We start from the raw sequence: 288,358 nt of genomic DNA on the forward strand, positions 1-288,358 counted from the left end.
CTACTGAAGAAATAAGACAAATAAATGGATAAAGAAAGATCATTTAAAGTTAACACCACTTTAGGAAAGGATCAATAAGAATTTTATTTAAAGCTGAGGATTTTCTCTGGTATTCCAGGGTCATATTTGGGTATAATAAATGACTCTAGTTTTATATGAGAAATATTATCAGAAATTTTTTATGTTGCAGCATTGTATAAATAGGAGAAATAGTACTGCTGTAGTAGGTGTAGACATTAATAAGCGTTCTGGCAGACTCCACCATTAAATATCACTTAATCCAGTGAGGGGAGAACATCACAGAATTGTTTGTTCCTCAGTAGGAATAAACTGATTATGAGTTGATTCAATTTAATTACAATGGTACTGTAAGTGAAAGATGATGTTTAAATCTGTGGCGCACGTACAAATTATGGTGGAACAAAACAAAAACTTGCAAAGTAGCTATTGGTATATATGGTCATACTGTCTGTAAAGTCAAATAACTTGCTTTCATTGAGGGGTTAGGCATGTGCAAAGAAATGTACAGGTGGTTGCTGTGGAGTGACTGACATGCTGGATTTCAATGCATAATTTATATTTATTCACATACTCATTCCATGAGGTTCTCATTTTCAAAAGGCAAGCATTGATTAATCAAGGGAAGCCATTAGTGGAATCAACTAGTTAAACTCTATAAGACTCTAAAAACTTATAAAACTGTGATGAGTCAGCTTCTCAAGTAAAGACATAGAGGGGGCAACTTGTGTAATTGGGGTCCAAGCTGATGAATGACCATCTGTGAAGTTTCAAACAAATAAGCTGATAGTTAAAAGGACTAGAAAAACTGTCTGATTAGAGCAAAACACTCTCTCTCTCAGAGGTCATATATAAGGGTAATGTGAGAACTGCCAAGACTCAGGGTGAATTAGATCTTGCCAAGATACTAAAACAACAACTAAAAGACTTCTCTGCTTTATATTAAAAGAAGTAGAAGCTGTTCAAATCCAGTGCCAGAGTCCTATTACTGCTACCCTGAGGAATGTCAAAACTGGCAAGGGTTATATAGGACACAAGCAAGCCAGCTTCCTCATAAAACAAGAGGTGAGGGAGGAGGATCAGCTTCATTTTAAAGTTGTAAAATCGTGGATGGGGGGTAGGGTTCAAGGCTCTTATCATTGTTCTTGCTCCAGTGAACAGACTTAGTGTCTCAGATCTACCTTTCAAACAAAAAAATCCAGCCATACCATTATAGGAGTGCCAGCACATCCACAGAAGTAATAGTCTGCATGCCTGCTACTGACCCTTGCTTGTATGAACTCCTACTCCATTTCAGAAAGACTTGGCTAATCCAATACAACAAAGAAAGTGAGTAAATGGCATAATTTACAAGAACCCCTAGTGGCTGCTGCCACAGAAGCAGAGGAGCAAAGCAGCAGCAGATCTTGACCTCTTTAAAGGTCAGTAAGTAAACAGTGATACGCTACTGTCATGATTCAGGCCACAAGGCACATTTTGTATTGACTTAAAGCACGCAAATGTCTGATTCAGTGACTGTTTAGTGAAGCCTGGCCAGTTGTGCAGCTGGCAGGCATGAAATTGAATAGACTGGTTATGCTGTGGATAACAGCAAAGCCTACCCCCCCTCCCCCCCCCCCCCCCAAAAAAAAAGCAAAACTTCAAACCAAATAGAAATTTCTGGGAATTGCAGGCACTTCTTACCCTATTTTGTTACCCTCACAAAAGCAGTCACCACTATCAGATCTGGGTAATCTTATTTAACATTTTGACTGGTGTCTTCAGAACAAAATAAGGAGTGTATTAATGACAAAGGCTACTAACAAAGCAGCACTGACAGGAAGAACTAGAGGAAGACAGGAATCATACAGCTGAGGAAATGGGTACAGTTACAAAGCATTAGCAGATTGGTGAGGAGAAGTCTTGCCATCAGAACCTCCAGCTAAGCACAGCAGCTGGAAGCATCTCAGTGCACTGATTAGTCATGGAGTGACTACTGTGGAGATAGAGCTGTGAACAAGAAAGCTTAGGTATTTCCAACAGGTGAAGTATTTAGCAGTGCCAGGGAAAATCTAATTATTAAAGTCAGATGGTTTTTAATAGTCCAGGCCTGATGAAACTTACTTTAGAATACTTAGAGAATGGTTGAAGCGGTTTAAATGCTGTTAGAAGTTGTCCATAAGAACCCACACAGGGTAAGAAATGCATCAGAGAGCGGGAAAGGCATGTCCTCTTTAAAAAAGTGAATGTGGGTGGGTAGAAGAGGAATGGAGTTTGAATTCAAGCTGTAGAAAAAAAAACCCAAATAACCAAACTATATAAGCCTCCAGAGTTCTTTAAGTAGCAGATCTGTGTTGTTTTTCAAGAACAAATCATAGCAATCTAGCTACCTTCTGGGTCAGACTAACAGGCTTACTGGACAACGGAGTCAAGTATTTTCTGGCTATCTTCTAGTCCAGATAAGAAATGTGGCTTTGACAGTCTTTTAAAAAAGTCTGTCAACAAACTATGTTTTCATGAATAAAAATAGCTAGAAATTCCAACTTAAACTGATAATCTTCTTCAGTCAGGCATCAGGGCTCTTCAGGTCTAGGAAGACAAACCCTTTTCACTCTAGTTTCTGAGAGGTTCCTCTGGAAAAACACATTCTTCTATTTTTCCCTATGGGCTGGCATTCTATTTAAGTTTATCAACTGTGAATCATGCCTCCCAGAAGATTCCCAGCCTCTGTGTACTGTTTGCTCATAAAGCATAGCAGATGCTTGTTTAGACCCTTAGAGGTGTGCTGTTATGTATGGTTCTGCTGCAAGATTAGAGTTAGAAATACTCTTCAAATATCACATTTATATGTGCTCCTGGGAAAAATTCTCCATCTATTTGTGTGATTCAGGCAGATGGTGTATGTGTAGGATTGAAGCTCAGGATGCCGGTAGATCAGTCTGGGGCTCATCTTCTGCATGGTTTCCAGCCACTTTAAAGGAGCATGGTTAGTAACTTGAGAGAAAAGAACATTGCAAAGTTAGTATTAAATGCCCTTGACTTCTCCTTTTGCTGCAAGGTACTTCCTATTTCTTTGTACTTTTGCTCTTGTGGAAAGAGTTTTTGGCTGCTATATAAAATAGAGCGTTCACACTTCTGTAAAAGTTCTTCTTCAATGTACTGTTCAAAGCATTTCTAAATTTTTTTTCCAAATACAATTTTTAGAGAATATCACAACTTTTTTTTCTTTAAATCTTGGCAAATACGCTTTTGTAGGCAGCTTAATTTGCACCCTATAGGGTGGGTGTGGGGGGAGGAGGAAGAGTACTGTGAAACTCAAAACGAGGTATAAATCACTGATAATAGGAGCTAAACCATGAAGAAATCAATCTAGTGCTTGGTAGTACCTTCTCTGTATGTTAATCTTTTAGTACCTTTTAATTCCCTAATTGTTGTACTTGGGCATACCCTTTTTGGCATTAATCTGGCTTGACAGCGAGACCTGCTGCTTTAAGGAGTTCTGGACTGTTTGTACCCTAGTCAGTAGAGCTGTCAACAACTGAGCTGTCTGTCAACACAGACAGAAATGAGATCAAACCCCACTGTTTCCTCTCCTCCTTTCCCCGCTGTATTAACTTAATTAAAATAATCACAACAGCTAGAATAAAGCTTTAAGTGTGCCCCATCTTGTTCAAATAGCATTTGTATTAAATTCTTAGAAAAGGAGGTTACAAAGTAAAGCTCTCCCAAAATTAGCAAGTTCCAACGTTAAAACCTTAGCATAAGCCAATGTTGAAAATTTGCATACAAAGACATTACTGCCAAACCTACTCAGTGAAAGAATGCATAATTTGAGATGTCCAGGATGTAATTTTTTCAGAGTACCTTGTATTATCTACGTCCAAAATGGAAATTCCTTTGACTTCAGGTGAAGTTATGTTTTTTCAGCAATCCTGCAAACAACTGTGGGTGTTATTCAGGCAATATAAAACACAATTCAGAAAGGTCTAGTCTAAATAAACTGTCTAGCATCTTGTGAGAACCCTGTCTGAGAGGCAAACAGATTGCAAAATTGCCAGAAGAACTTATTAACAAATGGGATTATTGTTTTTTTCGGGTAATCCCCTACCTCATAGGGGATCTCCTATATCTAAAGCTGCAACAAAACTTCTTCATTGCCAGGAAAGCTCCAGTCTAGGCACAGTGGTGAGATCCTGTGGAAAAAGTAAATGAAATCTTAAAAAATTGTATCAGAATGCCTTTCTTGAGTCACATAACTACACCTCCCATTTAAAAAAAAAGGGGGGGGGAGGGGAGAAGGCTTGCATAGTTTGCTGCCAGTGCTCATCAGACTTTTTGCTTTAATGCAATAAGCCTATGCAGTGTAGAGCCTGTGTCTATGAACTCGCTTAGGCGTTCAAGGATTCCTGGAGTTACAGTACAGATTATATCTTTTCATTGTATCTGCTTCTACCTCTCTGTCCTAATCAGATCTTGAAACAGAAAGTTTTTATTCCTTCCCCAAAACTCCTTTGACAATTTGTCTCACTGCATCGGTGTTCACAATTCCATTCTTTAGACCTTAATGTGATCTTCCTATATCGGCTAAGAACCATATGGCAACAGTAGGCAATAGCTTCCTCACATCACATTTAGCTAAACCAGACGGTTTGGGCCTGCTCCTTGGTCTGCTTTAAACATTGATTCCAGGTGCTGGTTAACCAATGTGTTTCTCTTTCTGATTCATTTCCTGCATATTTTATACCACATGAAATTTCATGCCACATTACTATTTCTGCTGGAACTGAAATTTGTTTTTTTTGTGTTGCAGATGGAACTCCGTAAAATCTGAGTTCCCCACAGCACTGCATAGGGATTCCAGCCATTTCAAAGGAAAGGTCATGAGAATTTGCTTTATTCTCTAGATTCTTCAAAATGACAATTTTTGCAATAGCAAAAAACTCTCAGGTAACTTGGACAGACAGCAGTAGAATACTTTTGAATAATACTGTCTGGCAGAAATCTAATGAGCAACATAATCAGCTCAAACAGTTTTGAAGTTTGGCAACTGAGAAAACTAGCTCTTATGATGAGGAGGGTTGGATAACCTTAGTGATAAACGGTGGCAACAGTCCCATCTGTAACTATTCAGCATTACTTCTGGTATTCAGTCCTACTTGTTAACGGAAACGCTTTCTAAATTAAGGCCTTTGATGATGACAGGCAAATGACAGTTGATAAATGAAGCCAGCCTCTTGTATGTGGCCCTAAATTTTCAGTTTCTTACTTTCATCAATCTTATGACCTCAGAAAAATACTACAGCTAGAAGATTAAAAAAAAAAATAGGTAAGAAAATTAATGAAAATAAAGAGACAGGTAAAGCTGCATACTGCAATTCCCATGCAGTTCTTACTCGGGCAAGCTGCATAAGGTGAAGATTATAAAATGATGGTAGAATTGGTCATGTCCTTTTAAAGCCCCAGAAAACATTTATACTGAGTCATGAGTCACTTCAGGAAATCAGTGTAATGGCCCTGAATGCAGTTCCCCCCCACCTTCCTAGGGCTTGGCTGTCTGTACTCAGGACCAACTTAGAGATAGTGAAGCTGGGAGCCTTGAAAGAAAGAATAAGCAGATGCCTTGGAGAAGCCCCCAAAGCAATTTGGCTAAGAAGACTCAGCTGGAGCTCACTCCCACTTTGCTTGGGAGCTGCTTTTAAACTGGAACTCTTGTTCTTCATCCCCGTGTGAGCTATATTGCTGCAGTGTTATGATGTGCCTGGCCATGTACCTTATTGATCTGAACCCTGACCCACTGACTTGGCTTCCCAGCTTGACCTCAGATGTGCCTTGTCACCATGATCTTGCCTGGTGCTGGAGGCTGGCTGTTCCCTCCCCTTCTCCCACCCCAGCCTGCTCTGTTCTCTCGTCTCCCTCACAGGCCCTGGCTGGGGAGGCCCTGCCTGCACGTGCTGCTCCATGCCAGTTGGAAATCAAGGACATATATACCTGTTGGTGAATGAGTAAGTGTGTGTTTGAAAGAGGGGGGGATGTCTGTCATTTTCCAGAAAAGCCTTTAATACTGTGGACACCCACAATGTCAGTGATCGTAGAACTCTACTACAGTTTTTTACTTACCTTTCTTCACAATTCTGAAATGACATTATGATATCTCCTGCTAGGCAAGTTGTGCTTTCCAAACATACTTGAAAATACAGTTTCTGTTTCAGTTCCTTTAGGTATTTCTATTGCATCTGTTTCAATAATAACAGGTTAACTCACTGCTGCAAAACTGTGTGTGTGATAACATTGCTGAACATCTCCCAGAGTTGTGGAAGCTGCACAGCTTCAGTTTTATCAGCTCATGAATCAACTTCAGCCTCGTGATGGGTTCATATCCTGGTATGTTCCATGTTCTTGTTAAAGTCATTTCTGGAGTATTCCTATGTCTGGAAGATTCCACAAACCCTGCCCTAGTATGCCCATTTTTCAATGTTGTCTTCCACTCCACATTCTTTTGTACTGTGATTTTAATACTTCATAATACATAGATAATAATTCATAATACTTTAAGAAAGACCCAAGTGTGTGTATAAAAGAGTGTGTTAGCTTTCTTCCCCTTGAAAAATAGATCCAGATTGTATTCGTGGCTACAGCTTGTGGACATCCTCAAGGACATCTCCCACAGGAGGAGGAATGCCTGGAAAGTATAATTACAGAGAGAAATAAATTGTTAGCTCTGCTGTGTTCCAGGGACTGAGCTCGTGGTTAAATAAAAAGGGGAAGTAATATCTAATCATACACAGAATCAACTTTTTTTTTTGTTTGCTTATTTTTAAATGAAACAATGGTTTCCCATGGAATTTTAAAGCTGTTTTTACAAAAGAAAATTAATGCTTTCGTCCTTGAAGAAGTGGACTCCTGCCCAACATTCCCCTCTCCAATTCCTCCAAAATACAGGTGTGGGTGTAGAGTGGCAGATCATCTCTTCTTTGCTGAGAGGTATCAGTTCTTCAGGAGTGCTTTTGGGCAAAAAATGCACTTAACACTTTCAGAAGGTCCTTTCCAGTCCTATTTCCTGTAATATCCTTGCTCTTCAGAGGTAAATATCAATAAAACTTAGAATCCAAAGGACTTGAATTCCTTGTGAAAATGAGACTTGAAACTGTCAGGAAATTTTACTCCCTATTAAAGTCAATGAAGGATAACTTATTTTAAAACTATCTATGATTGAAAACAAAATATTGAAAAAGGGTAAGGAGGAAGAAAAGGGAGTTTTGATTTGTTTTTTAATAGAACTAAGTTGTCAGCTTTCCTTAAGCTAAGAAAACAACTTTCTTTAAAAACAAAATTAGACCCATTTCACATTTAAGACTAAAAATTAAATATATTTCAATTTTTTAAAAAAACTCCATCTTTAGTTAGTAGCGAGATGGTTATTTATCTCTAAGGCTCTGGAATGGCTTTGTAACCTTGAAATACTCTACAAACTCAAAAAGTCTCTTTGAGATATTAGTTATTTCTGTGATAAATAGCTCTACAGTACATAGGAAAATAGACAAAAAAATATTTTCATGGCTGACTATTCCCTAGAACTTGGAAAGTCTAGAATCATGTTGATTATGTGCTGAAGTATACAGACTTTAACTAGTCTGACTCAACACATTCAGATTGAGTTGCAGTGACTTGTAGGGAAGCAGCTGACTAGAAATACTTGCTTGAATATAAATACTGTTCTGTGACTTAAAGGTTCAAGCAAGTTTTGACAACTTTGGACGGATTCACATCACACAGATGAGCTAGAAGGGAAAAGAAAGACATGGGGTCCTAGCTCTTCCTTTCCATGTTCAAATTTTTGATGGCCTAGATGCAATGTGCATTTTGTGTATCATACATGCTAATAAACTCCTTTCAGGAAATTTAAGAATGTAAGCTTCCCCTAAAACTGACATTTTTCTCTACATTATGAAATATTCTCAACATTCGTTCTATGTATGAGAGTACTCTATTCTTGAGACTTTCAGTATTAGAAAATATTCTTAAGTCGGTTATTAGTATTTTGTATTACACAGACAAAGAATCCTCATCTTAAAAATTCTTTTTGTAAAGAAAACAAATACTCACTTCCTGAACGCATGCTCCTAGGAAATTAAATACTTGTCTCTGTCTCTCTCTATCTCTCTCTCCTCTCTCTTTCTTTTAAAATACACTGCCTCCACAAAAAGGGTATTGTAAAAAGAAAGGAAGAAGGCTTATGTTGTTGATAGCTGTCAAAGTCATATGAATTGCATCAGAAAGGCTAAGAATAATCCCTCCTTATAAGGTGAGGCCTACAGAGCCCCGATGATTGTCTCAGTCAACAGATTTATGCACTGATGGAGATCATGTTCTTACCTGGTTAATTTGAAGTGTTTTTCTCAAAACATTAAGTAAACATATGAGTAACTCACAGAACATAAACCCAAATCTCATAAGCAGTTTTTCAAAACTCCACTTATGAATATCACATAATTCAGGAATTTCAGATACATGGAAAACTAGGAGTCTGGCAGTGGAAAACTGAGTAGGAGGTGAAGCCTGGTTCTAGCCTGGTTAGATTCACTGCACAGACCTTTAAAACTGACCATCTTACAGATGGATATTTCCTTATCTATAAGTAATACTGCTTCTGAAGCTGTTGAAAATGAAGGCACCTTTCCCCTCTTCAAATGGAGGCAAAATGCTGTCCAGCAACATATGTTTTTGGTATCACCTAAAACCACAACCAGTGTTCTATCTTCTGATCTAAAAAAATGGCAAATATACCTAAAAGTGCATATAGAGCAAGGAATTGCTTAGGCTGACATAGCTTCAAAAGGCTGATAGCCAGAAGAGACTGTGGTTTCATGACTTTCTTTGTAATAATGTAATTAAGCTTCCAGAACATAATTCTTCAGATACAATAGTTAAGATGGAACTAAATCACAGCTTCCAGTGTATATGCAACATTCAGAACCCACTATGATATTCCCTTGCAATGTTCTCCCAGTAATTGTTCCAGTGGTTAATTAGCCGCACTTGCAAAGACATTCTTTTTTTTTTTTTTTTTTTCCCCCTCTGAATTTCTCTGGGTTCATTTGTAGTCAATTAAACTGAAGAGCCCTCTAAGTACTCTTACAGCTGCTCAACTCATCTCCATCCTTTAAGATAAACAGATGGAGCTTCCTGAATCTTTTGCTATAACGCATTTTATGTATTTTACTGCTCTGAATAATGCTTTTTGTGATACTCTTATCCCTCTTCCTTGTAACTGTAGCTTACCCAGAATCAGGGCTTTGGCGTCAGCTTAGTACTATGGAAGCTTCTCCTATTGGATTCAGGAGCACTACAATTGCATGTTTCCAATCTCTCAGCCCCAGGTGCCTGCCCCACAGAACTGGGGGGTCACCTCTTGTCCTTGGCACTCGCCATTGCATCCCTTTCTGATATTACCGTTTCAGCTAGAATCCAGGCAGGTTTGTGTCAACTGCTCTTGTGCACCACGTGTAGAAATTGCTAGAGAATTATTCAGACATTGAGGTGGATACTAGCCCAGTGGCACAGGAGTAGAGACTGAATTGTCTCCTCTTCATCTGTAAGGCCTTTCTAGGGAATCTCAGACTTTTTACTTAAACTAGAGAACTGTTTTCCCAGCTAAATCCTTCTGCCCTGCAGAAAGTGATCCAGATTATGGCATGTAAGTGGCATTTTAGGATGGGAATTCCCTTGTCTTTTCTCTCGTCATATTGTAGCTGCCGCTATCACTTCACTCCTGCTACTCTTTATTTCTTCTAAGCTGGTTTTGTCAGGGGGAAGAAGAGTAGTATTTGTCTAACTCCAAGCCAGAACCTTCCAACTTATTTCCGTCTTTGCACATGTATAGTGTGATAAAAGAAAAATAGCTACTTGGTGATACTCCCTATATACATTGCATGTTGTTATCTATTTGTTACTCAGCTTTTAATACCATTAGTATGTGCCTTGATGATTTTTATCAACTGAATTTATAATTTTATAAAAAATGATATCAACCTAATTTGACAAGATCTATTTTCCATGTACCCATGTTGATTAGCAGTAATTATATTATCCTCCTTTAGCTGCTTATTACTTGAATCCCATATCAGGCTTTACATAATTACAACAATCTCTTAATACTGGCAGCATGAGACCTTTAGCTGATGACACTTAGATTATCTTCCCCAAGATAATGCAGGTTTTTTTTTTCCTTTAAATGTTCTAGGTAGATGCTTAAATGCCTGTTTTTCCTGTTCTATAAAATGTTATGATAGTGTGAACAGATACTGAATAATGCTTTTCTTCATATTTTGTTTTGTGAAAGAATTGACCAGAAGATTCAAAATGACTTTAGTCTGAGTTGATACTTCCCAGGAAATCCATAAACTGGGGCTTTTCATATTCAAAAATGCAAAGCTTTCTACAAGATTTCAATACATTAAACATTTTTTTTCCTCATAAAGGAACATGTTCCAGGCCTTATTTTTATTCCTGAAGATTCTCACATTGCTGTATTGATGGTACAGTCTGAAGGAGTCAATGACTAGATTTTATGCAGTCTTTGTGCAAGCATGTATTGCATAGGGAAGAAAAGACCACTGCTTAGTGCAAGGACTATGGATCTAACTTACCCTTCATAAATGCCTTTCAGATACACCTCCCAGAAAATGCAACTGTCCTTAAAGTGTGTGTGTGTGTGTGTTACATCTCTCTATATCTTATTTATCTCTAAGAATTTAAGGTTTATTATACTTTCACTATGGGACTTTGTACATAGTTTACTATTCTCATGCATTCAGTTTCTTGAACACAAATAGCAGTAGTATATGATCTATTTGTCTAAAAAGTGTAAAGTCTCTGGTACATTTTGCTTACTAAATACAATTCAGTGAACATACTTGCATCAGCTGTGAGTAAGATTGAAAACAAGAATCCCCTATATTTCGTACCTGGAGTATATGTGTCTGTATCTTTTTGTAAGCAGACTTCCATTTCTGGCTTTCAAATGGTCAAAGATATGCTTGTGTAAATAACACACTGAAGAAGAAATTTGTAAATCAAAGGACATATTCAGTGGAACAGTCCTCCATGTAATTACTGTGATTAATTTGGCCCAATAACTGGGTGGTTTTGTTTCCAGTTAGTAAATTAGTTTACAATAGCCTAGGTCTTCAGATGACTGAAGAAGTCATATTGTGTTCAAGTGAATTTATACTTCGGCTTTTGAGTTTGTTTCTCAATGATTTCATTTTAATAATATAATATGATCAATTTTGCTTTATTTATCACTTTCCTTCATTAATTTTAATTAGTCAAGTCATGATGTTAACAGTGAGAAGTCTTTAAACACAGTGGAATAACAGCATATATAGGATAAATGAAAGGCTTTGCAAAGTTCAGAGGCTCTAATTAGAAGATTGAATCTAATACAGTTCTTTCCCCAAGTGATATTGGTTTCTATACATGATTTATAAGATCTGAAAGGCCAAAATAAATGTAAGACATTTAATATTCAGACTGTAGGTTGATGTCCTCTGACTTTTTGAAAAGAGTAGCTGAATTAAGTTGACTGAATATTAGCTTATCAGGAACTTAGCTGCTGTTTCTAGAATACTTATTTCTTTTTCTGAGCAACAACATTTTAGGAAGAAAAGATTGATGAATATTTAATATCATTTTCTAAGTAGTTTCTTTCCTTTGGAAGATTCTCTTGAATCTTTTTGCAGAGATAGGACTTAAGTATGTGGTTAATGGAATGAAAGACATCCTTAATTCAGGCACTTGGTTATCACTGGCCAAACTGGTACTATTTTAGCAATGATTTTCTCAAGAAGATGAGGAGTTCTTTTTGTACTGCTCTCTGAGGAATAAATTACTGGATTTTTATCTGGAAGAAATAACTAAGGTTTTATACTGCATTTGTGTTTATTAAGAGATCTTAAACTTTTTTAGGTTGGAAGTAGTATTCTGCATTCGGTGACATTTTTGAGAAATACATGTGAACAGGAGCTTGGGGTGAAGGTGAGAAATACATGAGTGCTCTAAGGTAATGATGCTTAATGAATAAGATTTTGAACTCAGAATGACATATTTATGTTTTAATGGTAACATTCTTGACCTCTGGTGGTTTGGTGTCACAGGAAACTATGTCGATAACTAAGTTTCTCAAATGGAATTGCAGAACCCATACCTGGTTGTAGAGGCAGAAGACTTATGATTATATACGAAGCAAAATGTAGAGCATACTGAGAATGAGAAAGAGCTGTGGGTTAGATCCTTAGCTGATAAAGTTAGTGGAGCACAGTGATATATATCATTTAAAGACATGGTCCTAAATAAAAGCCCCCATATCTGATAACTGTGTGACTTTATAGTCTCTTAAATGTTATTTGGAAAGATTTTGTCATGTAATTGCTTTCAAAAGATCAAGTTTTTTTAAGCTTTCTAAATTCTGAATCAACAGTGGCACACCCGTCTGGGAAAATGAAAGTCTATGTCTGCTAGGATGTTTTGTATAGGAAAAGAGTTATATAGTGGTTGAACATGTTCATTTTCTTCTTAAAACTTCTAAAAGAAAAATGACATATGTTAATGAAAGAAGAAAATGTTTATCAAACTCTTGCAGTGGCTTTTAAAATCTAATACTTCAGTTCAAGCTGAACTGTATGTCACTGAATAAACCACAAAGAATCTTAAATCATCTTTCATGCATACCTGGAACATCACTTTAATAGGATGGCAGAATTTGGTGTACAGAGAGGATTCATTCCCATACCAAATATTTGAACCCTGTACAAAGATGCACAGCAACTGCTGCTGAGTCATAGTGCTTCATGCATCTTATTACATTCAACTAGAGTATAAAATGGGTTGAATTTTCCCTTAGAGGCAAAGGTAATTAGGGTGGAAACGAAAATAGACCTACAGGGAAAATCAGAGCAGACCATGTTTGGGAAAAAATCTTAAGCATATATTAGTTGGTGACAGGCATCGCTACAAACTTCATCTGAGTTTTCTACATTTAAACTGCTGCTTTTAAGTTAACCTGGTCAAATGACAGCATATGGCTATGGAAAAGTATTTGTATGTTAACACTGATGTTAAACTTATTGATTTGTAGCGATAGGGCTTCCAAGGTGTATCACTTGTTCTTAATACATAGCAAAAAGCTGAGCTGCTGCTCTGTGAATATTTTCCAGTAACTGTGAGGCAGAAATAAGTATTTTGGCATAAAGGGTAATCTGGGACAGTGCTGGGAGTTTAGGAGCATTCAAACTGGAAATAGTCTGTTTGTACTGTAGAAGAGTGGATAATGAGTTCTCTGGACTCAGGTTTTAGTTTTTACCTCTTAAATAGCATGAGAAATAACTTACTAGCAACACCATAGGAAGGGATGTACATAGATGGGACTGAGATTTGGAGAAGCCCTTTCGTTGCAGTTTTCAGTAAAAATGCTGCATTTTCAAAAAGAAAATCACAGGAAGGAGGAATTTGTTTTTAGAGGCACTACACTTGTAATCTCGTAACAGCAGTGTTGGACGCAGGCCTGCTAACAAGGTTGCCCTCCATGCAACAATATATCTTGAAATGGAGCTTTGAAGTAGTTTTTAAGACTTCCTTGAATAAGAGAAGTTGAAGATAAAGTATGTTAAATAAGGCTGAAGTCACTGTTTTGATCAGAAGGAGGCAGAATTATACTTGCTCATGGAATTTTCTATAAAGCAAATTCTTTTTCTGCGTGAACAATGAAACTTACTACCTTAACTGCTTTGCTCATTTCTCTCAAAAAAGGAGACTTTTTGGACTCATTCAGAATAAAAGACCAAAGGAATTGCTTGCCCAAGATGAGATATGAAATTCAAAAGACTTCCTTTCAATATTCAAAAATTAAAATGGCAAATGCACATACTTTTTAAAAATTCTTATGCCTAATCAGTTGTTCCCCATCCTTAAAGTTTTGCATATTATTTCTGTTTCCCAAATACAATAGTTGTGTGTTGAATGCCATCATACCTTTTCCAGGGTTACTTTTTGATTTGATGTTGTGCTTATAGCCTTTGCTGGCTTGGTGTCATATACTATTTTTAGAGTGTGTTCTTTATTACATGGTTTACTACATTATGGAAAGTGTTTAATAGAATTTGATCCTTGGTTGTTTTCTCACTCACTGTCACATTCCATTTGCTCTCTCAACTTCATTTGTATATATGCTCCTTTAGTTTCCTCCTAAATCCTTAGGGATTTTTCCCATGTCTATCATTCTCTCTTAGACAGCTCCTTTCCTCCTGGGGACTTTACTCCTCTTCCTCAGATCTCTCATAAAGACTCACTGACTTGCTAGCTTTCTGTTAACACTCTACAGTGGGTACTCCTTGCTTAGCTTTCTTTGGTTGTAGCATTTTGTATACAGTAACATTTCATGACAAGCAGCCAAGCCGGAAGACATAGCTAAGGTTTTGCAGTCAGGCTTTACTCAACTATTTTAAAGAATATGCAGTATTATGCAATGCTGATGTGCAAAAGAATATACTGTTGTTTTTCTAGTGTTTGTTTTTTGAACACAAATGTGGGCAATTGAGTAGGCAAATATTTGGTATGGGAATGAATCTTCTCTGTATGCCAATGTGGACAAAGTGTTCATCAAAAGACAGAACTGTGCAGTGCAGATGTTACAGCCCCCACACTAATACCAGACCTGATAGCATGGCAGATACTAGACATCACTTTATTCCATGAGCAGTATCCCACTCTCATGCTGGAAATAATGAACTGAATGATTAGTATCTGCCTAGCCAAGGAAGGGGATTTAGAAATTACAGTGTAGTTCATCTTTGTTTTTAGAGTGCATGAGTCTCCAGGGGCCCTAAGTTCTTCTGGAACACAGAAATGTCAGACATGCAGCATAGCTTCAGCGTCCTTCTGGTCCAGTCTGACAGAGACTGTAGTCTGTTGCTCTAGAAAAAAATGCAAGAATTTCTGTACCATGCTGTGAGAGGACATATTTTTCTAATCTTAAGGGGTTAGTGGTATGGTTTGTGCCCTGAAGCACAAAAGCTATCCATCTTCAAGGTTATTTTATTTTATCCTAATGTAACTCTGGATGTTCTTCTTTTCATGTGAGTATCTTAGTCCTGGAGTGCTTCACTGTTGTCTCTGCAGTGTCTTACTGTGACAATGCTAATAGTGTAGCTTCTGTTTCTTTTTCCCCCTCTCCCGTTAACAGTGAATATCTTTCTATCTTAAAATGTTCCCTTCTTATTATTGGTAGTGCCATGAGTTAATAAAAGAAAAACACTAGTTTACTTTTTACAGAGGCTAAATTACTCTGGCTTCTAAGCAATTTCAATTAAGTGTAAGCAAATATGATTCCATCCTTGCATAGGCCTGTTGAGTTTGTCCAGGTTTCCAGTCGTCATAGACTTGAGATCATGCTTCGCAGCATTGCCACTGTCCCATGGGTATAAAATTTGGATGGACAGTCACCAGAAATGAGCACTATTCTGTGCACTGGAAAATTAAATTCCAAAATCTCTAAATCTAGAATTTCTCAGGTGATTAGAGTTTAATTTAAGGCAAGTCACAACTGCTGCATTGTCTTACAGCTGTCATTCTGGCCATCTAGTAAGCCTTAAAGGGTTTAGTTATATTTGAGATCCATGAACTGCTGGTGCTTAAACTGCATTCTACAGATGTAGCTAATAAAGAGAAAGCCCATTGCGGAGAAATGAAGTTGGCTGCAATCCCATTATAATCTTGAATATAGTAAAAGAAGGAAATCTGCAACAGATTTTGAAGCCACAGTAGCAGCAATTCTGAGCACAAAAATTAAGTCAGAATTGTACTTTAACTGACTACAGAAATAATTGCAAGTGTAAAAATTGCCTGAATAAGCCTTCTGCTGTGGTTTACAAACACATTTGAAACAGTTCACTTGAACACTTTTGTCAGACAGGCTACATGCTGAGACATAAATTAAATTTTGCAGACAAAAGGGGAGAATTGCATGCTTTAAATGATTTTTTGTTGTTGATTAAAAGTTTAGAATTCCTGCTGAAGATAAATTTACATTGTTTCAAATCATACAAGATTTTATGGTAACTTATTGTTACCATTCATTTTGCAATAGGAACCCTTCCTGTTGTCTAGAGGTGGACTCAGAGGCTGATGGAGATCCAAGGTTTTGTACTGTATTTGTACTGTGAAAACAACCCTCCTTGTGGCAATAGGGAATTGTTGGCTTACAATAGCATGACTCCTTCCTGTCTTCCCTCCTTCTCAGGTTTTTCTACATGAATTTCTGTGACTGTGGGTGATAGAAAGTTGTCTTAAGAATCTCCCCTTACTGTCTCTGCTCCCCTGTCTGCTTAGCACAGTGTTGGACTGCTACCGTGAGGAATCATGTCAAGGTGAAAGAGTGGGAGTTTCTTCCACTTCCGATATTTGAGGCTATACCATGCTGTTACCGAACTCGTTAAAACTGAAGTAGCACAAATCAATTATGAGATCATAATTGCCACTCTCCATGTTAATTCATCCAGAAGTGTGCTGCTTCCCTCTAAGTAATTCCACCTTTTACTTTTTTTTTTAACCTTTGATTTTCCATGTAATATAATTTTTGAAAAGAGCTCTTGTTCCACTGTCTATTTTTAGGCAACAGAACTTTGGCTTGCCAAGCGAATCTTCATACCCCAAATAGTTTTGTTTACAGTCATCATGGATTAACATCATGGAGTTAGGTGCTAAGTTAAAAAAGGGAATTTTAAAAGCCAGCAATAGAAGAACAAGCTAGAGGAGGATCCAATCTACAAAGCTGGGCCTCAGATTTTAAGAGTGCAGTTCTGAGGTTAGTTCAAGCATAGAATTTTGAATTAATTTCTTACAGATAAAATGGGAATTAGTAGAACTTGGCTCTTTATCCCTTTTGGGGGATTGGTTATGGAAATTTAACTCAAACCGAGCCATATAGAAACAACTAGAGGGTTTTGTAAGCCTGTGAAGAAAATTGCTTCCATACACAACCAGAGTGATATATACCAAAATACAAATAGGCTATTAAAATGTTTCTGTATTTCAGGAATAGCTGACTGAAATAGACCAGTTCTTGTGTTAAAAATCTGGGTTATCTAATCTGAACTAGATCATGTTTTGGCTGTTCCCTTTGGATGTGCCAGTAATATCCCTTTTGCTTTCTACTCCTTATGTTTCTACACAAAACCACTACAGTTAGTCCTTAAACAGAGTTCCTGTATTAGTCCTGCTCCAGATCGCTGGAGGTAAAGAAAGGTTTGCTGGTAAATACGAATGTTCCAAGAGGTGTGATGTGAACACAGTGACCCATCAGGAAAAGCTGAGATTGGCGTGATTTTAATTCTGGTTCTTTCCATCCTTCTTGTTAATCAATACTTCAAATAAATTTCAAATTTTAGTGATTAAAAGCAATTGAAAGTAGCAAATTATTGGATGGAATCGTGAGCTGCTATGCTCTGGAAGACAAAACAAAAATAGATACATCAAATGTGGCCCAGTCTGTTCAGAATACAGGGAAATGTCTGTTTAGGTACCTTGAATTTAAACTATGGAAAAAAAACCCATTTACATACATACAAATATTATCTCCATAGAACACAGCTTGTCATTGAAACACATCTTTTTTACCAGGACAGTTTACTAAAAATCTACCTTTTTTTTTCCAAGTACCTGTTTAGTTTTCCTGTGTAGAAAAATAGTTAACATGGAAATATAAAATGTAGTGTAGAGACTCATAATGTTACAAATATTTGTTTGAACTGTAGATGTTAATCTATAAGGTAAAGAAAGCAAAAAAGCTATTTTATATCAACAGATTTTTATGTCTTTTACAAGAAGCAAGGAGTTAAAACATTACCCCTCCTAAATCTATTAAACATAAAACAGCTTGAATGGCTTTGACATACTCATTAAAATTAATATGAACATTTCAATAGGACAGACTGACTGTCATAAATCATTCAAGTAAAGAAATTATGCCATTCAACAAAGCATGCATTTTTTATTAAAATACAAGAAAAAATTTAACTAGTGGCTAATTTCCATTTCACCCTGAATTACTAGTTTTACCTTCTTGGGCTTTCAAAAGGAAATCACTTAAAATAAGCGTGCCCTGTACTACTGTGCTGTGGAGCACTTAACTTTATTACATAGTGTAGCCATGGTTACCGGTCATTGAAAAAGAAAAGAGACAAAGCCTTGACAGCAGTTTGTTGTCAGCCATGAAACCATAAATCAAATTAATTTTGTAGCTCTTCAGACATAAACTGGTGCTATTAATAGCTTATGAATTTCAGCACAGGGCGGGGAGGGGGATCTATGCAAAGTGTAACATGAGAAGGAATGGCATGAGCCCACCTGCAGGATGACATGGGTTGAGCAGCTGGTAGAAAGTACAGTTTGATAATTCTTGTCCAGAATTGGTCTGTCTCTGTCTATATAATCTAGGAACACAAAAATAGACAGGAAGTTCCTCTGTTAGGGAGTTCAGTTCTCTGTTACTGAAGGCTGTGTGGTAAAGTCTTCCATGAACTTCAAAAATTCTGTTTTTAAATGCTTTAGGTATTCATCCTGCTGGAAGGCTCTGTTGTTTAGGAAAGCACTTAATTTCCAGTCTATATTTATGTGTATGTTCTGGAACCAGCACTGTTCTTTACACCCATGTAGCTCCTTTTCTCACGATGTTTGTGGAAAATTATCCACAATTTTCCTTTTTTCTGCCTAGACAAGCTTTTCTAGTTTCTTTTCGAGATCCCTTCTTCTTTTCTGGGGCTTGTATAAGTATTCCTTCTCTGCAGAAGGGATCAGCAAGGAGATTCAGCACTTTGAATTCATGCTTTTTGAACATGAGCAGAACTATGCGTAATACTCCAAAAGAGGTCTCCTCAGCCTCTTCTGCATGGGCACTGACAGCTTGCTGCCCCTGTTGGAAGTATTTCCTCAGTACATCCTGGGATTGGATTTACATTTGGCATGGCAATGATGAATGAAATGTGAAGCTCTTTACTAAAACTCATAGTTCTTATACGGTGTGTACACCAGTGAATCAGAAAGACTTCCAAGCAAAGCCTAAGGGGAAAATGAGTTGAACAGAAGTGATTCAATAAATGCACTGTAGCATTTCTAACTTTGGATGCTGAGTTTCACCCTGTGTCCCTACTTGTTTTGTTCTAAACAGCTCTGGTCAGTGCGTATGCTGCCCCCCACTCCATAGCATGGCTCTCAGTACTAGTAGTTTCTGGAAGATTTCCATGCATGTTAAAAAAAGATAGCATTCAGAATGCTTTTACTTTTTTACATGCAGAGTGACATAAATCATAAACTTCTGGGTGTTTTTGTGTGTCTAAAGAGAGACGTGAGCTGAAGTATTCCTGACCATTTGGATTTAGTTTTACAAGTACCATAAAATCTGTTAGTGTATTAACTTACTTTAATGCTTGACATTCTCAGAAAAACTTCCTTTTTTTTTTTATCTGAGGAAAGACGTTTTCTCAAAACTCCCAAAGAAAAAGTCACAAAACATAAATTGGCCATTGCATTAGTTATTATTCAGCTAGTCCAATAAGTCTGACAGTTTGTTTAAATGTTTGGAAGTATATGAAACAGTAAGCTTTCCTGATATTGTAATGAGTTTCTAAAGTGCAGAATCAATTCGTCTTCCCTTCTGGAAATAATATACTCCAAAATACTTCTAGACATTTGATCTCATACTTCTTCAACCTTTTTTTGTTCCTCTCCCTTATTCTTCATGCATGGACATGGCTCTTACCAAAGTATTACTATTAAAACTTAGAAGGAAAGCATTACTTGTTCTATTTGAACAATATTTGCATCTTAAATAGTTTGTGTCCCATCATCTCAAACAGCTCTAAAAAGGGTAACTATCATTATGAGGAGACAAGTGAATAATGAGCAATATTTCTGGAATTTTTTTTCCATTATCTTACTGAAGTGACTTTCTTTTTTATATTGATTTGAGTTTTGAAAATACCAGGAACAGTATCTTTGTAGAAGCTCTTCTGTGACATCTGCTGGTTAAAATGGCACTTACATTGTAATTCTGGTATGTAATAACTACTCTAATTAGAATCCTTCCAGCTCTATTAAACTGTTTCAAAATTCTGATATTTAATTATTCTGCAGTAGCCATAATCTGATTAAAGGCCAAAATTAAAAGGAGTGATAATGTTTATGGAAGTCGTACTATCAAAATTATACTCAAACAGAGGGTTATGATGATAAAGTTTCTGTCTTACATGTGAATTTCAATGTACTTTAGCAAGTTGGATAGCCACCATTTTTTTTCATTAGGAAAGCTACAGAACAAAAGGTCTTCATAGGAACAAAGATATGGTAAGTGCTCGATTGAAATAAAATAAATCAGCTCTAGGAGTAAGTAAGCCCCTGTATATCCCTTCAGGAAATCTTCCAGCAAGGAGGTATGCCCATTGTAATATAATGAATTTATATATAATGGGGAGTTCAGAAACAAATGGAAGTTGCTTGAAAGGTTAAAAGAACAGGGTTACAATAGTAATGATTAAGGGCAGTCTTTCACTTAGACCATAGATAAGCACAAAGTCTTATACTTGCCTACTGTATTATAGAATTGTTTTTCTTATATTTATTATACTTTTATTGTTCAGGGAGAAAGGAACAAGCATGGGCTCTGCTTTTCAATTCTTGATAGCTATATTATGATTTGCTACAATATTATGGTAAATAACATAAACATTCATAACAATTTTTTGTTAACCTCTAATAGTATATGAGAAAATTGTTTTCATATCAGGCTATATTAATAATAGGAGCTACATATCAGGCTATATTAATAATAGGAGCTATTCAAATTGCCAAATTATGAATGATTTTTTATTAACCTAAGATGTTAATAAAATAGTAGGAGTACTAAAGCAATGCTTTCCTGTTCAGACTCAGAACCTTGTACTGATACAGGCAGTTCCAGAAAGTGAGTTGAATGATTTAGTGGATTGGATTTTTTGTTTTACTGTACAGATGTTTTTCCGATGACTGAAAATGTTGAGTGCTTCTCAGGAGGAAAATGATACACAGTGTGAGGAATCAACTTTAAAGTTGTGCTTTCCATCCTAGAACTGAAAAGAAGAAACTAAAAGAATCTTGACTAGAAACCTAGAAAAAAAGAAATGATATTTGCAAGATCCTTGGATGGGATTTAAGTGCCGTCTTAATTTTTTAAATTAAACCCATCAATTGTCTTCAACAGCTTACTGATACTGCTTATTGAGTACTGTTTCACTCAAAGAGAAGTTGCATTTTAAATGTTGAATATGCAAAATTTCCTTTATACCTTTATGCTTCATCAGTCTCAGATGCAGTTGTCAACCCATCCTATAATGTAGTAAAAGGAACACATTTCTTCCTTCCTTTTCTGCTTAACTGCTCAGTATTTAAATAATTAGCTTCTGTCTTCAGTCAGTCAAATTATACTTGTGTAGCTGGTTTCTTTATGAGCAACTGGCTTCCTAACTAAGCTCCTTTCCTGTTCAGATGTCTTCACTGAGTAGCAGAAAACTGCAGCATCACCTTTTACTTAGGGGTACAAAACTGCATCCATTCCAAGCAATAAAGCTCACATTTTGCTGTCAATCCTGCATAATTCTGTTGCAGCCAATAAAAACACATAGCACAGAGTCGATTTGGCCCTTACAGACTGCATTCTTTTACTACATTTTGGTTTCGGTTCAGTAAGTCTGAACCTCACTGAAGGAATCTTTCCTTTAGGAGATAATATGAATGAAAAGTAAATGACAGATGTGATGCTAGATAAGAAATTGGATTTCCATTGGCAGTAGTTCAGTCATGTCAGCCTGTGACTGGCATTTGCTGTTTGCAAAGAATCAGACATTCTTCCTTCTGTAAGGTTGGAGATCGGTATCTATTGCCATCCTAGTGCTCCTCCTTTCTCTGTGAGGTGTATTCGGCTTCTGCTAGTTCAATTTTCATTTACTTCGCTCATAAAGGGCTACATTTTGGGGTTTAATTGCTGCCGATGTCATTATTCTGTTGCATAGAAGACTATGTTTTGGTCTGAAACCTGTTTTGTTTGGAGGTTTTTACAGGCTAAGAACTTTAGAGGGGGAAGAATCTCCTACTTCTCTGATGCAAAAATTGCAATAAAAACTGTATCTGACTAAAAAACCTGTTGCGACCTAACATGAGAGCAAAACCCTCATATTCCCTCCTCCTTCTCCTGCCAGGAGTCCCTGAGGGGAGGGAGACCCAGGCAAGGAGGGTGCTTCTGTGGACAGTTGGGGAGAACAAAGGAAAAAAAGTGGACAGGCATAAACATGCTTGTTTTGCATATCTTGTTTTTACTTTATATATATAATATTTGAGGCATTTTGGTTAAAAGGGAGTTACATCTTAAGGTAAAGACCTGTTTGTAACGGTACTTTGAAGTCTAGGTCAACATGCCTGATTGCCTTATTCGGAGGTGTTATCTTCCAGAATATGTATGCAAAGGACAGACCAGGAGAGGATAGGAGAGAAGCAGGACACTGCATGAGGACCTCCTGGGAGGCATGTGATATTTTTGTGAGTTGAGAGAGAGTGTGTGCTCAGTTCTCAGTGCTACATGTGCTCTTCCAGGAGCTGAAAAAACAAAAAAATGTGAACAAATGTTAGGTTAGCTAGAGCTAGAAGAGAGAAGAGAGAAAAAGCACACCACCCAACTAGCTCAGCTTTACTGGGCCTTGCTATGCAGCAGGACTAGTTACTAGTTTCCAACTGTGAGTGAGAGTTACTGGAAGAAGAGGAAAACAACTAGCAGGCCTAACAGTTACCTCCTTTGAGGAAAATAATGTTTTCTCACCCTTTAATAAAATATATGCTTTGCTTAGTCCCAATTTGTGTTTGCAGCTAAGAAAAATGAGTTTTTAACACCAGCAAATTTAGTATAATTTTCCCAGGTTTGTGCCTGGGGACTCAGCGTGCTGCTGTGGTCGTGAGCACTTTACACCTGAATCCTCCCTGGCCTTGCTGCTGCCCACTAGTTCCTGGCAGAAGGTCACCCCTATTTATTCCTCTCCATGGTCAGTTGTGTCAGCATGTTAATGAAGATGGGGAAGGAATAGCTGGTAGGAAGGGAACATAGCTACTGTTTGGACACTGTATGTAGGTTTGATACAACTAAAATATTGACTGTTACACTGAGCTGTGGAAAAACAATCATCTGTTCTGTGCCATATCCATTAGTGTAAAAAGGAATCTGGAGTACCTGTGAAGAGGAAACTGAATTCAGTTGGCCCTGTTACATAGCTTCTCCTGAAATGCCCACAGTTCTCACTGCTTTGCACTAATATTTATGATACTATAAGGCAGAAGCAGTGGTGTATCTGGGTCTTTGCAGATGAGTTTTAGTTTTCAATGATGTTTATTCATGTATTTTCCAGCAAGTGAAACATGGGTGCTACGTTTTTGTTAGACACAGAGGCCATCTTGTGGCAGACTGCTGGTAGTTACATTAGAATTCTTTTTAATTTAGATGGCAAAATGAAGTCCAGTTTGCTGCAATACTTCCAGTATTATATGTATTACCATCATACCTTGAAGCATAATCATACTATATGTACATTCTGACCGTATCTGCTGGGCCTGTAGCAGAATATTCATTCCTAAAGAGAAGGTACAGATGACAAAAGAGTTGATGACAGTATGTGTTAGTGCAGTGAGAAAATTATAATAATGTGTTCTGCTGTAAATACACTGGTTCCTCTCATAATAAGAAGCCAAATTATATATATATATTTTTTTAAGAAAAAATTAAAAAATGAAGGTGGTTATGTCACAATAAAGGGGTGAAGTTCCTCATGTACTCTGTCATACAGTTAAAAATGATAATTCTACAGGATGAGACATTACTGAGTAGATTAATTAAACATTATATGAATAATATTCCTTTTAATCTTTTCTACTGCAGTGTAATTTTCTCATATATAGTAGTGTTTTTAAAATGTTGCAGCTATCTGATCCCTGAAAATAAAACCTGCAGATTAAAAATAAAGATCACAATTAAGATTTGTCAGCAAGATATTCAGAGATTCTAAATAGTCTAAATATTATTAAAGTTTAGATCATAAAAAGCTAAAATATGATTAAAATGGTGGTGAGGGTTGAAAGAGGAAGAGAATTGCTGCTTTGAATCCAGGAGAATAATTATAACTAAAATAATAAGGATGCACAGGTGGCCTGAACTTGAAGAAGGAGCTGCATCTACATGCACATTGCTTGAGCATTAGGAAAATGTGTCACAGATGTGACCAGCTGTGTAATCGCAAATTGATATTTGCACGTGTAAATACCAAACAGTCAACTTTCTCCACAAACTGTGATTCACTGGGACTTGCCAGCCACTTTCAATCCTTAAGAGTTTAGCTTTTAGAGAAATTTGTGGTGTGTTGTATCATGTGGATTGCAATATAGTGGTGACTAAGCAAAGGCTGTCAATTAGAATATTATTTCAGTAAAAACATAGTTATAAAAGTCCAACCCTGTTATTGTTCTGAATTTTAAAAATTAGATTAATCTTACTTAGTATTTTGAAGGCAAATGAGATAGTAGATTAAAATACATGCTAATGAGTGATACAAATATACCTGTCTTATTCTCTATCCCTTCAATTCAAGAACTCAATATAATCAATAAAATTACAAAGCAAGAATTTTTAAAATTTACAAGAAAAAATACTCCATTTTCCAAATTTGATTTTAATCTGGAAAAAAACATTACCATGATAGATAATAGTGAAGCAACAAATTTGGTAATTTCTGGAAATGAATTAAATATTCATTGTGGTAACACTAAAATCTGCCATGACATTCACAAGGATAAAAACATTCACTGAGAGTATAGAAGGCAGGATTAATTATCAGCAACCTGAAAGTGAGATAAATTTTTCTCTGTCTGCATTATAATGGTCCATTACATTCTTCTCTGAAGAATTTGGTAGTGATTTTTATTGGAGATACAATAATCAATATATCATGGAGTGATTCCTATGATTTTGATGAAGTATAGTGAATAATTCTTAGTTTCCAAAATACATACAAATATAGCAGCTCTCTGCCAAGTGAGTATGATGTATGCAAATAATTAGAGTCCTTAGAAGACTATTCAAACCAGCCTGTGATTCTTCATGACTACATTTTCAAGATCTTACTTTGCCACAGAAGAAATGTTAACTTCTAGCAAGCAAGGGCATTATTGTTACATTTTGCTGAAGTAAAAAGGTTGCAAAGTAACAAATAAAAGAGCAGACAGATCACTGACTGGTATCATTGTCACTTGTTAATCTACTGAAAGCTTTTAAAAATATGAGAATGATTATGAAAAGAAACAGTTCATCAGAAGTTATCATGGAAATATTCACACATCTCTACAAGAAACAAAGAGGAACTGGGCTATTAGTTGTCAGTGATCCTGTCCAGTGAGTGCTTTATTTTCCCACTTAAAACGAAGTGCTTCTGAAAGATCACTTCTGCCACTCTTCCGCAAATAGCGAGACAGGAGCTGCTGTTTGTTAGCTGATCTCGGAAGGGTCTTCTTCCAGCAGCAAAGAAGCTCATAGATCTGGTGTGTTAAATTATTAGGGCACTTCAGCCTGACAAACTGAAGTACGCTCCGCCGAACAGGTAAGCATAAAGCAAGCAGTGGAGTACTATCTTGTGCAAGCTCTTCTGCAAGCCAGTACAGCAAGTTGTCCCATAGGGCCTCTGCTGGGCAAAAATTTGTAAAATAAAATCATTATTTTTCTGCTATGTAAATCTTCCATTTGAAAAGCTTTCTAAATTTGGAGACTGAGTGGGTGAACTCTGAAACTAAATGTGGTTTGTTTTTGACTATAGTGGAAGTAGATAAGAAACATCATCACTTCTTATTTTTAATGTAATTTTTGGTAACTGCACTGAGACATGAAGTAGCTTTAGTCAATAGCAGCTTCAGCAATGAGCTGTAATTTTTGGAACTGCATGAAGAAAGCTAGCAATAAAATAAAAGGCTCATGCATTTCCTATAATAGATACATCAATAGCTTTCCAGTACAAACTGAATCTTATTATACAGAATATAATATGCTGTTCAAGCACCCCACCACAATGTTATCTTACAAGAGCTTTTGTTCCCTGGTAACTAGATCACTTTCTGGCTTTGAGTATCTTTTAATATATTAACTACTTTTTCTGAATATGGCATTTTAAAATGTCAGTTACAACTAAAATAACTCCTGGCATTAAAAAAAAAAAAAAACTAAATAGCTGTCTAATAAAACTGTTATTTATATTAATGTTAATACATTATATAAGTGTTCTTACCCGATGAATCAGACGAAATTCTTTTTGTGCTTTGGAGACGTTTGATCAACTTTTCATGCTACCAAAGAAAATGTGTTGAGGGAAGAGAAATGACAAAATGAGGCAGGGATGAGGAGCAGAAGGAGGTGGATCGCAGTAAATCAACATTTAAGACTGATTCTACCTACATAGAGGACTTGTGTCATTATTGGAAACTGGGCCACATCCTCAGCTGGTATAAATCAGTATACAGCTATCAAAATAATGAAACTAAGTCTGTTTGAACCAACTGAATGTTTATTGCATCTTATTACAAAGATTATGATTTATGAAATTTTATGAATATTTGTACAGTAGCATTATGTCATGACTGCTGTATAGAAATCAGGGGTATAGAAAATCTATATGGAACTTTTGTACACAAAATAGATTCTAATTTCAAATACTGCATTGAATTTGCCTGCCTGACCCTGTGTACTTACTGCAATTGTGTGCATACAGTGTTGTTTCAAGGATGATAACAACAGCTAATGCATACCTACAAACTGTTAGGTCTATAAATCATACTGCGTTTGTAGCTGCAATTACTCATTTTACATGTTTCAACTTCTAATTTTAGATCACTAAAAATCATAATTCAAAAGAAAATTTCATTAGAAAATGCAGAGCTTTTCCTCTCTCTTCCTCTGGAAAGAAGGAAGAAAAATCTTTGCTCTTTTTCTCTATGACTGAGAAAGAGGAATTAAGTCTTGTGGGCCCTACCCTTGTTTCCAGCTTCATGCAGAACAAGAAAGTACTTAGTTAAGCACTGGGCACAAGAAAAGATTAATTTGTATCAAGTGAAGTTCAGCTCTTTTTTGGTTCAGAACTCTAATTGTCTTCTTTCAGTGCCCATGTTAGATGTACTTGGGTCTCACAGTTTCAGTCGTGCTACCTGGCTGTTTAGGCACAAGTTCCCCTATGAGACGTGCTCCATATTTATTCATTGAGCTTTCTTTCTCTATTTCCGAATTAATAGCATGAAACAACTTTTCCTTTTGGGTATACTGAGCCAGAGACCAGTCTGAGCTTATGTTAAATACTTTTATAAGTTTAAAAGTTGGAGTGTTTAACATGCCTAGAGTTACACATCCAAAAGGTCAATACAATCCTAACCGAGTTCACTACTCACCTTTTCCTTAGGTCTGTACTCAGTCATCTTACCTGGTAGGGGATTTTGGTGTAGCACTGACCACATTATGCACTGCTTGGCAGTGTGAAACCATTCTGTGTTATACAAATCTCGGGATCTGATTCTGCGTTGTCTTGCACGCTTCTACAGCAATTCTGTCACTGGACTTGCACGAGTTTGAGGATAGCGTAATGTGAAAATAATCTCAAAATAAAGGGAATAAAAGGCTCTTCCAAAAGGGGGCATTGCTTTTCTTCCAAGATTCTAGTGCACTTTCTTTTGCTTTGTTTAATTATGCATTTATATTTAAACTTATTTTCATTCATTAATGAGAATTTAGCACCTCAAAGCTCTGTGTGAGATTTTCAAAGTTACTGTAGATGAATTCAATTACCCATGGATTGACTTTAATCTGGCCTACTTTATGCTACTTAGTGTTAAAATAGTTCTAAAAATGATAAGAATTGAAAATGAGTATTGTCTAGAAATAATGTAATAATATATAATGTATTAGATCTAAAACATGAAATCTGCCTTGAAAGATTAAATATCTGTGGTGAAGAGCGAAATTCACCTACAGTTCGGCTGCACTGGTGTGTGGCTTCACTTTTCTGGTTGATGGTGTAAGTAAAATACTGGAACGGTCAAAGTAGTTTTCTAGTCCAGAAGGCCCTTCAATTAGGTAAGTAACTGCCTTTCTGAAGCAGAGGATCACATGCTATTTTGCTGTTAGACAGTCATTAGGCATAAAACTTCAGCAGATTAGTAATTTGATAATGCTTGTATGTATTACAATAATATCTTTTTGCAGAGTACTCTGATTTCCATCAGTAATACTGAAGTGCTTTCTTAAATAAACCTCTCAAGCATGAGCAGATTCTACCAGAATATCAAACAGGACAGACAGAAAAAGGAGAAATAAGCTTTTTAAACTCTCTAGCCCAGTTTTACATTCATACAGCTATTTTGAAATTGATAGAAGTATTCCTGATATGCACATACATGCTTGACTTCAGAACCTGATCCACTGGATTTTCCCTGTGTTCAAAATAACAAGTTTGACCAATCAGTGTTTTTAAATGCTGAGGAAATTACAGCTTCGTAAACAGGAATTGTTAGTGAAGATCAGCTTACCTCTATGCAACTGCAGCCTGTTTAAACTAAAAAGTGATGTGAAAGGTTGCATACAAAGTAAGCAACCACTGTTCGGACCACTGTCAGAAACATTTTTGTAAGACAGTGGATAAACTGGGCACATATGTATAAATATGGTTCATAACCTATAGAGTTACTGTCTTAACTTCGCAATTCAAGAGAAATTTGGGTGCGAATTTTACAGAAAAGAGTAAATATGTAGTCAGAATGGTTTATGAGTCAGCTATCTTAAAAAATTCCATTGTCTTTGTCACAACCAAAACTGGACACTGTAGATGGTACTAGTTTTCTTACCTATGAAAACAAAAACATCCCTCCCGAAAAACACTTCCATTTTGTTGAGAAAATTTCTATTGCCACTGGCAGCACTGAGAAGTTTTTTTGATCTTGTGTATTAAAACACATCCATTAACATATTTAAACTGAATTTAAAATATTTATGAAAACAGAAACATAGTAGAAATGTAAACAGTCTTTGTTGATTCTGCATTTGCTGCTATTAAGGGATTTTATTCCCAAACCTCCAAAGGCAATTACATACTGGGAGCAAGTGAGAAGTCACTCAGTAATGCCACAACTTAAAGGTTCAGTTAATTCATGTTAAGGGAGAAGAGCCTTGCTGTGACAACTGGCATCCTATAAGCATCAAGGTAATAGTATCAAAGTAAGAGCAGTACTACAAACAACGCACCATTATTAATAGGACAGATATGAACAGTGAGCATTATGTTTTAATGTGCTTGCGAGATCTGTGGCAGCTTACTTGTTGTACTGTAATAGTATGCATATGATAGGAACTAGCAAAATGGAAGCATTGTGGCTGGATTGCGTTTGTCATCATCACGGCTATGTCTGTTATGAATGCCCTAGTAGCATCTAAAATAAGCAGGAGTTACACACAGAAATAAAGCAATACAAATGTCTTACTGTTAGAAAAATGTTAGTCTGTGCACGCAAATGTGGTGAGATAATTCTGTGTGCATCAGCAGTATAAAATAGCATCAGCGTATGACTAATGACAGACAGCATTGGTCTCAGCTTACATTATGTGAATATTAACAGTGGACTTTTGCTTCACTGAAGTGGCAAATAGTAGTTGCATTTGACAAATGGTTGGTGTAGTTGTTTGCATAATTAGTACATTAAATTTCTCCATACATTTTCTCATCCAGTTTTTAACTATTTCCATTGATTTCTTCTATTCATTAGGAAGCCCAGCAAAATATGAAGATCTATATATCTAATTAAAATAAGTTGATCAGACCATGGATAGTAAACATAGGACACAGTGCTTATGCCAGTTTTACTGTCAGTGACTTTTTCACTGTTAATAGTTTTAGAACAAATAATAGGATATGATAGGTAATTAGAATTTCCTTGTCATTGCCCTAGCATTCAATTGCATCTGGATCGTTACTTTTAATACATGGTTCTGTCTCTGTTCCAGTCAATTCCTTTTCCAACTCAAGTACAGTTTTAGCTTCCACAATAACTTGTGGAAGTGAGTTTATCTTTTGATTAATTTTTGTATGTAAAAAGTACATTCTTCTATATTATTGTTTACAGTTGCCACCTGTTAAAATCATAATATTGTATATTCTTGTATCATGTGAAAGGGGATAAAAATCATTCCTTATTCACTCTCTCCATATCAGTCATAAGTGTATACAATGTTTATGCTTCTAGCAAAACTGTGTGAAGAGTCATCATCAATTTATTGTCTCTACGTGGACTCATTCCTTGCTTCTGAGCACCTTCCTTCTTTTTTCTTCTACCAAATCCTCTTGAGTTCTGTGATGAGAACTGCAGAGTGCAGCTGACGTGGATGCTTCATAGACATATGGCATAATCATGCTTTCTTTTTTGTTCTCTAATAATTTTTGAACGTTTTGTTGACCTTTTTGATTACTGCTGAATGCTCACTGGAAGTTTTCAAAGAACATAATGACCAAAGATTTCTCTTTTGAGTGGTAATAGATAAATCAGAGTCTAACAGTGTATAGTTAGGTATGGCTCTACATCCCAACAAAACACATATGACGTCTAAATTAACTGTTTTATTTTCTAGTCACTCAGTACCGTTATATTCTTACGTGATTCTTGGCAGACAACTTTAGTCCTCTGAATAATTTTGTAGTATCAGCAAAATTTTCACTCAATTATTCAGAAGGCTCAGATGAATATGTTACCATGGATCTGTGTGGGACTTCACTAATAACCTAGTCTTCCATTGAGGAAAAACAGCCACTTTTTCCTAATCTTTTTTCTCCTGTCTTTCAATCTGCAAATAAGCCAAAAAAGAATATTTCTACTTATATTATTTCCTCTTACTAAAATTTCTGTTAATTTGATCAATATGGAATTCAAGGTTTGCTTGGCTGGAGGAAGAAATTAAGAGCAAAACAGTTAACAATATTATAACTTTGTGTTAATGAATGTTAGATACCACTAGATGGTTGGATACCACTGTGTGTGAAATTCTCATTTGCCTGGCATATGTATATGTCAGTAGTAAGGTATGTTGCATATAATTTATTGATTATTCATTAAAGTCTAATCATCAGCTTCATTTTTTTATAAATCTTCAAAAAGACAATAACTGAACTAGCTGAATTATTTAAAGAATATTTATCTGTTTAAAAAACTGACTCAAGGCATGATCTATTTTAAATTATTATACCGGATAGATGGAAGATAGATCAAAAAGTAGAGTTTTTTGCCGACTGTTGTTAAGTATACCATTTTGTGTCCTAAAATGTTTTGCAGCGTAAGGAAAGATATTATTTTGATGCTATTCTTTATTCTGTAGTGAGGTATTTCATTCTGTGTAAAACAGAAAATACAAATCACATAATGAATAACCTGTGAATGTTTTCAAGCATTTTGACCCTGTTTTTGGTTTCATATTTGCTTTTAATGGAGATTCTGACTCCTTTGAAATACATCTGTTATTATATCTTATTACATTAACAATCACACAATACAATACATAATTATATGTATAATGTATTATGTATTGTATTATTATGTATTATATATGTATAATGTATTATATGTATATATATAATATATATACAGTATAATAAATATAATACAATATAATACAAACAATATTGTTACCCGCAACCAAAGAAAAAGCATTTTCAAGGTACTTTAACATTGATTGACTGAGGTGATGTAATACCTCTGTTTGCTATATTATTCTGTTCAAGGAGTATATTTTCGTAGTAAAAAGGCTGATCTTTTTGAAGGGAATATTGTATTTTGAACACTAGGAAAAGTATATACTCAAGCTCTATGCAAGAACTATAATCCTTGTATTTCATCCATGGGTACAAATAATGAAGCAGGATAATTTTGGTCATTTTCACTCTAACTCACAGAATAAATATATATTTTCCCATTCTGGAGTTTTTAAAGCCAAAGTATTACACAACAAATAATGTTAGAAGATGGGTGTCATACTAGCACTTTTGGTTAGCTGAAAGCCCTGTGTCAGGATTCTCCCATCCCTTTTGTCCATCTGCAGATCTACAGTACTCCTACTTTATGTAATTCCAGATAGAGCATTAAGTGAACACAGATACCAAAGGCTGAGGAGACAAGACAGGCTTTTCTTTACTTCACTGCATGTGCTAGTTAACTCTGCTGCTCAGAAGGAGGAACGATCCCTTTCCAGATAGCAAAGTGGCTGCTGCTCAGAGTCCCCAGAACTCCAGGCAGGGGTGAAACATCTGGGTCCTGGGCTGGATCTCTTCCCCTCAGGTCTCCTCAACATCTCTGGGGCACCCAAGAATAAAGGGAAGAGAGGGAAAAGAGACATACTGGCAGTGTCCCTACAGATGCAAAAGGAGTTGGGTGACAGAGCTATTGACATTCCTCCCTTCTTCCTGCTTGGTTTTCTGCTTCCCAGGGTTTGTCATGGAAACCACAACCCCTCGTGATGGTTGCTGCTCTAAGTGTCTCCAAGCAGACTGCCTTTGTTTGTCAGACTTGGGTCCTCTGTGCTTAACTGGTTCAGCGGCAAGCGGAGCCACTACTCACAAATAGATTTAGAGAAAATACCCCCAAAGGTTATCACTGCTCCTGTGGTTTGATTTCTTTTCTATTCATAGTTAAAACTTACCATCAGTGATCATGTTACACTGTTCTTCTGCTTCTATTCTGTAAATAGGCTGCCTGGTTATGACTGTGTACCCCCATATATTATATATTCTTATGTACAGTCTGACCAGACTTCAAGTTCTCAGCCACACTGGGAAAGAGCAAAGCTGGCCTTAAATTTAGTAGGAGAAAAGGAAGTAGTCGGAAATTTAAAAGTCCCAAAAGAATATTTAAGGACTAATATGTTTAGCAGTAGACTACAAATGTTAAAACAAATCTAAAACACTTGATAATTAGTTATGTGGTTTAATACAATTGCAGTTCAGTGCTGTAAATATTATTCTTACTACACAGTGAGTTGAAAAAAAGTGGAAAAACGGGATGGAAGAGAGGCAGGTGGAAGGAAGGAAACTAGCTGATGGCCAGGCTGGGTGCCATAGATATATATATATTTTTAATCATCCCACTGAATGTTAGTGTTAGAGTTGGTGTTTCCCTCTTTGTGAATGCCACCCATGGAACACTAGCCCTGTAGAAAAGCAAAGGTGGTGAAAACATGTGATTCCCCAAATAAAACTTAGGGTTTTTTTGAAATTTGTCACTAAAGATCTCCTGTAAAATCTGCTGCACATAATTATTTTAATTTTTACTTGGGAAAATGGAGATGGGAGAGAAATCAAGAGGTCTGTTTATGAAAAACAAGATAGGTTTGCAGGTGATATTTTAAATAAAAGTCAATTTAAAAAAGAAAGGAATGTTACTGCATGTCACGAGATTTAGACCAAGTGTTGCTGCACATATGTTGAGACTAAAATTTATGCAGATTTGATATCAGTAGTCTAGTGGCAGCATTTTGTGTCATAGAACATTAATATATAGGCCCTTGGAAAAATTATAATGAAATTTCATTCAAGGAATATTAAAGGTTAATTTATGTAGGAATAGCTTTCACCAGAGATGGAGTCAATTGCCCACATGGCTGAATTGCAGAGGCTTCTCAGCCATAAGAGGAAATGAAAAGTCATTGTTTAAATGGTGATACAGCTGTCAATATAGGAGACAGATAGGTTACACAGACCATTTAATGCTCCTACAGTTTGCAGTTCTGTACTCCCAACACAAGGATGCAAGAAGCATCTACTGAAACTTAAGTACTGATTTCTTGAGGCCATCCCATTTTAGGGGAGCAAATGGGTGAAGCCCTTCTGCTTGCTAAGTGCATCTGTTTTGTCCACGCTGATGCTTGGATGTGGGTCCCCTCCACCCACCAAGAGAAATTTTAAGGGTGTTTGTACATTGCTGATAGATCAATACTGCTCCATCACACACCCCGTGTGTATCTGGCATACAAAAAAACATACCAAGGTCCTTTTGCTTAATGGGTACATGGTAAAGGAAAAAGTGTAAGATTTCTAACATTATCCAGAGAGAAACCTACCTTTGGTAATGTTAGTGCTAATTTGCACAGTGGAGACTGGCGTTGATAGTCATCATATGTCAGGGGCTGTTCCCACTCCTTGGCTATCATCTCTCTGGTAATTTTATAAAACACTGCTGTTCCTTTGTAATGAGGTGAGCTGTAATTACCAAATTCATCCACTTCTTTGATTTGGAGCTCCAGCCTGGGCTTTCTTTGTGAATGAAAAATAAGCCTGTAGGCTTTTCCAAAATCTTTTCCATTCTCTGCAGTTCATACAAAAAGAAACATTTCTTACCCTGTGTTTGTGTATGTGGCCTCTAAAATAATTAGTTAAGGTGAGTCAAATAGAACTAATCACATAATAGACTGTTGTTCTTTGTGGTTGTTAGTACTTTATATTTAATATTTAGGGCTCATGCGTTCTTGCCAGGCTACTTCAGTAGCTAAAATGCCATCATAGTTAGCTGTCTTAACCCCTAAGTTAGGGGTTAAGCATAGGGAATAAGTAGTGAAGGCTGTGCTGCAGTTTGAAAAGTAACTAACATGGAAGATGATAAAATTAATAAAATATATACCACAGGTGGAAACAGAAATAAATCTGTGTTGAAAATGAAATTAGAAGTACATGCTTTCTGGTTATTCAGGACAAATACCTGTCTCTAAAAAGAAGCGTATGCTTTTTGTTACGTGTTAGTGAAATAGCACTCACTCGCATAAAGAAATTTCTCATCATTGATAACGGGGACAGAGAGATATGTGTATTTTCAGGATTTGTAATTCTAAGTGATACAGCTGTAACACTATACCCTTTGCCTGGATAAGCACCATTCCTTGAAAGCCGGGGACTTCTTTTTGCAGACTAATGCTTTCTTTAGTCTAGGTGGAGTTCCCAATGGAAGAGTTTATATAAGATGTACAAAATCTTCAGGGGGCCAAATATGTATTGGTAGGTGATTTCCAGAGCTGACATAATTTTGGGTGGACATTTTCTTGAGACTTATTACCTCTTCTCCAGCTAAGCAAAAACTGAATGGTGACAGTTAGTGAATGGAATTTTCATGACTGCTAAAAGAAAGTATAACAATTCTAAAGGAAAGTATAACAATTCTCTTTTATCACATCAATTTATAGTACAACTCACAAAAGCACTATTTTGCCCTGGATTTCAGTGTTAAACCTTACTTGCTCTAACTGAATTTACACAGATAAAATAGCAGAAAGTTTCTTTTCCTTTGAAATCTATTTAATCCCTGTCAAATGCTCTTTAAATTAAAAAGGTATTGATGGAATCCTGACCTTTTGAAATGAAAGATAAACACTAATTGGTTTCAAGGGATCAGGTTTCACAGTATCACAGCATTGCTCAGGGTGGAAGGGACCTCTGAAGAACGTCTAGTCCAACCCTTGTGCTCAAAGCTTGGTCAGCTAGAGCAGTTTGTTCAGGATTTTTTTAATCTAATACATTTTATTTTGCAGTTAAAGTAGAGCAGTTTCCTGTGTGGTTCCAAGTACCTGTCATTTACAGGAAATAAAACACTGAAATAACTGAATGTTCTGTAAGTAATCATAATCTATTGATGTTCACATAAATTATTTCTGAGCAGCTCGGGTAATTGATAATGTTCATTTAGAAGCATGAAATAATTACCTTACCTGAAGCAAATATATTGCCACTAAATCTAAAATGAATCTGCTGTCCTTCTCTTAATGGAAACTGCTTTGTTGGTTCTGGGGGACCAAAGTAGCCCTCCTCATGGAGATTTTGAAGTTCCCAGGTCAATTCTTTTGATACAGATAGCACAACTACTATTTTATATGGGTTTTCTCTTTTCCGATGCAGTACCACATTAGCCATTGTGCTACAGATGGCTTCTTCCAAAGCCTGACCAAAGAGGAGAAGATACATGTTTTCCAAGTGGAAGGAAAGGCGAATGACAACAAAGCTGTATTAAAAAAGACAAGAAAATAAATATCTATATGTTAAATCATTTTATCAACTGTTAACAATTTATCATGCAAAATAACAGAGGGTTCAGCCTTGAACAAACATTTTGCTACCTCCATTTCATTTTTGTTCCATCACCTTGTTTCCATCACATGAAAGGTGGTAATTTGCCTGCTTCTGTAGTGTAGAATATGTTGACTCTTTCTATATGAATTCAAATATATATGAATTTTAAATGAAAGTAAGAGAATATTTATTAAAGGAAATCTCAAAACAAAATTACAGTCATGTAATTGGAAAGCTAAATCACACTGTCAAATTAAGATTAATATCTGTATTTCTAGCCTCAGTTGTTGGGTACAATTCATTTTCTATGATCTAGAGATGAAATATTATTTACCCAGATTATATTTTGTGTAATTATGAGTAACAAATCTAAATGATTTGATATTTCAAGTTGGAAGAAAGAGATGCTAGTAAGTTAATAATGCTCAGTGAATGATTTCTTAACTCTACTAATTCCCATTGATCAGTACACTTGAAATTAAATATTTTAGCAATGTAATTTTATTAAATTATTCATACATTACCTTTCTAAATGCTCATTTAGTTCAAATGATACAAGTCCATTCTGTGCATTCTGGATAATAACATCATCAAACACAATCCACTCCTCTTCTTTTTTTCTGTGACCTAATAATTTCAAAGTTTCACTGAGATTCTCTCCATTCTTTCTCATAGAAGCAGTCACAGCCCTGAAAAGCCAAGGATTTATACAGAAAATTAAAAGTGATCCTGCAGCAAGAGTACGACTTGTATTTGTAAATCTGCTTTCCCTTCTGTTTTCCACTGATAACCATGTGTTTTCTCCACCTTGCTGAAAAATCCACATCTGGAATTACGCTTGAGTATGTAAGTGATAAAATTGTTTGCAGGTATTTTTGAATTCTTTCATAAGAAAAAAAAAAGTTCCTATCCAGATGAATGTATTTAAATCTATTGTTTAATATTTTGAAGACTAATTGTTATGGTTTGTTTCTAAGACTTTCATCAAGCTTCATAGATTTTGTAGAAGAAGATATCTGAAATGGGGGAAAAAACTTTTCTTCCTGAAGCATATATTACAACCAAAGGAGACTAGAAAATAAGACATGGCTGCTATCCATTACCTCTTTCAACAGAGGAAATAAAAACAGCTTCTCTTGAAATCAGATGATTACTTTGATACCATATTCAGAATCAAGAAACCATGACATGACATGCTCTGGCTAGCTTACCCTAATGAATGAAACTTGAAGGTTTTTTTTCTTTCAGAAGCATACGGATGTGCTCCTATATACACTTCCCCCCTCTTCTTGTTTAAACTATAGATTTGAATAACACATTCTTCTGAAATCTGTGGCTTATGTATACTCCAGAAAACACTCAAGACAGGAATGCCTAAGCATTTTTCAAGCACACTCTCTCAGTATTTGCAAATACAGGAAAATGTTGGCATCTTTTCTCTATGGGATTTGTATCAAAACAAGCAATCAAGCCACAGTCTTTTCATGGATGTGCTTTGACTGAGAACCTGAAATGCATTTTAGACTGGTATTAGGTGCTGATGGGTGCCATGAGAGTACTGCCACACAGTGAAATGCTTCTAGTACAGCAAATGAGATTTGAATCTCCTATATACAGACATGGCAACCTTTCCAAATCTGAAGTTTGTGATAAAGATGGATATCTAGTTTAAGAGAACAGAGTGAGTGTGAGCTCTTTAAAACATGATCTAAAAAATTTTTCAGAAATGGAGAGCATGAACATCATCTCCCTGCTCCATCTGTACCTTACTTATATTGGAGATAATTATAATCTTGGCATGTAGATGAATTTTGAAAAAGATAATGTTTGTTATAATAGGAATAAGCTAACTCTTTAATGATTTTAAGTTAAAGTACTTAAAAGCTGACTCTTGTCCCAAACTGGTCCCTACCAGAAATAAATCCCATGCCTTTCTAAACCTGCAGTTCCCTTGGTAGCAGAATTGGAAGGACAGCAATGAAGTGGTAGCTTTAGACTGATTTTTTTTCCTGCACGAGATGGGAACAATATAGTCTATTTTGCTGACTGTCAAAATAGATGAGGTTAGCCTTTTTTCCACTGAAAAATTTTACCCATGTCCTGGGTGTGTTTGATCAGTTTTATTAAACTGGCAGATAACAACTGAATTTTAGAGTTTTTTAGGTGTCTCCATTTTTTGAGTGCTTAGCTTAAGATATGCCGAAAGGTCTAATTTTTAGAAATTCTGTAGCATGTGCTTTGAAAACACCTGGCCCTTTATCAAATGCCTCAGGTTGTGTACCACAAAACTGATATACCCTAAATCATTGTGTTTCAGAAATTTTCACTCTCGTAGCCAAGGCAATGTGGAGAAGTAGAGATCAGAAAATTCAAAGACCAAGGTGGTCAGACCACCCACTGGAAAAATACTGGCCAAGGAAGCTGTGAGGTATAGCTATTATCTGTGTTCTGTGTTTGTATAATATATTACAGATTATAACTTTAAAAACTGCGAAGAAGTACTGTGTAAGAAACTGTAGGAGCTTGTTCGTTGTGTTAGGAAATTACCTTTCATCAGTGAAAGATCGTACCTATGCATAACTGCAGTTCTGCATTAACAATCTTAATTTTGCCATGGTAGCTTGTATTGTTTTGGATTACTCATGGAATAAAATACTATTCCATTTAAATAAGGATGGCAAAGATCAGTTTTAAGTGTGTGAAAACAGCTGGACATTCCTTTCCTATAAAAAAAAAAAGGAACATATTTTTTATCCTGAATCCTGTTAGAAATATAGTGGTCAGCATCTTCAGTGATTATAAATCAACATGCTATATAGACTTTCCTGGTGAAGCTAGCATGAGAATTGTGGGGATCTGCTCCAGTGTTTCTAAGGCTTCTAACTATAGCTGATCACATTAATGAGACAGTACATTTTTAATACAAAATTGCTTAATCAGCAACTGTTAAAATTAATTCATTTTGATGTTTTGATCATGAGGAATTTGTAGACTGTTCTTACCGAGGATGATATGTCGTAGTAACCCTCTTAACTGTAGCACTAATGGCTCTTACATGTTCTGTCTCATCTCCTTGTCTTTTTTTTTCTGGGTTTGGAGGACAGGGCAGAGTAACAGTGACTGACTTGTTAAATGGTTGGGCTGAAGGATGCTGGACATAAACCAGTGCACTAGTGGACACCACTGAATGGTATATATCATATTTTGCTTTCAGTGTGGAAACCAGTGCTGGTTCAATCGGCTGAACCTAAGTATAGAACACAATTATACAATTAGTCTACAAATGAATAAAGCTTCTTTTAAATGCCTTTTTTTTACAAATTGATTTAACTTTTGAAATTGGATTAGACTATCACAGAAACTTTAGGTTTCTCTCTTTAACCCAGGAACATCCCTAGCAACATACCAGCACAAAGAAGTGCTTCAAAATATTTTGATTGTTTTGTTCCTGCTTCATCCTCCCTCAGTCTGATGATTTTTTAAAGATTTTTCCAATCTATATTTTTTGACCATTATTTTTAGCTCCTCTGAAATGCATATCAGTACCTCAGAATCAACATTTTTATGGGGGAAGGGAGAAAGACAGTATAACTGGAGCATATTTTGAGATTATTCACAGCCTAAGACTAATGGAGGACAGAATCCTTCATTGAGCTGTTGGCTAAGAATAAAGAAGGTCAGGTGAGAAAATTTGTTCCAGTAACTTAAATACTGGGCCAAGCTATTGACTTTAGAGCTGATGCTGATGTCATTGTTGAATACAGTTTTATTTTCTGAAGTACATCAAAGAAGGGTAGGCAGTTCTTCCCTGTAGCTGGAGGTATGTTGACTGCTGAGGATATTGTGGTTTTAACAAAGCTGACAGGAAACCATTTGTTGTGAATACAGGATGTGGAGTTGCACGGTCTTCATAGTCATCGAAGAGTGAAAAAGGTTGGCCTTTAAGGTGTTGACACATTGTTGTCATCTTTTCTTTAGAAATAATCAGATAACACAGAGTTATGGAACAAATATTGTGTATTCCAAGCTTACCTTTAGATGCATGACTGCTGGAGAACTGAATGTTTCAGGAGGGTAATAGAAAGAGATTCTAGCATCCATGCTCAGTTTGTGGGAGAGCCCAGCCTTCGGAATGGTAAATATTTCTTTCTTTAAGCATGACAACACGGAAAAAATACCCAGCTGATAAATTTTCACTTCTGCAAAGGTTTCCTGTGTAAAGAGAATGTGTTCTCTAGTACATTGGAGGGAAAGGAAGCTGTATTCAGTAGTGGATTAGCATTTTGAGAGTGGAAAATTAATTATAGTGCAGGTTGTGAAATGAAAATACTCTAAAAGTTAAATATTATTGCCACTTGGATGCCCAGTTATCTGGTATTACTCTAGTCACCATGTAGTGTTACTAATATTCCAGTATACAATGAAGTGAGTTGATGATGGGTGATGAATCTGGCCCAATATGATTACTTCTGCAGTTAAAAACAAACAAACAAACCAAAATAAAACACCACAAAGTTACTGTGTTTCTCTGAGATGGAGTTCAGACTCGTACACACAGAATTATGTTACTTCTCTGTAATCTAAATGCAAAATAATTCACCTTAAGTTTTTCCTGTATTTACCAAAGAATGTAACATATTACACATATTTACAAAAATCACGAACTACTACTCAATCATCAGTGTTGTGGGGTCAAGTGTTTCCCTGATCACTGTTAATGAAAAACAGACCTTGTTAAATACTAGGTTTCAAATAGAGTTAATTCTTGAGGAAGTAGGAGGAGGAAGTTCATCTTAACCCCATATAATGTGTAAAATGGCCTACTAATGATCACTTTATTGTATAATTCCACACAGGCTTAACTGGTGAACTGTAATGATGTTTTCATAATGTTCAGTTAAGAGATGACTAACCTTATGGTTTCCTTGGTATCCCTCCAAAGAAATGGGAGTCAAGTAAGTTGCCTGGAAGTTCACATCAGTCACCTTCACCATAATGTCCCGATAATTTCCTCTGAAGCGTGAAGCAAATGGGATTGCAATGTTGATAGGGAAAGGGATTGTTTTTTCACAGTCAGAACATTCAATACTGATGACATTGCTGACCAGCTCCTCAGAATCATCCACCACCAAGGAACTAGTGTCATTGACTATCTTACACATCAGATTGTCTAGAGCAATTGCAGGAGCTTTAATATAACAAGCTATTTCATGTTCATTCTTATCACTCCCTTCCACTAGAAATCTGGAGAAAAAGAACATAAAATATTATTCTTTGCATTGTGGGGTGGTGGCAGTGGTTTGTCTTGTATTTTTAATTAATCACTTTGCTACATTGACACAATTTCTTTATAGCATAAGCAGGTCAGTGATAGTAACTTATATTTATGAATAAATGGGTAAGTCATGAAAACTCCTCTGTTGAGCTTCTTTCACAACAGTTGGCAAATTATTGAAAATTGCCTAATTGGGCACCTTTTCTACCGATTTCCAACAGTTTTGGAATTATTGTCTTTACTGGCTGTGCCTCAGCCTCTTTGTGGCATAAAAATTCTATGCAATCAAATAGAAAGTTACAGTTTACTTGGGACCAAATGGAAGACCTTGGGTGTGCATGCTTAAATTGTGAACTGCTATTTTGTGCTTGAGCAGCAGCTGCATACATGCATATAGAGTTTGTGAGCCCATGGACATTTATGTGTATGCTAATAGGCAATTTCTGTTTACATATGTTCCTATAGAGAAGATTATGTGCTTACGCTTTGTTCATCCAGTGTCTAGAGTTTTGCACATCTTCTGAATCATTCATAGAAGGATTCACAGTAGTTAGATCACATATTTGTGCCAAAGACGTTAAGGTAATTGGGTTATTCCTACAAATCTCATAATTTGTTCCCATTTTACTGTCTTCCATTTTCTCTGCCACTCTATGTTCTTTGTTTTCCACCCTTTTTGAAGGTTCTTTGACTACTGCCATTTTTTCCTGTTCAGAAAGATTCATGACAGTGCTATAAGTATCTTTTAACATCCCAGAAAGAATGCCTTCTCCATTGCCCCTAAGAACATCTTGAAAAAACAGTTCTGGAGACTTTTTAGTAAAAGAGCCACTTCCATGAGCTTTATCTTTTCCATTACAATCTTTTTTCTCTGTCATAGGTTTCGTCAGCAGTCTGTGTTTGTCGTCTTCCTTTTTCACTGGAGGTTCTCTACTAATATCCTGTTCTTGAGCAGATACATTTTCAGTTAATGATGCAGCTGTTTCTTTTTCCACAGCTTTAGTTTCACTTGGCTGGATTTGATTAACATTCTGCCTTCTCAGGGAAGGAGTTATTTGGGATGGCTGACTGAGACTAGAAGATACTTGCACAGACTCTGTTCCTTCTACTTCAGAAAAACACATATCCATTTCTCTAGAAGCATTTCGAGCTGTCTGGGTCTGAGATTTATCATCGTGTTTGCAGTGAGCAGCATAAAGTTTATTTTCTGTCTCTTGAAGGTATGAGACTGTATTTATCAAATAATCCTTCACTTTCAGCAGACAATCTGTAATTCCATTGCACTCTGAGGAAAAAAAGTATGTAACCAATTGAATTTTGCTATGAAACCTAACAAAAATGTGAAAACTTTTGTACACATGCAAAGAGAATTCCACCTAACTCCTTAGTGCCATGCAATACATCTGAGGCATAATGTATTTGTAGGCTTCCATTTAATATTTGTGCATTTATTTTTATTCAGTCTGAGGAAATTTCTGAGCAACCCTCTCCTGACAAGTACAACTTGGCTACTGTGGCAGCCCTAATCATTCTAAGGATTCTAAGCCCATTCTAATGATCAGACACTAGATAAATTCTCAATGACAATCAATCCAAAATAGGGAATTGGTAAATAATAGTCTAGTCAACTTGGGAACAGCTTGAAATCTAAACCTTAATTACCTATACTTCCTAAAACTTAATTCTGCAAGTTTCTAATGTGTGATTCTCTGGCAAAGCTGTTATACATGGGCTTAATATTAAACATGCTTAGCAGCTTTGAATTTTTCCTATGGAGAACAAAAGGTAATGAAAAAACATCAGTCCATATACAAAACTGAAGTTCAGCAGTTTGCAGCATCCAGTTACAGTTTTGCTTATAACAAAACATTGGATGAAGAAGCATGCACAAAAAGCACAGATTCATTGCCATTCATATACTATTTTATCTTTAATATAAGTATTTGTTTTATGATCCCTTATTTGTCTTATCTTGAACCTTCTCTTAGAAATCTTTCCAGAAATATTCTCTCCAAGGATTTCATATGTATTACTTTCAGCTCTCTCCTCACTATATGCTGTCAGTCTCTTATAACTGGAACTGTGTCTTCATTAGTTAGATATATTACAAATCTCTGGGAGAATTTCTTGCTTATTTCTGGTTGCTGCATGAAATCCTGGCAGACTTTGCTTTGCAGGTTAAATCCTGTGAAAGTCAATACAAATAAAATCGTACAGAGGAAACACAATATGATGTGTTGTCCACTTATAACAGAAAGAGATAGAGAAGGAAAGGACAATAAACAGGGTTGATTCAAGTCTTAAGGGAAACCACTGACTTACATTCACTTTATTCAGTAAGGTCATATGAGGGAAATCAGTATCTCAATGATTTCAACTTGGAAAATAATTGTGTAAGAATGTCATTGGTATGATGTTACATGGTTTAGATAGACCTTTCACTTTCATCTCTATTTGCAGCTGCTTAATTTAACCTCCAAAGAGTACATTTCGGGATAAAGTTTTTTTATTGTTGAATTCGGTCAAGAAATTATTCCTTTGCAATCTTTTTTTAGTTCCCAAACCACTTGTTATTGTATTTTGACTGTATTTGAAAAGCAAACAAATTTTTAATATGTTTTTCCACTGGTTGGGCAAGGGAAAAAAAAAGTTTTCAGGGCAGTTTTACAACATAGAAGAAGAACTTTTGAGTGGTTTAACAAGGCTGAGAAATAAAACAGAAAGACTGGAAATGGCATAGCCTGCACAGCTTGGCTTGCATAAGAAGTTGCAAGAGAATATTTTCCAGTCTCACTAATGCAAAGCTTCCTTGGTCTCATTAGAATTACACTGAATGCTCATCAGTGCAAAATGCCAGAATTACCCTGTTTCGTACCTGAACTTTGAGTTCTCTAATAATAAGAAAAAATTTCTTGCAACTCTTGAAAGATTCCTAAATTCAAATTTGTAGATAACATTCTAGAGTCATTCTGAATAATGGAATTTGCATACACTGTGAACTTTTCCAGTACTGAAGTGCTTAAAGCCAAACAAAGACTCTGCCTTTTAACTTTTGGCTACTTAAGTGTTGCATGAAGACACATTTTCCATTCTGTCACAATGTTAACCACGAAATAAATGTCCCTTTGTGCTTAGAAACAAAACAACACAGAAAAGCCCTTTTTTAACACTTTGCTTTCCATGCTTTTCTGATGTGTGATAACACAGTTTTGGGAATACAATGGCAGTCCCTATGCAAGTGTCTTCAAACTGTTTTGCTAACTGGCTAGTTTATGAAAGAGAAAGAGACTGAGGAAAAGCAGCTTTTTGGAAAGAGAATGATAGTGAATTCTGAAAAACTGAAAAGAGATTGTACAGAGCATGAAGCCAACAGACCAAAGTGAGGTTTATCTTGGAGTCTGCAGGCAGGTCCTTTCTCACAAATATTGTGGATAACTTACAAACCAGTAGAACAAAGGCTTCTAAGTGTGGGCCCAACTAAAGATTTTTGTCTGGAATCTTTCTTGGTCTAGGCATCATGCTGTTAGACATGCAATGCAAATAATGCAAAAATGCTATTTTTATTTCCTAGTTTGATGAATGTTTGTTAAGATAATGTTTCTGAGGAAAGAAATTTGTTTCATTCTTTGCAAAATGAACCTGTATTTTTTTCAGGAATAAAATCTGGATATGGTCCTCACAGTAAATAACACAGTGAAACACTTTAAAATGTAAATGCAAGCAATTAAATTTCATGTGTTTACCTGTACACTAAGATGGCTGAATTCTACAGTAATTGTATTTTGGACATGTATATATATTTGGATTGTTGAGTAGGGTTGAAGTAGACAGGGTCTGTTGGCAGCTTGAAGTGAAGCTAGTGGCAGCTGGCTTCTTCCCACTTTTGCTGTTAGTTTTTAAACTGTCTGAACTACTTTAGTTTTTTAACTACCTAAACTATTTTAGATGCCTGTAGGCTACATTATGCATAACAAAACTTTGAAAGCAGTTTAATTCATTATGTGAGAAGAATACTCTCTCTCTCTCCATATATATATATATATATATATATATATATATATAAAAGATAGACTCAAAAACACAGTGATACAACTGTTCAAATATATTCCAGTGCATTACCAAATACTGAAATACTACCAAAAGAAAGTAAGGTTCCATAGCATCATCAGAAGGCAGAACTTAGCATCCAATATTTCCACCATATTTTGTTTACAGTTAAGTCCCTCCGTACTTGCCTTGACTTGAAGTCACTTCCTTGTGTTTGTCTTGGAGAGCGCTCAGTAAGTGGCAAATGTCTTGAAGACTTTCTGCAATGTTTTCCAGTTGCTGGCTGAGAGATCTGCTCAGCTCTTTTGTTGCAGAGATCAGTCTAAGCGCATACTCCAGGATGCCTTCATTATCCAGATCATTTTTCAGAAGCACGTCTCTCACTAGCAAGTTCATATTCCAGATTTTTTCCAGGAGCTGGCCTGATTCGCCTGCAGCAGGACATTCAGCCACTTCCATCTTATTTTTAAAATATACTACTAGAATTTTTCTTCTGCTCAAAACACTTCCACAAGATGTTTTCCTTGGTTCAGGCTATACTGTTTATTATCTGTGGCTTAAACAGGGTGTACAAAAGTATTGTATTCTACACACACTGAAAAATCAAACTCTAGCTGAGAAACTCTGAGTTGATGTTGACTATTAAAAAGTTACTAGGTGACAAAAAGGAGTGGCTGTCCTGTAACTAAAGAAGAGGATTGCCAAGAGATGCCAATGTACACCATGCGTATTTAAGAACATAAATGGGGAGGTTATATAACTTAGTTATGTAACAGTGACTTAACTTTCAGGAGTTCCGAGCAATTCATTACTTCAGAATTGGCTGTAAATGACCAGTATCTATGAAATCAAGCCTAATCATGAATTCATAATTCTATACTAACTAACAAAGAGGAAGCATGTCAATTGTTGTTTTTCATTACGAGATAACATTAATGTTGTAGGGTCCCTTGACATGATTTTCTAACAACCTTATTTCCTTTGTTTTGAAACCTCAAACAGGCAGGACAGGCGCGAGCTGCCCCACACACCACATGCTGTATTTGAATTCATGTAGATTTCAGTGGTACAAGAATCTACACATCTGAAGATTTATTTTGTGACTAACAAAAATAATTTTTATTAGCAATAAATGTACCTGCAATGTTTTCTTAGGCACGTTTGTATAATAAGGAAATAAACGTAAAAAGCAGTAACTGACGAATTTCAAACAACTCTTAATGACTGAAATTTCATATAACACTTGGAATTTGAGAAGCAAACTTATGAGAAAAGCAAGAGTTCACTTAATTTATGCTGCAGCATCAAGAATTGACTGTATGTTGTTCATAGAAATGAACAACACCAGAATAGCAATGAAAAGCAGTGGAGGACCAGCACTGAAGTTCTCTTCCAGATACTGGTTAGCGTTTAGCTGTACTGGGAAAGGACAAGCCCAAAATCCTCATTAGCAGAGTTCGGTACTGGGCTAAATCTGAAGTATAACACATACCAAATATTTTTTATAGTTTAAGAAATGTGCTATACAAAAGTCTGTACAGCAGCTTTCCTACTAAACATTCCTTTTTATCACCCATTATAAATATAATTAATGCATCTCTAAATAGCAGTTAAAATGGGGCCACTGAAATCTCAGGTAAGCATTGTGAGGACTAACAAGGTAATGTCAGCAGAGTGGTTTGAAAATGTAAAGCACTATATAAATGTTAAAAATAACAATGAAAGATATAAAGTGTTTTTAATCAAATGTATGAGCTGACACCAGCTGTAATTGTTATATTCAAAGGAAGATTCTTTTTGACTCATCCTAGTTTGCTTGATCACACTGAAAATGTACTGCACAGCTAAAAAACTTGTGAATCTTTAACTTATTTACCATTTCTGATTATCCAGTATCATTATGTCTTTCCAAATTACTCCTAGTAAAAAAAGAACTCTGAAAGTAACATACGTTTTTGTGTACAGGAAGTGAAAAAACCCATCTTCCCACCCAAGATTCTGGGGATGTGTAAGGAAAATAAAAGAAAAGAGGCAATAAATGCATTATTATGTATTTATTATGGAGTCACACCAACTGAAAAGTTGGTCTATGTAATAGTATATGTATACCAACTTTTCAGTTGGTGTGAATTGAGAAGTTGGTGTGACTCCATAGTTTTTCACTAACTATAATATAGCTAGATTCATCAGCTCTGGACCTTGTCCAATTTAATTATTTGCTAAGACCACTCCTGTCCAGACTATCTAAATCAATTAGTGATTTGCAAATTTGAGTTATGAAAAAAGACATTAGTTTGGATAAAGGTAAGAGAATATCTGATTTTTAAAAAGTGACCTTTATGTGTAAAATAGGTATAATACATGGACCTGTTATCAGAAAGGCTATTCATTGAATGCAGCAGAGCTTACTAGAAGTTACTAACACAATACACTTCTATAAGCACAGTTTTAAAATATATGACAGGTATTGATTCTTACTGATGTTCTTTGCCATAAGCAAACCTTTTTGATGACCCAAAGAATCATATATCTAACTCAGTGCATCAATATATGCTATCTGTGTAAATTGTCTATACATATTGGAAAAAAAGAGATTTGTTATTTTAGAAAATACATTTATCTAAATGCATTCAATAGGGCAAGAAGAAATATTCTGATTTTTTTATATGTGGTTGCAGAAACAGTATCAAGCTTTCAAGATGAAAATGTGTATTGTTTTTTTCTGTAAGCTTGAGTGAATTACGCAAAAATCAGTTTTGTGAAAACGTGTAGTACCAAATAGTCTAAGTGTCTGTAATTATACTGTTGTCTGTATAGGAATTTATTGTGGGGGCAGTTAGGTAAGCTGCATTTTTACTGAAACAGTTAACTGCTCAAGGAAATTAAAGAACTGCTATTGGGAGATATTTGAATTTTAAACACATGATTATTACGCATTAGATCTTGTGAAAGAAAATGAAGTGGTAATCACTCAAAGTTGACTCAGTTTTTTTACTATTCAGCAGTAGTAAAGACATTATATCATTAGATTGTCTGATGACATATTTGAATGCCTTTGAATTCAGCTATTCATATATTACAAATATGTTTTCAGTTAAACAAAAACAGGCTCCCTCCACAATGCTAATTTTAGTAGCCGTATTTTTGACTGTGAAAACTTAATCTTTGTGATATTTTACTGTTACTAGCTCTCCTTGAAGAGATAAAAAGAGTGAAAATTTGGTATTTATTGAAGATTTTTCATGATATTTAGTGGATAAACTTATGCTTTAAAGCGTGTGCTTTTGTAGCATGCTGGCAGGTATTAGACAAGGTAACTATAAAGTCCTTGGGAACAATCAGACATTTACTACTTGACACAAGCTTTTGCCCAAAGAGATCCAATCTGGTTGTAGCTGTCAGGGGCCTGCGTGCTCCCATAGGCCTTAATGGTCCTGATGAGCCTCATGGTGGGTGCGTGCAGAAGATTAGCTAGACCACACTGGAAACGTTCTGAGCCATCTGCTGATGGTGAAATTAAATGTTGCTGGAATGAGTAAAACATAACCAGAAAACATGAAGGGTAAAGAAAGTTGCGAACATTAGGCATTTGGAAATATGAGGGAAATGTGAGCATATATTCCCTGAAAATAGAAGAGTACCTTTATTAATATGTATTATACAGTATTCTGGAGAAAATAAGAGAGTATCACATATGTGATCACATACACAAAAGAGATGATTTCAGTGCAAATCTAGTACCAATGGTATTTACATGCAATTTAATAGTGTATAGTTAATGCTATAGTTTCACAGTCACTTTAAGCCAATCATGTTAAACCATTAGTTTTGCAGAGTTAAAGTCAGCATGGACTAATCTGAGCTGATTTATCATGTGGCACACAATCTAGGAAGAGGATGGGGAGACAGAAGGAATAAACAGACTTGATAATAAGCAGTATTACTCCTCTCTGCAGCAGAGTCATCTTTTACGGTGAAACTATTGTTTGATCTTGCAACTTTTACTGCAAAATCCTGAACAGAAAAAAGTACACAAAGAAAACCTGTTCTGGGATATTGTATCAGAAGAACCTCATAGAATCAGCCACTGTGGATCCCCAGACTCACTGAAAATCCCTACAAATAACGTATCTGTTAACTGAGAAAGAGTCAGGCTCTTAAGGGTAGGGTGAAGACACAGCTATCATGTTTACCATTAATGTAGACAACAACTAATTAGTATTACAATAACAGACTCACAAGAAAAAAGATATGTGGGCGTCCTGCAACCCAATTGTCAAAATAGGACCCTATGCCTGAGTAGGTAATTTTATATAAACTGAAGAAAATTAAAATAATTAAGAGGCAATAATGTGTGAGATATAAAAATGCAGGAACAAATGTGATAGATATAGAATTGTTTTTTAAATTATATATTTTCAGTTCTTGGGTTTTTTCAAATTTTTTTGTACAAAAACTAGTAACAAAAGGGCTGTGCACTTACCCTCATAGCTTAGTCCTCCATTACATCTTGCCATTTTGAAGAGTGATCCTGCCCTTCAGCAGAACTACATTAGTATAAAAGTGATAAAACAAACCAGAAAGTGGACACCATGTTTAATTTTGCTTTTAAACAATTCATATACCTGGATTACTTTCAGTTTTAACTATATTCTCTGACTATTCATGAATCCTTAAAAAGGAGAGTTTTCATGTCCATTGTAAATAGTGGCCTTGGAGGTAGGAGGAACAAAATACCAAATCTATAAAAATAAGGATCAAAGTATACAGTTAAATGCATTTATTATCATGTGGCAAATATACGTGTTCTTTTCAGAATACCTTAACACCGTGGCATAGCTAATAACACAGGAAGTGGACTTTGCTCTGCTAAGAAGAGAGATTAGACTATATGATGCAGACACAATAAGTTCTATCTTTATACTCTCTGTATAATGCAAAGTTCAGTTCGTGACAATAAAATCATTTTGCTGAGTTTATTGATCAATTCATATTTGAAAATATGCATAAGGGATTTTCTTCCTATCTCTGGTATTATAAGACCCAAGTGAGAAAACTTAATAATAGCACAAGACCAACAAAGAAAGTGCTATATATTACTGGGCCACAGAAATTGTGTTATTTGCTCATGCGGGTGGTCCATTTAACCTCTTATTATAGTGACCACTGCTAGATGTTTTGAGGAGGGCCATAATCCCGTTGGAATGAGTAATGAAATAATAGGGTTAGAAAGGGCATTTCTTAGCTCAGTCACAGAACTTGACATAAAGCCATCTTACCTATGTATCAGCGTGCATGAGCTGGAGGTTAGGTAAGCATACAGCAGGAAAGAAGGCTTGAGCCTGTGCTAAACCTCTCTGTGGGTCCCACCTGTCTAGCTATATTCACTTAGATGCAGCATGGTGTGTTTGGCCTGAATTTGCCATTATATTTACGTTAGCTCCTGTGAAGGTTTCAGCGTTGGGAAAACAAGCCATCCTCAGCCATGCTGAGGTACGGCTAACACACAGAACAGGGTGCCAACCATGTTTTTTTCGTTTTTGAGCCTGATTTATGCCAAACTGCATAGCTTTTTGTCCCCCCCCCCCCAAAAAAAAAAAAGTTTATACTCTTTATCTGCTCTCTTTTAATTTAATTGTTGATAATTATTGATCAATAGGTTTGACTAGTATTCTGTGGGAACAAATAGTAGACTATGTACTGACCAAAGACAAGAGGTTGCAGACTAAGACTCAGGGCCTTATGTGTTCTCACTGTCTTTGATGGGGTTCTGGTTAGCAAAAGAAGCTTCTAGCCTATCTGATCTGTCCTTTACTACTTGAATATAGGCCTAAGAAATCTAACAAAAATATAGAGGGAAATAAAAATAGCAATATATACCTTCCAAATCCATATATGATACTGTCATATTTACATTCTTTCACAGGGAATAATCTTGACCTAACTGAAACCTACTCTGTCTGAAGTACAACATGAAGTGTTACATGCATTGCACATACCTTCCTTTTGTGAAAGAAATACAAACCACTTTTACCGATGCTTCTATTACATTGGACAATTTCTTTCAGGCACAAGAGAAGTGAGTTTTGATGGCAGATGTGAAGAAAAAGTGGCCTTTCCCTAGTTGTATACTGAAATACACTAATCAGTTCTCATTATATCTTTTTCATGCTCATGTAGACCTTTGGTGCACTGCAGAATGGCAATGAATGGCTTTAATGCATTAATTTAAAATGGAATTTTCTTTATTTCTAAACTTGTTTCCTTTTAATTTTGTTCTGTATTCAAGAACTGTGAAGACCTCCAGGATACTGAGTATTCATAAGCAAGGTATAAGTTTTGTCCTGCAGTAGCTGAAGAGAGTATACAATTCAAATTCCATACCGGTGTGCATTAAGTGAAAGATTTAGCCAAGGTTTTGGTCTTACATACATTTTATCTTTGAGTGTACAGAACTGAATTATCTTGAAACAAGCCTGTGTGTGACACATTGGCTTTCCAGTTGTCACATAAGGAAAGGACAGGATTACCACAGCGTCTCCGAAAGGTCAGAGTCCTGATTAACTGTTTACCTGGAGAAGATCATAATTTCTGTAGCCTCTCTGCTGGTTTGTCTGGTTTTATAAGATTAAGTAATAACCTAATTATAACCTTTGGGAAAAACTAATTCTTGAAAGAAAAATGTTTTTTGATGTGATCAGCAGTAGTATTTTGAAGTTATTAAACATGCTTGATGTTGTTTTAATGTTACAGTGTTTAATTTTTTAAGAAAAACTAGCCTTTTCTATCCAATACTGAAATGACACTTTATTGCGATTTTAATTAAATTTTGGAATAGGAGAGGCTGTAGAAAAACAACATGAAAGTGTTCTGTTTTCACTTGATGGTATTTCTTTTCCTAATGACAGAGTCCTAGGCCCAGTTACACTGCTGTCATCAATAATGAAGTTTAATAAGGAAGTTTTATTGCTCCTAAGAGATACCCTTAGAAGAAAACAATCCTTGAAGGCAGACTGTCTGGATGTAGAAAGGTGTGCTGTCACCAGTTTTAGCAAAGTTCATTACGTAAGCTGAGTATTTGCTCCTAATAAGATCTGCAGATGACTGAGATTTCTTAAATTGCAAAATAATTCAAAATTGTAGGCAGAATATTGATGCCATCCTTTGTTTTCCTAAAACAACTGAGGTTTGCTCTCACTCTGTTTTATGTAACACTCTTCTCAGTGAAATGATCAAAGCAACAGGAGCAAAAAAGACATCACTGACCAGTGTCTGCTGCAAGATCAACCTCTCCAGCATGTTGTGAATAGTGCTTCCCAGGTGGCTTGGCTACTTTAAACTCTTCTTTTAGCATTTTACATTTGAGACTGTTTCTCAATATGGTATTTCAAAAAAACCCCTGAAAGCTAAGGAACAGTATGTCAAAAGGGATGAAGGTAGTTAAAACTTCAAAGACTTGATACTTTTCAACCTTGTGACTTAACCTAGTACCTTCACAAGAAGTTATTCATGGACAGATGGGGTACCTTCATTATGAGTTTTCTATTCAAGTGTTATTCATATATCCAGTAAGCCTCCAATCTTTAATAGAATCAAAATCCTGGAAGTGATTCAACTATCATGAAGTAATTTTGGAGGGAGGTAGGAGGAAGCAGGGAGGGAAAGAGAAAACAGAAGACACATAATGTGTCACTAGACACAAAGAAAAATGTGCAATTATATTAAAGTTTATACATTTCTAGCTGTGGCTGTTCTTTGGAAAGTTTTTCTCTAAAATTGATACTGTGAAATCTATTGTGTTTCATTACTTTCCATGCCAAATTTGCTCAAGCAACAAGTAAATTGAAAGTGGGAAGGAGGTGTTTTAGACAATGACCTTTAAAACTAATGGTGTCTTTTAATGTGTCATATGTGGTTTCTGTAAAATATGAGCAAGCCAATGCTGTATAGATAAAACCTTAATGATGTGGGATTCATTACAATTCAATGAACTGCGTAAAAGTTGAACATGGGAAAAAGTTAGCAATTTGATGTGCTGGAACGTTCCTTGGAAGAGGATTCACTTTCAGAAAGTTTAAGAATGCTCCATCAGATTTCTCAAAGGTGACAGGGAGTTATGCCAAGGTAACAAGGTCCCCTAAATGAGAGCAATAGCAAAGAAATAAAAGGGATCCTACTGCGTGCTTTGAAACTGCATTTGTTTTCAATAGCAACTAGAAAAACCTTTAAATGTAAGTGAGAGAAGTGCAGCGATGAGGTCCCACACTGAAAGCAGGCAGTCTGAAAACAAAGTATTGAAGCTGGCTCTTTAGCTTTTCTGGTGAAAGATGTCTTGGAGAAACCTTAAGTGACAGCTAGAACAAGAGATTGATGCTATGTATTTTTTTAATTTGCATTTTTCTTGGTTATATGCCTTTCTTTTGAAACAAGAGCTTAACCTCTTGCCTCGCTAGAATAAATTTGCTGTTTTCATTTTTAGGCTTGTGAACTCAGGTGAATCTTATACATAGGAGATACTTTTACTTCCCCATAAGCAAAGAATTCAGTACTGCAGACAAAATTTTCAGATTGTCTGCAGACTGAAATACATATATAGACATTGTGAAAGTGGGGGATCTCCAGCTTATAGGGCTGTATCAATTGGCTTAAGTGCTGGTTCAGAGTCAGGACACGGAGTATGCTTTGGCCAAAGGCCGTTGACAGACTATCCTTAACTTCCAGAGATCCCACATTATCACAGGAATATATTTTGAATTGCCATCTTTGCAGAGATGTCAGGTCAAGTTCAATATTTCTGACTCATCTATCGCCACTGTATTAGAGGTGATGTTAGAGTAAATGTTGCTGTTGGTGTATATCTATGCTTTTAAACCCAGAAAAAGTATTCCAGTACATCTGAATAACTTCTGACTTTAGAGGATTTTGAAGGTACAGCTGAGTGTGGTATACAATATATATGAACCAGAAAATTCACTCTCCCTTAACTGTCTTGGACCACCCATATTGCTAAGGGAAAGAAAAAAAAAATCTGTATACTGTAAAAGTAATTAGTAAACAGCATATCACCATGTTACACCAGCTTTATGTCATTGGTTTCAGGAGAATTGTACCAATATCAAAACAGCTTAAAGGGACTACATAGTGAGTCTGTTGGTTGTTTTAATAAAAGAGAGACTGCAACAGGGTCAACTATGTAGCCGTTAAAAGAAATAAAATGGCAAATTCCACAATGGTCATGTTATCATAACTGTGAAGGAGAATATTAACTAGTTTATAAAGTGATAGACTAAAAATACAAATCCATCATATTATACAGGGAACTATTTTACAATGCTTCTTGGAAATCAGATTGACCATTATATGGCTACATAAAAAAAATGTGGTACATGTTGAACTGGCTTATAGTCTCTGTAAAAATGTATGTAGGTGTCCAGAGAGATATAAAAAATAACAGTTACAAAGCACAGAATAACTGGCTGAAATGAATCCCAAAGTCACATAAACAGATGATAGCAAATGCAAAAACTGAACTTAGATTTCTTGAACCCTGTGCTCATTCTTAACTATAGAACTATCTTTTTTCTGAGGCTTTTCAGCCCTCCTTGTTTCATCCTGACTGGGTGAAATCTGTTACCTCATTTTTAAGCTAGAACTCTGCTTCGAAAATTGTCATGCATGATTTAATTTCTAAGGTTAGTTTTCTTGATGTTTTGTTAACAATAGTATAGTGATAGAAGCTCAAATCATAAAAGATATAGACAGTCATCTGCTGATTGTCTGAGATATAGCTAACATACTTAATTTGTTAGAATGCTTCATGAACTCCAAAAACTAAACACATTTAACCTTTTCAACACCCTGAGGAGATTGGTGGATGGATTTTATTACCTCTGTTTTAAAAATGAGCAAATAAAACTGAAAACATTTCGGAAGACCCAGTTTAGAACTTAGTCTTTGCTACCTAACTCTGACTGTATTCCATGATAGTATGTCCTATTTTTACATCAAAGAGATAAATAATCACATAAAACATCACAAATAAACTTGGTTCTTGTGTAGATTTTGAGATAGCTTACAAACTTTGTTCACTATATCAGAGCTACTTGTAGGCCATTCATAAAGAAGGAGCAGCAGTTGTTTCCCCTAAATTATCTTTGGGGTTTGCTGTTTGTGCAGTTCATTTCTTGGAAGTTCTTCAATACATTAAATAGGCAGCAAATAATTATATAACTGATCCATAGTTTTAAAAATACACACATTTGGAAATGATAATTTTTGGTGTTGGAAAGTGACTGACTAGTTTGGATTAGTTGCATTACTAGCCTAATGAACCATGAATAATGTGGTAAACATCTGTTTTGATGTGTAACAGACTGCACAGATGGAGTGTGGAAGTCTGAGGTAGATTCACAGCTAGTTATTCTAAGGAACAGCTCTTGTACAGTTTAGATGATACTATTCCATCTTCGATTAAACATAGACTTACTTGGTTATTCTTATGGACTGATAATATTAAAAGTAATCATGCCAATGACAATTATTGAAAAACAGGGTTATTTTAAAAGTTGTATGTAGTCATAGATTTGAGCTGGAGGGCAAAACTTAGCATATTCACAATTAATGGCCTTCTTGTATAGCCATATGTATTTTAGGATACAAAAGACCCTACTATCTTTCAGAGACATAGCAAAAGTCTTCCAACTTCTGCTTAGAATTAATTTCTAAACTTAAATTTTATCTCCATCCACTTAAAAAACATTACCAACCAAATAATTTTTTATGATATTAACATAAAATCTCAAAGGAAGAGGAAATTATCAGATAATAAAATCTCTCCGGTTTTCAATCCTGTCAGTGGATTTTCAAAACTGAAAGCAATTCAAGAATATTGACAAGCCTTAGAATAGTATTGTCACTTATGTCACATCTGAGTTGCATCAGAATTAGTAGAATCCAATTTCCTCTTTGATTTTTGTAAGATTCTTCTAAATTTTGCTTTACCATAGTGATAGAAAGCTGCCATTCTGTGCTCTGATAGAGAACTGTATGCTGTAGATAAATCAGAGTTGAGTTTTCCTACAATCTGAAAAATTATGCTATTTTGTTTCTAACAAAGAGTAAAACAGCATATAGGTTTGCCTAATACTGATAATGTGGTTTAGACACACACACAAAGGAAGAAAAACCCTAAAACCTCAAAAAGCACAACATGGCTTAAAATGAGTTTGTATATACTGTAATTTTTCTGGAGAGTTAATTAATGCAAACATAAACATGAAAACACAACTGAGTAGGTGTGTGAAGCTTATTTTCCCCCTCCCTCCACAAAAAAAATATCTCAGATCTTGTGGTCTCGTCCTGTGGTCAAGAAAAGTAAGTAAATGTAATTCTGGTCAAGACACAGTGTAGCAGATTGTGAAGTGTCTATGTTATGCTCTGAGGGAAAATGCTTTTACTACACTAGTTTAAATATGCTGAAGGCAGTCTCCTTTAGTGAGTTCCATGTGAAAGTCTGGCATCTGTTTTAAAGGCAAAAACTGAGAAAACTGTAATCTCTACTATGGGCTCAGTTAAATGGGCAAATCACAAGGATTTGCTGGAAGAGAAAGGAAGGTGGACTTTATAGAAGGACCTGGGAATTTCTTGATAGAGAAGAGCTCTGTTCCAGGGTGCTAATCAATCATGGTATCTAAGGACTTGTAGGAAATTCAGTCCAGCATAAACTGCTAATTAATTGGGTATTTGCATACTTTAAAATGTCATTTGCAAGCTTTAAAAAGGGGTCAGGTCCTTTCTTGGTTACCAGACCTGAATCTTTCAAATATTTTAAGTTATCATATTTAAAATTCTTTTTCTAAGACAGCATTCATTGCCACTCCTACTGAGTGGCAACTTGTGAAAGGAGGCTAGGCTGAGATGGAGATCTCAGGCGAAATAGGTGATTGGAGAAGTGTGTGAACCATTAGATTACAGTGCAGAAAGGCAATGTCCAAAAAGGGTGTCAGTACACAGGCCTGAATGCAAACTGTGCTTTAGGACTCTAGAACTAGAAACAGAAAATGGCCTTACGGTTTGAACCTACACTAACTTGGTTTGGAAACACACGGGTCCATTTACAAAACATTGGGAATGGTGTTAGGGTATGTCACTATGTATAATTTGCCAGACTAAGCAAAAGCATTAATGAAAAGTCAAGCAAGAACGTAATGATTTTCTTAGGTCATCTAGAAAAGGCAAACTCAAAAGCTTGCACTGGAGTAGGACTTCCTTGCCCCCAAATTTGCTTACATAATGCAAGTTTGGGAGGTAGATTTAACTTTTTTCAATTTGGTAGGCTGGTATTTAGGTATCTAAAAATAGGACTTGCAGCAGGGTTTTCAGAAGTGCTTGGACACTAATGGAATTGGCTCTGTGCTGAACTTCTAATTGCTTAGACTGTGGGAGTCAGAGACTGAAAAAATTGTTTACATTCAAAATTGTGATCCTGAAACCCTATTAAAAACCAAGTTTTTAACAGCCTCACTATTTAGTAAGGCTGTATTTAATATGCAGTAAGTAGTCTTTGAAGCAGGGATAAGAATCTCGTTCTGCTCCCAGATGAGCGCTTTAATTACTGGCCTCTTTTTGTCAGTAAATCTTTGCTTTTCTGCTTCAACAGAATGGTAGAGCTCTGCCTCTAGCTTCAGCTACAACAGTATAAACCTTCCCATTTGTCCCTGGATTTAGTTAGGTTCCTCAAGAGGAAGATACATACATATATATACACTGACTGAGTAAATGAAAGTACTTCTTGGTCTCATTTTGTGTAACAAAATGCTAGTTTCAGCTGAGTGGGGTAGTTCCTAGAAGTGGGGAAGTCACTTTACTGAAAGTTTAGTAATTTCTTTTTTTTTTTTTAAGCAAGTGATCAGTCAAAACACGTGCTACTAGTGTAATGCAATGCTGTGACATGGCATCTGCGTTGGCAGTGGCTTCGCTGGCCCCCAGGTGACTCGCAGAAGCCCTTTCGCTCCGGGCCGGGCTGCAGGGCTCCGCCGGGCTGCGCGGCGCCGTGCGCACGGCCCGCGGCCGCCAGCGCCCGCCGCCGGGGCGGCTCGGGCCCGAGGCGCTCCCGGAGCTCCCAGCCCCGACGCGGGGGTCCCGGCGGGCCGCAGCGCGGCGGTGGCGAGCGCCGTTGCGGGGCGGCGGGCACACGGTGGCCGCCCGCCCCCGCGGAAGGAGCCGCCGCCGCCGCCGGCCGCCTCCCCGGCGAGGTAGCGCGCCGGGAGGAGGGGGGCAAAGGCTCCCGGAGCCGGACGCCGGCCTCCCCCTGCCTGCTCGGAAACGTGCCGCCCGAGCGCCCGCCCCGGCGGCCCACGCGCCGAGCGGAGCGGAGCGGAGCAGCCGGCGCTCCCCGCCCGCGCCCAGGTGCGGCCGCCTCCTGCGGCGGGAGCTGCGCGCCGCGGGCGCGGCCTGCCGGGGAGCGCTGGGCTGGGCCGCGCTGGGTGCGGAGGCAGGCAGGAAGCAAAGAGAGACGGCGAGAGGAGAGGCAGAAAGAGGAAAGAAGCAAAGCTGGGGAGTCGAAAGTCCGGCTTTCCCCTGCCCTCCGCTCTCCGCCGGTGCCCGTCGCCGAAGAGGTGAGGCAGGCTCCGCGGGTGCGGGCTGGCGCGGCGGCGGGCAGGGAGCCCTGGCGCGGCCCGGCCTGCTCCCGGCGCGGCGGCGGGCGGGAGGCGCGGGAGCCGCGCGGGGCAGCGCTGCCGCCGCCCGCAGCTCTGCTGCCAGCCGCGCCGGGCTGGCCGCGAGCGCCGCCGCCCGCGCAGCCCCGCTGCTGGGGGGGTCCGTGCTTTAAAGTTACCAGCGCGTTCAGGGGCGAGACGGAGTGGTTTGGCAGACGGGCACGTCTCCGAGATGGGTGTCAGATGTACGAATTGGACTCTCGCAAGGAGTAACTTGTAGGTAGGCAGGAAATACGGTGTGTGTGTTTTTTTCTCTGTTTTCTTTTTCCGCTTAATTATTTTAATGATCTGTTTCTAAATGTCATACAAAGGAATTGTCTTTATTATTGTGCGTTTCTTTGTCCTAAGAATTGTTTTTGCAAAGTTAGATGTGACACTGCGTCTGTATTTGTGGAAATTTTGCCAGAAAGTGAATGAAGTTCACTTTGAGAAAGCTGAAGAGCCACTGTGATGTCTGCAGTGACAAACATCACGAAGTGCATGATATGGCACCCGAGTGTTGCCACAGCAACTTGCTAAACGTACTCAGCCAATTCCAACTTCAGTTTGCTTATTCATGCCATGCAGTTTCACAGTCCCGCGACAGTTCTGCAAGTCGTCCCACTGGAATTTCTTGCAGTGTGAGGTTTGTCTCCGAGGTAATGAAGTTGGCTAAACTTTTCTCTAGAAGACAAGTGTTCTGAACTGAACAACAAAGAAACATTTTGTCAGAGGATGTGCTTATTTCATAATTACCCATTATATTGAACTACTTTTTGTAACTTTATTTCACTTGGAAGGGAAATGGTACTATCCAAACAGTTGCAATCAGCTGTATTGTTCTGAGTTGATCTGAATTTTATTTCCTTAAGTAACCTCTTTAAAAAGGTCATTTAAGAGCTTTTTGAGCAGGTGGTCAGGATACTGCTTGCACTATGTAGATTTTTTTGAAAGATCTGTGATGATCTACAACACTTTTTAGGCCTATTAGTCTTGTGAGTTTATATGCAGTCAAGTACAATGAGAAGATGAATTTCAGAGCTGTCAGGTTTCGTTTCATTCCATGGTCAGTCCTATCTTAGTTGTTTTGTTTGTTTCTGTTTGTTTGGATCTTAATCTAACATGTGGCTTAGAAAAAGTTGGGAGGAAGCTCGAGTTTGTATTTGTTGAACTGATCACTTAAAGTGTGATTGTATTGCCACACACTTCTAAAGATTTGACACTTTCTTTGAGTGAGCTAATATCAGTTGTGATCTTAAAAGGAAAAAAAAAATCCTTACCTGATTCTTTTTATATGCAATTATATCCTACTGTTTGTGTATTTAATTATTAAAAGTTGGTTTGCTCACATGCTTTAACACAGCTTCATCTATCTAGATATGTCTTTCAACCAGTATCATCTTCAAGATTTTTCAACTTGAAAATCATGGAATCAAGGCCATATCAATTGGTACGGCTTTTGAAGTGCTGGATGCATCCTCCGTGTGAGGAAATGTCCTGAAAATTATGCTCGTTTTCTGTGCCAGTGTTGTCATATCTTCTTTGGAGGCATATAGAGGACAGAGCTGTCACTTTCTGCAAAACAAAAAGAATTGATATGCTACTCTGAGTTTTTGTGTCTAGTTGTCTAAGCCTCTTTCATAAGAGGAGAAGAGGGAAGGATGTGAAAATCACATTATGAGAAGAATCGTCTGCAACATCATCTTCTATGGAAGAAATTTGGGTGATCCCAACTAAGACTTGGGATCTGAAATCCATCCCATGCCAAATCATATTTTCTTGGAAGGGAAGCCCAAAATGATTCCCTTGTTTTGTTTTTTCCGCATTGTGTTTTGGACATTGTACCCTTATTTCTGTAAAATGGGATGGTCAAGTATCTTCAGAGAAGCTTGATCTTCTGTAACCACTATAGCATTTTCCCATTTCAAATACCATTTTGAATGTTTGAGTTTTGTCTGGTTACTCTATACTGGAGGTTATGATAATGCAGCAAGAATCAGTTTTATTTAAGAAAGAACAAATCCCCCTTTGTTTTTTCTCCTTTGGTACTTATTTCTGTTAAATAATACGGGTAAATCTGTAAAAGTTTTTCTTCCAATTGAAGTTGGAGATGCAGAACATATGCAACTACATGAACTGATCTTGAAGACTATTGTTTACTTATAACTTGTCTTATTGATACAAATATGTATGTGAATTGATGTAAGCACGTAAATGTGTGTATATGTATCACATATGTATACACTATGTATATATCTATATATAATGCTGTTCAAATATTTGTTAGTATTTGTTATGACTTACTTTGTAGTTAAAGCTATGGAGGAGATAATTCAATCCCACTTTTGACTGGTATTAATTACATGTAACTAGACTGATATTTTGGATAAGGTGGTTCTCAAGTTCTATCTTTCTGTATCCTTTTTGAGCTTAAACCTTTAGTAAGAATAAAAAGTTGCAATGTAAGAAGTACTGGTATTTATCTTCTAGCCTCTGATACAAAGATATGCCAATAGTGTGTAGATTTATTTAGGTGTATGTTGCTTGAATCTTCATCCGAGTAGTCAAACCAAAGCAGGTGTCAGCGTAACCCTTTCCTCAGACCCACAAAATGTGTGTGATTGTAAACTTACTGATATTTTACCAGCTGTATATGTAAGTCAGTTCTATAGCACTTCAGAAGTCTTGATGGGTGCATTGACAGCTTCTGCTGTGAATTACTAGTGAAACAAAAGATGGCTTTGGCTTCAGCTTCTAGCAGTGCTGGCATTTTGCAGTCAAAATGTCTTCTCACTGAACAGCCTCTTCCTTTCTCAGACTGCTGTATATTTCCTTATGAAGTACACTGCAAAAAGTAATGACATTTTGCAAGTTTGTAAACAAAGTTTCTTCTCTGCTAGGTAATTCTCTGCATTCTGTTGTGGTTTGTATAAAGATGGGTTAGGATCCAAACAACTGATACTCTGTGGCTATTTGAGTTCCTGAAGTAATCAGACTGAATGTGTTCCGGAATAAGGTCTGGGCAAAGCTACTACATGTAGAAAAAACAATACTTAAGATACTGAAAAGTAAATAATAGCGCCTTCGTCAGTGCCTTTTGATTACTGCTGAAGGTGGAAGGATTGGTGAGTGTTGTAGAATGATACTGTCCTAAAACAAGCAACTACTCTCCTGCCCCCTGGGGGAGGCAGGGGGTGGACAAAAAACCTCAAACCCAAAACTACCAGGAAAGAAGGAACTGGTTGAAATAACCAATTTCAACTCCAGTCTTGAAACACTTGGACTGATACACTAATATTTCAAGGGGGTTATGTACTTTGAGGATGTATGCTTTATTTTTTCTTGATGGGCACATGAAATACTCTGGTGCAAGCAGTGCCTGCCTGATACTTTATGCTCACTTTAGCAATTTCTGTAATAATTAGTTTTTTTCATCCTGTATATATATGCAACTTCTTCTTTTAAAAGAATATGTATTTATATATATATGTGTGTGTGTGTGTGTGTGTGTGTGTGTGTGTATGTTTGTATGTATATATATGTTTGTATTTTTCAGGGTTCAAGAATGGGTGATGGGCAATACTATTTAATATTACCTTTTGAAAGAAGACTCGTGAAAAGCTTGATAAAATGCTGATGCCTGAAATTTTGAAAGAAATGAGTGTTCAGATAAGTAGTCAGGCTGAGAAAGGACAAAGTTAAATCTAAAAGCTGATTGTTAATCAGCTTAGCTCAATTCAAGTCTGTTTGTATCAAAATGCCTCGGGAATCTTTTAGTGAGGGTTAACTCCATGACAAACCTCAACTCTGTTGAGAGGTTGATATCTGATTGGCTTATCTCCTTAAAAAATTTTAGTTGTTTGCTTTTCTTGTTCAAGATAGTAAGTCATTTCTTCTCAGATTTGTGGGCAGAGATCAAAGCTGAAAAGAAATATTGCCCCAAAAATGAAGTTAAAGAAAATAGCAAGAATCCGAAGACTCTTTATAAAAGACTATTTATAATGGAACATTTGTAGTAAATGCGCTGTGTTGATTTTTATGTCTTCCAGGAAGATGTAGGTTTGTTCAACTTTTTTTTCCCTCATTATGCCACAGATATTTGTGGTGTAAGTGTAAAGAGGTTTGGTTCTTCCCCCCACCCCCTCACCCTGTTCTTCATTAGTTCTTTTTAAGCATGTGTGAGTAATAAAGATAGTTATAAAACTTTCCAAGAAAAAAACTTCTAGTGACTGAACTAGTTATTTCACAATCATAATAAAGCACAATCCCTAACAGCGGTAATAACAACTGTGTTTCATTCAGTACATGATTTTAAATTTATAATTATTTGTGTGTGTCTTTGGGAATAGAGAGAGGCATAAAGATTTATTTCTGACTCCTTGTTTGGATACTGATTTAAAGTTGATCAAAGGGTATTAGGGAAATCTTACAGGAGGAGGTGTTTTCTTATCTTAGAGTAACTGATACAATACAAAAAATAGGCAAACTTTCTATCTTCAGATCTTAAGTATTGTCCTTTTTGTCAGGAAATATTCTGAAGAATATAAGTATCACTACCTACTGCCATGGATGTATTCTGGGCATATGATTCCTTTTCTTTCAAATTGCCACATTTAGCCTTATGCTTACATTTAGTTCTACCAAAGCTGTTCTTTCCTTTCCAGGCTGCTTAAGGCTAGTACCTGCATGCCAGGACAGCTGCTATAGTCAGTAGGTTTTCCTAAGGCCAAATTATCCTTTATACAGGAAGGAGGAGGAGAAAAAAAACTATTGTCTGCTGCTGATCTTAAACCTTCTCTAAAGACGCAGTTTCAGGCTGTCTCGAACTCCTTCAAAACGGTAGCTTCTGTACCTGCTTTGGATTGTGTAAGTCATGAGTTTGGATATTGCCGTGGCACAGTAGAAGGAAGAGCTGAAATAGGTGGAATTTGGAGAGTGCAAGAGCTGAGTTAGAAAAAATTGAGCGAAAACCCTCTTGGACACTTGAGACACCAAGGATCCCTAGTGCGGAGGCCAAAACTTGCTTATGTGACTATGACTCTCATTCTGTTTGTGTGCAAGGGAGCTGCTCCCTTGGCAAAGCCGAAAAGCGAGTTACCTGTTTCCCAGTCTCCCTCGTGACAGTTCTTTGAAAGGCCTGATCTGTGAGACTTATTTTGGTCACCTCCACAGCTTGCTGACAGTGGTTAGTTAAGCAATTAAGGCCACTTTTTTCAAAACACGTTCAGAAGGGTCTCTACCTTTGCATAATATTTTACTGGTTACAGCACTTGTTCATTGGGATCCTCAGTTGAAGAGGGCTTGAACCCACAGCTCCTGCTTCACAAAGAATGCTCTAGCCAGTGGTTTTTCCTTTTTCCTGTTGAAAATGTGTTTCTGTGCTAAAAAGAGTGTAAGGCTCATAAGATGAGTGAATGAAAGCCTTAGGCTGAAGTTCCTTGGTTAAAGTGCTAGCAGGGCAAGGGGAAAGCTTTGGGTTCCCGCTCTGTACTTAGATCCCTTTTTCTCCCTTGTATATAGCCAAGTACCAGGTAACAAGTGTGCGTGTGTTTGTGTCTAAGTAGTTCACTGCTCATGAACTTCTAGGATTATATGTTTCAAAACCATGTAACTTGTGCTAAGACTTTGATTTCGCTTTTCTCTTCATAGATGTCAGGACAAAAGGATGGAGAGGTTATGCTGTTGATCTGCTTTAAGTTTTCATATATAAGCAATTTAAAAATTTTACTGTACAAATGACTGTGGGCCTTTCAGAATTTTATCCAAGATCAATCTGAATTCAGGCCTCTAAATTCGGTGCGGTTCTACCTTTTAATGCCCTTTTTCTTCCCTCTAGGTTTGCAGTCTTAAAAAAAAAATCATTATGCACTGAAGAGGCCTACTTGTGAAGAAACTGATATTCTCTGTTGGCTGACTTGACAACAAATTTTGAGAGAGTTTTGTTGCTAGGGAATATGCACACATTCTGACTATATTTCTACGTGACTGTGTGGGGCAATATTCGGAATGAAGCTGTCATCATGTCTTCTGTGGGCAATGGCACTGATATTGAAGAATTCTTGGTCAACATTAATTTGGGACAGTATCTTTCTAACTTTAAAGAATATGGCTATAACATTGTGACAGATTGTGTGGGAATAAATAACAGTGTGCTTCAGCAAATGGGAGTGTTGCCTACAGGGCACCGCAGAAGGATTCTTAAGCAGTTAGACACCACTTTTTCAAAAATGCAAGAAAAATCTCTTTTCTCTGAAAATCTAAAACTCAAAGACTTGAAAGGATTAGAGGAGAAGCAATGTTCATCCTCGGATCAAGAGTCCTCAATAAGCAATTTAAATGTAGATGGGACTGCAGAAACTTGCTTGATACCTGCAACATTGTCAGTACAACCCGCTAATAAAACTTACTTTGGTAAAGAAAAGTTTGAACTTGCAGAGCAAAACTTATTGGAGGCAAAAGATGATAGCTTTACAGATTTGGAATTTTCCAGTTTATACCAGAATTCAGACAGCATACTAAAAGCTATCAATCTAAGTAGAAGTATTGAGAGGAATGCTCAGCCGGATACATCACTGGAAGAAGCTGCTGCATACCAAGCTGATGAGTACTTGGATGGCCATTCAGCATTTTCCCATCCTCCTCCTTCGTTTGCTTATTCATGTGAGACAAAATCCAGTGAAAACAAACAGCTGATGTTTGCAGATGAGGACAATTTATCTGACAGTGAGCCAAATTCTCCATTCTTTCAATTTAAAGGAGAAATGATAGACAATGACTTATATGATTCTTATGCACAAAGCTGCATGAAAGTGGTTCCAAGAACAAGCCGGTCTTTTATTTTAAGGCATCGACCTGTTCCAAAAATCCCAGATTCAAGTAAAGTTGAAACTTTATCAAGGTAACTTTTATTTCTTTTTAATGAAGAATCACTACTATTAAATAAATTATGGGTCATGGTTTTTTATGTCTTTTTTCGTAGATTTTTTTTTTTCTTGTGCAGCAGGCAGACTGTGTCTGGAATGAATGCTGCCAGATTAACCAAAAAGGATTAAGCTTCAATGCAAGTTAAAAGTGCAAATGGGAGTATAAAGAGAAATTTATTTTAGAATAGTCTCCTTAGAACCCCCCTCCATCATCTCAGCATCTATTTCTGAACTTATTTTCAAAGAAAGGAATCTTTCTTGCTTTAGAAATAACCTGTGTTAAACACATAACTGTATCAAGCATTTCTGAAACTGAATCAGTATGGTCTTAGATGGGGATGACTGAAAATATATGAGTATCATAAAAAAAAAAAAAGACTCAAAATAACAGAAGAGGCCATTCCATCTTTTCAAAACCAAGTCATTACTAATAATATTAACTAGACCCTAGCCCCAGTGTATCTGATGATATTCTGATCCACGAGAGAAAACAAAATCGTGATTTCAAAAGAGCTAAAAATTCACCCTGAAGTGTAAAATCTATTTTTGATTGTTAGACATCAGTTGTAATTGTGAAACATAAGTATTCAGGTTATATTATAGTATCTTTTAAGGTTGTATCTTTTAAGAGATGTTGTTCTTGGAAAATGTAAGTTTAATATTATTTTATTTATGCAACTTATAACGAAGATTTAGGAAATCATACACAACTACATTTATTAATGTAGTTTTATTTGAAAAGTGAAGCAAAGTTTAGAAAACTCTTCTTGCCTCTTTTGTGCCTTGTATGATGTAGCAGGCCTGCAAAGGGAGCAGGATTATCTGATGCGATTACAGGCACAGGCATGACATGATGATTACATGAGAATATTAAGTCTTAGCCGTAAAGCACATGACTCTGCAGTGAAATGTTATTTACATTGTTTTAAATTAGAATAGGGTACTTCATGGAGGAGGGAATTATACTGTGGGTCTAAAGTGAGGAGTTTTGTCAAGATGACTTAGACTTGTTTTTAAACTGGGTGTTATTTAACTATTCAGCGAAAGAATGCAACAAGTTGGTAATGTGAGGTGGTGGCTTCTGCTGCTATTCTAATAGCAATGAAAACTTGGCTTTTTACAATGCCTATATTATAAAAATATTTTTGAGGCATTCCAGCAGGGCAAAGGAAGTTTGTGTGCGGGGGGGGGGGAGAGACCTAAAACTTAATTGGAATTTTATAGGCTGAAGAAAAGACACTTCAGTTAAAGGATGTGCCATTTGCCAAATTGCAAAGGCCTTATGCATTGGATAGAAGGTTTTCAGAGTTCATGGGAGTCTTTATAAGGATAATTTTATGCAGCATTGTTGAGAAATAGTATTGGATGCAGTCCAATCAGGTTTGTTATTTATGATAAATAGCATAGGAGAGTTTGAATTTGTTCCAGAACATTCATGTGGCGTGGGTGTGGATTTTTTCCCCTTCAAGATGGTTGAGTTTGTAAATTGAGTCCACAAATTAGTGAGTAACGGTTACTCTCTTGAATAAAAATTAGTTGTTGTAGCTTGTCTTTCAAAAGGATGATGAAAAGCAGAAGAAAAGGTCTGTTATAAAACTCAGCTCCAGGCCAGTCCTAATATACATAATATTGGTTGATGTTAAAAATAAGAGGCAATGAATGTGCTGTTGATCACAATATTATGGGCTGTATAAAGAAAGTCTGCTCATAGATTTATTTGTGATATTTTTGATTCTGTTGACTGTAATGTTTTACTTGTCATGCTGGGTAACTCTCTTAAAAGAGAGAAGAAAAATTCTTGGAAATACATAAGCAAGTTTTTGTCAGTGTAGCACTGTCCAAATCATTAGGCTGCACTTTTTTTGCCTTTTTTTTTTTTTTTTTAAATCCACTGGCTGTGCCCGGAAGGGACATGTCTGAGAATGTTTTGTATTTATCTTGTGCTTTTTCATCTGCATATCTCAACAGTTAGAAACATCATTAACAAGTTTATACTTGCCCTAAATGCAGGGTTTTCCTAAGCATTTTAATGTTCTTGTTCTTGTAAGTATCTGCTAGATTGTGGAAATAAGTTTCATATTAAATGTTATAATATAATTGTTTCATTGAACAGATGGAGAGGCAAAGATTCTTCGCAATGATTAAGAGATTTTTGTGTGCTTTAATTTAAAAACGTTTCATCTGTGTCTTTTTAAAATGCCAAAAAATTGTACTTACTGAAACCTAAAAATAGGGATCTTCCAGTGGGGAGTAGCTTTACGTTAACGTTTTGTGGAGTGGTTATTCCTCCTTCATACAATAAAACTGTTCTTGCTGAGCTGAAATGGGAATCTAGTGCTAAAAGATAACAATAACTGGCTACTAAAAGAATACTCTTATCTCTTTTGAGCAACAGCCACTCAGTAGAGGGCATATGCTGTATTTGTAGCGTTTCTGCCATTGAAGTAAATCCTCCAAACCCCAGTGTTTGATTGATTGATGTGGGACTAGGTCACTCACTCCATTACCACCATTTTGATTTGCTAACTCTGGCCTCTTTTCTTCATCTTTATGCTACAGTTATAACAGCATAGAAGTCCTGAAGGACAAGCAGCAGTCGGTCTGAGGGAGATCAAGGCTCAGTCAGAACTTCAAAGCAGAACATAACTTCACAGAAACATTTTTGATTAACTTTGCCTGGTATTTTTTTTGAGGCAGAGGATTAAAACAAAACTTTAAAATGGCACCTTGCAACATCCCTAACCTTAGGAAAGTTCATGTCTTTCCTATAGAATTGCATAGAAAAATATTCTCATCTGACTGTTATTGACGGACTCTGGCTTCATCCTTATTACCTTGTGTGAAGACTTTTCCATAGGGGAAGAGAAATCCAGCTGAAATCTACTGGGAAATTCAGCATTTGCTTTTAGTCATGCATGGATATTAGTAATTAAATTTTTATGCAAGGAAATGATTTTCACATGATCTCCTAAGTGCTTTCTGGCCCAAAAAGTTCATAGTGGGGATCTCCTTGTGCCTCCTAGTAGTGCTGTGACCATGTCACGTTCTATTACTAATAGTGTGCTTGCCTCCCTTGCAATTATATCTGCTTCACTGCATCTCACTTGTGCTCCTGGCTCTTGTCTGCAACAAAACATGCTGTTGGCCTGAAAGACACCATGGCTTTTTAGAGGTTGGAAATATTTTGGTTTTCTTGATTCTTCAAAGTATATTTGGCTTCACTGTAGTAGTGAGGGATGCAGAATGATTAAAAAAACACTTCAGAGATGATCAGTATGGAGATAGTTTTCAAGGCTTTGGATGCTGTCTTGGAGCATATCATTTGGCAACCACTCTTAGGTGAAATTGCTACAGTTGCACCAGGCAGAGCAGCAATCCCTTTAAAAAAAACTTTCAGAAGATTTATAAGATGGTAGGCATGATTGTTGTACAGAATACTACATAGAGGATTTCAAATCAACAGACTCCATATACTTTTAGATTTCTCATATCCCCCAGCTTTAAGTTATTTGTTTCATTTGGTGGTGGAATTGCTTTGGGTGTTCATTAAAAGAAGGAAAGAAGAAATAAACCAAAAGTAAGTTCTGAAAAATGCTGTGTTAAAAAGAGGTGTGTGGTGGGGGGATGGTGGAAGGGGGAAGAAGCTGTTTGGCTTGAGCAGGAGCTGTCCCTTCTCTGCAACTGGTAAATCCTAAGGATGAAACTTCTCGCTGATATTCTTTAGACTCTGTTCCTTTACACCTAAGTGGTCAAGAGTACTAGTGGGGTGCCGAGCTAGTGCAGCCAAGTCTTTCTACTCTATATTTTGTTGAGCAAAGCAGTTTTCAGAGAGAGAGAAGTTGCTCTATCTCTTTTTCCTATGGCCAAGCATTTGCATTAGTTTACCTTTGCAAGCAGTCTCTGAACCCCAAAGCTTTAATACAGCATGCTGGAGCAATTCTGAGATGTTTGCATTACAGCATGGTGAGTTGGGGTGATCTTGAGCTGGGTAGAAAAGAAAACACCTTTTCAGTGAGTTTGAAAACAAAAGCTTCATTCACCTAAGACAATCTGCAAATGAATGCCAATAAAGGCTTGGAACAACTTTTGCTCTGAACTCTCTCCCTTACTTTATTTGGGAGATGGTGGGAATATATTGACTAGAGGAACTCAGCCCAGGCAAGTGCTAAGCTCTCACCCTTCCAGCCTCTCAGCCTTTAGCAAGACCAGTTGTGGCTCATCACACCCTTTCATCCTGTTTGCGCACCAGGGCAGGGTGGTGGGGAAGAGTATGCAGCCTGAGCTACTTCCTGTACCTCTTAATGTATGAAAATAGTGACTCTTATTCTCCACAATGGCAACAGAGTGATAATTTAATTGAAATCATTATTATACCTCTGTAAAATTGACACTTGTCAGACTTCTTGTTCTTACCTTCCTGTAAAAAGCAAAATAGAAAAGATCATTAATCTGAAGAGGCATTAAGTTTTGGAAATGGTTAAAGAAAGTCATGGATTTGTGTAGATTTTTCAATAAGATTTTTTTTTTAAATCCTATTTGCCCTTAAATAAGTATTTTTCCATCTTTTAACCCAGGAATGCAATTTATGCAGTAGTTGAGCATTGACAAAAGATTATTATTTTATCTTGCACTGTATGCTGTTTGTTATGCATACTCTATGTCAAACAGATATTCAAAATAAGCTTGTTCTGTTGATTTTATTTATAGAGATAATTTTTACTTGGCATGAATTAGAACTTTGTTTTCCAAAACTCCCTAACAGGTTTTAGTTTTGATTGCTGAAAAAAAGACTATGGTTGGCTTATTAACAGGATTCCTTATCATGTGTTATGGAATACATACATATATGTACCTAATAAAAAAAACAAAATACACAATTCCTGAAAAATATGTGAATAAAAAAGAATGCTGATCTTTGTAAGCTTATTTGTTATTTTTCCTTTCCTGGTGAATTTATCAATATTATTGACTCATTACTAAAACCATTGCTCACTTTTAAATCCGTCCACCCTGAAACTAAGACAGTGACTCACTGTTTTATATAAGAAAGAAAGTCATCAGTTAAAAAGCTCTAAGTCAGAGCTGCTTATCTGTATCTCTCTAACTTATATTAATGTTATTAATAACCTTAAAAAACATAACAAACCTATCCTGTCTGTGTAGGAACTATGTTAAAGTATTTTTTCATCTAGACATACCAGGTTATTTAAAATTGGATTAGTGCAAATGCGTGAAGTTCACGAATGTAGTTTGAAAAGATGTAGCTACATCAGTTTCAGTAAAAATGTAGGAAGAAATACAGACTTCTAAAATATTTGTTTTGGGTTTTTTTTGTAATTATAACTTGGGAGAGTAAACAAGTATGTATTGTACTGGAGCCAGGCTGTGATCCACCTCAGCTGGGCAAACTGATTTTTTGTTTCTGAAAATCAGGACTTCACAAAGTACCATTGGGAAACTTAATTCTTATAATCTGGATAACATTTGGCATGTCAAGTAACTTTATAAGGTGCAGCGTCTGTCTTGAATATAAGCTAATAATTCATTTGGGGCAGGTTTAGGCATGCATTTGTATGATTAGAAAATGCCAATGATGAAAAATGGGTGTTCATAAATATATGCCTTCCATCGCAGAGAAACATCAGTGGATAACAGGAAATAATTCAACTTGCAGGAAATAATTCAACTTGAACTTCTTCACAGGACAGTATTTTTGAAGTCTTGAGTATAGATAATAGGACAAAATTTGTCAATATATCTACTGGGGAAACAGAAATTAGTAATATTGGTATTTTTGGTAAAAATACTGATGTCTGTGGCTTTGAAGGATGGAGGACCTGTGAATTTTCAGGAAAAAAAACCTTGCAGATTTTTGTATAGCATTTGCCAATCAGTGAATACTTTTTTAAGGATAGACAAGGATCTGTATTGCTGTTATTTCAAGCAGCAGAAATGAAGCACAGAGGAGTTCTTTAATGTTAACAAGGCAAATCAGAGCTTGGATGAAAACAGCTCTGACACAGATTATTGCCGTAGTAAAGATGGGTTAGAACCGTTCTACCTTAGGCATATTTATTTCTTCCTGTTTGCTAAAGCTTCTGCTTCAGCCTGAGAACTCAATAATAATAATAAAAATGTGATTTTTAGCAGTATGAAGAGTGCAATTGCTGAAATACTTAAAGGACAGCACAACAGCAATTATACAATCATTTTTCTAATGTGTATGGGGATACACTCTCATCCATCTGCAAAATGTGAAATGGTAGTCCTAGGCAATTGCAAAGCAATTTCATATACATCTCAAATTGAAAACTTTCTGGAAGAGAAAATCATCTCTGGGATTCAATACTTTCCAGGATTTTTTTCCAGTGGCTCAGAGCATCTGTTTTGTATCACTTGTTGCCTCCAAATGCTAGTATCCTCTCAGAGTTTGTAATAACTATAATGTTATTAGTTGCTGCTTTCCCTTCTAAAGTGTAATTCTGTGCTTGCTGGATTTCCATGCCCAGGTTCCTTTTGAATTTAATGTTAGAAGTTGACTTGCCTTGTAAACTGTTCTTTAAATATAGTCATTATGAATCAGCATGTGGGAGAAGTGAGAGTAAAGGTGGGAGAAGAATGGGGAGGCGGGAGGGAAGAAAATCCAGAAATCTAAATGTATCATAAGGCCAATTCAAAACCAAAGGAAAAAATCCCAAGATTTGTGTTCAAATCAGTGAATTATTTGTTGTACTAAAGGGAGGAAAACAAGTTGTTGGGTAACTTTTAAATTTAATCAGATGACTTTCCAAGACTTAAAATTGACTATTTGTATATCTGCATACAGTTTTAATAGTTAACCCACCTAAGATGTTTTTGTTCAGTTTCTGGGAAATTTCACTTAATGTCTTCATTTTGTGTTTTGTTTTATTCGAGTTCCCTTCAGAAAAGAAGAAATGTGGATCTCTTAAATATAGCTTGTACTGGAAGACAGATTTCACAGACAAGTGAGTCAAGCATGCTGACGTTTACATATTGAATACTGAGCAAAAAGAAACCTCAGACCAAAAGTTGTCTAAAATAAGTATTGACCTGCTTATTTTTTTTAGCAAAACCGGGGATCTGGAAAGGCTGAAAACAGTAATGTATGTAATGGCAGAGCATTTAACCGCTTCTGCATTTTTACTGAGACAGGCTTTTTTGAACTAATAGAATGAAAATTAGACAATCCAGTGTTTACACACCATGTACTTTAACATACCTTTTTAGAGTAGAATATGCTAAGTTTATAAGATTAGATGCAGATGTTTTTAAGCAGAATTACCGTTGTATTAAAATATGTAAAGAGAGTATTCCATATTAAATGCTATTTAATTTGTTAGTAAGGCTCAAAGTTCAATGAACTAATAGGAATTTAATAGTTTACCAGAAGAGGTTAGAAGTCTTGTTCAATCAGTTGTAAACAACAGTTCTTTTATACTCTAGAAGTAGGTCTTGTTTAAACTTATGCATGTTAACTTCCAGCAAATACTTTGTGCCAAAATTAAAATTGTGCAGAAATGTGGTTTAAAAAAAAAAGTCAGAATAAAGGACTCTATTGCTCTAACAAGTATTCAATAAAAGTTTTTTTAACTTGTTGCAAGGTAGAAAAGAAGAAAATTTATATATGCAAGTTATATCCAAATTACTTTTAAGAAGACAGAGTAAATTGGGAGAAAACAGTAAGGGAAAATACAAGAGAAAAAAGTGTCTGGATTTCAGTTAGAAGTGAGAAATTGTTTCTAGTTCTTCCTAATTGCTGTCTGTATCTAGACATATTCTGTGTCTTCCTGTGGAAAGACCTTGAACGAGACCTGAGATTGTTTTAGGCATAGTCTGCTGCTTGCATCACATTGTTTCTAGGAAAGTTCAGTTTTATTTGTTTGTAGAATGAAAATTCTTATAAAAGTTTTTGACAAAACCTCCTTCCATTATTGGAGTTTATTGGAGTTTGAGGGGGATAAGTGATTTTTGCCGTTTTCATGAAAAAGGAATTTTCCGCATGCTAACTTGCATTAAAAGATTCAATTAGCTGACCAAATTGATCAGACCAACTTTGTAGGTTGGGCAGTGGTCAATTTCGGACAAGAAGAATTTATTTTTTCTGAGAAGAATAAAGAAATCACAACCAGAAAAGTCTCCGTTCCATGTGGATGTTATAATGCAATACCTTGTTAAAGTGTTTATGTGACTCTGTATGTATTTATTTATTTTATTATTGTATATATTATGTATGAAAATATCATGTATATTATTATATATGCATATATTATATATATATAAATGCATATTATATATATATATAATTATTTTTGTTTGTTTTAAGAAACTTTCACAGAAGAAAAGCCACCCATCATCTCTCCGTATGGAGAAACCTTTTTTTGCAACAACCCTAAAGATGCTAAAGTAAGTTGAGAAGCCTGGATGTAGATGATCTATCTTCACTTTAATCTTCATGTTATATATTGCCCTCAACTCTTTTCTCCTCTCCGTTTTTCAGTTCTCAGTACCTTTTCTATCTTGTCAAGTACATGCACAAGAGTTGTAGCATACATATTTGTGGGCTAGTGACTTTTCTTAATTTTAAGATGCACTTTGTACAGTTCAGTAGTAATAGGAAGCTGTGGGATTTTATGCTTTTCTTTTTTTAAAAAGAACGTAGACAGGTGACTGACTTTATCCCACCTGCAGCTAGATGCTGCACTATGAAATGTGAAGCAATCAGTTAGAGGCAAGTTTGTAAGTGAGGTTAAATGGTGGTTAACCATTACCACTGACTGATAAAGACCGAAGTGGCTTTTTTCTCTTGTGATAACTGCGGATCAAGAGTGGGCATCTCTGCAAAGGTTTGTGGGCATCCTATGACAGCAGCTTATGTGTTACCTTAGATGATCTCGCAGTCGCTTTTGGATATAGACTCTTTAAACTGCTCTTCATGAAAGTTCTCAGGACTTTGGATATTTGCCATGCATCTCCAAATTTCTTGTATGCCCATTAAGTCACTTTTGATGCAGGATTCTTGGAGGGGAGCGTAAGATTTTTGCTGGGGTCAGTAGTAGAAGGTATGAATGCCATAGATGTCATGTGGACAGGCTTTTGAATCATGCTGAGTGCTGGGAGGTGCAGTAGCTAGTGAGGCATCTGTAAAATGTGGTGAATCCTTGCTCCTGCTTCTGACTCAGCAGGATGCAGACCAGGAATTGTTGCTTCTGTGGTTTAGAAGCATGAAGACCATCTGAATTTTTGGTTTGTTCTTTCTTTTCTTTAAATATGATTTTTTTTTTAATGAGCTATGCATAAACTCATATCTTGTTTCTCCTTGTAGCTCTTGTTAAGTAGAGTAATATTTTCACAGAAGTGACTTTTGAGTTTTCTTTTTCTTTCCTTGTGTATAATGTCTTGCTGGTGCCAGTTATTAAGGTGTCTTAAAAATAAAAAATTGAACTTTGTAATTAATTTGATAGCATAAGCAGGTGAAAAAGTTTTCTAGCCTTCTTGTTACTTCTTAGCATTATTCTGTATTTTATTGAAACGTTTGGTAATAACAAGGCACACCCAGAAAGGTTGTCAGCAGTTTTTCTTATCTTATAAAGGCACTAAATACAAAAATACCATACCATTAAACTAGATTAACTGCTTGCAATAAATTGTTATTTCTGCTGGTAGTGGGATCTCAATTACTGTAATATTTTACAACATGTCTTCTCTGATCTGAAGATTTAGATTTTAATTATCACTTTCATGTAAGTAAACAAATTTTTCAAGTTGCATTTATAACATGCCTTTTGGAAACTTCACAGTTAACTTCAGTTTCATTAGATCATTGTTGTAGATGAAGATCATAAAGAAAAGCAATAAAACAAGGGTCCTAAGATGTATTTTACTTTCAGATTTTTTTTCAGTAGGTATCAAGTATCCTAGGAACAAATAAGCAAGTTTAGATAACATTGTAATATTGTATCTGAGATTTTAGTACTTGTGACTGCTTCTTCATTTTTTTAAAATAATCTGACTTGAGAATATAGTTTATATATACATATATATAATAAAATGTAGCAAATTGTTTAGCTGACTGGATGAAGTTTGTTCTACGTGATTAGAAGCTGGCCACTCACATTCTTCCTGTTTTGTTGGTGTAAAGAAGAAAAGGCTGTATTTTATAAGGGAGTGTCTGTTGAAACAAGTAATGAGTCACTAAAAGCTGGAGGTAAGTCAGCATGAGGGAACAGGGAATTAAGGCTATGAAGAAAACATGTCTTTGTCTTTGGTCAGGAGGGAAGACAGCTGGAAGCAGAAACCTCTAAAGAGCAAACTGAAGAAGAAACAGATTTTTATATTGATTAAACAGTAGCACAAATGATAAATAATAAAAAAACATATTATTTCAGAGCTGATTTCTTGTCATGGCCAGCTGAAGAACCAAATATATTAGAATTCAGTTTTTCTGTGAAGGAATTCTGATGAGTTCAGGCCTGTAGAGTGAAACATTGGCTTTATTTCTTGCCCTAGACTGTTGGACTAAATTAGATGTGCATATTGAGGTCAGTAATCTATGTGAGCTCCTAAGCATTGTGATACTGTGGAATTCTGGCCAGACTGCAAATCTTGAAACTTTAAAATAAGAACTCATAATACTTTAAAAGAAGGAATTTTTACCTTTATGGCCCTGTTATAAAATCATATTGCCAAATCATATTTCAAGAATCAAGCTGAGGAGGAGTTGTGACATTAGCTTTAATAAAAGGCTAAGGCAGTATCTCTTTAAGTAGAGATGCCCGTCCTGAACAGCATCAAGTCCGTGTGTACTGTGCCCTGAGTCCCCATACTCTGCAGCGCAAGAAGAGTGTTGTGCCTCTTTGCAGTCAGGTTGCTTAACTTGCCGTTGTGATTGGAAAGACTAGCTGATAGGAAAAGCTAAAAACAAAAACGTATCAGAATTACTTCCCCATTCAACGCAGAGGTGTTTTATTCAGGCCTGCTAACAGGTAGTTCCATCTACCTAGGTTTTAGATACCTGATTTCTTTCTTGAGGGTATGTGCTTCCTATATATAAGGACAACATATATCTAGAGAGAGTGTGTGTGTGATATATATATCTTTTAAGAAATTCTTCTCTTTTTAAAGGTGTTTGCAGGAGAAAATGCTGCTGCTACCTATCTTTTATATAATACTTTAGAGACTTCCAGGAGGTGGGAGATGGGAGTTCTGTCTTGTCTTCAGTCTGAGCATATCACAGAGTAATCCTATGGAATGAGTTTGGGATTTAATTTGAGTGGAATCTGTGTCTTTGTGGGGAAACCCCCCCCCCAAAAAAAAAAAAAAAAACACAGAATTTTCCCTCCCCACAACCTGTCTTTGTGGACTTCTGAATTTTGAAAGGTACTAGCAATGAAAACACTTTTCTTGATTACTGCTTGGAAGTTTGCAGGCTTCCTGAATCCACTTGGCCAGGTGTTGAAGATTGCTGAAGGAGCACAGGCAGGACACAGCACGGTATCGGAGTGCTTTACCTGTTCTGTGGAGGCGAGAGGCAGGAGGAGAGGAGCACAGCTTCAGCGGTGTGGTAGGAAGGTTCATCCATCTGACCAGCCTGCAGTTGTATCCTGATCAGCAGATGAAGATGAAAGATCCTAAACATTTTTATCTAATTTAAAGATATACTTTATGGATTAGCTTTTTGGCAATTGCATAGAAGTGGGGCGCTGCCACTTTACCTCCTTTTGTGAGATTCCAGTCAATGCAAGCATTTGATAAGCAGTAGATGTGTCACTTTTGAGTTTGCTGTTTAGTTTGTTTGAAAGTTTTGGTTTTTGTGTTTTTTGTCTAATCCTTGGAGCTACAATATAAGATTTTTTTATTTATTATTATCATTTTTTAAGGGATCTGACTGGCAGAGGAAGCCAAAATGTTCCCCTAGGGTTACCCTCTCAGCAGCCTGTGATTTCTGCAATTTTTGCTGTAGTTACACATATTCAGCTTTTGGCTATGTTCTTTTTTAAGTCTGTCTTTTCATGTTGCCAAGATACATCCCTCAAGTGTAAGATGTGGTACCGCTTCTCAGAAAACAAATGGCAACAGTTGTGAAAGTTTTTTTGTCACCCTTCAGCTTCATGACATGTACTTCAAAGCTTAAATGAGTAAATTAAAATGCTTCCATCATAAAATATGAAGCTGTTCATTTTAGTTTGGTTTTCTAATGAAAGAAAAATGAGTATTGAGTGAGAAGCTTAGTAATGCAATATGATTGACAGATCAAGTTTAGGAAATGTAAAATGTAATGTTCTTGAACAGTGTTAACCTTGACATTTTGTACACTGAGCGGTTTGTGATAAAGATTTCTAAACAAACATTGATAACAAAAAGAGACCCTGTGCCTTTTAGGAAGAAGAGGTTGGCAAGAAAATGCTAGATATATTTGATATGGCTAAGTTCAGTATTACTGTAGAATTTGAATTTATCATTACTTTATCCTTAGTGTACTCTGAAGGCTGTACATTTAATCCAGAAAACAAGTATTGACATTAAAGACAGACTAACAGTGGTACATCAGTAGTGGTATACTTCACATATACTCAGCACGTCTGTTGACCTTAGAAAATTTCAGTTTAAAAATAATATTCATTATTCATTGTTCTTTCAAAAAACCCTAATACTTCCATGCACTAGATTTCTTTCTCTAATTTGTCTGCAGCAGGTATTTTGGACTTCACTCAAATAATTTTGTTGTTGTTTATCTGAATATTATTATTTAAAATGGAAATATTAAAAATAGCATTTCTTAAGATATTGATTTAAAATATCTTTCAAAAATGCATATCAATTTAAAATGCAGCAAAGAATAGCTTTGCTAGTTGGGGCATTTGTGTGTGATTTATGTCTGCAGTAATTTTAACGTCATTTAGTCTTTCAGTACAAATGTTTGTTGGAATATATTTCTACTTTCTAGGAACTTCATGGAAGTGAATTTTTGGATTATGAAAGCAAATTGGATCTAGAAATGAATGAAGAACACTCTTTTCACAAGGATCTATGGTATTAAATAAGAGTTAAAAAGAAATTTTAAATTTTAGGGGGGAAAATGATCTTTATTGATATCACATGGTAGATCTCTACCTCTGAAAGGCACAGCTATTACTGTATTTTCTTCTATTTGAACCCTCACCCCATGCAGTAGGAGGTGAGGTTTGGTTCTGTGGCTGCCCTAAGACCATCTAACCCAGGTTTCAAAATTTTGGGAGGAACTGGGAGGTGTTCTTACAGCTCTTTTTGCCAGTCAGAACAAAGAAAACACAGGTTTTATTTTTGGATGTCTCCTAGATAACTGTGTCTGAATACTTTCTTATTCTGCCTCCTCCTAACCATACTATGAACAAAATCATTCTCTGCTCCTGTCATGTGGCCATGGCCAGTGGTTTGAGCAGATGGGAGCTATAAGCTCATGGGGTCCTTAAATTTTCAGTCTGTACCTGGCTCCTGTTGAAGGGGAGAGAGGGAAACTGCAAGCCCCCCAAACCTGTAAAACAAATAAAACTAATTTTCCAAGGAAGGAAAATTAATTTTGAATTTCTGCAATATTCAGGCCTCTAAAGGAACCAGCAAGTGTTGACTTACTACCAGTCCTACTGATTGGAGAAGGTGGGATTCAGTTATGGTCATAATTAAAATATATATCATGTTTAGCATTGGTCTGTGGTTACTGCAAAAGTAAAACATAATAAATGTGTCCTAAGAATAAGTCTCCTAATTATCAGTTTTATTTATTTGTGCATTGTAGCAATACGTTAAGAGTAAAATGCGTTTTTTCTTTGTAGTTCCCTTAGTAACCAGGAAGAGAAGACAAAGGACTGTGTGAAAAATGAAGCTCTGTCTCAGGAGAACAGATCACTGGTACCAGAAGAACTTGAAAGTGAATCTGTATATTCTATTGTGGAACAACGTTCTTTGCCTTTAAAGAAAAAGAAAAAGAAAGTCAAACCCCATTCATCATCACTTAGTAAAATCCACAGTGGAGATTCAAATTGCTTGGTCAGTGAAGAAATGCATTTTGGAACATTTGATGGAGATTCAACTTCAATTGCAAATGAGTTAATAACACCATATGCTTGTTTTTATGGACCATCAGCAAAGAAGGTTAAAGCAGGATGGCTGGATAAATTATCCCCTCAAGGGTACGGTATTTGTAATGATTACTGTATAATTGTGAAGGTGTAGGTTTGCCTGAGAGATATTAGGTCTCTATATGGTCACTGCTTGCTTTTAGAGGGAGAGTTAAGTTTGGTGGGAAATGGAAAGGAACTGTTTCTGTTGCAAGAGCATAGGTTTATTCTTCTGCATTCTTCTCAAATTTTAATGATATATTACCCATTCTGAAGTTTATTTAGAAGTGTACTGAGGAAAGATATTTTTCTTAAAACTGTTGATCACTCATACACTGTAGAGTAAATATACAGAATTAATTCATAGTAATATTTCCAATCTGTATTTTTTTGCTGCTTCTCTGTGGAGCAGGAAGTAAGAGAAAACAAACTCTGATTCTGAAATACTACTTTACAAGTTTGGCCACAAATATATAAATTAATTGTTTCCTTAACAGGAGACCCTATGGGGTTCCAGAACTGTTCAGTCTCATATGAATCTATAAGTTGAACCTTGAGTGAAAAAGAGCATCTAGAGTGAACAGTCCTCTGTTTTAGTTTATTGAGGGGCCTCTGCAGGAAGAATCTGAGTCCAGGTCTTGTTTTTAAGATTTCAGGTAATAAAGAAGCCATCACATTTGTAGGTAAAAGATTCTAATGGCTCTCACTGTGTAAAAAGATTTTTTAAATTGCTTTAATTTAACCTACTTTAAATTCCAGCTCTTCTTATGATGTTTTATGCTGAAGAGTGCTCTATTATCATATCTTCCATTCATAAATACTTGTAAACTCCAATGAAGTTGTTCTAACCTCCTCCTTAATACACTGAGTAGACTATTCTTCACTTTAAATGTTTCCAGTTCTCTAGCTGTTCTTATGATCTTCTTTGGAGTTTCTCATTCCACCTTTTGTATTTTTAAGAACTGTACAATTTTACTTTTTAAGTCTATTTCTGATACTTCAGTAGAACCTATACATATAGAAATTAAAGCTGTTGTCCTTGTCAGTGCTGTAATACAGATTTTTTTTTTACTGTAGTTTCTTTTCTTCCTTTCCTCTTAGTAGTTCTGCATTCTTTGTTCTTAGGGTTATGTGTTTAGCTATATTTAAGAGTGATATTAAAATGTTTGGCCTTTTGTTATTTGTGGCTATAATAATCAGCATTACTTTTCATCTGTGCTTATTTTTACAGTAATTGCTTCAAAGTCTTTTGAGGTTAGTGGCAAAGTTATTCAATAATATTGGTTGAGAATACATTCTGGTTTGACCCCACTGGTAGAAGTTCTATTGCATGGCAATTCCCACTTTTGTCGTTAGTTTAATAGTTCTGACTTATCAAGTTTTAATTCCTTTAATTTTGGCTTTGTTTATACTACACATTGTGATGCATTGTTCAAGCAGAATATCAAGGAGGACTAAATTTGATTTGATAAACCTGTTTTGCCATTGTGGAGTTTTAATCTGCTCAAACAACATCAGATTTTTTTCATCCATTTCTAATTTTAAAAGATTGTCACTATTTACCATGAATAAAGAATCAAAGATTAATTTCACATAGAGTCAAAAGACTTTTTCCAGTGATATATATACACTACTTTTTTGGAATTTACGCTGAATGTATTCACTTTAGTTTTACTTTAGCTTTAACTTTGTTTTACTTCACTTACAGGACTCTTTCATTGTATTTTTTTTACACGCCTTTGACAGTTAGTTGATAGAATGATATAAAATATGGTTCTGGATCCAGCTGGCTTGTCTGGTGCTGTTAGAAGTAATAGAGTTAAGAACAGAGGGTGAAAGCTTTAGATACAGTACTGGGTGAGAATATACTATTTCCAAAAGATAGGGAGTTTACCACAAAATTAACACTTAGCTGGAGTGTGTAGAACAGTTACAGTGTAATTAGCTTTGAACCAGTGAGATTCCCTGGTTAAATTTCAAGGGCTTATTCTTAAATGTGCTTTAATAAATGGAAATTTTTGTTTGTTCTCTCTCCTACAATACCATTTCTCAAATATCTTAAAACTGATTCTTCCTTAAATGAAGAAACAAAGAAAACAGAACAATGAATTTTTCATCCATTAAAACCATGCCATGTTTTATTTCAATCCAAACCAACTGAAAATTTTTCTTGTTTTTTTTCCTGAGTGTTTTTTTTTTTTTTTAAGCCACCTTATTTACACCTGGTACTTTATATCTTCTCAGGGGAAGGAAGATATGTCTTTTGAAACTGTTTCCTTAAATTGCTGCAAATTGTGCATTTAAAGTACAACTTCTCTCACTGTACATTTTAAAGCCATTCAGTTTATTCACATCATATATGAGACTAAGTTCACTTTTCTCTGTGTCATTTTGAAGTTTATTGACATTTTAATGGAAACTAGATTTTACATTAGCCTTTCCAGTTTAAGAAAAAATATGATTCATTATTGTCATAGAATACAAGTTAATTAACCCAGAGCTGCTATTTAATTAAAGTTTTGATAAACTATCTCAGTCTACTAATCCTAAAGCAGAGCACTCAATTAACAGGAAAGGAAATAATGTTGGGAAAAGAGATGTTATAGTAGGGTCTTGTTTTTGCTTAATTAACTGTTTAATGGATTTTAGAATTGAAACTTTTGTATAGATGGTAACTAATAGGCTGTCAACATGTTTAATGAGCACAATGAACTACTTAAGGTTCATGTAAAATAATTTTTTAAGAAGGTCCTTATAGAGTGAGTTAACAGCAAACTGAGATAATCGAATGCACTTCAAATTAATGATCTCCAGCAGATAAAACTTCGTTTTCAGTCTGTGTTATGTTTTACTCGTTGAATGATTTGGTGTGACCACTATTTATTGGTAGGCCTGGGATGAAGGGGAGGGAAGAGAGTGTACAGAAGAGGCTGATGACAGAAGATATCATACCCTGTAAACAGAGATGTCCTTCTCATGATACATGTCAATGAAATAGTCATTTTAGACTCAATTTTCCTTTTTGGAGATTTTTACAGAGCATGCATCACTTAAAGGTATGCTCTGTATTGAGAATTTTCCTCTGCCTCCAAGAAAAAAATTTTCCTCTGCCTACGCTCGTCCTTTATACCTGTTAGTTTCCATGTATTTCTTGTGCTTTCTGGGAGAGAGCAAGACGACTTTGAAAGTAGATATAATCAGGAATAACTAGAGTTTCAGAAACACTTTTACTTCCACTGCAAGTTTATCAGAACAGATAAATGATTTGTTATTGGAAGACTAGGAACCTTCACTGAAATGAAACCATTGCAGTGTCATATTGAGGTCAAACTAAGTCTTCTAGGTGAGTGAACTAAGCTGATTAGGGGGTCTATGTCCTGCTGACTACATTGCTTTATAAATGTCTGTGATCTCAAGTGATGCAGATGATTTGTCTTCTAGACTCCCTCCCTAGGCCTTGGGGACAGTAAGCCCTACCAGAATGTTAATTTAGCTAAGCTTTGTCTTCAGGGGTGGAGCAGGAGATGTGCGGAAATAAGTCATGCAATTTCTGATCATTCACAAATGTGTTTCTTTGTGTTTTAAAAATTGTTAATTTTTTATTCTAGTGAGCAGCAAAATTAAGTTACTGAGAGTCTCTTTCCTCATCACTTCAAATGTGATATAGAGCACATGGATGGAGGGGGGAAAAAAAGCTTGAATTCATAAAAATGTGAAAGACACTGATTTATAAAAGTCATCCATTAATATTGCACTTATTGTTTTTACATGTTTCATATTTTTATTATATTTGAAATCATTTCTCCTGCTTTTGAAAAGATGTAATAGGGCTAAAATTTGTTTTGTTTTTCTAAGTTTTTAGGCTGAAACACAATAAGTTAAAATATGCTTTGGCCTTTCTATGATTTGCACTTGGGGTGTTCTTAAAAACTAGTGCAATTTGTCATCATTTTAATTGTTTTAATTTTTGATCCACAGCAAACGAATGTTTCAGAAACGCTGGGTTAAGTTTGATGGAGACAGCATTTCCTATTACAATAATGAAAAGGTAAGTAACATGTTGATTGGGACAAAATGCATCTGTGTGACATATACAGTACCATGAAGAAATTCAGAAATAATTATAAATGAGTATTCATATTAGATATATTTCCAATTGCAAAATATTAGGATGAGACATTATTAAGTATTTCAAGGTGTCCTTGAGATCTTAATTTATTGTTAATCCTCTTTTTCTTCCTGATTCTGATCCTGACCTTTTCAGTTAGATGTCATCAAAACTTCTTATCTTATTCAAGTGGAGAGACTGCTGAATTCCATGAAACAGAACAGAATCATGCAAACCACATTTAAGAGATCAAGTGTTATTTTGCAGGTGGCAGCAAATCGTCCTAACTTGTTGTGGGAATTCAGCATGCTGGAATTTTTTGAAAGAAAATTTAAGCTTGGCATAGAACACTTTAATTAAGTGTTACTTAGTGTTACCTTACTCTTTAATTAAAATGTGTTTTTCTTCCTGCATATCTTCTAGGAAAAAAAAAAAAGTAACATTAGACTAGCTTGCATTTTTATGGGTCTGTTTAAAATCAGCATAGTGCTGTGATGTCAGTGACTGTTCTTTGCTTCTGTAGCTACAGATTGATTCTTGATAAAAGTTTTGTCATGATCTAGTTTAATTTGCAGGCTCAAAAGGCATACCTCCCTGCATAGTGCATGCTTTCTTTCCAATTTTAGAATGCTAGTTTGATTAAAGTAGTTCACTTTTGATATGTGATACCAAAATGCATTTGTAAATCGTGCCTTTAAACAAAAACTGTATATCCTCTATGAAAACAAGATTCACAAAAGACTTATTTGGCCTTTCGATACTGCTTTTCACAATGAAAAATACATTATTCTTTAGGGACCTGTCTTTAAACCTTGCTTGCGTGGGTTTGTTTTTTTTTCCTCTGAAATATTTCCCATTTATTCTTTTGGATTTTTGCTTCCTGTCTATTCAATACACTTGAGTTCACTATGAAACTTTATTTCTGTTGCTATGTGATTAATTCACTTCATTTCTACTCTTAGAAGAAATAAAGATCTTGTTAAGCTTAAAAGTGATAGATAGATAGACAGATATAATGTGCTTGTTGGGTGGAGATGAGGTTATATGCATGTGTATTATTTGAAACACTGGAAGGTTTCCTGAAACACAGGAAACCTTCCTGTTGAAAATGCATATTAAATTAGGAACAAAATACAATTTCCAGTAAAAGTTCTTGAGTATTATGCTGGGTGGTTGTAAACAGAGAGAGTTCTGTAGATACTTTATAATATGCGCACTTTTAAACCTGTTTTAGTAGATTTTAAGGGGAAAAAATAGAAGAAAAAGTTGATTATGTCCTGATGGGCCAGGGAAATTAGACACAAATTCAAAACATAATTTTCAGTGATCCTCACTATGCCTACTGATTAGGAACATGAGACAACTTGTTCATGCTTTCTTATTTAACTTCACTTACAGTAAAAGACACGACTGTGTAGGTGAAGAGAACAATAGAATAACGTTGGGATTGGAGTGACAATGAGTTGTTAACTTCTTTGTGTGTTCATCCCAGAGCTTTAGAGGGGCAGAGAAGCAGGGTTAGTCATTAAGAAAGACTTGGAGGATTCAGCATTGGTATTTGTTTAACATTGCCTGTAGCGTAATTGAGGAAAGAAGTGCTATTACATCAAACCTTATATCTGTACTGTACCATCCCTACCTGGGGGGACTGGCTATCGGACGCTTGGAAAAGGCTTGATTTGAAGCCTCTTTGTCTCTGTTTCCTTGGAAGCTGAGTACAAAACCTCTCTCCTGGGATTTAAAGAGACATTGGTTGTTCTGTGTGTGCAATTTGACCACGCCTGAGTGTCTGACTTCTTAACTTGATGAGTCACTTGCTAAAATCTTTATATATCTGAGAACTACAAGGCCTGAAGCAAACTGACAGCTGAGGATTTGGTGAAACTCTTGGAGTAGTTTGTAGATAGGATGAAAACATACTTGTCTACCCGTAGTTCTCGGTGCAAAGTGGGACTGTGTTGGACCGAGCAGTGGTGTCATTGTTGGGCATGGAGTTTTTGGTCCAGTGATCTCGCTGGATCAGTCCTCTCACTCCTCCATAGCCAGCATTGCCAGGTAGGTGGATACCAGCACATTGCGTTTGCTTGTGTGTTGTTACCTTGACACTGTAAGTAACTAACTGCAGGCTCTTCAAGACTTGCATGCAGCTCAGGAGGCAGCATTGCCTCTTCTGATAAAAGGTAGGCATAGCCATACAGTTCACTGCACAGGCAACGTGTCTCTCCTCTGACTGGTCTTAAATGTCTAGCTCTATTTGAATAGGTAGGCTGGGTTTTTTTAGCTTCTAAATTTTAATGAGCAGATCCCTCTATTCTAGTATGTGTTTGTCCAGGAACACTGCTACACAAACAAGGTAGTTCTGAGGGAAGTGTTATACTGTTAACTTCACAAATCTCAATTAAAAATAGTTCTCAAAAGAAAACCAGTCCTTAAAGAGCTGTTTTCCTGATTATTGAAAGGAGTATTCAGAGAGAGAGGTAGACTGAATGGTTTTTAAAAAGTGTTTATTTTACCCAGAAACACTACCAATATTGAATCGCTCTATTTGTCACTTGAATTAGGAACTTGAGAGGAATGAAATTCTCAAGAAGGGGAATTGTGCTACATGGCTAATTACGAGTGAATCTTGTGGAGGATGGGGAGGGTAGTATTCATGAAAACATGTACTTAGCCCATCATAACACTTTTCTCAATGATCTAAACCTGAGCTGTCTAAACCTTTCTCTAACCTTGATCTAGTTGGTGTCTCCTTTTAATCAATACAGATTTTTTCTTTCCTTTATACCTGCATGTATGAAGAAAAATGTTCATTTCCTACAAGCGGCATCTGACCTAGGAGCTGTTTTTGTCTGAATCACTGATGCTGCTCATTTTTTATGTTCACAATCCTGAGCAAGATGATATGGTCAGAGCAACATCCTGTGTGGTTTTGTCTTTAACAGAATGTGGTTAACTGGAGCTAGAGCAAGCTCAAGAAAGGAAGATACAGTTTCTTTTCAGCTGCCAAATATGCATAGCTTTTGTTTGGGAGTTCTTCCTGTGTTTGGCAGAACTCTGGTGCTCTAACGCACACTTTATAGTATGGCAAAACTCCTGCTTTTATTGATGTTTTCATTTAAAAACACTTTAGGAGCCCTGAGAAATATATTAGTGATTTAGAGAAAAGTAGTTCCTATATTTTGATGTGTTATGTGGCATTTGAGCTTAACAAGGAGTGAAATTCACTGGGGAAACAGAAGAATCACTGTCATTCTTGAAACAGTTTAATCTGTTGCAGAAGGAAAGCCAAAACAGTGCAAAATTCTGTTTTCTTGGATCTTTTAGGCCAGCTCTGAAACATACCTGGAAAGGAAGGGCTCCATTGGACTGTATTGGAAAATAAACATTTCCCTCAAAGCAGTTGATCTTAACAAGCCTGATTTATTTATTTATTTATTTATTGGTAGGTAATTGTTCTGCCAGAGAATTGTTAAACAGCTCAAAAACTAGTGTAGACATCTCTAACAGAAGAAATATCTGGTTTGGGTGGTTTTTTTTTCTTTTTCTTTTCTCTTTTTTGTTTTTCAATAATTCACCTAATTTCTTGTCTGGAGTAATTTGTTTGGAGAAATTCTGTCTTGATCCACAAGAGAGCTTGTAATAGTAGGCATTATTTCTTGCATATGAAAGAGAAGCTGCTATGGAAATGTGATTGAGAAATTATCATGGTTTAAACTGTATTCGAAAATATATATGCCTTGGAGAATAAAGGTTTAAAAAGGTTGGATGTTTAAATAGCAAAACCAAAACTATGCTTAGCTTAAAAAGAAAGCCACTTTTTTTAAAAGCAGGAAAATTAGATAGCTATTACTTATAGCAGTCTGAGATATTCTCTTACAGTACCAAATACTGCCAGTAGATGCCTGCAAACACCATAATATAGTTATATCTGAACACCTTTAGAAATAACATCTATAGTAGGAGTTTCCTTTGCTACTGTGAAGGATCAGTAGTTAACACAATATCTAACTTTTTTTAACAAATACAAAACTGCTGTGTTAAAATCTCTGAACAAGTACAGCCATAATGAAAACAGGTATATAATACTAAAACCATTCTGAGAGAGTAGTTTGTGGTGCAATTATAGCGATGTGTTCATTTCAGCTTTTTTTGATATTTTTGATGAATTGCAGTTGTCCAAACAGCATTCATCGACACATATTTGTACCTAAAAGTGGAACATCATAAAAGTGTGAGTTTGTGAAAGAAATATATTGAACTCAGTAAACAGAAAATATATTCTGTTCATCCTCCATGTTTAACCTTCACAGTGGTACCTTGAGTCCTTACATAAGTCTTACTATAATAATTTATACTTTAGGAAGGAAGTTATTGCAATACAAACTCTTTATGGGGAGCTGACTCTTGGGCTATTACTGCATGTGGATCATAAATCTTAGCAGTAAGATATAAATCTTAGCAGTCTTGTGGTAATTCTATTTTCCTAAGTTTTAATTTTCAGTTCATTTGTCCTGATTGTATAGTTCAAAAATAGAAAATTTGGAGAAAATTTGCTCAGGCACCAAATGATGTTTGTGAGAGATTGTTCTCCTCCCGTCTCATATAGCAGAAAAGAATATACCAAGGCAAGCTAGAAGTTTCTCCTTAGTATTGACAGTGTAATGGATTTTTGCAGAGAACTGGTGACCCCTTTCAGTTGCAATTAAAGATAAAATCAGCAGATTTACTTACCCTCTTTCTTGCTGACTAGCCACTGAGGGAGAGGGGAAGGGACAGAAACTCTCTGGAATTTGGTACCTGGAGAAGGTACTTTTTTTTTTCCCCCTTGTCTGATTCTATTCCACAAGAATAATTTTTTTTAAATTAAGGTTTTGTGAGATACTCCATGTAATTAAGTTTAATGTGCAGTTGTAAATTTAAGTGAGTGTGATATTTTGAAATATTAGTGTCTCAAGACAATTCATGAAATGGAGTCTCATATATGTATATATGTGCATTATATCTCAGTATGGGATTTTACTCTATTTTAGAAGGCAGCAGGTGTGCATAGAGGCATAACAGTGAAGTCAGTGAGGCGTAGGTAGTGAAATAGTTTACTAATTGGTGCAGCTTCTATTAATGTTACGAACTTTTAAGAGCACCTCCTGAGTATGTGAACCTCCTAAACATCATGGCAAATAACATGATGTTTAGATCAGATGAGAGAGATATTTAATGTTCCATGAGAGTTATTAACTATTTCTATTGTGTTTCTATTATAGGAAGTGTTCTCTAAGGGAATAATCCTTCTTTCTGCTATAGCAACAGTAAGAGTTCATGGGGAGAATAAATTTGAAGTTGTCACATCCCACAGGACTTTTGTCTTCCGGGTGGATAAAGAAGGTAAGTAGAACACATGATTCTAGTTATGACTGCTAGAAAGTCATGCTAGTAACTGCTGGTAAATTATGTTTGTGAAATATAGTGTGTGAAGTCACACTACCAGAAGTATTTTTGGAATCCAACTGTTTTGGGCTCATAAAGTGAGACCTGAGATAATTGTAAGCTTTGGATTAAAAATTCTTTTTAGACACTCACATAATTAAATTATGATCTAGGTACAGTGGAGATTGCTACCAAAATTTTAGGACTCCAGAGAAGCAAAATATATATTTTTTTTGAGGAAAAAGTGGAATTATTTTACATCATGCAGAACTAAAGGCCTCTCCCAGATTCTGTGGAGTAGTTGGATTAATGAAGTTCAATTATTAACCCTACCTCTCAGGATTTACCACTGAAATCACCTTCAAGCAGATCAAGGTTGTTTCTCATTTCGCTTCCATGCCTGGAACCTCTATATTGTGATTATGATAAAAAAAGAATGCTTCTGTGGACACTAGATTGAATAAAGTTTGATATATTACAGTCTCAAAGTTAATACTGAAATTTTCCACGAAAGGCCGTTTATAAAATCTATGCTTATGCAAAAGTACCCTCTCTGTGCAGTGTGATAGGTGTAGGCTAAACAAGTGTTTTATGCAGATTTTGCAACTTACCTTTCATAATGTCATTCCTATGCAAAATTTTCTTGAAATATTCTAGTGGGTTTAAAAGTTGTTAGACGGATAGACAGATATGCATATGTCAGTTCACAAAATGTAATTGTGTTAGCCTGTTTCCTTAGGAACCCAGTCCAAAGTGTATTGGCAAGAGCATCAGAAAACCTCTATTACACTGGTATTTGAAGGATCTAATTTATGATCTCCAGCATAACTGTATCCTTTAAACTTTGATAGGCTTAGTTTGTAGAAAATCTGCTTTGAAGAACTGAATTTGTTGGGGAATGGCTTTTAAAAAGTACCAAAATAAGAATGCTATTTTCCAGCTCTTACCTCCTCCTCTATCCTTCCCAAAGGTTTTTTTTTTTTTCCGGGCATTCCTTAGCACTCACTAGTAGCACTTATAGTCCGTGTGCTCTCAGGCATCTGCTCCGAGTCACTGCTTGATATAAAACTGACAAAGAGCAACAATGAAGTTGATGGCTTGGATGTGGTACTGTGATCAAAGAAAATCTGGATTTTTCAGGGTGTCTTTATTTACTGTCTTATACAGTATTTTCAATGATCTGTTGACAGAGAATACAAATGTAAATGGGAAGTTAGTGTATGTTCTAATTTAATACTTTATCAACCAACAGTTATAATATGTGGAATCAATATTAGTGCATGTATGATTTAACTTATTTATGGAAATAATAAAATAAAATGGAATACCTAAGGAGTACTTAAAAGATACTCAATATGTATTTACAGCAGTACATGCCAGCACCATTATAGCTTAGGGGTTCTCTACATTTCCATTATCAACTCCCATTTTTATGGGTTATAGCTTGGTTGTAAACATTTGTTGTAGGCTGTAATGGGAATGCAGGATCAGTGAACAAATCCTTCTTATCAGGTTTGGCTCAGATCATTTCAGGCATTTTTATGCTGTTAGCTCAGCTAAAAAGTAGGTCTATTTTATTATTTTTTGACTTTGTTTTCTTTTAAAATAGTTTTTTTTTTTTTAACACATTGGAATGCAACAGCCTTAGTGAAATACATAAATTTTGCAGGGCCATAATTTGCTTTATGGACTGTTGCCTTTGAATACTATAAAAATATTAACAACTTATACTTGCTTATAAAATATTTAGTACCGTGTTATTTGGTATGTAACTCTCTTTGGACAGAGTGGCCTGTCTATAAAGATGTTCACTTAAGTTTAGAAATGTGTTGGGCAAGCAATTTGGTCCTTGCTATATCCAGAGCTGGATGATGTATTCACAGTAAATTATGCAAATAACCCTGCTTGCTTTCTGGTATGTGCACAAACTGTTACTTGATTCTAGTCCTTCTGTGAATTTGTGGTTGAAAATTGCGCCAGGGCTATTCCAAGGGTATTTAACTTCTATTCAAAGATTTTTGAAATGGAGACTTTTATAAGTATTTCACACTGTGGACCTTATTTATTAGCTTTTCTTTCTTTCTGCTGGAGTATTTAAAATACAGAATACTATCACTTTGTTCACTGACCTGTGTCGCTTTGTACCCGTATAGGTCCTCAGTCAATAGACTGTTGGTGCTCATTTTGTTCACATTCAGTGTTCTGATTTTTTTGATGATATATCAAAAAACACTATTTTTTTGATTGATTTAAATATCCAGAGGTAAAAAACACTATATGTAATGCCTTGGGAAGCTGAAGAGCATCTGGGAGCAAAAAATTATTCTGTTAAGTGGTAATAATGATTTAGATGCATAATCTATCTAGATGTGGTCAGATTTTATTTGATTGGAGTGAAACTCTATCAAAAATACTTCAGGTTAATGTGATGCTCTCTTATTCTTAAAAATTCCAGTAATCTTTTAAAACTATTTTCAAACAATTTTAAAAGCTTGTTTTAAAACAAAATTTATACTCCCAAGAGGAATACTCAGATCATCTTCCCTGTGCTAGATTGTCAGGCTGCTGTCTTCCTCTTCTTCAAATCATTCTCTCATGCTTAAGTTTGTTTATTTGTTCCTCCTTATTACACAGGTGACATTAAGAAGTAAATGCATTATTGTTTTGGTGGTACTCTTTGCAATGTTGGGAACTGATTTTGTGAACTTTATATGTAATGTGAACAGAATTTTCTTTCTTTTTTTTTTTGGGGGGGGGGGGAGCCAACATACATACGTAGTCAAAATTTCACATTCATTATTTGGCCTAGTATATTTCACTACCCGAATCCTTCAGAGCAAAGAACTGGAATTTTCACAAAGTTGCTATCACATAGGACAAGTCTAATTTATTCAAACTATTCAGCATTAAAATATATTGTTCTTAATCTGGTGAATGTGTGAACATAGTGGACTGAGTGGAACTTTATTACTTCACCTACTTGTGTTCATAGATTTGTGAGACGTTAAATTAATAATGCATGCAAAAGATATTCAAACATGCATTTTCTCAGTTACTCAGTTCCCTTGACAATATCAAGCTTAACCACTATACCTTAATGGAATAGATTGTAAACTGCCAAATGTCTTTGCATAAGACATGGCCAAACATAAAATAGTATTGAGGAATGGCTTCCTCTTCAGTGACAGATAATATTTGGGCTCCCCAATTTTTTCTTGCGTTAACTTCTATAGTTCTTTTCCATTGATCTTCCAGAATGTGGACATTCCACCTTTATGGCCTCAGTCTTTAAGCTTTCTGAAATTAAGCATCTAAGCACTAGTAGTCACAATTTTTAAAATAGTTTGTATAACTTTCAGTTTACATGTTGATTGTTGGGAGTTAATGGAATGGATATTTTTTCTAACCTCTCCACTGACTTTTTTTTTTTTTTTTCTTTTCCTTTTCCCACCTCCTGTTCAAGGTGGATGTTCACTCTGATCTGGTATAGTTCTTCCACACAGCAGCATAATATAATAGAAAGAACAGGAAAACCAATATGGTAGTGAAGAATGGAGCTGCCGCTTAACATATAAACTGTCTTTGTCTAATTTTTTGTTGTTAGAAGAAAGGAATGACTGGGTTAATACGATGCTCAATGCCTTGAAATCGCAGTCTGATAATAACTCTCAGCCTCGAACTTCTGTTGCCCCTGAGAAATGTGGATATCTTGAACTGAAAGGATACAAAGCCAAAATCTTTATTCTGCTTCAGGGGAATACAGTGTGGATCTGCAAAAATGAGCAGGTAGATTTTTCATATTCTTTTTGTGAATGAATGCTTATAAAGATGATTTAACTAGTGAGTTACAAATTGATGGCTCTTAGTGAATAGATACATTTCAATATGAATGCATATCTCTTTTTATGTAGTACTTTTATTGCTGCTATTCTCAGAAGGCTTCAAAAAGCAGGAGAAGTATCATTATGTCTATTGTACAATGGAAAAAAAAACGAATATATGGTGAGGTGAAGTGAAAAGCCCTGAGTGCCACAACAGATTAGTGGCAGGGCTGTGATTAATTCACTCTTTAAGTGTGTGTCATAAGCACTTTGCTAATTCAGAAGGCTTATTTTGTGCACTGGTTTCACTGTCCTCCTGTAATACAGTGCTCTAGAAAGTGCATTATTCAGAAGTACATTGTGAAATTTAAGTGATACTTTAGTTAAATGTTCAAAACTGCTGTTCTTTCTGTTTTTAAGAATCTAGATTGACCAGTTTCTGTTGTGCACTGTAATACTTTAAACAAATCCAGTATTTAAAAAAAAATATGAAGTAGATCTATCAGTTCAGCTCTCAAAATCTAGAGTTTTTTGTATTGTTTTGGGCATGAATATAGTATGATGTAATAATGTAGTTAACTGTGAAACTCCTCACCATAGGATGCTGTGTATATGGAGGATAGGTGTGGATAATTGAGTTCAGTGAACAACTGGGCAAATCAGTGGGGAAAAAAAATCAATTGCAGGACATTGAGTGAAAGGTATTATTTCTGTGTAAGGAAATCCTTGACCCACAGGTTGCTGGAGCCTGAGAGGATATTTTGACAAGCTGTTGCTATATGCTTGCCTTATTCTCATGCTCTTGTTTAGGGAAAGACAACAGTACGAATACTGGATTTGATAGGTCTTTCATCTAACCCATTTTCATGTGCACTTCTAGGGGGGGAAAGAGTTTTTCTGAAGTCACACAAAGATTTGCTTTCTAGAAGGACCAGAGGGCAGGCAAAAACAACCTGTGTATGTTCTTTGCGCTTGCCCATTTTTGCTAAACCAGGGTTATAATGCTAGGCAAATTTGTGTACAGGCAATCTCATGTTTCAAATGTGAATGGTCTGACAGTAAGATTTGTCATTTTTGTCTCAATTTCTCTCCCATCGCCCTCTTGTTTGTGAAACTATTCAGATGGATTTGGGGGCCAGCTTAATGTTCAGCGTTATATCTTATTGTTCTTTCCCAGGGCATGGCAGAAAGTTTGAGACTGAGAAAGAGTTTTTCTTTCTACTTGCTGTCCTCCAAGGAAGTTTAACTCATTAGGTGCATTGTTTGAGGTCAGTCAACAACCAACTGATCCAAAAATGTAGTGCAGTTTATGGATTTATATTATTCTGTAGCTATCATAAAACTCCATGTAAGTGCTTTAGACATGTAATATCTTATCAAATGTGTATTGGCTGCATCTTATTGAACTTAAGCCTACAGTGTGTTTGGCTGATTGAGCGCCCTGGAGAGGAACTGGTCTTCGTAGCTGAGCACAATACAGCTATACCGACATCCCTGATCTTGATTATGGTAATGAACAGGTGGTTTGTCATTTAAATTATGTTTATTTTAGTAAATTCTAGCACCAAAGGTCTTTACTTAAAGAAAGAAAAAAAGGAATTAAAAAGAAAGTAGTAGATTGCAGTTTGCCACTATTCTCTCAGCTTAGTCTGGTAGAAGGGATGAAGACTGCTTTACTTGTCTCTGCCTATGGGATGACACAATACTCTGATGCTAAATGTTACTGTGCTGCCATGGGGCTTTCAGATATTTCATTGATGAGAATCCATGAAATATGTTAATTTATTTTCATATATGAGAATCTGCTGTTTGTGGATATTTATTGTAAGGAGCCGCTTCTCACTTGAGAATCAATACTATATTTATACTTTTGAATATTTTTGAGGGCTCCCTTATGGAAGTTCTGAGCTTCTTGATTAAGGGACAAATATGTTCTTAAATGAGGACTACAGACTTAGCACAGTAATTTCTGTTCCACAGAACCGTAGATCATTTGAGACTGACCACGTCCCTCTTGAGTCTTGGTACAAGTCATCCAATTCCTGCTTTCTTCCTTCTTTCTTATTCTGCTCGTGTATGACCGTAGAGAGCATCTTTCTTGCCTCAAATAGTCCGCTGGTCTTTCTCTGCTGATGGGGGAAATTCCCAGTTCTGCCCTCTTTCCTGAGTCAGTTTTTCTGACTGTGTTGCCTTTGAGGACTATGTGTGTTGATAGAAAACTGTTTGAGTCATTCATTATGGAAGGGTCCTTGATAGCTCTGATATCTTTTTCAGGGCAGATTATGACTGATCTAAAGTAATCTAAGACTATTTTGTTGTTTTCCCCTCCCTAACCCCAATCCATTTCCTTCTAGTTGCATATGCTTATTGACTGTGTGTGTGTGTGTGTGTGTGTGTATTGGATCTATTGCTTGTGTGGCTGTATGGTAGGTTGTATCAGCTCTGCCCTTTCAGAGTCATTGATTTTAGATTAGTTTTAGCTGATCATGAAAGCACACCCTTATACAGCCTTTCTGTTTATTCCTTTCTACTGCATGGACACTCTGCAGAGATCACTGCAGTGCAGCAGCAGGCAAAACAAAATAGAGCCCTGAAACAGGCTGAAGTTCAGAGGTGCTGCCTGCTTCTCAGTTTCTTCTGCCTGTGCGAAAATTGCAAACAGTGGTGTAAAACCAGCTCCTTCCCCAGGCTGATTTACTTAAAACTGTAAAAATATAAAATGGTCATAAGAGGTTTCTTGTTAGATTCTTCTTTTGAATAAATGTCTCTCTCTTTACATGACTTTTGCCTATTTGGAAATTGGGAAGAATAACTTCTGTATTTAAGCCTGCATGCTTTTTTATGCTTCTCTTAGTACCTTTCATGTTTTATTTTCATGTTCAAAACCAAATCTCCATGATTTTTATTGCAGTATTTAAGAAAAAACTCAGTAATGTGGTGTTAAGGCAGTAGAGGGCTCTGGTGTTCTAAAAATCTTTCTCTATTTAAAGTTTGTACTCTACCCAGTAATTACCAGCCAGATATGTCCAGGGATGTCCTTGAATCCTGTTCATATTGGAATTCATGTCCACACTAAAACTACTCCCAGAGAGAATTAGAGGGGTTTATTATAACTGCAGTGCTAAAAGACACCTATTTAGACTCCTTACAATGTTGAAATGAGATTGGATCAAGCTGATTTATTGATTTCTATTAAACTTGATAGAGAAGAGTCACTGGTACTTTAAAAGATTTTTTCTTCATTGTTAAAAGTGGAGAAGAACCTAAGCCAAATACCAAATCCTAGCATAACCACCATGAACTTTGTGAAGTTCAGATTGAGATCAGAACATCATGTCTCAGGCCCATTTCTAGTTAAAAAGTGATTGGTTTAGCTCAAGCTTCTGGCAGTGATATAGTGGTAGTATGAAACCATCAATTTCTTTGACTCTCAATGTAGTGTGAATTTCTTAAACTTCCTCACTGGAGCAAAAGTGAAAAATAGATCGTAGAGAATCAATTTGTTCCAACCTGTAACTCACTGAAATTCCCATTTCTATTTCAAAATCATTCGTGCTTAAATAAAAACATGTCATCTGGTGCTCCATGACAGCTTAAACCTTGGCTTGAAATGTCAGTCTGCTGTGATGGTGCCAGTGATAACCTCTCCTCTGAGATCATCGAAAGGTCCGTGATGGACGCTTGTCCAGTCCACCAGAATATACTCTCTTCGTTAGGGCATATTCAGGATTCCCTGCTATTTGAAATTAGGGAGGACGTAGGTCTCGCAGTGCTTGCACAAGTGTTTGAGAATTCAGGACCCTCTTTGTCACTGGAACCTCGGGTGGTTCCAAACTAGATGTATTTACCTGGGAGATTTGAGGAAACCTTGCCAAATATAAAGACTGGGAAATAGCATGTGTGGCTGTGTGCCAAGATTGTTTGTTTTTTTTTTCCCTCCATGGTTGACACTAAGTTAAAGCTTGAATGGTGATAAGAGAGTGCTCTCTCTGTTACATACACAAAATATTATCCATTTTTTATCAAAAACCTCATGTTTCATTTTGGCTCAATGCTCTTACTGATTTCAGGGTTTTTTTTTGTTTTGATTAAGATTGAAATGATTTGCTCTGTGGCAGATGGAAACGTTTATGCATGTTGACTGAACCAGTAAGATTGTGCCTAATAATTTTAATTTCTACTCTAATGCCAGTGGTGCATTTAAAGCAAAACTGGATGACATAAAATGTATTACAGGAAATGATATTAAACAGACAAAAGATGGCAAAAGGTAGAGAATGGATGGGATAAGTGGAAGAACAAATCAAAGATGATACTTGAGTTTGACAGGCTGAAAGAGAGAGAGAAAAGTGAACGTCAGTGGAGTGAAATGAAGGGAATATGTGCTGGTGAAATTTTTTTTTTTTAAGGTATCTCTATTATGCAGGTTTAAAGAGGAATGTTTGAAATCAAGTGCCAGAGATGATGAAGCTGGGATTCAGAGGCAAACTTAGAAGTCTGTGGCTCTTTGGTACTGTGGCTATGAGAATGTATGAAGATCATCTGCAAAGGAATCATTCATTAGGAAACGCTCTCTTTTTGGAGAGGGTGTAATCCTGAATAATAATCATGAACAGGATAGATGAGAACAAGAAGCTCTCAAAAGAATAAGGAAAGGATCTGTTAAGTCCAGTAGAAAGAGTGTCAAACAAGGGAGGGTGAACAGTTACATGAAGTCCTGAAGATAAGTAGTAATGATTGCTTGCCTTGCTGAAGAAGCATGAGAAAGACTTGTATTTCGACTCTTTGCTGTGTCATCACGATGACATTTGTGAATATGGAATGAGCGAGATGATGACAACAGCAATGTGAAAGAAGAGAGGAGCTGAATGTAAGTTGTGTGGAGAGCAAAATAGTTGCTTAAAGATTTTTAGAGCTAGTAAGAAGCCTTGAGCAGTAGTTCAAGTGCCAGCTAAGATTAGTGGATGCTAATTCAAGCTAGGAAGGTATTGTGATGTTAATATATTACAAAAGCAAGTGACAGAGCTTTGGAAAGGGAGGCAGGAGATTAAAGACAACAAAAGAAAACAGGAGAAGGAATCAGGAAGACCTTTTAGGTAGTTGCTAGGAGATATTGGGGAGAGAGAGAAGTTGGGGCAGTGGAAGATGTAATTATTGCAACTGAAAAAATCAGAAGAAACAATCCTTCTCTCCCCTGCTTCCCTCTTCCCTCAAACCCCTGGGAACGTGTCATTTCAGAGATGTCACAGCAATAAGTTATTTGTAACAATAACTGGGAAGGTCTATAAAGAAGAGCAGTAGTTGGTGATAGACATGACTGCTGGTGAGAACTATGAACAAACATGTTAACAAGCCTATGAATGAATCTGGTCCAAGATGCCCTAAATAGGTGGAGGAGGCAGGATATCAAATGAACATTTGTGCTCATTTGATTCATTCAGGTTTTACTCTTTACTTTAAAATGATGCAAGTCTGTAGCAAATTAAAAAAAAATCCAAGAAAATATGTTGGAAAGGGAGAGGATTAATATGAACAGGCATTTTAAGATCAAATACACTGTTACATTGGCGACCTGAAGTAGAAGCAAATGATCCAACCTCTTTTAAATAAAGTCATTTTCATCAAGCTGTAGGGGATGATAGATTAAGGTCATAGTCCTCATTTTCCAGCGGTTCCTTGACATCAAATTCATTCCAGTCTTCCACACTCAGAACCATGGCAAAGATTGATTGCTGTTCATGACATCAGAAACAACTAAAAGGAAGATAAGTTGAATTCTGTAAGAAAGCTTAAAAACTTCCTTTTCTGCTTGCAATATAGCACAAAATGAACCATTACAGCAAATTACGTGGAGGGAGAGGGTTTGCTGTTGTTCCAACCAAAACTCCTTCAGATTTAAACCAATTGCAACCCTAGTCCAAAAAAAAAAAAAAAAAATCAAATTTGAAATTATATGCTATTGCAGTAAGAACCAGACAAGAAAAATGTGACAGTGACTATCTGTTTAGGGAAAAATCTACATTTTACATTCGAAAATAACTTTGTAGGATATTGTTCGAATGTGTTGAAGATACTAAAGAACATGTAGAAGAGCATAAACAGGAATTCTGTTAAACAAAAATTAAAGTTATAGAGCTTATTAAAAAGTTATGTTCTTCGGTGTGCAGTTGAATTAAACTGTGGGTTTTATATGTGTTTTTTTCTTGTTTGTTTTTTTTTACACTATTAAGATCTTATTGAGGTGTAAATATCATAGATAATGATAAAAGCAATCATAGAGTGTGGTAGAAAGCCTAACACTTTTCCACAGTGATCAAAAACTTCCTGATTAGTTTGATTTGGCGTGGAGGGTAGGGAAGGAGGAAGGGAAATGACTAAGATATCAACTTCTCAGTAATGTTCAGTCAAGCTTTCTGGTAGACTATTACCTATGCAGCCAGCTACCTCAATCACGTAAAACTTAGCAGTGAAGAAAAGTAGGATTTGTTTGGATACTGTGAAGAACAAGGATTTTACCGAGTGGCACCACGCATGCATAAGCAATTGAAGAAGATTTTGGTACAACTTGACATAAGATAAGGTTGTGTTAATGCAGTCTTGGGGAAATGTGTTTTCCTGCAAGAGAACTGGAACTATCTGAGGGCATTATCCATCATCATACTTGGTGTTACTTGCATTTAAGAGCTACTAGTTTGGCTTCAAATACCATGTTAAAATAATCTATTGAATAAAAGCCCTAAATACAGGGAGCAAAGCACCACTATGTGCACTTTCATTTATAATGGTAGAACACATCTGTATTCTTTTTTTAAACACATGAACAAATTATTTCTTCATCCAGTGAATCTGAAGGATTGTATAATCCATAAATATATGTACTTATAGAGTGCTTTCATTTTTTTTTTGCACTGTGCAACAAGTGGGTTAAGATGACAATAAAATTAATAAAAAGGCACTTTATGTTTTAAAAATAGTTAGAAGAACTCTGTTTTTCAATAGCTCAAGATAGCATAAAATTCAATACAACTAGAGTGCTATTTGTACCTAGCTGATTTCTGTTTAATTTAACTATATCAGTCAATGCTCACAGGAGACTTGCTTAAGCACTTATCAGTACCTTTAGATTACTTTTTCTTTTTTAAAATTAAAGGCACTGTAAAACACATTTTTTCTATACATCTGTTACTTTTATGCATGGACCATATCTTGGCACAGAAGTAACTTTTAACCATACCAGTGGCAAAACTGATTTTTACTTTTTGTTTTTCTTCTCAGCCTGCATCCTTTATTTCAAACAATTTCATGTAGCTGATTAATTTAATTGTTTTATATAAGGTTACAAGGCCATTATTTAACAGCGAAGGGTAGGATATTTTTGAGGGATTGTATACAACATGCTATTGCTTAAGTGTTCATTCCACAAATGTAGTTTTTAAAGATGAGCACAGTCATATGTTATGATAGTGTATGTGAATTTGATTTCCAAAGTAGGCAAGAATGCAGTGATGTGCTATTGCAAATTTGTATTTGTTTAGAATATATTTTGTGTTATCAGCTTGCCATTTGTGAAGTCTGTTAAAACTCAATTAACCGAATGCAGTTTATGAATTTTCTCTAACCTTAAATCAGTTTGTGTGGGAGAACTCAGACAAGTGGTGTTGCAAGGAGTTTTTTGTATGTTGCCTGTAAGATAAAGACTGAAGTTGCATGGATAACCTGTTGTGAAAGGTAAACCTTCAGCTTTCAGAGAGGTGAAACAATTTTTTTTTTCCTGTGTCCAGTTTGAAGTGGATAGCAATATGCTTGACCTTAGGATTTGTTTTGTGAGTATGATCAGATGAGCGCTGGCAGTCCCATTGTGATGATTAAAATGTTCTCCTTGGTTGCAATACTAAATAAAAAGTATTATTGTACATTAACGAGAAACGTAAGAGTATGCCTATAGTTCATTAATGTGCCTTGTACTGACAACGTGTCGTCTAGAACCCCAAGCGGTTAAAAGCAGGTGATTGATTATAATGTTTTTATTTTGTAGTGACTGAGTAAGCGGGCAAAGCCCAATGTTCATGAAGAACATTGTTTTGACATTGATGGATTTCTCTTTGCTTCTTGATAATTTTCAAGATTGGATGCTGCTTTTGCTCTGATCTCTGTTAGAGTAAGGACCATTGGAATTTGTTCCAGATGTCCAGAATTTGTATTTCCCCCACCCCCCTTTTTTTCTTCATACCCTTTTCACCCTCCACCTACTTTGTCACAAACCGTTAATCAAGCCGTGGACAACTGACCCAGAATTGTCATCTTCTGCACAGTGTATACTGAAAATGTGAACAGCATCATCACTGACAATAGAGGGGAGGCAGGTTGGAGTTACTTTTGGATTGGTAAAATAATTGAACAAAAACAAATGATGCCATTGTTTAGCGGTCTGTATAGATTAGGCCATTTGAGTTTTCATCAGGTGGATAGTTTAAAATAACCATTTTAAAGAAAATCCTTAAAATACTGAGAACTTTAATGCCTTTGTAGCTTTAGAGACATTCTTATCTTTTGGATGTTAAGTAAATTGTTTCTTGTTTGTCCTGGTTTCTTTGTATTATTTGGAGTAGTAAGACATTGTTTCAGAGGGTAGCAAAGAGCATTATTTACTAGCAAGTTTTCTCACCTGTCTTATATCTACAAACTTTATTCTAAATAAATGCATCATCCTTACAGCAAGAGGAAGGGAGTTTAAGATTTACAACATCCTAAGAATATGGGGAATGCCCCAGTGTGCTTTCTCAGCAATGATTTCTGACCTTGGTTAATAAACTGCTAGGCCAACAAATTTGAACTTTATTAACTCAAACTGAATTATTGCTTCATGAAACACTTCAGTGCTATTGTTATTAAATTAAATTCTCCTTCTTAAAAAATTTGCTTGCAATATAATATTTTGTTAGAGATGGCACGTTTTAAAACTCACTCATCAAAAATCGATATCTTATAGATGTTTCTAGAAAACTTCACTCAGAAGTTATTGCTATCTCAGCATATGGGTGAGACCACCCAGAGATGCACCAAAGTTATTGATTGATGTCCAAGTCCTTAAAAGAAGCATTTGAAAAATAGTGGGATTTTTTTTTTTCATTTTCATTTTCATTTTTTTTCATTACATGCAGTTCATAACAAAAGTCAAGGTTTGTTTGATTCACTGAAGGTCAAAGGTGGCCAAACAATTGTATGAACAGGCAGCTGCAGGAACTTGTGACCAGGACTTGACAGTGGTTGAGAAGGGAGATTATCTTTAGCTTAGCAATAGAGAAAATGCACAGAAATGATTCAGGAAATAAGAGCTGGGAGTCTTGTTTGTTTTCTAAGTGAAGTCTAATGACATAAGTATGTTTTGAATATTTCAAACAATGTCTATTTGTAATTTTTTTCTCTTTTGAAGTTTTTAGAGCTACCTTTATTTCATCCCTCTGCAGGAATTCTAATAAAAGTTGCTTTTAAAAAACTGTTAACCCGAAGAACGCAATGACTGGCAAATTCATTTTGCTCACGAAGATAAGCACTTTAATTATTGACATTGCCAGTCCTTTTAGGGAGTCTAGCATCATCTGCTGTTTAATAGAATATTTCAGCTCCTGCTCAGTCCTTTCTGTTACCATGAGTTAGGATAGTTTAGAAACGTACTGCTGTCTGATAGCTATGACTCCATATCGGTTACTGCAAAGCAGCTGCCTGTCTGTTTTCAGAGTGCACGTTGTCTCGTGCTGCCACATGTTTTCAAGTTGTACCGGTTTCTGTACACCTGCGTCTGGGCAGGGAAGAGTCTGTCCGCACTATGCCGCGTTTTCGCCGTGTGTACTTGTCTACAGTCGGTGTGCACAGTGCAGCACTGTGTTGGAGATGCCTGAGCGAGGCTTGAAAAAGGCCTTGAAGCTATAGGGCTGCGTTAGTATAATTAATATGGCTATGTATACTGTTGCACTTGAGAGTGTCTGCAGGATACCATGCGATGATGTGAGGTGTGATGCTTTTTCCAGCTGAGGGCCATAATTCCTTGCCACGGGGTCATAAAGAAGTTCAAAGGCAGATAAAATGACAGCAGTCAGCAACAGCGGCTCAGTTCCTGCAACACCGGAGTAATTGCAGCTCGTTATTACAATTGACTTTCCCTTCTCTCCCCTGAAGGAACCGAGCAGCTGCCAATTTGCTGGGCTGCAAGAAAAGAGATGAGCCAAGAGATGGGGGTCAGAACAAAAGTTGAGGAGCACTGATCAAGGCAAAATTCATTAGACCTGAGTAGCTCTAAGAGAAGAAAAGGCGACAGTGCTGGCAGGTCATCACTGGTGCCCAGGTGGGAGATGGAGCCTGACTTCCAGGTTGGTTTGTTTGACCTTGCACTTGCCTCATAGAGAAAGCGAGTGAGGGGGGTTCCACCAACTGCTGCCTTACTGTGCCAAACCCACGCTGGTAGCAGAGATGCCTGCCCTTTCTACTTGGCTTACAGACATGGGGCTTGTTTCACACTGAATAAAAACATCAGTTGTTTCTCTGAGTGTTTCCTGTGTGCTCTGTAATCCTTCCTCTGTGTTTTGAACTGGCAGTTTCTCACTTTCCTTTTATAACTAAAAAAAGGATGATATATTACCTGTTTAGTCTTTTCTCACTATTAGCATTAAATGACAGCATGCAGTAGGCAAAAGTTAGAAGTCTGATTTGAGGATCTTAGGTAATAGCACTACTTACAGTTGATGTGTGCAATTAGCAGTTTAATTTTTGTGAAACTTGCATGGCTTTATTGGTGTTCTCACGAGTAAATGGTTATGTGGGTATAAAAGAGTTACATAAGGCTCTATTTTAGATGTTTTCATTTTGCTATTCTGGTCAGTGTTCTTCATCCTTCCATCATAGCTGAGCTCTGGAATATCAGAAACATCTCTGTGAATATATGCAGGGGGAGCTGTTCTGGAATTTTACAGGGAGAAGGAAAAATAAAGGTTAATAGAGTGCACTGTAGGTACAAAACCAGAAGGTGTTATCTCATCACAGTTCTGCATGAGTCTGTGGTGCTGGCTCTTGGGCTCTTCTAATTGTGCAGGTCTTTCATCAGCAGACCTAAATTTCATTCTTCTACACTGCATGTACATGTGTTTTAAAATTAATCTTAAGAGGCCTGTGCAGATTTTGTTCTAGCTTCTTGTCCTTGTAAATGGAAAAAGTTGAAGACGCATTTTCAGTATATGCAGGGCAGTTTACGGAAAGCTGTTGCTAGTAGGATCTAAATGCAAGTGCCTGGTGTGACTCTCTGGCTTTGCTAATGACAACTGGAGCTTTGTCATTAATGTCAGCACTGCCAGTGTTTCATTTTTGCCAAGTATTTTGTTTCATGCCTGAATTCTTGTTCAGCCTACTTTCTTAAAGGCATGGTTGTGCTGGGAAAACGCAGGTGGAAAATGCTGGGTCGTTGCAGATAGCAACTGCCCAATCTTGCTAATATAAAAGGATTTTTTGAAGTTTTTCTATTCTTAAAAAACACTATAGCTCATTGTAGCTCCCCACCTGTATGCACAGTTGGTACAAAATGCTGCTGCTGCATTTCAAAATATCCTCAAATGGGGCAATTTTATAATTCTAATTCCAGTTCTGTTTCATGATTTGTAAGACTGTCTTTTACAGGGATCTTATCAAGCCTTTGCAATCTTGATGAAGCTTTTGTGTGATGAGGTGAACCTGCATATCTTTGGGTATGAACCAGAAAAGCTTTTTCATAACTGTGCTTTGCTATGATACAAAGTAGTTTCAGTTTGCTGGTCTCTAGGTCACAATGTCGCTGTTAGATCAGCCTCTAAATCAGTGCTGAAGACTTCACGTCTTTTGCCTTTCCTTCAGCAAGCTGGCACTGTAGGTGCTGTTTCTTTACTGATCTCTATGATTTGTAAGGTATCTCAAGTTATCTGAGTATAGTAATGCATATTTCAAATAACTATAAATTCATAAAATAATAAAAATAAAAACTGTTCTAACAAATTTTGAGGAAGTAAATTTGTAAATTTGCAAAATGTGGGAGTTAAGCTTCCATTCACCACATTACTCAGTGTATTAATGCTTTTAGAAGAATAGTGTAAGTAGTGATCAGAAACCCCCATACAATGTGCCCTGAAGCAGTTAACATCACTCTTGGCAAGTTTTGCTTTTTTAGGGTCTTTTAAAATTCAGATGAGCAGGATTTATTTCTTCCTTGTGAAAGAAGACGGGAGTGAGAGACTGGAGAAGTGAAAGGAGAGTAGGAGGCTGGTGGAATCATTATGCGACGAGGGAGCCACAGGGCTGTAGCTTTTTTGGGATGCTGCAGGACTTTCCTGGCTCATTCGTGGTATGACAATGGAAAGCTCTAAAATTGACAGGAAGTAACTGCAGAAATGGTAAATGGAACTAGTCTGTTACAGATCGTGTAGCTTTTAGTGTTCTTTCTACTAACTAGATCTCTGCAATACAGAGTTTGCAGCCTTTTGGAAGGGAGTATGTTTTCTGATTATTTTTCTTTTTTTATTTTTTCATTTTTAGTTTGTAATGGTATGGAGTAAGTGTAAGAAATAGCATGTCTTGTCTTAAGGCTGAACTTGTTCTGTCTTTGTGTGTACAAACAGTTTGTATTTTTCTCTTGGATATTAACCTTTGGTTCTCACTAGCAGAAAATAATCTTATTGCAAGCTTGAATTTGCTCATTTTTACATAAGATGCTTTCCAGTTCATAACTTTTTAGGTCTGTAAGACTGATAGTCATAAAGATTTAGACCATTACGCTAATTAAAACACAGATGTTCAGTTCATTAAGGCTATATTAATTCTAGGGCCAAACCTGAATGTAAATTCAATTCACATGTTTTAGGACTGGGCTCTCGTTCTATTTTGGACTATTATAAAAATGTTTGAGTAGCTTCCTGTAGCTGTAAGGGGCTACTGTTTATGGAGTTGTGAATCCCTTTGGATAAAATACGTAGCTGTGGTGGTTGTCCTTCTCAGATTTAATAATCACTGTAAAATAAAGATTTTAAAAAATAAAGACATTTTCACTAAAAGCAAATGGCAATAGCTTTTACGAACCCATGATAAAATTGCTTATTTTGGATTGATTTACTGAGAATTGAGTAACTCCATGAGCATTTCATACTCTAGCTTTTTCAGTATTTAGGTAGCAAACTTGCTTGTAAATTGTTTTAATTTGTGAAACTTTTTTTACACATTTATATTAATACTGTTTTCTTCATGTGGAATCACATTATCTTCATGACAAAAGGCATTGGCAAATATAAGAATTAATCAACACCAAACAGGAGCTTTATGTGTGTCTGTTAGTGGTTTTGCATTATGTAAAATCAAAATACTTTCTATGTGTTCATTTGTCAGTTAATTTCATCTTTCTGTTGTATGTCTCTCTAGGGCAATTTAGCACGTGTGAATCTAAAGGTATTAGAAGAAAGTATTTTCTTTTAAAAATATATATTGATGGTTGAACTAAATAAAAGCAGAATCTCATCCCAGAAAGAAAGTGCTGAAATGACTGAGTAGGTCAGGAGAGATTCCTGCTCAGCAAGAGCCACTGTGCCGCGTTACTGTTGTCCTGGCATCAGCCCTTGCTTGCACTGGGCATAGCAGAATGTATGGCAAAACTATAGGTGCTGGTGTCCCTTCACTGCTTTAGAATAAATATTCCGGAAGTGGGAATAATTCACAAGTCATTGTTTGCTCTCCTTAGTTTTCTGATTCTAGTCAATGGTAAGAAGCTTCTGCTTTAAACTGGCTTCTAGAGGAATGTGTCTCTCTCCATATAGTCCAAAACACATTATTCAAAGTACACATGCGTGCCTGTATGTGCACATGCAAAATACAATTCTACTAAATGCGTATTTATTTATAAGTACAAAATTTTTTTAGATAGGTATGTATTTTGATTCAGATGTTTCAAAAATATATGAACTTCAGATTATAAGTAAATCTGAAATTTGGTGAGGTTTAATGTCTCCATTCTGCTAGGGAGAGGTATTCTAAAACAAATAAGAATTTATACCATCCAGTCAAAAGTTTTTGTGTGGGTCTGTATTTTCTTTAGGTTATTTTTTGACTTAATCTCAAGATCATGATGACACTTGTTAAAGTGCAATTTTTCAGTTCTGTGAGCAGCAGGTGTGTGTAATTTTCCTAACTGGAATATGTACCGTTAGCTCAATCCAGAGATTGCCATATTTTGTTAATGTACTCTTAATAAGGCTTTTTTTGTATATTCCTGTAGTCTGCAGGAATCTCAAAATGCCATTCAGTTTAACAGGATCAGAAATCTGGACTGCAATTTTTATTAAGATCAGCGTGGAAATCATTAGTGATCCAGTTACATGATGATGAAGTGGGGTATATTTGGAATTTAGGGAATTTGGAAAGCCATGGAAACTGTTGGGGTTTTTTTTCTTTATGATGTGAAAATGCTCTTTATAGGTAATCCTATTTGAATAGCTTTAAAAAGTGTTGAAAGAACTTTTTTATATTAATCCTCCTTTGTAAATACTTTGAATTTTGCTGATTACTTCGAGATTAGATTCATGAGAGACAAGTAGAAAAGCTTTGGAAAACTTTCTCCATAAGGAAATGTTACCTCTTCTGCTAATAATTATACATTTATTGAAGGTAAAATTAATCATTGTTTTTACTTGTAAACTGTGACATCAGAGAAGTACATTTCCTTTTTAATAAAGTAGGAGGTAGTAAGATAAAAATAATTGCTTTTACATATAAAAGAGGACTAAGGGTCTCGAAAGCTTTCTCTTTGCAATCAAAGAGTAAAAGCATTGTTGCTTACTCAATGATATTTTTACTTGTCAATGCCATATTTGTTCCTCTCCATAGGTAAATTTGGGGGAAAGCAGGAACACCTTGGTTGGAGATTTTCCTGTTTTGCTGGTTGGGGTGGAGAAGGAGTTATCTTACTAGGCTTCTCTTCTGTCCAGTGACAGCTGTATAAAGAGGTCTGTAAAGAAGGTCATCAATTTTGCATGATGGCAATTGTATATATTGCCTAAATGTTCACAATCTGTCCTTCCTCTAGGAGTTTAAGCACTTTGTTAGCAGTTTGTCTAGACTATGAATACATAATAAGATCTTTGGTGAGTATGTAGACCTTCTGAATGTGAATTTAGAAAGCCATAATTGTACATGGTACTTTTAAAATGTACAGATCCTACTTGTCTCCAGAGAACAGGCTTCATAAATTTGCCAAGAGAGCTTCCAGTTCTGAACCACTTTCAAAGAAGGATCCAGACGGCTACTTAAAATTCTAATAGTAATAGCTATGTTTATAAATGTTTTTGCATCAACAAGAGGTGCTCTGGGTGCTCATTACAGTGGAAATGCTTAAAAATATATGCAAGTTTGAGATGGTGACTATAGGGAAACATGTTTGGGCTTAAAAAAAAATAAAAATCCAAAGAAACAGATGGAAGGGATCAAACAATAAAAGCAAGGACAATTGAGGAATTTCCAGGTAATAATATGAGGTTTCACTTATGTTGGAGTAACATCCCTTTGGGGCAAAAATGCATCAAGCGAATAGCAAGGAATAAACTCTCTGTTACTCTGAGCAGTGAAATGTTGCTGTTAAAAATGACCATTGGAATAAGACTAAAGGTGAAAGCCGTGAATATAGGCTGTGCTTGCTCATGACAGGCTTTTAATTTTGTTTACATATTTTTTTAGCTGCACACATTTGTGTCAGCTCATGACTTTTCTAGAGGCAGCCAAACGTAAAGATCACAGCACAGGCATGCTGCAGTTGCTCCAGCGTCTTTAGCTAATAAGATGCCAAACTGTGAACAAGCTACATGGTAGCAAGGAGCCCCGCCGGAAAGAAGTTCCAGTAATTGTTCAAATGGGAATCTTGTCTGTGCCAGTTTTTCATGGAGGTGCAAAAAAGAGCAGTTAAGTCTCTCCTGTTTGATATCTGTCAGGGTATTGGGGAAGATAGCTAGACATGCAATGTTATCAGCTTGCTTTTGATGCTTAATTCTTGTGTGACTCAGATTTGAGACTGTGGTGCTTTCCTAGTGCCTTGAGTGACAAGGAAAAGAAAGCATGTATGTGCAGAATCGATTATGGTCTGAATCACACTTTCTGTACCTTGGCTGAACTCTGAATTGTAATACAGTTGAAGAATTCAGTCCTTTCAGTATTTTTCTAAAGCAGCAATGCAAATGACTGTGGTACCTTTAAGTCATGAACTCTGCCTTCTAGTAATAGCTTTCAACTGCTTTGAGTTAAAATGTACAGCTTTACTTAGAATTCAATTACTTACACTCTTGCACAGCTCTCACAGTTTCAGAAATAACAAAAAAGGTTATTGGACCATCACTAAATGGCACACATACAAATTATTTGTAATCTTTGTGTCATTATATGAAGACCTTTTCATAACCCTGATTTTGAAACATGCTCTTAATTCAGAGAGTTTGTTGGTGATTATACAACAAAGCAATTGATAACCCCCCAAACCAGATATTGGGTGTAATCTTCTGGTAAATGCCATATTTAAAAAATAGGTCAGTGTGATTTATGGTGGGTCCAGCTTATTGAAGAACCACATCAATGACAAGTATGTTTGCAGGACGGGGGGGGGGGTTTTCCTTCTCTTTCAGCTTGCTTCTGTAGAAGTGAGAAATTTGTGGATGTCTGGAATTTTGATTTTTGCTGTCCTTTTCATTGTTGTCTTCTTTCCTGATTTTGAGGACTAAGAAATTAAAACTTGTATTTATATGTTTAATTATTAGTACTTATTAGTAGCTGTGGTCTTTGGACATCTCTTCCTAGACTGTATCATCTGGTCTTAATTCACTGTGAACATACACTAAAGCCTTTCCTTCAGGGAGTGGGAAGGAGGGGAGAGGGGACATTTAGAGTTGTTGTCCTCTGCTCTGACTTATATTCCTTACATCTTGTTAAGACCTGAGTTCTTCAATAGCTGCCGTTATGTTGAATTTGGTTGAAGTCAGACATCTGTCTAGATTAAGAACATATTTGGGTTTAAGTAAAGAGTCAAATGTACCTGTGATTATGTAAACCTCATTTTCTTGGGAAACTGAACTAAAAACCTGTGAAAATTCAAACAAGATCTGTGTGAAAGAACATTACCATGATTACAGATTTGTGCGCCCGCTCTAAAGTTGGGAGAAAGGTGGGTTACTTCTATAACCTTAATTTCACACAATTAAATCTGTAGAATCTATTATTGTGCAGGAGATACAGTGATATCTTACTTTTTCTTTTTCCACAGGATCAGTAGCTCAATCAGTGCGTTGTTTACTTAGCAACTGTTAGTAACATCCTAATTTCTTTTCACCAAGTAACCCATGTGCTTTTTACTGCATGCTGTTGAAAACTGCCTTAAAGCAAGAATCTTTCACCAATGGAGGACTGTTCTTTGAGGAAATGATCAGTACTTGTTGTGTTTGGTTACTTGAGGAACAAGGATTAACTTATTTTTCGTCAGTTCCTGTTAGATAAGGGAAGGTGATTGCCTCCTCCTTATGACCACACAGCTCTGAGAGACAGGGTGTATGATTCAAATATCCATATATTTTGCGTTATCTATTTTCTCCCTCTTTCATTGAGGCAGTAGGGGGAGAGAGGAGGGGAGAGTTTTATGTCTCACCATACCTATTTGAAGTACTGCTTTCCTAGTTCTCAGCTGTTCTGCAGATGAAACCCTAGAGCTTTAAGTCAAATACTAGAAAATGAAAAATGTGCAATGAAATGACTATATGCTAAGGCTTTTGATTTCTACTGTGTAGAAATTGGCTAAGGCAAAGATAAGAGCCAGCTCTCCAGGATAGTATTCAGTCACATTAATTATGTGATCCTCCCTTTTTTGTATTTTGCCGTCTGTAGAGTAAGGGGGTTTTCATCTTCATACGTCCTAGATCAGTCCGTTCAGCAAGCAAGGCATAGGCCTGGTGGTACATAATCAAGTGATTTAAAACTGTATTCATACTGTAAAATTCAGACACCTGCCAAATTCAGACACCTTAACACCAAGTTAAGGTTCTAAATTACTTCTGTAGTAAGTGGATAAAAAGATTTGTAACACAAATGATAAGTGATCTAAGGATGTAACTGTATTCATGTGTTAGACAGGAACACGTTTTTGAAGCAACTCTCTCAATTGTCCCCACTTCCTGTGCCTTGGCTTGCAGCACGGAGCCATCCCAAAGCACAGGCACTGGATGCCTCTGCCGTAATTGCCCTGGAGGGGCTTGCTCCAGTAGCACAGCTAATGCACTCCGCTCCAGACCACTCTGCTGTAAACAGCCCTGCAGTGCACGGCACTGACTAGAGTCAGTCTGCTGTCCTCTCTTTTCCTTTTATCCTTGCTCTCTCTTTTGCCCTTTCTTTCCTGCCCTCCATTTTTTCCCTGTCCTTTCATTTTTCCCCATCCTTTTGTTTTTCTTTCCCACACAAAAGTATAGATGTCAGGTCCTCATCACCAAAATGTTTTGTAAATTGTAGCCTGAATCATTCTCAAGTGATTCTATTTTTGGGCTTAGAACTTGGGAATTTTGCTTAACTAAGTAAAGAACCTAAAATTGATGATGTGATGACCCCCAGGTATTATAATAGATGAGCACAAAGCTACAGAATTAACATGCACAGACAGCTTCAGCTCATCAGGGCTTGAGGGTTTTTTTGTGTGTGTAATTATATACTATATGCTTCACTGACATTTTGAAACCTCATTAGTAAGACCAAGAGTGAGTATGTATATTTTTACTCTTGGTGCTTTTGATTCCAATCCATGATATGTAACTATCACCTAAAATCTATGTTAAAAGATTTTAGGCTGAAATAAGGGACATTAGTCCTTAAAGATTGGGAAAGCCTGATGAAAGATAACTGGGGAGGCAAAGGCAAAGTATAATTTAAAAGAAGAGGAAATCAATATAAACTTGTGGAGAAGAATTAATATCATCAAAGCAGTTTCTGCACTGTTAGTCACTGTTTCTCAAACTCTGATGCATAAGTGTGTCTTAATTTTTTATTAATATGGAAACAATTTTCTCCATCTTTCTGTTGCAAAAATTAGCCTTTCTTGCTAGCTAGAAGGGCTGGACTATATACTTCGTCTGAACTATATACCTATGCTATGCTACCTAAGCTATGATTGCCTTGCTTGAACTGTTCTAGTTACTGGCCTTTAATATCTTTGAAATAATTTGGCTACTTGAAGGGAATCAAAATGGCATAGGGTTAGTATAAAGGAAAAGTCTAAATCACGTAAAATTGTTAAGGCGCTTCCCAGTTTTTTTCAGATGTAATTTTTAGTCTAATTTTCACAAACCTGGTGATAGTTTCCCAAAAGTACACCTAATAAGCTATTGCAAATAGCAGAGGTAAATTCAAGGAAATGTGTAAGACTGTATTTTGGAACTTTGATCAGAAAAGTGTGATTAAAGGTCAAGAACTTTCTGTGTATGGACAGTAGGACAAGAACAGAGTCTCAAATATTAATGGGCCTTTTTAAAATCAGTGGGAGTATGGAAAGAAAGACAGGTGTGCAGTGTGTGTATAAATATGTATATGTATTCTCCTGAAAACATGGCAACAATATTCCTTCTTGTATGCTGCTGTTGTTATCCCCTTAATCCTCTAACAAATTTCTTGTATAAAAATGTGGACTGATATTTCTAATGTGAAAATATTAAAAATATTAAATTAAATCTTGGGAGTTATTTCCAAGAATTTTTATGTGAGGGGGAAGGGTAAACTTGTACTTGCTTTTTATGTTGTTTATTTAAATCAAGTCTTTTTTTCAAGTTTGAAGTTATATCTTGTGAAAATAGTGTTAGATTCCTTAAAGACAGATTATCCAAAGACTGTTTAGTGAATACTTTTGGTCTGTTATTATATGCAAGAAGAATTGTTTTTTCGTAAAAAGCTCCTACTATCAACTGATTTTTCACCTTCTGCAAATGCATCCAGATAATATCAATGCAGACATGTAAGATTAAAAAAAAAACAAAACCACACACACTCAGCATTCCCTGTGTATTTTTGAATCTTCTTAAACTTTTCCTCTATTGCCAGAAAGTTTAACGTACAGTTTAATCTATCTGGAACAATGAGCTTTCAGTCTGTAGGAGTAAAACAATTCTTATTCCAAAAAGATACTGCTTAGTCTTGCTGTCAGTACATTTTGCGTAGTGCTTGAATGGCCCTATTGTCCTCTTGTGCACTCAAAATGAATGAATTTATCTTTCAAAGTGGAGCATTTCTTTCCCTCTGTACCAATTTCCACTTCTGTTTCTGAAGGAGAGAACCAGGCTGCGCTCTTGAAAGCATATAATTCTGAACCTTGAAAATTAGCTTCCAGTGCACTTGTCACTCACAAAGCCTAGTTTGTGCCAAGTGTTGTACAGTTACCATGAAGAGTTTGTTTGGACCAATACAGGAATAACCCTACTCTCACACACCTACAAAATCAGTTAATTTACCTTCTTCTTCAGTTCTGAAAAGTATATTCCTCATTCCTGATTTCTTAACCTTTCTGACATTCCTCACGCTGAAATTCAGTATTGTAAGTTCTTGAACGCTTATTGAATTAAAAGCATGAAAACAGTTACTCTCTCTTCAGTGGGACAGGTCATACACTTTGGGTATGTATACAAATTTTTGAGGGCTGGTGTTCCAGCTATTGGTAAAGACTTTGAATTTAATTTATTTTGTTTATAAATGCTAAGTTTTGCATTGTTAAGTTCAGTACAAAAAGTTTGGTGTCTATCTTCAAATAGCAGTTGGTATTAGGATAGGGAAAGTGTAGGACCCTTAAGCTTGAAAAGAGGAAAGAGAAGGGAATATAGGACAAAGATTTTTAAGATGGAATGGTATGGAATGCATAGATAAGTAAAGGTTTGTTGGTGTTTCCTGTAACACAAGAGCTAAAGCCATGAAATGAAATTCTTCATTGTCAGATTAAAATGAACATACATGCACAAAAGGAAGTACTTTTTTTTGCACAATTAGTATTTGGGAAATTCAGGAAATTCAGCTGTGGAGGTCTTAAAGCATGAACTTGTTTAAATTCCTTGGGGACGTGGCTGTCAATGGCTATTAAGTGTGATGGCTTGGCAGCAGCTGTTTGTTCAGGGACTTTCTGAGCAGGAAGTCCCTAGATTGCTGGAAGCTTATTTGGGAAGATGAGAACGTACCTTTTCTTGGTTTACATTCTTTTTATGACTGTTGCCAATAACAAGTGCTTAAGGGGAGGCTACTTCATGCACTAGGTGAACTTCTGATCAGGCTCAATATGATAGTCCTTACGTTCACTCTTCTTTTCTTCATTGTTTTTCTTTTACCTTTGGTAACCTCTAATCTGGACCTGAGAGTATATTAAACTCCTATTAATCATGTTTTCTGGCAGTCATTCAGCTGTCATTTAATAACAAAGAATATGGTGCACAGTTATCCAGGTACAAGCATAGTCTTGTTACTGCCCTTTTAAAATCTGGCCTTCTTAGAGCCAATTATAGACAAGTAATTGACACGTGCATCCAATTTACCACTTACAAGTGCCAACCACTTAAGTGTAGAAAGTAAAAGGTGATTTTTTCATTTTGTCTTGCTCATTCGATTTAAGACACTGCTGCTAATGGAAATCAGAATTTAGTAGTATTTTTCTATCTTCAGTCTTGTTTACCCTATATTTCATGCTTCTGTTTATGTCAGTGGTGATGTCTGGCTTTAAGAATGTTTCATTGCTACAGGTCATGCTGTCAAGTTCATGTTCAAAAAGAGATTATACTGTCCACTCCTTTCCCATAGAACTGGTCTTTGAGGATGATTTAGGGACTGTGTAGGCTTCGCAGAGATATTTGGTCTTTTCCAAAGCAGATGTATCAGTATCAAAACCATTGATATAAAGAAAAATGGGTGGGGAGAGGGGCTGAAGTTGAGAGAGAAGAATAAAAATGTGTATGTTACAGGGAATAAGAGTAGAGGAGAACTAGAAACATTTAAGAAAAATAATTATGTGAAGAACGGCTAAGCTAGAAAGATTGTTGGAAAGATTTTAATTTTTATAAATCCACTCTGAAATCCACACCTTGAATACTCATTACCAAAGAAATACTTGATGGCTTTAATCCTGTTGTTGATGTACTTAAAATGTAACTTGTTTTGTGAATTTTCCTCTGCACGTGAGCTTTAATGTTGTTAACAAAATTTGAAAATTTCGTGAAGAGAAACTTGTCAGTGATGCAGGTTTAAATACGTATTTAGCAGAAAAACAACCTCCCCTGCAAATGCAGGTAACTCTGCTGAAACTTTCATCTGCAGTGGTCTCATTCATATCTGCTCATATCTGCTCTCACCCAGCTATCTTTTGAGAAGTGACTTAGTAAACATCTTGCAGATCACAAGATATGTGGATTTGGCTTTTTTGCTTGGGTGAGGATTTTTTGTTTCTGATGCAGTTAGTGCTTCCAAGAAGTCAGCTAATATTCCAAGAAACATGAAATAAACTTGTGAAGGTGATTACTGTTAGATGAACATCTAAATTAGTTTAAGAAAGAAATACTGATGGTATTCAAAATATGTCAGAAATAAACATATATGACTTAGTGATTCCAAAATACTTGTATTTGAGAGCGCCTCGTAAGACCTTATGGAATATTTTTTCCAGGCTGTTGTATTGCAAGATTGTTTTTTATTTTAAGTACCTTTTTTAATGGAAAAAATAATCATTTTTCTCAGTTCTCAAGTTTTTGAAGCAAAAATGCTTAACATCTCTAATAACTGGGCCACAAATAACTTTTTGGCTTTTTTAGCTATAGGGCTTTTCTCTAAAACATGTTTGACATGTTTAGTTCATGTAATCCATCAGCAGCATGAGCAGCCAAAGGTTTAAGAACTAGAATTTTTATACATTTTGTTAAAACATTCTGTTTAAAAGCAGGCAAAACTGCTGTTAGTGAGAAGGATTTAGATATATAAACATGATTTGGCTCATAAAGCATGATTTAAGCTAGATACTTCTATACTTTTAGATGCATATTTTAATGCAGTGTGTTATTTTACCTTTTTCCCTTTATTAATAGCTATCAAACAAGATCATTCCAGCAAGTTTCAAAATTAGAAGGGTAGTATTTGGACATAATTTAGTATAGCTTTAGTTATCCCTTAATGAATTAGGAAGACCTTGCATATTGTTGCCAAAAAGTGTACTACTGACCCTGGATTTTTGGACCATGCTGATTTAATTGTTCTGTATCTGTTTCTGATTCTTGAATAATTGAAAACTCTAATTTATTGTCTTCTCCTTAGGATTTTAAGACAGGATTTGGTATCACTTTAATCCCTATGAATGTGGCAAATGTAAAACAAGTGGATCGGACTGCAAGGCAATCTTTTGAAATAATTACTCCCTATAAAAGCTTTAGGTGAGAACTTTAATATTTACATTAAAAATATGAAAGTGGTGGTTTAACCTAGTTTGGGTGAAAGAGTAATGTTTTTAGTAAGGATACTAAGCATTTTTTTAAAAACATCAGAAGGAATTTCTTTCCTTAGTTTAGCTGTGTGCTTCAGTAGTTATGTCCCTTACTAGACATCATATGCCCACAGATTCATATTTTTACATAGGAGTTTGTGATGATTCTGTGCAAGGATAAAAGAAAAGAAATTACTGTAAACACTTTACTTAAAGAAATGATAAACTGCAGTACTGAAAAAAATGCTGCATCCATCTAATATTAAGCATTTCATTTTAAAGAAAAAGAATCAATTGTATGCCATCCAATGTCAAAACCCTCCACTGAAGTCAGTAGAAGGTTCCATTGACTTTGGCTGAAGCTGTGACATTTAATGATTTTTAAGAAAACAAAATAAAAGTGTATGCTAATAAAGAAATGAAAGCCTTTTATTAAGTGCAGCAGTGTTTCTTAAATGAAATCTCAGTAATACACGAAAGGAAGAAATCACTTTGTTCTCCTTGGATTGCTGAATGTTAACCTCAAGATAGTGGACTGAAAAGCAAACAATTTCCTTTCATTCTCAGCGGACCAGAGTAGCAGGTAAATTAGTCTTGATCAGTGCTTCGAGTCTGTGGTAACTTGGTAGATAGCAAGTTCTTTGACTTCCTCTAAGCCATCACCATGTTGGTGTGTGTTTTATTATTACTTATATTTTTCAAAAAGATCAATTTAAATGAAAAGCATTTTTTTGACTGTTACATGTAGCAAGCCTATTTTTACTCCTTAGTGAGTCTCCATGTTTCCTTAAGTTAATCTCTGCTGCTGTTAAAGTACAGGTTTTAAGTTCATGTGTTGACTTAAAAAGATTGAAAGTAACTCAGGACCATAACATGAAAGTTGCAAATACTATGTAACTCATGCTAGTAGTGGTTTTGTTGAAAACTGAACATGCAGACTGAGGGTTTTTTCACTGAATAACAATACAGAATAATGTATTCCATCTCAGTATTTAAATCTGTGTAGAAGAGGATTTTTTTGACTTTAATTTCACGTATAGATGCAATAAATAGGAGAGACTACAGACTGTTTAATTGGGCTTTAAAATAAAGATCAATAATGCAGAAAAGTCAATTGTTTCAGCTTTACAGCAGAGTCAGAAAGAGAGAAACAAGACTGGATTGAAGCACTGCAGCAATCGATAGCAGAAACTCTGTCTGATTATGAAGTAGCTGAGAAGATTTGGTTCAATGAGTCAAACAGGAGCTGCGCTGACTGTAAAGCTCCCGATCCTGACTGGGCATCCATCAATCTCTGTGTTGTCATTTGTAAGAAGTGTGCAGGTAGAGTAATTAATGATAGGCTATGTGGGCTCTACAAAATGTCATATTTGCATAGCTGTGCATGTCCTTGAGTTGGCTTTTTTATTTTTACAGTGCCATCCTTGCAAAAGTTTTGACAAACAAAAAATGAACATAACTTTTTAATACCACTAAGTTTGTCCGTATTTTAAAGCACTTTCATGCATAAATGACAAGTCTGCAAGGTGATTGGTGTCATTCCAATGAATAATCCTTCACAATTAGTGGAAATGAAGGCACACTAGCACTTCTTGGGAAATGGCTGGCTTTTGCCAAGGCTGGATTCCAATGAAGTGTAACAATTTTCAGTGGACACAGTAAAGTATAAAGTTGGGGTATTAATTTGACTATATCTGGCCATATTTTACTGTCAACAGGGCTATCTTTTTTCAGATAGTACTACAAATCCAGTTATGTCCTTTTGTTGTTTTTCTTTTAAATGTGCTCTTAAGCAGTAAATGCAGGGAAATAGTTCTTTAGGCCCTTTCTTTTCAAAGCAAACCCTTCAACGGATGTTCTATGTCAGACAGCGTACTTTGTTTATTCTTTACTATCAAACATGTAAAATTTGCATGATATTTGTATAACCTAAAGAGGACACAATTTCTGCTCCAAATACAATCCCATTTTTTTTTGAGAGAGTGGAAGGAGGTGTTAGTGGTTTTATTGTATATTCAAATATCAAACAAAATACCTTCTTTTTAAAAAAATAACAGAATAAATCTGTCTTCATTAAAGTTGTATTTTTGTTACCTCATCAGAAGAGAGACTCAGTTTAAGTGCTTTAATTAAGTAGAGGTATTCTTTGATTTCCAGGACAGCACAGATCTCTAGGACCAAGAGATTCAAAGGTCCGGAGCCTAAAAATGGATGCCAGCATTTGGAGCAATGAACTTATTGAGGTATATTGTGATATTTTAACTCTTTGTTATGACTTGAAAACTACAGCATGTATATTGTTTATTTATTTATTTTACTTGCAAGAAAATGAAACATATAGATGCTAAATTCTAATAAACTTGACCTTTCTGGGAATACTATATCTCTGAGTCATTCAAAATACTCATTCGTTTTGAGAAATATCTGTAACATTTTCTCTTACCATTCCTGAAGCATGTAGTTTTGGAAGGAAAAAGGAAAATGAGGTGTTTTGGAGAGCAATCGTGATAGGCAGGTTTGGGAGAGGAGAGAAGAAGGGAGACTGTCTCCTCACTAGAAGGTTAGTTGCTATGGTGTATTTAGAAGTGATGCTGATAGACAGGGTTGAGTCATTGCAGTATTAGTCTTGGTTAGTCTTGTAAAGTGAGTTGCTATTGCTGGTAAATCATGACTATAGAACAGTAAACACTTTTATTATTCACTTATAGGTCACCATAAGCTGCGACTTCAAGAGGCTTCCATTGCCTCTCCTGCAGTCTCTCTCCTGCATTTTTCTCTTCTTTTAATAAATTTGTTTTTTTACTTTAGCAGATGAAAACTATTTAGACGCTAGCTTGTTATCTTTCATGCTGGTTTTATTTGTTTGCTTTTTCTTATGCTTCACCCAGCTCTTTATCATCATTGGAAATAAGAGGGCAAACAGTTTTTGGGCAGGAAATCTTCCTCCAGATGAAGAGCTGCACAAGGATGCCGCTGCGGAAAAAAGGATAGCATTCATTAAACAAAAATACAAGGAGGGAAAATTCAGGAAAACGCCTTTTCTCTACAAAACCAAAGAACAGTTGAATAAGGTAATACTAGAATGAATAAGTCCTTACCATGCCTTTTGTATTGATCTTTGTGCATTTTGGTCAACTTGTGAAACTAGTGAAAGATAAATTCAGAATCGTGAGCTATATTCCTTACGGAGCTGAATAAGACTTGTTATGGAGCCTTTACGTATGTCTTTTCATGAAGTTGTGATTTCTTAGTGACAGCTATTCAATGTCGGTCCAGTCTATTATCTCAAGCACTAGACCTAGTATTAAAGCCCTCAGCTATATCGAGTATAAAAGGCTCCAAGTTTTCATTCTGTATTAGGTAGCTGTTGTTTGGGATAAGAGTGATTTAACTGCAGAGTAATCTTGTGATGGTTTGAAAATAGACCAGTAACAATGAGTGTATATTGTTCTTTTAGATACCTTGAAAGACTTGTGTACAAGACACCTTGTCTATGGGTTTTAAAATGACTTCACCTTGAGTTTTCATGTAGGGAGCAAGCAGCCAGATCCTGCCAGTGAAATTAAAAAAAAAAAAGAGAAAAAGAAAACACTGTTCTGTTTTTCTAAAATAGATCTTACAGGTTTAAATTTTTTGAGATTTTTTTCCTGTGGATGAAATATCTATAGTATTTTAAAGCGTTTTTAATGTTATGTTCCTGGGGTTTTTTTCTGGTTAGTTTGTTTGTAGAAGACCTGCATGCAGAATACATGCATATACCTTTATGGTGTTTATAATATGTTCTTCAGTGCCATCAATAAATGTAGATCTTTGTTTTCAAATTCACACTTTATAGATGGAAATTCCCACTTCAATTGTTTAGATTCCTTCTTAATTTATTTCTGATATATTCTATGCCTGCTTTCTAACATTCCAGTACATTAGAGGATTCATTGTTATCAAGGGTGAAAGTAGCTTTTGCACACTTGCATAGTAGCTTATAGTTAATTAGAAATGAAGCAAGCCAGAATTAATGAAATGATGAAAAATGTGAGTTCTCAATGTTTCTTTCTACACAAATAGATTGCCTGTGGTTATAAAGTGGAATAAATATAATTATAGTTTTAAATTTTAAATAGTTTTGATGTCCAGTTGACTGACTTATACCATCTGTTGATTTCAGAGACATGATTGTTTAGAGTTCATGAATATCGAAGAGTTAAGATGCATATGTTCAATGCATTCAATGACATATGGGTCAAATTGCCTCAAAGTGTATGCAGAGAGTGTAGAGAGATGGTAGTGTTAAAAACTGATTGGTCATTAGAGATCTCATTGTTTCAATGATTTTTGTATCAAAAATGGAAGTGTCATTTTCATATATTTCATAGGTTGTATGTCATAGTTACATACAGAATCACAGAATCACAGAATCGCTGAGGTTGGAAGGGACCTCTGGAGATCATCTAGTCCAACCCCCCTGCTCAAGCAGGGTCACCTAGAGCACATTGCACAGGATCGCGTCCAGGCGGGTTTTGAATATCTCCAGAGAAGGAGACTCCACAACCTCTCTGGGCAACCTGTTCCAGTGCTCTGTCACCCTCACAGTGAAAAAGTTTTTCCTCATGTTCAGATGGAAGCGTCTGTGTTTCAGTTTGTGCCCGTTGCCTCGCGTCCTGTCACTGGGCACCACTGAAAAGAGTCTGGCTCCATCCTCTCGACACCCTCCCTTCAGATACTTGTACACATTGATAAGATCTCCTCTCAGCCTTCTCTTCTCCAAGCTAAACAGGCCCAGCTCTCTCAGCCTTTCCTCATAAGAGAGATGCTCCAGTCCCCTAATCATCTTCGTAGCCCTTCGCTGGACTTGCTCCAGTAATGCCACATCCCTCTTGTACTGGGGAGCCCAGAACTGGACGCAGTACTCCAGATGTGGCCTCACCAGGGCTGAGTAGAGGGGGAGGATCACCTCCCTCGACCTGCTGGCAGCACTCTTCCTGATGCAGCCCAGGATACCATTGGCCTTCTTGGCCACAAGGGCACATTGCTGCCTCATGCTTAACTTGGTGTCCACCAGCACTCGCAGGTCCTTCTCAGCAGAGCTGCTTTCCAGCAGGTCAACCCCCAACCTATGGGGTTATTCCTCCCCAGGTGCAGGACCCTGCACTTGCCTTTGTTGAACTTCATGAGGTTCCTCTCTGCCCACCTCTCCAGCCTGTCCAGGTCTCTCTGAATGGCAGCACAGCCCTCTGGTGTATCGGCCACTCCTCCCAGTTTTGTATCGTCAGCAAACTTGCTGCAGGTGCACTCTGTCCCTTCATCCAGGTCACTGATGAAGAAGTTGAACAAGACTGGACCCAGGACTGACCCCTGGGGGACACCGCTAGCTACAGGCCTCCAACTAGACTCTGTGCCACTGATCACAACTCTCTGAGCTCTGCCATTCAGCCAGTTCTCAATCCACCTCACTGTCCACTCATCCAGCCCACACTTCCTGAGCTTGTCTATGAGGATGCTATGGGAGACAGTGTCAAAAGCCTTGCTGAAGTCTAGGTAGACAACATCCACTGCTCTCCCCTCATCTACCCAGCCAGTCATTCCATCATAGAAGGCTATCAGATTGGTTAGGCATGATTTCCTCTTGGTGAAGCCATGCTGACTACTCCTGATACACATAAGAAGTCAAAACAAAGGCACGTAAAAACATTGTTATCTTTAAAACACTTCTAGCCAAAGCATGGAGCCATCTCTCTGTATCCCTTGAATTCAGATTTACTGTATTTCATTGGAATGAGGAGACATTCTTAGATTTAATGGGGAACTCTTTACATCTTTGTAATGTAAAACATTTGTTTGTTTGTTTTTTTATTGGTGATAGCTGTGCAACAGGGTTTTTTTGTTTTTTAATATCATAACTGCTGACCACAGAAAATTGAATAGTTTGCTGTATTTTGCAGACTTGATTTTTTCTAAAGTTTCTGTTTAAGTTTTTTTGATGGAGTAAGGGTGTCTGTCAATTAAGCGTTTAACTGCTGGGTAATACAATATGTAATGATCAAATTCTCTGCAAAGACATGTAATTACAATGTAATAAGGTGGTCATTGCCAAGTAATTATTGAACCTTTACTGAACTATCTGCCTTGTCATCTCTTGCCTTCTGGATGCTTATATGTTTATTAGAGCAGCTGAATTTTAAAGAAAAATAATCGTGTTGAGCAATTTCTGCCTTAATCATTTCAGAAAAGCCTGTTCTTTAATAAATATTTTAGATACACATTAAATTATAGAAGCTGTGAGGGAGTAGGTTGCTGAAGTTATATAGCTACTCTGTGTTTTAAGGTTGTGAGCCAACATCTTTGCAAAAAGGATTTGTGATGTCTGTCTGCCTTGGTATATAGAAACATGAAAGGGGTCGGATTTTTCAGGAAGTACTGATATCTTTAAATCTCAGAGAAGATGACCAAGTATGAAGACACACTAAACAGTGGTCACCTTATTGACTGAGACCATGAATTTGAAAAACTACTGAGTTTCACTACAGTTCCTAATAACAGAGTTTAAAGATCAGATGTTGTCTCTTTAGCTGAACTAAAAGTCTATAATAATAATAATATGTTGTCTTTAGTAGTTTGATGTGTGATGGGAGGTGAGGGGGAATTTTCGACATGAACAGCAAGCTGCTCCTCCAGTTATAGTAATTCATGTTAGCCTGCCCTAGTGAAACTGGTGTCAGCAACATCTTGCAGGGTTTGGGTTTTGGATGGTTGGGTGTTTTTTGGTTGGGTGAGTTTGGGTTGTTTTGTAGATTCACACCATACTTCATGATTCCTGCTACTTCCCAATGTTTATGGTCTTTGAGGATGCAGGGGGACTGTATCAGAGGCGAAAGGATTTGCATCTAAATTGCAAGTACTTGTTGCCAATAACTTTCTAATTCAAACAGACAACTTCTTTTCCCTCTGTGTGATCAGGCCCTGTGTGCTGCAGTAGTTAAACAAGATGTACTGGAAACTCTGATGTTGCTGTTCAGTGGGGCCGATGTTATGTGTGCCACTGGAGATCCTGTTTACAGTACTCCATACTTATTAGCCAAGAAAGCTGGACAAAGACTACAAATGGAATTCCTCTATCATAATAAGTTCTCAGGTAGGAAATTTTCTCTTTGTTTTGGTTTTCTGATATTATATTGAACAAAAGGGAGGAAGGAACTCAGAAGAAAAAATTGGAATCGAGTTGAACAATGGTAATGTAGGGGGGTCAGCATTAGCTGGATTTTAGCAGATAGCAAATGTAGTTATGTATGATTGTCTTGTCTTTTGTTCAGACATCAAATTTAGGACTTAAAAAAGTAGTTAAATACTCAGTGATAACTCAGAGGCCTCGTACTCTCGTTTTGCAGCACAGAAGAGAAACATCATCTGTTCTGCCCATTTTACCAGGCTTTTACCTGAAAAGAAATGGCTATATATAATTAACATCTATCCAAAGCACTCCTCTGGGGGTTGGTGTTTTTTAAAAATGATTTAAGTTGATATGTGCATCTACTGCACTCAGACCTACCTGTTTTCACAAACCCTTCTCCCAAAATATAACTCACCTTTTTAACCTGTAATAGGATCTATCCCACCAAACCACCCTTTTTCCAATCACAACTTCTGTTACAGCTCAGAGCACATGATAAACTTTGGGTCTGGCCCTGGAAGTGAACAGGTCTGGTCTCAATGGGTGGCTGTTATGAAGCTCTTGAAGTCAGAAAGCTGTTCTTAAGAAATTACAGGTGTGCTTGAGTTTACTTTTTAAAAGGGCTGTCAAGTACCTGAAGTAGTCTGGGAATGAAAGTTCACACGCAGATTATACTGGAAGAAATCAGCTATGCTATACTGCAGCCAGCAGTGTGGACATACTTCTGGACCTCGTTTACATTGCCTCATGCAGCTCTGCAAAGCAGCAGTGCAAAGGCTTCTTAGTGGCAAACTCCTGAATGCCTTGGGGCTTTCTAGAGCAAAAGCAATGCCTTAAGTTTTGCACAAGCTCTGCTTTGAAATAGGTGCAGGCATTGGATCCTAGTACGTTGAGCTGAATCACTGTAAACAAGCAGCTATGTTTTTTGCTGCTTATGCTGTGCAATGGTCCTAAGGCTGTAGAGAGAAGTTTGCTTGTCTTAGCTCTATAGCCAGGGCAGCACTGCGGTGTGCCTGGTCTGGGGTTTGCTTCTTCCCCTTGGAGAAAGGGAAGTCATTGCAGGTTGACAGTGATTCTCCTAATCATCAGCTGGCTGCTGCCAGAGTTTGCGGTAAACATCAAGATAAACCATCAGGAAATAATTCCCTCTTGTTGAAGTGTACAAAATAAGACATGAAGATGAAAGCTTCCTGCAGCAACTCTTTTTTAAACAGTGTTACAGAGCAACTGTAGCTATGCAGATGCAGTAAGAAAGACGTGAGGAGAAATGATTATAACTGGTAGTAGAGGAAGTTCTGTGTGTTACTTACTGCTGTTTTTCTTTTTTTAATAGATTTCCCAAACTGTGATACTTGTTTTGAAAGTGGCTTCTCTCAAGATTCTTCACATTCCACTTTTCTTTGTGAATTTTTATACAAAGTTTCTTCTAATACTGCTAAGCTTCTTACAGAGAAGAAATTAAAAGAAGGTATTTTACTTTTATGTATTTGAATGAGTATGCATGGTATGGATTAATTTGGTTCTGTTAAGCTTCTTATGTTACTTTTTTAAAGATACATATGTTTTTGACATGACACATGCTTTCTTGATCCTGTAGACCTCTTTCATATAAAGAAAATCATGATTGTCTTGATCTGTTTATTCAGGGTTTGACAGAGAGAGGAAGAAGAAAATTAAACTACTGAAAAATGATTAAGTTAATTATTGATAAATAAAAACATTTAAAAATATTTCTCACTTTTAATGACTAACTGCCAAAAAAGAGGGGAAAAAAGTTATAATTTTGAATTGGAAACTACTATTGCCTGAGAGCTCTAATATATCTCAGCAATGTCTAGAAAGGTATTATGAGAAAAGGTCTTTTACTATTTAAAACATAGAATTTATAATCTTTTTTTTCCTGCCCATGTTGATTTTTTTTCTGCGTAACTATGTACTTTCATAAAATCTCATTAACATGAACTAATATGGGATATGCATGTTGCAGATCGTCAGGTATTGGTGATACCATTTTTTTCCCTTCTTACTGTCATTAGAAAATGTGATGGTTAGAGCAGCAGTGTGTGGGAGATAGAGTTTCAGTTCGCTCCCGTGTCCGAGAAGATTCCAAGAAGATGGTCGCGTTGCCCAAGGGAGGGAGCTGGCTGTTCAATCCTGGTGAGGAGGAGTAAGCTCTTGTACTGAAGCAGTTCTGGCTTGCCGCTCATTAATTCAGCTCCCACCGGGTGGAGAGAGCGCGCGCTCTCTGATGGGGTCACAGCACTTGCCTCAGTTTGGGGCACTGCCCCAGAGTGTTGGGGGGGGTTTTGCTTTGTTTTGTTTTGTTTTTAATGCAGTTTGAGGAAATGGCTGTGAGCCAGAACCCAGTTAAGCTCTCTAACCATAGTTAAGTGCTTTCACAGCGTGTGAATCTCCTTCCAAGGCAGTTGTCAGTCTTGCCTTTGGTGCCACGGCTGAAAATTTAAGTGCTCTCTTTTTTGTCACAGAAATGGCTTTGTGGGCAGAGCCCTAATTGTAAACAGAAACTCAAGAAATTAGTCAGCGCTATGAATTGAACCCGGGTTTTATAATAATCAGACAGCGTACCTGAAAAAAATGGATTGTTTTTCATCATGTGGATTTTGGATAGTGCAGGAGAGAGTAAGCCAACTTTTCGTGCACTTCTCATTATAGCAGAAGCAGTGGTTTCAGCAGGGATGCATAGCTGTTTGGGAAAGTGTCTGCTAGTTAACAGCTGTTGATGAGCAGTGGGAAGAGAGCTCAAACACGGGTGCTGTTCTGATGCAATACATCAAAAAAATAAAGGTTAGAGCTTTGGTGGTTTCAGTTGGGTTTTGTCTCAGTTTTTAATGTAGAAGTTTTAATGGCATCCTATTAAAAGGCTTGCCATTCCAAAATTATCCGTGAGAGTGGTAACAATTCATGCAATAGTAAAGCAGTGAAGTGCTTTCTAGCATGGACACCCTTTGGGGACAGGGGTGGGGGGAACAAGAGGGAGAAAACCCCCCAAACAATCAAACCCTTCAAATCAAGTTTTGTGCTCGACTCCTGTAGACCTGTATATTTTCAAAACCTTTATCTCATGTTTATTTTAGTATTTAATATCTGTATTTGGATAGAATATACATAAAACTGGATTGAAAGTAACCAAAAGATAATAGTAATAAATAAATGACAGTCTAAAATAGTATGCAGGTATTTATAACACATGAATGAACCATACAGCAATTTTGTACCAGGTAAACAAATCCGGTAAATTATCAGTTAATATATCAAGTATTAGCTAACTAGAACGGTGTGGAGTTGTTGTTATTATTGTTATTACTATTATTGATATTGTCCTCCAGAGCTATTTTACCAAATCATCATGAATACTTTACCAGAATATATGAAATTATAGGGATTTTAAAGAAAAAAACAGAGTATTTTCTCTTAGGACCTGCTTCTGTGTAGTGCTGAGCATAGATGCACCTCAAATTATATTCTGAGAAACAGCTGTAAACTAAAATGAATGAATTAATATATTGAGTAGTAAATAGTCATTAATATGTTATTTTACATGTTGTATTCATATTTAGGTTCCTAACAGGGAGTAAAACATTAAATGTGCCAAATAGTACTTTGAGTTGCTCTACAGATTTTTTTCTTCACCTTGTATGATTATTTTTTTAACAAAAATATACATGATAATTTCCAGATAGCCTAATAGATCTCATTCAAAGTTACTTCAGGATAATATTTCTTAACTTTGTAATTTTAACCATACTTAGCATCTGTAAATTGTTACATGTTGCACTGTATGCATGTTATGCACTGTATGAATGTTAGCATTCTGTAAACTACAGTGTTGCTAAATGAATTTACCCTCCCCAGGTATATGAGTTAGTTGCCACAGTAGAAATCTCCAGCTCATTCTAATGTGAACATGCCATCCCAAAATGGCTATAGGTACAGCCTGTCTACAGTATATATATTTATCTAGCCCAGTAATCTGGGAATAAAGTCTGTATAATTTCACTGTTATTTGGGCCTGCAGGAGGAGAAAATTGAGCTCCACCACCGATGCATCTTGAAAGGGTTGTTCTATTTAATATAGTTTCTGTATGTTCTTCAGGTTGACAGGCTGTACTATTTCAGTAGGGTATTTTTTATATTTTCTTGATTATGTTAAATAGTACAACTTCTTATAGTGCTTTCCTTATGTTCATAGTAGCCTGCAGTGAATATAAGTTCTAATATGTACGATTTTATTTTTCTAGAGTATTTGACAGGTTTAAATTGTTTTCCTTGGTCTTGTGACAAAGAGTGGGCAGCCTAGCATCCCCTAACAGTGGAAAAGAGATTGACTTTGTCTTGGCCTCTGTTTTCAGCTAACATGAAAGAAAAAGTAGCCCTTTTTTGCTATTACATGCAATGATTCACCCATTTGTTTTGAAGTTTGCTATCATCGGGATATATTGTTCCTGCAGTTTTCAGTGTTTCTAACTTCATAGTGTGTTTTCTTTTTGCTTTCTTAACTCTCTGTGCTAAACATATAGCATAATACTATGTATTACCTCTTCCCTCATCAAGCTCTGGATAAAGGAAATGCAGTAAAGTAAAAGCTCTGTACAATGGTAAAGCAAAGCTTACAAAGCAATTTAATACACTCATAAAATAAAAGTGAGTGCATTATATATGAAATATTATTTTATTGAATTACCATGTGCTAGAGTTTCTGTAGGTTAATTAGTATCAACACAGATATTGAATTTCTGGTCTACTGAAGTCAATGGGACTGAGATTTCATCATAAATGTATCACTGTGCATCCTGTGAGGCAAGTTTTATAGGAAGAGTGGGGTTTTTTTTCTTTTTTGTTTTTATTATAGCACCTGATTTTTCCATTATTTCTTTAATCACAGATTGCAACAGAAGATGGTGCACTTTGGAAAGTGGCTTTCTAACCTACTATGAAAATGATAAAGCTACCACTCCTAATGGAATGATTGACATCAGTGAGGTTATTTGTCTCGTAGTGCACAAGTCAGACTTCTTTTTAAACAGAGGGTAAGTTCCAGAGTTAATAATTTAATAAATAAATACAGATATTGTAACACTTCTGTTCTGGGTTTTCATGGTTGTTCATTTGTCCCTGAATTTTGAACATGCATTTTAGAAAAAAGCTGAGTTGTTTTATGTTGACTTCAAGAAATAAGTGCTAAGTGGTATTTGGGGATTCTTTTTTATAGTGATATAATAAAAATGTTAGGGTAATTTAAAAGGGCAGCATAAATTAGATACATCTGTTTCTTATTAAAACTGTAGTGCATATTCACAACACTTAAAAGGTCACACAATGATAAATTGAACAATTAATAGTTGTTTTTCTTTCTGGGACTGGCCTCTGCCTCAAGCTAAAACTCTTGCTTTGTTTCTTCCTGATAATAATACAGCAGTTTAGAGTTTTCTACAATCCTTTTGGTTTTGGTCAGGGATCTGTTGGCTTCTGAAACCCATTCTTTGTTCTGCAGTTGAGCACAACAGTATAGCTGTTGAACAGTCAGTTAGTTTGAAGATGATGACTTTTTCTGGCTGCTTCCACTCCTCAACTTCTCCAACTTAGGCACAAAGGTAGATACCAGGCTCCTTCAACACAGAGAGAGTGGAATTGTGAAACAAGCATTCTGCCTCTTGAAGACTCCTTACAAGGTGGTCTCCATGTAAAAGAAAAACAAGACCACAGAAAAAGTCACATCTCTCACGCATGCTGTCATCTATTTACAATATTGTGTGTTTACAGAAATCGGCTATTGTCTTGAGTGTAAAATACAAGGATGACAGATATTGAAATAAGATATAAATGGCACAACAAATATTAGTTAACCTTTTGCACTCCTTTGAAAGTGAAAGTTTAAAGGAAATCATTTTGGTTTTATACAAAACATTAATACAGAGTAAAAACTGTGTGTATGCGCATGTTTGACTGTCTCAGAGTCATGAGGAAAAAAAAAGGTATTTCCAAGAGTACTCCCCAACTTCTAAGCATTTTTGAAACATTAATTAGTTCTTCTGAGGTGTTCAAATACCGCCCCACTGGGAATGGATAAATATGAAGTTTTTGTGGGAGAGATGACCAGTTCTTATGAATTCTGAAACTTTACCTGAAAAAGCGGGGCATGGGGAGGAAGAAAATTCCTGGTTTATGAATGACTGTAATTGACTGACAGAGGTGGACAAAGGTGTTTTGCTTTGACTGCAAAAAGCTCAATGGAAATAATTTTTAATTTTGTCCAAAGTATCAATACACAGAAGGAACTACAAGATGTGTTGTAAAGTAAAACTGTAGCAACACAGAAATCAGTTGTCATTGTTCCTCTTAACTTGGCTGAGGCAGGATTTCAGCACGCATGTGCGCACACGCACACTGCGGGTAGTGGATTCCTAACAGACTCTATAACATTTCTTTTTAGCCTTTTGTGTATGTGAAAACTAACAAACAGATTCTTGTACTGTATATATAATACTGTAACACTTGAAGCTGCAAGGGATGCCTGTGAAAGAATGGGATCTCTTCAGTATGCCTCAGGAAAGGATGCTGTGAAGAAAGGACCTTAACTATTACAGAAATTAAGGGGGTGGGAGGGGAGAAATCCTGACAAATGGTGATCCATCATCATACTATAAAATACAATGGACATGGTCTTCCTTATTCTGCAGTAGCATCCCTTAATAGTATCCAGAAAAAAGAAAAATATCACTTTTCTCTTCTGTCATGGAATCTAGCCTATTGCTTTCTACATCTCCAGATGGTTGGATAATACCTAAATTAAAAATATGTCAAATAAATACCTCACTTTGGGGGAATGACAGACACCATGATGTGCTGTACCTGAGATCTGTATTTGGATAGTTTTATGTTAAGCTTTGCTAAGTTCCATATTTTGTGTAGTGAAACAATCTGTCCTTAAAATGTTTATTCTGTTAGTCAGAATTAAGTATTTACATATAATTTTCAAAGTGGTCATTCAAAAGAAAGAAGTGATGCAGTTTCAGTTCCCCAGACTGACTAGACAAATCTCAGGCTCCAACATTGAAAGGAAAAAGTCTATTCCAACTGATTTAGATTTTAGGGAGAGGTCACAGGTGAATAATACTGAAATGATAAACTATAATTTATATATTAAAGATTGACTGTAGGCCCAACAAGGTATTCATGTTCTCAGTTCCACTCCGGTTTCAAACGGTTTGTCTTTCATACTCATTTTTTTAATATACTATACTATTTTAGTATAGGTTTTTATAATATTCATTACTTGAGAGTTACAATTGGAAATAAATCGGTGCATTTTTTAAAACAACAATATATTAAAATAAGAAACATCTTTTAAGAACTTCTTGAGCTACTACAGCTACTTAAAAGGGTAGAAACGTGACAGAGCCAAACTCTTGGTAGTGGCAGGCAATATAAGGAGGGCAGTGGCCACAAATTGCCACTTGGGAGGCTCAGTTTGGAAGCTAGGAGAAGCCTTTCCATTAGAAGGGTTGCAGAGGACTGAAACAGGCTACCAGTAGAAACAGTAAATTCTCCATGCTTGAAGTTTTTCAAGACTTGGCTAGACAAAACCATTGGTGACCTGATTCAGGGTTAGTGATAGTCCTGCTTTGAGCATGAGATTAGGCCAAATGATCTCCAGAAGTCCCTTACAACCAACGTTTCTGTGATTCTATAGTAACTTGTTTGCAACTTCCTGGTCAATTATTTGGTCTGCTTGTATTGAACCTAAACAAAATGTTTTAAATGCATCATGGCAATATTCTTGCTGAAACTGCATGAAATTGCAAAAGCAAATGATTCCCTCTGAATATTAATGACTATACTTAAAAAAAAAAATGTATTATTTTCAGAATTGAATGCAGTAGCCTTCAAACATGTATTATTGACCTGAAAGGTACTTTGATCATGCTGTGTTATATAAAATACCCTATGTTATTAGGCAGGTTGTAATATCAGAGAAGAAATGCAGATGGATTCCATAGGAATGAAATAATGAAACTATACAGAGAGAAATTGTATTCTTGCTTGTCTACCATTATGAAGACTAAATACAGCTGTCTTTTTCCTCTTGCTTGCTTTAGGGACATCTTTACCTTTGAAATCTACTTACTGTCAGAACGTGTTTTCCTATTTGGAGCTGAAACTGCGTATTCACAAAGAAAATGGACTTGGGCAATAGCTAAGGTAATACTGATAATTACCTTTTCAAGTTAGGCCAGGAGCCTTTGCACAAAGAATAAAGTGGCATTGTTGGCTTAAAATCTTCTGGGAAGCCATTCTTGATGAATACTGATCTATCTCATGTGTAAAGGTTTTTTTTTTACAGCAGGAAGAAATAAATTCTGTGATTTAGTGTTTGAAACGAGGTAATACAATGAAATGGAAAAGGAATTGAAATAACATTTTAATACTGGCCTTATGAATATCTTAAAGGTGCTCTAATGTAAGAATAAGAATAGCTGCTCGTTTCAGTGGATAGTGACATATACTCTCTGAGTTTATTTCAGCTAAAATGTTTATGGTTGCAATTTGTATTTCTTTTTCAAGAAACAATTCCTAAAGCAATACAGTACCAAATACAGTACCAGATACTAATAGTCATGTTGCTAATAAAATTGATTGCAACTTAAAAGGAAAACATTTGGATTGTATAGTGTGAGTGGAGAAAAATGTGCTGTACTTGATTTTATAATTTAAACTTAGTGTTTATGTCCTTTTATGAGTGATTAATCCAAAAGTCATCTTTTAATGCAAGTTTCATCTTTGTATCTTATAGATTTGCAATATTTTGTTTTTCTGACTCATCTCGTTCCATTTGGTAGCATTTTGTTCCGCCTGTGGCTGGATGCTTATTGGAGAGAGACTGTGATCTGATTGGGCAGCTGTACTACAAGGACTGCCACAACCTGGACCAGTGGCGGAAGGGCTGGTTTGCTCTAGACAAGTCTAGCCTGCATTTTTGTCTTGAAATGGAGAACGCTCAAGAAGACTCGATATATTTAAGGAGGCTACAAGAACTAAGTAAGAATTTCAGTTAACATCTAGAATGCTGGAAATTCTCTATAGAATTAATTCACTGTTGTCATGATTCCGATTGCATTTTAAAATCATGAACATTAGGGAGCTCAGTAAACATTCCTTTGCGTGAACCAGATGCTATCCCAACTCTCTTCTAAATATGGTAAAGTTCTGTCTTGTTTTTTTCCCCTACTTGATGGCACACACTGGAGATATTTTCACTGCTTCGTAATGAATGAAGACAATTTTTGTTCCAGTTGCAGCAATATCTTTCTTACAAGAGTACAGAATTGTATAATAATACATGACCTTTTGGGACTATTGTCTTATCTTTTTGACAGTGCAGAAGTGCTCACTGCAGAACCTATTCTTGAGATGATTGACAGGCCTAGTTTTAAAATACTCAAAAGTACAGGAAAAATTATAATTCTCTTTGAAGACTATTTCAGAGACTAATAGGCTTTTCTTTTTTCTGATGCTAACAGTCATCTTTGCTCAATTTCATGATGTGGAAAAGTTAAGAATATTTAGACAAATGGTCTTCCATCACCATTTTTATATCAATGTCTGTAATTATGCTTTGAGCCCTTTTTAAGCATATCTGCCTTAGTTGTTGTTATACTGAGCAGGACAATATGCCATAGAGGAAAGTAAAAAATAAATTGAGATTTTATACAAAGTAGTGTAGATAAAATAATTTAGCACTGTATTGATGATTGTCTTTGTAGATGTTGTTACATTTCAGATTGGTTTGCAGGACCTTGCCTAAATGCCATTGGGCTTTCAGTGGCTTATTTACTGCCACCGAACATTTGCTGTGAATAACAATGTGAAAGTACTTTTTACTCAGGAATACTCTTGTGCCTCCAGCTGTCATTTAAACTTGTGAATACTTTCTGATCTTAATTCAGAATTAAAAGGTCGGGGAGTATGAGAACTGTTTTCCATACTTTGGTGATGCAACTGCAATTGCTTTTACCTTAATCATATGAATATTCAAAATCTGCTTTTATCTCAAGTATAGAAAGTAAACTTGCCTTTAGCTTTTGTTGAAAATCATTGCTCAGATTTTGATTAACAAGTATTAGTAGTATAACAGAGCGGTATTCCTTGGAAATGTGTCCATACCCTATATTTCCATTGATTTCTGTTTTCCCTCAAATAAGACTGCTTCACTATTAAGAAGACTGAATTGTATAAATGAAGTTTGCTGAATAATCAATTATCAGTGCAGATTTAGGCACTTACCTTCTTGATATTGAGTCAGTGAATGTAAATGAGGCCAGGAGTAAAGGTGATACAGAAACATTATATGATATGTTTACTGAACTTCTTTGATATTCAGGAATTTGTTTTCTCTAGAGATTAGATGAGATCAGATGTGGATGATCTATAAAATCTAAACTTTGAAAGAATTAACTTTTCAGAATTCTGAATTAGTAAACAGGTTACATGTAATTTACCTGTTTATTGTTATTATAGTCCACAGTATAATTTTATGATCACTGTTACCCAGAACTACCCAGAAGTATTATCTTGTTATTATGTGTAACATAGGTGTTTTCCAGGGAAGAGTTTGGGGATTTTTTTAATTTGTTTTTGAACAGGAATAATATAAATCAATATAAAGGGTGGCAGTGATCTTGACGCTGTACGTGAGAATTTTCTCCAAGATACATTACTGCAAATATCCACAGTCGTCAGGATGGATTCAAGAATCCAGTTTACTTCTGAACCTTTATGTCCCATAAAATTTGTATTTACAAGTTTAATTTTAATGTGATGCAACACTGTAGCATGTTTTCACATTTAAAAAGTATCTGTTTAATGTTTCTTTATTGTTTTCTGGCATTTTTACAGTTGATTTTATTGTAGTGTTTTGTTTTGATAAATATGGAGCTTTGTTTCTATTACCAAGCGACATTCTATATTTTAAATGTTTTTAAGAATTTCATGGTGCTTCTGTCACTGAAGATCACTGAAAAAATATTTATATGTGTGTACTTGTGTGTGTATGTATATATATGTGTATATGTATATAACATGAATGTGTGTGTGCTCTGTTTTTAGCAATCAGTAGTGTGATGCAAAGTGGAGAAAAAATAGATGTCCTGCTGCTTGTTGAAAAAGGAAGGTAAGGTCCCCATTTGAATAAAGCTTTGTGATCTGCCTATATATTGGTGTCTTAGAATTCTTGCTGATCAGTCGTGGGGCTTTTTCACTTGCGGTTGCTAGAGAGACAGTAAATTTGCAGACTTTTTAAAATAGGAAAGGCTTTGTGTATTAATTACATTTTATGTCTGTGTCAGGAAATGCTAACAAGTACTGCTTAATTAAATGCAGTTTTCCCACTGAGAAAATTATTCCCAGTCAGATTAGTCTGCCAATAATTGTTTCTTCAAAAGGGCCTAACTTCCTTTAGCCTGCAAAGAAAAAAAGTACTTCTGAGGAGCATTTATCACTTACTTCTCAGTTTCTACCACTCTTATGTCCCAGAATTCTCTCTGTAAATCTGTGTAGATTAGGACTTGAGAGGGTATGTATTATTGGCTTGGTTAGTCTTATTGTAATGTCTGATTTCAGTTAGCAGCATTACTAGCTAGAAAAAAAATATGCTTGAGGAGCAAGCATAATCCATGTCTGCTTCAGTGTTCTGCTATCGTGGCTCTGTCAAATGTAGTGATATGGGAGGGTGAAACTTATAAAATGGGATTAGGCTTCTGATAGGGTATTTCTGCCTTATATATGGGGTCCAATTTAAAGAGGAAAATAAAATTATTGGAAATGAGAATTATTTTATGATAGAATATCTCATGGATAGAATATTGGGCAAACATCTGCATAGGAAATGATCCTGTGTTTGCTCAGTCTTCTGAACAGCTGATAGGTCAAAAAAGGAAGATTGATTGCATCTCTTTTGGGAAAACAAACAAAAAAATAGATACCTTTGACTTCTATGCACAGTTGGAGAAGCTCCTTGCAACTTGTGTCAATTTTAAGTCTTCCTCAGATACTGTTTAAGTTTCAAAAACATGTAGCATATCAGAATTTAATAAGGTGATGTAGATCAGAAACAAACACCTTTTCCTTGAATTTTTTCAAGAATCATATTGAAAGGTTCAGCGTTAAATAAGATGCACGGAGCAACTAAGGAACCAGAGGTATCCTGTTCAAGGTACAGTCCAGCAGATTAATGCAAACCATACATCTAATTTCATAGATATCAGTGCTGAGCAAAACTTATAGCTCCAAGTCAGATTTTATTATTTCTTCATTTTAATATTTCTGTCAAGTGAAGACAGGTTTTCCCTGAACTTCTTTAATAGTTTAATGGAAATTCTGGACTATTTGAAAATAATTTCAACAGGGGCACTGGCTGATGTATTATGACCATGAATATGTCAAATTTTTCTCCACTGAAGTCTTCCATGATAATGTGAACACTATGTATTTGAATTTGTCTTAACCATTAAAAGCCATATAGGTATGAGAGCTTTGGCATAGTGATTCTTGCTTAGGATATTATTCCAGAAGTATTCAGGTGTTCAGCAGAGTTGCATGATATTGCATCTTGCAGTGGTAAGAAATTTAATGTTCATCGGTAGAAAATAAATAAGTATAAAATGAGCTTTATCTTCAGACTCAATTTTTGTATGTGTAAAAAAACCAGCAATTTTCCCTCCCCTCCTCCTATAACTCTAGTTAAATTCATTAATACAAAATAATATATTCTTTGGCAAGAAGTCAGTATCAGCTAAATGACATGCCAGGTTTCCTGTTTTGTCTTTAATTGTATATCAGTGCCTGCCTAATGCCAAGTTTGGCACTGGAACTCTGAAGAGTGATAAGTTTATATCACTGATTGACAATTTCCACATTAATTCTTTAGTTAGTTAAACCTAGGATAAATAATATAGTCCCAAAAATCAATGTTAAGAATGAATATAAAACAAAATGAATAAGATTTGTCCAGAATTAATAGAAGTTTGAAAATGAATGCTTTTTTTATATAAATTAAACAAATCAAGCCAGTAGATGTCCTACATCATCTTGCTAAATTTTCTTATGAAACACCTTGAGTATTTTCCTACAGAGGCTCATATTGTTCTTCTGTTTGTGGGTCTAGTATCCCATTACTTACAAAAGCTTATGCCCATTTTTCAAGTCCTAGTCACTGGATTGGTTAATTATGGGAGGTCATACATTATACACATCATGCACCTTTTTGTAAAAGAATGACAAACTATTACAAATCAATCTGTTACAAACAAATTTCTCATTTAAGAGTGATTCCATATCAAGTAAACAATTTCAGAATGATGAACACTTGTAGACTTACTGCTAAAATAAATATAATATAATAAATCCATGAATTCTGAACTTTTAAGAAATAACTACTAGTAAATTTATGCTTATGTTAAATTTATGAGGTACATAAACTGAAGGTTCATCTGATCCATAACCACTCAGGTGGAGAGTCACTGCTTTCAGACATGGGCAATAAATAGTTGCTTTGGTCATTAAATGTTTAGTGTCTCTTTACTTTTTGATTGATTTTGGGCTGCAAGGTGCATAATGCTTTCCAGCTTGCATACAGTAGAAGAGAGAGTAGGACCAAAAGGCACATGAGGTTTTTCATAGTTTTTGTTCTTGCTCTAATTCTTTCATTTTATATTTCAATCTGAAGTTTCATAGGTATGGATCCAGTGTCCCCCTCCCCCACCTTTTTTGTCTTTTTTGTTCTCTTTCTTTACTCTGTCTTCTACTCTGAGAATTAATAAACAGTAAGATGGTATCTGATGTGTTTGGCAAAAGAAGACTGCCAACTCAGAAATAAGGGGGGTGATCATACTGTACAAACTGTTGTACATTGCAGAGTAATTATGAGAGGTTGAACCAGGCTAAAGCATTTTTTTAGTAGATGAACTATTTTTCTTTTGAAGCTCAGTGGACTTCCCTAATTTTCACAGTAATCCTAGATTTTTTTCTGATTCTAGAATTTTAATTTGTTTCAAATCACAAAGACATTTCATATTTGTGTTTGGGAGTGTTTGCTAATGTAAATTAAATCAAGAACATGCTTTCATGGCACCTATTGAAATTTTATTACAAGGTGATTTCTGTTAGAAGTTATTGATACTACCTACAACACAGATGGAAATCCTGACTTCTCCCAATGCTGTTTTCTGATGCAATAATCAATGCATAACTCTTTCACCTCCTTGCATGTTCTGCTTTCAGAGTTAAGCTTGCTTCTTGATTTCTTTCTAGAAGTGGCAAACGACATTCCAGATTTCTGTGTCTGACGTTTCCTTCTGTTGTCACACAGAGATGTCTTCTGGTTTGCCCCACATTCAGTTTTTCGTTTTCCCTTGATCTCTCCTACCTATTTGGCAAATTCCCAAAGCAAGTGATTAATGATACTTGATTGCTTGTTGTCATCCAAACAAAAGTTCTCTAGTAGATGGGGGAAGAAGTATAACTGCTATTATTCGAACAGAGGTCAATACAGGGACCTGATTTTATACTGAAGAAGGGAAAAGTATCTAAAAAATTGTATGCAGTGATGTAAGTGTATTTTCCATATATAAAATTTAGTGCCAAATCTCCAGTGTTTTACTTTAAGGAAAAGCAGTTGTGCAGACAAGTTAGTACTCAAATGTTTCTTCATTTATTTTTTTCTGTAATCATTTAAGCTCTCTCTTAGGTGTAGGTGAATGTTTTCAGACCATAACATAATCCATATGGTGCTGCTTTTTTTTTTTTTTTTCCCCGCTGTTACACTTCTCTTGTAGTTAGCTCTTTCTTATTATAGGTAATAAACCTTCCCTGCATACTGGTACAATTTCTTTATGCTGATGGTTCATTAATTACATTGCTTTCTGGTTAACCCTTTAATGAAAGCAATAAAATTTGTTGTAAAATGCAATTATGAGCACAGAATTCTGTAATCCAGAGATAATCTGAAAATAAGACTCAAATGGATGCCACTGAGTGAAAGGACCTGTGATTCCAGTATGATGTGCTGGATATATGGCCCTTAACATCCTTTGAAGAAATACTGCTGACCTTTCTTATATATCTCTAATTACTGGTGGCATTTCCATGCTTTAGTTGCATTTGGTTATTCTTACGTGATTTGATAGCAACAGATACCTTTTTATTTCCTCTGTTTTCAGACATGTAGACTATTAGTCAGTTAAACTTGCTGTGATGCTGTCTGTTTCTCTCCCTTCTTCCCTCCTGGCAACCCTTACCCAGAATCATTTAATATCACTACTTCACCAATGCAGAGTTGTACAACAAAGTGTACAAACATAACTAAAACCACTGGACTTTGTAGAATATGCCTGTGAAGATGGGCTAAAGATAAGCCACCAACCTTTGCACAGTTGCAGATGAAGTGTGCTTACATATTTGTTTATCTGACTGCCAGTGCAGAAGAATGTGGTGGTAGTCCATGATAAAGATGAAAAGCCAACACTAGTTGGCTTGGGGATGGGACTAACTAATCTTGGACTGTTACAGCCATTCGGGCCAGTTTGAATGTTCCAGTTCACTGAGGCCCAAATCTGCAAGGAGCTTCAAATTGGTGGGCCTTTTGACAGTTTGAGTACTCGAATTATAAATTTCTTGGGTATGGACCGTATGTGCTTCATTCATAACAGAGTGAAACCTCTGCCATTGTTCACTGTATAGTCAGTATTGCTAACTATTTTTATGAAGTATGTGCTCTTTCATTTTATCAATTTTGTGAATTGGGAAAGAGAAAAAGGATGTACATAGAATGTGCTTAGAAGGCACTGAGTTTACACTATAGGAATGCATTTCAGTTCTGTGCAAAATAGTTATTAGTCTGCATGACTGGTAGAAAAGGTAGAGCTTTGTAAATGTTGCAGTAGAAGAGTCTTCAGAGATGATTACTTTTACAAGCTTAAAAGTATTCTTGACTTTAGGTTGCTCAGTCGTGGTGAATGGGACATCAGTACACTTTAGCATATGCTTATTTGTTTAATCTTAAGCCTTGCATTTAATTTAGTTTTGTGTTTTGATAATAGATATATTTCTTACTGGACTTATTGGTATTTGCTTTTACTATCTTTTGAAAACTGTGGGAGAGATGGCGACACTAACATGAACAGCAGAGGCTAGATCTGCAAAGCTGTCTCTATTGATGTATGAAGTTCTGTAGAAGACTTAGTGAGCATTGAGGGAAGTTCCACATGCCTGCTGATGACCATTTCCTCTTTACTTTTTAAACCATTTTGCAGTTGCACGGAGAGGGTTTGGGTTTCAAACAAATGGTTTCAAAGTAGGAAAAATTGTTGTTTAGTTTAGCTGAAAGTGTTAAAATTTATATAGAACGAATAGTTAAATTTCTTATTTGTACACTGTTGTATATTCTTATGTGGTTTAAATGTATTCTAGCTGTACTCTCTCTACACAGAAAAGGCCAGGTGTGGTTTGAGATGAGCTTTCCAAGCCAGTTCTGCAGTGAATTGACTGAATTCTGAACTGGGTCTCAGATCTGTTTCATTTCCTCTTCTCCCTTCTTCTCTTTTGTGGTGTTGTGGTAAATGTTGAAATTGCCTCTCTGAGGTTGAAATTGTCTCTGAGGTGACTGCTCTGGAGATTTTTGACTGAGCAAAGTTAATATATTTTGAAAAATAATTAGTTGCCTTCTTTTAACAACTGAAGTTCCACAACATAAGCAAGATTTCTCATGTCTGTATTTTTCCCACCAGCTTCTCTGCTCATGATTGTGTTGGTGTTGTACGATTCCTACTTGAAGAGATACCTCCTTTTCTTTGTCAATTAAAAGAAACCTCTTTCTCTAGAATTAGAGTTTAACTTGACAGTTTTTCAAATTTTAGAAAATAATGAAAAAATCATCTCTTGGTAGTTCTGATCCATTTCTTTTATGTGATGTAGTAACTCCATTGAGGGGAAGATGGGAAGATCTGTACAGGATTATACAGGATGTTCTCTTTGACATAGATTAGGTAATTGATATATATGACAGTTGATTGACAGGCACTTGATTTAGATTCTCATATCTCTATGAAAATATATAGATACAATATGTTTAAGTTAGCGTTGAAGTTCAATACACTGCTGTATTTCCTCTCCCCTCCTCTAATATCTATTCACTGATAAACAGCAGAGTTTCCTTTTTTCTTTTGTTTAGATATAATAATATTTTCAATCCTGCTTCCTGTATATATCATAATTCTTTGGATAACAAAAAATCTGTTGAGGCTTCCATTTATGTTTTTGCATAATACTCTAATGCAAATCTTGCTGTTCTGTAAAAAAGAAAATAATAATATGTATGAACATGTGTTTAAAAAAAAAAGTGTTCAGAAGCAATTAAAAGTTGCTTCTAAATCACAATCCTTACCATTGCTGATTTGTGAATAATAGTACTGAAGGAATAGTGTAACGTGCAATGTCAGACTCTGTTTCCGCTCAGTTCAAATTTTTTAATTCCTGCTTATATATGGCTACAACAATACTTGAGGACCTCAGGGTGATGTGTTGTTTGGAAGCTGTTGGTTGAGAACTGCCCGTGTAGGATAACCGTTCTGACAGGTCATCAGAAAATGTGTGGAAATATTGAATTAGCCACACTCATTTTGCTGTAAAAATCTGAGAGACTTATGTAAGTTCCTGATTTTTTTTTTAACCCTCAGAATAACTTACGTTTTTCTTATTGGAAAGCAGAGACTGAGTGTCTATACTACCCAGGTGTGTGTAGTGTTTAATATGACTTTCAGAGTCATAAAGTGGAGGCTTTTTAAACAGGGGCTTCAGTATGTAGAGTTATTTTAGTGGCTCCCAATCTGTTACTGAATGGCTGAACCTGTATGGTGGGTCCTGAGAATACTTTGCAGATCCTAGGTCCAGGCATATGCTTCAACTGCCTCTGCAGTGTAATTGTACTTTTCACTAAAGTACAATTAGATGAGACATCTGAAATAATTTAACACCATATTCTTGATAAAGTTGGTTTTTCCCTTCTCCCATGCTGTTCCCATCTTCTCCCTTCTGCTTGCCCTGATGATCACCTGCCCTCTTCTTGTGCTGATTCAGTCCTGGAAACTGGCACAAAGCTATTTGCTTTGTTGAATAACCTGCCTAGGGAACATATGAACATCAAGGAGGTGAGGAGTAGAAGGCAGTAAGCTGTGATGTTCTCTCACTCTTTTCTTCTAACTGCACCTAATATCACTGACTGAACCTAGATATCTCGTGTGAGAGAGTCTGTGTCCTCTTCTCCCTGCTCCCACCTCTTAGCAAAAGAACAAGTATACATTTTTAGGTTTCCTTATAGTTTCAAATATAGAAAAATGTAATTTGAGCTACATGAAATTTGCTTTAATCAATTAGGAATAGTTCATTTTTAATTACCTTTATAAAAATCCTGATTTGTATTTTGCTAAAAAATTGAAACACTTGAAAAAGCAGAACTGAAATATGCAACTCCAAAAAAACTCACCTTGAAATAAAAATGTTCATCTTTATATGAAATGTATATGGGAGAGATTGCTAGGTAATTTAATATTAAAACAGTTGTTACTTATATACACATGCACGGGTGAACATATTCTCTTAAACTGTTCAGTTTTGCAACTGTCTCCTAGAAGCTAGCCTGTCAAGGGTAAACAGAGAAGGTTATTGTAGCTTGTTTAAATAATCAAATCAGAGCAAAAGCAAAGCATGCTTTGAGATAATCAGGTAGGTAATTAAAGGGTTAAGTTTATTCTACTGGGATACCTCAACTTTTAGAGTCCTTTCATATATGTTCCTTAGATCTATGATTCCTAAGGGGGATCATTTCTGTACAAGTGACAGAGGGAAGGAGGGAAGTTCAAGGAGTCTCAGCTCCTTTACAGGGAGGGGAAAAAAGTACAAAACAAGAAAGCCTTTTCCTATATTGAAAGCTGTCTGTAAATCTGTGTTTCCTGATTAACTGTTACTTGAATGTATGAATGCACAGTGGGAGTGAGGCCAGAAGAGTAGAAGAGTAGTAAAATGTTCGTCAGGTCCTGAGAGAAGGCCTGACACTGTTTGTGGATCCTCTTCCATTTATTGTGACACTGCTAGTACAAATATAATATTTGCAATGTTGACACAAGAATAATGTCTGTCAGAGTAGGTGAGAATTTGTGGAAGAATAAAGGTGTTGTAACAATAGAACTCCACCACAGCTTTCTGGGGTAGAAGGTTCCTTGATGTCTTATTCCAAATATTTCCTCAAACTCTTGAATTTGTTTGATTTTTTTTTTTTTTGTATTTTTTTTCCCTGATAACTGCTATGCTGTTGTAGTAGAATAACAGCAGATTTCCATTTCTTTTCTGGTTTCAAAATCTTTTTAAACTTTGCAGAACATTGTACATCCATGGTCATACGAAGTTGGATTTCATGGTCTGGTATACTGCAATTGAAAAAGCAGCAGGTACAGATGGTAATGCCTTACAAGATCAGCAGCTCAGCAAAAATGATGTTCCTATTATAGTGAACAGCTGTATAGCATTTGTTACACAGTATGGTAAGTATAGCAGATTTTTATTCAATTTAGGATCATTTGTGTAATACCTAAGCTGCCACACCATTGAATCTCATTGAACGGATTTATGTATACATAAACTAAAACCATGCCCCTCATTAGCCCTGCTACTCGTTGATGGGATAGCAAAGTACAGTGCAGTGCATCTGAGAATGAGCAGTTTGGGGAGATGCAACTCAGTAGGCCCCCCTTCATATTTTTAAATTTGACTTTTTTGCTTGATGTAGCTCAGCCTTTGGGTCCAATGCCTCAGAGCAGAACACCTCTGGCTGGAAAGTAAGCTATAGGAACCAGGAGAGGTTATGGCCTGGACTGGTCAGCATATCTTCTGGGAAACTGGTATAAACTGTGCTGCCTGTGTTGAGTCTTAAGGCTGCTTCTGTTTCAGCATAATGGCCTAAGGAAGTATAATTGCTTACTGTTTGCTTAAGTAATTATCGCCAGCATAATTTTCCATAGCATTAGAACATATATAGATGATGTCTTTTTCCTTTGTACTGCTGAGAATTAATCAGTCCTTTTGTGAAATGCTACCTACGTATCAACCCTGTACAAATCAGTTTTCAGGATAATGCTCTCTGTGACCTCTGCCAATATGAGAAAGCCTAACTTATATTTCAGTGGTGAATATTTAAGAGAATAACTTTTGACTAAAACCAAGAAAAAATGATTTGCAGGCTTTTTTTTATCATCAGCAATAGGAATTATTGTGTTTCATGCACTGAAATGTTAAAGCCCAATAATTATGTTCCCCAATCAGAACACTCACTAGATGTGTTTTAAGTTAAAATTCAATTTTCTAATGTCTTTTAAATAAATTAAATCTTAATTTAAATACTTTTTTTTTTCTTACTGGGTGTAATAATGTTCATTTGAAAGTTGAAGGTGTTAGGCAGGAAGGAATTATTATTTGTATGAAGAATTATTATTTGTATACATTACTTAGATTCATACCTGGTTTTGCTGTCATCATAAAGATTCTGTCATTAGTTGTGGCCTACAAGTGAGAGACCCTATCGGGTCCCACCCCTGTTCCTCAGAGTAACACCACAAAGGCAGAATCAAACAGGAGCGCTTGTGGGCATCACAGTGCAAGGGAGCTGGCAGAAGAACATAAGATGCAGTTTGCATAGGTTTTGGCAGAATTCTTTGTTTGACTAGTACATAAGGAAAGCAGGGTTTTGTAGGCTGTATGATTCCCTTTCTTCAAGCGAAATGGGGAAGGCAGGAAACACCTCTACAAAAAGAAACAATGAGATGGAACATCTATGCCAAGCTTCCACAAGTACTGAAAAAACTTAATGTTTTGTTTCTGGCTACTTTCACATTCAGTAATTGAAGGTAGCGTTAACTGTGTTTTAGACTATGATTTTTAAGCTGTGTTCGGGCTTTGGAGGTTTTAGTCATTATGTACAAGAATAGTGGCTCATTGTTGAAGCCTGTCTGGTAGCTTCCTGAACCTGATAAAAAGCAGAAAAAATGGAATTAGTCCTACTAATCTTGAGGCTTTTGAGAGTGAAATATGTCAGACTGAATGAAGACAGTAATACTTTACTGAGTCCCAAGTCGAGTTGATCAGTAGGGGAAGAAAAGTGTAGGAGTACTGGTTGTGAAAGCAATCATCCTGTGTGCATAGAGACAATACCAGTGATCAAAACTTCTTTCCTTTACTGCGCTTTTTAGAACCATGGTTTTAGGAAGTCGTGAAGAGATTTGGGGATTTGAATTTGTCTGTAAAGTATTCCTAAAATTGCAATCCCAGGCTTGCTTAACATTACGATGGGTATATTTGCAAAGAGGTTTGGGGGGTGTAAGCAGATTGTCAGTGTTTTCCCTCTCACAAGGTGAGGATGTGCAAAAGCTCAGAGATACAGCAATAGCAATCACAGTCTGCTTGACAGCCAGACATACTTTTTGTATGATAAGGTTTCAAATTTTTAAAAGAACACTTGACTTTATTCTTTTGTTTCCTTTTCTTTTTCTCTCATATATTCCTGTAATTTAGGTTTGGGTAGCAAAGAGATCTATCTCAAGAATGGCAATTCTTCCAATGTGGCTGAACTGCTAGAAAGTTTCAAAAAAGATGCAAGAAGTGTTAAACTAAGAGCTGGAAAACATCAGCTTGAAGATGTGACTGATGTACTGAAAAGTTTTCTTTCTCAAATAGATGATGCACTTCTCACTAAAGAACTTTACCCGTTCTGGATCTCTGCATTAGGTAATATATTCAATAACTCTGGATATAAGGAAGGTCATATGCACGTTTTCAGTGTCAAATTTAAGGATTTTGTTTATCAGTTGCCCTGTGTAGGCATATATTAGAGGTTTTGATAAGCAAGAAAATAATTATGCATACATTAGTGGGAAAAAATTGCTTAAAGAGATTGGCTGCAGTAGATTCATATGTCAGAAATCTGTTGCCTTTAAGTGAACCAGAGTCATAAGAAGAAATAATGATATTTGCTTGACAATACATCTGTAAACAGTAGACCAATATTTCATTGTGTTTTAGTTGTATCAGGCAAGGTAAGTGGGGATGGCCAGTTTTTCATGGAAGCACTGATGATACAATTCAAGAAACAGACAAATGTTTGTTAAGTCATCATCTGCATGATAGCTAGGTCACAGCTTTGACATCTGTGTTCTTTAAATATCTTTTATATAACTTTCCCTATAGGTGCATGTTTGTATATTAATAGTATAGACTTATTAACAATACTTATTAATAGTATAGACTTACTAACAACTGTTACTTATTCTTTGTTTCCTTAGAAATGTGAATTTAATTTGAAAGAACACTTTAGTAGCTTCAACCCAAAGTGTAACTTGTGATGTGTTTGTAACATGAGGATGTGTGTCTTTAAATGGTTGAGAACAGAATCAAGAGCTAACACATTAATTAGTTACTCATTACATAAATCATGATTTTTTTTATAGTATTCTTACAAAAGAGGTATATTTATGTTTATGTTTTTATATTGCACTATTTGCATAATGCAAGAAACAAAAACTCCTTCGCTCACAAATTGCAGATGATGGTCCAGTACTTAGGTTGCCAGCCCTTATCATGGGAATGGTATTTTTCTCATTGGTTTCTAATGCAATACTAGGCAGTTCCTGATTCGTTCTCTATTTTAACTTCCCTGTGTGAAATGGAGGCCTCACATAGATGATATGAGGATAAATACCTTCCAGGGGATGAGCTGTGTGTGTAGCATAGCAATAGGAAATGCATAGGAAAAATCAAGATAGAGCATTAGATTTTGCATTAGCGCACTGAAATAGTATAGGCCTATTAACTGTATGCCTAACTTTCTCTGTAGAAAGGATGATTAAAATGACATTTCTCTCTGATTTTGCTTAAGTTAAAACATAACCAGATTGCTTTAATATGAGCCACTATAAGTTTGGGAAATTCAGGTATGAATATTACACATTTTTGATCTTTCATCTCAGTTTGAACAAACTGGAGGGAAGAATATTAAGAATGTATTTACTCATCACAAGATTGCTCTCATCTCATCAGGAATCAGCAAAAGTTGTATCTCTAACAGTTTAGGGTTAAATTAGCTCTTTTGTGAAAGTACATAATGGTGTCCTACTGATTTAACTTCCCGATTTGTGTGTGGGACTAAAATTCTGCTTCAGCTTTAAAGCAGATAATCCTGTTCTGTTGTAGATAAGTGACACCAAAAGTACTTGTAGGAAGACCAAAACACTTAGGAAGATAGATGCCCCAGAGAGCAAAATTTACACGGAGTTGAAGACTTTGAAACTGCTTTTTTTCTTGTTTTTGTTGGTTTTTTTTTTCCAATTATCCAAGAAATCAAAACATTGTGCATTCAGTAGTTGAGAGCGCTAGCAATCACCTGAAAGGGATGAGGTTTTTTTCCATGGTGTTCATTTTAAGAAATTTGAGGCAAATAAGGGACTGAGAAGAAAAAAAATTTTTTAATGTTAGTAATTGTGCTCCTGCCCTGAGCAGGGTTATGCTCTGTAGTCTTTACGCAACAGTCTCTATGCAACATAGAGAGGCAGGCTTAATTTAAAGATAGAGCACTGTGACAGTGGCTCAGACACTATCATTTTAAAGACTGGAATTGCTGTTATTGTGTCTGCCACTGTTCAGCTACATTACTTTGTACAACTTACTTGCCACCGCTTCTCTTTTGCTTGGCTCTTATTAGTCTTATATGTTTAGAACTTCAAATTACTACTAGTACTTTGGACCTTGATACACTACTCTAATAAAAATAAAAAGATGAAAAGGTCTTGTTATTTCTCAACTCTGGGAACTCTTAGAAGTATTTTCACACACGTGCATGTGCACACATGCACACATATGCACACACACACTACGGGTTAAAATGTCCTTTGAGTGGAAAAGCAATTGTTTTTCTGGGATTTAGTCTTAAACTGTAGCAAATGGTGCTTGAACATAGAAATGCAGCTCTTTATTGCTGATGTTCTTTCCCTGAACTAGTATACAATAATAGACTGTTGATAATAGATTGTCTGTATTGTCTTCATAAAGAATGGGTTGATTGGGTAAATTGTAATTTTAAATGACTAGATGTTGCTGATGTAGTTAACGAGAATTGCTTTTGGTTTTTAATGTACACTGTTACTAATGCTCAATGATTATTATTTTCCACCAGACACACAGAATGAAAAGGAACGTGTGAGGAAGTATGGAGCTTTTATTCGGACGCTTCCATCAGTCAATAGAGCAACTTTGGCTGCTTTAATTGAACACCTTTACAGGTCAATGCAAATAATGCACTGTAGCAGAGAAATGCTTCTAGTCTGGTCTCAGTATTACTCTAGAATTAATGAAATGTGGATTGTTTCATCAACTAGTAAGCATCAGACCTTAAATAGTTGCCATGATTAATTATAATAGATCCTAGGCAATGCTCCCTTTAATTTATAATTTTTTTTTTCTTCAGTTGAATTTTCAGCAGTAGACACCTATAAATATCAATTGGATGGAGCAGTGGGAGAGGGCTGCCAGTGTCTGTGTCCAAGTAGGGTAATTTTTGATGGAGCTTCTTTATATGAGGTCATTTACCCCAGTCTGCTAGTCTTCCAGAGAATTGTTGCAAGTGACTCCTGAGATTAAAAGAATTTTCAAAGTAAATGTCCTTCTCTATAAACTGTATTGCACCAGATGACTTTGAGAATTAACTACCCTTCCTGTATTTCATCGCTGTTTCATTCTGCAGCTGAGGCAGCTGTGGAGAATATCCAAAATATAGACTGGGACAAACAACAAATCTTATTACTAAACCAAAAAGCAGCAGGAAATGTATAAAAAATGTACAACTTTGATGATTCTGCAGAACCATGGCTAAATAGTATTGGCCATTATTATATGGTATTAGTGTCCATTGAACAAGTCAAGTTACTGTGTTCCTGGTAAAGTAGGGAGTAGAGAATGTGTCAAACTTTATCTTATGGGATACTGTGTTTAGAAATAAAGCTGCTAAAAAGCGGTGTCCTTTAAAAACTATTTATGCAAATATTAAAATGATTAATGCTATTCTTGGGATAATGATTACAGTAATAATTGCAATTAATGATGTTTCTAAGCATATCCAGTTGAGATACTTGCATGCTCTTATAGCTGCTCTGAAAGTAGTTTGTATTCATGTAACATCCAAAATTCTGTGATATTTTCAAGTGTTTGATTCCTGAAGAAGACATATTATGTAAACAATAGAACTGATACGAAAACTATATGATAAAAATAGAAACAAAAAATGTTTCCGTTTCTTTCCATGTTTTGTGTGATCTTAGATCATCAGCTTGCAGGATATAGTTATATAATATAGCAAATAATTCTGATATCACTTGAGATGCAGACAGAAAGTATGTGTTTTCATTTCTATAATGAGATGGGAGATCAGGTATACATAACAATAAATAATATTTGGTTGGTCATTTCATTTAATGTAGTTATTCTTTTTGAAATGCACTCCATATTCTGTAGAGGAGCTCTGAACAACTGAAGGAACAATGGAGCTTTCTAAATAGATTTATTTTTCCTTCAACAGGGTGCAGAAATGTTCTGAAATCAATCATATGAACCCTCACAATCTAGCCATGGTGTTTTCCTCATGCTTATTTCAAACTAAAGGCCAGACTAGTGAAGAAGTCAATGTAATTGAAGATTTAATAAAAAATTATGTACAACTCTTTGATGTAGGTATCTTTATATAAAATAGTGTCCTAATTGCTCTACTGATAGACGTGATAAAATACTGAAATCTTTTTACAGTTAAAGATGATTCTTTCACAAACAGATTTTATTTGGTGTTTGTTACACTGATTTGCAAGGCTGTTGAACTTTCTTATTCAATGGACTTTGTCTGCTTTAAATGTTAATTCCCAGATAGTTTAACCTGAGTAGGAAAAGCTATATTTATAGGATTGCTGAGAATCACTTTTCCAAAAGGATGCCCAGAACTCTTCTTGCTGGCACAAGCATACCAATTTTTAAGGAAACTTCGGGATGATGACTATTATCTTAGTCTCTGATCTCTGGTAACAAATAGAAGAAACATTTGAATCCCGGGGTCTAGAAAGGACGTTGAATCCAGCTAGACTGAGAAGTTACTGCTAGCACAAATTTATTGTAGCCCTTTCCATTTGGAGTTTACTATTCTACTGTAATATTCTGTTTGGGAGTTTAATATATATTTGATAAAGTGTGTAATATCCTGTCAATGAAATAGCTTTTCTGACTGACAGAATATTTTGCATAACTGCTCCTACAAGAGTGGGGTTAATATTGTAGGAATTCCTCTATTTTTTATAATATAGTAGTATTTATGTTAGCTTATTTTATGTTTATAGTTTTTGTATTAGTTTTCTTATAATTTACAAAGATGATCAATTTTGAACAGATTAATGAAGGCCAGGTCAAACAAATGGATATTGAGAACAGCTTTATTACGAGGTGGAAAGACACTCAGGTAAGTGGCAAAAATCAACGGGTATAAAAAGATTTTAACAAATAGTATTTTGTTATTTTTTAGGGTTCTTTACCTAGATTTCTAAATGTAAATTTCTAAATTTGTATAGTGACTTGCATTTTTAAATACAGGGCTGGGAGGAAAAAAAGAAAAGAGGAAGTGTAAACTAATAAAGCAAAACTATGGAATCATGTTCTGGCCTGAGCACTGGCATAACATACAAATTGGTACATCCTGCTCACATTTTTACTACGCTTCATAGATTGTAATGGAAAGGAATGATCAACATTAAGTGTGAAAGCGATGACCTCTCTTTTTAGTTTTTAAACATGCATGTTAAAATCTGGAAGTGTATGTTAATACTTCTATTATTTCAAGAGCTTTGCGCACATGTGGCTCTGTTCATTAGAGAATAACCATCCCTGTGAGTTTAAAGTGTCTGAATCTTTTGCTGCGTCTTGGTTTTGGGACTAAATATTGAACCCTGAACTACAAACACTATTTGGGGAACCACCAGACACATACATGGTTACTTCAGTCAGATTGAACTCTGGAATAGAATAAAGAAAACAGGAGATCTTGTTATCAGCTTGAATTCCAGTCTTGCCTGTAACAGCTTCTGAATAACTTCAGAATTGGTAAGAAACAGCAAAGTGATAGCATATTTCACTGTCTGAGTAGTCTTTGTGTACAGCCCTAATTAAAGCAAAAACTGGTAGGTTTTATAACATGGCCAAGCTATATGAATGAAGAGAAGTAAAGGGAAGCGTAGGGAGTCTGCAAGCTCTTTCAGAAATCTGAAGTAGCGGAGGAGAAGCTTTCAGTAATTTTGGAGCTTTAGAAACTGGAAAAGAAAACTAGAAGAAACAAAACTGTGATCCTTTCTCTGATGGCTCCCTTCCTCCTTTGCAGGAACTGTTTTGTGGTACCTTGTAAGCCATCACTAAAAAGAAGGGTTTTTGCAAATACTCATGGAAATTGCGTGTTCTGTGCATTGCTGTCTTGAGTCTTACTTCTTCTTCATATTCCCTTCTTGTCTGGGTGCAGCGTAGCAGGAAACAATGATAGACTGAATAATATAGTAGCAACTGCTGGTTAGGTGGGTTCATCTAAAACTGAAGCTGTGAGGAATATAAAGAAGTGTTTTTTTTCTGTATTTTTTTCCACCACAGATACCACTGTGAAATCCCCTTTGGGTGGTCTGTCATATTTGGAAGGCTGTCTATTGAAGAAAGATATGAGAGACTTTGTTTTCATTTTTAAAATAAAAGTCTAGGCTTTCTGAAATCATTTTTTTTCTTTTTATTAAAAAATTTGCAGCACCTGACAAAGCTAGTCCTCTCAATATAATCAAATTTTAACCTTCATGAATACTTGAGCCTGTTTGGGCTTGTTTCCCTGGGACTCTACAAGCTGTTAGGAGGTGGAGTTATAAAAAGATTGAACCATGATTTTAGCTATCCTAATTTGGCTCTCAGTGGAGTCTCTACCTTTAATAATCAGCTTTCTGAATTGTTGGTTACACCTACTCCATTAATAGGCTCTGGCTTGATTCTCATCATACACATTGCTAAGCTTTAAATCCTTGAAAAAAAAAGTATTAGTATCACAGAATGAAAGAAAATCCTATTCAAACAAAGTCTCTTACCTTGCAGCTGCAAAGGGCTGATTTGCAGTGTCTTCTGGTACAAAATTTAGGAGGCAGCAATAAAAGGGATTCTTATTTTGTTGTACGCAACTGTCAAATCAGTTCTTAAAAATACATTGCTAGAATTGACAACTTTTAGTTTCAGAGAGACTACTTGTACAAATAGAATAATAGAAAATTGAAGTAAATGGCTCTTCCTATTTTAGTTTGAAGGGAATGAAAGGGCTAGAAAGAAATGTACTTGGAATTGTATTAAGATATATAAATTTAATTTTTTTTTTGTCATCCCCGGGGGAAAAAAATTCTCCAAAGGGCATGACAAGTGCTAAATACTTAAATCTGATGTACCATAGTCTCAGCTGGACTATGGAATCTGCCCACTGAAGCTGCCAGATATGACATGTTGCTGCCATTAAATAGTCACTGAATCATATTATTGCCTGAGTTCTCAGTAAATTTTTGTTGTCTTCATTAACTGTGGGGCAGAAGTCCGCCTTGGCTGGCTCTGTGGTCCTCAGACCCCAGCTGCCCAGGGCAGAGGCCTGACCCGAGCATGCCCCCCTTCTTTGCTGGCCCGTAAAGTTTGCTTCATGGTGACGTGAGCTCAAGCACCGTGTCATGCAAGACAGAGTACTTCCATTTTAGGCCTTTAGTTCAAGGCTTTTTCTTCAATCCCAGATAAGCTGTTTTGTCCCAGATTAAGCATTTAAATTGTCTATTAAATGGATAGGGAGATTGGACATTTTAACAGTCAGCATGCCCCATGGGAAGCCTAACCTGGCCAGTTATATTTAGAAATAGTTATTGAGGTGCTGGATTTTATTAATTAATCTCTGTCAATATCATATCTGAAGACATCATGAAATGCTGAGTTTGAGTTACAAAATGATTTTGAATTTTATCAAAACATTGATATCTTTAATCTGTATTACATTGTCTGGAAAAAGAGCAACCAGAAGTTGAGCTAATGAGCTTCAGCTCAGGCGACCTTAGCTGTTTGGAAGCACTTGCGCCAGAGATGACAGCTTTTTCCTTTTTGACTTTCTAAACAAGTAGTGGAACAAAATTTATACCTTTTCATGGTTGATAAATTAAAGTTGAACTGCCTGTTGGGATAGGAATTGCATTCTCTTTGCTATGCCAGCCTGTTATCCTTATTTGGACTCCACCCCACTGATACTGTTCTCTGGAGCCTGATTGCCATTTGTGGCAATTTGACTGCAACTGTGAACATTTTTCCCCTCTGAATTAAGCTGTGGAACATTTTCCGCCTGTTGCTGTAGAAGCTATTTTTTTCTATAGCAGACATGTTTAATACAACTAGGGAATTTAAAAATATGTTTTTCTGAAATGTGTTGAAATGTATGTGTAACATGTAAGATGCATGTGTGTCTAATGCCTGGGACCAGTTCAGTGTAGAAGGGTGTAATTCTGATCAAAGATGATGCAGTTGCTATCGTTTCAAAGCACCAACTGCCTGAAGCCCACTGATTCAGGAGACTTTCTCTAGGTGGTTACGAAGATGTTCTGAGATTATATATAATCTTTTCTGCAGAATTCAGCATTGTCCTAATTATGCCCTTTGCTGTCAGTGGGTTTTGTGGAATACACAGGGGCCAGACCTGGACTAACACTGTGTGTTTTTGTAAAAGCTTGAACTTCTTATTTGTTATTTTTATGCATTTATAACTTCTGTCACAAGTACAAAGTGCACACTACCCATAATTTCAGAACATTAGATTACATGCCTGTCTGCATTTCATATTTTTCCAGGCTAGGCCATTTAAGCTTCTTTTAACCCACTGTTGTTAAGTTTAATTTAGTATTTGATGCTTGTCACATTCTCATCAACACTAATGAAGAATAGCCAGACCCCAGCCAATTATCATGATCTGTATTTGCCAGTACAGACCCTGAAATAAGGTAAACATTTTTGGAATCGAGTAAATGGTTCACTGGAACAGTGTTGCTTTAAGATAATATCTTTCATTATTTCAGTAAAAGAAAGGAGTATACTCATATTCTTCTCAGCTGCTTACTTCTTCCCCTTTATTAGCTATCATCATTTAGCTTGTGAGCATTTTGCAAGATGCTTTTTCTGCAGCCCATGTAGCACAGAGATTCGACTTCAGTTTCGTGCAGGAGAGCTAGCTCTTTGGAAATTTTCTTGGATGGGCTTCCAGCTTCTGTTAAAACTGATGACATAGTGCAGACCAAGTGATTTTACAGTGTGGATGATTGGCAACTTAGGCTTCAAGCAGCTATAATTAAGAATTCTGTCTAAGAATCCCCTCCATTTAACATCTGATAGTCTGACGTTATTATATCAAAACATAGGCATGTTGGTGGGAGAACCAGTGATGCAGATACTTAATGCGTGTAGAATATATAGGTTGCTGAAGCAGGATTATCTCCAGGCTGATGATGTGGAGAGTGTTCAGAGAACAACTGGACCAGATTTCTATTGAAACCCTGCAAGTTCTCCTGTCTGAAATGTCACTGAAGTTCCGTTCCAGGTGGCCCTTCATTAGCTGTTCTTCATTTTCTGTCCACCATATACTTATGCCAGCTGTTTCTGTTTGCTGCTGTAATTTACAGCACATTTTCTCTCCATACAGCTGTTTAAATGAGCCCAATGGAAATCAAATGTCAGCTTCATTCTTTTTTCCAACCTTTTTCTATAATATCATCTAAAAAGCAAATTTTACAACTAAATGAGCTTTTTTGAGTCTGTGCCACTATAATTAAGAAGCTTTCTTCAAAGTAGCTTTGTAATGTTTTTCCTCACAAATGTTTCCATTAGTTTTCTATTCTCAGAGACTAAACAAACTTTAAAGTGACCATTTTCCGTAATGTTAATGTTCTTTAAAATTGAGTGCTGCTGTTTATTTTTCCATTGAAATGTAGTTTTAGCTTCTGTAAATTAGTCAAAATGTATTTCAAAGCTTGCTTGTTTTTATTATTTTCTCCATATCTTATTCCGTATATGATGCAATTGGTTTTACTTTTCTCATCCTCTTCCTCTGAGTTTTATTAATATATGAATAAATGTGTAGTATAGCATCACTGTGAATGCTATTCTCAAAAGTAAGACACATTGTTATGCTTAATGTTAATTTGCATAGTAATTATTTATATTGGCTTACTAATAAAAGGATACATCTACTGAAAGGTCCAGTTTCCTGTCCTGTTTTTTCTTCTCATGCTCATATTATCATCATCATCATGTATTTAGTTTTAGAAAATATTTTTGTTACTGGGATGAATTAAAATCTTTTGAAGATGATTATGGCTATCTCATAAGGGAACTATGAGGATTTTATATAAACCCTGGATATGTTTATCTATAGAAAAGTAAAGTTAATTTCTTATCTAAGAAGGTAATTTTATTGTTGTAAATTAGCAAACCTGCTAACTATGGAAAATACTGAATTCCTTCTATTGATTCTTAGATTTTTTTTCCTTGATCATAAAATTTTGGTTTTACTGACTTTCCAATTCCTTTGTAAGGAAGTTAAATATTATTAGACATTCTTAAATTATGTTTGTTGCTATTGAGTATACTAAACATTTATATATTATGTAATACATTTGGGTTTTCATCTAATTATTCCACACGTTAGCATTTTACATGAAAGTTTAGACAAACTAGTCCAACAAATTTGAAGACTTATCTTCAGCAGAGGTCTCTATCAAGAGCATGTGTCTTGATTACTTTTTAAATATGTGGTGACAATTTTTTGCAGTGATTAATAATCAGAAATAGCATAGTCTTCGTAGTATTGACTATTAATTATCTGGATATGTACAAATTCCATAAAATGGCTAAATGTCTGAAATACTGAAATATTTATTTGTAATTTTTCCTGCCATTTTTAATGATCTCTTTTAAGTTTGGAGTTCCTGTCCTGTACTTTTTCATCTTGGTTTTAAAGCATTTCGGCGTTTTCTGCATTTCGGCTCTGAAATGAGCCTGGTTAAACTCTAATGCAGAGCCCGGAGTTAAGGTTTTGGCAGTTTAAAACACTAGGGTACCTTTATCTTTTAGATGGACTTTTAGTCATGTGTGGATTGATATCCATTTTCGTCATGTCTCCATTAGTTGTCCTACTCTTGAATGTATATTTGCAAAATGTGTTAATTTTGTTTGAAACATTTCTGTCAGGTTTAGTCAGGGTTCAGATTTTTACCTGAATCAGTTAGGATAGCATCTCTTTCTTTTCACTAGTCAAATGGAAGTTAATGTAGTTCAGGTTTTCCCCTTAGAGTCAATGGTTGGGGTATTTTTGTAGATTAGGATATGAAAAAAAGTTTATGTACAATAGGTTCTAGCACTTCTATTAAATAATCATTTCATTTTCCCATTAGAAGAGAGTATATTTAAAGTATTTTTAAGACATTCTAATTTTTGTAAATTATGTGTTTTGTTCTAGGTTTCCCAGGCTGGAGATTTGCTTATTGAAGTTTACGTGGAAAGAAAAGAGCCAGACTGCAGTGTTATAATCAGGGTTAGTGTATAAAAGTGATATAATGTTTTTACTAAACACTTTCTCATGAAATGTACCAGACTTATTTTCATGCATGTTTTTATAATTGCATAATGAAAGTGTGAATTTATATGTTTCACTATCTTTTTATAAATATTTTTTTTATTTGCTGGATTGCCTAGATTTTGTAAAGAGTGTTTATTACGCATTTCTAAGCAGAAGGCTATCATATAATTTTAAAGGGGAGACATCCTCCTTTAGTTTTACTGCAGTACACAGTAGTATAAATTCTTACAGCTCTATGGCTGCAACACACAAGAAAATTAACAAGTACGCAGTGAATACTGGCTTTATTCAGTAGTGCAGGACATTTAAATGACCTTCCTCCTCTCTTTGCCAGTGGTGATCTGCCTTGCTTGAGTGCTGAGAAACCTAAGCTTACTAATCACTATAATTGAGATTTCCAGCCTTGTATCTGATAGCATATTTGAAAGGCTCTGGTCTCCATGCAGTAGTGCTCTGTTGTTTGGATGTTAAGAAAACATTTAAATTTGTGTAATGACAAAGGACAGATACAGTTGAGAAGGAACCAGCAAACTTAGGGCAATACTTTTTTCCCCTGTTATAGCTCTTTCTGGTTTCTTTTTGCTCTATTCAGCATGTGATTATGTTTTTATGTATACATGCTATGTGTATGCATATTTAGGTATATGTACACACACACATACATACACACAAGAAGACATGCATTTCTTAATATGAATAAAAATGGGAGTATGCATCACTAGGAGAAAAAATGGCCAGTAAACATGGTGCTTCTGTAATATTTACCTTTTCATACTCTTGAAAACATATGTAAGCTTTTTTTTAAAAAATTTTTTGAAAGGTAAAGAAAGGAATTTCAGATTATCATTTTTAGCTGATTGATAACTTGATAAGTTCAACTGCATGGAACAAAAAATGAAAACATGTTCAAGTGAGAAATATTGGATTTACAAACTCACTATATCTGCTTTTAATTTTTTTGTCAATTGCAAGGAGGAATATTTTGTACAAAAATCAGAGATCAGAAATTGTAATACATTATAAACTGACTCAATTTTTATTACAGGTATCACCTTTGACAGAAGCAGAAGAATTAACTAATGATGTTTTAGGAATCAAAAACATCACTCCCAACAAAGACGATATCTGGGCTGCTTTTGAAGTACTTGAAAATGGAGAATTAGGTTAGCGGAACTTATATTTATGTGTATTTATCTAATTATCATTAGTTTTTATTTTTAAACATTTAGTCTAATCAAAATGTTAGCTGAAAAGTTACTAAAACTTTGTAGAAACAAAACAACAATTAGCCTTCATTCCATTGTTTTCTATTTGGGTACTGCACCATGTGCATAATTCCTTTCTACATTTTGTGTTTCACTAATAATTTGAGGAATTGGTTTAAAATGCTCATGCATTTGTGGCTGAAAAACATTCTTTATAATACTGTGGTTCACAGCTCATTAGCCATCAGCTACAGAAAAGTAGATCTTACCAATAAGTTTCAAAGAAGAAACTTATTTTCATTAGTTAGCAGTCGATTTCTAAGGAATAATGTCTTTCAGAAAATGAAACAAGAAAATACATGCAGTACTCAGGGGACAGGTTCTTTTTAATTATTTAGTCAATTTATTTTAAGTGTGTAGACAAAAAAGGAGATATAAATTTCTGTAACCTTGTCTGTATTACAGGTAGCATTGAGGTGTATATAGCAGAATCTTGAAACATTTGTTTTAAATATATTTCTGATGCTAATGGTGGCAAAGGTCACAATATTCATGAACTGTAAACAGGTGTTAACATCGAGAGTACTATGCTAATGCTGGAGCTCACACTTTACTATTAGAGATAATCAAAATAATATAATAATACAGGAATCCTTTTTTTATTAAAACTTTGGATGAATACTCACTGTCATCTCATTGTTTGAAGAATACTTGGGAACAGAAATGTGCTTTTAGGGTATACAAAGTATTAGCACTTTTAAGTGAGTTGCTTTTATTATTATTTGCATGTTAAAAAAGTGGACTTTGGACTAACTTATTTCTGTAGTGGAGATTCCTATTTTCATGTTTAAAAAGCAATCTGAAAGAAATGGAGAAAACAAAGTCAACCAAATGTTCCAAGATTGTCTGAGTAGTTCTATTCTACTTGACTTTAGATGTAGTTACAATAATCTCCTAAGATTTACTGGCATTCCTGATATACTCAGCTTGAACTTGGCAGTATTAACAGTGGCATAAGTGCATTCTCCCTTCTGATGTAAACTGAATGATCCTGACCTCTTTTTTGCAGCATACAATCTTGTGATGATGCTGTGTAGAGTCGTAAGGTGCAACTCATTTCCAGATTCATAGATGTGGGTGTCAACTGACAAAGAACACTGGCATCTATTATCTTCAGAGAGTCCTGATAACTTTTACAAGAACTCTAGAAATTCTGTTTCTTTTGACTGAGTAATGGAAAAATTTGAAGGGGGATTAAGGGAAAGAGAAAATTAAACTATATTGCCAAGAGAACAGAAAGGTGGATGAAAAAGACGGCTCAAGACAGCTTCTTGAGGTATTTGGGTGCTGTAACTAGGATCTTAGTGCAGACTAGAAAGTTTGTCTGAACTAATGACTATGGAGGATTGGAAAAATTAAGCTTAGAGTGAGACTCTACAGACCCTATATAGGACAATAAATATTGTCAAGGGAGTAGAGAGTATCCCATTGAAACGAGATTTACATTGCAAAATAGAAAATGCCCTATCAATGTGTGTTTAAAAAAAAAAAAAAAAAGCCAACTAAACCAAGATTTAAGTCCTAATTCAGCACCTGGCTCCAATGAGCAGAGACTGTGTTGATGGAATGGACCCATTTTTGGACCCATGGAAGAATCTGTGCATTAGAACAGGTGAACTGAATTAATAGAAGTTGAAAAATTAAAATAATTCAAACAATAAGAGGCACTTATTCAGGAGGACTCCTCTAGTGCTACGGCTGAATTTAACAGATTTTCACAAGGTTGAAACATTGAGGAAGTAACAGACAAGAGGAAGAATAGTTCTTTGTAGTCTTTGGTCCAAACGTGACGCAAAAGAACCAACAAACTACTTGAGCCTTTTTTGCTGCAGGTTGTTTTACTGGCATCATTTGATGAACACTATTTAACTTTACCTCATCCACAGCACTTAAAAATAAGTTGGGATCTTGACACACTCATGACAGCAACAAAGTCTGCCTATTTGCTTCAACTTTCTGTTGATGACCACAGCATCTTCCTGATAGAAATGAATTTTCTGCTTGTGTCCCTTCCATGGTCTGGTACCTGTCCACTGCATGGTGATATTTGATTCGTTATACTCAATCCTAAGTTTTTATAAGAATTATTTTACTTCAGTCTCTCATCAAATATTTCCAGGATATACTGCTCTGAAAACTAACCCTGAAAAGTCAAGAAAATTAGAATCTTATATTTTCTAAAAAGTAATTTTCTTCTGATAGTTATTGCTGTTTAAGACTAAAATGATTGGTTTTGGATATTTACCAGCAAATATGTGATGACCTAAGTAAAAGGGTAATTGTATGTATGCGTTGACTGCTTGATGTTAAAAATACTGAAATTGCAGTATTAAAAATCAACGAAATTATTTGCATATAGAAAAGTTGAAATAATTGATAAAATTATCTAACCTAATGCAGAACTTTCAGTACCATATGCTTTTATAAAATAGGGTGTATAGGTTTTTTTAGTAATTTGTGCTTGATGGATAGTTTGTAAATGAGGTGTGCTGCCAGTAAAATAACTAGTGCATTTCAGCGTGATGATTTATGTACCATGTAATCCATGATGACAGATGGTCTTAAATGTAACTATAAATAAAACAGTAGGTGTTTACTCTGGGAGTGCTAGTGTTCTAGGAAGGTGTGATGATTTGCTAGCTTTTCCTGCCTTTCTTTTGTAATTTTTTTCTCCTTAAAGTGGATTTTTCTCCTGTACAAAGGCAACAAGTTGTTTAAACTTTATCACATTTAAAAGTCCATAGTCTTTAAACTTCTTTTCAACTTTTGGGAAAGCTGGACCATTTAAATCAAAACGGCTGGAAAAACGGAGTTATAAAATAGTGATTGAGCTGCTGTCTGAGGAATAGTATTTCTGTTAGGCTGCTTTGTTATCATGTGCGAATAATAAAATCTTTATGTAAGTGATTTAACATGTCTAGAGGTAAGGTAGCTTTTTTGCCTCTGAAAACAGAGGTATTTTTTTCTGCCACTCAACAGTGTGCTATAAATAAAGGATGTACAAACAGCAGTTGTGGTTGCTTCTTCCTGGAGCTCTGGGGTTCAGGAAAAGATGTACTGCTAGAGCGTAGTGCTGGACTGTCCCAAAGCAGTTGTTGGTATTTCATATTCACCTACCCTAGCAGAAGTGAAAAATAAGATTATAATATCATACTTTTCCCCTCAGTGCCCAAGAAATACTGGGCTAGACTGCCTGACCCAGATGACAATGTCACACAGGTGTGATTTTCCAGCACTTGTACCCAGCTCTTCTGAATGCCTGACCCACATATGTTGGTGTCCAAACGAGAGCTCAGAACTTGTGGAGAGATCTGACTTTGGAGATAAAATGACTTTTGGGTCCAGTGCTCTAAGCCTGCATGGCCATTGTTAAGGTTTTTGTGCTTTCTGTGAACCTCTGGTTTATAATAGGTGCTTATTGTTGAGCAGGCTAAAGCCTTCAGGTGTGTATATGGAGAAACAAGTAGTTAGACGGGGGCTTGCACAGTCTCCCTCTGTCCTCCTCAGTATCGCCTAAAGATGATACATGTAGCATTGGTTGGGTGTCACAGTGTATGTCACATTTAGATATCTGCTGGATCTGATAATGCGGGCTTAGGGACCATTTGCTAGGTCTTCTCAGCTTTCATCTGGTGTGTGAACTGGAGTTTGTATGGCGTATTATTTGGGCTTTATCATCTCTGCAGTTCTTCAAATCTGTGAAAGGGTTTCAGGGTCTGTGTGTTTTAGGACTGAATGATATCTATCTATCTGTCTATAGACAAACGTATGTTTCAGTAACCAAAGTGTTGAAGTGCATGCACATTCTAGTCATGCCTTCACTTATCTTAATTTTAATTTTGCTGTACTCTTTGCTTGAGTTTGGAATAGAGAAGCGCAAATCTGGAAATTTCCTAAACACAGCAATATGGAGAAGACCTGGTAAGAGCAGATCCTTTTCCCTTTCAGTGAAAGGAATGGAATGAAACTAAAAGACTGGCTCAGTCTGGTTTGATCATTAACAGGCAATGTAATCTGTGCCAGTATTTTTTTTTCACTAAGGCTATTCCAAATTCTTTATATGTTTTTGATTCGAGAGCATTCATGGCTAGGAAGATTCACTTCCATTTGGAAGTGAAGAATGTGGAGCCTGGAGCAATGAGGCCCAGTGTAGCTGCGGGTCTCACTGTGTAATACTGTTTCATCATATTTACATATGCACTCTGATACTTCCTAGCTTTTATTATTAGCATGAAAGCAGTGTTTTAATATCTTTCAAGAAGGAAATACTAATAATTAAATACCAAAGACTTACTGAACATGTAACTACTGCTTGTTCAATCTGGGTTATCTGGAAGGGAAACCTATGCAGACCCTACCAGCAAAGGTGTTGCTGTAGAAAGTCAGTGAAGTGCCTAACTGTATTATTTTGAAAGCAACTTTTTCTTCTTATTGCTCAAAGTTTATCTATGGAAATGTGTAACTTAAAGGGCCTCCAATCTTGTTTCTCTTATTTCAACTTTTTTTTCTGGGAATTTTTCAGAACGTCCTCTGCATTATACAGAGAATGTGCTAGAGCAGGTTCTTCACTGGAGTTCACTACCGGAGCCTGGCACCACATATCTAATAATAAAGAGATTCCTCACAGCAGACATGATAAAACTCTACACTGGTATGTATCTTTTCTTTAATTAGATATTTCATGGGGACACAAGAATGACAGGTTTTTTTATAGCTGTTCACTGGGGCAAAGTGTCCCAGAACATCTGAATTACCGCTACTTTTTAAAAGTTATTGCTTTACTGACAGTTGTACTGGCTTCCTTCTAAAACATAGAAATAATGTATGTTCTTGTTTCTACAAACCATACAGATCTGCCATTTGAACATAAAAACATACAGAAACCCTGTATTCAACTCACAGTTTGTGAACTTCTGCTGTAGAGCATGAGACTGCTTTTTCATTAGAGCAGTTCTGAGCAGTCCACAAACTGCCTTGCTAGATGAAAACTGATGTTGCTAGTAGTTACATTACTTTATGCAAGGACTAGACTTTATTTAATTTAGGAAAGAAAATTTGACTTTTTCCTCTTAGTTAAAAAAAAGTATATATATTTTATTTATATATATATATATATATTTCTGTGTGTGTGTTGGGGGTGGGGGGTGGGGGGGCAGGATTATATAATCTAATGCCTCCAAATAGGAAGGCTAATTTGGAATGACATACTCAAGCAAGCAAGTGACTTGCAGCAAGTACATCGCCTTTAAGTAGAAGGAGGAATTTAGCTCTGATACTTGAAAGGAAACACAGCTACTGGAAACATATGATTTACAAGATGACCCAGACCCCTTTTTTTTTTTTTTTTTAATACCTGGAGTTAAATCTCCCAGGTAATAATATGTAGTATTCACTCTGAGGGAAGCAGAAGATTAGAACTGTCAGAAAATGATTATCCTGTTTTAAAGCTGCTGACATTCTTTATGCCATCACTGTAAAACACGTGATAGTAACATTTGATGCCTGGTTTAATGCCTAACTGATTTTATCTAATGGCTTATTCAAATATATAATCTTTTTTCTTTTCCTCTAGATCTCTCCCCCATACACAGAAGGATTTAGTTTCTCCATCTGTATATCTCTTCTGTCTTGATTTCAAGAAATGAAAGTTATGCTATTATGCTTATTCTTCTGAAAGTAATAGCCTTCTCTCATCATCCTTTATTTCTGTAAAAGCAAGCTCTACAGATATGACCCAACTTTAACAAGTGTGCTAGTCATGGTTTTTTATGTTTGAGTTTCACTATCTCTTATAAACGTGTTGTAGCAGATAGTGAATAGAGAGAAATGGCCTGGTTCTTTAAAAGCTTGAAATATGAACTCCCCTCACCTCACTCAGTATATATCGAGGTATAATCAGAAAAGTGAAGGGGGTACGAGGACTACATGTGAACGACTGCTCTGAGAAACAAATGAGAATTAGGCGAGTGTCTAAAGTTCAACTTATAGCGTGGTACTATTTAAGGAGGAGGTCTGCCATTTGCCATCCTTCTTGTCTCATGGTCTTTACATTCATTTCTTCTCCATCCCGCCCTCCCCATCACACTAATTAAGCTTGCCTGGGTTCTCTTCAGTTTGACCTTAGTCTGGACATGTTGGCTTTTGGTGACTGAATGTTTACATTTAGTGGCTCTTTTTTGGTGTTAAAATAATTAAAATCTTATTAAACAAGTTATAAAAATTGAGTAAGTTATACTGGTTTTCTCAGTGGTTTGAAGGATTTTAAAAAACATTCTGCCATATTGCAAACTTACACTAATGATCTCGACAATCCTAACATGGCAAAGTAATTTTTTATTGCAAAATCTGTACTCGAATGTGGGGTTGTCATTTTACCTTGTGAATAAATTTTATTTTCTACAAATTTAGGTTTTATACCTTTTAATTCTATCTTGCAACAATTAGGAACTGTTTAGGAGGGTATACTTGGAGATTTTTGGGGCTAGTTAACTATTCTCTTTACTTTGGTTCAGATCAGTCAAAATGGCCACCAACACTATCACTATTGCTCCGTACATTGCATTGATATGTCTTCAAATTAATATCTAAAAAGGAAATAAGGAAAGTAGATCTAATGTGATTTAGTCAACTCGTTATTAGCTGAGCTACCATCTTGTTCGGTAATACTGAGCATATTTCATCACAAACAGGAAAAATATTAAGAAAATTGGGGAGCAGGGAGGAGAGGGGCAGGGTTATTATATGCTTTTTTCCTGTCTTAAAAATAGCATAGTAGAGCAACAAAACAATAAATGTAAATTCTAATTGGATCTTATTATAACAAAATAAAGATGTTTAAAATAACAAACACTGTACTTTATTCATTTCATCTTGCAGAGATTTTGAGTCTACTTATAGCTTGTAAATGTGCTCTGAAACATTAGGAATACTGACGAACTAAAATAAATGTTCACTAACTTCAGCAGAGATGGGTATATATTAAGTTTAGGCCAAAATGCACAAAAAGTCTGTATTATTTATCCAAACTTTGCATTTGTTCTTAAATGTGGGTGTTAGTGCACAGGAATACACATTTAGTATTTCTGTTCTTAATCTTACATGTGTACATAGTGTTAAAATGTGTAAGCAGATATTTCAAGACACAAAGCTGGGGTTTTTTAGATAAACATTGCACCTCTGTCATTAGGCAGTGTCAGAGTGAGGAAAGATACATGATCAGGCCATCGGGGAAGGAGTGTTCCTGGTGACTAGAGAAAGAGGCAGTTGTGGTTGCAAGAAATCAATTTTCCTTATCAAGGAAAAAAAATAGTTTATTTTTAGTGATGTAGCTTCAGAAAAATTTGTGGTGAGTTTTCCACTTTCCTCCCAATCTTTAGTTATTCTCTCTTGACAGTTTATTCTATAACTTTTCATGCTTCTGCAGGAGTACTGTCTTTCAAGTGCTGTTCAGAAGGGCAAGATGTGCATTACATTTTCGTATAACAGATACTCGGTACATTCTATTTCAAGACCCTCTCTCTTCTCCTTATGTGAAAATTTCCCGTATTAAAATTCCATCTGTTAGAAAAATATAAGAAAATAGATTCACTGTAAAGTGTGTATATGGATACTTGAAATTTTCCAGTAAAGAGTTGTCTAATTTGAGTGGGAAATACTGATTTTCTGAGAACAGGAGCTATTATTCAGAAATATTATTTGAAACACAAACTTCTAAACTGTCAGTGAAGCAATCCTGAATGGATTGAGTTCATCTAGTTCCTAGTGGTTTCAGAGATCTGGAAAGTTTTGCATGGTTTTTAAAGTTTGTATCTGAAAAATCAGTCTGATTAGAACACATCCAGATTATTTTAGATTTACTTTATTATGTACTGGCTGCTAAAGAATACAGAAAATCATCAAGTATAGAGGATGATTATTTTTCCTCCTGACTTTCCTAAGATCTTTGTATGTATTAAGTGGTTGATAGATTTATTATGGTGAGAATGCTGCAGAGTTTAGAATGATTTTTTTTGTCATTTTGAGAGCTATGTGCAGAATTAGAAATCCTCCAATTTGGTATAGATGTGAAAGTATCCTCCTAGTCTCATTTGACATGTTTAAAAAAATAAAATGAAATTCATGTGATGGTGTGGGTGAGGTTTTGTATTCTATTCTGAACATGAAACAAGTATTCATATTGGCACACAGGGACTATATCACTTTTTTTTTTTTTTTTAACTGTACAAGAATATTGCACTGCTAGCTGGATTCAAATCAATCCAATCCAAACTTTTGATTTTAATTGTTAGAAATGTATTGATTTTGTTCTTAGATTCTGTCTTGAACTAATGAAAATACTGGGAAATCTTCTTTTGAGATTTTCTTTTAATGGAAGGCATGATGATTAGAATGGAGTGGGTTTTATTTGATGAAGTCAAAGGAGTTTATTATCTTTTTGATTTCCATTATATTTTTAAAATGTCTTTTATAACTTCAGTTTGTACTCAGATATAAAGCAAGAGGGAATTAGATTCACAATATTTAATTATCTTCTTTTTGCAAATAATTAGGGTTAGTAGGAGGAATAATTTAATTTAATTTTCATCCAGTATGAAAGACAGGATTGAGATAGGTCTTTTTGAGTTAGTCCCAAAGTCTCACTACACTGTACAAATGACAGCAGAATCTGATTCTCTGTGTTTTAAAATATAACCTAACTGGTTTTGTGTGTGCAGCTCAAAATGTATTTGCATCAAATGTTTGAGTACAAATATTACTTACCTACCTTTTGTGCACGCGCATTTATGCATCTTATGCAATAATATGTGTTTCACTATTAGTAGGTTGGGGCTCTTCCTAAATATGGTATAACTGTTTACGGGTTCCCTAAAAGAAGGGCAAAGAACATAAATACTGAAATATATGTAGATGCAAACACTACTGTGCAACATATTTATACTGGATCATTCATTTTATGGTCATTAGTGATATTCCATGCAAATTCTTAGTTCTGCCTTGTCACCTTTAATACCTAATTTCTGCATGTTATGCTGTACTTGAAAATATTGACTGCTTATTAAAATGAATGTATGAGATGAAAAAAAATATATAATATTCATTACTGCATGTTGCAAAAACTACTGGGTTCCAAAGTGTGACTATTTGTATAGTTCTCTGTGTAATACTGCTCTTCACAAATAATCAAATCTATGCAAAGAAATTCAACATATATGAAAGTTGGTTCTTTTCTGTATTCCTGTCTTTCCTGAGTGAATGCAAATATATTTTATCTTCTTTTTTGCTAGTGGAATGTTACAGAAAAGAGGCCACTTGGGTAATTGGGTAAGGATGCCATTACCACATGCTCCTTTTACACCACAGTCTTATTGCTTATTTTGAAATGATGCAGTATAAGAGTTGGTGGTATCATTCCAGAGCTCCTAAACAAATTTATTCAGTATTTCCTCAACACATTAATGAATTACAGGAAATATCTACATTTAGCAAAAGAAAATAGGTGGCCCAAGCCAAAATATGGCATAAGTAGTAGACTCATAGTATATTGGGATAAAGAAATTAGCCCTGTTAATACAGCTGCTTCTTTAAGAGATCACAGAATCACAGAATGGTTGAGGTTGGAAGGGACCTTTGGAGATCATCTAGTCCAACCCCCCTGTTCAAGCTGGGTCACCTAGAGCAGGCTGCCCAGGACCCTATCCAGTCAGGTTTTGAATATCTCCAAGGATGGAGACTCCACAGTCTCTCTGGGCAATCTGTTCCAGTGCTCAGTCACCCTCATAGTAAAAAAAAAAAGTTTTTCCTTATGTTCAGACAGAACTACTTGTGTTTCAGTTTGTGCCTGTTGCCTCCTGTCCCGTCACAGGGCACCACTGAAAAGAGTCTGGCCCCATCCTCTCTACATCCTCCCTTCAGATATTTGTATACATTGATAAGATCCCCCCTCAGCCTTTTCTTCTCTAGGCTGAACAGTCCCAGCTCTCGCATCCTTTCCTCATATGAGTGATGCTCCAGGCCCTTAATCATCTTAGTGGCCCTTTGCTGGACTCACTCCAGTAGCTCCATGTCTCTCTTGTACTGGGGAGCCCAGAACTGGATGCAGTACTCCAGATGTGGCCTCACCAGGGCTGAGTAGAGGGGGAGAATCACCTCCCTCGACCTGCTGGCAACACTCTTCCTGATGCAGCCCAGGATACCATTGGCCTTCTTGGCCACAAGGGCACACTGCTGCCTCATGCTTAACTTGGTGTCCACCAGCACTCGCAGGTCCTTCTCAGCAGAGCTGCTTTCCAGCAGGTCAACCCCCAGCCTGTACTGGTAATGTTGACTAGAATGGAGAACAGTTTATTTCCTTCTGTCTGGCCTCTCTGTCTTCACACTGGCAGTCTACTTTAAGCACTAGTTACCTCAAGGAGAAAAGAATACTTAATGTTGCTGCTGAATTCTGTGTTCTTTCATTAAGGCTTCTGCAAGATGCAAGTAGGAATTATTTTTCTTTTTCATTGCTCCTTACTTTGTTAAAATGTTGTTTTGGTTTGAATTTGTATGCATGAGTCACTTCAGCATAGTAATTACCGTAATTAGTGGTCAGAAGTCCTGCTATTTGAAAGTGGACTTGCTGGGCAAAGCAGATAAACTATTTTTTAAAAAAAGATTGGGAGGAAAGGAAAAACATGTAGAAGTGGTGCTGCAGTAGTTTTCATCTAGCAACATTCAGAAAAGACCCATTCTTTCTCTTTAAAGAATATATTTTCAATGCTTTTTTGTATTATTTTATTTAGATTTTTAAATTGCTGTCAACATTAACATTATACTGAAAATCTAGTCTTTATCATTGAAAACTTCAATGGTTCTGATTTGTTTCATTAAAAATCTTTTAATTACAAAATCAATTTTAATTCTCTCTAAAGCTGCTTGCAAAATACTACTTCAAAAGTTTGTTTGTTTGTTTGTTTTGCCAAATATATGTGTGTTTCTGTGTGTATTTTGACTCTCTTAAACAGAAAAATGTACACAGTCTCACAACAAAATCAGAGCTTTCTGGTAATTTTAATGTACTTGTGCTTCAGAGAGGCAAAAACTTACACATACTTTGCAACTTAACGCATGTTCTTTTCTGAACAGATTATTGTAATTGAAGTACGTCGGTGGTTCTTTCTGTGTTATCTGTTTTAGAAGTGAAACAGAGAAGATGATTTTTTTTCCAATAATTAAAATCATCATGTTGTCAATATTTAATACTTTCTTAAGAAAATTTGGACCAATCAAGTTGTAATTTTAGTCTTTTGATATACAGTAATAAATATTAGGGGCACTTAAAAATTAGCAGTTTCCACTGTTCCAAAATCTTCTAACAGAACGCTTTTTATTGTCTTGATAGAGAAAAACTTGAAAGGCAGTATGAAAGCAGGCTATCTGAAGTACAAAGAAGAACCATCAAAGCTACTATCTGGAAACAAATTTCAAGAACGGTATTTTGTGTTACGGGAAGGAAACTTGCTTCTTTACAAGGATATGAAGGTACAACAGACAGAAACTCTTCACCAGTTTAATCATAAGCACTAAAACGTTCTTTTTCATATGGAAATGAGAAGAAAGGTAAACAGGTGAACAGAGTTAAATGGTAACCTTCAAAGTCTGGGGTTGAAGTACAAGTTTTTTATGTTACTAGTTCACAGAGACTTTAGTAAAATGAAATTATGGATGATGCTTATTTAGCTAGTTTAATTATGCATTATTATAAGCTTTAAAAAAGAAATTAAACCAAAGTTTACAAATGCCTATAAACTGCTGTGACTAAGATTTATGAAAACCCTTTGTACTGAGCTGTAGTAGAAGCAATATAGAACTTAAGTGAGCTGCATGCTGGTTTGTTTTCAGATCTCAGAGTCTTTAGAAATTACAAGCAACAGGGGTTTTTTTACTTAAAAATGTCATGATGGAAGAGGTTAGAAAACAGTATCTCTCAATACACTAGCAAAATCTTCCCTTGCCTCCCAGCTACAAAGCTGTCATTAACTTCTCAGTAATGAAGAGGAAATATAAACTTCTCTTGAAATAAAACTTTAGAAAAAAGAGACTTGATGTAATCTCAGTCTTGCAGACACTAGTACTGATGCTTAGATATAGTCAGAATCCCACAGAAGCAAAGTCAGGCATACTTGATAATATGTTGAATTGAGATTTTTTCACAGGAGTTTTCTGTGAAGAATGTTTTCAGATGTATGCAATTTATGTTAAAGTGTAAAACTAAATAACATATATTGTAAACTGTGCTGTTAGTTTTAGTTTTGCTAATTTCTGGTAAACAATACCTCTTAAAGTTTCAAGTGCTTTTATTCTTGCTGGATGCTGGTTTTGCCCATCCAACAGATATACATAAGCTTGCTGGCCTTCCTAAAATACTCAGGAGAATATATATATATATATTTTTTTTTTAAGACCAAAGTTTATGGATTAATTGCTAATGTAAGCTAATGCAAAAGAAATATATCTTCTTGTAAGACTGTGGATATACTTTTAATTAGAATGACCCTAGAATGTCAAAAATAGTGATGCATAATTTAGTGCTAAAACTCAAATTGTCACATATGTGAGAGTAAATTAATATTCTCATACAACCTTAATTAGGATCTAGGAAAGAGTTTATGATAGGATTATTGTACTATGTTAAAATTGCTTTTTCAGCCATTCTGATTCATAACGCATTAAATGGTTCCTAAACTCAGGTGGAGTTTTGTACTTAGTGTAAATACTGCATTATTTTTAAGTGGCTTTATACCTTTTTTTAAATAAGCAAATGGAAATATCATTCTGACAAAATAGCATATTTCAGTTTATTTTCTTTTGAGAGGTGTTTATCTAGCACCAATAATTTTTGTTCAATTTTAAGTCATATTTAGAAGTGAATAGTAGAAGGGGTTGACATTGCAGATGGAAAATTGTATTTAAAAAGATTGCATGGATTAATTTATGAATTCTCATAACAGTAAATTAAGTTTGTATATGCAAGAGGAGATGAATTCTGCTAAGTGTTTTCTTTTTTTCAAGAGGAATTATCAAAAACTTAAAAGTTTCCATGATATTGTATATTAAATTACAGTACTGTATTAATTGGCTGAAAAAGCTTGCCATTGTAATGCACAGTCATTAAAAGATATGCTCACACACACAAAGAAATGAGGAAGTTCCTTTAGGCGTAATTCTTTGAGAAGCATACTAAATAATGCATTCTGTAGAGGTATCTATTCAGCGTGGCAGTACTCTTGCTTTGAGTTCAGAGGTCAGTCTAGAAGATCAACCATAAAATTGTTGGTTTTGGTTTTGGGTTTTTTTTGGTGATAATGGCCCCTCAGATTCTGGGCAGTGTATCTCTTTTTTCCCCAATATTTGAGTGTTAGAGATTGAATGCTATAGAGAAAGAAATTGAGAATCCAGGTCAGCAAACACTACAGAGCAACTATATGTTGGGATTATAAGATTTGTTAAGTGATTTTTCTAAATTGAAGCCTGAAACACGTGGCCTAAAAGTACTAAATGAATAGTAATTTATTCTGCTGCCTGTTTTAGATTAGTGCATATAAGAATTTTGTTATTTCTTTTCAGTATTTCAGCCTCAAGATGCATTCACTTCACACGCTAATGTGTGCGTGTATCTGTTGTAGGTTGGCTGAATGTATTTGATTTTCTAAGAATCACAGGAGTATTCAGGTTGGAAGGGACCTCAGGATGTCTTGGGTTCAACCTTCTACTCAAAGCAGGGCCAGCTATGGCATCAGACCAGGTTGTTAAGGGATTGATCCTCTCAGGTCTTGAAAACCCTGAAGAATGAAGACTTCACAGCTTATCTTGGCAGGTTCTTCCAGTACTTGACTGTCCTCATGAAAAAAGTTTCTTCTTCCAGTATGAATCTCCCTAGTTTCCATTAGTGCCCATTGTCTGTCATTCTCCTACCATGTACCATATGAAGAGCCTGGCTCCATCTTCTTGGTGACCACCTCATAGGTACTGTGGGAGGCTCCTGTTAGGTGCCCCAAAGCCATCTTTTCTCCAGGCTGAACAAGCCCAGCTCCCTCAGTCTCTCCTTACAGTGCGAGTGCTCCAGGTCCAACCAGCTTGATCAGCCTCCACTGAACTCAGTCCAATTCATGGATGTCTTTCCTCTGTTGGAGGGGCCAAAAATGGACACAGGACTCTAAATGCAGTCTCACAAGAGCTGAGGAGAGAGGAATAATCACTCCCTTCAACCTACTGGCTGTGGTCCTCTTAGTAAAGCCCAGGTTGCTCTTGGCCTTCTTTGCTGCCAGGGCACAACGCTGGTTCATGCTCAGCTTGCTGTTCACCAATACTCCAGGTCCTCCTCAGCAGAGCTGCTCCTCAGCCGACCACGCCCTGGAGGGGGCCAGGGAGACCCAGGAACCAGGGGGTTCTTCCTTCCCAGAAGACCTGGCATTTGTCCTTGTTGAATTTCATGACATTCCTGTTGGCCTATTCCTCCAGCCTGTCTGTGTCCCTCTGGAAGGCAGCCCTGCCCTGACATCTATTGACTGGTCCTCTAGGTTGATCTTGCAAACTTGATGATCAAGCACTCCATGGAGTCCCTACAGGTCATTGATAAAGATGTTAAACAGGACAGGTCCCAGGATAGACCCCCTGTGGTACTCCACTCATCACAGGCTTGCAGATAGAGTTTATCTGATTAACTGCTACCCTCTGAGCCTGATCATGCAACCAGTTTTTTATCCATATAAATGTCCACCCAGTCAAACCATAACATCTCAACCTGCATACAAGAATATTGTGGAAGACCATGGCAAAAGCCTTACTAAAGTTGAAGTGAAAGATATCCTCTGCTCTCCACTCATCCATGAATCCAGTCATTTTATCGTAGAAGTCAATCAGGTTGGTCAAACAGGATTTACCCTGGGTAAATCCATTCTGACTGTTCCTGATCACCGCCTTCTCTTTCACACGCCCAGGAATGTGTGCCAGGAGGACTCACTCCATGATTTTTCAACAGACCAAAATGAAGCTGAGTGGCAGGCGGTTCCCCAAATTGTTCTTTTTACCTTTTTTTGGAAGATGGCTGCAACATTTGTCTTTCTCCAGTCATCAGCAACTTCCCCTGATCTCTATGACACTTCAAAGATGAGATCGAGCAGCCTTGTAAGGACATCAGCCAGCTCTTTCAGCACCTTTGGATGCAGCCCGTTTGGTCCCGTGGACTTGCATGGCTCAACTTCTCTCAAGTAATCTCTGATTTGATCCTTCTCTAGTGCTGGTGGTTGTTCTCCTCCTTGAATCGTGTCTGTAAGCACAGAGGCCTAGGAGACCTTGCTGGCATGAAGACTGATGCAAAGACGATCCTAAATACCTCAGCCTCACCTGTGTGTGCTGTTGCTCATCTAGCTGCTCCACTCAGCACTGGGCCTGCATTTTCCTTGTTCAGCCTTTTACTTGTAATGCAGCGGTAGAAGCTCTTCTTGTTGCCCTTGACATCCTTAGCAGGTCTCAACTCCAGCTGAGCTTTGTCTTTCCTAGCACCATATCTATATGTCCAGGCAGTGTTTCTAAATTTCCTACCTCCGCCTCCTGTATGCTGGCTTTTTCTGCACTGGGGCTCTGCCATGAATTCCTTGTTTAGCCAGGTCTCCTGATACGTCTGCTTGTTTCTCTGAGTATCATGAAGCACCATTCTTGCACTTGAAGGGATGCTGTCCTTAAAGACCTGCCAGCTTTCCTGAGCTTCTTTGCCCTTCAGAGCTGCCTCCTCCTATGGGATCACATGTAGCAGTTCCCTGAATAAGCCCAAATCTGCTCTCCTAAAGTCCTGGGTCTGTCCTCTGCTACTTGTATTTCATGGTCATGATGGCTGAAGCTAGCATTGATTATCACATCCCCAACCAGTTCTTCCTTGCTTGTGAATATCAGATCCAGCTGTGCATCGCCCCTGGTTAGCCTATCCGGTACCCGTGTCAAGAAGTTATCCCTGACACCCTCTAGAAATCTGCTGGATTGCTTGTGTCCCACCGTGGTGCCTTTCCAGAAGATGTCAGGGAAAGCAAAGCTCTCCCAGAGAACCAGGGTCTGTGATCCAGAGACTTCCTTGAGTTGTTTAAAGACGACTTCATCTGTTTTTTCGTCCTGATTGGGTGATCTGAAACAAACACCATGATGTCCATCTCATAGAAGATCTCCCGACATGTGCCATCCTTCACATAGAGGGCACCCCCCATCTTCCCTGCCTGCCTCTCCTGAAGAGCTTGTATCCATCAATTGCAGCACCCCAGTCATGTGAGCTTTGCCACTGAATCTCTGTTATTCTGACTATGTCGTAATTTTTTGACATTACAGGGAGTTCACGTTCTTCCTAATTAGTCTTCTCTCAGTGATAGTGATTGGCACTCTTTGTTAGTGGGAAAGAAAGATGTAAAAAACATAATGGCCAACAAGAAAAGTAGGGTGTAGCCGATGAAACTGTGGAGACAGTTACAGAGCATTTCCTCTTTTGTATATTCCTGATACAGTAATTAGAATCTTATTTTATTTTCAGGCTAGCAAACCTGAGAAAGTGTTGCCCGTCAATTCCTTGAAGCTTTATCTTGGAGTGAAAAAGAAAATGAAGCCACCAACAAAGTAAGAATAGAAAAGAAAATAAGTTAAATGCTATGTAGCAAGGTACTGTAGTATCTTCATGAAAGAGGAAAATAAAATATTGTGGAACAGGGAAAAGTCAAGAAGCCAACTGGAGTACACTGAATTAAATTACCCTCCATAATATTATTTGTTCTGTTGTTATCTTTAGTTTTGTGTTCCATGTTAACTCCTTTGTGCTAGCAAATTACTTTATTGATTGGCTTTTCTTAATCTTAAGTGTATTATCTCTTGTAGATGTGTTTGTTGCTAGCTCACTTAGTTTTGTGGTATGTGTCCTGCATTTCATTGATGGGCATACCTTCCTTGTACCAAGAAAAAAAAGAGGAAGAGAAAACCAACTAGTTTGTCTTTGGTGACAGTCCCTGTTGTGCAGCAGAGGATTTTCCTTTTTCAGGATCCTTATTATTTTGACTTTTTTCCTTCTAAACGAAGATTACAGTGCCCTTTAGAAAAACAGTGACTATGTCTCTGGACAAGAGAGTGAGAAATGACACTTTTTTCTCAGATGTGTTTCCAGAACTTATTTCAGTCAAAGCTTTAAGACACTGAGATAATGTAGGTAGGATCCTGGCCCAAGGGGATTCTGAGTTGCTTGTAGCCTGTGAGCAGATCTGCTTGTACTTTTCCCTTATAGTTGGCACATCAAAACCCTCAAAAGGTCTCTAAATTTCAGAGCTTAGTTCTGTTAGACAAAGTGTGGTGGTTTTTTGGTTTTGAGAAAGAGTGTTAAACTTGGGAACAAGTAGGTGAGTAGTTTAGAGCAGAAATGTAAGAGTATGTAAACAAGTTTGGATCTTTGCAGGATAGGTTCATTCCTTGAGGTTTACTTTCAGTCTAACGATTTTCAGCATCAGACTTAACACAATCTCCTCTGGATCCCTAGGAGCTGTCTGTGTATCTGTCACCTGAGAGGCTTCGTTGTGCACCTACTCCCTGTTTTCAGCATTTTTTTTTTTTTAATCTCTGTAGACTTATGTGATTCTTTCTGTTTCCAGCACAAGCATGCTCATGCTCCTTCTGTGCCTCCCCCACCACAAAGCTTCTTTATATGAATGTTTCTTCCTGGACACCAACTTAGCAATTTTACTTCCAACAGCTTTCAGAAAGTACAGCCACAGTCAAAACAACACACATAGTCAGCCTTCATCTGTAGGGCTTGGCTTTACTCCTTGTCCAGAACAGAACATTCATGAACTGAGTCATCTATGAACAAATGAGTAAAATCCACCATCAAACCCACAGTTTCATTTTTCAATAACCTCCTAGATTTGCAGTACTCATTTAAACTTTTTTTTTTTTTTTTTTTTTTTTTTTTTTTTTTTTACTTAAAAGCATTATGTAGCGGTCACTGCAGTTTTAGGAAAATGTTGTCTCTGTCTTGAGTTTCTGGAACTAATTTTTTAATTTTTTTTGTTTGTTTCAGCTGGGGTCTTGCAATATTTTTTGAAAAGCACCAGTGGTAGGTAAACATGAAACACATATGATCGGTTTAATTTCAGTGTTCAATGTTTATTTAAATGTTCAATTTCAGCATTTTAAAGAGAGGGTATTTGAAAACTACTGTTTTTTATGTTGTCTGCATGTTTGCTTTTTTCTATGTTTTTCTTAATTAACTAAACAATTATAGATTATATATTTTGGTAATCTTTTGGGGTTAGGTGTCTGTCCCCTTACTGTGGCCATAAATAGCAAACAATCTTAAAATCTGTAATTCTAAATTTATGAAACCTGTACGCATGCTTTAAGTTAAGCACTTGCCTGCCTTCTTTTTGAAGCAGGGTAAAGTGGTAATTTGAGGTATATGTGTATTTTGCTGTCTTTTTATGTAAGCTAGTGTTAAATACAGACAACGTTCACAGATGAATGTAAGCAGTATTTGAACTCATTTAGAAACCTATTCTGTAATATGTCTAGCTGCAACTAGATTTTTTTTTAATTTTTTTTCTTGTTAATTATATATTGTGTTCTAGGCATATATGTTGTGATGGACAGGATGCACAAATGGAGTGGCTGATCAGTATTTTTACTGCACAGGTACTAATCTGGTCAAATATAAAAAATAGAACTTTTCTTGCTGTTATGAAAATGTCATTAGGCAATCATATATATGTATGTGTTATATGTGCGTTATGGATAAAACTGCAATATCATTAAGGCTTTTGGAATACTTGATGTAATAAAACCACAAAAAAATGGTCTCAGCCTATGAAGACTATTGTTCCTAATGATATTTCCACATGAATATGGGAGTAGAAGATCACATTCGAGGATCTTTTTTCTGTTGTGTTGTAGAGAAGCTGGATAAAGAAATACAGCTCACTTCCTTAGCAGCAGTAGACCGCTTTTGGGTGAAATTCTGGCCCTTGACCCAAGGAGTATGTCAGTGTGCCACAATGCCTTGAGTGCTCTTTCTCTGTTAGCTTATCTGGATACTGCATGTGAAATGGCCACGATAGCAGGGTGCTCTGTTTAAGCACACTGAGGAGTGAACTAGCTCTGTCAGGAGTGCTGTGCCAACACAGTTATATTTTTCTGGTATTCGGGTTAGTTTAGCTAACACTGACAACTCATTGTGTTGGACAGATACTATCTCAAGTTAAGTAATCTGCTGCTTGTTACTAGACTGTGAATAAGGTGGATGTAAATTTGAGTGGCAGCCATGTAACACATCCTTGCAAATGGAGTTTAATGTTTGCATGGCAGGATGTGGGGGAGAGAGAGGTGGGAAGTCTGGCAGGAGACTGGAACAGAGTTTAAGTTTTTAAAAGGATTCTGTGTTTGTGTCAGATTTTTCCCATAACGTTCAAGGAACTTTGGGGAATATTGCTGTGAATACACATCACTAGATTTATGATTACCTGTGAGCTTTACATATTACATAAAGTGAACTAGACACAGGACTGTTGCACTACATACTTCACAGAGGCTTTCTAAAAGAGGATCTGTCTTTCTGACCTTTGTCGATAGTAGTACTAGAAGTACACTGTATGCCTTATAAGTAAGACTTCCAAAATTTTGTCTTATTCTGCTCCCTTAACTGAAGGAGCTATTGTGGTTTCTATGGAAACAGCCACCGGTCCTGGCATCCATCTCATGGCCATAACATGAGCAGTGTCACAACAAATTGGCTCAGAGGTTATTGATATAGGCTACTAGGAAATAACTCATACAAGCTTAGTAACTCTGTTGAAATCCTTTTGACGTAAAATCACAAGAAAGGCAATTTATTAGGATTCTGATCAAGTAGTGCGGTATGTAGAGTGTTCCTCTGATAATATAGATCAAAAACAGAGAGACACTGCTCACTGTTCAGGAGATTTTTATAACAAAAAAAAATCATTTAATGTGCATTTTTTTAACTTTGCAATGACTTAATACTATTTTCTTTGACAACTTCATTCTCATGAGGCCAATGAATCAACAGTACTAATGAACTGTGTTGAGAGGGTGGCTTTTTTGGTTATCAATATTCTGGACATCAGCGGAAGTTGTCAGTCTGTGAATTACTTGTGAGATTAAGTGCTAATGAAGCAAAATCGGTGTATTGCTCTATGACAGTATTATTTGCAATGAAAATCTGTCCTTGAGAATGCAGTGACTCATGTTGTTAAAGCTTACTGTAAGATCTCCAAATCTTTTGCATCACACAGTAGTAGCAGGCAATTATCATCAAATTATCCCCTTTCTAAACCAGAAAAAAAAAAAGTCAGCTGAGGTTGTTTCTAGTTAGTATTTTAGAATCGAGGCTATCTTTAGGGAAGATAGCTTATCTTCTACCTTATTCATTATCATAGTATCTGAACACCTTTGTGTTAGAGAGACTGCAGGCAGCATATTTTCTTTATGTTGATGGAGTTACTGGACTTAGATTGCAAAGAGAAAAATACTATAAAGTAAGTTTTGAAGTATTAAGACATTTACATTAAATGATCCAGTGCAATTAGGAGGGAGAGAAATCTATGTTACTGTGCTCTTCAGAGCTCCAGCAGAGTAAGATTTTATTAGTAAATAGTATCAGTAAGATACTATTATTTTCTTTTTTCCCATTATCTGATAATGTTTACTCCCATAGTGTAAGTTCTGCAGAGAGTATAAATAGCAAAGCTTAGGTCCTGCTGTAATCTAACACTTTTGTTACACAAAATCAAGTTATCCCAGAGGTTATTCATCTTGTACTTTAAATACTAAGATGATTCTAAGAAGAACTATTGTTTCTTCCACTTTTATGCAAAATCATTCCACAGAGTACAGCTAAAACCTGATTCTTGAATTCTATAATGCAGTTCTGCACAAAATCACTTAATAGCATACAGCTGGAAGTAATTAATTGATATGAAGATGGACACAATTATATATGGTCTCTTCCAATTCCAGTGCCTCTGATCAGCTAGAGAGAGGCACAGCATATTACCATGAGGTGCAGTTGTGCAGATAGGTCAAAACTATGAATAAATACATTTATTATGTGGCCTAATATGTTGCTGGTATTTCTGATGTATTTTCCAGAGTTCTATTTTAAGAAATGTTACAGACACAAAAGGGAAATCAGGCTACTTAACTGACAGGGATAGTTTCCCTAAGCTTACTGAAAATTCATGGAGGCAGGTTCCTTCAGGGCCTAACTTACAGGTCCTCAATCACTTTCTGAATCACATTTGTTTACAACAGAAAAGTCTAGCCTTCCATATTGGGCACCTAAATTGCAGTTATTCTCTTCATCAAAAATAGCAAAGAAGCATCTTCTGCCGTTGGTTCTATTGTGCAGTATGTGGATATAAAAAGATTTTGTGTTCATATCTGAAAGTTTCAAAATGATGTGGAAGATGTCCTGAGTCCTTGAAGTACACTAAACTTTTGGTAGAGTAGGTAGATAAAAGTGGTAAAAGAAAGAGGCATGGCTAAATCCATTCCAATGCTTTGAAAACCTCAGCTGTATTTGTTATAACTAGCTTGGGGGGGGGGAGGGGTCAAAAAGGCATCACTGTGTATTTAGCTATTTCTGTGCACAAAACTCATGTGCTAACTCCATGAATAATGTGATATCTTGGTCCACAATAAATTGCTTTTGGTTGGCAAGAGCCCCTCTCTCAGATAAGACATTCCTAATGTTTCACTGTGATGAAAAATGAACGTTTTTAACATTCATTGGGGAAAAGTCTTACAACAGACTTGTACCATACCCTGGTCAGCACCATCTGTTGGAATTTTTTACCCCATAAAGATGTGAATCTACGAAATACTTTCTCTGCTATGCAGTTGAGGCTTCCAGTTTCTAGACTGCTATTCTAAGTCAATAATGACAGAATCACACTCATTCTAGTGGCTTTCTAATAGCACTGTTTTAACAGGTAGACCATCTGCAGGTATAGTCACAGATCCATAACTGTATTTTGTTTACAGTCTTGAAGAGATAACATCTTAATTCATGGATGTGGAGGGTCAAATACCAAAAAAGTAATTTTAAAAAAGGAACAATGAAGACCCTGACACCAGTGAAAAGAAATCTATTAGAGATTTGGACAGTTTCTTCTTGGAAAGATCAGATAATTTCTTACTTGTTAAAAATAATGCAAAGTAGTAGTATTTTGTTAATACTAACCCAAATCATTCCCATCTTTCATTAGGGTTACTTTGCAGCAGTTCTAGCTAGCCAGTTTTCTTTTGAGTTATGCTGTTTTATCTCCGTGCACTCATCTCCAAGCTTTAGAAACTATTCCTACATAGATGTCATACATCCTCTTTGACTCATAGAATTTCATGTTGGAGCTTTTTCAGAAAAATCTCTTGCACTGCCTTGTCCTCAGAACTGTCTTTCTGGTTATCATTAGCTTCACCAGAGGAGCTGGGGAGCTTCAAGCACATATGCTCCAGTCTCTGTGTGTGAAAGTCTGCATGGTCTGCTGGTGAAAGTTCATTCTAGGTCCTTCCCAGGGAGAGGTTTTAGCATTTTATTTGGAATGTTCAGTTATTGATTTTTCTTCCGTCCTTTACCAAGCCCTCCTCTACCAATCATGTTTTCACTCAGGCTGAAGTTGCACACTTTGGTGTTCTCCCCAAAACAGACCTGTTTCAGTAGAGCCAAAGCAAAAGCTGTTATTGTAGCCAGATCTGTTGGTTTGTAGGTTGTATTTGTTGGGCATTCAGAAGGTCATTCCATTCTGGATAACACATGTTGTTATTGTAGGATAAGCAATAAGTATTTTCTCCTAAATTGTGATTGTAAGTGTTGAAGTACTTGTTTGCAAATTGGGTTAGTTGTTACTTCATTTCAGAAACTTTTGCTGGGACTCCTGAAAGTGTACTTACCTAGAATTTAGAAACTGTGAATCAAATGGATGCATTTTTCTTGTCTGATGACATTTTATGTTCCTAGTAGATAATTACTTTGATACATAGTATGGAGAGAAGATGTTTAATGCATGACAATTGTACGGAATCTTTTCAGTTCTGTTCACTCAGTATTGTGCAGCACTTATGAAATTTTAACATAATTTTAAGACTTTAGTCTTCCTCCCCCTTCTTTCTCATAAAAGGCAGACAAAGTGCGGTATGGTAGACAGCTTTACCAAGGTTAGTTTGAAACTGCATGCCAAAAATGATGATTTTTTTTTTCTTTTTCAGTATGCAGATATATGGCCACCTGCTGGAAAAGCAAGAAAACAGTCTATAACTAAAAGTCCAAAGATTGGAGGTTTACCACTAATTCCCATTCAACAGGAGAAGAACACTTGTAAAATTGGAGCGAGTACAGAGGTAAATGGGGTTTAAACTTGTTGTGGAACTTCTAACTACAATGCTGCACTTTGAAGTGGTCCAGGAATAATGAACTCTGTAGAGCTAGACAAATGTAAAATGTTGATGCTTATATTGTCAATTCCATTGACAATTCCGTTGTTTTTCCGTTAAAAGGATAGTTAGGACAATTTAATGTAAAAAGCATTGTGACCTAGTCTTGTGTCAGCTTCTTGGTTGCTCAGTAAACTCATGGTGGATTGTTTTTTTTGTTTTTTTTGTTTTGTTTTGTTTTGAGCAAGAACTGCTCATTAGACATAAATAGGACTTAAACAGAAATATATTGCACATTATTACAGTTTTATTTTAATAGTCCTTGAATAAGTCCTTGAATTATTTTATTTATTATTACTTATTTTAATAAGTCCTTGAATACTGTCCTGCATGTGTATTTCACCATATCTTTTCTTATTGCCAGAATAACCATGCAGTTTTAGTTACATACCCTGTATGTAATGGGAAAGCTCAGATGAAACTAACTGCTGTACTTTTAAGTTGTAGTATTATTAGTCTCAAAGAAGAGCATGGTTGGGGTTTAGTTACTACTCTTTGCAGAATGTCTGAGAGTGACTTCAGTGTCACTACACTACTTGTGCTAATGATAAGTTTCAATTTTAGCATCTTAAACTAAGATGAATTCCTGGCACCCACACAGAGATATAGATGCCTGTGGTGAGGCGTTATTTGCCTTACTTCCAGCTGAAAAAAAATAGTGGTAGTTAAAGCACTGATCTGTTTGGAGAAAACTAGTGATAACTAATCTGATGGCAACAGAGAATGAGTGTTGAAAAAAACGTTTTGGACCTTTGACTGTATACAGTATTATTTGTTGCATGTTTCAGTAGGTTTGAAAGGGATGTAGATGACAAGGGATGTATTATCATCGTTTACGGAGACAGCGGTTGAGGCACAGATGGGTGAAGCTCACTCAGTCCTGTAGCAAACCAAAAGCAAAGCTAGAAGTAGTGCTCTATCTACAAGACAGCTCCATCTTTCTGTGTCTGTTTTTGTTACGCTTTCTACAGGCATTTCTGCTCCGCCTTATTAAAGCAATATAATATACTGTGAATGCAATTAAAGTTTTCCTTTTTTGTTTAATTTGTCCTGTCATTTTAAGTTTTTCCTCAAAAAATACTTTTACAACTCTTTAAGTTTCTTTTAATGTTTACGTTTTTAAATTTTTTTTTAATGAAGGGAAATCATAGGCTGTGACACTAAAAAAATTTCACAGCTTTCAGTATGGTTTTTACTTGTCCTTTCTGCTTGATTCTGGAGGTACAATTGAGATCTGTTGTATGCTCTTTGAGACAGGTACAAATTCAGAGCTTCTTGGATAAAGATTTTGTTGGACTTTGAGCTTCATAATTTAAAATCCTTAATATCTTTATGTACTAGCAAGGATTTCTGATTTTTACTGATGGTGTTGCTGTGCTACATTATCAAGGACTCTAATGTTTAGTACAGTGCAATTCAGAGATAGTCTGCATTTAATCTTGAAAGTAGAAAATCGGTCTTCACTATTATTTATGCCATGACTAGATCTTGACAAGACTTATGCAAAGGATATTTACATACTTTGGGAATTTTGAGACCAAATTATATAGTGGAAAATATAAATTAACACTTATTTACATGGAAAGTCAGAATTGGAATGAATAGTAAAAGACTGGTAGGAAGTAAGTACATGACATAACTCAGTCAGGAGAAACGTTACACAGCAGTGTGACCAATAGAGGAGTTTAGTATCTGTGCTAAAAAAGCTGTAGATTTTTCTTTTTGCATTGATGTTTATTAAAAGTAGTTTTATTGTCTGCTAACAAAATAAACATGTAATAAAGTTTTAAATCACTTGTATATAAGAAACCTCCTAAAAACAAATAGAATGGACAGGTTTCCGTTATTTCTGCACCATTCATTACATACGTGAAAAGAAGTGCATTTAAAATATGTATATTTCCCATATAGAATCATTTAACTAAATTAGAAATACACTGCTGTATATTTGCACTAAGTCTATACAACTTTGTTTTAAAATACAGGAAGACTGAGGTATAAGGAAAAACTTCTCCTTTCTTTAAAGCCATGATCAAATACCACACTGAATTTTAATAGATTATACCTGTGTAGCGTGTTGAAGGAAACAGGATGTCTTAGGAATAGTGAAAGAGGTGAATAGATTTGTTCTATATTTTTTTGCTGGTGATGTACAGAAGAAGGAAAAAATGCAGTTGGATATACAAATTATTATCAATTTATTTACCCATTATTTGCTTAAGGGACTGAAGAGGCAAAACAGTTTCTCTTTACATGAAATTGTTGCTTTTTGTGTTAGGGATTATTGGGAGAAAAGTATGGAGTCTGGCAGTATAATTTATAGAGTATTTTTGTATAAAAAGATGGGCAGGGGATCACATATTATTAAGAAATAATATTATTAGGAAATTGGATATGGCAGTGTTTTTTCGCACGTCATCTTGACATGCTATTCATAAGGAAAGGTACTACTGTAACTGTTCTACTATCTTCTACTTACTTCAGTTCAATTTGAAAAACAGGATTTGACTCCATCAATTGAATATTTTCTCAGTATATACTGAATGTACTTAAAAAGTTCCAAATGTTGAGTAGTAGTCTGTGTTAAGGGAATACATGCCAATATACTAGACTATTTCAGAAAAGGAGGCATCCTTTAAATTTCAGTGTTGTATTTGATCTGTTCCTATTTTCATTTAAAAGAAACTTTCCTGGGAAAAACCCAGGAGGGAAAAAAAAGGGCTCTTGCTATACGCTGTTTAGCAGAACTATATTGATTTTGGAAGTGTAGTCAGAATTCTTCTTCTCAGAAGATGCAGAATTGAAATGTGATGTACAAAGTGCTGTAAATAAAGTTTATTGCTTGAGAGTGAATTTAAAGACTAACATAGATTAGAGTGTGTTCTTGCTTTTTTTTTTTTAAGGGACTAAATAACAAATATTTTGTTAATGTTTTATATTAATGAATTTAAATGTCACGTGTTGTGTGTATGTTAACTTAGATAGTAACTTCTATTAATTGAGCATGAGTCACTGATCAGTGGTGATCTCACACTTACCGTCTTCATGCAAGTTTAAGGAAATTATTTGAAATGGAAAATGATACCTTTTCCAAAGATTAGGCAGAACAGACCTCCCCCAAATCAAGAGTCATTAGGACAGTTCCTAAGTTAAAATTGATGTGATTTACATGGTCTGAATGCTTGCGTTTATTGCTTTTATTATCGAATAAATCCTAGTTCAAGTGAAATGTCAAGATACTGTGTAAGTTAGACTTTGCTCTATAGCTTAGATCTCTTTGATGGAAACTCATTTGATATTTTATTAGTTACTGTGTAGGAAGGAAAATAATTTGCTGCATCAACACTTACTTTTGCACTGGGCTTACGTTTGCTGACCTCACGAAGAAATCAATGTCACTTTAAAACAAAATCATAAAGGAATTACTGTATTATGTCTGTTCAGAATGTGTGACAGTAGGCAGGTCACTCCACTTGTGGAAGAACCCTGTCATTCTAGAGGAAAATGAGGTTTTGGAATTTTTTCTTTTATATATAACATCTTTGTTGACTACTGGAAAGCACTCAAAGCTGACGGGGCTCCTGGGTTCTCTCTTTTGCATTCTTGTGTGGCATTCTTGTGGTGTTCAGTTGGGAGTCATTTACCCATAGCATATGAGCAAATCATCTCATGCAATCTTGATACCTCATACATGCTAAAGCAAATGTGAAATATATTCAAACCTTCTTTTAGGAAGAGAGGAGCTAGTTTAGATATCTACATGAGTTTTCTACTCAGATCAGGAGTGTGCTTTAGAAGCAAATTTTCCAATAGTTGCCATAACTACTTCGTATTACAAGGTGATCTTGGAGCACGTGAACTTGGATTTCTTTCAGATGAAACTGAACTGGAAGTTGTTCTCCAGGACTATATCTAATGCACACAAATAAGCATTCAGTCATTCAGTCTATGGGAGAAGCCTAAAGTTAGTCTAAAGTGTATTTAAAAACAAAAAATGAAATGGGTATAGTGTAGATGTCAGGTCCTCAGTACTCTTTCACTGTGCGGATGTGCTTCTAATGGGCCACGCTACTTGCTAATCTAGAAGTAGCTGTTGATTTACCTTTCATTTCCTACACCCTAAGAATTTGAAAACAGACACCAATATGGAACAGTTGTATTGCCATCAGCTTGTTTTAGCTGAGTTCTCAGTATGTTACTTAAAATTGGTAGGCACAGTTTGAAAAAGCAGACAAAGTCTTTCTAATTTACCGGGCAGCACTGAGCAGCTGCTGAGAATGTTTGTATGTATAGTGTAAAATTGCATTTTGTATATTCATCTAGCTCAGACATTAAGTAATCAAAATGGCAACATTATCAGTTTTGTTTGTCTGACTTAGAGTTCCGTAAAGTTGTGAAGACTACGTGATCTGCTGTGTTTTGTCACTGTAAAAAGTTAAAATTTAATCTACCATGATAGGATGAAAAATCAAATTGTGAATATCTGGAAATGAATGTCTTCAATTCATTCACTGTCATGGTGCACTTAATTTGTAAATTTATGTAATTTTCAGAAGTATCACTAATCAAGCAAATATGCTTACTAAATCATAATAGCACAAATTGTGGGAATTTAGAACTATTAACTGTGGTATCCCAGCTCTTTAGTAAAATTGATTCTTCAATTAAACTGTTATGTGAAACTAATAAGCAAAAATTGCAATCTAAATATTATTGAATATTGTGTTAATTTGAATGATCTTATTTCTCTTTGCTTGTTTGCTCAGAATATAGAATTGGAATCTGGGAAACCAAGACTTGTTGAGCATCATGAAGATGACTCACTGGAAGAAAGAAAAAACTTGAAAGAAAAAGCATCTATTGTGGCACAGTGTTTGGAACGCAAGGAAGATGAAGTGCGAAATCAAGCAAAAAAACATCGGAGCTTGATCTGTGCGGAGGACATAGGTGTAGGCAGGACTGAGCAACGCCAAAGCCCACATAAGGAAGCAAAGGCACTGAAGAAAAATAAGAACAAAACAAACAAGACTACTTCGGATATGGATAACAAATTGCCATCAAATGTGATTCAGGAACTAAACACGGTGCTGCAGAAAAACAGAGCACTTCATGATGAAACCTCCAGCTGATTTAAGTTAAAAAATATATATATATATTATATATATATTTTTATATATATATATGCAAAAAGTAGTCTTTTTTGAAATGTACAGTTTGTACAGTGACAGAGGAAGTATAATTTGTTTACATGCAGCTGTTGATTTTGTATATGCTTATGCCACATTATAATTTAAGACTGAACTGAGAGAACAGATTATGTAACAGTCCAGAAATTTGGAAGTTTTTGCTGTTCTGTGCAATGGCACCAGGGTTTTGTCCATCATTTTTTAATGCAGATTTTAAGTTAGATGTAAGAACTGTAAGCACTAGTAAAAGCTCTTGCTCTGTTTATATTCTGTACCGTCTTGTAAGTACTGGAGAAATATTTTTGGAAGGAAGAAGAGAGACACACTGAAATTCATAGCACTGGTCTGCAACATTTTTAATTGCCTAACACTATACAGAAATAAGTAGCTTATCTGCTTTGAAGGGTAATTTTTACATGTAATTTTTTCTGTATTTAGGAATAAAATGAGTGTCTTTTTCCGTAGATTTGTCCTCTGACAGATTGGCCTGTGAAAGAATCAAAAACAGGAGGAATGTAGTAGATGAGACAATGTATTAATTCTTCTTACTCAGAACTGTGTCTAGATGGTGTACATCTGATTATGGCATCTAAATAATGCAAAAATACTGAGGGTAGCAAAAAGAATTCTTCCAAGCAACTTCATTTAATTTAATGCATATATGAATTTGAAGGATAGCATCATCTCTTTGCTCAACAGATTGAAGTAATTTTATAAAAAGGAACTGGGTAGCTCAGAAGGCAGACTTTTCCATCAGCAGGTCAGTGTTTGGATGTGGCTTGCTTGGTGCTGACAAAGTTGCTGCTATCTGATGAATATTTAATAGTCCCGTGAGAAAAAATAAATTTCCTCAGGAAGAATGGTCCCCACACAAATACATCCATCAAGTTAACTCAGTTAAGAAATGCCAATTACTAAGTGTGCGAGGAGATTAACCTCTCCTTTTATCAATAGGACAAGGTTGAACAATATGGTGCTTGCAGGGACTATGAAATGCCTGTGCTACTGCTATAATTCTTTGGAGCGTAAAGAGAGGTCGCACGGCTGAGACAACAGCCCTCGATTGCCTCGTGCTTGTGCTCTCTGAGTGTGTAGGTGAGCAGTTTCAGCAAGCACGTGGTGTGTTACCCTGCAGCTACTTGCTTGGGTTTTTAAGCCGAGAGTTCCTTAAACTTAAAGATGAGAATCAGTCACTTAAAAAAAAAACAAAAAAAGGCTATGTGAGCAATGAAATTAAGCTTGGTTTTCTTTGGTTGTTTTGTGGATCTCACCTTTGCTCATCCCATGGGATTTCCTCCTTCCTCTCTCACAGCGTATCCCAGGTTTTTTACTTTGTGCTGTTAACAGCTGGATAGGCAAAAGGCAGCACTGTGCTGGGCTCTTCTTCCCAAGTGAGGTGGGTGCTGGCTGGTCAGGCAGCAGGACAGAGCTACTGAGGTCGCCCTGCCGCGTTTCCTCAGCGGAGGCACGAATAGCAGCGTTTGCTTTCTTTTTGCTGTCCCTTTTGTGGTCCGATTAGCCACTCTGCCACTGATTTTTTTTGTTTGTTTTGTTCTTTTGTGACTGTTTAAGAGCTTACTGGCACCTCTAGTCATCTGTCAAATTTGAATGAAATTGTCCAAACCTGTTAGGCTGGAACAAAAAAATTCATCTTGTTTCCTTGGAAATTGTTTTAAATAGTCCTTAATATTTCAGAGGAAAATTTCAATTTAATCAACGTCAATGACATTTGATTTTATTAAAAGACATTCTTGAAAATGCTTTATATTGCTGCTGAATTTCTTCCCACATAGAAGCAGTATTCTCACTCATCCCCTCTCCTATTTCTGGTAGTCACAGATGTGTAACACTTCCCAAATCAGTTACTTCTGTTCTTGGTTGCACTGAGCGACTTCATTGGGAAAAAGTTTGTTTGGTTGAACAAATTACACATTTACATCAAATAATGTATCTGGCAGCTTTGCTAGGATGTAGAGGGAAAGTGAGAGCAAAACCAAATGCTTTATAGTGTTTCAGATTTATTCTTCTGGAATGTAGCACTGGCAAAGTAAGTTTTGTCTTTCACACTTTGCACTTATCACATTTGACCAGTTGTTAAATCTGAAACAAGCTTGTACATTTTTATTTTCCCAGTGCACTATTGATTGTTTTGTTACTCTTAATTTGTAATTGAGCCTCTTCTAATCATTGAGACCCTGGCTCAAGGAAGCATGTAAGCCTGAATTTAAATTGTATTGACTAAAGCTAGTGCTTAATGTTAATAAGCGCATTCTTAAATGCTGGATTGAATCAGGACCTAATGCCACTGGGAAAAGTTACTTTACTTTCTGTCTGAGGCTGGACCTGAATGTACGTTTACACTTTGACATTTATTTGCAAATATTTTTCAGTATTGAGTCATGGTTGCTGTATTGTTCATCTTTTTATTGGGTTGTTAAAAATGGCATTCACCTCACTGCTGAAAGCCTGCTGCATCATTTAAGCCCTACACTAATGGAATAAATGGAGCAATGGGAGGGTTTTGTGCATTGGAGTGAATATGTCAACGTAGAAAATGTTTTGTGTATTTGTATTGCACCTACGGACTACAAAAAGACTACTTCTATTTCAAAAGCAGATCACAAATACAGTATCTGTGTGGCTGCTGTTAAAGGACCCTAAAATCAAGGGGAAAAGATTATTTACTAAAATATGTTTAAATGATTGCTTTTCAATAAAAGTTACACTGTCTTTAAAGCTGTTGAATCCTCAGTGAAAATACTGTTTTAATGTTTTCTACATGCATTTGGTTTTGTATGTGTATATACATACACATTCACATTATATATGTGTATGTGTGTATTCGGTTATGTGCACGTACATAGAGAGACAGTGAATGGCGACAGTGTTAACTTATAGAAAACTTCTATGGGAAAATTGGAATTTGTAATGAATCATTTTGAATAGGAATCGGAGATTTGTGCCACTTACCTGATAAATCACTGTTGCACTACACATTTCAGACTGATTTAAGACCTGAAGAATAAATGTGGTGTTTGCTGCAATACCTTAATGGCTGCTGATCTTTTATTGTTCCTGTGCCATGCTGTGGAACGGTAAAGGAAGTGTAATTTTCAGAGAATAAATGGTAATTCTTTGAATAAATGCTATTTCTCTAAACTCGGTGATGGCATTTCTTCAGAAAATAAGTCAATAAAAATAATAATAATAAAAAGGTTTCTTTGTGTCTTTCCATAGTAAAGCTATTGAATAGCCTGGGAAGTATTTATTTTCTCATCTGCAAAATGAAGTTAAATGAGGTATGAATATGGTTGTATGCTTGGGTTGTAACAGTGGGAAGACTAGGATTAAAATCTCGGTAAATCTCAGGTCCATCATTACTTTGTTAGACTCCTGCAGTCATCATAGGTGTAAAGCTGACATGTAAGAATAACTTATACTAATTGTTTTAATGTAATATCTGTTTTCTGTATTTTTACACATTTATTGGGATGGAGGAGGGAATAACTTTTTATTAATTACTTTTATTAATTAATTCTTATTAATTGCCAGGAAAGCAAACAAAAGCAAAGCCCAAAAGATTATCAGTTAGAATCTTTTTTCTTTTTTTCTTCTTTTCTTTTTTTTTTTTCCTTTAGTTGAGCTGAATATCAACTACTATTTTGGAGTCTTTCTTTGAATGAGATCTTGCTTCCAGATGTTATTTTGGGCCAATTCAAAAGAGCAATCTGACTAACAGTTTTGATGCCTCAGCAGAGACTGCTTCAATGTGGGGTTGGTTTGACCATCTGAGATCTGCAGAGTATTTATGCTGAGCTTCTACTTTACCGTGTCACTCAGGATGAGACACAATCTCTGCGTTATAAGGCTTTGTGGATGGTATCCAAGAATCTGTCTAGTGTGGGAAATTTGTTTTATATCCCAAAGACTTCTTCAGTTCATGGGGAGGTTTTGGCCATATCTTTGACTTGTTTTTTCATTGTGAAAAACTTTGGTTGTTGAGTGGGAGAAAAACTTCTACACTCTGCTGAGGATGTTGGTGTTGCCTGCAGGAGCCAGGGGTTAAGGCATCTCTCTGGCTGAGAAACTTTGTTAGGAGCCTGTCCCTGTCATGTCACCTTTCTTATTTTTAAATCCTGTTTTCCTATGTGAACTGACTCAGTGTGAGAGATTCGGTTATCAGACTGTTTCCAGCATCTGAATCAGAACAACTTCAGTTGTGCCTGAATCCAAATAGAAACAGAATCAAAAAAAGGTACTGGCTCAAGTTCCTGCTGTGAGCATTGCAGAGCCTAAGAATGTATTAGATTTGGGCTACTTAGCTGTAACTGGCAAATCTGCAGCTTCAGTAAGTTGTATTGGAAAACCTGAACTGGGTACGTTTGAGGCACAAACAGAACAGTATGATGGATGGAATTTATTCCAGGTAGAAATGTTTGAAAAAAATATATACTGACTTGCAAACCTGAGCCCATTGCAGCCAGATGGGCTGGGAAGATCCAGAATGCCTCGATATGGTTTGTACATTTTCCTCCTTCTGACTAGTGAGAAATATTTAATACTCTGTTCTGTCACAAAATAAGTATTTGCCAAACTCAGTGTTCTTTGAGGCTAGATTGTTCTCTGTAGAAAAGCTGGGAAGCCTTGGAAAGTTTTCTTCATGATTCAAACTATATCTAGGTGTTGTACATCTTACTTGTAACTCCACTGCAAGTGGGATTCATCTGCTGCTGAGTTAAGGGGAAAAACAGAATCACAGAATAACTGAATTTGGAAGGGACCTCTGGAGATCATCTAGTCCAACCCGCCTGCTCAAAGCAGGGTCACGTAGAGCACATTTTCCCGAACTGTGTTCAGTTGGGTTTTGAATATCTCCAAGGATGGGGACTCCACAGCCTCTCTGGGCAACCTGTTCAGGTGTATGGCCACCCTCACAGCAAAGAAGTTTTTTCTTAATGTTCAGGTGGAACTTCCTGTGTTTCAATCTCTGCCCATTTCTTCTTGTTCTGTCACTGGGCACAACTGAAAAGAGTCTTGCTCCATCTTCTTTGCTCCTTCCCATCAGGTATTTAGACATGTTGATAAACTCCCCCCTGAGCTTTCTCTTGTTGGGGCTAAAAAATCCCGGTTGTTTCAGCTTCTCCTCATATGAGAGATGTTTCACTCCCTTAATCATCTTTGTGACCCTTTGTTGGACTTGCTTCAGTAAGTCACTTTCTCTCTTGTACTGAGGAGCCCAGCACTGGACACAACACTCCAGATGTGGTCTCACCAGTACTCAGTGGAGGGGAACAATCACCTCCCTCAACCTGCTGTCAATTCTCTTCCTAATGCCTGGGCTGGCCCTTGGGCCTTCTTTATCCTGAGGGCGCATTGCTGCCTCATGTTCAACTTGTTTATGAGGATGTTATAGGAGACAGCACCATTTGTCTAGCCTGTATTTCATCAGCTTGTTTATGAGGACAGCATCAAAGTCTTACTAAAGTTGAGATAAGCACCACCACTGCTCTCTTCTCATCCACCGAGGCAGTCATCTCATCGTAGAAGGCTATCAGGTTGGTCAAGCACAATTTTCCCTTTGTATATCGATGTTGACTACTCCCAATCAACTTCTTGTCCTTCCTGTGTCTGGAAATGGTTTCCAGGATTCGTTGCTCTATCACCCTGCCAGGGATGGAGGTAAGGCTGACAGGCCTGTACTTCCCTGGATTCTCCTTCTTGCCCTTCTTGAAGATAGGAGTAACATTTGCTTTCTTCCAGTCCTCAGGAACCTCTCCTAATTGCCATGACCTTTCAAAGACAGTAAAGAGTGGCTTTGCAATGACATTAGCCAGCTCCCTCAGCATCCAAGGGTGCATCCCATCAGGTCTCATGAGAGATTTTTCCTGATAGGATGTTTCTTTGAGCATATTCCCTTTATGCTTTGCTGCTTGTGTTTCACTAGATAATCATGTCAATCTGTAACAGTGAAGAGGAAGAAAGATCTGGATGCTAATGTCTCAATTGCAGTAGGCAATTTTATCTCCCTGTATACCTATAATGTTGTGCTGCAGTTCAGGTGTCTGGAGCAGGGAGCTTAGTATTTGCTTAGCTTACCTGACCTTACTTTGGCCTTTCCTGCTTCTTGTTCTGGCAAGAACAATTTTTATAGTAGACTTTCTGGCATCTTGTAGGTTATCTAAATAATAATAATGATTTCTGGATAATCTTTAGGTTATCTTCCATATGCACTCTCATTTTGCTCACTGGCTTGGTTCATTCTTGCTCTGAGTCTTTGATTTATGACCCAAACTTTAGCTGTGCTTTCTGTGTAGATCCTGTGACTAGTCTGGCTATTGACTTTGGCTTGTTTTGCTTGTGTGGATCATGGTCCAGTCCATTATATCAAGCCTGCCTTAACTTTTATCTTAAGTCCTGATAGAGGAGATCTCACCATTTCCTTGTAAAGAAAGGGACTTCACTGAACTGGCCAGGAGCAAGAGAAGTTTAAGAGTTGACGAATACATGGAAACTTAGCACTGACAGACTTCTCAATATACGTAATGCTACATGTTACAAAGCTCTGTAGTACATCTCTCTGTAAATGCCCCTGAAGTTGTTCGGCATATTTTAATTTATATTCCTCAGTAACTCAAGGCAAATTTTAAAGCAAATGTACTCTGTTTGCTCTTTAATTTATTTAGTTCAGTGCCTTAATAATCCTATAATATGTTCTGGGCCTGGTAATAAAGAATGCATTTTCTTGCAAATCATACCTTTGGTTACATAATCAGTAAAGCTTTTTCATTTAAAATTTAATTAGCATTGGTTCATCCAGTACTGCAAACTACCTAAGAACTAATAGCTCAGAATAAATCAAGGTTTGCTGTATGTATGTGTTTTATAACTTGTCATTTTTTTTCCTATCTACATTTCCAATATGTTCCGTTTAAAAGCTAAGAATGTGTTTGTATTTGACTAGTTTTGGTTTACATGTCTATTTAAATTACAGCATGACTAGAATATATTTTCTTCTAATAGGCTTTAGCCATTAGCATTTATTTTTCCTATGTCTTATTAGTTTAAACTTGCGACTGGTGTTCTGCACTTTTAACTTTATTTTCCATTTTTGGCTGTTTACTTGGTCAGCCTATACATTGGAACTGGTAAAGCTCTTTGGATTATAAATATTGTAAATTGCACATAACTCTCCCAAGGTCTTCCCAGACTTTTATAGGTAGAACATACTGTTACTTTAAGTTCTTCACTATATTTTCCTTCAAGTGGAAACCAGGATTTATGGGAGATTATTCAGCTTCATTGCAGGTGAACATCAGCTCTGGAGTCTTTGTTAAATTGCTGAGTAAAAAACAATATGTTTTATCCAAATGCTGGTGACTGTTGGTTTAGTGCCCTTTCTATCTGTCACACTCCAGTACAGTACAGTTTAAATAGGTAAAATTAGCTTAGAAAATGTTGGCATAGGATCTTTTCTAAGACTTTTGTTACCAGTGTACATAAAATTAAATATGAAATATCTGTAAAATAGAGAAAAAAAACCTCTTAGCTTGACAAAGTTGCTTATTACTCATTAAGCAGAAAAATAGAATTGAATTCAAATTTATTATAACTTCTTTTTTTTTCCTTACGGCTTTAATAGAAAGGTTCTCACTAGCTTGAACTTTCTATGAATATTCTATACTAGTAACAGAGTTTCATTTAGACAGCTTATCTTCTAGGACCTTAATTTTGATGGAGAAAAATTACTTATCAAGATGAATTGAAATCTAAAGTATTTTACAAAAGACCTTTTCTAAAGGTTTGCTTTCCTACGCAAGCTATCTACATCATAGCAGCTTAACTTTTTTACTTCTCTCTAAATAGTAGCTCTGGGATAAATACATGCCCTGTAACAATTATTCATCTCTTTTTATGTTGGTCACCAAATAAATTCAAAAAAAAGTTTCCCTTATATGACTGACTTCATAAACTATGCTTATTTGGGATATTTACCCTTTATGATCAGAATTTTTCAAAACAACCTGATGGCATTAGGCAAAATATTTCTATTGAAATTCAACAGCTATGAATGTCTGTCTTACTTGAATAATATAACCTTGATTTGCTATGGCCAGTGATGAAGAAGTAGTTACTGCGAATCTGAATTAGCTGCTAATTTATCTCCAGTTGAGTCTCTTCAGGATATTTCGGCTTAATGTTTCGATAGTTACTTTTTGATGAAAAGGGAATGATTGCTTTGTACTGTTCTTTTACCATTCATTGCTCCTATGGAATGCATGCAGGTCTCCTTAAAGCAAGTTAAACATCTTTTTTACTTTCGTTGAATTTTTTTGATTGTTTTTAGTCATGAGTCGGTAATAGTACATACAGAAGGCTAGTGGTAGAAGAATCCTATCTCATACTACTAGTGTTTCTAGCTCCTCTTTGCCTATCTGAAGCATATATCAGCTTTAACATGAATAATCATAAACAGAAATAGGCAGTTCTGAGCCCTCTTAATATTGACCTTATGGGAGCATAGTCTGACAGAGAAAAAATCTTCAAAAGTGGTCATTTCTGGAAAGACAGTGGTTTGTAATGTGACAGTCAGTGTGGAGAATTTTTATGTTTTTTTTAAGTTCACTAACTGCTTGTGGCTATCTCCTCTTTCTCCTAACTCTTTGGGTGCCAAAAATGTGTTCTTTTAAAGTTCTAAATATGTAGTCAGAGGTTCATCTTAAAAAATCTAGCAAAAAAAAATCAAATCTACTTAATGTTGCTGTTTGCATAAGCTTCCCACAGTAAATGACTTTTGAGGGGGATATAACAAAACAGAGGAGTGTCACCCATGCTGAAATACACATTCACTCTGCAAGAGCTGAATGCTACTTTAGGACAGTTCTCTCTCCTCAAAGCTGGTTGAGGTGATCGAGCAAATACTACAAATGGCTCAAATTTTTCAAGGTCGAAACTCACTGCCACCAGACTCTGTCTTACTGAGGACTTCAGAGATGAATGTTCTCATGGAGACATAGTTCCACTAAATATTTTTATTTCAGTTGTTATAGAAAGGCCTAAAATATGAGCCTGAAGGGGTAACTCAATAAAGTGTAATTTAGGAGTTTCTCTGGTTCCCTTGCAGCTTGTGGACATGACAGTCTAGACATAGCCCTTGCTGCTGGTTTGTTATGCTCATGCGTTATCATCTGTTGACTCTTACTATTTATTCTTCTAAGCTCATTGAAATTTCATGTGAAGTGCTTATCTGCCTTAGCTTTTGGCAGATTCATCTTTAGGACTAAACTGACCTGCAGTGTTCTACAATTTATAGTTAGCATGCCTAGAAAACGCGACGAGGAGAAGAGCGGTGAAAACCCCTGCTCTAGAAAGAACAAAGCAGTTTTCACCTTTGAGCCGATCCTGTGGCCTACACCTGAGACTTGGTACTCCAAAGAACTGTATCAAAAACATATCTGACTTGTAAATGGTCTTTAGTAGACTGACTGATAACTGTTATGCCGGATATTTTAGTGGAGATTAATGAAATCTGAAGTCATATAACACTTGTGTGGAGCTAACCTAATTTTTCCCATTGGTATATTCTGATCCAAGCAGTCACACTTCAGATGCCCAAAGTTTTTAGTTAGATTTCAGTCAACTGTGCTGGAGTATTAGATTAGGGTGAACCCTCTTTTGGATGCATAACTTAAAGAGAATCTTGCTCTTGCCCTTTCTTCACCGTTTCTGGCAGTTTCATGTGATTTGTTTTTCTTGTCTAATCAAACCGTGGGATTCATGCAGCCAAGTCTTGGCTCTCAGGTAGAAGCTAACTTGGTATGTTTGAATGCATGTAGAAAAAAATTGTTAAAATATGCAAGCAGTAGTATCACTCATAATTGTCACTGATCTCTAACCCGGTTTGAAAGTGCACTTGCATCAATTTGGTTTTTGTAGTAAACTTTTTTATTAAAAAAAAAGTAAAGAAGTTTTACAAATAAATAGACTATTGCATTCAGATTTTCCTTTCAAACTTTTTTTTTGGCATTTTAATAGGTCAGTTTTTCCTGCTTGCCCTGGGCACAGGAAGAGGATAGGCATTAACATATTGTTGCATAGTCCCTGTTTGACCCTTCCCTGTACTTGCTTCATCACTTCCTTTGAAGTTATATTTTTGTCATTTTTTAAAATAAAGATAGGTGGTGAAAGTATGTTCTGCTGCACTCATGCTGCCGTGTTCTTACTTAACACCTATGATGAGACTCTTCTCTAACCCTGCCTGTCTTCAGCCATTCTGAGTTACAAAAATTCGAGGCAGGTCAGACACCTTGTTGCCTCCAGAAGTGCAGTATGTTGCCCACTCGCATAAATCTTGTCAGCTCCCCACATGCTGCTGCCCACCTTTCTGTTCCCTGATGTATCATTAGTGAAGGGAACATGTAAAGGTGCATCCCACCCTCATGGCTGCACAGGATACTTCAGCAAATGACAAACACTTCTTTCTTTTTTTTCCCCTGTTGTCCTTTTCACAGCTAGTTATTTAGCTCAGGAAAAGGATACTACCTGTGCAGCTGGGTTTATGTTTAAGTGAAGGACCAGTTTACATGTTACCTTGATCGAACAAATCACTAATTCCTCCTAAACTTTTTTTATCAAGGTAAACTTATTTTATCAAGGTAAAATACCTACTAGTCCAAGAGGAGGAAAAGCTATAAAGGCAAGCAAAATTATGTAGGCAAAACTGTGATGACATTCCTATTTATATTTTCCATTTTCTGACAATAATTTAAATTTCATATAGAAGCTAGAGTCCATGCCTCTATTTGACTTTATTAACAACTTCCAGACTACTATTCTACATGCACCAGAAACTGTTTTCTTTCCCAGAAGCAGAGCTCTTTGCCTTAGATATCTTGGAACAAACTTTGGTATTTAGATTTATATTTTTAAATTAGTTGTTAACTCAAGTTGCTTTACAATCAATTACCTTGAGTTAATTGACAATTGACTGAAGCATGAAAAAGCTTTACCACATACAGTCTAAGATACCTAGCACATCCCATGTTCTGTATGATTTATGCTATTGACAAAAATGATATCTTGCCATTTTTTTTAGTTCTTTTTTAATGCCAGATATTTGCTCTTGTGTTCCCTGACATTTGTGTGCACTTTATTTTCAGTTGCAGAAATCCATTTCAGGTTCCAGTGGAAGAGAGAAATTTCTCATCAATTTATTGGGTGTTGCCTTAAATGTTTAAAGGTGAAGAACGTGTGCATTTTAAGAGATTATCTTGAGTAATGGAGAATAATCAACTAGTTTAACAGCAAAAAAAGTTCCAAAAAATAGCTGCATGTGTGTCTTCATGAAAAAGAATATGATCATTTTAGTCTGGTCTGCAATTTTGTTCAGGCCCCCAAAGGTTAATGTCCAGCACATTAGGCATGTTATAATTGAACTGTTGAGAAACAAATTAAAATGTTAATGAACTCTTTTCCCTTTAGAAGGAAACTTAGGTTTCTTATTACCAGCACTGTCAGCATTCTTGATCTTATTGTCTAATCGACACTTAATGGCTCTCTCTTGGTGTCTCTAATTTTCCATAATTAATGTGCATGTAAAATGAACCTTGTAAATATCTTGTGTTCATATACCACATGCTGAATAATGTAAGCAAGCTATTATAAGTTGTTTATCTTTGCCCCTTGCAGTTTCTTGATTTTACTTTGCATTAACACAGAGCTGCAAGGGAGGAATGCACCCAGCAGCTCACCTTGTTGAAACGCTTTAACCTCAGCAACAATGAGAAAACACTAAAGAGCAAAGAGAGCAACTGGTTGTGTTGTTGTTGTTGTTGTTGTTGTTGTTGTTCCCGTATCAAAGCATTCTAGTGAGTAATATAGTGCAGAATTTTTAACTGGTAACTGATATATTTGACTGTTTTACACAAATACCTCTCTAAGTTGGCTATGGCTTTAACATCTAAACATTTTGCACATGGGCTTCGTGGGTACTTACCATGGCAGAACTTGTTGTCTGTACTTATAAATAAGATCTGATGATAGCATGAAGTGCAGGATATAAGATTCAAAATAATGAAAAATTTTATAGCTTGGAGAAATTATATTGAGGGACTTTTGCTAGAGGAAACACATTGTTTTCAGTTTTAAAGGTGGGTTTTGTTTTCATATAATGAAATACCAAGTCACTAACCAGAAATTTGTTGTGCATTTGTGAATAGGAAGTCTCTTTTTTTTAACTTTTTAGCTGACTTTACTTTGCAGTATAGAATGTGGACTTAAAATTATCATATTTGATAACTGTGATTAAAGGGCCTTTTTTTTCTTTTCATTTTGCTATGTCTTTGTATTAAATTCTGCTCTCTCTGTAAGCTTGAGGAAGTTTAAAAAACTTTCAGTGAGACAGGTCAGGGTAGCTCAGCCCTCACTCACAGAAAATACATACCTCAAGAGTGCCTTTTAGCTGTTACCTTTTTAATAAGCTCTTTTTCAGCTGCTGCTTGTAATATACAGTCTTTTTCATGGAAATCAGATACGGTCTTCATTTTTTCTCACTGAGGCTGGAAAGGGCTTGCTCATCAGGATTCTGTAAGAGTTCCCTTCTTCAATCTCTTCATTTATCACCTGCCACTGGAAATTACACAAAGGTTGAATCTAGGTTCATGCTACAATCTGGCAGCTAGGATGCCTTATTTTGTTACGTTTTTTCCACACTGATTGAAATAAAAAAGATTTTTAAAATAGAGGAAAACCACATATAAATAAATAAATAAATAAATAAGGATTCGACTTAACTGAAAGAAAACTTGTGGAGGCCCCAGTAGAGCAGAGTTGCCCATAATTTAAAGAAATGGCAGTCAGCTTTATATATATACTACAAGGCTGAGGAAACTGGTTGCCTACCAGCTGGTGGAATGGCGGTTCCTACGTAAAGCCAAGCTGGCCCTCAGCCCTAGACCCATTCCCCCCTTTCTCCATATGCCTCTTCCTCCGGTGCTTCAGCGTTGGCAGGATGATGCCCCTCCGCTCCCACCCGCCTGGCTCCGCATCGGGGTGCATCAGGGCAGCCCCGCTCTGCTCAGACCAGAGAGTGCTCACGCACCTTGGTTACCCAAACAATCTGAATAATAAGACGTTGCAGGGAACAAACATTAGTGGTGAGTTTTTAAAAATAGTGATATAGGGATGGGTTATGAGTGCCTTCACTGTGTGTTTTCGTTGTATATTGACGTTCTTTTAGGCTGAGCCAGGGACGTAACTCGTGTTTGTGGTCCCACAGAATTTGTTGCTGACCTGTGAGGGACAGTAAGACACAAAAAAAGTTAACAAGCAATCTTCTTTCTGGGCATACAAGGGATAAATAATTTGATGTTCATCAGCAAAAACTCTTCGTATCTTAAGTTGCAGTGAATTACAATAGGATCCCAGTAAAATCAGTACAAGAGAAAAATGAAATGATATTCCTAGATAAACTTTCTTTACTTTATCCCGGCAACCTAATTTGAAGCCCTGGTGATAATGTATTTTAAAGCTGGAAAGCTGACACCTTTTCTTACTGTATTATACTTGCCCTAGGGCACATTCATCACTTCTGGTGGCTTACAGTAGCTGCGCTAATATGGGTGAGGTCTGAATTTGGAACCATCTAGCTAAAAAGCAACACTTCGGCAGGTTAAAAATAGGACCTAGGCTTTGGAAGGCATTTTAGTGAATGCCTGAGACTGATGTATACTGCTGTATGCTGCCAGTTTGATGAATATTTTCTTCTTTGTCCACAACTACTTAACCTTAAAGTAAGGTTTATGTAAAATTATGAAAGGCTGTTTCCACTGTTTGTAGTTGCTGCCAAGAATAAATTGATTTTATTGTGAAGGGATATTTTAAAATTAATTGTCTCAACTGTGCTGCAGAGGTAACAGTCAGAATAAGTGAGGCACTTCTCAGAAATATTTTCATGCTTTCAGACACTTCTTTTCCTTTTACACTGAATGTCCCGGCTTTAACTCCAGCTAACAAAGATTTTATAGACTTGTGGCATGGGCAATCTGCTCCTTTCATGAGTTTTCCTTTAAGTGTGGAAAGGTCTGTAAACCTCTAGAAATGGTGGTGCATAATATATTAAAAGTCAGATAATTACAGTGCAACTGCTTGCAGATTTCTAGTTACAGGTGTTGTAATGTGCATTCAGGCTATATGATCATATTTAATATATCACAGGACTAAAATTGGTATTTGCTGAGTCTTATATGCAATAAGGTTTTTATTTAATTTTCCTTTATAAGTAATGAACCAAGGTGAGATAATGATGTCCTACCATGATTAGGTGTACTGACAAGAGTGACTCATCAGTCCTGATCTCAGACCTGTAGAAATAGCATCTTGGATAATTTCACGGTCAAAGCGAATCATTACACTATGTACAGTCTCTCAGCACACTTCCACGTTAATATTTTTCTCAACATAAATTAAAAAATTAGACTTTTTTGGCAAATGGGCAGTTTTGCCTTATTAATGGCAAGTGGGGAAGAGAGGAAAAACAGCTATTGACAAGCAAAGGTAAGTATCCCACCGTATGGACCCTAGCGCTTTAATTATATTGTTCTTTATCCTTTTATGGCAACTTTTAGTGATAATTTTTCAACTAATTAAAGACCAGCTGCTACTTAGCAAGCTAGGCACCCAATTAGGAAACCAGAACCTGGTAAACAACCTGTACTGCCAGACAGCCAGTTGAATCACCTCCGGCCACTGGCATGGGAGACTTTGTGTAGTTGTTGTTCTGTAAATGCACAGTCTTGTCACACTGACTGGCTCTGCTCAGTGCTTTTCTCTGAGACCAGCTCAACCATCTAACATCATGTTTGCTTTTTCTTTTCTTTTTTTCAGGAAAGCTTGCGATAGGCTGTGGCTTTCTACATTTTTTAAGTTTACTGACAATTAAAAGACTGTTTTAGAAAAAGTTTTACTGAGTAGTAAAACAAAGATATATTTTCCTGAATGCAGAGAGCAGTTTGCTTACAGCAACTTCCTGCTACTTAATGATCTTTAGAGAAATGATGTTACTACTTCAGTTTGAAGACTAGTTTTTCCATGCTATTTTAAGGGTACAGTCCATATGAATGCAGCCCATTTTTATTCTGCTTGTGCCATAAGGGTAAATAAATAATCCATTTATTTGTTTTCTTGGGCTTGTTTATAGAAAGTAATCACTGAAGAACTTTTTAGGACCAGCAGCCATGTTAGAGCTTTGTATGTGAGCAGAGTAAAACAAAATCTGTATAACTTGTCCTGACTGTTTCTGTTCACTGGAAACGCTAAAACACATGTTTAGTTATGAATTTACTGGCAGTGACAATGGGGAGAGGGAAGGAAATTTGCAGATGGCAGAATCACTTAGCTTGGCCAAAGCTAGGAAAAGCTGTGTGTAGCTGTAGGTACTAATCACAGTGTTTGATAAATGCAAGGTGACTCATACTAAAAGAAATAGTTTGAATGATTCATGTATGTTGCTGTGAACCACCTTCTAGGTCACTAAGGAAACAGATTTGGTGTTGTAATGATCATAATAACTTTCTATTTGATATACAGCTCAAAAAGACAAAAACGTTGGTATGTATCAAAAAAATTAATAGCCACAAAACAACAGTATACTTTTCCATGGATCCAGTGCTCACTTAAATTAACACTTAGAAAAAGACCATCATTTAACAGTTCAGAGAAGAGTAAAGATGTTTCATAAGCATGAAGCAGCTATGGAGAAGTCTTGGACTACCTAGACTGAAAAGGAACTGAAGGAAAGCATTTGTAAAGGAAAAACATGAGAATTTCCTTAGGCAGCACCTTCCTTGTCAGCACCAGAGAAGAAAGGTAAGCTTCATTCTCACAGAATAAAAGTATGTCTTTCAGGGGATATGCAATACAGGAAGCTTTTAAATGGTTAAAAAATCAGGTTGTATCCAATTCTTCATAACATGAGAACTCTTTGTCAAAAGGAATTGCTCAGGCTATGGGTTTAGAAGGATTAGATGCTTTTATGAACTACAAAAACATTCATTTGTTTTCAAAAGAGAGAGGAATGAGTTAGTCTGGAGAACAGTATAGATAATCTTGTTTGTTTTTACTGGAAATCGCAGATTCTGATGGCAGGATTGAGAAATGACACAACATCACAGGGCAAATGATGAAAATCACAAGTATGAGATCAGACAAGTTTCCTAGGTTCAGCTGTTCAGTTAAATGCCCTTGTTACCCCTGATTACCACAGTCTCCACACCCAAATTCTCCTGAATTTGCTCAAGGAGAATCAAGAAGATCCAATGTAATACTTTCTCCCTGCTCCAGCCAGGTGTGAATATTTAATTTGGCACTACTCTGCCCCCTTTTCTGCTAGTCTTGACCAAAGTGACAGAATTACAAGCGGAATAAGAGCTCCATTTGTGTTTGTCAGAAACCACCTGGAACTGAGGAGTGAGCTTGGCTGTGTCCGCGTTCGAGGTTATCAGCACCCCGTCATCACAACTGGTTCCAAATTTCTCGTGCTGATCGCACCAGGAGCTATTCCAGCTGTTGCCCCTGCTGAAAACCTGCAGCTTTGACCATGCGGTGCAGGTGTCTTGGGACCTTGTTCAATAACAGCAGAATGGCAGCAGAATGGTTTTTTTACTGTGGTAATAAAATTGATGTTGGAGGCATAGTTTTCTTTTGTGTTTTAACAGCTTCCGTGAATCTGGAATAGCAGAGATGGTGATGTTACCGATGGGGTGTACCCCAGGCACTACACTAATTTCCTGATGTTGCACTGAAAATGAGCTTGTAGTTAGAAGGTATATTTCTGATGGTCAGGATTAGATTAAAATTGAAATCCAGGTGTATTCATCAGAGGTAGTCTTGCGGCTTCTCAAAGGCCTTTTGCCAACATTCTTTTCTGAACTGCTTTTGTGAATGACATTCTTTTCACCCAAATAAAAGTATTTTGTGCTTCTGTGAGATATTCATAGCATTAACATTACTGACTATTGTGTAGGCTAAGCAGATATTTTTCAAAGTTAAGCAACCTGGCCATTTTCCTTTTTTTTTTTTTTCCTAAGAATTGATGTGTTTAGTCTACTTTATGGATGGACTGCCAGTAACATTTAATTTTTTCCTTTTCTTTTCCATCTGATAATCAAGCCAAATAAAAATAACAGTCTAAAACTGTGACCAAATTATGTGCATTCACTTTGAGTAGGTGGAAAAAAGACATAAAAGCACAAGATATTGCAAAACATCATTGTATTATTTATTTACAGAAAAAAATGATCTACTCTTTTTTTCTGTCTATCCAGAATGACCATATAAGATTGAAACTGCATATTTGTTTGATTCCAATAACCAACATTTAATTTTGTCATTTTACCTCTGGGTAGTCTTCTTTATTTACGAGTGGAAATTATTATTAGTCATATTGTGACATACCCAGAAATGTCAGTCTCAATTTTACAGAATATGTGCACATACGCACAAAAAATAAATTTGGGGAATCAGCAGTTATGTATATGGAAAGGTCAATTCAGCATTACAGAGATGCTACAGGTGCTCTCTAACAGAGAGAAAACTAATTGAGCCAAATGCAATCACTTTATTGGTATGAAGACACTAATACCTCTATTAAATTGTTATTGTATTGTAATACAATAAATTGTATTAATACCATTGTATTGGTATTAAATACCTCTAACATGGGCCTATAGAACTGGAAGGGACCTCCTGCATCACAGAGGCCAGTCTCCTAAAATCCCTCCTGCAAAAAAATCTGTTCAAACAGATCATGTCCTCCTCATGTGCTCGCACCAGGGGCTACGCACTGGCCATGCTATACAGTAAGCCAAAAACTGGTGCCACTTAACCAAAAGCAGAAATTTATTGAGAACAGGGAGGAGAAAGGAAATTAAAGGCATCAACACTCAATCACATGCCAAGCTGACTTTGGGAGGTGTAATATACACTGTCTGGCCGAGAGAGAGTAAAACAGAGAGAACTTCTTCCAGACTCAAACTGTACAAATGAGCAAGAAATTTCAGAAGTGACATAGAGATTTTAAAACCACCTGTAGCACCATGCACCTTGACCTACCTTTTAGCTACAGCCAGTCTCCAGTGCTTCACAGCATAGTACATGTCCTCCCACTGTTTTTCCCTGAAGGAGAGCAAGAAAAGGAGGGGAATCCTTCCTCGGATGTAGGCAGGTATCTTTTGGCATCATGCAGAAAACAGATTAATCCTCATACTGCAAAAACGAAGGTGCCAACGCAGCTTTCTTTGGCTGATTTCAGGTTTCCCCCCATCCTTTCAAACATGCATGTTCAGGGATTTACCTCTCTGTGCAGGTTAGTGTGGAAGTAGAGGTTAGTGGTCAAAACTGTGAGTACAGCTTGTACAGCTTTGGTTTTGTTTTCCTAGATCTGACAGAAATCATTAAACAAATTACAGAAGCTCTACTTCATTTGTGGAGCAGCAGAAAGTCAAACAGCACAGAGTCCAGAGATTTGCCTTAATTTGTTGTTCAATGATGTCTTTTAATCTTGTTTATGTGGGTGGCAACTAGGATTGCCATCATTTCTAATGCTTTTACTTTTCTGTGGCTACAAGCAGACAGAAGGCCTTTTGTCCGTGCTGGGAATGAAGATGTTACAGTTTTGTTTGGAGCCCCAAATGCTAATTATTGGTCAACATTATTAGTATTTGCTTGCTTCTTTGAGACAGGTCTTGATGAACACACAAGCGCATTTATTTGCTGTTGTTGCCGAAGAGGGCAGGGCTAGCCAGCCTGCAGCAGCCAAGGAGAGCAGCCTGGGCAAGAGCCTGCAAGTGTGCAATTAGTGCTCAGGCTTTTTTGGAGGTAACAGGATCTAAGGTTGGCTTCAGACCCTCGGAGAGGACATTTGAAAATATTATTATGTAGGCCCTAATAGCCACTTCTTCTTGACTTAATGAACACTTTGCTAGGAAATGCCTTCTTTGAAACTCTTCTCGAAGGATACACAGAGAAATCTCTTAACCTAAGCTGCAATTTGGGTATAACAGATAAGCCCAAAGAATTCTCCCTTTGTTTTTACCAGAACTCTCAAGAGAACATGTACAAAATGTGCAGCACTGTTCCTTTGCTGAAGCACAAGTATTGGTGTTTTGTCCAAGGCAGCAATATCTTCCCATATTTTAGACACCTTAGGCAAGGTTTTCAAAAATAGTTTGGCTGGTGTAATTTTCATTCTTACTGTATTTCAATGGGAAGAAAGTCAGGATTCAATACTTTATAGTGCATTTGCCAGAATGAGAATAGCCTGCAAATTAATTAAGGTAGGAGAAGGAAGAATTAAAAAGGAAATCATAACTTATAGATAGGAATACAAAACTTTGTCAGTAATTTTATAGGATGATCTTTCAGTATTTTTATTGCCATTATATTGTAAAGTTATTTTTGTCATTAATATTATTTTTCCTCAGGAGAAAAGTATATTTGATTTTCTTATAATCACAGTGGCTGTTAATCTATTCTTTTTTCCTTTTCTAATAGTAAAAGGTAATTTTTCCTTTTCAGTCCCAAGGAACGTTTTATATTTCACTTTTCTTAAAAGAAAAAAAAGCCTTCTGATGAATGCCAAATCATTAGAAAAACAAAATAAAAGAAGCAAGGTCTACAATGAAATTACTCTCCTGTTGCAAATTATATCTATTCTAGAGAAATCCAAGGGAAAGAACTTCTAACTTAAGACTTGGTGGAAGATCAACATTTGCATTTTAATAGGAGTATTTTAGCAAGTACTCTTCCATTATGAGAGCATAAACTCTGTACATTTTGATATAAAGATAGAATGAAGGCATAAAAAGGATCTGTGGATTTCTGGAATTTGTAAAGGTATAATACATTCATAATTCTTCCTTGATATATCACTGGCACTAAAAGTTCATATCTAGTATAAAGCAAACAAAACACCCAAGCAAATTGCTAAAGTGAAAAAGAATTCTTCTGCTTTGATGTGTATTACTCAGAAGAAATTATCTCTTTTTAGTAGTTGCTCTTTTAACACAAACAAGTGACAAGCATTAATACATCTGTTCAGCTGACAATAGAGCTTCATCACTGTGATGACAAATGAAGAAAAAGAATTGAGTTAATTTAGTTATAAAGAGATTTACATTTTGCTTCTTCTGAGTCATCCCCACAAATCTGACGAATTAGAAAAAATAATTCCTTCTTAGGAATTATTAGCCACCATTATAGAAAGAGGTAAAAGAAATTCCACTCACTGTAATATGTATCGTATCTCTGGCAGGTAAACCCAAAGAAAGTTCCTGCTGTTATTAACTGAACTCACAAGAGAAAATGGAGTTTGTAAGATGTATGGCCTTATTTCTTTGCTGGAGCACAGGGACTCTTACTATGGTGTTGAGTACAATACCTTCACAAATTTATTTCTGATATGCTTTGGCACATCTAGTGGTAGAAAAGTTGATGTTGTGATCACCGTAATATTCCTCAAGCTTTTGTATTTTTTGACTGATTTAGAGGGATATAATTTGGGATTTTTACACAGTATGCTAAACAGTGGCAATATTCTTCACATGTTTTCTCAACCATTGCTTTTCATTTAATATGCCTTGACTATTTTATAGTCTGGATTTTATGTAGTACCATAGTTCAGCAAAATTCACTGGTAGGCGAGCTTAATGATAACCTAGATATCTGATGGATCATTTCCTAAATATACAGGTAACATTAAAAGATCAACATGACAGCAAAAACATGCACAATAGAACATGGGGTCTGAAGAGAAAGAGGAAAGAAAATATTTCAGAAGCATAAAGTCTTCACTGAAACAAAACACAACACAGGCTTGTGAAAATAAAACTGGCAGTTAGCAAATGTACTAATAACTGTGATGTATTTTCTTGTGCTTTCCAAAGATGGTCAGACATGACAGAGCAATTAAGCAAGTATCAGAAATTTTCCTCTGTCAGCTTTACTTTCTGGGAGAAATTCTACCCACAGAAACCCACACACTTATCAGACCTTAAGAAACCATACCAGTCTAAATATGACACACTATATTAAAAAAAAAGTCAGAGACTTAAGAAATGATACCTTAAAAAAAAGGAAATTAGCTGCAGCAATATAAATATACTGACTTCTGTTTCCAGTTTTCTGACCCGTTTACACACTTATCAATAGTATATGTTTGTCTAATAGTGGCATTTTAATTTCTTACTGCAGTGCAGTTGATCTTGCAACAATATGCATTAACTGCAGAGCTGACTCCCCGGATTACTGTGCTGGGTAAGAACCGGCAAGCGCCCCGCGGCCCCGGCTGCCTCCCCGCTGCCACACCGAGCTCCGCAGACTCCCAAGCACAGACCACAGCAAGGACCTCTAGGGGTCTCCCAAGTTATTTAGAGTTACGACCCTGTTACTTTTCACTAAAAGGTTATTTTTCTCTTACAGTGTTTTTCTTTTGGGTTTCTTATTTCCCCACTTTTTTTTTCATTTTCTGTCTCCATTTTTATCTCTCTTATTAAATATTTCCCTGCCTGTTTATGTGCTTTTCATTAAAATCTCCTCCTTTCATTCTTTCTTTCTTCTCTGACTCCTTTTGAAGTTTTCTTGTATACCTAAAAAATGACAGTCTGCCACCATCGCCACAGTCTCTGCCCTGAAAGCACACTCCAAGACTGCTTGCCCCATGGGAAGGGGGGTCCAGCGCCAGGACAGGGCTCCGGCTGTGAGCTCCCGGCTCCCTGGAGCTCCAAACCTCAAGAAAGGCAGTATTTCAGACATCTTCCCGTTCTTGTTCTTTGCTGGCTGCTTTCATTTCCTTATACTGCCCAGTGAGTTAGAACATAAGCCTTATTGGATTTATTTCCTTAGGTTTCCAAGTCCTCAGCTTTTGCCCTCCCTGTCCTGCTCTTGGCCGCTGCAGAGTCTCCCCGGTGTTGGTGTGCAGTGGAAAATGACACTTCAGACTTGCACGTTAAGGAATCGACACCTATCTGGTGCATGTGTGAGTGTGTTTGTCGTGGTGGAGGGACGGAGGGTTAAGCGCTGGTGACCTGATACAAACTAAAACCGTTTTTTGTTTTCCTGTGAGGTGTAACGCTGCCACTTTGCATGTGTGTAATAAGCAACGTGGTGGGAAGCCCATAGTCAGAAGATAACATCGTATTGAGAAAAGCCCTAAGCAGCAGTTAAAGGAGGAGTACAGTCCAGCGTGCGTGCTCCTTCCAGTTTTTAGAGATGAAAGGCAACTGAAGGCTGAAGCTGGTCCTTCCAGATAAAATCCTGGTTCCGCCGAAGCCAACTGAAGTTTATGCATTGACCTAACCAAGGACCTGATCTTAACTTCCATCTGCTGTGTGTCCAGGAGAGTAAGGCGAGGAATCAAAAGGCAGTTTCAGCCTCATCAATGTCATTACCAAGCGTACCATATCTTCCTCAGCTGGAATAAACAGCAAATACAAAGTGCACGTGAAAAGACTAATTGGTAGAGTAAGTTAACAGAAATGGCACGTGTCCTAACACTGCAATATGATGATATAATTTAAATGAATGTACAGTATGAATTAAGGCCACAGACAGCTGCTTTTCAGTTGCTCCTTCAGCTATTTCGTGGGGAAATGCCTGCCAGCAAAGGAAGTGTCTTCGAAGGGCTACACTGAAGCCTCTTCGACACCACGTGAAGGGCATGACAAATCAGTGGCCTGCCAGATCAGTGGTGCTGAATGCTGATAGCGACTAAATTGAATCAAATGTCAAGTTCATCAGAGGAGATTGTACTTCTGCAAATACTTTATATGTATAAAAACAATCAAAAAAACCCCAAACAAACCCAAGACTTTATGGTGCCAGGGTTGTGACTCTGTACAGCAAAGCACATGCTTACGTTCTGTTAGCATGTAACATGGTAAAAACTGCTCGTGAAAGAACTAGAAGTTAAGCTCTTTAGTTGGTCGTTCTTAACCTCACATTTGATGAAGCAGGATAGCATTAATCTGAACCTAAATATGATCCTGTATTTAATTTTTTTTTAGCTTCAGCTTTTTAAAAGTAATATAGTTGTTTCAAACATGCACAACTGCAAAATGCAGATCAAGTTAACCAATAAAGGCAAGGGAAAATAAATTTATTATTATTATTTATTATTATTACTATTTATTATTGCTACCTGAATAGTACCAGGATAATACATTTCGGTATGATGCTTGTCCCTTCTACAGACCATTACATTGTCCAAATGTGACACTGACTCATATTCAGCTTGTGATCAAGTGCAGCTTCCCCGTCCTCCTCTGTAAGACACCTTTCTGGCCATTTCCCATTTTAGTATGAAAGTTTTAAATGTACTGGGGTGGTTTAGCTTCAAGGGAGGACTGAGGAGGACATTAACTGTCTCAAAATACTGGAATGGCTACTGCACAGTAATAAATAAGAAAAAAATCTATTATTTCTGTTTATGACAGAATGAGAAGTTTTGGGCTAAGCTGCAGCACATATGATTTAGTTTGGAGCTCAGGAAATTTAACACTGAGGCTAGTGAGGCACTAACATGTCACCTGAAGAGGTTTCTGCCACTGGAGACCTCTGAAAACAGGTTTAACAAGCATCTGTCAGGGATGAAATAGCTAAAGGTGATTCTGCCTTGGAGAGGGACTAGATTATCTTTCCAGGTCACTTCTGGTGCTATGTATGCACATAATACTGCTATTATATACCATGGTCTTGAAGATGAACAGATGGCTTCAGTGGTGCTCACATCCAAAAGGAAGCGTACCTGTAGCATGCAGCAAAAGAAACAGAGGACAACAATACCTATTTACTTGTAAACAATACCTATTTACTTGTACTTTTTTCCTCATTTCCATAATATTTTTTACACTGGAAAAGAATGAGGTAAAGAGAAGTAGAAAAGGAAACATTTAGCTTTAGGTATGGAGTACCTGCAAAATTAGATTTGTAATAAAATAATTTGATAAAATTAATCTTTTTGTAATTTGACAATGAATAGCATATGATTTTCTCCTATATTTAAAATCATCCTGTGAATAGCTTTTCCAAAGCATTCTCTAGGTGTAGTTTGCTTGTGAGCACTTTTTTAATATTCAAAATTCTAGAGCGATGCTCTGTTTTGGTGGAGTCATGTATATTCTTTCATTCTTTTGATTTGGAGAGCTTAGCTCTAAGAATCAAGTTTTCAGCATAACGTTCATGACAAAGCCATGATTTGTTCTTGTCAATGATTCTTTCATGTACACAGAAAATTATTTGTGTCCTTAAATACTTCTGCAAACCTGCACATATAGAACAAGGATATTGGTAAAGGAAATTTTATCTTTATTTGAGTAAAAATTTTTAGGAAGGCTTTCTTAGATGTTTTTAGGTGTTTGACCCCCTTATGAATTTGTTTGGCTAAATTCTTCTGCACTTGAAACAGCGTGGCTTTCAGTTAGAAAAAAAGTGACTTTATCACTTTGAGATTTTTCTCATTTTATTTTGGGTTTTTGGCTCGTACAGTAAAAATTCTGTTCATAATATTCATAGAACACCATCCATGTGATTTTCTAAGGATAAACACTCTGGTGAAAGCAGTGAATTTAAAAAAAGCTATATTTACATCTGTTTGTCCAAGTATTTATATCACATTTATCAGCTCATTCACTGAGTGCTTGCAAATAGATCTGCCAAGCACCAAACATCAGAAATGATAGATGAGATAGATACCTTTTAAGACCTAGCCAGCAGACATGAGCTCAGTGACGCTATTGACAAAAATAAAACAAACAAGGTAGAACAGTGTTAAGGATCATGTAACAACCCCAGGAATGAAGAGTATAACTAATTTTTATTTTTCCCATTAGAGGGGTAAAACCAATAACTCATTTACACAGAAGATCCTCTTGAACAAATACTAATTTCTAGTCATGATCTTCTCATTTATTGTTTTAAAACCACTGGAAAACATGATAATTTGAACCATCAAATAAGTCAGCGTTTCAGAAAGAGTAACCTGCTTTTAGAAGGTTTCTTATTAACAGCAAGGAGAGGTTTATCTTCATGTGTCATGTTTTTCTGCTAAATAGCAAAACAGAAGAGAAAATGGAAAGCTAAGTGTAGGTTTATATTGAGAAAATAAAATCATTTTCAGTAAAAGAACCACACATATATAAGCAGCATTGTATATATAAAGACAAGAACAGCTTTTAAATTATTTTTAGTATTATAATTTTTCATTTTCTGTATGCCCAAAACAACAAATTTTTGAAAATATTGATAATTTCCAGAACTCACAAAGCTATCATCTTTGGCCTAATCTGAAATGCCACCACATACAGGAATATCCTTTTTAGGAAGAAATGAATGTGTTTCTGACTAAGGTTAAGTTCTGAAATGATAAATTGCAGGGTTCACTGGCCATCCCTATGCAGGGCATAGTATGTATGGCATGTGTATATAGGGCATAGCTATAAACATAGCACATTTAGAAATGGTTTCAGTCAAGTATTTGCATGTGTATTTCCTTGTGTTGAATGGGGTTACGTAGGTGCTTAAAGTTAAAATGTGTTTATTATTTCAGGGTGGGACCTTCTTTTTTTTATCTGTTGCTCAACACCGTATAATGTCATGGTGAGGAGAAAGGACTGTCATATTTCCTCTGCAGTTTCTTCTGTATCTGAAGATGGTTAGTTTGTTCTCTGAGTAAATCTTAGCCAGATGTTAAAACTTTTTGCTACGAGCCTGCATGTAGACTTTTGAGAGATGAAGGGATGAGCAGTCCTTTATTGACACCTGAGGTTATTCTGTTCCCATTGAATCAGGATTATAATTACTATTCTATTGTTTCATTATAATTTTATACTGAATAGCTTACAAGTTCAGCATTGTGTTACCAGCATGCACTGAAAGCTAGTGTTTCCAATTCATAATTAGAGAAGGATGTGAACTACAGTATGAAATTTAAATAAATTATTTGGAATGTGCTGCATTGCAACGTCTGTGAAATCACTTTCAGGCTCTTTAAAAGCAGAGCTCTTCTGAGTTTCCACTTAGATTTCATGCAAAGCATGTTCATTTGTCTACAAACGAATCCTAATGAGGAGCCCTTCAGGTTTTGTGCAAAATCTTTTGTGCCAAAGATTTTTGCAGAAACCCAAGACCTTTACGTACAAATCCTTCCTTACCTTCTTTCAGTGGTGGCTCCTCTGATACCAAAAATGAATTTTTCACATCTGACTCCTCAAAGCAGTTGCTAGCTTAGTAATAACATTTCAGCACCTGCAAATGCCTTATTAGAAACACTTTTATGATTCTCCCTCACCCCTGCACCAAGACTCGCTTGCTACAAAATTTTTTACGATTTTCTCTGCAGTCAGTCCTGCACTGTGTAACCCAATCTGTCTCGAATATTCACACTTGTTTAACAATATAGCTCTGGACTTTCTTTAAGTTTTAAAAGATTTATAGGGATTAAAATAAAATTACATTATTGCTATTGAAACAAAATTTATTCTCTAATTTATTTAACAATTGGCACCATTTCTTTCCCTAGAAATAAATTTATTTATTTTGATTGGTGCTATATTTATACCCACTTTTGTGCTTGTGAAAAGGTTGTGCATATTTAATGTAATGGTACTATGGCAATATAAGAATCTAGATGAATGGGAAAAGAGATATGACTGTTATTTCTAAGAATTCACTGATACTGTGAAGCAAATATAACTTTTTATTTATATCAAGGATTATTTCCATTACTGTCCAAATATTTACATGCTCCTTGACATATTTTTCATATGTTTGATGCCATCTTGAGAAATTTGACTCATGTATTTCATTAAATGCAAGAAAACCAGTCTATTGGTTTCCACCAGGTAAGGCAACAACATAAAAATGGAAAAAGCAAATAAAGAAATCCTCACATTCATAAATGCCATTACTTTCCTCTACAGACATTTTCCACACTCTCTAGGTGCCAAAACTGTAATATAAATCCTAGTGTAGGTATATAGTTTGTTCTTAGAGAAGTTTCAAAATGTCAACAGAGTACCTGTCTAGAAACAGAATTTCGTGACTGGTTATCTAACTTGAAAAAAGGACAAAAAATATTTTGAAAGGTACAGATCACAAAAGTTTTGTTGTGTGCAGTTTAGGCAGCAGAAAAACATTGTCTTTCTGTGTGCTAAATTATGGTAGAATTTTACTGAAAGTATTAAGATTTTGAATGAAGTCCAGTCATGAAGGTTAGTAGCTACAGTGAAGAAAAAAGGAGTTCTGTGAACAAGATATTTTATGTATGTACATTTCACATAAAATTTGGGTATATGCACTCTCCTGGGGAGGGGAGGGGAGGGGAAGTAGTAGGTCCGACTCCTTTCAGGGTGAGGAGCAATTCAGATTCCTCACTTCTCAGGCAAATATTCTAATTGCTGACAAAGAAAATGATTTTTATCACCACCCTGACAACCAGACTGTTAAAGAAAAGACTCGTTGCTGCCAACTTTTTGAGAGTGACTGTGTGCACCTGCTCATAGTAAGTAATTCTTAACCATGAACCTTTGTGGAGCTTTAATAAGGTGCTGAAGCCACAAGGAGCGTTAGGATTTCAGGTCAGCTGTTAATAACATTTCCAGTTTGGGTAACAAGAAGCATTTTTTAATAAGTATATAGGTTGTTTCAGATTCCGTTTGGGTTGTCTAAGGTTATGCTGAATATTGCTGTAGCAAGGGTCATTTCCCAAGCCCAGCTGTAGCCACTGTCTTGCAGCTTCAGCCCATTTCCGTATCAGAGGGAGCCCTGGGCATGCATTTGCCTCTCACTTCTCTGGTTTCACACACAGAAAAAAGCCCTGGGAACAGGCGCCGTGGTGTGCGTGGCAGAAGCGGGAGTCTGCGTGACCTGCAAGCTGCGATTGTACTGAAACGCCCATCGGCTGGTGAGAATAGATGCAGCCTCGCGCTGCCTCTGCACGGTGGGTACCTCAGGGTTTTGCTCTCTACTCCCAGAGCTGAAATGCTTGTAATATACTGTGTTGACTAATTTTTTGGCGCCTATGTCATCTCATACATCAAACTCCCTGTCACTTGCCCTAGGCCATATCCAAGATTATGGCAGAGTCAGGATTTCTACCTGAATTTTTAAGAACAAGACCTGGAAACTACAAATATCCTTTTTGTATGTGTTATTTCTGCAGGGATGGGGGGGGGGGTCATTTTTTTAAAAAATTCTTCCTGATGCTTATACCTCCATATAAAGCCTTGTTCCTCCAGAACTGAATGACAAATTTCTGGGCCTGCTACTTGCTGGACTAGTATTTACTATTAATTTTTCTTTTCTCAAGGAGAGGATGGAAATACCAGTTTTTAATTTAATAGACATTTGCTTACTCCAGGAGTGGGATAGCTCAGCACCACTAGAGGAAAATCTTTGCAGGAAAAAAAATGATATTTTGAGGAAATTGTTATCCACCAGTTCTCAAACCAAGTTACTGTACATAAATGATATTTTGGCTCATAGACTGAAAAAATGCATAGCTAGTGGAGAAAAAAAATAATAAGAATTGGCAATTTTATGTGCTGTAACAAAAGTTGTAGAGGTATAGAAGTAGTCAAATGAGTTACAAGGTGATGAGTCCAATCAATTTTAGTGAAGCTGAAATAATAAATGATATAATAAGCTGTGAAAAACAGCCTAGTCATCTCAGCACACACAGTCTACATCTACTTTCACACTTTAAATAGTCCCCTAATATAATAGTTACTGCAGTTCTGATAAGATAATGACTGAGTATAATCAGATGATTTAAATATTTATCTGGTCTGTAGCTTGGCTGAGTGGTGTACAGCACCCTGACAGAAGTTTCAAAGCAAATTTCTTTTTTTTGACTAGGCAACAGGGGAGGAGGTAGCAAATTACAGTAACAGAATATTAATATTTTCAGCTCAGCTCTTCTGCTTCTGCAGTAATTGCACTGCATATCTGGCAGTTTTGTGCAAGACTAGACTAACATGTCTGGTTTTGAATTAAGTGGCACAGGAGGAAAAGAAGACAAAACTTTTTTTTTTATCTATGAAAGCTACTGGGATAAAGTAACGTGGGCCATTAGGTCTTAGCGATAGAAACATACAGCTCGATTTCTGTTCTTGTTGCTCTGTCAAATAAAAAAATTCCCCCCAATCCTTCGTACTCTGGTTATTATAAAGAATTTATCTGGATAGTTTGCCAATACACTAGAGGTGGTTGCATTTTAGAAGTGTGGTAAATGCATGTCAGGGACATGGAGATCAAAGATACTGAATAAATAGAAAATACAAATTGTTCATTGTGGAATAACCTATGAATATAACAAGGTTGGGGAACACTGCAAATAGTAAAGGGTAAGTATAGAAACAAAAATTTTTTCTGCAAGCTTTACAAGCTTAAGGACTTCTTTTCACCCTTTGAGGATATTTTGTGTTGCTCTAGTGGTGGTTTTCCAGGTGCTTGTGCTTGATGAACTGATTCTGTGCATCCCAACTATCCTCCTCCTCTTTTCTTCAGGCTCAATCTGAATTGATTTGCATTAGTGACTGCAGAATTTTTGGTGTTAGCTGTGCTTGGAAAGATTGATTTAGGAGAAGATAGCACCGCAGGGCATAGCCTATGGAGTATGATATTTGGGTAATAAAACATGGGTCTGTCAGTAGGAATCTGAATACTACCAGATGTAATTGCCATTCCCTGTTCCTGCAGTTGTTGAGTAAGTCTGTGGAGGGGTAGTAGCCAATACGCTTCGGAAAAAGGTTTATGTTTTTTAAATGTATACTATTTTTCTAGGATTTATAATGCTTAATTGGGGACTGTCTTTTACTAAGGAAGTTTGATAGGTCCTGTGGGAGGATAGAAGGAGGATGGCTGTTTTTCTTTTAGGCCTAAATGTCATCGTTTCTCACAGTCAATATTTATGTGCTGGCTGCGCATCCATGCAGGCATTCGTGTCGGAGCCTCTTCCACAACCAACAGGTGGGAGTGCTAACACATAAACTCCGCTTGCAAGGGAAACTTTGAAAAAAATGCCTCAGTAGGCATTAAATAACAATTCCTTGTACAGCGAAACTAGCAAACCCCAGCTTCTAACTCACTGGTGTCTCACGTATTTCTCACGCTGCCACCATGCTACTGCCTGCTCTCTCCATGCCCACAGGATGCTTAACTTGCCCCTGCTGTTTCTGCTGCTTATTCTTCTGGCTCTCTAGTTTGGATCGAGCCTTCGAGCCTGCTCTGTCAAAAAGAGTCTCACCTGGAGGGCCAGAGGGAGGGTTTCTGAAGAGGAGAGGCCGGAGAGAGCGGTGTCGCAAGGACGTCGTTTCCTGGGGAAGCAAGGTTAACGCGAGGACCGCACTGCACCTGTAGATGAGATTTACTTGATGTTCTGTAGGACTTTTCTGGTAAGAAACTGGACAGAAATGAAAAGCAGGACTGGAAAGTTTCTGTGTGAGAGCAATGTCAAAGACTGTCACTTAAGCATTTGTAAAGAGAGACCAAGTGACTATACAGAAAATTCAAACTGTGAATGTCAACGGACAATTTCAGAGGCAAAGATGTGTCCCAGTGTACTCCCACTTTAGAATAGCATCTCCTTTCTATGAGCTCTATCATCACAGGCTTTTCTTAAAGAATATCACAAGATATACAATCAAGAATAACACTTATACATAATAAATAAGGTAATTTATCACATAATAATGGGAATTGTGAGGTGATAAATTAAATTGCAAACTTAAGTTTTATTATCTCCAGGTATTTTTAAATCCTATTTTTGAGGAGAAATCAGCAAGAATATGAAGTTCATTTTTATATTTACAACACTAGATGATATTAGCCTATTTAAAATTTGCTCAGTCTATATGGTAGAAAGTCATTTACCAATATCAACTTGAGATTTCAATAACAGATATTAAAAGCACAAACAAAGCACAACAGCATTTTATATTGTAGGAAACTGTTCCTATCTGATCAATAATGTATTACTTCTTAATTATTCAATATTATTTAGTGAAATTTTTATGCCTACTGGAATATTAATATGATATAACAACTGTAAATACTCCCATTTTAATTAAAATACTTTAGCAAAAGTTGGAAGAGAAAGTTTTGTTGCATTCAATGACAGGGCAAAGCAATCTATTAAACTACAAAATAAAGACAAGGACATATAAAACTACTAAGGAATTGCAAGAAAATTACCCTTATAAGTCATATACTTTATTTTTTGCTTTCAAATATTATTATATATAGCAATCATATAACTAAAATGTTCTAAAATACTCCTGTTTTCTATTTATTTTTAATGTACTATGTATATCTTTTTTATTTCTGGGAGCTTTTAGGATTAGAAGATGCTCCTATTCAGTGCTATAGAATGGTGATCTCAGATCTCCAGGAAATTTGATTTAATTTTAAATTATAAGGGCACAGTCCAACTGGAAAATATTTCAGATGAGCTGTTCCTGAACAGTATTATCCAGCTCCTGGATATGCTTCATGTGAGAGTAATACCATCACTGCAGTATGGCGGCGTTTCACATCCACTGTAGGGTTCAGTCTGTGCCTGGGACCCTGGACTCACCGACATCAGTAGCAAAGGCTCGTCTTGCGCCTATTGGGATGGGGTTTTACTGCACGGCTGCGACGACCGCACGCCATCCCCTCTCCTGCCAGGCGCCTGGCCTTGGCTGCCCCGGTCCCTGGGCAAACACAGGACAGGGAAAGGAGACAAGAAACGGCAGGGAGATGCTTCTAAAGGAGCCGTGAAATTATGTGCAGAACTTTTAAAAATTTCATGATAATACCATTATGTACTGATTTGGGAATAAACAAAGGGAAAGCAAAACAAATGACTTTCCTCTCCCTCCCAAAACGAAACAACTAACTAAATAACCCTGCAGCCCAAAAGATAAGGGAAGCTTACAAGATAAAGGAACCTGAGATATTTTATGAACGCTGTTAAACGTGTGCACTTGTACTGTCCTTGGAGTAAGAGTCTCAGACAAATTGGACATTTATCGTGTCAAGTGATGCTTTCGATAAGGTATGGAATTCGTCAAAACGTACTGAATCGACTGCCCGTGCTGGGGCTCCTCTTTCAGGGCTACCACAGGCAGTGCCACGTCGCGGGCCGGCATGCTGCGGTGAGGTTAGCGCTGGGCCGGGCTCTTTCGGGTTCATGCATATGCTCAAGTACTTTGCTGAGTGGGACCTACAGCAGTGTGAAAATATAGAAGGAGAAGGAAGGAATAAATTCATTAGAATGGATATAAAAATCATGGAAACAAAAGGTAGGGGGGAAAAGGGATTGTCCTACACTTCCCCTTTCACTATTCAAATACATTGTTTTTCTGTTGCTGGAAAGGGCCCTTTTCACTACAGCTGTACCTTATCTTCACAGCTTCATCTTTCAAACTGTCAGAATGTAATAGGCCTTACTAAACTGCTACTGGAGGATAAGAGATGATGCTTAAAAACAGAACAAAATAAAGCAAACAGAAAATGAGTATACCTCTCTCACAGACACAACGTTAGGAGTAAACCAAAAGCCAAACCAAATTAAAATAGCAGAGATTATGAACCATGCTGTAAAGTGATCAGAGATACCATAAGCAAGGTAGTCTGAGCAATTCTAAATATGTAAAGCATTCTGCTGTTTACCCATAGCTTGCACTTTCCTACATTTAGGCAAGGGCTTCTTTGGTGATTCATATCTGTCTATAATTTATTACAGGCTTTCATACAATTTCTTTTTAATTTTTACTCCAAATACTTTTTTTTTTTTTTTTTTAAAGCTAGCCATAAAATCAAAGTATTGGAAAAAGGTAATAAATTACAAAAAGGTAACTGTACTGGTCACTGGCCTGTTGGTGACCACCAAGTCAGACCAATGGCCCATCTGGCCTGCCTCTCACAGTGGCAAAAAGAGATGTTATTTAGAGAAAAGTCTGCAAACCAACTATTTTGTGCACACAGTTCCCCTCTTCTTCCCCCAGCAACTAGAACTCATGTATCAAGGATGTTAGAGGCTACATCCCTGATAAATCCTTTTAGCTTCCGCCTGTGAACGCCTTATCCAGAAACGTGCCTGATCCCTTTCTGAGCCTGCTAATATTTTCTGCCTCTACAGCCTCTTGTGGCAACCCATTTCAGAAGATCCTGCTGTGTAAAGTAGTACATCCTTGTGCCTGATTTGAACCAATTTCCTTCTAATTTCATTGTGTGCCCCTGCTTCTTGTATTGCAGGATTTAGTGAACAACAGATCCACCTTCAGTTTACCCACCACCTGCATGACTTTGCAAACCTCTGTCATATCCTGCCAGTCTCCCCCACCAGCCTTTTCCTTTCCAAAGTGCAGAGTCCCAGTCTCCTTCTCCTCACATTGGCAGCTTCTCCATTCCTGCAACTATTTGAGTTGCCCTTCTCTGCACCGGCTTTCAATCCACTGCCCGCTTCTGCAATGCGGAGACCAAAACAGTACTCAAGAGGAGCCCTGCTTCTGGCTCTTCTCCATCCTGGAGGGAGACCATTAAGTCCTAATCCTTTGTTTCCTATCCTTTAACCAGCTTTCAGCTGATAAAAGGACCTTTCCTTCTTTCATGGTCCATGACCATGGCAGCTTTGCCCCTTCACAGCTTTTAGTGTACCTTCTCATATAGTTTTCGTGTGCTCATAACTTCTCAAATGCTTCTGAAAATCCAAATATTTTATGCCACTTCTTTATCCATGTACTTATTTACACCCCATAAAACTCTGGAAGGTTAGTAGTGAGACGGGATTGTCCTGCACAGAGACCGTACTGATTCTAGAACTTTTCTTTCTTACAGATTCTTCCCTTTTCCCAGAGACAGAGGTCCGAGTTTATAGTTTCTAGAATCTCCATCCAGATTTTGAGATGGGAAAGACTGCTGTAAACCATTCCCTTTTTTTTTTCATGAAAGATTTAAAACACATTTAAAGATGTGTTTCCATATCTTAGACAGACACCTCCCCTGCATCTGAGTTATAAAGAAAAAAGCCCTTCTCTCTAATATCCTCTGAATGTTCCCCCATTTTTAATACAATGCTTATGGAAAAATGAAAGTGACATCTCTAGCACAAGTGCCGAGAACTACTGTGTTTGTTGTCATTAAGGTTTAAATTCATAAATACTATAATTATAGTTAGTAAGCAATATGAGCAGGAAGCATATCCACTTGTTCAAATCCTGCAGTGTTTGCCTGTGTGGGAAATCCTGAGAATTCTAATTTAAGGCTTTGAGTCACCTCTAAGATAGGGAAGTAGAGTTGTTTGTTATAAAGGGAGGCACAATACTGTAATTACTTTTTATGCCAGTGTCAGCATCTTTAATAAGTATCTGCATTCTCCTCAGCATGTGTACTAAACCTTGATGCAGTCAGTGTAGAGTAAAATTGGCACTTCTCTTTGTCTGTCCTTTTTGCTAAAGTCATGCAGCTAAAACTGAGGAAAGGATGCTATCTTGTAACTAATGAATAGAAAATATGCTTGTTCTATTTGTTTGTGGCACTGTTGCATACATAATATGAAACCTATCAGAAACAGATTTTGTTTTTTCTAGGGTGCTCATCTACAGAGTCATGCACACTTGGTGAAATCTAGCCTTGAGCCTAGTGTTTTTTCTGCTCTTCAGATACTTGTTGAAATCCCTTCTGTTCTACAGGTGTTGGCCTCCTTTTTCCTTTCAAACTACCTAAATGAATAACATAATAATTTAATTGCAGAATAATTTTTCCTAACTTGTATCTCAGATATTGTTGCTTTTGTTTCAACCTGTAGAATCACTTATGTGACCCTAATCTTGTTTCCTTTCTCCTGCTTCACCTTTTCATTAGCCTTTTCAAAAAAAATCTCCTTTCCTTTCAAACGTTGCTTTCACTCACTCTCAGGCTGCCACAACTCCAGTAGCATTACAGCCTGAATAGCCATGGCAGTTATTAGTGGATGGCGAAAAACAAGAGCAGTTAAATTCAAAAGCGCTTCACAAGCTTCTGAATCAGAAGCTGATCAGATACATTCACACTGTGATCATTTAGTTTCTCCTTTTGAGAGGACAGGTTTTAGGTCATCTTTGAATTTTCATCTGCAATGAAGCATACATTTGAGGAAATAGCTAGTCTCAATTTTTAAATTGCCAACAGAAACCTATGTAACTTGCTCTAATTACTTCCCCTCACAGTTAAAAATATGTAACTTATTAAAAGGCTGAATTTGTCTAGCTTTAGCTTCCAGCCATTGGATCTTGTTACACTGCCAGCTGCTAGGCTGAAAGCTCCTTATCAATAGCATTATCAACTTAATTGATCTTTTGCTGCTGCTTCACAATTAAGCTCTTAACTGGCATTTTTTTTAACTCTGCTGTAGAGTCATGTGAAGCATTCCTCACGGAAGTGAGTCATTTGGGGCATGACTCGCTCCCAGCATTTACTCTGTGAAAACTCAAAAGTGCAAAAAGTGCAACCGAATATGAGACTGGATGATTCTGCTCTGCTAGTATTTATCTCCTATGTTGTTCATGCTTTGCATAAGTGTAAATGACTAAATGAGGAACATGCAATGGAAAGTCAGATCCACCGAAGGTTGCTTGTCTAGGTGTTTGGAAACATTAATTTAAATTCTGAACAGCTGTCTTCTTTGACCATATTCCTGCCCCCTTTTTACTTGCTATTTACAAATATTCATGTGAATGCATTATTGTTCCCAAGGATGTTTGGGGAATAGCTACTCTACATATGGAGACATGTATTTGCATGCAAATAAGTATTTCTGCAATCAAAAGATTATTCAGTCCTTGTAATTCTCCATTTTAAAACATTTCGTCCAGCCAATCAGGAGACAGAAACAATCTCTAGCTATTAGGTGACCATTAGCACACCCTGAATAGAGAGTGGCAAATAAATTAATCCACAAAATGTTTCAGGGTTTTTTGGCTATTTGTCTGACAGGTCCAAATAATAAACATTTTCACAGCAATAAATCTTTATTTACTGAACAGAACTTATTACCAAAGCTGTTTACTATGAATGATTTCATCAATTGTTCCAATAAACAAAATGTTTTTTATCCACTGTTGATGCAGAACGAATGCTATTAACAGCCAAGGGCTGGCCTCTAGAACAGGCACAGTTTTCATATTTTAGTGCTCGCTTGCTTTCTGTGCAGTGTGCAATCTCTAGATCATCACTCTCATTCACTGAGGTGCTGGAAGTAGAGCAGGTAGCAGTGTCTGGATAGATAAAATGCATTCTCAGTACTTCTGTTAAAATATTAGGGCTGCTGCTCAGGAATGCTCAGACTTGTTCAGGAATTTTCAGTTGACAGACGAAAGTACAAACTATCTGATATTGGTGCACATGGTGACATCTTCGATGGGTACAATACAGTCTTTCTGCAATGCTTATGAATAGCTGCAGGAATATATTTACAGTTCAGTGACTGAATTGCAAACCTGTTACTCTTTTTGTTTACAGTATGAAAAGTGGTGTAATATTTGCTGCTGTTTTAAGTCAATGGCCTGATAAACATCTTTTTATTTTCAAGTAAGAACAGAGAGATCAGAAGATGCTTCTCTGACATATATTTTAGAGAAACCCAAATTGCACCTGATTAGCTTTTTATCAAATTAATAGGAGGCCATCCTTTGTGAAGCAGACAATTTTATAGCCTTTTAAAATGTGGGAATGAAATATTTCTCTAATTTGCCCTTTAGCTCTTCTTTTGTGGAAACCCATTTTTCACAGCCTAGAGTTTTTAAATGTTGCCCAGATCTATTTTACAGACTAGACAAACCTCATTGTCTTTCTTTTGGAGCTTTTGGATTTTCTACTCTGAAGCTAGCTCTGGTGATGAACAAATGTACTTTGTATGCTCTTGGCACTGCTAGTAACAGCTTCAAACTAGAAATTAATTTTTAAACACCAGGCTTCTGTGACCACTGCTCTGCTATTAAACTCTCTGGCACAATCTTTAGTTTTACTCAGTCACAGTTGATGATAGTTTTTTTTTTAACTATATTTTATGGTGCATGTTACCTTTTTCCCCAAATTAATATTTAATTCAAAATATATTGGAAAATAAAATAGAGGCATATTAAAGCTGCATATGCCTGGTCAAGTTAGAGACTGCACTTTCTCTGCATAGAATAGAATTTTAGTTTGGCTCGGCTGTTTTCACCTTTGTGGAAAAACACTAGGTCCACAATTTTCAGTTCCTTTCAGTGGCTGTTGTGCTATTAAAAGGGTGTAACCTCAGCAGTCCCAGCAATCTGAGACCTTTTAAAGGAAATACTTGACAAGGGAATGCCAGCTTTCTCTCCTAAAGTTTACCCCGAGCCTGCCTGAAGAAAGGAGATTAAGCTGGAATATCCATTGCCAGTCTGGCTGTCCCAGTCCTCTTTTAAAATGACCACGGTGCTCTCAGCTGACATCAAAATGAAGATGAAGATCTGTAATGCATAGCAGGAGAGGAATGAAGCTGATGAAGCTCACATGGGAATTTGGAAGCACAAAATTCAAATATACGTTTCTCGTCTTTCTCGGACCAGTGCAGAATAGGATTCAGAATACCTGAGAATCGAGACAGGCATTTTAAATTCAATCATGTCTGAAAGAATGAGAATTTAACACTTTTCTTATTCCCCGTCATTCCAGAGGGCAGAAGCCTAACGTTTAAACCAAAGTAATCACGCAAATAATTTTATCATCTTTTTTCTCTTTTTTCTTAAGTGTAGTGTTGCTTCAACTGCTTCAAATTAGAGCACTAGATGGAACAAACATGATGGAACTGCACAGAAGATTTAAATGCAAACCTGGGCTGATTAAACTGCGTGTTTATGTGAAAAGAGCAGGTGCCATCAGTTACACATTGAACTTCTTTAGACCAGTGTTCTCCAACCGTTGTGGCAACAGGGCCCAACGAGGGCTGTGCTCTTAGTAATAGTATCCACCTCTCACAGGCTTCTGTTCTAACTTTTTTAATTTCCTGTGACTGCAAAGGTGTTGCCCTAAGTTGTGGCTTGCCTTGACAATGCTAAAACACAATGCTCATTTACATTATGTGTGAACTTGCAGAGAAAAGGTCCCTGCAACTTGGAGTACTAAGGAGTCGGTGTAATTCTGGCCCCACTGAAATCAACAGCTGTTCTGCTTTTTAGGTTAGTCTAGGCCAGCTTTCGTCCTTGTCAATGAAAACGTGGGATGCTTTCTTTTGACTTCACAAGACTCTGAAGGCAAAGAAAGTTATAAACAAAAATTCTTTCTGCTTTGATTTTGGAGGACCCAGGGCACTTACCTTGTTCAGCACCAGTTTTGAAGGTCTTTTTTTCTTTTTTTAACTATGTTATTCAGAAAATCAACAGAACAGGAAGCTGCAAGTGAAAATACAGAACACAGAACTTTCCAAGAATTGTTTTGAGGTGTTGTTATGGCAGCTCAGATATTTCTGTTTTGTTGTTTTCCTTCCAAACACTGGCCTTTACTGACAGGGGATACTTTGCAACTAAGAAAGCAGAGTAATTCCTGTATGTTACTGTTGTTTCTACTAGTGAGCAGTAAATGACAGCATGGCAGTGTTTAGCAGCCGTGATAAGTCTTCATTTCATTTATATCTTAATTGCTCCAAAAGAATTTTTTTTTAAGCTGGAGTATTATGAGATAAAATTTTCATCTGGTGTAATAGTAAAAGAAGAGATATCTTAATTCCCTATTTCTGTGCAGTTGGATGACTCCACATCTTGCAAATTTGAATTTCTTGTCTTTTCATTATGCTTTATTCTCTCTGGTAAATAATGACAACCTTTTAAGAATATTTTTGCCTTTAAGTTGCAGATATAGATTCTCAGGTGTAATTTTTTTGTTAGGAATATATATGAAATATGTATGTATATACAATAATAATAAAACTAGAAAAGCAACATTGGCCTTATGGTATAGTGTTGATACTACTTTTAATGTAAAACTAGCTAAAGCAAATTCCAGAGCTTTATCGTGCCGTTTCTTATGGTCTTGAATATTTTATTCCAACATCAACACTGAAAGAAAAGGTTTAGTTCACACACATCAGTGGTTTTAATGCAGCAACCTTTTCAACTGGAGCTAAGACACAAAAATACTTAAGCTTGCTTGAGAGGCTTATTCAACAGTGTGAGCTCGAGCTCAGCTGAATCACAGTGTAACAGTGCAAAGCAGACCACAAAAAGCTAAATTAAAAATATAAATAAAAATTTAGAGCTGAAGTCATCATGGAAAGTTTGCCCTTTGTAGAGACAAAACGTTGGAATGCTGGAATAAGGAATTGATCCATGAAGAGTATCATATTTCTGTCTTCCAGTTTATTCTAAAATTTAATGAAAGGCCAAGAATATTGAGCTTACTGTTCTCCTGGAGTGAGACTAAAAGAATGCAGTTGTGAATTCCTGGGGTTCTTCTTTTGAACAATCATTGATTTGGCAGGAGGTCACTCAGTCTCCTGAGCTTACATATCTTATAATTGGGACACAAGGACTATTATGTTTGGGAAGCATTTAATTATTCTGTATGCATTTACTTTTTTATCTTGCCTATTGTCTAGTGACAATCACAGTATCTTCCAAGCATTGGCCACTTCCTTAAAAATTAATGTGTCATAACAATATTTAAGTATTAATTTCCAGTTATAAAAATACTTCTTTATAGACTTACCACAGGGCGTTAACTGGGCTGGAAGGCTGGAGAAAAAGTGAATATGACTCTGGTACAGACTCACCACGCTTGCTGTAATGAATATTTACTTATTACTGAAGTTGCAAAGTATTATCTGTGGCCAGGTTTTTGAGACTGGCTTCTCCAGTAACAGAAGACAGGTTAAATATACAGCAGTCGGTATTTCATGGTGGTCTAAGTTAACAGATCTGTAGATTCCACTAACTGGCTGACATGGAGACAGGTAAAGGGAGAAATGGTCACAGTAAAAGGTCCTCCTCCTCTGATACACCACTGATGATAATCCCCTAGAAACAGAGATACTGCCTGGAAGGAAGAGGCAGGTTACAGTGTTTTATAGAAGGCTCAGTCACCAGGCAAACAATCAGCTGGACTTGTGACCTCCTGGTGAGGACCATAAAGTGATTATCTTACCATGTGCAAAGGTGGTGGACCTCACAAGGAACCTGTTTAGGTCACTTGAAAGTATCGAAAAGGGACCTGAGACTGAGGCCCGTGCAACAGTGGATGATAAGATAAAAAGATAAAAACATCTGGAAACAGAATTTAGAAGCTCTTGGGAAGGAGTATAAAGGCCATGATTACTGCAGTAGCATCTTCTAAAATTTTCCCTACACAGGACCACAGAGGAGCTGGAGAGACAGCACAACAGAGTTATGAAATGAAAGGAAGCTACTTCCTGATCTCCACTCATAGATCCTTCCTGCTCCAACTAAAGGTTCTCTGTAGTGTGTGCGAAAGAAGAAAGTTGTCCCAAGCAAAAAATTCACCTATTTCCTTCCCACTGGTCCCAGTAAACAGTTCTAAAGACTAGATATTGTTGCAATATTTTAACACCGATTTTGGTTATTTGTTTGTTTATGCCCAGACATTGCTGGGCCAGAAACAAAGACATTGCTATAGGCCATTTAAGTAAGTTGCATTAAGTATTACTGAAAAGGCAGTACTTTTCCAAATAAAAACTGCACATTGTTATTTGATGTATGTCACTCTGAGACAACTTCTAGCCTATAATTTGCTCTATTGTATCAGTATGGCATAGTTAAATGGTGATATTTAATAACAGCAGTGAAAGGTCTTCCGTTGTGGGGAAAAGATTTTTGTCAAGTGAGTGATGACAAAAGACATCTACATATGTTAGAATGTCTCATTGATGGTTACATTTACTGACATTCATTGTAAGATCAGATTGTGAATCGCAATCTCATTAGTCTGGCAAATCATACAGTATGGTCCTCTTGTGCAACTGGTATGGAACAGTATTAATTGCAGTAAGTTTGTCAATTAATGAAATACTTATCTGAAGTGCAGGAAGAATATGCAAATGAATGCTTTCTAATGTAATATATGTAATGGTTATGACATAAATATTGTAAATAATACTCATGTTCTTGCTATAAAGCAAGTTCTCCATGAAGTAGAGAAGAATGCCTCCTGCTCTTGTCTTTCTTTTAACACTTTAATTTCCATTTCAAATTTATTTTAACCTTATTATAACTAAGGTATTGTACCTTTAATAAATGGTTCATCATTAATCGTTTTGAGGGTCTGACTGCTTTCGTATTTCCTTTTGTAGATGTTTTCTGAATGATCTGAAATGTAAACTTTTCCTTGATGACTGCAGAGGAAATTTGCAGTGGGTAGGTGCTCTGTTTATATCAAGTACTGGCTAGCTGTTACATTTTCATTTACCAGTAATAAATGGGATGACAGCATTTCTGGGGTGACAGACTGTAGCTGTTGAATATTCTTCTGGAGGAAGTGATCACATTTCTCAACCACAGAAAACTATAATGTAAGGTCAAGGGACCTTAGAAAGGTTATGGATGCTGTTTAACTGCACTACAAAGGAGTTGATAAAGCAGAGTGTTGGTCTAGCAGAAATGCTTCGCAGAGGGAAGTGTTAATCAGACTATCCTGGGCATGCAGAAGGGCAGAGGAGAGAATGTTTGAATGACAGTGTCTCCTTGAAAGTGCAACATCCTTAATTATGAGTACAGCCAGCCTTTTTGTAGAAAGTACTTCAGAATATATATATTTTATTAGAGACTTATAGACTGTTTTTTTTAAACAACCACATAGGATTTTGTTTTTGTGCTAAGGAATTCTATTGTTACCATCTGTCAAGCAGTAATAGATTCTAAGATCTTACAAGTTATTTTTTGGTTGGAAGAATCTGAGTATTTTCTTGGTCTGTCTTGCTATATTGATGTTCCCATCTTTGAAAAGAAGGAATACAAAATACACTGGAAATTCTACTTTTTAGGAATCTCAGTCAGAACATTAGAATTTACTTCACAGACAGCACTGATATACAGCCAAAATTGACTAGTTAGAGGGGAAAAGGCAGACAGCATTTTTTTCTTATTTCAAAACTGTCCCTTTGAGGTAGTTAATATCAATGCTTCATTTAGTCAAGGATCCTACAGGGTGCTCTAAGAAAACAAGACTGTATGACTGTGGTATAGAACTTCTGGAAAATCGCTGGAAGAGGATATTTGTAGGAAAATGTTAGAAAATCTGAGGAAAACTCTCCTTAACATCAGCTTGTTAAGAAAATTACAGTTATAAGAGAGAAAAAAACCAAGAAACTTTTTACAGTTTTCAAATGCATCTGTATTTTTCGAAAAACCCAACCTATTTCAGGATTAGGCCACCTGCTCTGCAGTATTGAACCTTCCAGTAGTAGATTTCAGTGTATTTTCACTTTCAGATCAAAGTTTTGGTTTTCATTTTCAGCACCCTGGATTTCATTTGTGATTCTTCACCATCAGTTGTGATACTTCACATGAAAGTCACACAAACTACTTGCATGTGAAGGCAGGTACTCAATACACACTGTTCATGGGTCTAAGCAGGGTAGTGTTTACATTCTTTGGATAACAAATGATCCCTCGAGGATAAGACTTTTTAAATATATATATTGCTAGTCCTGTGGTGAGGAAGTATTTAAGTTCATCTTCCATGAAATAAATAGACTGCGTTATCATAAAGTAAATGAAACTCCTATTACCACAATAACTTCAGGCAGGAAGCAATTCCAGTAAGGATTAGTCTGAGAACTGCAGGTAGAGTGATGTACTATTATTCCCATCTTCATATATCAGCTGGGAACACAAGACATTTAGACATTCCCTAGCACTTTGAAAGAATAGTATAAAATTTAAATATAGATCCTTTTTCTTTTCCTTCTATTTCTGTATTCCTGTCTACAAACTTAGGGAGAGACATAGCCTCTGTCTTGAAGAATTCCCAATCCACTTGTGCTCATTCACTGGCCAGATCAGGGTTTAAGAAGAAGAAAGATGAGGATAAGGTAACCATATAGACCATTTGCTTATGTGAAGCAATGCGTGTGCCTTTTTTTAGATAATTGTATACTAATAGAATATTAATTAATATTAATATAATATTAATTGTCTCCATATGTGTAAGCACTTGTTGAGCTTAAAGGCATTCACAGTATAATGCCATGATGCCATTTTGACTTTATTAATTGCCTTCATTTTCCAATCACCTTGGCCATATATAATACTTTTAGCACCGTCTAATAAAAGTGTGTCTTAAAACCATGTAAAACTGATATTTGCCAGCATCATGCACTGCATACTATTCATAATATTTCAAAAAATTAATAAGAGAAAAATATGTTTGGTTTAGTATTATTAAACCAGACTCGCTTAAGAATTATTCCTTTCATGCAGAAAACATAACAGATAAAAGGGCAGGGAAATGCAGCTTTAGTAAATGCATCGCCATGGCAAAACCATGGGCCACTGGGTGTCACTGTTGATCCACGTAGTCTGACATAAACTACTTTCTTTGGCAGTACGAATGTTTCTCGTCCTGTGAACAGTAGGTGCTCTCTTAACTGTTTGAAGATTCCTACAGAGAAGAAGAGTATCTGATTATGGTAAAAGGCTTTTTTTTTCTTTCTTTTTTTTCCTGGTGAAAGCTCTCTCTCCTCCCCACCTTTGCTATTAGTTAACCTCTTGGAAGACACGTACAGGAGTGGAAGATGGAACTGAGTTTAAAACTTTGGTTACTAGGTGTTTTTACATACTGGTTCTATGGATGGGGATTTGATGAATATAAAATCTAGTGGATTTAAAGCTAAAAAGGACAGAGAGTTTTAGATATTATACCCTACTGTAATAGTATTTGCTAAGTCCTATGGTATTGCAAACACATAGGCTAATTTTACCACACCTTTTCTGCTGAGTATGTTGCACACAAACAAGAGAGGAAACTGAGAATGGTGAAACTGCCATATATGAAACACCGTTGACTACATAAAGTATAAGGTAAAAATAGAGAAAGATACTCTTATTTTTTTCTATTACCTGCGATTTTTGAACAGAATGAATGATTTCTTAATTACTCTTAAAATACAGCCTGTACCCCTTGTAAGACTGCACACAGAAGCTTGTAATAGCAGAAAGAGTATTGTGAAGTTACTTTAGTGGAAGATCTGACATATGTATTTTGACCTGTCTCAATGCCCTTTGGCATTCTTTCCTTGGTCAGACTTCTGGGAAATTTTCCTTGTTCAAGTGTCCCATTTTTTTTGAAATTCACCATTTGTGTCCTCAGGATAACTCAAAATGGTGATGGTTTCTGTATTTCAGAAACTTAGAAGATTGATTTTGGGAGGTTTTGTCATAGAATACAAATTTCATAAGTTCTTAAAAAATGCACAGTGATTAAGTAGTATTCCCTTTATTTGGATGTTTCTATTTAAAGTCCTCACCAAGGCTACATCAAATGCATAACACAATTTTTTTTTTCCTTAACGAGGTAGGAACTCATGGCCAACAGAAAAACCTACATGTTCAGAAGGTCAATAAACCAGCGCTGTAACAAGTCAGCAAAGCTGAGGAACTCCTCAAGCAAACAATGTCCCTGCTGCTTTTGAGTCTAGGTGTCTGCTAGCTGATCAGACCAGAAAGGCACTGAAACCGTAAGTGAAGAGAGGCCTGATTTTATGTGACACTTGAATGTTTTAAGGCAGCTAATGGACACATTTCAGAAACCTGTATACATCAACTCTTATCTTAAAATTTATTTATACATGTCCTATTCCTTTCCCCATTATAATGTGCGTTGAACTGGAAAAAACATTGGGCCAGTTTATGAAGTCTTATGCATGTTTTGCAGCATACTTACTGATGAGAAGAAATAATAATAATAAAACTGATATTTTCAAGTCTAACAAAACCCTTTTTCCTTTTTTATTCCTTATCTGCTTCCCAGTTTTCTACATCATCTTATTGTTTTTCTCTTACTATTTTTAAGTTCAGGCTTTTTGATTTCTCTTTCTGCTGTTAAAAAAAACCTTTCTCTATATCACACTATTTTAATTTTAAATCTCATCTTATTTTAAAAATATCTCTAGTGATGTTTCTTCTTTCATGATCAGTGGTTTTTTTTTAATAAGAAGCATTGCTAGCTAACTTGTTTTTCTGATTACTGCTGTTTACTGTTTTACCACTATGTCTTTCTGTTTCCCTACCCAGTATCAAGGCACTGTATCAAGGTCTACATAAACAAGGAAAACATTATGTTATTGGAAGGTTTCCTTGTAGGGAAGGGCAAGTAGAATAATGAAGAGTATAGAGTCGCAGATTAGCTCTCTGTGTTTCATTGATTTGCTTTGTAAAAATTTGGAACTTTCTGTCTGAAATAAAACATTTAAAACCTACCAACAGATAAATTTAGTAAAGGTCATTTTTTTGGATACAGTATACTGCTTCGGATGTAAAAAATAGTTTTGTTATTCTTGTATGTTGATGAAGCACGTTTTCCATTCAACATGGCAGCCCTGCTTCACCCAGTATCAGTTTATTCTATGGGTATGTGGTTGAAGCCCATGATCAGCTAAGACAACTGTGTTACCTCCTCTTCCAGTTCATATGATGGAGACTCCTTGACCATGCTGCTGTATTGCAAAATGGTGTAAAAACCCTTAATTCAGTTAAACTATGCCCTCTGCTGTGCCTACTTTATCTGTTAGATCTGTTATTATATCACTTAAAATAAGTTAGAATTATTTGCCATGGCCTATTCTTGACCAATTCACGCAAGAAAAGCCTGAAGTACTTTAGCCTTGGAAGAACTTGGCTATTTTTCTCTTTCCATCACTGAGAGGACCAACCATTTCCTCTGTCTTTCCTTTCCTATTAGTATAGTTACGATAGTTTCTTGTCACTCTTGGTGCTTCAGGTTTATGAAGAGATAATCAGTTGAGTTGGCCTCTTAAAGTGCCTCTGTTCTTCCCCCTGAAATAGAGTGATTTGATTTTGCCTTTAGTATTATTTTTAAAGTTATTATTTTTAGTATCATTTATCTGAATCTCGTTAGCATCTTTTTTGCACAGAGCAGGAGAGTTTCCCTTTCCCAGAAAACTTTACTTACCCATACTCTGAACTTATTGAAGCTGATTTTCCTGAAATTCTTTGTGTGTGTGTGTGTGTGTGTGTGTGTGTGTGTGTGTGTGATTCCTAGCCTAAGGTTTGTGAACTCTATTTTTAATGGTAACTCACATCCAAGTCACTTTCTGTGCTGACATTCTCAGCAAACCTTTTCTTATTGGTTGTAATCAAATTAAGATGATTCTCTGTCCTAATTGCTGTTTCCCATTTCTTCAATCAAAAAAAATTGTCATCAGATCATTCCAAGAATGTATTCCCTTTTCTGAGTTTTTATCGTATGTTAAGACTCCATTTCTTTATTTTCTATTCTTTTTGTGTCAGTATACAGATATCTAAGATACCTGACAGACAGACCCATTATCACTTTTCTTTCACCTCCTTTGAATCTCCTGTAATCACCTCTCCTCTAGTTCTTAGACACTTGTCCAGGACAGGGTTGTTTATATCTATTTGTGGAGTTTTGTTACTCTCCCCCACTCCTTGTAAACCCATTTTAAATCACTATTCCCTTGATTAGCAGTGTGCTATTTAATTCTACACTTGTACCACGTTTCATTTCATGAAACTTCATCCTGGACTCAAGGAAGCCAAAGACCTTCTGGAAACATAACTGAAGAGCAGAGCATCTCTTTGCAAGAAGAACTTACGCAGTCCGAAGTCCTCTCCTTTCTCTTGTACTCAAAGTCTCCTAACTCTCTACTACCTTCATTTTTTTCATCCGCTAAGACCTTCTCTTGGACAAAATCCATTCCAGGAAATTAGATTCATGTTAGCCGTGGAAACTCAGAAGCACATGTAGAAAAATGTAGCAGATGCAGCTTCCTCTAGCTCTCCCTCATTTTTTTCCCCCCGGTCTTGTTTTGCATTTACTTTGCCTGAATAATGACACTCAGTTGATGAATATAGTCAGTGAGCTCTTGACCACTTTGTACCAACATTCAGAGGTTTATAGTCTCTTTTGATCCATTTTGTGTGTTTACAGAAATATCATTAATGCTCACACAGATGAGAAAGAAGAGATAACAAATTGTCAAGTCAGATGCAAGTCAGCAACATTTCCGTGACATGTTGGATTTGTGCTTGCGGGAAGTGGTAGTTCTTCCAGGACCTGACTTATAGTTGGCAAATGGGTTGCTCCATCAGTCTTAAGTGATTATCACTAGTGATCCCTGTCTGTTGTTCTATACTTCAGTGAGCTGCTGTTTGGTCTGCTTCTTGGAAAGGCAAGCAGCAACAAGCTGTGGACAATTCTTCCTCCACTATTAGCACTGTTATAGCCTCTTGCTTTGAACATCTTGGTTTGTATTTATAGTCTGACACAGGTGTCCTGGTGGCCACTGATGCTTCTCAGCGTGGCTGCTTCCCCTTCTGTCTTTGTGTACATGCTTCCTAAGAAATTCTGTCTTCTGATAGTAGTTCTACTAGCTTACGCTTCTCTTCTTGACTTACAGAAAAATATGGTGATTTAACTGTTAAATAATTCAGTTGTCATTAAATATATAACAACGCCTCACTACATACAGCTTTACTTTCTCTGTGTCATTTTTAAGCCAGGGAAGCCTAAATAACAACATTCAAAATGTGATTTTAAAAGAAAAGTATTGATTTAGTTATGTATAGAACAATATTTAGAAACACATGAGAATTGGAGCACTGTAGAAAGGCAAATAGGAATTTGCCTTTTTAATATGAATATTAAAAGATAGCACTTTACAACAGATTATGAGCTGTTCTGAAGCTACGACTGACCATTTCTACGTGGTGCATTGTTTTGGGAGCTGTTTTTCAAAGAACTACTCATACAGTGAAATTCTCATACAGATGTCACACTTTCCGAGTGCTTTTCACCTTGAAGTATTCTGTCAGTTTCAGTGATAATACTTAAGGGAAGGACAGCTCAAAGTGGAATTTCTAAACTATAGCTAGAGTGCAGTGGGGAGGTTTTTCTTTTGTTTCAAAAATTGCCTTTTCTGTTTTGTTGGAGGTCCGTCATTAGTTTTGTTTTCATTGATTTTTTTTTCACTTCTTTGGCATATTTTGAAAAACGTAGAGGTATTTGTGAGGTGTCAAAATGATCATACACTTATTTTTATGTATATAGTGTAGTTTCTTCTATTTAGACAAATCAAATTATCACTCTTTCAAGAATGCACTGTTTAATATCAGCGCCACCAGTAAACAACAAAAAAGTAAGTCAAAAAATATTTTTCAAGCTGTGTATTTGTGTCTATGTGTTTAAAAAAAGAGACTCTAATTTATCAGTGTGAGAATTTAAAGAGGTAAGAATATGGAAAAGAAAAAACCCTAAGGCCAAACTGGGAAAATATGACTGAATTTTCATCATAGAAAATAACTGAAATAATACAGTGATTAGAAATCAGTACCAATGGGCTAAAAGAGAGGTGACTATGAACTGATAACTTTTACTGAAGTTATCATTTATTCAAGTCACCTATGACTCAGGAAACTTTTGGAAAATAGTAGGAAATAATAGAACTAGCTAATTGGGTTAGTCATAAAAAATGAAATAACACAAACATATTTAAGATAATGCAGATAATGTCTATTTTAATATATCTATTTTAACATTCTGCTTGAGAAAAAAACACTTTTCTGCAACCCAAGCGATTCATTATCCTATGGGCTTCTATTTCTAATCAGCCTAAACTATCTGAGAGAGAGCATATACCTTTGCTCGCTCTGCAGCTTCTGTTGACTTCAGTTAAAGCAGCATTTGCTGCTAAAATCCTGCCTGATCAATCCAGCTTTATAACAATGCACCAGCTTCAAACACTATATTTAAACCTCTTTGGTTTTACACATCATCTTTGTAACAATGAGAAACATGAAGCATTATTATGCTTTGATGAAGAGAGAGTATTTGACTCCATTGAATGGCCCTGTATTTTTGTTGCTTTAAAAAGGTCTATTCTGGAGTAAATAAGATTAAATGGGTAAAGCTCCTGTTTATTTAAAAGCATAGTTTAGATCAGCTATGCTCTTGTTCAGAAATCCAGGTACCTTATTTTGCTTCAGCTGCTACAGAATTTCTTTCTGAGTTGCTGTCAGAACAAAAGATTCAAAAGGGTTCAGTTTGGCAATACTGCCAACCACACCTCTCTACAAGCCGATATTCCACTAAACTGCTACCCCATCCAACCTTTCACAAAATAATTCACCTAGTTGATCACTAGAATAATTTTTTAATGGGTGCAACACCCCAAACTCAGTTATTGCCTGCTTTCCTTCTAAATTAAGCAGAACTTGTAGGTAGGATACATTAATAATAATATTGCCAATTGACAGCTATGCTGTCTGAAGGGTTTCTGTAAAAAATATATGTTTAGACAGCATATGCTGTCCTTATTGCTTCTTGTCAAGCTGCTCTTAACTCTTTGCTTACCTAAAAGCAAAGGTTATGTGTCACAGCCAGATGGGGGAGTTTTGTGTGATGTGGGGGGAGTAGGAGAGAATATGAAGGATGAAAAGAAATTATGAACGTGGGGAGAATAGGGAAAGTAGAGGAAGATCTAGGAAAAAAAAAAAAAGGCAGGATGTTACCTCAATATCACTGTCACAAAAGCTTGATGTGATACAGAAGCAGACCTGAATTGTTTATGACAGCAGAAGCTACAGTAGCATTAGGAAAGCTCAAGTGCTTTGGGGGAATAAATATTTCACCATCTGGTGAAATCATGAAGGATGAAATGTCTTGGAAGACTGTTGAGAAGTATTTTTTTTCTTTCCAAATTCTTGGGCAAAATTTTTGGTGACTGCCATTGTAATTTGTTGCTATAACACCATAGAATGGTCAGGGGACAAGGCCATTAATCTTGTGCACAGAAAAAAATTGTTTTTTTTTCTGTTGGCTATATGAGTCATTATTTTTTCTTCTTTATAGCATTAATGGTCAATTTTTTTTCTGAAGAAGCTGGCAACAACCTTTGCCATATAAGGACAAAGCAAAGTTAGAAAAAAATAAACTCTTAAAATAAACAATCATCTCCTCATGAGTTAAAACTGCAATTTATTTAAAATTTAATGAAATTTTTTTTAATGTATTTGTTGTATTTTGTCACAGCAGCAAGGGTATACATAATTTATATCTTGCTTATAAGCCTAACAAATGTGTTTTCCAGAGATAAGGGGTCTGTTTCTAATACCCGTTATTCTTAGCATAGCAGAACTTTCCTATAAGGTTTATGAACATTACTTAGGATTATTTGTTAATGTTACTTCTTTCTTTAATTGTAGGCCCTGCTTTGCATGCCAGAAGTCCTAATGCTTATTCACTGCATTTGACAATCAGCGAAGATCAGCTTTCCTTCAGATAATGCCACAGACCAGCTAGGAATTCAACATCCTGACACTGGCCTGTAGCTTACAACTCTATTAAGTAAGAAACTCTAATATTTAATCATTGTTTGCAGATATTTAGGCATCAAAAGCCTGGGTACAAGACCTTTGTTATTGATTTTTTCCTGATATTTTCAGGTTCATGTCTGAGTAGTTTGGAATCTAATCCAGAACACAAAAAAAGCTTTTATCAGATTGAGCTATGTGGACTATTTTGGCTAGATTCTTTGAAGGGCTTGATTCCTACTTAAGCATTGTAATAAAGTGCCATATTTTCAGGAGAACTGGCATTGAGAACTGAGCTCTTGAAAATACACATACTAGAGCTCTTAGTAGAGATTAGACTGGAAATGTAATGGATGAAATCTTGGCCCCATTGAATTCAGTGGCAAAAATTAATATTGATTTTAGTGAAGCCAGGATTTCACTCAGCAAAATGGAAGCATTTTTAAAAACCCTGCTGGAAATTCAGTCTCTGCCTCTTATGGAGAGAAACAAGTTGCTGATTATTACAATATTTTCATCCTTCTTTCTTTGGTTCTCTGCTCCGCAGTGTAAAAGCAGTAACTGGTGGCAAAATAGGTTTTAGAATTATCACTCAGAGAGATGAATGGAGGTCTTGTGTACTTCCCTCCTACATCTATTTTTGTTACAGGCTGAATTGTCAGCTCTTACAGACACCACTGTATGAGTTTCCTTTTGGAATGTTTTCTTCACTACTGTAGATTCCCAGGCATAGATTTTTCTTTCAAATGAGAGCTTATGCTGCAGTTACATGGACAGGATCTGATTTACTGCACTGCTGGGAGCTAAGTTGAAGTGACCCCAGCTCAAAAGACACCCTCTTGGTAATATGCAAACTTAAACCTCTAAAGAGTCAAGCGGCATTGAGAACAGATACGAAGTTTGCCTGTGTTCTGTCTTATCTTTGAGGTTTCTGTGTACAAAGCTGGTTTAGCTGCCTGCATTTTAGTCCCTGATGACTGTAGACAAGCCTTTGTGTATGCCTCCAGGTGATTTTTACCTTGTACTGAGTTGATACCATTAGAACAAGTTATGCTTTGTGGTTGATGGAGTTGGGTATTGGATTTGGACCCAGAAGGGAAAAAAAGTTATTTTCCTCTTCTGTTTCTGAGCTCCTTTGTGAACCTGGGCAAATTTGTTCACTTCAAAAATTTCCCCAATGTGTAAATCAGGCATGATGCTTCTTTAAAGAAAGAACTTTAGGTTCTTTCTTAGGTTATTTAGGTACCACTGTGACAGAAAGTATTCTGGCTGAAGCACTGAAGTATATTGGAGGAGAAGAAACAGTTCTTGGAGGCAACAGTAACAGAGAAGTTGTGAAGGTAATAGTTTTTGTCTTTGTTACTGACTTCACAAATAACCTAGAGAAAGTCACCTTTTGTCTTTGTGTTTTAGTTTCCAGGAATATTTCTCTATTAAACAGTCATGGTCTGAGGACAGATTAATCTGGGTGAGGTGTTCATCTACTGCAGGGACTGAAAGTAGAATATTTAACTTTTACAAAGTAGACATACTTCATTGGAGAATCTGCCCTATGAAGTAAGGTACAATAGAAGTTGAGAAGTAGGGAAAGGGTTCTCTTGACATTATCTCCCTCTTACAGAGTGGTCCAGAATACGCAAAAGTTCTTTTAGAAATTATAGCTGGAAATGAATCATCCTAGTAAACAAGAAGCCATTATCTAGGGTAGAAAGACATATATCCAAACCTTTCTGAGAAAATGGTCTTTGTTTTTAAAATAGTCATGAGTTAGGTAGAGGTATGTTTTATATGAGAAGTCTGCAGAAGCATTAGATATTTCAAAAATCATAATGGGAAATAACATTTCCCATGATATATATTTGCACTGAAAAGCAAATGATCAGTAAAACAAAAGGAAGTAATGGAAACTCAAGGAAGTAATGGAAATGTACAAATAGTGGATCTGAAAGATTAGCGGGGGAGCTAATATTTACATGATATAATTATATTTTGATCCAACAGCCAAAACGTTGTGTTAGTTTTTTCTTTTAAGAGGATAAATTTATGAGGAGAACATACTTATCTGATGTGAGGCTGTTTATATACAAAGAAAGTACATACATTCATGTTTTTCTGAACACACTAGCAATTAAACAAGAGCAAAAAATGTTTTTGTTCAAAATTTCAAGTCTTTTATCCGGCATTTTACACAAAAGGGTTTTTAGTCAGACCAGTGCTTTGCAAGCCTGTTTTGCTTGTCTCTAGCTTTCCATTGCATATTTAATATTCCACTGCAATATTCAGCATCCTTGTGTTTCTGCTGTTGTTCTCCTTTCACACTACTGTAGAATTTCAGTCCAGTTAATTACCCACTGGGCGGTCTTATTATTAGTATCTGATTATTAATGTTTTATTAGAGTTCTAGGAAACTAGGTCTGCATACAATCTATGTTGTTTCTCCCCACTGTGGCCAGCTGGTGCAGCTGTGGCTATGTCCGCCCTCTGTGGACATATGAAGAGCAAGTTTGAGTTTGAACAGAAAGAGCTTTGTGTCTTATGAGCTGTGCTTGCCATATGTACTGCTTGTAGTTTGCTCTGGATCAAACCTCCCACGCAATACTTTGGTAAACCTGCCTCGGGATCTGGCGGTGGATGGGATGCTAGAGCATATGGGCCTGTGTTTGTTCAACGCGTTCAGCCTCCATGTGCCAAAGATCCCTCTCTAGAGTGCTCCAGAGTACGGGCTATGCACACATCTGAATGCGTGATGATACATTAACAGTGTATATGATGAGTGAATCTGGACTTGAGAACAGACTTGGACAGCTATTTAAACAGGGATTTAGACTTGGCTTAGGATGTGAAAAATCCCAATTGCTTGGCTTCTACTATTGCAACAGAAAAACTGCGGGGGCAGGAGGCTATTACTTTGTCAATAGAAAAGAACATGTGACAGGTTATCTTGTTGTTTTGGAGCTGGTCAGAGCTACACTGCCCATACTGACACCCCCCTCCTTTACCAGATTGACCCGGCACTGCTGGTGTGGTGCCACGGGTACAGTAGCAGGGGGTCTCTCGTGCAGGCTGGCCCCAGGACAGTGCTGCCTTCCCCTGGTGGGCTCGTGGTGGTGCATGAAGGAACATCTAGCTGCTCCCTTATTTAGCTGAGAAGGACTGCCATGTTCAAAAGCTTCTGCAAGTACCATAACAACCCAGAACAGAAATACTTCAGGACTATAGTGTTGTGATATAAGGGTATGAAGTATTATTTACTCATTTATTTTTCCAATGATAATTTTAGGTGAAAAAATTGCGTGGCTGTAGCAATTTCTCAAATGACTCTTGATGTAGTAAAAGTAGTTTACTGATGTTTAGCTAAAAGGATTTTAAAAACCGAGAGAGAATTTTAGATATTCTGGTTTTTTTTTCTTAATATTAGGGTCAACAACATAAATCTTCTGTTAGACTGTCTGTACTTTCCCCAGGGCTGTAGAGGTTGCTTAGCAACATCCTTGGTTTGGTCATGTGATAAAAGCACTATGATGACAAAAAATGTTTGCATTCAAATAAAAAAAATAGAGGAGAGGCATTTTTCCACTTACAAAGTGTATGTTTGAAAAAGACACAGTCTCAGTAAAGAGAAAAGTATATACAGATTAGGATGATCTGAAAATTTCTTTTACTTTGTTCCAATATTTAGCAAATATTCACTGGACTCCAACTTCCAACTGGTTAGTTTTGAATTTTAAATACCTGTCTTTTCAGATGAATCCACTGCAGACTTTCTGCATTCAGACAAGCACTCCACTGGTTGCACTACTTCTTGATAATGGAATAAAATTGTATGTCTTTGCAAAGAGAATTAGTGACATTATGACATTTACTGAACACCCGAAGTACTTAAATACATCAGAAAATATGTGACTTGGTAAAGGACTTTAATTTTTAAATGTCAAACTGTCTTTAAAGTGTAAAGATTTTTGAAAGCCTAATTTTGGATTCCTAACACAAAAGTTAGTACAATCAGTACCTATTTTTTTATTTTAAAAAAATGTTTTTTTCTTGAGAGAGTTGGCACAGCCTCCATCACAGAAATTTTGAGCCAATGTTATTGCCTGTCAGATGTAATCCCATAAAAGTTCAGCCAGCAAGAGTATGATAAGGCAATTTTTGGTTTTCCAGCCTGACATCAGCAGAAAGATTCTTGATGCTTATTTCTTTTTACTGTGTTAAATATTTACCTTTATTTTTTCACAGAAAGGTAAATTCATATGTTTATGAAGAACTTGGTGAAAAATTCTAATGTTAGTATAGATAATGATGTTATATTGTAGCTAGTGACAGGGAAAGGAAAACAGATTAAGAGAAAAGGAAATTTTCTTTCCTGCAAGACCTAAATCCTAAAGAAGACATTAAGTAAGAGGGTGATATTTTGAAACATTGTTGTTTCAGAAGTCAGATTCATATTAAAGAACTATTGTTTTTCTTTTTGTACTATATGTTGGCTAGGTACAGTCACATTGTGACTTCTTGATGTTTTGGGGAAAAGTCCTTCCCCAGTTGGATATGTCACCACAATAAAAAAGACTTTGCTGGACATGTTAATTTGCATTACAACCAAATGAACCTTTTAATGGATCAGAAATTCATGTTTTTAGTCTGGTGCCTCCATTACCTGCACACTTTTCTTGTTCATTTAAAGAAAGTTATCTTATTCTCTTCCGTTTCCTAACCCCACACTGAACTATTCATCAGTACTTCTTTCGGTTTTTGTTGACCCCTGTCCTGCTAGAAGCAGACTCTTGCTGCCTGTAAGCAAGAGTATCTTGTTGGTTCAGCCCATGCACAGCTATCACTGCTGGCTCTGCCTGATGGGAAGATTTTTCCTTTTCTTACCTTCATTACCCTCAGTTAGTTCTCTGTCCTTGGTTCTGCCACACCTCTGTTGGAACAGGAATTTTTTTCTTGGCTGGTGAAAGGGTGTGAGCATGAATGGTTTCCTAACCAATGCCAACTGAGTCAATTCTAAATTTCCAGACACATGTATAAAAATGTAATGGGATATTAGAGCATCACTATTTTTCCCTTGCATATATCTGCAAATGCACATTTGTGCTTTTTAAAAATTTAGCACCAAGAGCTCCTTCTGCTAGAAACTGTTAAACAGGAAGACAAAGTGAAGGCTGATGACCAGTTTCTTGTACACATATCTGCGTGTGTATATACATGTGTATATATTTATATGCATATATTTGCTGTTGTTATCCGAAGTAAGGAGGACTAGACACAATACAAGAATATCCCAGCAGTTTTGTGGGATGCTATTTTCTTTTTTCTTTTCACAGTTGAGAACAACAGTCCACTTAAATGAACAGGAGTCAAGATAATTGACAGAAAAGAGTACTATAAAAAGACCCCTCTGAGTTGCTCTGCAGGATCAAATACGATGATAACTGAAGACAGTAAAACTCCTGACTTCTCATTTCTTTCTCCTACTTTAATAGGCAAGGTATACTATGGATAATAGGAGGATTATCTATGGTTCAGGTTTACTGAGGAAAATATATATTTCTTCTTATAAGTTTTATGCCACCTGAGGTTTAAGTAATACATTTTGTTTAATTAGTGTAATATTAATGAGTGGAGTAAGAATTGCATAAGACTATTAATTTTGACAGTAAGTGAATGTAAGTGGACTGCAGAACATGCAAAGCCTTTATCAAGAATCCCTAAAGTTATAAAGTGAATTGCTACATATTAGTTCAGCTTCATTCTTCACATAAACATTCCGGTGGACTGGATGAGCGTTTAAAAGGGCAGGACTTGATTGTTGTCTCACAATCCATTGCAGACAAACCTGTGTGCAAATGATGTGAGATCAGACTCAGCTTTGCAATTTATGAAGTTAAAGAAAGAAAGTAAATGCAGCTTTGTCAGAGCAGTGTGGAATCTCATAACGCTCCATTGAATGTATTGGAAGGGGCTGGAGGGGAGAGGAGGAAGAGCGTACACATCACTGACAGACTTCATCACTTCACATACAGACATCACATTCAATTAAGTATAGAGCTCTCTGTCAACAAACTTGACGCGTACACCTAGGGAATGTCAGCAACCCCCCAAAATCAATATTCAAGTTATGATGGACTGACAGCTTCACAGCTGAGTGAGTGTCCCCTGATTTTAACCTATTCTTGCTTCAGAACAGTGAAAAGCCCTTCTAGCATGAGCAAACAAACTTAATTAAGCTGAAGGATATGGTTGAGTACAAACCATGAGTGAACAATTCATACACTATTAAAGAATTGCTTAATGAAATTCAGATCATCAAAAGAATAAAATATAATGCTGTCACGGAAACTGAAAAGACAAACTCTCCCTATCTTGGGAAGCTAAACATTCATTTTTTATAATTTATCCAGATGTACCGAACTTTTCACATAGAATTAGATCAGTATAGACGTAGGGAAGAGTTTGCCAGTGCTGCCATATTATTATCATTTTTCTTTTTCAGATCTATAAGAATATAAAGGCACTACAACCATAGCAGAAAAGACCAATGGGGTTGCAAGCTTGAAATCGCATCTTTGACAATGGCCAATATTAGAAGATTGAGATGAAAGTGAACTACTGTTCTTTATAAATGTAGCTCCACAGGTGTACAGAATAACTATAAAAGGAGGAGAATGTTTAACTTCTCAGTTCTAATGTTAATTCTGACTCTGTTTTAGAATATCTTAGAGGACTACAACCTTTTTATGCTCACAAGATTTTACACTATGTAAGCAGTCTAATACCTAGCAGTCTTGGTTATGTTGAATAAAATAAACTGGCATCTCAATGTCAAATTTTTTTTGTGAAGATAAACTTCAGAATGGATTTAGAAATATATCCTTAAGTATCTAATTTTGGCAGTTTGGTCCTACTTTAAAACGCACATCAGTAAGAGACCCCAGTTATTTTGATTTTGCATGGCTGAAATACAAGATTTGGTATTTCTGCTTTCACATGACTGAGACATTTGACAGCAGCTTTGATAGTTAAGTACGCATTCAAAATGTGCAAAGGAGAGGCACAAGAGAGCACAAAAGCATCCGTATGCAGTAGCACAAAAAGGTCTGATATGCATTAGTTTATCATTGTTACACTACAAATGGCTCCTGTATAACAGCTATGGCCTTAAGAGTATTGTCTTGGAAAAGAGCTATTGATATAACACAGTATTGCCTATCTAATAGAGATTTCATGTATACTCTTTTCAAACGCTTGAGACATATCATTTGAAAATCCCTCAAATTCTGTTTTTACTGTGAATTTACTGGTTGGTTGATGATCTTAGAAGAAAATAGCAATTAGCTTTTGCTTTTTTACAATTCAAAACATAAAAATTTTACCATTAAATTAGTGTATGTGCCTTCTTTTTATTTTTTATTTTAAACACTGTTTGGTGTTTCAAAATGCTCCTAAGAAGGTTTTGAGTCTTCCAAAACTGAAACAGAATTAAGGAAACTGGAAAGTTATGACTTAAGATTTTCCAGAATGGTTATTATTAGGAATATTGCTGGCATTCTGATCCGAAGTTATGTATTGTCCCAATGTCCCAATGTCCCAGTGTCCCAATGTTCCAATGTCCCAATGTAAGATAAGACTTTATAAAACTAACAATGTTCAGGTGAAGCTCTCTTTGAGAGTAAACTACTAATGTCTCCGTGACAGTGATAGTTACTATTGAAAGTGAAAGAGGAATCCTTCAAAATATTTTCACATTCCTCTGCAAATAACATGTTACTTAAACATCTGACTTTTATAGGCCTCTCCCATATGTTCTATACATGAAGTAAATGTGCTGCCAGGTGCAAGAAGTACCAAGTTCAGCCATCCAGACAGAATTATGGATTAAGAAAGAGAGGTAATATTCACAGATAATATTCTGTTTCTGATCAAGCATCTGCTTTAAACCTATTAGAAGCAAGAAGATCCTGGTGGGTACAGAGAAGAGCAAACTACATGGAACAGTAAAACAAAATAAAATAAAGTGACAATTTCCTGATACATTGGCATTTGACTGTCAGGAACTGTTCCAAATATTGTTTTTTAATAATATAGCATATAGAATAGTGTATCATTTTTCTTTTGTATTTTAGCCATTGTAATTTCTTGTGTTTGCCTGCCATAAACTGGCTAATCTGTTTTCTTCATGTACTAAGTAGAATTTTGCTGTTGCTTGTTGGTGCACTGTTGAAATGAGACTCAAGCTTATTTCATTAATGCATTGCATAGCCTTTACTGTTTACATTGAAACACGATGAAGATCCAAATGTCTTTTATATATACAAGAGGATATATAAAAAAATCTTCATATCCATTTTTCTAACACAGATTTTCATGAGAAAGTAGCACAAAGAAATATATGCTTTCCATAAGTATTATTCCACCCTTTAATGAACTGATATTTGTTTTATTTGTCACCTAGAAAGAAATAAAACCTATCTTTGATTATCTCCAGGAAAGTCTTTAAACAGAAATATTTCTCTTGTACTCTTCTAAGATCCTGCTAATTTAGCAGCCAGAAGGAGTTTTACAGTCTGCAAAGATGCAAGCATATTTACTAGAGAGATTTTCAAACACATATTTTCAAACATTTTTTACTCACTTAAGCTTAGTAGGAACAAAATATACTCTAACACATACAGTAAAGCTTGTAAAATGTTCACTCAAAACAACTCCTTTAAATTTTTACTAAGGCTGCTGCTCCAATATAATATTCAAACAAATAGAATAAGTCAGAGTTACAAAGTGCCATTTTAAATTGAGAGCAAGGAGGGGAGATTTTTTTATTATTATTATTATGAATTTCAGGACAGGTACACAAAATTACTTCCCAAGGTCAAAAAGCAAGTGAATGGCAGAACTCGGCACAGAATCCAGATTTCCTGCTACCCAGTCTTGTATATCATCTAATAGATTATACTAGATCTTTTCCCAAAACTGAGCTCATTAGTTTAGTATTATTAATGCTGTACCTTTTACTAAATAAAATCTACTTAATTTCTGGGTGAAGGTATGAAGGGTGATATTGTGGTGGGTGTGTTTGTTTCAGACCACCTCATCAGGATGAAAAAACAGATGAAGTCTTCTTTAAACAACTCAAGGAAGTCTCTGGATCACAGACCCTGGTTCTCTGGGAGAGCTTTACTTTCCCTGACATCTTCTGGAAAGGCACCACGGTGGGACACAAGCAATCCAGCAGATTTCTAGAGGGTGTCAGGGATAACTTCTTGCCACTGGTACTGGATGGGCTAATCATGGGTGATGCACAGCTGGATCTGATATTCACAAGCAAGGAAGAACTGGTTGGGGATGTGATAATCAATGCTAGCTTCGGCCATCATGACCATGAAATATGGAGTTTGAGGTCCTGAGTAGAATGCAGAAGACAAATAGCAGAGGACAGACCCAGGGCTTTAGGAGAGCAGATTTGGGCTTATTCAGGGAACTGCTACATGTGATCCCACAGGAGGAGGCAGCTCTGAAGGGCAAAGAAGCTCAGGAAAGCTGGCAGGTCTTTAAGGACAGCATCCCTTCAAGTGCAAGAATGGTGCTTCATGATACTCAGAGAAACAAGCAGACGTATCAGGAGACCTGGCTAAACAAGGAATTCATGGCAGAGCCCCAGTGCAGAAAAAGCCAGCATACAGGAGGCGGAGGTAGGAAATTTAGAAACACTGCCTGGACATATAGATATGGTGCTAGGAAAGACAAAGCTCAGCTGGAGCTGAGACCTGCTAAGGATGTCAAGGGCAACAAGAAGAGCTTCTACCGCTGCATTACAAGTAAAAGGCTGAACAAGGAAAATGCAGGCCCAGTGCTGAGTGGAGCAGCTAGATGAGCAACAGCACACACAGGTGAGGCTGAGGTATTTAGGATCGTCTTTGCATCAGTCTTCATGCCAGCAAGGTCTCCTAGGCCTCTGTGCTTACAGACACGATTCAAGGAGGAGAACAACCACCAGCACTAGAGAAGGATCAAATCAGAGATTACTTGAGAGAAGTTGAGCCATGCAAGTCCACGGGACCAAACGGGCTGCATCCAAAGGTGCTGAAAGAGCTGGCTGATGTCCTTACAAGGCTGCTCGATCTCATCTTTGAAGTGTCATAGAGATCAGGGGAAGTTGCTGATGACTGGAGAAAGACAAATGTTGCAGCCATCTTCAAAAAAAAAGGTAAAAAGAACAATTTGGGGAACCGCCTGCCACTCAGCTTCATTTTGGTCTGTTGAAAAATCATGGAGTGAGTCCTCCTGGCACACATTCCTGGGCGTGTGAAAGAGAAGGCAGCGATCAGGAACAGTCAGAATGGATTTACCCGGGGTAAATCCTGTTTGACCAACCTGATTGACTTCTACGATAAAATGACTGGATTCATGGATTAGGGGAAAGCAGTGGATATCATCTACCTCAGCTTAACTAGGACTTTTGATACTGTCTCCCACAATATTCTTGTATGCAGGTTGAGATGTTATGGTTTGGATGGGTGGACATCTATATTGGTAAAAAATTGGTTGCATGATTGGGCTCAGAAGCTGGTGGTTACTTTGACAATGACACACTCTATCTGCAAGCCTGTGACAAGTGGAGTACCATAGGGTGGGTCTATCCTGGGACCTGTCCTGTTTAGCATCTTTATCAATGACCTGCAAAACTCAATGGAATGCTTGATCATCAAGTTTGTAAGATCAGTCTAGAAGACCAGTCAGTACATTTCAGGGCAGGGCTGCTTTCCAGAGACACTTGGACAACCTGGAGCAGTGGGCCAACAGGAACCCTATGAAATTCAACAAGGACAAATGCCCCCAGTCTGGCACTGGGGAAGGAAGATTCCCCTGCAATGATACAGGCTGGAATGTGACTGGCTGGGGATCAGCTCTGCTAAGATGGGCCTGGGGGTGTCAGTAGATGGCAAGCTGGACATAATCCAGCAGTGTGCCCTGGCAGCAAAGAAGGCCAAAAGCCTCTTGGTCTGTACTAATAGGAGCACAGCCAGTAGATTGAGGGAAGTGATTATCCAGTGCAAGAAAGACATTGATCAACTGGAGCATATTCACCAAGCTGGTTAGGGGCTGGAGCACTTGCTCTGGTAGGAGAGGCTGAAAGAGCTGGATTTACTTAGCCTGGAGAATATACAGCTACAGAAAGACCTAGCAGCAGCTTCCAGTGCCTTTGAGGTGGTCATCAAGAAGACAGAGCCAGGCTCTTCGCAGTAGCACATGGAAGAATTTGAGATACTAGAGACATGAATTGAAACCAGAGAGGTTCAGCCTGGATATAAGGAGAAGCTTTTTCCTCATGAGGATAATCAAGCACTGGAAGAGATTGCCCAGAGGGGCAGAGAGAGGCTGCATAGTCTCCATCGTTGCAGTTTTTCAAGACCTGAATGGTGAAAGCCCTGAGCAACCTTGTCTCATCTCACAGAGTTTGGACTAGAGACTTCTGGGGGTCCCTTCTAACCTGATTTATCCTATGGTCCTATGATATGAAGATACCACTTTTTTTTTGGTGGATGAATTTCCTTTTTCCATAGAGGAAAAAAATAGTTGGCCTTTGCTGGACAATGTACATGTAATGAGCCATCTGAATCAGGAGAATGACAAATATTTCTTCCAGGTCCTGAATGCATCTAAGCTTTAATTTTAGATCAAAGTTCTTTTACAGGGTCCTTTATCTCCAGAACCCTAATATTCAGTCTTACAAAGCTCACTTATGACTCTCATACTGTTTTATTTCCTAGATACTCAGTACTGTATACTTAAGAAACATCAAATAAAATCATATCATGTCATATCAAATAGAAAAGTCTCCACATAGTGAGTGGAGCTAGCTGGAGTTACATTGTATGAATAAGGCTGCAATATTGGTAATTTTGAGACTAGTAAACCAGGTAATCTGAGACTGTGTAGGATCTTTGCCAGACTGTTGTTTTTCAACATCTACTTCCTCTAATACTGTGGGTTTTTTTAAATTCATATGATTGATTTAATCTTATAAAACATAGACTGTCTCTATTTGACTTAGTTTTTGAGAATCTATTTATATTGGAGGCTCCTTCTATAAACACTTCAAACGCACGGGTCATCCAACTAATATAGGCCAGATGCTTTATGCCTTAAAAGTGCCTATTCTCATCATTGACTAAAGGAAGACTAATGTAATGAGCTCAGAATATAGACATGAACCTTTACTTGGTGTAAGGGAGAGTTAGCAAATCCAAATTAGTCCTACCTGAACACAACAGTAGAAGCAAATAACATCATATATGCATCAGATGTGTCTCACATTCTGTCCTGTCTCCATTTGTAGCTTGCTTCTTACTTTCCACAGGCTGTTGAAGAGAACTTAGTAGAACATGTCTCGAATATGTGATTGTTGGTTTTAACTTTTTTTAACCGGAACCTCCTCTTAGGCTTTGACATACTTGTGTGAAGGCAAAGCAACCTTTTCTTCTATGTGGACCCAGATGAAGGCTTGCATAATCAAAGACAAGAAAGGCTCTTTTCTATACTGTAGCTGCCAGTTTGCATAACAGCAGTGGTTGAATGGAAGTCTTGACAAAAAATCCATTCATTAACATTCAAAATACACCTGTGCACAGCTTGAGTTAATTTTTTTTTTACTGCTGCACCTGAACATATGCTACTTTCTTTTTCACAACTGGATTTTGGCGTGATAGCAAAGCAGTGGAAACGTTAACTCTGTCACAGAAAATGAGTGGACACTTTGTACATTTTGTAAAAGCCAGAAAATGCTGACCCTGCTGGAGGAGACAAGAAAAAAAAAAGTAGAATCTGGTGAAACAGTAGGTTCCAACTCATTGGAGCTCACTGTGTTATATGCTTGAAAGGCTTTAGGAATAATAAAAAATAAAAATAAACAAAACCATATTTGGGAAACTCAGAATAGAATAGCTGATGTCCTTATCTCCACTCATTTAAATTCCCAGAGGCAGTACTGTTTAGTTCCTCCCCAATAATTTGTTTATTTTCAGATATTTTTATATTTGACTTATTTTTTTCCCAAACATATATGCTTGTAAAGAAATATCATTGATGGATGGTAAATGGGTTCCACAGCAACAAGTTTTCAGTCCTTGCTCTTTTACATGTTTTTTTTTTGTCTAAAGAAACTCTAAATTCATTTTCCTACTGTGAATGTATGTTTCCACTCATATTGCTTGAATTTTGGCAGTGATCTTTTGAAATGGGAGACTGCGGTCAAATTCTGAAATGATGCAAGAGACTCTTAGGCTCTCTTTAATTGCCTGACTTAAAAGTAATACCCCCTCTTATATCTTTTGCCGGTTCCTAAGCATGGAAGTTAGAGCAAATAGCACTCCCCTGAATTTGAGTTTAAATTTCTGCAGATGCCCCAGTTACATGCACATTTAGCTATAAAGATTACTGCTACATTTGTCATATTTTGCAGCTCTTCTGAACTGGGACTTCACCATTTCAATGGCATGCCAAACAAGTTTCTGCTTTCATCTAAATGAAATCAGTAACTTCACTAAAAAGTGAGAGCACAGAGAGAAAGAGAGAGGATTTAAGTTCATATAAAAAATGGAAAAAAAAAAAGCCAGACAGTAGTTGATGTACCTGAGTCATCTATGGAAATAAACTATGCACAGACTGCACAAAAAATAATAGAATATATGAGTAATGTTTAGAGAAGTGAGTAATATGTGTATGAGAGAAAAGTTAAAAAGGAGTCTGACCCATTTGGAAGCAACCATAAACTCTCCATGGCAGCAACGCCAAAGATACAAAATGATATAGTTTATTCAGTACAACATTAAATTAAAATCCCAACTATGAAACAATATAACAGTCCTAATACATTAAGCAAATCACTTATTTTTCCCAAGAAATAATAAAGTGAGTATGCACTTGAATCACAAGTAAATTTACTTGCATTTGGTTTACTTGTCTCAGATAATAAATTGACAGAACTAAGGGCAGCAACTGATCATGCTGCTCAGCTATACACAGTGCTGGAGGCTTACATTTGTTGGGTGTTTAAGAGCATCTTCATTTGCAGAGACCTCTAGTATCTACAAAGACGGCAGCCACAGCCAGGGTGCCTGGGCATGTGATAGCTTGTAGTTTTTCAGTAACAGGTTGCAGCGAGGGTTTCTCCACTACACAGTGCTGGTGCTGGCTTGGTGGTGGATCCTGGCGGTGCAAGTGGTCCTGGAGGGTGGATTATGCTACATAAACACATAAAGTTAGGTGATCTGAAAGGGAATTTGTGAGACTTCAGGAATCTGTGATGAAGAATCTTGGCCATTCCAACTCCATTAGCAGCTCTTAGGTAGTCCAAGCTTTAAAGGAACTGGTATTGCCATTATTAGTGAAACCAAAATGAGAAAAACTGCTCATCTGGGATACACAGATCTTACAAGGCTGTTTTTAACATGAAAACAGTCAAGGATATTCTGCCCATAGCAAGGTCATGCAACAACGTTGCATTTCTTTTCTGTGATAAAAGAAGACATTTCTTGAGCATCAGAACAAATGGATCAAGTATAGGGGGAGAGTTTGACAGATGCTTTCAGGCATACTTAGATTTCAGACCAGCAGAGATTTGCAACGGCTTGATGTGGAAACTGAATCTAGAGCATATTTCTACAGAAACTAAATCATTTACAGTCGACAGTGGCCAGGACCCCAATTTTGAAACATCAGGCAAGAACACTTAGATCCTTCCATATTAGAAGTTGTTTAATATAATATAGAATGGAATCTGGCTTATGAAAAGGAAAAAAAGAACTTATAAAAAGGGAATTGAAACAAAGAAAGGAGGCGTTTAGGAAATATATATATAGTCATTAGGGAAATGTAGAGAAACGTGTGGTTAGGAGGCAGGCAGTTTTCTATGCGTAATACATTGAAGGTCATAGTATAACACCAACAATTATTTTGACTTATGCAGAGTACAGACTTGATAAGCATGTTTATTTCTAAAAGCACTGTTATATTGGATGTATAAAAGTGAACTATATTTCTCTTGCTGTGCAGGGGCTTGTGTTAGATAGGGGTGCTGAACCTGGTAGCCCAATGGGGTGAGGCTGCTGCAGCTCTGTGCCCCCAGATCCAGCCAGCAGTGAAGCTGAGAATGTACTCCCAGTAGGCACACACACAAACACACGTATGCAACGTATATACATATATAGATGGCCAGTCACACAGATCAACATGGACAGAAGCTCTCAGCACTCACACAAACACAAACAGCACCAATGGATTCATCTGGTTTCCCTGTCTGGCTGATCAGGAGGTCCGTTAGTGGCACATATATATGCCTGTGTACAACGTGGAGCCCTCCAGCAGCTGGGCTTAGACACTTAGTCCACCCAGTAGCTGGCCCCTGGATCCCTGGTCTCCCCAGTTGTTGGCATCCTGAATATGCATTCCCTGAGGCCTGCAGCCCCACTCCAATTGCTGATACAGACCCCTTCACACACACACACATGCACACACACACACATGCACACACACATGCACACTATGGATCTGTCCAGTAGCTGGCCTTGGACACTTAGTCTGTCCAGTAGCTGGGCCTGGATCCTTCCTCTTCCCGGGTGCCTCACCCCTACAGAAACACACACACACCAGACACACATACACAAATGGGCCTCAGTTGATGCCCAGACCCCATGGTCTCTATGGCAGATGGCCAGGACTCCCCTGGTCCGTCTGGTAGCTAACCATCCGTGGTCTCGCCCTTAGAGACACACAGACAAAAACACACATCCCCCATTGGTCTTGCCCTTACAGACACACACACACCTGGCTCCCAGGTCACTTCACCTACTTCCTGACTAGTCCAGCTTGATGTTTGCTAGCAATCACACACTTACTTGCATACCCTTACTTGCTCCAGTTCCTGGCACCACAGACACTTGGGCCCTCTAACCCACGGTCCCACTCCAGGTGCTGGCATGCCAGCACTTAACTTCACTCACTGTGGTCTCTGCAGCTCCTGGCACCACAGACATGCACACCCCTAAAGCCTGTGGTCTGACTCCAGTTGCTGGCACTCAGACCTCCATACACACACACGCACACAGAATAGAGCAGCCCTCACCCAGGAAAATAATTAGAAGGGAATTTAATAAGAAGAAAGGACAGACTGTGTTCACCACGTGTAAGGCATGGCCAGACAAGCGCCCTGCCCTGACCAGTCCTGTTTACTAGTGACTGGCCCCTTTCTATCCTCACATGCCTCTAGATTCCAATGTCTGCTCCTCCCCAAATAATCTAGATCCCTCCCTTTCCCCGCCTTTAGTTCTTCCCTTAAATATCCCATATTGCCCATGTCGCACTGTCATGTTATGGAAGGTTCGATAGCAACGACTGAGACAGTAATATAATAATAATAACAAAAAAATGTTTATTTCCTCAACAAGTTCTTGGATTAGTAACATCCATTAAAATGATACGATTACTAAATTAGAAAGGATAACAAAACCATCAGTTACTAATTTAGAAAGGATAACCCGAAACCATCGATTACTGCATTATTAATTGGAAGGACTGCTTACCCCTGCTTGAAAGCTTTCTTGTTCACTCTCCTAGTGAGAGGGCTCTCAACCTCGAGGAGTTACCTTAACCCAGCGTCCCAGGAAAAGGGGAGGGGGGGGATACTCACGGTCCAGCCGGAGAGGATGATCAGGTCATGTTCCCGTCCCTGCTCAAACTCTCCTAGCTCCCAAGTCTCTTTTTACACGGCTGGGGCTCTGGGCAAATACTGCTTTTGCTGACTTTTTGCGAGTTTCGCAATCACAGGACTGTCTGTTTGTCTGCTTGGGAGGACCCTGCTAGCGAGGCAAGACCCCAATGCCTCCATATTGCTTCTCCCCTCCCCGGGGGTCCGTGCAGATTCCAGGTGGCAGACCTCTTCAGTCTTGTTAATGCTTCCATTCCGCAGCCTTGCGCATATCAGTCCTTGCACATATCGGTTGGTAGACGACTTTAGTCCTGTTAAGTCCTCTGTTCAACAGCTTTGTGCACGTCAGCTCTTGTGCTATCAGTTCTCTTGCATATCAATTGACAAACTTCAGTCCTGTTAACTCCTCACTCACCTGTCAGCCCAGTCCCCAAATGACCTTCCCCTGCATCCCACAATGTGTCCCATACCCCTAGGCAGTGACACCCCTCGGTCTGAAAGGTGCTCTGGGGACCTGCTCCCATTGACTCAACTTGCTGGGTTTCACACCTGGACATGGGGCTGATGCTGTCCTGGGAGGAGCCAGACAGGGTGTCCATCCCTCTGAGTAGCTAACTTGGGTTCTTCTACCTGCCCTTGTGCCTCTGTGCTCTTCTATGCTTGTGGAGATGAGCCCTTGCTGGGCTGATGGCTCTCCTGTGACAGGCCTGGGAGTAGCTGGGGCAGGGTGTTATTCAACTTCCCCCATCTGCCATTGTCTCTCCAGCTGCTTTGTGCTTGTGGAGAGGAGCTTCTTATCACATAACCTAACAGCTTGTCTTGTGGTATCGGCATAGTGTTAGTCGGCTGCCTCTTTGACACTAAAGAAGAATTCTGACAAGTACCCTTTATCTCTGCAGGATGTATTAGGAGAGCAGATTTGAGGAAGAAAGGAGGAGGGATGTCATGATTTTTCTCAAGCTTCTATTGTCATGAGTACATTGTAAGGCTGCTGGCTATGGATTACTAAGTGAACTCTCATTATTACTTTCTTCCTCTTAAGGTAGAGTGGGAATTTTGCCACCATTCACTCATGTTTTTATTCTGTAGGCTGTGACATATTGAAGTTACTAATATAAAAATGAAATTGTGTTTTTGTCAGATATTGTTACAATGACGTTTGTAGAGTTGTTTAGTCGCTTTCCAGATTTGAAGTTTAGCAGAGGCATTGCTCCCCATTATAACTAGCGTAGTCTGAACTTGTTCAGTCTGAATACTTCCAGGGCTACATGGGCTATTGGGCAGAGTAAAATGGTGCTAAATCTAGTTGGGAAGTATAGAATAAACGTGTTATGTATTTTTTTTTGGGGGGGGGGGGTTACAGGTTGCAAGTGTGTGCAAAAGCCTAATTCCGACCAGTGAATTCCTAGTAAAAAGTCTTTTTTTAAATTGACTTTGTTTGTAACCTGTGAAATCTCATTGTGGAACTGTACTACTGTTATTTCACTATTTTGAAATTTGCTTAGAAATAAGGAAGGAAGAACAAGAGTGAGGTTGGTGGAGAACTTGTGACTACATTCAGAAAGGGGTCCAATTGCAATGATGCCATTTTAGGCAAAACCTCAAAAATTAAGTACCATCAGCCTCCTGCAGAATGTGTGAGTAGAGAGGTAGATACCTATGATTGGGATCAAATTGGCCAGTCTCCATAAAGAAAAAGAAAAAAGCTAAGTAGATTGTCTAATGGTTGTCAAAGGAAAATGCTGAGAACACGGCTGGGTTTGAGGTCTGCCCTGTCCTCTCCAATGTTCAGACATTATATAGGCTCAGGATTGACTCCATAGCTTTTCCTCACCAAACAAACAAAAACCCAGGCAGGGAATCATTGACTTTATTGCCTAATGCTTAGCTTGCTTGTCTGGGAAGAAAGAGGACTAGGTTCTGGAATCCCACTCTAGAACCTGTTAAGCATTTCATATGAAGTAGTCTTTTATAAATAAAGTAGACCATACCAACCATAGGACTGTGGAAGAAGGGACATGGCATCATACTCCCAGCCTGCCTTCAGAGAAAATAAGAGTTTCCATTGCTTTTTAGTTGTGTTTTTTTTTAAAAAGTTATCCTGAATTGGTAGGCATGCTTTGAGAGCCTTTGCTAAGTTGCTTTCCTCAGGACTCCAGCTGGAGGAATGCTTAATTTCAGCATACCAATGTTTTGTTTTATCAGTAATGGAATTCAGGTAGCAGAACAACTTCAAGGAAAAAGTTCAGGAGTACATGCTACTTAGCTGCAGTTAGAGGAGAGATCAGTCAGTGAGAATGGATCACAATTTTGATCCTAAACTTTTTTTCAGGGATGTAATTGTGATTGTTTACCTGACTGTTAGAGAAATTATCCCACTAGTTTGTCTTCTGCAATTTTATATTTCCAGGTTCTCTCTGGTTTTGGGGGTCTTTCTCTTTTGACAACCTTAATGTTAGTTCAGGTACACACAGCTAAAGTAAACTGTTTTATTATCCTTCTTTGAAGCTTCTCCTATAAAAAGGAGATGCTGAATCCAGAATGATGTTGGCCTTCATTGCACTGAATGCAAATGGTCAAGTCCTCTTTATTGCTATTGAGCCTGCTACAAGTGTTACCCAAAGGTTGGAGTTGGCCCTCTGAATCCAATATTTCAATAAGTTTGTGGGCTCTCCTTAAAGAATATTATACACCATTAAGAAAGTATTTCACACTGTTTGTTACTGTTGACTGGTTTTGGAAGACTCTGGTAGGCAGAAAATTGATATTTGTTGTAAATATTATGTATTTGCATAATTAGTTTAGCTCGACCAATTAGCACTCTTGAGAATATATCAGCAAAGCAAAGGAGATCTAAGTGTTTTACACACACACATCATAATAAAAAGAAGGTTTAAAAGTGTTTTATTACAGTCAACCTGTTGATTGCACTTACTTCTGCAAGAATGTGTTAGTTTAAGTTCCTTTTGGTTTTAAGGTAATATTTTTAGCATTATTTCTCATACAAAAGAAAGGTTAGATAAGCGGGTGTTTTTGTCATTGGCAGAGATTTCAGCAGGGGCCTGCTGAAACCTGGGCTCAGTGAGGCAACCAAAACTCTAATGGGTAGGAAAAGTGGGATTACTTTCGGAGGTTGAGCTACCTTTTCTATTGACCATATTGAGCTTTGAAAATTCCTCACTAACTTGAGCTTTACAGGCTATTCTTCTATTTAACAACAATTACTAGCATTCATTCATCTGTTTTTCTCTCACAGAAACAAACAGAGAAATGAGCCATATCTTTTCAAATAAAAAAAAGAAAGGGAGGAAACAAACAAAACTACCAAAGTACAGTTTCCATTGGGAGATATTTTCAGTAAGGTATACATTACTGCAGTTTTCCCATATAAAGCAACTTTATTTTTCTGAAATATTGATCTGTGGTCTCATATAATACAATAAGATCAGAAATCTGTAGGGGAATAGGAACTCTTTCTTTTTAAATCTCTGACAAAGTGTGTTTATCTCTAATGTAGTCCTCCAATCACTACCATACTTGAATTAATATTTGAATACCTGACAATATTGGCAGGTCTAAAATTGAACTGGACTTATATGTAGATGTGCTTGCCACTTCTAAGAAGTCTGTGAACTAAGAAGTTATAGATCAGTTTCCAAACAAGAAATCACTAAGAGCAGTCTGCCATCAAGAGTGATAGAAATTGACATTTAGTATCTCCAATGTCTTATTCCATGTTAATATGCTCTGAACTATTAAAAGAATGTGGGTTTTAGCAAAACGTAATTGTTTAATTTCAGGTGGATTTAATTGGTTTGGTTAATGGAGCTTTGGTCTGGTTTATATTCTTCTTATTAGAAGAGAATACGATGGAGAATAATTGCTAAAAGACTTTTCTACAGTTAAAAAAAGCTTAATCATTTTATCTAATTTTAAGAAATAAGAAAACATATAGCACATTAGAAAGCAAATAAGAAAATTTTAAGCACTAAAGAAAATTCTAATTCTTCCTCTAGATCTCACCATTTGGACTCTCCACATGGGATGCAATAATCAAAGATCCATATCATTCTGTCTTTGGTATATAACAAATGAGCCCTGAAAACTTCAGAAACTTGAATGAATTGTTACCATGGATGGTGTGATGCTGTCACTAGTAACTCCAGGGATGGAAATTCTTTAAAATTCTTTATAGCTTCATTTTTGCCAATTAGTTCTAATTTTGCAATATAAATTAAAAAAAAAAATCTGTCTTTTATAAATGCATTGGAGCAGGTTCAGCACAGTTAATAACTATGTGGATACTAAAAAAAAAAAAAAAAAAGATTTTACATTTCCTTGATTATTTTTTATCTTTGCTAATGCTCAAGTGACAGTGTCATCACTGACGGGCGAGTGAAGAGTTAACAGGACTGAAGTTTGTCAGTTGATACGCAGAAGAACTGATAGCACAAGAGCTGACGTGCACAAAGCTGCTGAACAGAGGACTTAACAGGACTAAAGTCGTCTACCAACCGATATGCGCAAGGATTGATATGCGCAAGGCTGCGGAATGGCAGCATTAACAAGACTGAAGAGGTCTGCCACCTGGAATCTGCACGGACCCCCAGGGAGGGAAGAAGCAATACGGAGGTGTTGTGGTCTTGCCTCGCTAGCAGGGTCCTCCCAAGCAGACAAACAGACAGTCCTGTGATTGCGAAACTCGCAAAAGTCAGCAAAAGCAGTGTTTGCCCAGAGCCCCAGCCGTATAAAAAGAGACTTGGGAGCTAGGAGAGTTGGAGCAGGGACGGGAACGTGACCTGATCATCCTCTCCGGCTGGACCGTGAGTATCCCCCCCCCTCCCCTTTTCCTGGGACGCTGGGTTAAGGTAACTCCTCGAGGTTGAGAGCCCTCTCACTAGGAGAGTGAACAAGAAAGCTTTCAAGTAGGGATAAGCAGTCCTTCCCATTAATAACGCAGTAATCGACGGTTTCAGGTTATCCTTTCTAAATTAGTAACTGATGGTTTTGTGTTATCCTTCCTAAATTAGTAATCGCATTATTTTAATGGATGTTACTAATCCAAGAACTTGTGTGAGGAAATAAACATCTTTTTTATTATTATTATATTACTGTCTCAGTCGTTGCTATCGAACCTTCATAGCATGACAGCGTGACAGTTTTTGGCGTAGTCGGCAGGATAGGATAAGGATAGGATAGGACACAGACTTAGTGGATACATAAGCTGGGGTAACCGGATAGAAATATTTTTGAACTATGTCGTTGCACGAGTTGTTGAGAAGGCACGGAAGCGGACCCTCAAGCCCTGGGATTGACTGGGCAAATGATAATTGGGAAAATGAAGCCTCTGTTGTGTGTAGGATAGAGGAAGTCAGAGGTAACCAAAGAGATGGGAAAGGAAAAGGTGGTATATGTGCCATCTTAGGGGCCTGTTTACTGGCAGCCCAACAAGCCAATCGGACCCATCAAAAAACTAAGGAACAGTTACAAGAAAAGGTGCAGGAGTGTGTAGATCTTGAAAGAAAATTGAAATTAGAGAAAGAGCGAAATCAGAAATTACAAAACAAGTTAGAACTCATCCTTTCAACAGCAAGGAAGCCCCCCACAGCAGCTCAGATTAGAAAAATGTTGGTGGAGGACCCGGACGATTGGGACGGAGATATATGGGGAAACAGCAGTAGTTCAGAGGACGATGGTGATTTGTACCCTCCAGAACCCTCACCTCTGGATGTGCGGCCAGTTGTAAAAACCGAAACCGCGACAGGACCCCATGGAGGTAATGCTAGAACCACAGTTAGAACTACCCCTTACTCGGGAGACGAGATGGGAAAACTGCAAGAGAAATACTCCAGGCAACCTACAGAAACAGAAACTGAGTATTTGTGGCAGGTATCCTTAACAGGAGGTGATCGCATAATACTAAGTGAAGAGGAGGCATCAGGATATTGGGGACCAGGAGTTTTCCTGACGGGTAGAGTTGGGAATCGCTCCCTCACCTCCCGAGTAGCCTACTGGGCAGGAGGACAAGACCCGAGGAACAGAGGAGAACCTTTGAGAATAGGTATAAATACCCATAGTGAGCTTACAGAAGCCATACAAAAGGCGGCTTGCGTACAGCAGATATATGAAAGGGGAGCCTACGACGTCCCCATGCAAGCCCCGGTAAGCCCAAACAGCCTAACGCCTTTAATACGGGGATTGCCTACAGTGTTAAAGCTGAAGCTACAAGCAATACGAGATCGCATTGTAGCTGCAGAGGCACACAATCATAATAACCTCAATGCCCCCCCCATGCCAATACCGACATGGGTGGATACCTTGTTAGAAGTGCATCGAACTGCGCAAGAGATGGGGATGGATACCAAACCACGGGAAAAGCGCATTAGACAGGCTACTGCCTCATATGCCCCGAGGAGAGGACATTCCCCCCCCAGGCGGCACAACAAGGAAATGGGAACTAAACAAGAAGACAGGGAGAAACGAAATAGATTGTGGCGACATGCCCTGGCATTAGGTGTTCCACGATCCATGCTACATAACCAGAAAACAGAGGACATAGAACAGATAGTGAGCAAGCTGGAACAAGCGAAAGGGGTGACTCTGCCATCCGCCCCACCTGGCTCACAAGATAGTAAACAAGAATCTAAACCTAGTAACCCTTTCTCAGAGTTACGAGAAGAGTTGCATGATCTAAAAAACTAGGTAGCGCTGGTCGAAAATCAGGCCAACCGACCCGAGTACTATCAATAGCGCAGCGGCCTGAAAGTTTAGAACCCCGGATTGTGATTCCGGTAGGACCTAGAAAACACAAAGTTTCTTTTTTAATTGATACTGGTGCACAGATAAGTGTTTTGGACAAACAGACAGCCAATAGGTTAAATATCAAACCATCTAGACGATCAATTTTTATAAAGGGAGTTACAGGAATTGCTGAATCTTGTCCTTTGGCAAAACTTTGTGGCTGGCTCCCGGGAGACAAACGTCTTACCAAATTTGAGGTAGTAATAAACCCAAAGGGAAATGACAACATTTTAGGGTTTGATGTTTTACGAGGAAGAAACTGGATACTCCCAAACGGTACCCGGTGGAGCTTTGGAACAGCTAACATCAAGCTTTTGCAAACCTCCCCCGCGCTGCCGCCTAGTAAGATAACTAATGTTAAACAATACCCTTTAGCATCTGCTGCACGATCCGGGATAAGCAAAGTCATTAGAGACCTAGAAGAGCAAGGGATTATAGAACGCACCCGCTCCCCCTATAACTCTCTGGTGTGGCCTGTCAAAAAACCAAATGGAGAATGGTGATTAACAGTAGATTATCGCCGATTGAATGCTAATACCGCTCCCCTCACGGCTGCGGCTGCGGTCCCCAATATAGCGGAACTGGTGAGTCAGCTTAGGACTGCAGCCCACCCCTGGATGGCCACACTAGATGTAAAAGATATGTTCTTCATGGTCCCGCTAATAAAAGAAGATAAAGACAAATTTGCTTTCACCTGGGAAGGCATTCAATATACCTTCACTCGGCTGCCCCAGGGATACAAACACTCCCCCACCATCGCTCATAACGCATTAGCAAAAGTCTTAGATTCGCTTGGTACAACCCCTGGAGTACCAGAAACAGTACCAAGCTACCCAAGATCTCCCATTGCAGTAGCTGAACCACTCACTGAAAAGTCTGACCTAAATGGGGTATGGTTCACCGATGCCTCTTCACATAGGATAGCCACGGGGTGGCAATACAAAGCAGTTGCCTTAGAAATAAGCACAGGCCATACGATAATAGAAGAAGGCAATGGCAGCGCCCAAGTAGGAGAACTCAAGGCTGTCCGACTTGCCATAAGAAATGGAGCAACAACAGTGTATACCGATTCATATGCAGTATTCAAGGGGGCCACAGACTGGATAGGATTCTGGGAATGTAATAAATGGCAAATAAATAGGTGCCCAGTATGGCAGCAAGCAGACTGGGAAGAGTTGTTGGAAGAAGGAAGGAAATAGTCTATTGCAATAGGGTGGGTGAAAGCCCACAGCTCAGACGGAAGTCTGGCAGCTAAATGGAACGGGATAGTTGACAAGTTGTCGAGGGTAAGAGGAGTAACAGTAAGCGAAGTAGAGTGGGACAGAATAGGAGAATGGCTACATATACAGCAAGGACATTCAGGGGAAAAGGATTTAGTAAAAGAAAGTATAGCTCGAGGATGGCCCATAGATATAACAACTGCACGACGAATCATAACAGCCTGTCCTCAGTGCCAACTAAGATTAAAAAGGGATCATCCAGAACAGCAAGCTCCACTACATATCAGTAATAAAAAACAATTATGGCAAACCTGGCAGATTGATTATATAGGGCCTCTTAAACCATCAAGTGGGAGAAAATATATATTAGTGGGAGTCGAGGTGGTCTCCCGTCTCCTCCGAGCGACAGCTGTCAGAACTGCGAATGGAGAAACTACCATTAAGGTATTACAAGAATGGTTCAGTGTATTACCGGTACCAAAGGAAATACAAAGCGATAATGGGACTCACTTTACAGCCCACGTAGTCCAGGACTGGGCGACACAAGAAGGGATTAGTTGGACATTCCACACCCCCTACTATCCCCAAGCAAACGGGATGGTGGAAAGGGCCAATGGCTTACTTAAAAGATATGCTCAAGTAGAAAAAGCGAGTTGGGACCTACGCATTAACCATGCTGTGCGTCTACTTAATAATCGATGGGGAACATTCGGTAGTCCCAGAACCCAGGCCTTTTGCCCTATCGATACGGGCATCGTTAAGGATAATCCTGACATTGATCCTGCACGTGGTAAACCAGGACAGCCTGTGATGGTAAAACTACCACAAATTGGAGTAGTCCCGTTAACATTGTCTAAACCCCGAGGACCCCTTGCATGGGAAGCACTTGATGCCACAGAAAAAACTCATCGAATCAGTTCTCGGTGGATAATTCCTGATTATTAACCACTTATTCCGAGGCACCCTGCCTCGAGGAAAACCTAAATGTGTTCTCTTACAGGATACCATGTGGAGACTTGTGTTCCTACTCCAGATGGCCCTGGTGACAACATTGATCTCAAACCCATGGGGCAGCAATGTCAATATTTGGGAAAAGTTAGCTAGAGAAATACTAAATACCACTCACTTTTGTCTAGAAGGAGGAACTTCGGCGGCCCAAATTTACACCACTTGCACTATTGGGTTCCCTATACCCCTAGAGACAGTGCAAAACAAGGCAATACTAGCAAATTTCAAAGTAACTAATACGTTTAATCAGATGTCTTGATGGGGTTCCGCCACAACACAGTATAACAAAGCAATGATAGAAATTAAGGTGAAAGGAATGTTTCCTGCGGTTGAGTGTGCTATGATGGTAAATTGTACCAGCAAAACCCGACCGTGCCACAATTTTACGGAAGATGGGCCTCCTCTTAAATGTAATCAAACAACCAATGTAACCTTTAACTATGCACATATTGTGCTCCCTACAGGAATGTTTTGGCTATGCGGGGTAAAAGCTTACTCCTACATTCCAGCCAATGCTACTGGTGGCCCCTGTACCATAGGTCGCTTGAGCATCTATATGCCAAGCAAACAAGAGATTGAGGAAATAGCTGGGAATCAAACACGAAAGAGGAGGGAGGCCTCATCCCTCAACCCTGAATGTAATTCAAAAGTAATCTTATTCTCAGCATCACAAATCTCAGCTGCAGCATTCCTTACACCTGGGGTGGGAGTTGCTATGAACTATCAAGCTATAAAAAAGATTGCATGTTCTTTAGCTAAAACTATCAACACCACTTCTGCTGCCTTATCAGCAATGCTTAGAGATGTGCAAGCCTTGCGTGCCGGTGTATTAGAAAACAGAGCGGCAGTTGACTATCTTCTTTTACGACACAACCATGGATGCGGAGAATTCAAAGGCATGTGCTGCTTCAACCTGAGTGACCATTCGACCCTGATTGAAGGGGAGATCACAAACCTTAAACACCTAGCTTTGGACATTAAACAGCATAATGATAACGGGTTTAATTGGCTGCAAAAATTGTTCCAAAATTTCAGACTGTCTGTATCAGCTTGACTCGCGTCGGGCTTACAAACTGTCATAATAATTGTACTCATGATAATCATTATATGTATTGCTTTTGTCTGCTTGAAAGCTTTAATATTACGCACAATCTTTGCTAAGGTAAATGCTTTAAACACAGGCTACTTGCCTTTGCAACAAGATCAAACCCATGATTGTCCTTGAGGGGCAAAAAAGGGGGGGGTGTACGGCTGTGACTCTGGTCACGGGGTGGACTGACGGGCGAGTGAAGAGTTAACAGGACTGAAGTTTGTCAGTTGATACGCAGAAGAACTGATAGCACAAGAGCTGACGTGCACAAAGCTGCTGAACAGAGGACTTAACAGGACTAAAGTCGTCTACCAACCGATATGCGCAAGGATTGATATGCGCAAGGCTGCGGAATGGCAGCATTAACAAGACTGAAGAGGTCTGCCACCTGGAATCTGCACGGACCCCCAGGGAGGGAAGAAGCAATACGGAGGTGTTGTGGTCTTGCCTCGCTAGCAGGGTCCTCCCAAGCAGACAAACAGACAGTCCTGTGATTGCGAAACTCGCAAAAGTCAGCAAAAGCAGTGTTTGCCCAGAGCCCCAGCCGTATAAAAAGAGACTTGGGAGCTAGGAGAGTTGGAGCAGGGACGGGAACGTGACCTGATCATCCTCTCCGGCTGGACCGTGAGTATCCCCCCCCCTCCCCTTTTCCTGGGACGCTGGGTTAAGGTAACTCCTCGAGGTTGAGAGCCCTCTCACTAGGAGAGTGAACAAGAAGGCTTTCAAGTAGGGATAAGCAGTCCTTCCCATTAATAACGCAGTAATCGACGGTTTCAGGTTATCCTTTCTAAATTAGTAACTGATGGTTTTGTGTTATCCTTCCTAAATTAGTAATCGCATTATTTTAATGGATGTTACTAATCCAAGAACTTGTGTGAGGAAATAAACATCTTTTTTATTATTATTATATTACTGTCTCAGTCGTTGCTATCGAACCTTCATAGCATGACAGCGTGACAATCACATACCGTCTGTTATGGGTAAACGCGACAAATTGACAACCACTCGGGCCGGGTTGCATAAATTCCAATTTAATAGAATAATTGAGCAAGTCACAAGTAAGCAAAACAGCGCTGGGCGGCCGGGGAGTCTCCTGCTCCACCAACGGCGCGCGCGATCCCCCGCTCACAGTCCCCTTATATGCCTGTAACTTCTGTGGTTGCGCCGGCTGTTGCTGGGGGGGGTCGGGATGAAAGCTGGCGTCTTCCTCTGCGTTGTACGTGGTGCCTTTCAGGTCACGCGCATACATTTCACAATACAATATCACTCTGCTGACTCAGTACAATCACTGTGGTGATAGCCGGTACTTAGCACCTAGTTTCATGGTAAAATCACTTCACGAGTTGATGTAACAAATTATTACCTATTACAATCCCCCCTTTTTGTTTTGGTCCTTTTTAATTTGTTCATCAAATCGAACAACAGCCTCCTGTGCCAGGAGGAGCATAGGGTTATGCTTACTCTCATCTTCATTCAGTTGTTCATATTGACTTCTTATCAACAGTAGGTGGGCAGCTTCGAGTCTGCTTTTAGCTAAGTTAATTATTCTATTTACTATACACGGTCCGAAGGTCAACACAAGTACTAATAAAGCCAATGGACCCGCGATTGTAGACAATAGGGTTGTTAGCCAGGGAGAATGACTGAACCATGATTCATACCACCCTTGCTGGGCTTCTCTTTCCTTTTTACGTCTTTCAAGGCCTTCTCTCAGTTTCGCCATAGTATCCCTGACAACTCCTGTATGATCTGCATAAAAGCAACATTCTTCTCCTAGGGCTGCACACAATCCTCCCTGTTGTAAAAATAAAAGGTCCATCCCTCTTCTGTTCTGTAACACCACTTCTGATAGTGATGTTAACGACTTTTCTAAGGCGGTGATGGATTTTTCTATTCGTTCTAAGTCCTCGTCCACAGCTGCCCGTAGGGTACTAAGGCTCTGCTGTTGTATCACTAAGGAGGAAATTCCGGTTCCCGCTCCCACTGCCCCGAGGCCCAGTAAGGTGGCTATAGTAATCGCAGTGATTGGTTCCCTCTTTACTCGGACCGGATGAGGGGTGTCCCAATGATCGTACATCACTTTTTCCGGATGGTACAAGATCCTGGGGACTACTTCTACTTGTATACAATATTCTCGGGACTCATTAAGCACCCTTAAGGAGACACAAGGAGTCAGGCCGGTTTTTGAGCATATCCATCTAGTTCCTTTGGTGGGAATAGCCCATCCATCTTTAGGGATGTGGTTTTGCAATGATATAGATCCACACAGCTTTTTCTTTGATTTTGGCACTTTGCCAATACACATTCCTATTCCTGTAACTTGCTCCATAGTCAATCCCTTCTTCTTATCTTCCCATTGACACTGTGAAGCTGGATCATTGCTTAAGGTATATGTTATATTTACTCCTATTGCTTCATAAAAAGGGGGTCTTATGTCGTAGCATAATCAGCAATGGGTAGTTATACTAGGGGTTGTAGCATTTAATACTTTGTAGGTTGCTTGCACAACCTTCCACAGAGGATTGTCTATCCTCTCTGTGGCTTTACTTTCTGAGATTGCAACAGTATCTTTCGAGGTGGGGTGATTCATAGGAATACTTGTCGAATTCATGATCGCACCCGTTGGTTGGATTCCTGATTCTACTCCCTTAACAACTAAATTCGGCCCTATTGCTTGAGGAGTAGGTCGCACACTTTCTTTCTTTATGAAAATTAATCCACCTCTATCGGTCCCGGTCTCCCAGTACCAGACTCCCCAGGTCTTTCCCAAGAACCATCCCGGATCTTCCAGACGGATGATATTTATCATTAAATATTTACAAGTTCCCAGGGGGGTATAGTGGGGACTTCCCCGATACCCCAGCTGGAAATCCTCTTTAGGGGGGATACACCCAGAAGGCCCCCATTTTACTGATAAAAACTTATCTGATCCTGCTCCTGGAGTCCAATCAGAGGCTATAGTTTCACATCCCCAATAAGCACAATAATAAGAGTTTACAGTATCCTTGCCCAGGATTAGAACTAGGACAAAAGTAAAACCCCATATGATCTAGACATGGTTCAATAGGCACCAACTCACATAAAGTAGCTGTGAATGTAGGACTCCCGGGTACACTTCGTACTTGGATCACTGTTTGATCCTCCCACCTTATTAATGACCACTTAAGGGGTTGGTGTATATTATGTTCCCCCTTTGATTCGTCTTCCTAATAAGCCTAGCACAATCATCTTCCAGAGGAGTAGTGGACCCGTGGCTGGGCTAACGGATATTTTACGAACCCTTAATGCCTTGGAGGGGCGATCCGTGATGCCAAGTGTCTCTGGGACTTTAAAGAGTCTGGGCCTTACAATTTTGGGTATCCCTGCTTAGGAGGTGGCTTGTCGGCCTCGATCCCCACAGTTTCTATACGTCTCTGTCTCCTCTGCCTACTCTTTTGCTCAGAGCAGCAGGGTGTACCGTCTTCTCGACAGCAGCCGTATTCTTCAGGGGAACCTCCTGTATGAGCTTTTTGGATTTTTAAACGCTTCCCAGTTCTCCAGAGTGACACTCAACATACGGCACGGTCCACCTACAATTGGTGTTTTCAATTTTGGCCTTATGTGATCGGGGTGGTTGGCGTAGGTACAACCTTTCTCTGGTTGTACCCCTTTAGCAAAAGCTTCCCACCATTCCACCGATCTTTTCTTGAGATCCCTTTTTAATGTCAAATGGGTCAATTTGCCATAACAAAGGCGACAACTGCCGCTAGGGAGGTACCCGTGCTACCAATGAGTCCACTACTTCTCTTTACAAATCCTATATTTATAACACACAAAGGGATAACAAATACAATGTGAGGTTTTACAAAATGTGGTCTTACTTATCGAGGTTTCTAGGTTTCTTCTTAAAGGTTACTTTTAAATTGTCCGGGTTTCCAAAGGCTTCCCACGATGATTCTGAGATCGGCCCTTTAATTCTGCTGGCATGTGTCCATCCTCGCTCTGCAGTGCGAATAGCAGTGTCTGTGGTAAGCAAGACAAGGAAAGGTCCCTCCCAGCGGGGAGTCAAGGATGAGTCTTTCCAGGTTTTAATTAAAACCTTGTCTCCAGGGTTAACTCGGTGAATGGCTACATCTAGTGGAGGTCTCTGTACTATTAGTCCTTTCTTTATCAATTCTTGTCTTCTCTTCATAAGCTCTGTAATATATTTCTGTAATAATCTCTCTTCTGCTTTAGGATGTTCTTTTGGTATTTCTAAATCATATGGCATCCCATATAACATTTCAAAAGGGGAGACTCCTGTGTCAGTTCTGGGCTGAGTTCGTATATTCAACAAGGCTAAGGGTAAACACTTGATCCAATTCATCTGGGTTTCCATCATTAGCTTCGTTAACTGTTTTTTTTTTTTTCCCCATTCATCCTTTCTACCTTTCCCGAACTTTGAGGATGCCAAGGAGTGTGATGCTCCCACTTGATCCCTAAAGGATCTAATGTTTCTTTAATGACTTTGGATGTGGCCCCCTGTCTGAGTCTATGACCGATACATTCCCATACCGGGGTATGATGTTTTCTAGCAATATCTTGGCTACCAATTTCGCAGTAGCTCGGGCTACGGGAAAGGCTTCTATAAAGTAAGTTAAATGATCTACTATAACTAATAGGTATTTATACCTGCCCACTTTCGGGAGTTCTGTAAAGTCAACCTGTATTTTCTCAAATGGCCTCTTGGCTATTGATCGTCCCCCTGGGACTTTTTCTCTGAGGTGTTGCTTGTTAACCTTCTGACAGGTCAAACATTCTCCCACTAGTCTTTTTGCTATGTCATATATTCCAATGCACATATACTTGGTTCCAAACTGGTCTACTAATGCTTGCACTCCCCAATGAGTCTGTCGGTGGAATTCTTTCATGATTCTCCAAGCCACACCTTTGGATACAATTTCTCTATCATCGGGCAACACCCATTTACCTTCTTTTTCTAGGGCTCCTATCTGTCGTAATTTATCTGTTTCCTGTTTAGTAAAACTCATCCTGGTATCCAGCCTATCTTGGCCCTCCTTTCCTTCAGACAATAGGTGTAAAGCTGCCTTTCTTGCCTCTTCATCTGCTAGATTATTTACCCTTATGTGGTAAGATGTGCCCTTTTGATGGCCCCTAACGTGTACTACCGCGATTCTCCGAGGTCCCCTCAGAGTTTCTAAAGTTTTTCTAATTAATTTTTCGTGCACTAAATTCTTCCCTTGCGAATTAATCAGTCCTCTTTCTTCCCATATTTTCCCAAATGTATGTACTACTCCATAAGCGTATTTAGAGTCGGTGTATATAGTCCCTATTTTGCCTTTTAAAATTTCTAAGGCTCTAAAAACCGCATACAATTCACAAGCCTGGGCCGACCAAGTTTTGTCTAGGGGCCCTGATTCTATTAACTAACCATCATATCTCGGCCCAGTAAATTATATTCAGCTTCGGGAACTAATAAAAAGGATCCCACACTTAATCGAGAGTCTGATTCTATTTTCACATTTTTAATTACTGGGACCTTAAAGGGTTCTCCTTTAGCTCCTATCACTTGTAGTTTCTCTGGGGATGGTTTACACCCCCAGGGTACCGTTTGGACAGTAGATCTTTCTGCCCCAGAATCCACAAGGAATTCTACTTCTTGTCGCTGGGGACCCAATTTCAATTTTATCAAGGGCTCGGTTCCTTTATGAGTCCCCAGCAGATAGAGCCCCTGACCCCCCTAATCTTCTTGGAACATTTGCTCATCCTGCATTCGCTTCCTGCAATTCCTCTTCAGATGCCCTTTCTTCTGGCAATAAAAACACTCAACCTTCCTCAAGTCCCTCGTCACAACTTCTCTGGGTTGTCCTTCTTGGTGAGGTGGCTTTCTTTTAGGTCCATTATACAACCTAGGGGGTTGCGCCTGGGTCCCTCTCTGTCCTTCTCGGACTGCTGCCACCAGAATCTTTGCCTGCCACCGATGAGTTTCCTCTTCCCTTCGCACATGCACTTTCTGAGCTTCCCTCAGCAATTCGTCCAGTCCTCTATCTTGCCAATCATCTAACTTCTCTAACTTCCTCCTGATATCTGGAAAGGCCTTTGCTACAAACTGTGTTTTCAATAGAGCCTGTCCCACAGGGGTACTGGGGTCTACCCCGGAATAAAGTTGCAGGTTTTTCCTAAGTCTCTCGAGCCATTCTGTTGGTGTCTCGTCCCTTTTTTGTTGTTCCATGAAGGCCTTATTAATATTTTGCCCCCTGGGAACAGATTCCCTGATTCCCTGAACTATTATGGTTCTTAGATCGGACATATGTGTCCGATGCTCAGCATTCTGATTGTCCCAGTCCGGCCGTTGGGTGGGCCATTTAATATCTGCAGCGGGACCTTGTTGGTGCTGTTGATCCCAAATCCGCATCCCGGCCCTACGGATCATTTCCCTTTCTTCCACTGTAAATAATATGCTCAGGATGGATTGTAATTCCTCCCATGTATAAAGGCTAGGACCTAGGAACTGATCTAATTTTTCAGCTACCCCTAAAGGGTCTTCTAATAAATTCCCCATTTCTTTCTTGAAATCCCGTACGTCCCCTGAACTCAGGGGCATGGACACAAAACCCATCCCTGGTTGCGGTCCTCCCATGGGGAGTTCTCGCAAGGGGTACAGCTGATCAGGTCGCCCACCTCCCCTCGTTTGACTCCTCGTGACCCTTCGGGTTTCTTCTGGGGAACTAGGAGGGTCTAGATCCCAGTCCGGGGTTGTTGGGGGGGGGCTATGAGGAGGGGCTGGTATTGGGTTTTGAGCTGGAGCTGAGGGAATATAGGGGGGAGGAGAAACGGGAAGTTCCTCCAATATTTTGCTTTTCTTCCTCGAACCCTTCTCTTTCAGGGTAAATATCATGGTTCGAGTATCTGGTCTTATTCATAAACTAGCATACTCACTTTCTTCTAAACTAAAGGGCTCCTTTGAATTCACATATATATTTGGGGCCTGACATATCCAATTTTCAAAAGACCCGTATATTGGCCAATAAAGGGGGTCTCTTCTAATCTGCTTCCCACCCCATACTTGCATGCAGTAATGTACCATTTTCTCTCGACTTTTGCCTTTTCGGGAGGGCCAATCGTTCCAATACTTAATCATTAATCCTAAAGGGCTATCGACTGTAAAGCCCTCTATGGGATCAGAAGACTTGCTCTTTTTCTGTCCCATCTTCCGGAGCACACACACACACGCTCAATCGCTCCCCTAGGTCGTGGCCCACGCCCTCGCGGACAATGGGAACCGCACTACTGTAGGGTCCGCTCTCGCTTCGTCCCTTGGGGACGTCTCACTTAGACGTGCTCCGGGGATCCCACCCCAACCGAACGGAACCACTTACCAATACTTTACTCAATCCTGAGTCTTCGTTCGGATCTTCGTGCACAAAGTTTACGGGATACTGCAGTTCTTTTGCTTACTTGTCCTGATTTAGGGTTCGGAAATACAGGTTCTGGTAGGGGAACTACCCACTCAGGGGCCATCCGAAGACGGGATGGGGCGCCTCCCCTGAGTCAGAGTCCCGAAACCAGGGAAGCCTGCATCCGAGTCACGGCACCAAATTGTTATGGGTAAACGCGACAAATTGACAACCACTCGGGCCGGGTTGCATAAATTCCAATTTAATAGAATAATTGAGCAAGTCACAAGTAAGCAAAACAGCGCTGGGCGGCCGGGGAGTCTCCTGCTCCACCAACGGCGCGCGCGATCCCCCGCTCACAGTCCCCTTATATGCCTGTAACTTCTGTGGTTGCGCCGGCTGTTGCTGGGGGGGGTCGGGATGAAAGCTGGCGTCTTCCTCTGCGTTGTACGTGGTGCCTTTCAGGTCACGCGCATACATTTCACAATACAATATCACTCTGCTGACTCAGTACAATCACTGTGGTGATAGCCGGTACTTAGCACCTAGTTTCATGGTAAAATCACTTCACGAGTTGATGTAACAAATTATTACCTATTACACCGTCAAAAGCTAAAAAGCAACTAACTGTTCTAGGAGTTAGGGTCTTTCATAATTGTTCTTGGCTACTACTGTCCTGAAAAGCTCTGGTAGTATCCAGCCGCTAACACCCTGAATCGCTTGTAGGCGGTGGTATGGCCCATTGCTAGGGATTTTTCCAACAAAGATACAGAAAAATCTTTAATTCTTTTGTTACATATTTGTGCTTGTTTTGCAACATTCCTAACAAGAGTTAAAAATGCAAATTACATGCAATTAATGTATGTAAATGAAGACACAAAGCCAGAAGGCATGTCTATGACACTTCATACAAATGTTGTAGTAAATTATTCTAGGTTTGTGTGTTTCCCACTGTCTTTTTTTAACCTTGGAACATGATAAATTAAATCCTGAAGTGGTGTATAGGGCATAGAATGTATTAACTAAGTATTATGCAGCATAGTCACTATTAATTACCATCCACAGTAAATCTGACTAATGCTATTTGTTCTCTGACTCAAATAAATGCTGCTTAGGAATTTGTTTTTTAAAAGTTTAAAATGTCAGGTCCTAAAATAGTTTAAATTGAAAATATAACTTTCATAGTTGAATTTTCATTTTAAAATCTCCCAAAAGCTGTGATTTTTTTTTTACAAAAAAACAAATACATCATTAGGATTTAGAGCAACTCTCAGCAGAAATAAGCAGTCTGACAACATTTAGTTGCACTATGAACAGCAGATAGAAGTGATGCATGCTGACAACATAGTCATGCAATCACCCTTAATTCATATCAAAATTTATTTCCAAATTTGTTACAAGCAGAAGCATCAAAAGGAATGGAGTTTAGATTTATAGTTTTAAATTAAGAATGCTTGAGTGTTTATCTCTTTTCATCTATCTTCTACAAGAAGAGCACCTTCTCAACACCAACATGTTGCTTTCCTTGCTTTGAAAAGATATTTCAGACTAGCAGCTACACATGTTGCAGAAAGTGAAACATTCCACACAGTAGCGACTGAATGAACCTGGGAAATGTTACCTTTGCTGAGTGGGAAGTTAAGTTTCCAAAAGAACAGGGAACCTTCTCATGCATGAGAAGAAGGTCCATGAGGTTCTGGTTGAGCTACAAGTTAGAACAGTTTAATGAGGCTTGTATGCCACTGCCTGTTCTACGCTTCAACTGAGATTGCTTTTTCCTATGCTTCTTGCTACAAAGGGTTCACGTGCACAGCTGGATTTTAGGATATTTTGTTTCTTCTGAGAGGGATTGAAGTAAGGGGCAGAGAAGGATAATCTAAAATCCACCTAAACGCATATAAAATATTTCAGTGACCCGCTATAGGAAAAAAAAAAGTTTCCTTCCCGGCTTCATTCACTTTTTCACCCAAAGTCCTCCTCTTTTAAACATGACTGCTTTCTCCTTTTGTTCGTTCCTTCAGCCTCAGCTGGCTGAAAAAGATCTTTTAATGCTCTCTATGACAGTATCCTTTTCTACTCATCCCAGGCAGCTTCTTGGCTCCTCTAACAACGTTTCTTCTTACCATACATCTCTGTTCCCTCAGTCCTTCTTTGCTGATTCCAGGATGTTTCCTTCATCCTCCTCTTTCTGGTATGACTGTTGAACTGAAGAACTAGCCTGTGTCTCTTGCATGACGTTGTTTTGGCATATCCCTACTAAGTCTTGACACGCACTAGCTGAGTCCCTCCATTCTGCTACTTTAGTGCTAACAATTGGAGAAAGAACTGTTATCAAATGAGAAAAAAAGCTACTTCTCAATGCCACACAGTCTTGCGATATTGTCTAAGATACTGATTTACTGGGACAGTAGTAGGCCTGAGCAGATCAGAACTATTGGTAGCATGAAAGAATGATTGTCTGAAAGGAGTGTTTGGGGAAGGAAAGTGGAACAGACTGGACTGTAAGACTGAAGATGTCTTAAGGCTTCAGACAAATTTGTTAAAATGTATAATATTCTCCCTGAGAGGACATCTGTGCCCAGACAACAAACAGTGGAAACAAGAAGAGTTCTGCATAAAAGGACAAATGGGATGGGGCCTATTGCTATTTATTCCACCCACCATGTGTCATCTCCATTTAGTTATATAGAGTTACATGCAAAACAAATTGTTTGCTTTTTTAGGCCTCAATTCAGCAATGCTCTTGAGAACATGCTTAGCTCCATTAGAAGTCCAGTTGTAGTCAAGGGGACTTAGATATGTAGTCCATGTTAAGGACATAGTTAAATGCTTCCTGAACAGAGATGGAACTGGGCCCCTGCAAGTTCTTTTTGTTTCAATTCAATGCATTGAGTACAATTCATTTCTGTTCCTTTTTATGTCACCAGTTCCATTTTAATATGCCTACTTGTTTGCTTTGTTATTTCAGAGCTGTCAAATGTTCCAACCTGGCCAGGACCTTCCAAAAAAAAAAAAAAAAAAGAGAGAACAAAAAGAATAGAAACATTCTCAGGAAATGGAGTTTTCTGTGAATCTTCTAGATCTGTCCTTTTTTCCCTGAATTCTAATTGTCTCACCATAAAATAATTGGAGGAACTTACACTTTGTGGTCACTTTTCAAATATTTATGATTTTGACTAAGAAATGTACTTCTGGCCAAGGGAGACAATGACATTCTCAGGAACAAAATAAGATTCCTAGACTTTCAGCCAATCTAGTTAAGAGACTGCTCACTCTGGAGACATAAGTTGTGTTTGGCCACATCTGCACTTTAAATTGTCCTGAAAACCTCATCCATGTTTTCCTTTGAAGTAATATTAATTCTAGATTCATTACAAAACTCTGTTTATTATTGTTTCTCTTAAGCTAATGAAGCTTTCCTTTATTTTTGTTGTTATTGGAAATTCTGGATTAATTTTTTCTTCGTAGTGCTAAATAAAATTAATACCACTGATTAGAAACAAGTATTGTGGAAGCATGTATGGTATCAGGGCTTCTACTGGTTGCTTATGGGCCACAAAGAAAATATTTTTCTTCCTTGTTGCTTCTAGAGTTATATTTATTTATTTTTCTCTGAAGCATTGCATTTGGAACTTCCTCTGAATATTACAGAAATGGCAGTCTTGGCGGTGTGTGTTGGTCTTGTTTCATGCATGTGGATTGTACTATCCGGCTTAAGCAATTTGCCAGTTTTAGGATTAGGAGGGATGTACTCCCTCCACACCAGACTGCCTACTTCTATTAAGTGCTTTGTTTCTCTGTCAGAGAACAATCAGAGCATTTTATTTAAGAAATACCCTCAAATCACAGTGATTTAGAAAAATAGATATCCATGATCTCACCCATTGTCTTCCTGTGGGGTTATTAATTGCAGCTTTTGGACTTGAGCTTGTTAAGTGTTGTTGGGAATTGTTCTGTGGCTCATATTTTCTAAACTAAACATTAACTGTATTATTAAAATTCCTTGTGATTATCGAGGATTAGACTGAGTGGTCATGTCAGTTCCTTCTAGTTCTCTGATCCTATTTCCAATATCTTCCAACATCTATTACTGGAGTGAGAAAGATCAGTTTGCTTCTTCTATTTTAAGCTGGGGAAGTTAAAATTTTTTCACGTTTTTCAGACTTTGACACTTTTTCATTCATAAAAAACTTAAATTTTGGTAGGGAAAGTGTTACATGGAAATAGCAAGAAAAAAATTGTATTTTGATGTGGATAGAATTTTTTTCAAAGTAATCTTCTTGGTTGTTGTTGACTGAGACTCATATATGCTTTAAATAAATCTGCTTCAACAGTTAAAAAAAAAATTCCCCAAGGTAAAATTCAATTCTGGTATAGTATGTGAAAATTAAAATATTGTTAATGCTCACTTATAAATTGTTGAATTATGTTAGGGAGATAATGTTCAGGCAAAAAGGCTTTACTGAGTCTCCAGGAAAAGTATTAAAATTAACACTTGAATAATGCCAATATTAAAATCATTTTAGAGGTCCTTAAGCATTATATAAACATGTTCATATTAGTTAAAATACAATCTTATATAAATATCAACAAATATAATAGTTACAATAATAAGGGGAGAATTTTTATAAGGTTTGCGTTAGACACTGTGGAAATAATTTGGACAGTCTAGGGTAAGAAATGTTCAGTTTCTAGTTACTTTTTTTTGTACTTCAAAAATTCTAGTCTTTATCCCACAGTACAGTTGATCTACTTCCTGTGCTCTACTGGGACAGAAAATAACTCAAAATCAGTATCTGAAATGGCAAACAAGCCTCACATATACAAAGTATTAGAAGTGCTCAGTAATATAATGTGATATCCCTCAAAGTCAGGCTGTGGCAGTCTGTTTCTCAAACCGTATTTTCTTCAAACTCAAATACAATCTTTAACATTTTGATTTTTGCTAAATATAAAACCAAATCCAGTTATTTAACTAACAAAAAAAAAAAAAAGGAAAAAAAAGACATATTCCAGGATTTTGAATGTGTTTTTGTTTTTCTGGCTCAAGTGAAGTTTCATCTGCCAGGTTTTTCTTAGAAATTATCAGAAAAACAATTCCCACTGCCATTCTGGCACAACATAAAACCAATGTACATTTCAGCAATAGCAAGAAGCCATTTGCTAATATAAAAGTTAAATATGAAGTTTGCTGTATTAGAAATTCTTCTATCTCATCTCAGACAAACAGTCTGAGAGAGTCTCTCATTTTAGACGGCTAAGGCTTCTGTTAAAGTAATACTTCGAAAACTCAGCCTTTAGCACAAGTGTTCAGTCTTATCAAGGAGACACAATCTTGAATGCATTGCAGTAGCTGTTCATATTTTAAAACTGTCTTTGAATCTTGTGATGAAAAAACAAATTATAAAATGTAATTAAGTATTTATGACCCTTGTGAATGGACAGATGACTTGCAAGTGACCAGACCAAGGAAATGTCATAACTAGAATGACCCAGATGTCCAGCAGGGATCACAGGGAAGACACAAGTAATCAGGAGCCACTCTTTGTAAATGAGAGGGACTTCATCATCTTTCAGGATAATGCCAGTGGTGAGAGTTCTCAATGTTTTCTGGTGATTGAGACAGAAGATCTGTGGACAGACTTAGTCCTTTGGTGGACAATAAACAAAATAGTTGAGGACAACACTAATAAAGGAAGAATCATACAAGGATGTTATGGCAGGAGGAGCTTATCACTGACTTTACCCTAAGATGATCCTAAGAGATCATCATGGTGTGGAATGAAGATTCACCTTGCAGATGGTGAAGCGAAAACAAACCAATTTGCCCTTATGACTTAGCCTTTGGAAAGCCAGCTGAACACAAGGAATAGTTCAACAATTCTCCCTCACAAAAAAGAAAGACACAAGTTATTTATAGAGCTCAGAAAAAAAAAAAGAAAATGAATGAATATCACATATCTAATGGAATCTATTGATTGATTAGGAACACTTGGGAAAAAGAGGCATATGATGATGCTCTAATGAATGATACAGAGTTACTCTGACGTTACACCACCTGTGAGAGATAGCAGAGGCAAGCATTTACAGACATCAGTGACTCCCTATAAATAGTATCTGTAAATCATATTTCAAATTCTCTATTTTTGTAATAGCCACAGTGGTTGGGATTTATTTTATTGCATTTGCAGTACACTACCTATTACTAAATGTTCATTCATTGTTTCAGCAAAGGGATCAGCAGATTCATTAAAAGCATTTGTTTTTGTTATACTTGATAATTACAGTCTAAATACCATACACTTCCAAAATATGACTTCCTCACTGCCTCTATTTCTGCTGTTCCTTTAACCTGAAACGCTTCATAGCTTCATATCTTCAAAACCACTATCAGCTCTTTTTATAAGTACTTGATCAAAATCAAATAAGGGTTGATATCATGTTTTTGCCAGGAATAATTTCCCTTTGCACTAGTATAGTTTATTCTACTCTATTCTGTTATAGTAATTAGAGTTGTCTGAAACATACTTTTTTAAATGGAATTCTGTCCAAAAATGTCTGCTGTATACATGCTTTCATCTGCCCCAATCCAGATCCACTTTAAAAATCTCCAGACATAAACTAACCGTAGTTCAATAAACTACAGTTGAATTTAATGGGCATAGGATTGCTAAGGTGAGGTTGTCTAGGAAATGAAAAGCTACTTAGAGATAATGCTAGCCATTAACTGTAACAGTTCATTCAGGAAATCCATATGCAGTTTCTCTGTCAATATTTTGGGGTAGGATTATATCTTCCATCTTTGTATATTCTACAAATATGCTTTCCATTTTGGCAGAAATGCTACCTGGTCCTGTCGTTTGAGCATCACTATTCTGCAGTGAAGGATTCCAGAGTAATTTCAATCACATAAACATTGCATTATTTGGAATTATATTTTCAGAAATGAAAGCATAAAAAAATTAAAACCAAAAGCTGATTGGATTCTTACTTATCTGCTTACTTTGGCAATGTTAGGTTAGCTACAAGCTATTATGACCTCTGAACGTTGCATGTAAGCTTTTAATATCAATGGAGAGCAAAATCAGGACCAAAGATACATATATTATGGATAGTTTTCAGATCTATGTTGCACATTTAAGAAAGTGTATCAGGCATTTATTAATGATGAACTTGGCATATCACTTGGCGTAACATATTACTTATCTGTATGAACTATCATCCTAAAATTACGATTGACTTATATACATATATATGTATTTATATATGAAGTTTCTTGGTGTCAAGAAACACCATTCATTCACTGCAATACATATACATATACATATACAGGTACATACACACACACACACACACACACACACACACACACTAAGGTTTTCTAGTGAAGTCTTACTACACTGACAGACTTTGCAAGAATCTGTTGCTGGCAGCCAAGCATCAAAGCTTCTGATCCAATGCTGTATCAAAGCTGGTCTTCCATGATACACTGAACATCCTGAAACTTTTAAGTTCAACCGAGCATAGACAAAGCACAAAAGCAGAAGGCTTGTCACTCAAGACTACCAATCATATGGAATAAATAAACTTTTAGAGCATTACTGGAGCTACCAGAAAAAAAAGATCACCCATTCCATAGTTATACCTCACTGTAGCACATTTTTGCTGAGTTTCTTCTGCATTTGGATAGTACAAGATTTTAGTTTTCTACTAGTAGGAAATGACTGCACTGTCACAGAATATAGCATCCAGGTAAAACTACAAATTAATATTACAAAGAAACAGCTGAAACAAAATCTGTCAGTGGATTTGCTTGATATTTTATGGAGGTTTCTATTTTGTTTTTCAATATAAATAACTCGTAAGGTCTTTTTCAACTATTTACATATGTACCATCATATATGAGAGGAAAGTGATCTGTCATGAACTGTGTAACATGCTGTTTGGATCTGTGTCTTTCCTTTGCAAATATTTACATCATCATTTCAGGAGCTGGTGGCAATTTTCACGTACAATTTGCAAAGCAAGGTTCAATAACGCTATCCATCATTTCTAAATGGCTAGTGTTTTTATTTTAATTTATAGGTGAACACATTATCAGAAGGTGGCAACTCATTCTCCATCAGAGCTCTTCTATGGTGTTGTAATGCCAACATGCATCAGACTTTTGCTCTGCTCCTTTTCATATCACCTATCTTTGACATTGATTTTCACCACACATTGGTTAAGGTGATTAGCAATCTGCCATTAACAGTGTTGCGTTTAATACACCATAAAAATCTTTAAACTAGGGTCTATGAAATTATATTCCATGGTCAAGTATTACCATGATGGTTATGCCATACCTTGTGAAAATAGATTTGACATCTTTGATCACTTCATTATCTTATAGCAAGGCTAGTTCAAGGAAGTGAGAACTGTAGTCCAGGCTTAATCAACTCCTTTTTTTCCAACCACGGTGAAAAATTATGTATTCTCTAAGATCCAATATTTCCTCTTCCATTATTATGGGTGTTTAATGCTTGATTTGATCTGTATTTCTGACATATGCCATAAACTACGTCACAGCTTCCACAGTGTTACTGTTCATTCTGGATGAAGATTAATCTCTGACCTGTTCTTTTTATTTTTATTCTGTAAATTGAAAGTTACCATTAAAATATATACTTCTGTAAGTCATTATTGCTCTCCCATTGCATTTAAACAAGACGACTTGATAACAACATTTATATTAAGTCAGAAATAGCGCCTGGGAACAGTTCTGCTACTGTACTGACAGTCTCAACTAATTTGCTTCTTCTCCTTCCTAATAATACTAATTTGCCTCTTCCTGAGAAATACTTCTGCTAATCATAGCCCATATTTCATTTCTTGATAGACATTTGAAAAAAAAATTGACATATAAATAGTTGTGTTCTAGACTTCACCTTGATTTTTGTTGAATGTTCAAGAGAATATATCTGCATCATCTATTTCTTTCCTTATCTTGATTTGCAAATGAAATATTGTAAGAAAATATTTTTGGGAAAATCAGTTCTATATTCCTGAGTGGAGAAAATGAAGTGTAAGGGCTTTTAAAAAACAGTAGAAAGTGTTTCATGGTCAGCTTCAGATTTCATTTGCCTCCCATAAACAAAGAAAAATACAAGCCTTACTGAATAGAAAAGTCTAGGCTTTTCTATTCAACTCACTATGTTAATGTCTCATCAGGCACATGTACTCTATCCTACTGTTTTTCCACAGACCAAAATTACCTCTCTGTACTCTCTCTGCCAGCTGTTCTCCATCTGGTCTGTGGAACCACTATGAGGAGAAAAATTTACCAACTTGCTAATTCCATAAGGTGAATTTGATAGTCAGAGAAGAAGTCTGAGGGCTGAGTTGTTCACTAGTTCAGAAGTGTTGTAAGTACTTCTCCATACCATCAAAACAAAATTATATCCTCCCATTTTTATTGAGGCTGTTGAACACAACTGAAAAAGCAGTCTGAGGTTACTGGCTCTCCAAATAACTGCATACAAATGTGCACAAAGTACACTCCTTTTTTGAGTTAGTAATAATTTTTGCTAACATACCAAGGATCAAATGTTTTCTGCTTTTTGTTTGATGATATCAGCCACTTCCGAAAAATGTTTTTCTTTGAAGACTGAGAAAACTTCTTTATTGAGATAGCTGGGTAATTTGGGGCTTTTTACATAAATACAAATTCCATCTTTCCTATTTTTGACCAACCAACATATCCATTTTGTTGGTTCCTCCACTCGCTTGGGAATGCCCCAAGTAATATACATATTTAGTTGCTATCTTTCAGCAAGAGGAACTTTTTCAGGAGTAAACTGTAGGACAGTTTCACTATATTGGTAAGAGCTACTCATCCCTTAGAAAACATTCTTGTTTCCTCTCTCAATTATTTTGACTCCTTTTTCCTCAAAAGAACCTACAGGTTCGAAAGACTTTGCATTACACAGTGCAATTATAAACTGCATCTTTCCCAGGTTATATCAACAAACATTTAACAAATAAAGTCCGGGACTGATTTTAGACCTCCCTATTTTAGACAGATTATCACAATGATGAAATTAGGAGCCTGTTTGCCCAAGGCTGTTTCTGTTTCCAGTGGAAAGAGATAGGTATTCTGAAAAGAATATCAGATCTTAGGAGTTCATAAATGCTCTCTGAGAATACTTGCATCTCAGCAGTATAGAGAATGCTTTGGGCAGCTAGATACCTAACTTAAGTGCCTCAGTTGAGTTTCAACAATTACGTTAAATGAATCCAGACATACTCTATCTTTGGATAAAGTTTCACCAACTGTAGTCAGATGTGTTTTACTTGTTTCTGTCTTCCAGTCCCTGGCCCTTGTTTTATTTTATATTGTTCAGTACTAATGTCACTACCTCTCACGTTACTCTGGTTAGTGCACCAATGTCATATTTCAAATTAAGCTTTGTCTCATTTGCTTTTAGGGCATTCATCATCTTCTGCAACTTTATCCCATTAAAAATTCTTCTGGATGGTGAAGCTGTTGTCACTGACTTTACCCATGTGGTATATATTACACTGGTACTTGCATAGTGTAATCTTTAGAAATTCATTCATTGTTTCCCCCAAGCCGGAACTTCCCTTGGCTTTTTTGTGACTCTGAACTTTGGCTTTCAGGTCTCATTTCTTCCAAAAATTTACACGACCATGATGACAATATCAGAGCAGTGTCCCTCTTCAATGTGCTTCAGTTTAAACTAGATTTAGCGGACCTAAAAGTGTCCGGAAATGGGCAGTGTGGCTGAAGGCATTTTCAAACTGGGACAGCTGTGCCTGGGATGAGGCTCTAACCGGATGGGGTTTTCTGTTGGTTGGTAAGTGAGGCCTGTCCCAATTGTTATGGCTGCTTGTCTACTTCTCTCAATTCCTCTTCTGGCTAGGGTTTGAAGGTTGTTTGGCTGCCTGTTCAGCAATCACAGTTGGGCTTTTAGTATCATAAGAAAAAATTACAACTTCTTCCAAGTTTTTGCTAGTGAAAACAAGTAGGTAACATTTGAAAAGAAGGTGCACTCACGAGTGTCTCAAGTTGCATGGTACTTGGCAAACCTGTGTTTTTATTTAGAGAATCAAAGTATGAGGAAACATAGACAGCTGGTCCAGTGGGAGCAACTGAAAAGATTTCTCATTGATCAACTGCTTTGAAGTGCCTTTTTGAGATATTTAGATAAGCAGAGCAAATCATTTCTCTTCTTTTATTGTTATCCATTACTGAAAATCACAACCCCTCCTTTTGCAAAAGCCAGACTATGAAATTGAAATATGTCTGAGTTTTGGTAAGGGCATGTGCCATTTGTCTTTATGCACAGTTGATCAGTATGTTCATCATAGCTATTTTTGGTGTATAAACAATGAATTTTTTTTGAAAACATATTCCTATAATAATCTAATGAACAATTTGAGTAAAGCAAAAGAGACAGCATGCTTTCAAATTCTGAAGTAAATACATTTCAGGGAGATATAACTGATAAAGGAAGATACTAACTTAGCAGGCTGCCATTAGTACACAGCTAGAAGGTAAACAGAATATAAAACTTGTGTGACAACAGAACAGGGCTCATCAACTGCAAACCAAAACTTTTTCTTCTCTTCTTCTTTGAGAAGAAGAAAAAAATAAAAAACACCTAGTAGGAGAGCAAAGCTATAAAAGGAGTTAAAAGAACTGAGTTTCTACAAGAAAAAACAAATAGTTCTTCATGGAAGTTGAAACGCAAATCAGTGACAACGTAGCAGAGAAATATGAGAGAGTTCAAAATAAGTTGGGGGACAAATTGCTTTGAGGTATAGAAATCTCTCAGGGAAACAGAAGGACCATTTGTTCCAGTAAATTGATATAGTAAGCTAGACTCCAGAAAAATCACAGCCACTTAAAAATAGATCAAGGACAGAGCTGAATTCAAACTCAACTAGAGACTGAGGATCCTAAAACCTCTTTGGAAAATGAAATAAATTGCACTGAATCCATTTTGTGCAATGGATATTGTTCTCTCCGTGGAAATGAACTGCTTGTAAACCTCTGCTAACCTTCCAAGAAGAAAGTGTGGGTTTTTTTTGAAAAGTCTGTTAGGACTAGTTCAGGAGTATTAACTTCAAGAATCACTATCCAAGTCTACAGAATCATAGACTGATTTATTAGGCTGACTGCTGTTTATCACACTGAATTTTATATGACTCACACTTTAAAATTATCTGACCATAGTCAGGCTTTGTAATCATGACACAGAGATGTCTTCTGTTTTCTTCTGCTTCTGGAGACTGTCTGTTTAGTTACTTGTATAGCTAGACTGAAATAATGAAGCTATTAGGTTAGATATAGTAGATCTATGCCTAAAGGATTATGTTAAACAAGAATCGCATTCAGATGCATTCAAACTCACTAACAGAGGACTCAGAGCCCCCTTACACTCTCATTGAAGTTAATTAGAATTTTGCCACTGCCTTTAAGGACAGAACAATTAGGTCAATAAAAAATATTGCTTATGCTTCATGCAAGGACTCTGGTTTTATGGAAATTATAGTGCATGGTTAGCAAAGACAATGTGATTACAGTAGAGAAAATTTAAGATGGCTTACCAAATTTAACTAGAAATCTTATGATCATGGTAGGTACTTGCATGCAAACAGTAGCTATTGCTATTAGAATGACTTGTAGGCTAAATAATGTTAAATTGTGAATAAAAATATATGTGATTATCATAGCTTCAATAGCTCACTCAGAGTTAGGTTCAGAAATATGCCTGAAAACTACCAAACCATGCATTTAATGAAAGCATCCATTTTAATGAAAGGGCCGTAAGGCCCTTTAGTATATTTTAAAAAATATCAGTAGTGCATATTTATTTCAACTTTGGTTAAATAGAAACAGGGTGTCATGAATTTTCAGGATAATTTTAAACTTTGGAAAAGTTAAAGAATGAATAAAACCTACTAAGATGTAATTTTATATATAAGGGAATCTAACACAAGAACAGTCCCTCCATTATAATGTGTTTTTTCTCACCTATGTTGATAGGTTGCCTAAAATCTGACAGGTTATGCTCATTATTATTATAAAGTTGCAGAGCAATTATTATCCCTGCTATTTCACTTATATTTTTAAAGAACAGATATTCTGTTTATGAATATTGAGAGAGCAGGTGGCTTCTTTGGTATTTCAAGTGACAGTAGGAGTATTGATGGTGCCAGTAAATACTAGGAAAAGAGAAATAAGAAACTGAGCTTTTGTAGTTGATTGAAATGTCAGTCTCACAGGTTTAAAAAAAAATTAAAGAGGAGAGAAACCTTTAAAGATGAGAGAAAACAATGCAGCATCTTCCAAAAGCTGCTGTAAGCAACAAACAAACAAACATTTATTCACTGTAAATATCTTTCTTTGTTATATGAGCTAAGTATCTATGGCTTGGTCAGGAAAGGGAGTAAGGCACCTCAACTCAGACTGAAGGACCTGGAGGAAGTGATGGAGTGCACCCTCAAGTTTGCAGGATGACACCAAACTGGGAGGACCAATTGATAGTCTCAAGTGTGGGGCTGCCATTCAGAAGAGTTTAGACAGGCTGGAGGAATGGGCCACCAGGAACCTTATGAAATTCAACCAGCACAAATGCCAAGTCCTGCACTTAGGAAGGAAGAAACTTCCTGCAACAACACAGGCTGGGGCCTGGCTGGCTGGGCAGCAGCTCTGCTGAGGAGGCCCCGGGGGTGTTGGTGGACAGCAAGCTGGGCCTGAGGCAGCAGTGTGCCCTGGAAGCAAGGAAGACTGAGAGCGTCCTGGGCTGTGCTAACAGGAGCACGGCCAGGTCAAGGGGAGTGATTATCCCCCTCTCCTTGGCACCTGTGAGACAACCACATCTAGTCCTGCATCCAGTTTTGGGCTCCCCAGTACAAGAAAGAGGTTGATCAACTGGTTTCTAGATATAGAATGGAACAGCTAATTGAAACTACCCAAGATGAAAATAATTCTCACCCATTTCAGTTGCCCAGTTTACAGTAAGGCACAATAAACATTTTTTATAATGGTAGCTGAGGGAACAGTGAACTGTGGTATGGAGCTGAAACTTCTACAGTTGTTTTGATGCTGATCATGTATCAGTGACGTAAGTTTTCATTTTGCTAGACTAAATAACCAAACTGAGGATGGGGTGTAACTCAATTTTTATATTTCCAAGCTACTTAAGTGCCTTAATCAGCACTACGAACTACTGACTCTGTCCCTTTCTCATTTTCAGAACCTGGAATCCTCCTTGGTCATGAAGTATCAATTTCTTTCCAGCAAAAAATCAGTAAAGTCCGCTTTTCTTTAAACAATTCTATTTTCTTTCAACATTTCTGGTATTATACCCTACCATAAAGAACCTCTGCCAACATGAGTTTAAACCCATAGCCCTGAATATTCTCATCACTAAACTATGACTTAGTGAGAACTGTTTTGGTGAGGCTGTAGTCAGTCTTCTGCTTCCTTATGGAATACAATTCAAGAAGCAGTGGTCAAGAAAAACAGCTAATGTGATTAGTTCAAGAATTTATCATGGGAAAAGACAGAACGCCTACTGTAACCACAAGGGTAGTAGCTTAGATAAGATTGTATCAGAATAAGATAGCAAATGGTGGGATAAAGAGGACCAAACATCCAGAAACCCAGAGCTCCTCTATTTTAGTGTTCCGTGTTCTTGGTCTTTCTTATTCCAAAATTAAGCACTTACTATTTGAGAGGTAGAATTGCCCATACAAAACTCTTAATACCAGTGCAGTGTGAGCACCCCACTTTTTAAATTTATTTTAATACCAATGCTTAAAATCCAGGTATATCAGTAGATTTGGAACTGTTCTGTAATTTATGAGTACCATCTGTTGGCCTGGAGACTGAGATGTTGTAACGTATGAATAAATTACTGAAGCTTAAGAGGAAGTTGACAGAAAAAAATGGTTTAGGATAAATCACCCATCAGAAAGTACTTGAGAGTTATTAAAAGACCATGTAAGGATAGGTAAAGGTCCTTGAATACAGGAGGTCAAACAAGCTTTCAAAAGAACAGTGTCACAAGTGAAGAGAGTATAATTGTTTAAGAAGCACATAGTGAGATGCCTGGTGTGCCTAGATTAGTATCAGCAGATAGTAAGCCTTAAGGTAAGATAGAGATTTATGGACTACTTTATATTTTAAAAAACATCACTCTAAATATTCTGTTCCTACTGTTAAAAATATTTTGTTTTAAGAGGATAGTTTCATCTGGTCACACTCACAAAAATAAAAACCTCAAGAGCCTGAACTCAGTCAGATTTACTGGATCACCACAGTGAATGCATAAAAAACTGTACCCTTAGGCCTGGTCTAGGATTTATGAATTGTGAAATCAGTGTTGGAACTAAAAAGGTACAAGGCCTGAGATTGCGAGTGAGAAGAAAACTATGCAACTATTGCAAGGCTGAAACATATTTTCAGAGGGTTATAAATTGGATCTACGAATGCTTAAAAAATGTATGTTTTTGGATACATTTCAGTGAACTAAAAATGTCATTTAAGTTAATATTTAGACTTTACAATATATGAGTCCTCTAGCTAAAAAAAAATCAGAATGAAATAATAATTCCAAATTATTTCACGTTTCAAAGGCTTCTAACTGAATGATTTTTTTTCAGAAGTTTTAGGAGGTCATATTTTGTAATCTACTAATTGACTTACTCAATTTAATAGTCAGAGTTTCTCACAATGGTGACTTTTAAACCAAGCAATAAGAAATATTTATGAAAAAAGGGTTACTGTGCTGTATTCCTGCAGTAGCACTTAATAAAAAATGACACTAATTGCTTAATAATGGCTATATAAATTGCAGTTGGAATTGTAAGGAAACAGCGGTAATTCTATTTTTCATAATTCACAGTTCAGTAAATGCAGTCAATTTACAACTGCTCTGTTTCTGAATGATGACTCAAACATGCCTGTGTGAGTGCATGTCTAGTTGACACATCTGTAGTAACATCATTTTAATTTAAAAACATAATATAGCAAGTCCAACTAGTTCTGCTAAACTTAAGTCTGTCAGGATTTCCATTTTAAATTCCTATTTACAGCAGTTTATAACTAAGCTGTAAAACTGTGTTCCAGTTTGAAACTTGGCATGTGTTAGGCCTAAATATTTTTTATAGAATTTCAATCAAACTGGTTTAGCTATTTAACATAAAGAAATGTAATTCACCATTTTGGACTCTTCATTAGTATAAAAGGAGTGGGGTGCTAAATGTAGTTTGGCAGAACTTACTTTTGTCACTATGTCTTTACAATGTATTAATGACTACATGATTTTGGATACCTATTTCCATCTGTTGGAACAAAGTCTAAAACAGAGGTTTTTGATGTACTGTGGTCATTAAAAATCCCATGGCAAAGCTTGAAAAGGAGATGAAGTTATTACTACGTAGAAAGGAGCATTTGGGCACCCATGACCAGGAAGGACTAGTTTAGCATTTTCACTTTCAGACATTGTTAGGTAACCAGGAAACAAATGTTTAGACCAGAATGGTC

General features: G+C 36.9%; 2 protein-coding genes across 2 annotated transcripts; one reads left to right on the forward strand and one right to left on the reverse strand.

Moving 5' to 3' along the window:
* Positions 1-25,488: 25,488 nt before the first annotated feature.
* Positions 25,489-46,008, reverse strand: DTHD1 (death domain containing 1). The gene is made up of 10 exons (XM_013949449.2): positions 45,738-46,008; positions 41,986-42,787; positions 41,141-41,471; positions 40,260-40,439; positions 39,230-39,474; positions 36,752-36,916; positions 35,870-36,159; positions 34,235-34,479; positions 26,388-26,445; positions 25,489-25,790 (listed from the first exon to the last, which is right to left on the reverse strand). The coding sequence occupies exons 1-10, from the start codon at positions 46,006-46,008 to the stop codon at positions 25,489-25,491; spliced, it is 2,889 nt and encodes a 962-aa protein (XP_013804903.2).
* A 19,222-nt stretch (positions 46,009-65,230) lies between these two features.
* Positions 65,231-187,000, forward strand: ARAP2 (ArfGAP with RhoGAP domain, ankyrin repeat and PH domain 2). The gene is made up of 32 exons (XM_013949576.2): positions 65,231-66,141; positions 73,082-73,152; positions 74,511-74,590; positions 79,131-79,216; positions 79,996-80,352; positions 84,259-84,328; positions 89,650-89,770; positions 93,417-93,598; positions 116,977-117,092; positions 118,266-118,465; positions 119,300-119,385; positions 120,031-120,213; positions 124,094-124,268; positions 125,638-125,772; positions 129,208-129,352; positions 132,422-132,524; positions 133,163-133,361; positions 135,429-135,492; positions 143,748-143,911; positions 145,935-146,147; positions 148,588-148,693; positions 149,986-150,133; positions 150,838-150,906; positions 156,988-157,062; positions 158,153-158,270; positions 162,895-163,023; positions 169,750-169,889; positions 174,922-175,004; positions 176,449-176,484; positions 176,996-177,059; positions 181,647-181,778; positions 186,638-187,000. Exons 1-32 carry the CDS (start codon positions 65,264-65,266, stop codon positions 186,998-187,000), a joined length of 5,091 nt encoding a protein of 1,696 aa, XP_013805030.1. The 5' UTR covers positions 65,231-65,263.
* Positions 187,001-288,358: the final 101,358 nt, after the last annotated feature.

Source organism: Apteryx mantelli, chromosome 5 (assembly GCF_036417845.1).
Source record: "Apteryx mantelli isolate bAptMan1 chromosome 5, bAptMan1.hap1, whole genome shotgun sequence".
Lineage (NCBI taxonomy): Eukaryota > Metazoa > Chordata > Aves > Apterygiformes > Apterygidae > Apteryx > Apteryx mantelli.

Coding starts and splice junctions, on each gene's coding strand:
- ARAP2 (XM_013949576.2), top strand. CDS start 65,264: ATGTCTTCTGTGGGCAATGGCACTGATATTGAAGAATTCTTGGTCAAC. Junction 84,329..89,649: donor CCTATTACAATAATGAAAAG/GTAAGTAACATG, acceptor TTTCTATTATAG/GAAGTGTTCTCTAAGGGAAT. Junction 146,148..148,587: donor GTTCTGGATCTCTGCATTAG/GTAATATATTCA, acceptor ATTTTCCACCAG/ACACACAGAATGAAAAGGAA.
- DTHD1 (XM_013949449.2), bottom strand. CDS start 46,008: ATGGAAGTGGCTGAATGTCCTGCTGCAGGCGAATCAGGCCAGCTCCTG. Junction 36,160..36,751: donor CTAAATGAGCATTTAGAAAG/GTAATGTATGAA, acceptor TTTTTAATACAG/CTTTGTTGTCATTCGCCTTT. Junction 34,480..35,869: donor TGGCAATATATTTGCTTCAG/GTAAGGTAATTA, acceptor TATGAACTGCAG/AGAATGGAAAAGATTTTGGA.